Source organism: Homo sapiens, chromosome 2 (genome assembly GCF_000001405.40).
Source record: "Homo sapiens chromosome 2, GRCh38.p14 Primary Assembly".
Classification (NCBI taxonomy): Eukaryota; Metazoa; Chordata; class Mammalia; order Primates; family Hominidae; genus Homo; species Homo sapiens.
The window spans coordinates 127020899-127300672 of NC_000002.12; the positions used below are offsets into that span (position 1 = coordinate 127020899).

The 279774-nt window shown below is 48.8% G+C and overlaps 4 protein-coding genes, 3 long non-coding RNA genes and 2 pseudogenes across 38 annotated transcripts in view, besides 36 other annotated features; 5 read left to right on the forward strand and 4 right to left on the reverse strand.

The window, feature by feature from the left end:
• Positions 3681-4280: an enhancer, noted in NCBI's record as "H3K27ac-H3K4me1 hESC enhancer chr2:127782155-127782754 (GRCh37/hg19 assembly coordinates)". NCBI's record gives its function as "activates a minimal SCP1, AML or CMV promoter by ChIP-STARR-seq in primed H9 embryonic stem cells {active_cell/tissue: H9 hESC(primed)}" and the evidence as "EXISTENCE:reporter gene assay evidence [ECO:0000049][PMID:30033119]".
• On the forward strand, positions 4330-14462 carry LOC105373604 (uncharacterized). 4 transcript variants are annotated; one of them, XR_001739696.3, is made up of 4 exons: positions 4330-5112; positions 9913-10140; positions 10937-11608; positions 12777-14462. It is a non-coding gene; the product is annotated as an uncharacterized LOC105373604 (long non-coding RNA). The 4 variants fall into 4 exon arrangements; XR_001739695.3 differs by having other exon boundaries at positions 10937-14462; XR_001739697.3 differs by having other exon boundaries at positions 10950-14462.
• Positions 27125-86256, reverse strand: BIN1 (bridging integrator 1). Of its 16 annotated transcripts, none has more exons than NM_001320642.1 (19): positions 62691-63652; positions 55728-55808; positions 49864-49918; positions 49655-49749; positions 49097-49192; positions 48026-48133; positions 47265-47357; positions 43035-43120; positions 42673-42748; positions 41217-41299; positions 38113-38257; positions 36575-36703; positions 33007-33114; positions 32524-32547; positions 31357-31464; positions 30256-30345; positions 29904-30014; positions 29523-29624; positions 27125-27735 (listed from the first exon to the last, which is right to left on the reverse strand). In NM_001320642.1, the coding sequence occupies exons 1-19, from the start codon at positions 62691-62693 to the stop codon at positions 27628-27630; spliced, it is 1701 nt and encodes a 566-aa protein (NP_001307571.1). In that variant the 5' UTR covers positions 62694-63652; the 3' UTR covers positions 27125-27627. The 16 variants fall into 16 exon arrangements, with proteins under 16 accessions (NP_001307571.1, NP_001307563.1, NP_647593.1 ...); NM_139343.3 differs by lacking the exon at positions 62691-63652 and adding an exon at positions 85962-86256 and having other exon boundaries at positions 27134-27735; NM_001320641.2 differs by lacking the exons at positions 47265-47357; positions 62691-63652 and adding an exon at positions 85962-86256 and having other exon boundaries at positions 27134-27735.
• Positions 32258-33016: an enhancer, noted in NCBI's record as "H3K4me1 hESC enhancer chr2:127810732-127811490 (GRCh37/hg19 assembly coordinates)". NCBI's record gives its function as "activates a minimal SCP1, AML or CMV promoter by ChIP-STARR-seq in primed H9 embryonic stem cells {active_cell/tissue: H9 hESC(primed)}" and the evidence as "EXISTENCE:reporter gene assay evidence [ECO:0000049][PMID:30033119]".
• Positions 33017-33775: an enhancer, noted in NCBI's record as "H3K4me1 hESC enhancer chr2:127811491-127812249 (GRCh37/hg19 assembly coordinates)". NCBI's record gives its function as "activates a minimal SCP1, AML or CMV promoter by ChIP-STARR-seq in primed H9 embryonic stem cells {active_cell/tissue: H9 hESC(primed)}" and the evidence as "EXISTENCE:reporter gene assay evidence [ECO:0000049][PMID:30033119]".
• Positions 41133-41749: an enhancer, noted in NCBI's record as "H3K27ac-H3K4me1 hESC enhancer chr2:127819607-127820223 (GRCh37/hg19 assembly coordinates)". NCBI's record gives its function as "activates a minimal SCP1, AML or CMV promoter by ChIP-STARR-seq in naive H9 embryonic stem cells {active_cell/tissue: H9 hESC(naive)}" and the evidence as "EXISTENCE:reporter gene assay evidence [ECO:0000049][PMID:30033119]".
• Positions 43200-44025: an enhancer, noted in NCBI's record as "H3K27ac-H3K4me1 hESC enhancer chr2:127821674-127822499 (GRCh37/hg19 assembly coordinates)". NCBI's record gives its function as "activates a minimal SCP1, AML or CMV promoter by ChIP-STARR-seq in primed H9 embryonic stem cells {active_cell/tissue: H9 hESC(primed)}" and the evidence as "EXISTENCE:reporter gene assay evidence [ECO:0000049][PMID:30033119]".
• Positions 43200-44753: a biological region, named in NCBI's record as "P300/CBP strongly-dependent group 1 enhancer GRCh37_chr2:127822028-127823227".
• Positions 43554-44753: an enhancer, noted in NCBI's record as "P300/CBP strongly-dependent group 1 enhancer chr2:127822028-127823227 (GRCh37/hg19 assembly coordinates)". NCBI's record gives its function as "activates an origin of replication core promoter dependent on BRD2, BRD4, P300/CBP, MED14 and CDK7 cofactors, with strong dependence on P300/CBP, by STARR-seq in HCT116 cells {active_cell/tissue: HCT116}" and the evidence as "EXISTENCE:reporter gene assay evidence [ECO:0000049][PMID:35650434]".
• Positions 43875-44169: an enhancer, noted in NCBI's record as "tiled region #572; HepG2 Activating DNase unmatched - State 4:PromP, and K562 Activating DNase unmatched - State 5:Enh". NCBI's record gives its function as "activates a minimal TATA promoter and a strong SV40 promoter by Sharpr-MPRA in HepG2 and K562 cells {active_cell/tissue: HepG2 | K562}" and the evidence as "EXISTENCE:reporter gene assay evidence [ECO:0000049][PMID:27701403]".
• Positions 43888-44356: a silencer, noted in NCBI's record as "fragment chr2:127822362-127822830 (GRCh37/hg19 assembly coordinates)". NCBI's record gives its function as "represses an EF-1alpha promoter that drives an FKBP-Casp9 reporter gene in an ReSE screen in K562 erythroleukemia cells {active_cell/tissue: K562}" and the evidence as "EXISTENCE:reporter gene assay evidence [ECO:0000049][PMID:32094911]".
• Positions 46502-47133: an enhancer, noted in NCBI's record as "H3K4me1 hESC enhancer chr2:127824976-127825607 (GRCh37/hg19 assembly coordinates)". NCBI's record gives its function as "activates a minimal SCP1, AML or CMV promoter by ChIP-STARR-seq in naive H9 embryonic stem cells {active_cell/tissue: H9 hESC(naive)}" and the evidence as "EXISTENCE:reporter gene assay evidence [ECO:0000049][PMID:30033119]".
• Positions 47134-47764: an enhancer, noted in NCBI's record as "H3K27ac-H3K4me1 hESC enhancer chr2:127825608-127826238 (GRCh37/hg19 assembly coordinates)". NCBI's record gives its function as "activates a minimal SCP1, AML or CMV promoter by ChIP-STARR-seq in naive H9 embryonic stem cells {active_cell/tissue: H9 hESC(naive)}" and the evidence as "EXISTENCE:reporter gene assay evidence [ECO:0000049][PMID:30033119]".
• Positions 60107-60336: an enhancer, noted in NCBI's record as "active region_16481". NCBI's record gives its function as "activates an Ori minimal core promoter by ATAC-STARR-seq in GM12878 lymphoblastoid cells {active_cell/tissue: GM12878}" and the evidence as "EXISTENCE:reporter gene assay evidence [ECO:0000049][PMID:35858748]".
• Positions 60657-60786: an enhancer, noted in NCBI's record as "active region_16482". NCBI's record gives its function as "activates an Ori minimal core promoter by ATAC-STARR-seq in GM12878 lymphoblastoid cells {active_cell/tissue: GM12878}" and the evidence as "EXISTENCE:reporter gene assay evidence [ECO:0000049][PMID:35858748]".
• Positions 61357-61416: an enhancer, noted in NCBI's record as "active region_16483". NCBI's record gives its function as "activates an Ori minimal core promoter by ATAC-STARR-seq in GM12878 lymphoblastoid cells {active_cell/tissue: GM12878}" and the evidence as "EXISTENCE:reporter gene assay evidence [ECO:0000049][PMID:35858748]".
• Positions 61457-61656: an enhancer, noted in NCBI's record as "active region_16484". NCBI's record gives its function as "activates an Ori minimal core promoter by ATAC-STARR-seq in GM12878 lymphoblastoid cells {active_cell/tissue: GM12878}" and the evidence as "EXISTENCE:reporter gene assay evidence [ECO:0000049][PMID:35858748]".
• Positions 64129-64268: an enhancer, noted in NCBI's record as "active region_16485". NCBI's record gives its function as "activates an Ori minimal core promoter by ATAC-STARR-seq in GM12878 lymphoblastoid cells {active_cell/tissue: GM12878}" and the evidence as "EXISTENCE:reporter gene assay evidence [ECO:0000049][PMID:35858748]".
• Positions 65676-66653: an enhancer, noted in NCBI's record as "H3K27ac-H3K4me1 hESC enhancer chr2:127844150-127845127 (GRCh37/hg19 assembly coordinates)". NCBI's record gives its function as "activates a minimal SCP1, AML or CMV promoter by ChIP-STARR-seq in naive and primed H9 embryonic stem cells {active_cell/tissue: H9 hESC(naive and primed)}" and the evidence as "EXISTENCE:reporter gene assay evidence [ECO:0000049][PMID:30033119]".
• Positions 71248-71415: a silencer, noted in NCBI's record as "fragment chr2:127849722-127849889 (GRCh37/hg19 assembly coordinates)". NCBI's record gives its function as "represses an EF-1alpha promoter that drives an FKBP-Casp9 reporter gene in an ReSE screen in phorbol 12-myristate 13-acetate-treated (for megakaryocytic differentiation) K562 erythroleukemia cells {active_cell/tissue: K562(+PMA)}" and the evidence as "EXISTENCE:reporter gene assay evidence [ECO:0000049][PMID:32094911]".
• Positions 74499-75170: an enhancer, noted in NCBI's record as "H3K27ac-H3K4me1 hESC enhancer chr2:127852973-127853644 (GRCh37/hg19 assembly coordinates)". NCBI's record gives its function as "activates a minimal SCP1, AML or CMV promoter by ChIP-STARR-seq in primed H9 embryonic stem cells {active_cell/tissue: H9 hESC(primed)}" and the evidence as "EXISTENCE:reporter gene assay evidence [ECO:0000049][PMID:30033119]".
• Positions 75264-76034: an enhancer, noted in NCBI's record as "H3K4me1 hESC enhancer chr2:127853738-127854508 (GRCh37/hg19 assembly coordinates)". NCBI's record gives its function as "activates a minimal SCP1, AML or CMV promoter by ChIP-STARR-seq in primed H9 embryonic stem cells {active_cell/tissue: H9 hESC(primed)}" and the evidence as "EXISTENCE:reporter gene assay evidence [ECO:0000049][PMID:30033119]".
• Positions 82832-83384: an enhancer, noted in NCBI's record as "H3K4me1 hESC enhancer chr2:127861306-127861858 (GRCh37/hg19 assembly coordinates)". NCBI's record gives its function as "activates a minimal SCP1, AML or CMV promoter by ChIP-STARR-seq in naive H9 embryonic stem cells {active_cell/tissue: H9 hESC(naive)}" and the evidence as "EXISTENCE:reporter gene assay evidence [ECO:0000049][PMID:30033119]".
• Positions 86104-86313: a silencer, noted in NCBI's record as "silent region_11929". NCBI's record gives its function as "represses an Ori minimal core promoter by ATAC-STARR-seq in GM12878 lymphoblastoid cells {active_cell/tissue: GM12878}" and the evidence as "EXISTENCE:reporter gene assay evidence [ECO:0000049][PMID:35858748]".
• Positions 86104-86489: a biological region, named in NCBI's record as "Sharpr-MPRA regulatory region 2128".
• Positions 86195-86489: a silencer, noted in NCBI's record as "tiled region #2128; HepG2 Repressive DNase matched - State 4:PromP". NCBI's record gives its function as "represses a minimal TATA promoter and a strong SV40 promoter by Sharpr-MPRA in HepG2 cells {active_cell/tissue: HepG2}" and the evidence as "EXISTENCE:reporter gene assay evidence [ECO:0000049][PMID:27701403]".
• On the forward strand, positions 86247-114928 carry LOC105373605 (uncharacterized). 2 transcript variants are annotated; one of them, XR_923311.4, is made up of 4 exons: positions 86247-86917; positions 95365-95538; positions 112340-112404; positions 114362-114928. It is a non-coding gene; the product is annotated as an uncharacterized LOC105373605 (long non-coding RNA). The 2 variants fall into 2 exon arrangements; XR_923310.3 differs by lacking the exon at positions 86247-86917 and adding an exon at positions 94845-95118.
• Positions 86324-86383: a silencer, noted in NCBI's record as "silent region_11930". NCBI's record gives its function as "represses an Ori minimal core promoter by ATAC-STARR-seq in GM12878 lymphoblastoid cells {active_cell/tissue: GM12878}" and the evidence as "EXISTENCE:reporter gene assay evidence [ECO:0000049][PMID:35858748]".
• Positions 115079-115580: an enhancer, noted in NCBI's record as "H3K4me1 hESC enhancer chr2:127893553-127894054 (GRCh37/hg19 assembly coordinates)". NCBI's record gives its function as "activates a minimal SCP1, AML or CMV promoter by ChIP-STARR-seq in naive H9 embryonic stem cells {active_cell/tissue: H9 hESC(naive)}" and the evidence as "EXISTENCE:reporter gene assay evidence [ECO:0000049][PMID:30033119]".
• Positions 115581-116080: an enhancer, noted in NCBI's record as "H3K4me1 hESC enhancer chr2:127894055-127894554 (GRCh37/hg19 assembly coordinates)". NCBI's record gives its function as "activates a minimal SCP1, AML or CMV promoter by ChIP-STARR-seq in naive H9 embryonic stem cells {active_cell/tissue: H9 hESC(naive)}" and the evidence as "EXISTENCE:reporter gene assay evidence [ECO:0000049][PMID:30033119]".
• Positions 136390-136890: an enhancer, noted in NCBI's record as "H3K4me1 hESC enhancer chr2:127914864-127915364 (GRCh37/hg19 assembly coordinates)". NCBI's record gives its function as "activates a minimal SCP1, AML or CMV promoter by ChIP-STARR-seq in naive H9 embryonic stem cells {active_cell/tissue: H9 hESC(naive)}" and the evidence as "EXISTENCE:reporter gene assay evidence [ECO:0000049][PMID:30033119]".
• Positions 136891-137391: an enhancer, noted in NCBI's record as "H3K4me1 hESC enhancer chr2:127915365-127915865 (GRCh37/hg19 assembly coordinates)". NCBI's record gives its function as "activates a minimal SCP1, AML or CMV promoter by ChIP-STARR-seq in naive H9 embryonic stem cells {active_cell/tissue: H9 hESC(naive)}" and the evidence as "EXISTENCE:reporter gene assay evidence [ECO:0000049][PMID:30033119]".
• Positions 144245-144838: an enhancer, noted in NCBI's record as "H3K4me1 hESC enhancer chr2:127922719-127923312 (GRCh37/hg19 assembly coordinates)". NCBI's record gives its function as "activates a minimal SCP1, AML or CMV promoter by ChIP-STARR-seq in naive and primed H9 embryonic stem cells {active_cell/tissue: H9 hESC(naive and primed)}" and the evidence as "EXISTENCE:reporter gene assay evidence [ECO:0000049][PMID:30033119]".
• Positions 144839-145432: an enhancer, noted in NCBI's record as "H3K4me1 hESC enhancer chr2:127923313-127923906 (GRCh37/hg19 assembly coordinates)". NCBI's record gives its function as "activates a minimal SCP1, AML or CMV promoter by ChIP-STARR-seq in primed H9 embryonic stem cells {active_cell/tissue: H9 hESC(primed)}" and the evidence as "EXISTENCE:reporter gene assay evidence [ECO:0000049][PMID:30033119]".
• Positions 149113-149333, forward strand: NIFKP9 (NIFK pseudogene 9; annotated as a pseudogene).
• Positions 150048-150599: an enhancer, noted in NCBI's record as "H3K4me1 hESC enhancer chr2:127928522-127929073 (GRCh37/hg19 assembly coordinates)". NCBI's record gives its function as "activates a minimal SCP1, AML or CMV promoter by ChIP-STARR-seq in primed H9 embryonic stem cells {active_cell/tissue: H9 hESC(primed)}" and the evidence as "EXISTENCE:reporter gene assay evidence [ECO:0000049][PMID:30033119]".
• Positions 162067-162623: an enhancer, noted in NCBI's record as "H3K4me1 hESC enhancer chr2:127940541-127941097 (GRCh37/hg19 assembly coordinates)". NCBI's record gives its function as "activates a minimal SCP1, AML or CMV promoter by ChIP-STARR-seq in naive H9 embryonic stem cells {active_cell/tissue: H9 hESC(naive)}" and the evidence as "EXISTENCE:reporter gene assay evidence [ECO:0000049][PMID:30033119]".
• Positions 162934-199401, reverse strand: CYP27C1 (cytochrome P450 family 27 subfamily C member 1). 4 transcript variants are annotated; one of them, XM_024452838.2, is made up of 9 exons: positions 199091-199401; positions 185002-185119; positions 182474-182673; positions 180224-180433; positions 178478-178641; positions 174437-174603; positions 172891-172969; positions 172196-172399; positions 162934-166489 (listed from the first exon to the last, which is right to left on the reverse strand). In XM_024452838.2, exons 2-9 carry the CDS (start codon positions 185109-185111, stop codon positions 166373-166375), a joined length of 1251 nt encoding a protein of 416 aa, XP_024308606.1. In that variant the 5' UTR covers positions 185112-185119; positions 199091-199401; the 3' UTR covers positions 162934-166372. The 4 variants fall into 4 exon arrangements, with proteins under 4 accessions (XP_024308606.1, NP_001354431.1, NP_001354430.1 ...); NM_001367502.1 differs by having other exon boundaries at positions 185002-185192; NM_001367501.1 differs by lacking the exon at positions 185002-185119.
• Positions 176055-176349: a silencer, noted in NCBI's record as "tiled region #1591; HepG2 Repressive DNase unmatched - State 4:PromP". NCBI's record gives its function as "represses a minimal TATA promoter and a strong SV40 promoter by Sharpr-MPRA in HepG2 cells {active_cell/tissue: HepG2}" and the evidence as "EXISTENCE:reporter gene assay evidence [ECO:0000049][PMID:27701403]".
• Positions 187699-188248: an enhancer, noted in NCBI's record as "NANOG-H3K4me1 hESC enhancer chr2:127966173-127966722 (GRCh37/hg19 assembly coordinates)". NCBI's record gives its function as "activates a minimal SCP1, AML or CMV promoter by ChIP-STARR-seq in primed H9 embryonic stem cells {active_cell/tissue: H9 hESC(primed)}" and the evidence as "EXISTENCE:reporter gene assay evidence [ECO:0000049][PMID:30033119]".
• Positions 205921-208402, forward strand: LOC124907883 (uncharacterized). Its single transcript, XR_007087225.1, has 2 exons — positions 205921-206348; positions 206814-208402. It is a non-coding gene; the product is annotated as an uncharacterized LOC124907883 (long non-coding RNA).
• Positions 226805-229386, forward strand: WBP11P2 (WBP11 pseudogene 2; annotated as a pseudogene).
• Positions 234301-234501: a silencer, noted in NCBI's record as "peak3852 fragment used in MPRA reporter construct". NCBI's record gives its function as "represses an SCP1 promoter by STARR-seq MPRAs in K562 erythroleukemia cells {active_cell/tissue: K562}" and the evidence as "EXISTENCE:reporter gene assay evidence [ECO:0000049][PMID:32103011]".
• On the reverse strand, positions 236392-273246 carry ERCC3 (ERCC excision repair 3, TFIIH core complex helicase subunit). 5 transcript variants are annotated; one of them, NM_000122.2, is made up of 15 exons: positions 273156-273246; positions 272615-272820; positions 271712-271948; positions 269326-269375; positions 268791-268926; positions 268439-268603; positions 267762-267966; positions 265805-266119; positions 259549-259733; positions 258275-258477; positions 251967-252063; positions 250438-250555; positions 240330-240448; positions 238398-238550; positions 236392-236829 (listed from the first exon to the last, which is right to left on the reverse strand). In NM_000122.2, exons 1-15 carry the CDS (start codon positions 273181-273183, stop codon positions 236698-236700), a joined length of 2349 nt encoding a protein of 782 aa, NP_000113.1. In that variant the 5' UTR covers positions 273184-273246; the 3' UTR covers positions 236392-236697. The 5 variants fall into 5 exon arrangements, with proteins under 5 accessions (NP_000113.1, XP_011509096.1, NP_001290345.1 ...); XM_011510794.3 differs by having other exon boundaries at positions 268439-268621; NM_001303416.2 differs by having other exon boundaries at positions 272959-273246.
• The window catches only part of MAP3K2 (mitogen-activated protein kinase kinase kinase 2), an 89798-nt gene continuing 87793 nt past the window's right edge, over positions 277770-279774 (reverse strand). For all 6 annotated transcript variants that reach the window (NM_001371911.1, NM_001371910.2, XM_047442990.1 and 3 more), the window contains one exon: positions 277770-279774. This exon is cut by the window's right edge and continues 7132 nt beyond it. The gene's annotated coding sequence lies outside the window, so the exon portion shown is untranslated.

Sequence of the window (279774 nt, forward strand, 5' to 3'; positions counted from 1 at the left end):
GCGTCTATGAAGGGAGATGGCATGAGTGAGTCGCCAGGGAAATGGGCCAGCACAGCCAGTCTGCAGGGAAATATGAAACGCCCAAATATATATCTTCGGCCTTGGTTCTGCTTTCAAAAGGAATGTTTTTGCTCTCATTTTCAAAGGGAATTTTTTAGAATTCTTTGCTGTAAAGCTTGTAAGCACTTTACCCAGGAATGCAGGGTCCTTGTTACCCAAATACGTTGGCACCAAAAAAATAGTCCACTAAAGGTAAATCTACTTAAAGCAGGAACTGTAATCCATAGGCAACAGTGGGGAGAAAAGCTTATATTTAGACTTTATTTTGAAAAATAAAATAAAAAACTATGAAAGCATTTCATCTTATGTTCAATAAAAGCTGGTTTATAATTATAATGATCCTTTACTCTGTTTGGGGGTTTTCCTTTTTATTATGAAAACTTCAAGCAGAACAGAAAAGAGAATGAACCTAGATTTCACAGTTATTAACATTTTTCTCCATTTACTTTTTTTGGCTAAAGTATTTTAAGGTAAATTACAAGTGTTATGACTCTTCAATATGAATCATTTCAAAAAAATGACATTTACCTACATAAACACATAGCCATTATCACAGATAAGATAATCAACAAAAAAGTTCCCCAATATCATCTAATACCCAAACCACATTTAAATTTCCCCCAGTTAGTCCCCAAAAGGTCATATAGTTGGTTTGTTCAAACATAGAACCAATCAAGAACCACTCATTGCATGGAGCTGCTATGACTTCTAGGCAATTTTTTTTTTTAAGGTGGAGTCACGCTCTTGTCACCCAGGCTGGAGTGCAGTGGCATGATCTCAGCTTACTGCAACCTCCGCCTCCCGGGTTCAAGCGATTCTCCTGCCTCAGCCCCCCAGTAGTTGGGATTACAGGCACCCGCCACCATGCCCAGCTAATTTTTGTAGTTTCACCATGTTAGCCAGGATGGTCTTGAACTCCTGACTTCAGGTGATCCACCCACTTCAGTCTCTCAAAGTGCTGAAATTACAGGCATGAGACACCATGCCCAGCCGAGGCCTTTTTATTGTAGATAATCCACTGCCCAATATGGTAGATGCTTCCCACATGCCACTGTCTAAAGTCATTGATTATCAATAAATAATAAATAAATAGCATTTAAAATGCAGCTCCTCAGACTCACAGCCACACTTCCAGTGCTCACTGGTAGCACTTAGATGATAGAGTATTTCTGTCACCACAGAAAATTCTACTGGACAGTGCTGATCTGGAACATTCCCCTGGCCCTAGGGGGTACTACATGGGGTACTACATAACATTGACCTGGTGAAGACATCAGGCCAGTTGTTATGAAGAATGTCCCCTTCTGGATTTGTCTGATTCTTTCTTCACAGTGTCATTTAATTTGTTCCTCTACCTGTATTTCCTTTCAACTCCAAGTTAGAGCTCATGAGTTGATTACATTTAACTCTTAGAATGAACAGGGAGTCAAGATATGATTTTTTCTACAAAGTATGTGCAGACAGTATTGAGTGTGACCAAGTGTTCCTGGCTTCATGTTCAATTTGTCCTGTACAATCATACCCTATCCCAGGCCTCATGGTTTTGATATTCAAATTGTTCTTTTTTTTTTTTTTTTTAATTGAGATGGAGTCTCACTCTGTCACTCAGGCTGGAATGCAGTGGCATGATCTCGGCTCACTGCAACCTCCACCTCCTGGCTTCAAGCAATTCTCCTGCCTCACCCACCTGAGTAGCTGGGACTACAGACACATACCACCATACCAGGTTAATTTTTGTATTTTTAGTAGAGACAGGGTTTTGGCATGTTGGCCAGGCTGGTCTCAAGCTCCTGACCTCAAGTGATCCTCTCACCCCGGCCTCCCAAAGTGCTGGGATTACAGGCATAAGCCACAGTACCTGGCCCAAATTGTTCCATTCTGATGTGCCTATTCCACAGAGGATTTCACCAAAGTCACATTTAACCGCTTCAGAAAACTTTGCACCTTCTACAAGACCCTAATTTAGCTCAACAGTATATTTGTACCATGTGAGATTATCAGCGCACGGCAGGGCAGATAACTGGTGGCCGGGGAACACTCCGCACAGCAGTGAGTGGCTTGAGGGGGCCTGGGGTCATACATGAAGAGCCAGCAGGGGGCATTCTCATCTGATGGCAACCGCGGTTGCCTCATGCACGCTCATAACTGCGGGCTCTCGGAATTTTTTTAAATGCCTCATTTAAGGACTTCTGATAAACAAAAGTTAAATTTTAAAAAATAAACTGTGGGAGGATTTTTTATTATTTACTTGAGTTTTTCATTTTCAAATATTATTTAAATGACTGAAATGGTAAGAAAAACAGTCTCAATGAAGGTTTAAAACAGTACACAGGACTGACTGATTAAATAAACTATCCTTCATCCACACAATGGAATATGGAGCAGCTGTAATTAGGAATGAGAAGTGTCTCTATATACTGATATGGGGAAAAATAAATAAGCAAAGGAAAGAAGCAAACAGTAATATTTATCATTGGTAATTTTTAGGTAAGTGATGGGGAAGTAGATGACAGAGAGGTAGCTAGATAGTAGAGCATTAGTCAGCTGGGACTACCACAACAAAACACCATACACTGGGTAACCTAAACAACAAGAATTTATTTCTCACACTCCAGGAAGCTGAAAGTCCAAGATCAAGCTGCCAGTGGATTCTGTTCCTGGATGAGGGCTCTCTCCCTGGCTTGCAGACAGCTCACTGTGCCCTCGCATGGTGAAGAGAGAGAACAAGCAGGCTCTCTGGTGTCCCTTCTTATAAGGACACTAATCCCAACATGAGGGCCCCACCCTTATGACCTCATCTAACCCCAATCACCTCCTGAAGGCCCCACCTCCTAATACCATCACACTGGGGCTTAGCACCTCAACATATCAATTTTGGGGAAATACAATTCAGTTCACAGTGCATAGATAGATATTAATTGATATTATCAAAAGAAACCATGGGCAGATAAACCCAAAACCAAACTGTTTTAATGGTTATCTATTGGGAAGAAAAAGAAACAGGGTGAACGGGAAGTTACAGAAGCAAGATTTCTGTGACTGTAACTGGATAAATAGAGAGTTTGGGAGGACGATAAGTGTTTTATGTGATTTTTAAAAATTAAAGTAAACTGAAATGAATGAGTCTTCCTGCATATAAAGTGTGTGGCATAACCACATAAAGCAAACAATTACTTAAAGTGGCTTTAAAACGCAGCATTTTGACTATACATCCCAAGTGAGAGATATGCTATGGACAATAAAAAAAAGGAAAAGAAAAAAGGAAAGAAATCATAAATGGCATTCAGTAGCCATATATTAGTATTGACATTTTTATTAAATTACTATGTTTCCATCATTAGGAACCATAATTTTCAGTATAAAAATGACATAGCATAAAATCAAGGAAGTTTAAGTAAAAATCTTGTAATCTTAAAAGTGAATTGGAAATTGCAGTATGAACTCACATTGTGTTTTACTCTTTAAAAAATACATATTTTCTAGTTCTGTCCACTGAAAAGACCCAGAAGCAATGAAAACCCAGTAACAATGAGCACACTTCCACGGCTGAACTCTCTAGATAACATTTACCAATGAAATTGGCTGATTCTAAGTCTAGGGCAAAAAATGTACAAAAGGAGACTGGATACAAGTCTCTTATTGTACCAGAAAGTGAAGGAGAAATCAAAGACTAATGAGGTCACGTTAAAGTGATACAGGACGACACAGGGCCTGCCTGCAGCAGCTGGTCAATAATGAAGGGATTAATCCATGACTGCAAGACTCGTGGGAAGGAGGGAGTGGGGACTGCAGGGAGGGTCCTAGTAAAAGCAGGGTGGGCCTCGATGAGCACAGCATGGACAGTGCGATTTAAATCCCATCGCTTGTGGGCAGGAGGAGTGAGGATGCCAGAACCTAGTTATCCCCCACCATCCCACGCTCTCCCAGGAGGCGGCGGCAGGAAGTGCAGTCTACAGTAAGGGAAAGCCGCCGGAGCTGGAGACAGGCTGGAAAGAGCAGGTAACAGCCCACAAGGAGCGGGGGCCCTGGCTGTCAGACTCAACTTGCAGGACCATCAAGTGCAGGTGTGGTTCAAGAACCGGGGCCGCTTGCTCTGCGGTAGCAACGGCACATAACCGCAGCGATGACCAGGGCAGCCAAGCCAGCAGCCGGGACCCCGGGATGCTCTTGGCACATGATCCGACTCCCCTGCCTTTGCGGGTCCTGTACTCCCGCGAGGTCCAGGATTGTGCAGCCCCTCCCCAACCGGCCGTTGGGAATCTTCGCAGCAGCAGAACCCGCTGCCTCCAGGTCCGACCAGACCTGCATAGGTAGAGAGTCCCCGCACAGGGCGGCCAGCAGAGCTACCCAGCTGCCCCAGGGCCTCGGGACCCCTGGGCCTGGGACCCAGGCCAGACCCTGACTCATTCGGTGATCTCACAGGACTCCTCCCACCCCAAGACCCTTTCAGGGACCCTGCCTCGAACTCCACGACATGGGAGGCAGGGGCGGGCCTTTTGCAGGGGAAGGACTCCCCCAGCAGGACGTTTACTGAATCTGGAGGGAGTCGCCCTGCAGATATCCCGCGGAAGCCGGAGGAGACCCAGGTGCGCCCCACCGGCTAGCTGCGCCTGCGGGTGCCCAAATTGGTGTCCGGGCCATCCTCACCGCAGTGACTCCTCCGCAGCGCCAACGCACTCCATTTTCCTTCCACCCTGCCGGTGGGGGGCGTTTGCTTGTTCTCACTCTGCAGCCGCAGCCAGTGGCGCCGCTACCAAGGTCCCCGCCTCGCCATCCGGGTCCTGCCTGAGCATCCTTATTGGTGCTCAGGGCTAGGCGTGCATTGCTGCTAGGGGCGCGGAAAGGTTTATCGTGGGTGGATGCTGCCCGGGGCTTGAGTGGTTTTTAGAGGTCTTGAGTGGCTCACTCTCCAATCAGCGCTTTCTAGAGACAGCGTGGTCAGCGTACTTGCTTACTTTCAGGATTGCGAGACGTCTTTAACCCTTGCTGATCGGCTGACGCTGCAGCTTCCTGTGGCTTCCTGCTCATTTCCCGCAAGATAGCACTGATAGGGTATTGGAAATCCTTATGTAAAGTATCTGTTCACTGTTTTTGCCCATTTTCTTGATTTATTTGAACTGATTCTTCTATTCTTTTGAAGTTAATGTGTTGCAATTTTCACATCTATGTTGTTTTTTCATTAGTGGCATTTCTCAACTCCTTGATTTCTTGAATTTCATGTTGTCTATTTCAGTATGTATTAAATTATCTGTGACGGTGGACCAGTTTTGGTTTGTCTGTTTGTTTTATTTCAATCAATGGCACACTGAAATGCTCAAACATTAAACTGTTGAAAAAATTTAATGGCATTCGCAACCTAAGCCCACTCTCTCCCGCTTTTTTTTTTTTTTTTTTTTCAGAGTCACTCTGTCGTCCAGGCTGGAGAGCAGTGGCACAATCTCAGCTCACTGCAACCTCTGCCTCCCGGGTTCAAATGATTCTCCTGCCTCAGCCTCCAGAGCAGCTGGGACTACAGGCACGGCACCACCATGCCCGGTTAATTTTTGTATTTTTAGTAGAGACGGGGTTTCCCCATGTTGGCCAGGCTGGTCTCGAACTCCTGGCCTCAAGTGATCAGCCTGCCTCAGCCTCCCAAAGTGCTGGGATTACAGCCATGCGCCACTGCCCCCAGGCTAAGCCCCACTTTTTTAATCAGTAGAGTAAGCAGACATCAAATACATTGAGGCAGGGAGGCAGGCAGGCAGGCAGGCAGGAAGGGAAGGAAAATACACTGTCAAATTGACATAAAAGTTTCTGAAAGTTGAGTTTTCAATGCATTTACTTGCCCAGTCACGAACTGAAAACAGAGTGTGCAGATGGCACTGGTCTCAGGTCTCTCAATACAACTTTAAAAATACCTCAGTTTATCTTATTTTCCCGTTCTAGAGTTAATAATACTTTTTATCTTTCTTGTTTAAGAAATTTTTCACTATTAAAAGATAGTAAAAAAAAACAAAATATCAAAGATACTAAAAGATATCAAAGATATTCAGCTTTTTTCCCTAAAATCTTTAGCTTTACCTTCCATATTAAAGCCTTTAATACATCTAGAATAGATTATGGCGTGAGTTGGGATTCCAGTTTTTTTCCCATGGATTTCTATTGTCAATTTATTGAGAAGCTTGTAATTTACAAGATCATAAACCAAAGGTCTATTAATGTATGGGTCTGTATCAGAAGCCTATATTTTGAGTCAATCATCTGTATGTCTATGATCAAAAACATGCTGCTTAATTACCATAGCTTTGAAATAGGTCTTGATGTGTGGTGATTCAATTCTCCCACCTTATTCTTTTAAAATGTGGCTTGGCTTGGCCTTTTGCATTTCCGTATACATTTTTGAATGCATATATGTATACACACACACACACACACAGACAGACATATACATACTACACACACACACACGATTCAATTTGAAAGGGCTCCCACTGCCCTAAGATGGGATCATTGAGCACCAAAAAGTCAAGTGATTGAAATGGAATGAAGCATAACAAATATATAAAACTCCGTGAGTTATAATAACATTTCTAAAACTCTTTGGTCATCACTGGAATTTGTTAGGACATTAACACATTACTCTAAAATTGGTGAAGGGACAAAAATCAAGCATTCATTCTGTCCTCCTCTTCAAAATTATATTTTAGAGGGGCCAAAGAGTTGATAAGGTAAAAATTTTTTTAAGAGACAGGGTCCCACTGTGTTGCCCAGGCTGGCCCAGGACTCCTGGGCTCAAGGGATCCTCCTATCTCAACCTCCCAAGTAGCTGGGACTACAGGCGTGCACCACCACACCAGCCAATTAGGTAAACTTGATGAAGAAGCTTGCAGTGGGGGGACAGGTGGACCCCCACTTGAACCTACTAATCAATCTTATCATCACTAAAAGTAGAACAAATATGATGAGTCTCACTGATGGGACCCATTAGAAAGTGACAGCGCCACCTAGGAAGTGTTCTTGCCTTAAAAAGTGAACCTAAATCTAATCAAGTCTCTGGATCTAACCACCAATTTATAGGAAATATGAGGCACAGCAGAATAAGTATTAAAAGCCCTCTAGGCTGCAATCAGCAAAATCCAGGATAAGGGCCATTCTACAGATCCAATGAACCAGTTTCTCCAGGGAACCAGTGGCATCTACAAATAATAAAGAATAAAGCAAAAAGAACAAAGGATATTTAAGATATACCAAACAATGTATGGGTCTTGTTTGGATCTTGATTGAGACAAAATAACTCTGAAAGACCTTTTTGAGAATTTGAACGTTAATTGTGTACTAGATGATATTAAGAAACGAATTTAATGTTGATAGGTGTGATAATGTGTGGTGGTCTTGTTTTTTAAATGCTCTAGTTAATTAAAGATACATACTGTGGTATTTACAAGCAAAGTGGCATACTGTCTGGGATTTACTTGAAAAGACTCCAGTTTAAAAAAAATAATGTGAGAGAAGAGGTAGGTCAAGTAAAGATGACAAAATGTTCATAATTATTGAAATTGGGGAATATGTACATGAGGTTCTTCATTACATTATCCTCTTTTGTATATGTTTTAAATGTCCCATATTAAAAGTCTTTTATTGTTTTTAAATTTTAAAATCTATAATTTCTTTTTTTTATTTTACTTTAACTTCTGGATACATGTGCAGAATGTGCAGGTTTGTTACATAGGTATACATCTGCCATAGTGGTTTGCGGCACCTATCAACCCGTCATCTAGGTTTTAAGCCCCACATGCATTAGGTATTTGTCCAAATGCTATCCCTCCCCTTGCCTCCCACCCCCTGACAGGCCCCAGTATGTGATGTTCCCCTCCCTGTGTCTGTGTGTTCTCATTGTTCAACTCCCATTTATGAGTGAGAACATGCTGTGTTTGGTTTTCTGTTCCTGTGTTAGTTTCCTGAGAATGATGGCTTCCAGCTTTATCCATGTCCCAGCAAAGGACAGGAACTCATCCTTTTTTATGGCTGCATAGTATTCCATGGTGTATATGTGCCATATTTTCTTTATCTAGTCTATCACTGATGAGCATTTGGATTGGTTCCAAGGCTTTGCTACTGTGAATAGTTGTGCAATAAATATACGTGTGCATGTGTCTTTATAGTAGAATGAAAGTCTGTAATTTCAAAAGGCAAATAAGATACTAGGACAAATATTTGTATTTTATGTGATAATCACAGGTTAATGTACATTCTAGATATAGAGTTCTTATGAAAATGTTAAGATACAAGTGAACACTCTGAGAGAAAGATGGGTTAAGAACCTGAAAAGACAATTTACCAAATCACAAATCACTAATAAACTTTAAAAAATTAAAGAGAGTCACTAATTATTAAAGGAATCAAATCAAAGGAGTGACAAAATATTATTTTTAGATCATTGCAGTGTAATGAGAAATAAGCACTCACACATTGCTGGCTGGCTTGTTCACTTTCTGTAAGCTTTTTGGTGGATAATTTGGCAATGTGTATCAAAAACCTTTAAAAAGATGTACTCTGGGCTCCTTGGAGAAATGGCTGGATCTAGAACTGAGGCAAGAAATATGTTTCCTGGAGCATCTTATAGTGCCAGAAAGTAAGAAAATATATATATATCCCACAATGATGGGGGCCTGGCAAGGGACGAAAGAGTCAATTGAAAGAGCTCCCATTGTGAAAGCTGGAACAATTTAAGCCAAAAAAAAAAAAAAAAAAAAAGCATTCAGTTATAACCCAGAGTATAAGATCAATAACCCTGGGTCCATTCTGATATAAATGAACAATTGAATACATAAATAAATGAGAGATAACAGAGAAACATCACGCAGACACATTCCAAAAAGTTTGCGTAATACCTCTGCCTCAAGAAGACGGAACATTAAGTTCCCACCCCATAAGTGTGAGTGTGCGTAGTGACTTCCTTCTAGAGAGCACAAGGTGGAAAGGGGTAGAGAGGGAAAAACTAAACACTATCTCAACCAGGTGACCAAGGTCAACACCAACAGTAAAAAGCCATGTTGACACTATGCACCCTTGATAGAAGGGAAGAAAATGTCACTTTGCCTCAGTGGTCTTCAATCCCAAAACACCAAACCCTAACCTAACCATGAGAAAAAACACCAAACAAATCCCACTTGAGGAACATTCTGTAAAATGACCTGACCCTTCAACACTATCAAAGTCGTCAAAAGCAAGAGAAGTCTGAGAAACTATCACAGCCCAGAGAAGCTAAGGAAAAGTGATGACCACACATAGTATGGGATCCTGGATGGGGTCCTGGGACAGAAAAGGGGCATTAAGGAAAAACTAAGGAAATCTGAATAAAGTATGGATTTCAGTTAATGATAATGTATCAGGGCCCAGCACAGTGGCTCACGCCTGTAATCCCAGCACTTTGAGAGGCCAAGGCAGGCAGATTGCTTGGGTCCAGGAGTTCGAGACCAGCCTGGACAATATGGTGAAACCCCATGTCTATAAAAAATATAAAAATTAGCCAGTCATGGTGACACAGGTATGTAGCCCCAGCTACTCAGGAGGCTGAAGTGGGAGAACCACTTGAGCCGAGGAGGCAGAGATTGCAGTGAGCCAAGATCGCACCACTGCCCTCCAGCCTGGGCAACAGAGCAAGACCTGGTGTCAAATAAATAAATAACGTATCAGTATAGGCTCATTAATTGTAACAAATGAATCCTACTAATATAAGATGTACATAAGAGAAGAAACTGGATGCAGGTTATATGGGACTGCTCCCATACCATCTTCATAATTTTCCTACAGATCTCAAAGTGTTCTAAAATAAAATGGTTACATTTTTTAAATGTATGCCCTTTGTTCCAGCAATTCCATTTTGGAAAATTTATCCTGAGGAAATAAATAAAGATGTAAACAGAGAATAACTTACAGATGTGACGTTTGTGATCGTTAAAACTGGAAACAGCGCAAGAGTGGACGATAGGGGATGAGAGAGCCACACAGCGCATAGAAGATGATCAGTCTGAAGAGAGGGTTTTCAGACATGCAATTAACTGCTATTCACTGTACTTCATTTTAACTGCAAACTAGCAGGTAAGTGTTAATCCATATTTTAAAATATACAGTAAAATATAGATAAATGGACCTCAAAGAACATAGAGGAGATATTTACCGAGGCTGTCCTCACTTGGGGCATTTTCTGGTTTTCCTGGAAGGAGCAAGCTGAAATGTACAGGAAGGAAATAGACTAGTCAACTTGAGTGAGTGTGCTCACAGCTCACATCGATTCTCATTGGTCAGTGCTGGAGCTTGATTGTCGCTGCCTGTGCTGTTTTGGTTGTTGAGAACTTTTAAAATCACTTCTGCAAGAAGGAAAAAAGCATATTCATTTTTAAAAAATCATTATAGTATTTAATTCTGTGCCAACTCCTCCAACACATTCAAGATAATTTTTTTTTTTTTTTTTTGGAATGCAGTGGCACGATCTCGGCTCACTGCAAGCTCTGCTTCCTGGGTTCAAGCCATTCTCCTGCCTCAGCCTCCCAAGTAGCTGGAACTACAGGCGCCCACCACCACGCTCAGCTAGTTTTTTTTTTTGTATTTTTAGTAGAGACGGGGTTTCACCGTGTTAGCCAGGATGGTCTCGATCTCCCGACCTAGTGATCTGCCTGCCTCAGCCTCCCAAAGTGCTGGGATTACAGGCGTGAGCCACTGCGCCCAGCCCAAGATAAAATTTTATTTGTGAATGTTCCGGGCAACTTCACAGAAAAACTAGGGAAATAGAAAAACCAAGTGTACATTCCTACAGGAAGCCGCAAGCCTGTGTCCTCAGGCAATGTCCCCCTCCACTACCACCCCTCTCTGACCCCACTCTCACCAACACTTTTAGTCTCTTTCCCCAGGAAAAAAGAGGTCAACTCGGAGGAGCCAGGGATTCAGCCCACTCTGGACAACACTCAGAGCCATGGCACCTACCTGTATGAAAAAAAATTGTTAAGCAGCTGCCACTCCTAGTTACTGGCCTCTGCTCGGTGACTGATGCACTTCTAACATCCTTGTCCCAGGATAAAGACCTTGTAATGGAGAAAAAAGATGGCAGGGATCCTTTCCATGGAATTTCGGCTGTTGTCTAGTGGACCTTCCAGGAATTGTCTGATTCTATGGGAGTGCGCAACTTTGACTGTTCAGTTGGGCCAATTGGCAACACTGTAGAGACGGAAACTAACTTGTGGAGGGCTGAGGGTGATACAGACATTTTCTGTCCGTGGTAATGCAAAAGGTGTTCATAGCAATGCAAATGGATTTTATCCAATGGGGGAGATAAATATTTGAACGGGCTCTCTTGTTAATTACTAGTTAATCAAAATATTTGACATGTATTCATTCTATATTTATAGGGGAGTCATGATTCTACCTTTTTGGAAATGACCCTCTAGCAGTTTTATTGGTCCTATGAGATACACAGTAGATTCACCAGCCAGAGCCAGATGAGCTGCACAGTTGCCAAAGGGAACTTCAGATGCCACCAGAGCCTCAGCTCTGTCCTCCCTCACCTCCCAAGGTGACTTCCAAGCAGCCACAGAACTTTAATTTTACTTACTCTCTGTTTCTCTAGTTTTATTTTTCTAATCTTTACTGAATTTGTGTCTGTGGTTTTATTTCTGGTTTATTCCTGACTATAAGTTATTCCCTATTCTTGACAACAGTGATTGAGAATTTGGTTTTTGGCCTGACCATTTAGTCATCTCTGTAGATGGATGACACAGATCTAATTCCTTTCAAGTGAGAGACAACAGGAAATCCGGTTTGTTGGTCCTTTCTTGTTTGTTTATTTTGAGCTCCAGTCAGTTAGAAATTTAGTGCCCGCTGCAAAGCACAGCTCTTTGAGACTTGGGATTGGTAAGAGGGTGTGTTGCTTACTTCTGGCCTGTGGCTGAATTTGCAGGGCCAAAGCCAAAATCTCTCCATATGTCTGTCATCTGTGATCCATGTGTCTGCAAGTCTATAACTGAGAAAAGCCTTGATTCCGTGATATGTGAGTGTGAAATAAATTAATAAATTAGTTATGTCTCTTAAATCAAAGGAGCTCTGTTCTTACTAGTTTATAGGAAAAAAGGCACTTATATATCTTATATATCTCATATTTCTAGCTTCTAGTGCTTTCAATGTGTTAGGCTTTTTAAAATATCCTTCATACAGAAACTGCTACCTTAAATACATTTTATAAAACCAAGTTCCTGTAACTAAGGTAAATCTGTGGCAAGTCAAACTAGCTTAATAATTTTGGTTTTTAAAAAACAGATTGGTCTTGTCTTTGATTTACAGTGTTAAGTATAATTCAATTGTGTATTTGATCAAATCTCTCATGAAGAGAATAATCTGGTCTTCTTAAATAGTTTATCAAAAAGATAACATTAGTCTAATACAATGTCACTATTATGAAAACTGAATATTGGTATTACTCTAAATTGAATCACTATTTAGACACATCCGTTACCTCAACCTATGTTTTGTAGTATAATTTATCCAATTAAATAAATGTCCAAGATCTTTAGATAACTTAGAACCTGGAATCTTCAGATAAATCAGAACCTGACCCTGAATGGAGTTAATTAATAGATAATCATCAGATACCTAGATAAACGAAGTAGGATATAACACTAAAACATGGATTGCTAAGCCTACTTTTAGGCTTATCCACTTTTGCTCCTTATTTTTATATTCTGCAGAAAGCCTGGATCTTTGAGTTGTGTTGATGGGCATATTCGTGTTTGCCACTTGAAGGAGTAAGAGGCCCGCGTGGATCTGGAGGCAAGTGGCTGTGCCCTCCTGCAATCTGCTCACCTGCAGAAATGCTCGCGTAGGGCAGCTCTCAATTTTCTGCCACCTCCTCAGCTTTTTCTGTGAAACAGAAGTTGGTTACTTTGGATGAAAATTATCTTTCATATAGGTGGTTGGTACACGAAGCAATAGTGACAAATAAAACTCTGTGTGCGTGCTTCTGTTTTGTCATGCAATGAAAAGTAGTTTTGTTCCAGAATATGAATGAACACAGTGAATGAAGGTCTAAAGAAGTGAATGTTATTTGCCTTGGTTTATAATACCTGAGTCTGAAAAGAGACATGAAGTAACTTAGATCTTAGCAAAGTTTCCTCACTTTTGATGGGCTTGCCGCCTTGGCTTACTGGTCACCGCCTTCATCTACAGCAGGGGTCCCCAATCCCCGGGCTATGGTCCAGCAACAGTCCATGGCCTGTTAGGAACCGGGCCACATAGCAGGAGATAAGCGGTGGTTACAGCTGCTCCCCATCACTCACAGTACTGCCTGAGCTCTGCCTTCTGTCACGGTGGCATGAGATTCTCACAGGAGTATGAACCCCTATTGTAAACTGTGCATGCAAGGCATCTAGGTTGTATGCTCCTTATGAGAATCTAATGCCTGACAATCTGTCACTCTCTCCCATCACCCCCAGATGGGACCATCTAGTTGCAGGAAAATAAGCTCAGGCCTCCACTGATTCTATATTATTGTGAGTTGTATAATTATTTCATTATATATTACAATGTAATAATAATAGAAATAAAGTGTACAATAAATGTAATGTGCTTGAATCATCCAGAAACCATCCCCCCATCCCAGTCCGTGGAAAAAATGTCTTCCATGAAACCGGTTCCGGGCGCCAGAAAGGCTGGGGACCACTGACCTGCAGCACAAAGGCTATTCTTTACCTTCCTTGTGGTCTGCCTGACAGCAAAAGTGTGTGTCTTGCCAGAAAAATTTCTGTGCCTTATGCTGACTTCATTCAGTCCTTGAGTATTTAAACAAAACAATACAAAAACTCACTTGTGAAAGAGATGATTCTTTAAACTCATGTCACCTTCTGTTTACTTTTACATTTGTTTGCATTATTAAAAGAGTAAGCAAGAATTATTTCTTCAGCACCCATGATATGCTCTGAGTCAAGTGCCTAAATCTTCTCTGACAACTCTTTTGATTTTTCCTTCTAGAGATCAGATCCTAAATATAGAAAGAGTAAAAGAAAACTTTTTATCTTGAACTAAAACATTCTTTGAAACTTCCCAGAGGGCCCCTGGAAATTCACGAGATTTGTACTTTCACCCTATGAAGCAAGAGCAAGAGAGGCCAGAAGTAATTATGTTTATTATTCTTTAATCAGCATCTGAAGAGATGCTCAGCCTCCCTAGGTTAAGTTTGTATCAGTAAACTCATTATAAATAGTTCAGACACTGCACACTTTGTAGGAAGGCCCTGAAGCTTTGCCAGTGCCCTCGTCGCCGTCCATTGTATGCTTTACCTTTAGTGAGACACTGATCAAAATGCTTATGAAATAGTTATTTCCCAGTAGAGAATCTTACTTTCCTGCGGTTGCTGTAATAAATTAACCAACAGTCAACTACCAGTAGTTTTGTATTTACTCTGATGTGCACCTGGGACTCTGCTGTAAGCCACTGGTGAGCGGCTGTGCCTTCCACAAGGGGCAGCCTCAGAGGCTCAAGAGGACATGCAGGGGCTCTAAGCTGAGGATGCTACAGTGAATCACCTCGCGGGGACACGCTCCTGAGCGGACCTCACTTAGGCCACCTTCAGATCATCCATCAGACGGAGTCATGACTTCTAGGCCTCTAAGCTCAGAGCAGAGGCTCCCTAAAAGTTCTCTCTTGACTGGATCCAGAGAACAGGAATTATTACTTAGGATTGAATGAGGCAATTTTGTCTTGGTTATTTTTTGGAATATTGCTGATGTTGCTTTGATGTTCTTTCATTTCTAGATCTGTGAGGAAGCTCCTTCTCTTCCTTTTTAACCTACAATTTAATAGACTTTGCTTTTGTCAATTGAAAAGAAACATTTGTAAAATAGTTTCTTATTTTCACTAACCCTCCAGAACTCAGAAAATGACTTAGTCTTAAGTTTTCATGGAAATATAGTTATTTTCATAAATTCAATGGAGAACTTTTCTTCTTTTGCTGGGATAAAACAGCATTAAGCAATAAGGGTTATTGTGGGGTTGTCATAATTGGAGGTGAGTCTCATTTAATCAGGTGGGATAAGCCACTTTTATACAGAATTGATGCCACAAAGCTACTGCAGGAGAACATGCTGGGCCCTTGAGTCCTAGCCTCACAGGTGGTAGGAAAGGTGGTTTCCTGCAGGCCAGGAGCAAGCATCAACTGATGTAGGGAACTTTGAGAAGCGAGGAAGCCATCCAAAGTTACAGATACATAGGTGAGAGCTGGTGGTGACAGTTCCTTGAACTCGGTTTCCCAGCAGATAAAAGAGGCTTTTATAAATCCCAGCTAAGATTTTCTATTCAGACAGGAGCGAATTCCAGGGCCATGGCAGTTGCTTAATGCTGCACAGCACTCTAGATTTGAAAGCTACAGGCCAGGTGCGGTGGCTCATGCCTGCAATCCCAACACTTTGGGAGGCCAAGGTGGGCAGATCACTTGAAGTCAGGAGTTCAAGACCAGCCTGGCCAAAATGGTGAAACCCCATGTCTATTAAAAATACAAAAATTGGCTGGGCATGGTGGCGCACGCCTGTAATTCTACCTACTCAGGTGGCTGAAGCAGGAGAATCACTTGAACCCGGGAGGCAGAGGTTGCAGTGAGCTGAGATCATGCCACTACACTCCAGCCTGGGCAACAGAGTGAGACTCTACCTAAAAAAATAAGAAAGCTAACCCAAGGAGGTCTGGAAAGTCTAGAACATTCTCACTGCACCTGTGTAAATAGGCCAAACTGAGACCCATTGTCTTGTGATCGAGAATCATTTTTGGAGACTGTTGTGATCCTGGGGCAGGGAGACAAAGATTGTTCAGTTGTTATAGGCTTTACATGGGCAAAAAACTCAGTGTCCCTTTGATGGATTCTGGGCAGTGGCTAGGGACCCTCAGGGATTGTCGGATTCCGTGGGGACACATGCCTTCAATTCTCTGGGCAGGGTTGTTCTGCAGTTCTGCAGAGACAGCATCAGCTCGTGTGGGGCTGCTGAAGATGCAGAAGTTTCCTGTTCCTAGCTATGCACATAATTCTGGGCCAAAGCAACGCACATGCATCTTGTCCAGTAGAAAATATAAACCTCTGTACATCCAGTTCTCATTTAAACTGCCTGTAACATCTTACCGCTTCCTTGTTAATTAGTTAAATAAAATGTGTAGCTTTTCTCTTTGTATGAGATGTGTGCGTATATATACGTATATGTATATGTATAATTTTTTTTTGAGACACAGTCTCACTCTGTCACCCAGGCTGGAGTACAGTGGCACAATCTTGGCTCACTGCAACCTCTGCCTCCTGGGTTCCAGTGATTCTTGTGCCTCAGCCTCCCGAGTAGCTAGGACTACAGATGCACACCACTACACCCAGCTAATTTTTGTATTTTTAGTAAAGATGGGGTTTTGTCATGTAGGCCAGGCTGGTCTCAAACTCCTGGCCTCAAGTGATCCAGCCACCTCAGCCTCCCAGAGTGCTGGGATTATAGGTGTGAGACACTGCGCCCTGCCGAATGACTTTATTTTTTTAAAAAATTGTCCTGTAATACTTCTTACTTCACACAACAACCCTGTCAGTTAAGTATTATGGCCACCATCTTATAGGAAGAAAAACTGCAGCCCAAGGCAATGTCTCACCATAAAGGCTAGATGCTTCCAGCTGGAGAGCCCAGCTCTTGACAACTCAACATCTGCCTCCAAGTTCCTGGATGCAACCCAAATATCTGCCTTTTCATTGGCCCTGTGCCCTTGTATCTTCTGGGATCATCCTCTTCTTTGCTCTCAAATAAAACTGCTCAAGGTACCTTCCTATATATTGTGAGGACTTCAATTCCTGCCCCTCTCCCTCCTAGGACCTTTTCCAGGCAGGGCTGGGGAAGGTTGCATTTCTCCCTTTGCTGGGTCAAACCCCTCTCCTCTCCTGTAGCAACTCTCCTCTTGGCTCTGGGTCAGACCTAGTGTGGAACTCAGCCAACTCCTGGAGTCCTTCGAAGGAACACAGACACGCACAGGGTGTAGGGTTAAAGGTGGGATGTTCAGCCCAGCACAGAACTAGAAGTAACTTACAACTGAGTAGGAGCTGTGGGTGTCCTACAGACTCACCTGCTGTTTGCTGCCCAGGAGATTTCTCGAGGCTTGGCCCATCTTCAGGCCTGGTGAAAGGCCATCTCCTCAGGCCCCTCTCTCCCTCCACACTCTCCTCCTCATGCTCTTCCTACCCCACCCCTTTTTGGGGGTCCTCCACCCACCTCCCTCATCTGTCCCCCACAGGCAGGGCAAAATTGTCATTCATTTTTCAGATAGAACAAGTCGCCTCTTTGGTTTCTCCCACCCAGCCCATGGGGAGGGCGGATTAGCTTTCAGAACCAATCATGCTCTCTAAGGTCATTTTTTTTCCAACAAATGACCTTGTGACTCCATCAGAGGAATGTTTTGCTTCTTTCTATTCTAATCCATTCCAACTTCAACCTGTAGGCCACTTTTCAAACAGAAATTTTCTTATTATTACACAAACACCAAATTCCCTGACAGAAGATCTTACCCCATTAGCATGGAATGTATCTGAACAACACTGCCGCTAGCCTGAAGGTGTATCCCAGCGAGGAAATTCTGGAATTTTCTGCACAGCCACAGCCTTTGTTAGAATAAGGACACACACATGGCACTCCACCTCGAAAGATGCTCACATTTGTGTGGATGCTTTCTGCTGGCTCAAAAAATTATGGACACACATCTTAAAATGTGAGATCCCTGCTGTGGGACCTCATGGTCTCTCATAAAATTCTTGTGAACAAAACAGAGAAAGATTAGCAGATTGCAGGACATCAAGGAGACATTAGACTAGCTGGGTGTGGCGGTGGGCACCTGTAGTCCAGCTACTTAGGAGGCTGTGTAGGGAAGATCACATGAGCCCTGGAGGTTGAGGCTGCAGTGAGCTACGATCACACCACTGCACTCCAGCCTAAGCGACAGAGCAAGACCCTATCTGAAATTTAAAAAAAAAAAAAGGGATAAAAGTTGGAAAAATCAACATTCTGAAAGAGAATATCTAAGACAGTGAAGGGCGAGAGTCTATCGTGGTGTGCCCCAGGCTCTGTGGGTGGAGTTTAATGATTTTATTACAGTGCATCGTGTCATCCAACCTCCTCACTTAAAGATGGGGAAGCTGGGCTAGGCGTGGTGGCTCACGCCTATAATCCCAGCACTTTGGGAGGCCGAGGCAGGCAGATTACTTGAGGTCAGGAGTTCAAGACCAGCCTGGCCAACATGGTGAGATCCCATCTCTACTAAAAATACAAAAATTAGCTGGGCATAGTAGCATGTGCCTGTAATCCTAGCTACTCGGGAGGCTAAGGCAGGAGAATCGCTGGAACCCAGGAGGCAGAGGTTGCAGTGAGCTGAGATTGTGCCACTGCACTCCAGCCTGGGCGACAGAGCGAGACTCCATCTCAAAAAAAAAAAAGATGCGGAAGCTGGGTTTGTGGTCTGTAAGTAGGCTACTGGAGGTTACATAGTGGGTTTGCCTGTTCCTCCATCTGTCCACCCACCTGGGCTCAGTCTGGATGACAGGCTTGGACCACATTAGGACACAGGCTGCTATGGCCGACTCAGAGCATGCAGAGAGCCAACAACACCCAACTGCCGGGTCAACTCTAACCAGGTGAAATGTGGCCAGGAGAAACGCCAGAGCCTGCCCTTGAGTTTTTAAAAGCTTCAATTCACACAGGCAAAAATGAAAAAGATTGCTGGGTTGGGGCGAGGGAATTATGACTCATTTTCTCTAGTTATTAGTGGACAGTGCCCTGTGGCTTCTGCAGTGAGCAGCAAGTGGCCACATGGCAGGGGCCCCAGCAGAGTGAAGCAGAGCATGTCATCCACACTCTGAGCCTGGACCCTGGCCTGGGCCACAGAGCTGCACAGGAGGCAGTGTCCGGGTGGGGTCAGAAAAATGGGCAGCTCAACTGCAGGTACACGTAGTGCGACCAGTGCCGCGACTGACAGGTGGACAAACCAGCGCACCCGGAGGAGGCAGGCCCCCCTTGGGCTGGGCCTGTGCACCCTGGAAGGGAGGGGGAATCAGCTGGGAGGGGGAGGGCACCTCAGAGATGCAGGACCACAGCCTGGCAGAGGAAAGGCAGACACTGGGAAGCAGACCCGCAGCTCATCTGGGTTACCAGGACAGGCCATTCCAGACGGGGGTTGGTGGAAGATGGGGCTGAAAAGCTGTTCAGGGGCCAGAGCTTGAAGGAGCTGGTTAAGGGATCTGGGCTTGCATGAGAAATGGAGGTTATTGGAGGGTTGGAACACAGGGCAATGAGGCCAGAAAGGAGGTTCAGGAAAACCACCCTGGCAGCCACGGTGCCCTCCAGGGACTGGCCTAGAGGAAGATACCTCAGAGGCTGCAGGCCTAACCAGGCCTGAACTAGGAGGGGCCAGTGCAGAGGGAGAAACCTATGCAGAACTCTCTAAGAGGCCAAATCTGAGGACTCGGGCAGGACATGGCAGCAATCAGGGAGGCTTCAAGCCACAAAACCCCCACAGATGTGATGCCTTTATTTGTTTCATACAAAAACAAGCCAGGAAAGAAATGGGGTTGGACTGCATACTCTCTGCAAAGCCATATCCCACCTTCTCGCTCTGCCATCCTCAGTGAGTGGCTCTTCATCCTCCTGAGTGTGGCCTCAGGGTCATAAGATGGCTGCTGCACCTCCCGCCCTCATTCCAGGCAGAAGGAGGCAAAGGCCTTTTTCTTTTTTTTTTTTTTTTTTTTGTTGTTGTTGTTGTTGAGACGGAGTCTTGCTCTGTCTCCTAGGCTGGAGTGCAGTGGTGCGATCTCAGCTCACTGCAACCTCTGCCTCCTGGGTTCAAGCAATTCTCCTGCCTCCGCCTCCCAAGTAGCTGAGACTGCAGGTGCACACCACCACGCCCGGCTAATTTTTGTATTTTTGGTGGAGATGGGGTTTCACCATGTTGGCCAGGCTGGTTTTGAACTCCTGGCCTCAAGTGATCTGCCTGCCTCGGCCTCCCAAAGTGCTGGGATTACAGGCGTGACCCACTGCACCCGGCCCAAAGGCCTTTTTCTTAACAAGGCTTTGATGTTTTCTTTGCGAAGGGATGCCCTCTCCCATCTTATTGGCCAGGACTATGTCATAAGGCCACCCACAGCTGCGAGGAAGGCTGGGAAAATGACTGACTTTAGCGGACTGCATTGGTACCCTGAACAAAACCAGAATTCAGTTGGGCAGGCGGAGGGGATGAGTATTGGGTGTGCACCTAGCAACATCTGCTCCAGGAGGAGGGTGTGGAATGAGTCCAAGGACGGCCCACACTGGACAAGTCAGCTTAGAAGCACTTCAAGTTCAAGGTGCCCACGTGCATGGGGGAAGATGGGCAGCTGGATACCTGGAGGTGAGAACACTGCCCTGAGCCACAGATTCGGGCCCTCAATTCCTAATGAAGGATGGCTTCCCAGGAGCTTCCAGGCCATCTGTGACTCTGATCCATGGAAAGTGCATGTCCTCTAGACCCGGCAGCTTGCAAGTAGGTGGAGATGCACCAGCTTCCGGGAGACAAAAATCTGTCGCCTTAGCTCTGAATGGCATCTGTGTGCCAACCTCGGCCCACCTCCAGCCTATCCTTTCCTTCAAGAAAGAGTTGTGCCCCCTCTCCAGCCACCCCCTGCAGGTCACACGGGGCAGGGACATGAGATAAGCACCCCAGGCTGATTGACAGGGGCCTTTAAGTCTCTGCCCAGCCTGGGATTCAAAGCCTCTTCGTGACAAGCCTGGAGGATGCTCTCTGCCCCTGTGCACTGGCCGTGGCTGTCTAGGAAAAGAGGAGCATGCCTTTGCCCTTCTCCCTCCAGCAGCCGATGCTCACTGTCATCGGAGGCTGTCAGGAAGGCAGCTTTCTCACCCGTTGTTAATTATCCTTTTTAATTGCGCTAAGAAGGGCCTTTCCTCAGTGATTTGCTCTTCTGCATAATCAGGGTGAGGAGTACCGGTGGCAGCAGCCCACCTGTGTTCCCGGCCTGTGTTCCACAGCGGCCCCTCTGTGGATCCCCAGGGCCTGAGAGCAGGTGGGCAAGGCCACTGTCCTCAGTCTTCCAGCCTTCTCAGCCCCATCCACCACAGCTGCTTCTTGAGGAGGGAGCTCTTCCTAAGGATGGCACTGAATAGCTCCTTGGCAGGCAGTGCCTGTGAAACCTCCTGCTTCCCTCGTTTTGTTTTTTTTTTTTTTTTTTTTTTTTTTGAGACAGAGTCTCGCTCTGTCGCCCAGGCTGGAGTGCAGTGGCGCGATCTCAGCTCACTGAAACCTCTGCCTCCCTGGTTCAAGAGATTCTCGGCTCCTGAGTAGCTGGGATTACAGGCGCCTGCCACCAGGCCCAGCTAATTTTTGTATTTTTAGTAGAGACAGGGTTTCACCTTGTTGGTCAGTCTGGTCCAAACACCTGACCTCAGGTGATCCCCCGACCTCGGCCTCCCGAAGTGCTAGGATTACAGGCTTGCCTCCGCCTTTCTTTTTTTTTTTTTTTTTTTTTTTGAGATGGAGTCTCACTCTGTTACCCAGGCTGGAGTGCAGTGGCTCGATCTCGGCTCACTGAAACCTCTGCCTCCTGGGTTCAAGCAATACTCCTGCCTCAGCCTCCTGAATAGCTGGGATTGCAGGCGTGCATCACCATGCCAGACTAATTTTTGAGGTTTTTTTGGTTGTTTTTTTCTAAGTAGAGACAGGATTTCACCATATTGGCCAGGTTGGTCTGGAACTCCTGACCTCAGGTGATCCACCCGCCTCAGCCTCGGAAAGTGCTGGGATTACAGGCATGAGCCACCGCGCCTGGCCAGCTTCCTTCCTCTTAAATGTGGTGGTCACCAGCTGCTCCGGTCCTCCTTCCGCCTCCTCTACAAGCTCTCCCAGCACCTTCGCCTCTTCCCGGCCCGTCTCTCTCCTGAGCTCCAGGCCTCCCCAGCTCAACAAACCTGAGGTCCGCTTGCCTGTTCCACTGGCTGCCCCTGCCCGAGGTGGCCTCCCAGGTGCCAGCCCCTCAACCGGGGCACCTACCCTGTGCGAAGCCAGGTGGCGGCTCCACTTCTGTCCCCGGAACCTCAAACGCACCACCCAGACACACCGCTGTGGCCGTGGCTGCTCTGCCTCCCCCAGGCTGTGCACGCATCATGGGTAGGAACCACATTTTATGATGTTATTTTCTCTTTTTCAAATTTTCTTTTAGAATTGGGGACACGTGCAGGTTTGTTACCCGGGTGTATTACGTAATGCAGAGGTTTGGGGTATGGTTGATCCCATCGCCCAAGTCGTGAGCGTTGAACCCAATGGGGAGCTTTTCAGCTCTGCCGCCTCCATCCTCTCTAGTCTAGCAGTCCCGAGTCCACTGAGGAATGCATTTTAATCTTCTCTGTAGTTCAGTGCGGGCCTGGGGAACAGCCAATGAATGAATGGATACGGAAGTGACGGAATCACCATTTGGGACACTGGATCTACAGATGCAGCACATCCCCAGCGCACAAGCCTCCAAACAGCGCAGCCGAGGAGGGGCTCAGCCGTCTACCCTGTCTCCAGCGGAGGAGCTTCTGAGACCAGGAGCGGGGGCCGTCGGGTGAGCATTCCCCTGGAACACGAAGGAGCAAACCTGCCCGGCTGCATTCCGCCCTCCCGCTGCCCTAGGCCCGCTATAGGCTGGATAAAGTGAACCAAGCAAGGGTCCCAGAAACGTCACACGTGAACTCGCCCATTCACACTCACCCATTCCCATGCACACTGGCCATTCACTCAGCCATTCACACGTGCACACATTCGCACGCACACTCGTGCACACATTCACACACACAACCATTCATACATTTACACACAGACGCACACTCGCACTCACTGACCCATTCACACTAACATTTACACTCACCCTTTCACACATATTCACACTCACACATTCACACCTATTCACATGCACACACGCATTCACATTCTCCTCACCATTCACACTCACACATTCACACACATTCACACATCCACACCTTCACACTCACATTCACACATTCACACTCACACATTCACACACATTCACACTCACACCTTCACACTCACACATTCACACACGTTCACACTCACACCCACACTTTCACACTCACACATTCACACTCACATCCACACCTTCACACTCACACATTCACACACATTCACACACATTCATTCACACCCACATCTTCACATTCACATTCACACACCTTCACACTCACACATTCACATTCACACTCACACATTCCACACACATTCACACTCACACCCACACCTTCACACTCACATTCACACACATTCACCCTCACCAACACCTTCACCCTCACACCCACACCTTCACACACATTCACACACATTCACACTCACACCCACACCTTCACAGTCACACACATCGACACTCACACATTCACACCTATTCTCATGCACACACTCGCACACACATTCACACTCACCATACACATTCACACTCACATTCTCTGACCATTCACATTCACACTCACACCTTCACACTCACATACACATACATTTACTCACATGCACACACATTCGCACACACATTCACGTTTGCCCATTCACACACATTCACACTCCCACATTTACACACATGTTCACACATTATACTCATACATATTCACATTCACCCATTCACTCACACATTTACACTCACACATTCACACACACTCATTCACACACAGTCACACATGTACACTTACAGTCACTAACAATCACACGCATCCACACACATTTACATTCATATTCACTCACACACACATTCACACATCTCCTCGCAGTTCCCATCTAGGCAAGCTACCTAGTCTCAGGGCCCTTTCTGGAAGCCACCGTGGAGTGCACATTCCCAGATCTGAGCTCCTAGAACCTATCTCCCCTTCTCCTCAGAAGCCTCACCCCGATTTTCATTCAGGTGTTCATGCCTCCCTCACCCAGTTCAGCCCACCTCCAGCTCCAGATCCTATTTGTCTTAAGCAAATCTGCAAGTGCCACCCCAGGCCACAGCAACTGGCTCAGGGTTCAATGACACACACACACACACACACACACACAAATACTTTCCGGGGTGCTTCTCGGAAGGAAGTGTGCTGGCATCAAACTCGGAACTACTCAGCCCCAAGATGAAGCTGCTGCCCAGGCGCCAAGGAGGCCGAGAGCATCTCGGAGGACCTGAGCCACAGCCACCCAGCACCCAGCACGCCAGCCACAGCTGCTGAGCAGAGGGACCCAGTGTTTGGCCACCCCTCATGACGTCCCCACATGCGGCCTGGTGTTGGGGTGACTGAGGCCAGGAGTATGGGCATTTAAAACCCCAGAGGCATGGCCAAGGGTCTTCAGGCCAGCAAAACTGAGAGAAGCGACACCAACATGATTATCATATCCAATCAAGGACAAGGGCTGAGAGGCCGGGCCAGCAGCAGGGCCAGTGTTGGGGCCGCGGTGGAAGACCGGGGAGCTGGCAGGAGGGCGGGGAGCAGGGGGTCGCTCCCTGCACCGGAAGGACACTTCTGAGAGCCTCTGACGGCGGAGCTGGTGCAGAGCCTGAGGCCTCGGGGCCATTTGCACTGACAGGGGGTGTGTGTGATAATTTTAGCTGCCAAGTCCCATGACTCAAAATCCTGCTCCTGCCAGCAAATGAGTTTGTAACACAGAGTAATAAATAAGTAAACCGATTTTCTAAAGATTTTCATGGGGTTTCAAAAGGGGCCCACACCTTCCAGGAAGCCATGAGAATGCCTCTATGCAGGGCCTGGCCCTCCCTCAGGCACCTGGGCTGCTGCAGCCCACCCCACAGCCCCCACACAAGAGGCGGCCTTCCTAGACCTCTCTCCAGTCCTGGCTCCAAACCGCCACTGTCACTCCCGCCACACGCTGGCTCCGGGAGGCTGGAGGGGAGCCACACAGAGGGCTGCCCAGGGTGGGCCTCTTCCCAAGCTCGTGCTTGGCCCTCCCAGGGTGTGGGGTCTGCAAGAGCCTCCAGCCTCAGTTGGGTCCCAGAACCCACAGCCCGGCCTGCCTGCTCTGAGAGTCAGGAGCCCTGCCCAGGGTCTGGGCCTCCGTGGCCACGTCAGCCCAAATCAAGCCAGATTGCCAAGCCCTCCGGGACATTGCACGTCCAGCTGCCAGGCATGGAGAGCAGCCCGCACCTCTCCCGGCCCCCACCATGGGCCACCTTCACCCCACCTGTTGCTATTTCCTCCACCCTGTCCTGGCCTGGGCCCTCTGCTCTGCCCGGCCCTTCAGCTCACTGGCCTGTTTATTCACGCTGCCTGGCTCTGAATGCCCCCTGCACTGCCATGAACCTAGTTGACTCCCCGGCTCCCAGACACACATCTCAGTTCAGACTTTGGGCCGCTGCCCCTCCCCAGCAGGATGGGAACCTCACACCTGGCCTCCCTCCCTCTGGATCCGCAGGCTCCCCAGCCCCGATCCTGGCCCTGCTCCCTCTGGCAAGAAGCTCCCTGCAGGCCCTGACCTTGTGGTACAGAGCAGGGCCGCTCCTTACCCCAGCGGCGAGGGCTGGGGGTAAAGCTGAAAGCTGCCATGGAACATATCTTGGAATCTTATATTGTCAAAAACCTAATCTAAATGCTTTCTCCTGGATAATGTATTTTAGATGAGGTGGGTTTTTTTGTTTTTTTGTTTTGTTTTGAATTTTCAGGTTGAAATAAAAGCAAAGACTTCCCATGATGGCACTGTGGCTTCACACCTCACAGAGCCCAGGGCACGTGCACCCAGGCTCAGAAGTGGGCTGGGCTCCAAGCCGGCTCCACCCACAATGCACTATGGACCTTGGGCAGGGGAAATGAGGCTGTCAAGGAGGAAGGGATGAAGGAGGGAGTGAAGGAAGGTAGGAAAGGTGGGAGATCTCCAAGCAGGGGCAACCAGAAAGAGGCTCTGTCCCAACTGCTATGACTTCCACTGCTCCTGGAAGCCACGGATGGCAGAGCCAACACTATCTGCCCCCCACAGGACCAGGCAGGGCCACAGCAATGACAATCCTGCCACCTAAAGCAAAGCCCAGGGGCTTTACCCCAAAATAAAGCTCAGACTCTGACAGTCACCTCACTCACCAGCTTTAACTATTACTAAAGAGAGCCGTGAGCTCCTTCCACCTGGAAGTGCAGGCTGCTCCCTGGGCCCATGGGCACAGTCCCCGCAGCTCCTGGAAAGCTGCTGCTCAGACCTGTCCAAGTCTGCCGATGGAACTGAAGCGCCCAGAGCGGGGTCAGCAGGGGTCAAGAGATGAGGGACAAGCCAGGCCAGCATGCCTGCCCCCCACCCAGGCCCTTCAGACCCCACCAGACACAAGCATTGCCCTTGGTCTGGGGTCAAGTGCTCAGACCCACAGTCCAGTGCCATCACTCACCTGCCGGTAACTGGACCTCCGTGGGCCTCAGCTTCCTCATCTGTGAAAGGGAGTCCTGGTACCTGAACCACAGGTTCTCTTGCGTATTAAATAAGGTCACTGAGTGTGGTGGCTCATGCCTGTAATCCCAACACTTTGGGAGTCCAAGGCAGGTGGATCACCTGAGGTCAGGAGTTTGCGACCAGCCTGGCCAACATGGTGAAACCCCATCTCTACTAAAAATATAAAATTAGCCGGGTGTGGTGGCTCACGCCTGTAATCCCAGCTACTCAGGAGGCTGAGGCAGGATAATCGATGGAACCCAGGAGCGGGAGGTTGCAGTGAGCCAAGGTCTCGCCATTGCACTCTAGCCTGGGCGACAAGAGCAAAACTCTGTCTCAAAACAATGAAACAAAATAAAATAAAAAGGTCACTTAGGATAGCACTCAGCAGATTTCTCGGACAGAGATGGCTCGCCAAGCCCCTTCACCCAAGCCCCCAGTCCCTGACCTCCAGCTGACCACCCCTAAGAACCCCAGGGGACAGGGGCTGAAGCCCTGTGGTGCACCAGCCCAGGGCAGCGGGCCTTCGGGGGCAGACCATCTCAGTAAGAAAGCCACAGATAACACGGTTCCATCCGCACTCACGGACAAGAAGAGGGAGAACAAATACACACACGTTTTCTGAGAGTTTTTATCATTTTTTTTTTGTTTCATTTTGTTTTGAACACTAAGATTTATTTTCAAACAGCACACAGACCGTCTGCGGGGCAGAGCCAGGCTAGGCTGGTGTCTGGGCCCCACCCACAGCAGCTGCCAGGAAAAGAGGACCCTTGCCCGGGTGGCGCGGCCGAAGCTTCAGGCAAGCATGGTGGCTCGGCAGCCCCCAGCCCCGCCCTGCGGCCAGGCACACATGCGGGCACAGGCAGGGGCGCCAGAAACTCAACTAGAGGACACAGCAGCTTCAGGAACACTGGTGAATTCCGCCGGACTTGCCGGGACGCGGCTCTTTGGAAAACGACCTAATCTTTGGGAGAACGCCCCTCTGCCTGGGGGTCTCCTCTTGATTTCCCTTTGCTCTTCAAAAGATGAAAAACGAAAACAAAACAAAAAAAAGAACCACACATTTTTCGGGAGGAGGTGTTCTTCACACGCCCGGAGGCTGCCTGGGCCCCGCCGTCATGGGACCCTCTCAGTGAAGTTCTCGGGGAAGACGCCACGGCACTTCTCCAGCTCCTTGTGCTGGTTCCAGTCGCTCTCCTTCACGCCCATGAGCCAGCCTTCATCCTGAGGGGCAGAGCACCAGGTCGCACAGGGATGAGCAAGGGGCTCCACCCCACAGGGCACGCATCCCACTCCAACCTGCTGGGAAGACGGCCCCTCCTCCTGCTGTTGGTGCCTCAGCCTGCCAAGCCCACCTTGAGAACACCTCCTCCAGGCAGCACTCCCTGATGCTGCTGGCTGAGGCTCCTGCCCAGAGGCACCACAGGAGCCAGCCTGTCGTCCGCAGGTGGATCTAACCATTCGTGGCTGGTTTTGATGAGTCCCACTGCATGCATGATGTGCACATCAGCCCTTCCAGGATTCCAGGCTTCTCAAACAACCCCAGAAAGTTTTGGGAGTGACAACAAGTTACAAGTTCTAGAGGGACTTGGGGCCATCCCACCAGTCCCTCCAACTTCGACTTGCCCTTTGCTTCAATCCTGACACCCGCAGGGCCTTCTCTGGGAGTGCTGACAGGCCCCTGGCCCCAGGTGGGTCACGGGGAGCCGTATGGCCATCCACTCCTGCCAGTGGCTGGGCCGAGGCTGCCCCTGCAGCTGGGCTGTGCCTGGGGCCTACCTGGGTCTTTGTTATTTCCCTCTGTGTCATTGTCAGCCTGGTCACAGACCCTACTCATGCCCTATCTGAGCCCCCTCCAGCAGCCCCAGGCCAATTCTCACTGTGGGCTCTGGGTAGCAGTCTGCTTGAAATCCTACCCAGCCAGGGCTGGCCCACTAGGAGGTCCATGAAGACCTGGGGGCTTAGGAGAAAGGGCCAAATCAGTGCCAGGCCCACAAGGTCCTCATCACTCAGGCCTCCTGCCCCGGACCTCAATAAGTACCTGGTACCCCTACATCCCAGCCCAGGACCCCCAGTAGGGTCGGCCTCATCCAAGACCCAGGCAGACCCACTGTCACCCTCAGCCGCTCTGATAACCTATTCACACAGAAGCGTTGATGGCTAAACATGTTCTCTGGAAGCAGGAAGAAGCCGGCCAGGCCCTCTGTGCACAGCCCGAGGTGCTCAGGGGCTGAGCCGTGGAGGAAGCCAGATGCCCACATGGCACCACCGACCCCCCACAAGCAAAGCTGGCTCTACACAGCGGGGAGGCTCCTGCCAAGAGTCCAAGGCCCCCTGGGAGGGGCAACTGACCCAGATCCAGGAGGGTCCCAGACCTAGGAGGGACACACTTAGCACCCACCCAGGCTCAACAGGAGCCCTCACTTCCAGGAGATTAACATGAAGCCACAGCAGGAGGAGAAGGGTCTGGAAGGCATCGTGGGTGAGCCTCAGCCGGGGACACAGCTGGGAAGCCCATGGCCCTGCGTGCACAGGGCAGGGCCCGCCTCGAGGGACGGCACACGGGGCTTCATGAGCCCAACCAGTGCTCCGGCTGGCTGCAGGGTGGGCACCTTGTGGGCGGGGCAGGAGGGGTCAAGCATCCTGTCCCAGGAGGGAGGCAGGCCTCAGGCACAGCTGCCAGGAGAGGAGAAGGGGAGAGACAGAGGCAGAGCTGAGAGCGCCTGAGCAAAGGGGGGACGTGGGGAGAAGAAAGCAGAGGCTACAGGAAGAAGCGGGTATGGGGACAGGGAGAGAGAGAGGCCTAACAGGAGAGGGGCCAAGGGAAGGGAGAGGAGAGGGAGAGAGGAAAAAGCCCGACGTGGAGGGCGGGGAGGAGCAGTTGGCGCGGGAGCCCTGGTGCTCGCGGGCCTCTGCTGCCCCCTGCTGGCCTGTCTCCGCCACGGCGGTGCCAGCCGCAGCCAGGATGCCTGTGGTCCCCCTGCGCTCTGGCGGCCCCACCCAGCCCTCACCTGCTCTTCAGGGTTCTGGAAGGGGATCACCAGCACCACATCACCAGCCTTGAGCTGCAGCTCGTCTGTGTCAGTGGCCGTGTAGTCGTGCTGGGCCTGTACCTGCAGAGGATGCGGATCGCAAGTCAGACCTTCCGTCCCACCTCCAGCCCTGCACAGAGCACGGGCCTTGCGTGTGGGAGGTGCAGGTGGCAGTATGGAGACCAGGAGTGCTCAAAAGCAGCAGGACAGTATGGGGCTCAGATGCCACCTTGCTGGCTGGGAGTGACCTAGTAGCGCCTGCACAACTTTGGGCAAACCACAGAGTCTCCTGAGGCTCAGGGTTCTCATCTGCCCACCAGGGCACCGAGGGACTGCAGCAGTCAGAGGCTGTGGGCTCACCTTGAACATGAAACCTGGGGGCAGGTCCAAGCGCCCGGCCCCACTGCCGCCCTCCACGGTGCCATTCACAGTTGCTGGGAAGGTCTCCACCACGACAGCAGGAAGAGAGCTCTGGTGGCAGAGGTACGGGTCAGCTGAGCAGGGAGGTGGTCCAGGGACAGCCAGGGCCACCGAGGAGAAGAGGGGCGGGGAGGGGAGAAAGGTGTCTGCGCCTGGTGCCAGACCGGCCCGCCTCCAGCTTCCTCAACAGGAGCCAGGCCTGGACCAGCACCAGCAGGGGCCACAGGGGAGCCCCGGACAGGCAGGCGGGCGGCAGGGAGGAAAAGGCAGGGCTTTGTCCCTGCTGTCTTACGGAGGCTGCTTCACTTGCCGCCGTCTCCCCTGGCTCCTGGGCTCCAGCCGCAGGTTGGGTCCCACCCGCCACCTCCGAGGCCTCTGCTGGCTGCAACATAAATGCCGGCTTGGGGTCAGACACAGGACAGGACACAGCCAGGACACAGGAAACAGGCCACAGGAGGGCAGCACCCAAGCGACAGGGCCGGGGGCATCGCCTGGCTGGCAGCAGGGTCTAGAGCTGCCCAGTGCCTCGAAGAATCCAGGGAGCCTCTGCTGGACAAGCTGGGCCCTGGGCCGGGGAAGCAGCTGAAGAGTAGGCGCTGGCAGGCCCAGGGATGTGAGTGACAATGCTGTGAAGAAGCCCAGTGCAAGCCCCAGAGTGCCACCCCCAACCCCGCCTCACAGGCCCTGCTCTCTCGGCACCAAGACCTCGCCCAGCCACAGCCACCACCCGCCCACCCTGCTTGACCCGGCAGGTGGCAGGATCTTGCTGCACCTATAGATAGTCCATGGCAGGGGACAGCAACACACATCTGTCCCAGCCTGAGCACAACCCAGCGCAGGTGGTGCGGTGCAGCCTGTGCGCAGCCCAAATCCAAGAAGGGTGTGGCACAGAATGGGCACCGCAGCACGGGCACCGCAGCACGGGCACCACGGCAGGCCCTGCAGGAACCCCAGAGCTGGGCTGACCTGGGCCGACACTCAGACTTGGCCACTTCTGAGTGCTGGAACCAAGTTACTCAACCCTCCTAGCCCCCATCTCCTCATCTGTAAAAGGAGGAAGTGTCTGGCTGTAAAGGTGATGACGAAGATTAAATGAGAAGATTCTGGAAAGTGCCTGGCATAAACCAGTAGGTGCTCTAAATGCTCCTCCTGCGCTGGGAGGCTGGGCTGGGGTGGGCAAGCAGGAGGGGCTGATGCGCCCAGCTGCGCTCACTCATCCCTGGCAGCCTTGGTGACAAGCCCGTGCTGGGGCAGCCTAGCTCAGGACCCTGTCCTCACCCTCACATCCATGGTGGCCTGGTCCCTCCTGCAACCCCTCCTCGGGGCTCTCCTTCCATGCTGCACCCCTAGAGACTGGGGACAAGCCAGACAGGGGCTGGAGGTGGGCACTTACTTGGGCAGGCCCCGGCTCGGCCGTCTGGCTGGGCCAGGACACAGCAAAGGTGCCCTCGGCAGCGCTGGGCTCCCCGGAAGGCAGGCTGCCGGCTGGACTCTCTGTGGGCTGGTAACAGGCCACGAGGAGAGAACAGGGAGGGGGCGGGGAGGCCGGGGTGGAAAGGCAATGGGCAGGATCACAAGACAAGAGAAAATGTCACCAGCGGCTGGGGTTGGTGGGGGCAGGGTGGGTACCAGCGGAGCCCGGCCAGCCACCCGCCTCCCACATCCTCTCTCCTACCACTGTCAAAGGGACAGGCAGGTGTGACTGTGCTGCCCAAGCTCAGCACCTACCGAAATCCACTTGTCAAAATGGCCCTACCAGCTCGCACCAGGCTGGCTCTTTCTGGCTTCCTCCAGAGGGAAATCCTGCGGTGGAGCCTCCAGAGCTCCCAGGAGCCTGGGCTGCCAGCGCATGCCCCAAGGGCGCCTGCACACCCGCCTGCCCCTCCCAGCATCTCTGCCTGTATCAGGGGGTCTCAGGGACAGAGCCCAGGAGACCCTGTTGGAATTCTGGCTCTACCATGACCAGTTCTTGGGCAAGTACTGAGCCTTCCCTGAGCCTCTGTGTCCTGAGCTATCAGGTGACAGTGACATGGTGCTGTGTGAGATGGCCTTGCACCTGCCTGCAGGCCCTGCTCTCAGAAGGCACTCAGCCACACCCTGTCTTCCCTGACTCTCTCAAACCATCCATTCCTCCCCTCTCCCCTTCCTCGCAAACAGCTCCCCACTGCCAAAAAGCTCAGAGAAGGCAAGAACCTTCTACCCTGAGGCCCTCCTGCCCCACACCCTGAGGACACTCGTCCATCCTGGGTGACCGGCCCACTTCTGTCTGGAGGCAAACACTCACAGGCTGTGAAAACAGGACCAGATCTCAGGGGACCCCTGTCTCAAGCTAAACCGAAGATCCCCTTTTCCAAGGGCCTGCCAGAGGGAGAAGCAGCAGAATGGCTGGAGGCGGGTGGCTTCACCAGCTCCCTGTGCGTGAGCACGTGCCTGTGTGTCCTGCGTGTGGGGGGTGTGTGGGGTGCATGCACCTGTGAACAGGCTAGGAGCATGTGGGCCTGGACACATACGGAAGAGTGGCTCCCCCAGGGGCTGGACAAAGAGCAGACGTGCAGCTTACCTCCCAGAGGTCCCATGGAATTGACTGAGCGCAGCAGTGAGGGCGAGAAGGACAGTTAGCACAGAGGTTAGAGACAGGGCGGCAAGCAGTCCCCAGGGACCCTACCCCCGCTCGCCCCAGGCCATCCAGCCCAGCAGGCACAGGAGTGGCTCGGAGCCAGGTAGACTCCAAGATTTGCAGGTGGCCGAGCTCCCGACACCTCTCAGGGAGCTTCAAGACCCCAAGCCAGGATGCTTCTGCCCCAAGCGATGAGCACAAAGTTGCCAGGAAGTGTTCAGTAACCCCCTACTGAGAGTTCTCCCAGCTGATCAGGGGCTGCTTCCTGCCCTACAACCAGGAGGTGATGAGGGCTGAAGGCTGAGGTGCCAGGGGAAGGGCAGTGACCCAGGCCTAGCTGGGGTCACGTGGCCAATAGGCAACATGAGCCCAGGGTTGGGCACCTGGAAGCTGGTGGGCCCATGGGCAGTGGTGGGCACAACCAACCTGACCAGAGGGCGTGGGTGCCTTCACAGGGCTCGTCACGGGCGGGAGGGGGTCAAAGTCCAGGTCCAGCAGACTGGCCTGCTCCGAGAAAGGCCCCGGGGCCTCAAACTTGGCAGCAGCAGCAGCAGCAGAGGAGGAAGCAGTTAGTGTTAAGCTGGGAGCCCTCACCCCAGGCAGACACTGCAGGCACAGGCACACGCGTGGACACACACACATACACACACCACGCATGCAGAGCAAGCGCACATACACGCACACACGCTGGCACACAGCCCAGGCACCAACTCATCCACCTCACACACGGGAGCACTGCCCAAAGCCACGCGCCCCGGCACAGGCTCCCGCCCACACCAGGAGGACGACCCCAGTGCCCGCCTCAAACTCCCAGTCATAGGTCCGCCCGTGGCCGCCACCCCGCAGGGCCAGCACCAGGCCCCAGCTCTCTTCCGCCACCATCCACAGACTGGTGGGCCCCTCCCCACCAATGCCCGAACCTCCTCTCCGCTCCCTGCGCCAAGAGTTCTGCTGATCTTGCTACCCCCCAGTGGCGAGAGTAACACCATGCCACAGCCACCCTCAGTGCTCCCGACTGGGAAAGTTCCAAAGGCAGAGACTTCACACTGGCTTTTCCTCCACCCCAGACAGGGAGGTCACTCTCTGGCGACACCACCAGCCGTCAGCTCCAGGGACGGAGAAAGAGTGGAGCCAGCCACAAAGCCCAACAGGCCAAGCTTCAAAGTGGGGTCTTCAACATTCGGGGGCTTCAGAACCACCCGGGGCACTTGGGTTAAAACTGCAGGCCCCTGACCCCTCCCAGCAGCCCCTCGCCAAGATCTCCTTCCAGTGAGCCCAGGAATAGGCATGTGACAGGCATGGCCCCAGGGATGGGACACGGTGGCCCTGGCCACACAGGGACAAGCCTCCCCATAAGCTGGGCCAGACTAGCATGGGAGGAAGGGGCTTCCTTAGAGCCCCCGGCACAGGCGGAGACAATGACTCCGGTGAGCCCTGGGGCAGCATCCATGCCCAGGGCACAAGCTGCCTTCTGAGGAGCAGGGACTGGCTCGGCTGCGGTCTCCATCTTGTACCTGGGGCTTCCCTTTGGGGGCCAGAGAGAACTTTGCCCAGGTTTAAAAGGAGAGGGACGTGGCCGGGGTGCTCCCCTCCGGGGCCCTCAGGCAGTGCTGGAAGAACTCCAGCCCCGCAGCCCAGGCCAGCGGCTTCCCGGCTCTACACACTCTTGACAGGCACCGGACACTGACAGGGGCGCCCTCCCACCCGGCCTCCACCATGAAGGATGTGAGACCTGGGGCTGTGGGCCGGGCTCCCCAGAGGCACCTCCATAGCTGAGCCGAGGGCCCATTGGGAGAGACCCAAGGTCCTCAGTCCTAAGAGGACCCAGCTGTCCTGCAGCTCAGGGGACAAGGCGTGGAGCAGTCCACATGGCCAAGCCAAGGTGTCAGACAGCTCAGGCCAAGTGGACTCACTTCCTAGAACCAGGGGCCCTAGGCCCCAAGCCCTGCCCTGGGCCAATCCCAGCAGCTGACTTTCCTTTAGGTCCAGCCCTGTCTGGGGAACCCAGGGCAGGGAGGTCACTGCTCTGCCCCATAACCGGCCGTCTCTGAAGGAGCCCTGAGGACGCCGGTGCACAGCCTCGAGGTGCCTCCCACCAGCGGGCGGCCAGCATCTCTCCCCAGTGGCCCCCACCCTGCCCCAGCAACACCCCTCCCTCCTGTCTCAGAAAAGTCAGCCAACCCAGGCAGCAATATCCGTCATGTGCTGAGGGGAGGGTCATCCGCCAGAGAGCTGACCATCCCTTCGCTGTGCTGCCCCGGCAGGTGGCACCTCGCCATGCAGGCCCGGGACTGTCCCTCCATGCAGGGACACAGGCTACTCACCACCCCACAGCCGGGAAGCCCGTGGGCACCCGTGTCATGGACAAAGGCAAGCCCACCCCTGCCCCATGCCCCACCCAAAGGTCATGGCTCCCCGACCCCAGACCAGACCGGGAAGACCAGTTGCCTGGAGATGGCACACGCGGTGGCCAGGGAGGCAGGTATGGTATGGAGGGATAGGCGCGCTCAGAGCCTGGGTGCGGGTGGTCTCTGCACCACCTCCTGGCCTGGCACACCTTGCTCTGGCGTGGGCCCGCGGCACAGGCCCTGGGTTCCTTTCCTCACCTGTTAAATGGGGGCATGATGTCCTCCCAGAGGGTGATTGAAAACCAAACAATGGGGTATAGGAAGTGGCTGGCACCGTTCTCTGCTCAGTATTTGCCAGTGTCCATGCCATCCCGTCTCCCTCGCCTGCACACACACTGGGCATCACCAGGGCGGAGGCATGCTCGAGCCGGGGAGGCCAGCAGCAAGCAGCCCTGGAGGTCCTCAGCCCTGCCCCCACACTGCTCTTCCTACATCGCCCTCTGCCACTATCCCACAGAGAGGGGCTCCCGCGCCTGCCAGGCCCCTGAACTAGGGCGTCACCCACCCAGACACCTGCAGCCTCAGTTCCTTAGTTCTAGTCCTAGTCTTTGCATAGGGGCTTGAGGCCCACCATCCCCAACCCTTCCTAGCAGCGACCACTGTTCGCAGTTCCCAGCGGCCACTCCCCACACTCACACCCTCCAACCTATCCCCACTAGGCGTCTGAGCTGTGTGAAGGTGTTTGCTGGAGGCCACCACAGCCTGGACTGGACAGCCTTCCCTACAGGCGAGGCTCTGTGTGGGAAGGGTCCTGGCCTACCCACAGGAGGAAGGCTGAGGCCTTGAGGGCTGGACTTGAGGAGGCAGTCAGCTCTCGGGGAGTGCGGGGAAGGCCGGCCACCTCTGGGCAAATCTGACAACACGTCAGCCCACTCCAGCACTGGCAAGATGCGCTTCCAGCACAGGTACTCCAGCCCGACCTCCACCATGAAGGACGTAAGACCTGGGGCTGTGGGCCAGGCTCCCCAGAGGCACCTCCACGGCTGAGCCAAGAGCCCACTGGGAGAGACCCAAGACCCTCTGCGTGGCTCCTTGCTGAGCCAAGGGCCCGTCGGGAGAGACCCAAGCCCCCCTGGGTGGCTCCCTGCTGTATCTGGGCATTCCACGCCTCTTAGGGAGTGTGCACACGGCAGTTCTGCCCTGCAGCCTGGCCGCTGCCCCCGCCCTCGAGGGGCTGACAGCAGCTGTGGGAGCTGAAGTCCAGGTGCTTCAGCCATTCCAGGACCTTCCAACTCTCCCTGGCCCTGGAAGCCTTCCCTGACAGCCACACGTCCTCCACACTCCCCGATCCCCTCTGCCATAGCACCCACTGCGTCGCGAGGGCGCTGCTGATGTAACTGCTGCGCCGGGAGAGGCGGCACCTTCCCCTCTGTGGCCCTGCATCTGGCCTTAGTACATGCTCAGAGATGGGTGATGGAGGATGATGGAGGATGATGGATGGAGGGAACAAAGGGTGAGAGAGGGAAACTGACACTCTCTCTGGCCAGATTCCTGGCTCTTGAGACAGAAGCATAGAGGATGAAGGCCATGCACGCCCTGAGAGGGCAGGAAGAGAGGAGAGCTGGGCCGCGGCGGCCGCGGCTGACCTGGGAGGGGGTGGTCACGCTGATCTCAGGGACAAACGTGTCCTCAAACAGGCTGAGGATCTGCTCCTGCTTGACTTCCTTGGACGGGGTGTGTTTGGGAGGCGGAGGGACTGGTGGGCCTTTCCGGAGCTGTGGGTCGGCGGCGGGTGAGGGGCCGCGCGGGAAGGCACAGCAGAGCACGGGGTTTGGGGGAGACAGACAGAGACAAAGCCACGGTTAGTCACACCTCAGGCCACAGTCCCACCCAGGCCACTGAGCAGGACGCAGCAAATGAAGAGTCACTGCCCTCCCAGCCCCCCAACATAGACACCAAGACCCCAGGCCACCCCCGAGAGGGACACTGAGGCAGGCGGTCCAGAAACGCTGTGTGGAGAGAGAAGAGATAGAGAAGTGAGGGGAGAGGAGGAAGGAGAGCGAAGAAGAGAAGAGGCCCCAGGCTGCCCACTGGCCAACTGTGGGAGGGGCTGGCTCCCACTGGCCTGGTGAGAAGACTGGGGAAGCAAACAGTCGTTGAGAGACAGCCGGGCCCCAGCCTCCCCCTGCCCACCTCTCCCTTCCCGCAGGCCCCTCTCTCCACCTCCCAGGGCACAGGGCTGCCCACAGGGAGCCCAGCTCAGACGAGTGTATCCCAGAGGAAGCCAGCGTGGCACCAGGATGGGGCAGAGGCCACACCCCTGCCCACCAGGTGGGGGACCTCAGGCAGGTCACACACCCATGACGCTGGGCTTCCTCATGCATCAGGTGATGACAGCGCCTGCTTCACAGGGGTGTTGTGGGGACTCAGTGAACGAATACACAGAAGGCACTGGCACCATGTCCAGGCCGGGGGAAGTGCTGTTTGGGACAGGCTCCCACCATGTCCTTAGCCCTGCTATCCTAGTCAGCAGCAGAGCAGGGCGGCAGCAGAAAACGGGGAGCTGCAGGATCCCCGGCTATGAGAACACCCCCACCTGGCCAGCCAGCACCTAGGGCCCTGCAGACACCTGGAGGGCCCGCTGGGGGCAGGCGGGGTGGAGACAAGGACAGTCCAGAAGCCCAGGACCTGCCCCCTTAGCCACCCCACACCCTCCTCTGAGCCCTTCCTCTCTCTGTCCCTTTAAAGGTCCTGCATGGCCACCTGGCTTGGGCTCCTCCCTCAGGCCCCTTTAAGAGAGAGAGGCCAGGAAGAGGGACAGGCAGCCCACTCTGGAGATCTGGATGCTCTGTGGGCTGAGGGCCCAGAGCCTCTGCTAGGGAGGAAAAGAAGATGGAGAAAGAGTCAAGCAGACAAAAGACCAGGGAGAGGGAAGGGGAGGGCGCTGCAGTGGGGGTGGGGGCTGGGGAGGAGCGAGCAAGTCACAGATGCCTCCCGGAAGCATGCCAGGCTGGATGGGGGAAAGGAGACCCAGGTCCAGGCCCAACCCCCACTGGGCAAAGCATCGGGTCCATAGCTGCCCAGGCCAGAAAGGGGACAGAGGAGTGGGAGGATGGAGGACAACAGCAAAGCCGGAGGAGAAGGAGGGAGGGCAGGGGACCTGCTACCAAGACATCACTCCTACCTGAGATGGGGACTTGGGGAGGGTGGCCCCGGGCGTGGCCCCGCCGGCCGGCTCTGGCTCGTGGTTGACTCTGATCTCGGGGGTGGCGGCAGGGGAGCCATCTGGAGGCGAAGGGCTCTTGTTCCCTTTTGCAGGCGCGTTGTCACTGTGGGGGAGGACAAGAAAGGGAGCCCAGTGTTGGGGGGCCAAGGCACAGGAGACGGAGGGGCAAATGTATTGACGTCTGTGTGAAGAGGTGTGTGCATATGGAGGTGTGAAACTGTGTGTGTGTGTGTGTGTGTGTATGTGAGAGAGAGCAGGAGGGTGGGGGGAGCCAAGGGACCTGGGCTTGGGGGGCTGGAAGTGGGAAGCCTGCCTCAGAAACAGGAACAGCACAAGGTGGGACTCCAGGCTGGAGGTCTATGGTCCCCAGGAGTGCAGGCAGGTCCCTTGGAACCATCTGTCGCAGAGACCAGACCAACCACCCCACAGGCTCCATGGGGTCCACCAGGGCCCATGCTGACAGCCCAAGATCCACAGCAGGAGAAAGCCAGACATCCTAGAGGCACAGTGAGTCTCCCACACCACACGCAGCAGCCCCTCTGTTCTGGGGTCTGCTCCCCAGCCTGCTGCCCTCCCTGCCTGTCCATCACAGCACCCTGGTACATGTCTCTAGACCTTGGCTCTCCTGTCCTCTCGGCTGCTGGAGGCCACAAGCAGGGCCTGGACAAACTAAGAGAGGCGTCCTCATCACAGAGGAGTGGGCAGCTGGCGATGGAGGGGACAGGTCCTGAGCCATGGCGTTCAGTGCCAGAACCCAAGGCGGAGGTGGTGTGATGCTGTGCACCCCAGGCACAGGGGCGAAGGTGCAGGGAGAAAATTCTCTACCAGAACCTGCACAGAGACGCCTAGAAAAGTGCTGCCCAGTACGGTTGCCACTAGCCACAGGCGGCAATGCAAACTCAAAGCAATGAAATTTACGTGTAATTCAAATGAAAAGTTCCGCTGCCCGGTCACACTGGCCAGTTTCAAGTGCTCAATAGCCCCATGGGGTAACTGGCTCCTGTGCTGGACAGTGCAGATCTAGAAGCATCCAGCAGGAACCAGTGACCGAGTCACCTGAGGGCAAACAGTGGAACAGCGTAAGAGATGTCGCTGACACCATCTTTCCTTCTGGAATTTGTGTTTTATGGGAATGTATTCTCCTTAAAGAATATATGTATAAGTATATGGTATACACATAGAATTGTTTAAAAAACAAAAAACCCCACAGTGCTGCAGTGTCACCTCCCTGGCCCTCCCCAGGCCTCCTTCCCAGCCACGTCCTCCATTGCTAAGTGCGCTGGTGGCCCGGGCACCACCAGGGCTAGACAAGTGTGGGGCGCCCAGAGGAACGTGCTAAATGCAGCCAGATGCTCAGAGGCCAGCCCGCCCCGCGCCGCCTCCGCCTTCCCACCCAACACGCACACGACAGCCCTGCCGGGCAGCACTGCACACAGAGCCAGATTACGGGTTAGTGGCACCTGGGAGCAGGGCGCAAGGCGCATGCACAGGGCCAGCCAGGGCGCGGGCCTCTGCGCCCCTCCGCAGCACTCACTGCCGGTACCTGTTCTTCTTTCTGCGCAGCCGCGAAAACAGTTTACTTTTCTTTCTGTGGGGACGGACGGGAGGTGGAGGCCTTCATTCTGGAGAAAGGCCAGGTGCAGAACTGGCCTGTCCCCTTCCCTCTTTGCCAACCCTTCTGCTCAGAGGACAAAGGGGCAAAAGCCTCTCCTAAGTGCCAGAGGCCTTGCACAGGGCCTGGGCGTGCTATCCCGGGGTGCCCTGACTGGCCCCTGCTGTGGCCAGGTGCCCGAGGTGATGCTAACAGGGCCTGGTGAGGGGCAGGAGGCTCGGGGCAGTGGAGAGTCACCCTGCCTGTGGTCCCAGTCCCCAGGAGCTCCAGGTGTGCCCAGAGTGCCAGAAAAGGCCCCCAGGCGAGCACAGAGTGCACAAGAGGCCTCTCTGCTGGAAGGGAGACTCCTGGGCCTCTACTGCCCCTCTCTCTTCCCTCCACCTCCTTCCTGAGGGGAGCCATGGTTCTGGCCAGGACGGCCCCACTTACCCCCTGCTGATCCATCCCAGTGTTCCCACCTGTGCCTACAGGCCAGGCAGCTGTCCCTCCCTGCCCGACCTTGAATTCACCTTTTGGCCTTTATTCCACAACCCCCACCCCGCTACCCACCCCCCCAACCACCACCACAACGCCACCGTCCTAACCTCCCCACTCCCAGCCTCAGGTCACCATGGCCCCTCTCTCAGCCACAACTATTTTATGTTCAGGGAAGGAGGGGGCAATCACCACCACCCGATACCCTCATCATCCCAGGCAATACCCCAAGAAGCAGACAGTCGCCCTGTTTTACAGAGTCCATCGGTGTTCTCTGCGTTCTGCTGTGATATGTGTGTGGGTATGCACACACTTACACCTGTCACACACAGTCCCCCTCACACACACACATGCACACATGGCCAGAAGGGAGGGGAAGTCCCAGGCTCGCTGCTTCCTCTGATCCACAGCCAGGAAAGCAAGGCATTTCCCTCCTCCCTCATGGTTTCCCCTCAGGAAACAGAGGCCTCCTTGCAGCTGGGATTCCCGGAGGGGCTGAGGCTGAGGACAGGAAGAGGATGCTCGTGTGGTTGAGCAGAATGCTGCCATCCAGGGACATGAGCTTTTCCAGGAGCAGGAGAGGGAAGGGCGGTGCTATCTCCCTGCTCTGAGAGGACTGCACACCCCGGAGTCTTTCAGTCCTGTTCACACCCCCCAGTCCCCAAAGCTGAGCAGGCTGCCCACCCCAACCCTGGATGCTCGTGCTCCACAATGAGGGGGTCAGCCGGCTCAGGGACCCGCGGACTCCCCAGAGTGCTCCTTCCTCGACGAACACAGCCAGAGGGGCAGGGACATTCGAGACAGAGACCTGCCCTCACCTGCCTCCCTGAGCACAGAGAGGCCAAGACAGGAAGGTCCCTAGACCCCCAAGGCCAAACCCATGGGGGACCAGGGAGGGCACCAACAGGGTCACAGGAAGGAGCCCTGCCCCTGCCGTGCACACAGTCAGGGGCGCCAGGGCTCTCCCCGCACGCACCTGGGCTGGGCCTTGACCGTGAAGGTGTTGCTCCCGTGTTGCTTCTCCAGGCCGACCAGCACATCATTGAGGTTCTGGTTGAGCTGCAGGAGAGACAGTGAGGAGGTGGGGGGCCTCCAAGGCCACCAAACGGCCCCACCTTCCCCAAACACCTCTGCTTCTCCCCACCACCCCCAGCCCCTGCCAGGAACAAGCTCCTCTTTCCCCATCTGTGAGAGCAAGGAACTAGCACACCAAACCCCGAAAAACCAAGGGGGCAACAAAACGGGGCAAGTGGGCTATATCACTAATGCCTGCTGTCTCTGGAAGCCATCTTTTCCCCTCCTACTTATAGGGATATCCTAAAATGCCACATAGAGCTTGCACTGTTTTTACATTTTTCTCTTAAAACTTGTTTTGGCAGACCATTAATCTTAATTGTTAAGGTCATTTTGCCAAGATGCTTTCAGACCACACTACAACTGCCAGATATTTCACTGAAAGCACAGGCACGAGCGGAGGTTTATTCCTCACACACGGTGATTCTCATTACTGAGAATATTCCTCTCTTTGATTTGGCCACTAGGGAGCTCAGAGCCGAATCTTCATCCTATTTATAAACAACTATGTTCTGTGGCATATATTTTTACAGACTAATTTTATATAAATGTTCCTTCTCTGAAACACCTTTCTCTATTTTTTAAACTTTTCGTAAGTTGTCTCCAATCTTCGAAGGGAAAAAGGAAAAGTTAAGAAGGAAAGAGAAAGTCTAAAAGGCAGGAAACCGTACTTAGAAGTGTGAGTCAGGGGAGGCCCCAAGCTGCTTTTCCTCCTCCGACCCTGGGCCTGGAATCCACCATCATCACTTCATCCATCTGGGCCCAAGAGACAAAGTCAGACCCACCACTGGGGGCGGGGGTGCCAGCCCTGGGTCTCTCCAACTGCAAAGTTCAACAGCTTTGCGTTTTAGTTGCCAGATAGGTTAAAATGAAAATAACACAAGAGAGAAAGGTACGCTAATCAGACCAGACCCTGTCGCACAGTGGATTCACGCAGACGAAACAGGCCTATTTAAATGTCTCAAAAGCATGGGAGAAAAATTAAAATTGAGAAAATGCTAGTAATTTTTTCCTACAAATTGAGAAACTGCCACCATTGTCTAACACTGCACTCCCTGGGCCAAGGTTGCTAGAGAACACATTCACAGTTTGAGAGGGCCTGGTCTACATTCTCAGGTGGTCTACCCAGGCAAGGACCCAGGACACTCTCAAAGCCTCCCCAGCATGCCCTGCTGCCCTCCTGGGCCCAGGCACTCCTGAAGGGGGCTGTTCCACAGGGCCGGGAGGGAGCCCTGTGGTCACCGGTGTGTGCTGAACCTGGCAGGGAAGGAGGAGTTCAGGCTGCCCCTCCCACGACTCTGACTCTGACCCTCGGCCAGGGTGGGGTGTGGCCCCTCAGAGGGGTCCCCATGGCCTACCTTGCTCATCTCCTTGTGGAAGTTTTCCTCCAGGCCCGCGATGCTCTGGAACGTGTTGACGTAGAAACCTACGCGGCTACAGAAGGGCGGAAGGATGGGGGCCAGGTGAACAGGCAGGTCAGGACAGCAACTCAGAAATACCCACCCACGAGCGACCACACACGCTCATCAGAGGCACAAACCAGAGAGGGCCCAGGCACCGCAGCACTCAGGCTGGACACTGCAGCACACAGGCTGGGCACCGCAGCACGCAGACTGGACACCGCAGCACGCAGGCTGGGCACCACAGCACGCAGACTGGGCACCGCAGCACGCAGACTGGACACTGCCCCACGCAGGCTGGGCACCGTGCTGGGCCTCACCTGTTCCACAGGGACGGCAGCTCCTCCTGCAGATCCACATTCATCTCCTCAAACACCTTCTGGGCTTTGATGAGCTCCTCCTCGGCCTGGGGGGCAGCACGGGTCATTCCCCTCTGTTGGGCGTCCCAGCCAGCCCAGCCCCATGGCCAGTCCTCCCACCTCCTGCCCACCCCTCTTGGCCAGTGCGCTGGGACCAGGGCTCCGGGCAAGACAGAGGCTGAACTGGATGTGGACACCCATGCTGGCGACCTCCCCCTGCAGCCCTCCAGGACCCTGAGGACATCTGGGAAAGGGAGGGCTGAGCAGCCGTTGCCAAAGAGAGGCCCACGTGGCCGGGAGGGCAGTGAGCGTGGAGTAGGGCACAACAAGAGGGGCAAGCCTGGGGCTTGGCGAGCTGGACACGGGACATGCACAGAGGCAGACCCCAGACCCAGCCAAGTGGGGACCCTGCCCACTTCCACAATGAACCTCCTCAGGCTAGGTGCCAGCCCTGCCACTGCCTTCTGGCTCTCAGGGCAGCATCTGTCGCTGCCCCCAATTGCCCCCGCCCCTGAGTGCTCCCTCCCCATTTCTGAGGGCCAGCTCCTGGCAGCCTCAGCCACCAGCCTTCACTTCACCTCCCAGGGATGGTCCTTCCCACAAAGCCCTCTCCTGGGACCTGTCCCCACCAGAGGGAGACCAGAGGCAGCCACTCAGGCACCTCTAGGAATGTCAGGGGGACCCTAGAGGAGGGTGCAGGGCCAGGGAGGAGGCAGCCAGGCAGCTGGGCTGTGCCTGGTCCCACTCCTAGCCCACACCTTCCCCAGGGCAGGCCCTGCATCCTCCAGGCACTCACACCCACCAGGCAGTGGTGCTCAGGCCCCATCACACGGCCACAGAGTGCTGGGGAAGGGACTGCGGGCAGCAGGTGAGTCACAGACCCTGCCCGGTGCCCAGCCCGCCCAGGGAAGGGGCTGTGCTGGCTCACTGCGGGAGGACACTGCCGGCGAGAGTGACTCAGGGATTCGGGGTCTGAGTCACAGCCCAGGAAAGTGTCAGGCCCCGCCTAGGGAAACTTCCCGCCAGCAGCCTCACGTTCTCAGGCCGGGGCTGGGGCCCAGGCTGGGCCGCCTTCTGGCAAAGGCAGCCAGATGGCCGGAAGGCCACTTAACCACAAAGCACACGATTGCCCCAAGCCCAGCCAGCTGTCCCATCCAGCCTCAGACACCAGGACTAGCCCAGGTCAGCCCCTAGGCCCAGTGACTTGGGTTGGGACTGGAGGAGGGGCCACCATGGCTTCTGAAAGGTTACCTCCAGCTACTCGCTAGAGTGGGCGTGGGCTCCTTGCCTGGCTTTTCAGAATCTAATAAAAATTTAAAGGCAGAATGGGGAGCGGGGGGTGGGGAAGAATGTCTATTCCAACATGCACACCTCTCTTGGATCCAGGGACCCTGGGCACCCCACACCAGGAGGGGAATACTGCCCCTCCTCCGTCTCCAGGCTATGGCTGGGCCATCCCTGCCCTACTCCCCTGGGTGTCCCATTACCTGGCAGGGGGGCTGCCAACCATGGTTCTATGGAACTCATAAAATGAGTGAGTCCTAGGGGTACTGTTGTGAGCTGAGCACCATCACACATACCCCCTGCCCTCAACTGCCAACAGTGGGTCTAAAGTCCCACATTCCGTAAGAACCTGCCTGGACCACCCGGCTCCTGTACCCACTAGGACCCCCTCTCCATGAGGATGCAGCCACCACCCCCACAACTCCCCAGATGGCAACGGTGGGGACAGCAGTGAAGACAGCACCGCAGCTTGTCTGTGGGAACATCTGCACCCAGCCGTGCTCTCACCGCTCAGCAACGCTGCCGAGAGCAAGAGCGGGGACAGTTCCGCTTGAGTTCCTGGAAGTCAGGACCCGTGTCTTGTATTCCCTTTGGGTGACATTCCTCATATTCTGGCTCTTTAGGAAGCATGTGGAAGGGGCAGGGAGTAAGGTGAGGGCTGTCTGCCATGAGGAGAGAGTGCCCCCACCCCAGCTCCACTGAAGCTAACAGTGGGGAAGAGCAGAGTCACATGGGCCCGGGGTCCCGAGGACAGCATTCAGGACGCTGAGGCAGGTGTGGAGAGCAGCTCAGAACTAGCCCAGGGTCTGCATGGAGCCGGCCAGCCCCCTGGTGCAGCCTAGAGAGGATGCACTATCTCCCCAAAGTCAAGTTCCCAAGCAGGGCAGCCCCGGAGTCCCAGCTGTGCCATCTCACAGCCAGCCAGCTGCCCACAGGCCACTCCAAAGGCTCTCCAGCCTCCAGCCAGGTATGAGTGGGCTGGGGACAAGGAGGATGTGCTCAAATAAAGATGGGACCCAAATGGGACAGCTAGTTTGGCCAAAATGTGAAACACCCACAGCCCAGCACCCAAAGGTGTGATCACCTGCCTCACCCTCTCGCTGCTCCCCCAGGGTGGGCGTGGAGGCAGGCCCTCCCAGCATAATCCCAACCACACCTGTCCCAGGAGCCCAAAAGCAGTGGGCAGGCCCCATAGCCTCCTAAGAGGTTCTCCCATCCACAAAAAAATGTTTCACCTGTTTCAGGGAAAATTATTCAGAAACCCGGGCCCTCCGTCAGTAGTCCCATTCCCTTCTAGCCCAAGTGCTGAACTGACTGGCAGGGCATACCCACTCCAGCCCCTGGTTCCTCCTCTACCTCCAGAGGCAGATGAAGTCTCAGGCCTACTGAAGTCCCCCTAGGCATCACCCCCAGCCCCTGGTTCCCCATGGGCACCCTGACCTCAGGATGAGGCTGTCAACACTCAGTGTCTCCAAAGTCAGCCTTGGCCTAAAATAAATCAGGCAGCAGATCAGGTGAGAAACTGGACAGCCAGGCCAGGAGCAGTGGCTCAGGCCTGTAATCCCAGCACTTTGGGAGGCCGAGGCAGGTGGATCGCTCAGCCCCAGGAGTTCAAGACCAGCCTGGGCAACATAATGAGGCACAGTCTCTACAAAAAACGTAAAGATTAGCCAGGCACGGCAATGCGTGCCTGTGGTCCCAGCTACTCGGGAGGCTGAGGCAGAAGGATTGCTTGAGTTGGGGAAGTCAAGGCTGCAGTGAGTCATGATCACACCACTGCACTCCAGCCAGGGGAACGGAGAGAAACCCGTTCAAAAAAAAAAAAAAAATAGAAAAAGAAATTGGACAGCAAGCCATGCCAAGCCCACCCAGAGCTCTCCACGTCACAGGCACTCAATGAAGATGATGAAATCAAGAGGAGGCTCCGAAAAAATGGGGCAGCTGCCCAGAGAGAAACCCAACCTCCGGGGCCGGGCCCCTATCGCCAGCCTCTCGGGAATATGGAGAAGTGTGAGGGCCACATCCAGGCTGTGACTACACTGACCTGAAATGTGCCTCAGTTTCATTGGCGAGAAAACCACATGACCCACCTCTCACAGGGCACTGCATCCAGTGGTCCCTGGCCACACTGTAACCCATTTGGAGGGCAGGGGGCTGAGAAGACCATAGCCTCTATGGCCAGGATGGTGAGATGGCCCAGGAGTTTTGTAAAAAAGCCTCCTCCGGGAAGCCCCCCAGGAACACTGTGGTGCTGGTCACTTGCCCTCCATGAATCCCCAAAGGCCAAGGACCCATGCTTCCCCTCCACGTCTCAGCATCCCATCCAGACTGGAGGGTCCTCCCAGTAACTCCTCCAGAGTCACCACGGGGACCACAAGTCCGAGGAAAATGACGCAGGGGCTTCAGTCAGGAGAGCCCCAACCCTGCCCCTAACCGGCTCTGGGGCCCTGGGAGGAGGCTGTGATGTGCCTCTCTGGGCAGCTTTCTCTGCTCAGTAAATTCAAGATGATCTCAGAGTTGTCATGTGGCTTGAAGGACAGGCATGGCAGTACAGGGGCCTGATGATGTCGCCTCCCTCCCCAGAGGAGCCCTCACAGAGGACAATGGCTCAAAGGCATTCCTGGACCACTAGGATTTCAGAGGAGTCTCCAGGAATGACCACAGATGCAGCCACGGAGCGGGCATAGCTATGCCCCCACCCAGGTCACACAGAGCCCCTCAGCCGGTTCTTTGACCCCTACATTTGACTTCAGGTCTCCTCTGAAGCAGAGCTCTCCCAGCAGAGGCCTTTGAAAAACCCTGCCCCAGCTGGGCTCAGATGCCAGCCCTGCATTCCACCGCAGGGCGAGAGGACAGGACGACAGACCGGAAGGCGCCAGCACGTGCAAGGTTAGAAGCCAGTGTCACCTGATTTCGGAGCAGGTTAGTTTGAGCTACGAGATGAGCCTGCAGTTTGCCTTGGCACCACTGGGGGGCGGCTTTCTCAAGCAGCGAGACAGGCTGGGGTGGGGAGGTCAAGGCAAAGGAAGGTGGAGAGACCAGGGAGGTGGGGAGAGAGAAACAGAGACACACAGATTAAATGCAGGTCCACACGCCCCACGCGCGGGGGCCACCCCAAGCAGATATGGGCCCTTGAGGCCGAGAGAATTAGGGGGAGCCCGGGGGGTAAGGAAAGGGGGTGAACTCCAACTGCAGAGGCAAAAGGTGAGCGTGGTTAGCAGCACAGGGGGCCCAGCAAGCACGGCCCTGCCCGGAGGACGGGGCCACCCCAGCCCCTCACCAAAGGATGAGTGGGGCCAGCTCTGCACCTACTGGCTCGCTCCAGCCAGGGACAGGTCGCCTGGGATCGCGTGACGAATTCCACCCGGCTCGCCAGGCAGGGCGGCGCCGTTCCAGGGAAACCCAGGAGGCCCATTCTCAGGCTGGCAGGTGGCCTGGATCAGGGCTGAGGGGCCAGGGTGGCACGGGGGGCAGGAATGGGCCTAGGGTGGACCTCACCCAGGCACCCACAAGGGCCTCTCACTCACCGGCCTGGGCCCTGTATCGTCCCCACCCCCAGTTCAGCCACCTGGGGCCAGGCAGGAGGAAGCCTCCACCCTCGGGGTCCTAGACACCCGCCCTCTCTCAGCCCCCTGCAGACGCTGCCCCGACCCGCCTCCAGCCCTTACCTTGGCAATTTTGGCTTCATCCTTCTTTTTGGCAGTTTGAAGGGACTCGTAGTGGTGCCGGGCACTGTCGTAGTCCACCAGCTTGCGCCCCCGCTTGGCAATGCGTGACTGGGGCAGACAGAGGAGGGCACTAAGCGGGGCCTGGCACCCCTGCTGAGACTCCAGGTCCAGTGGATCCTGGAGGGACCCGCAGGGCGGGCAGGAGACCCCAGCTCCACAGGAACCCTTGAGCCCTTGTTGCTGGAACCCTCCTCGTGGCAGAGAGCTCACCCCCTCCTGGCCGTCCAGCCCCACTGTGTGAAACCACTTCCTTGCACATGAGCCCATGTGTCCGTGTCCACCAGCTGGTGACGTGTCAGCCAAGTCTTTTCCTTGGCCTGGCCCCTGGCTTCTCATCTCCACAGCCACCAACATCAGACTCAGGGAGCTTGAGGCATCTGCACTGGGGACCCCTGAGGCTAGCATGAGCATGACACCCCCATCCTGCCCACCAAGGGGATCTCGTCCAACCCAATGGTCAACCCAGGCTTCCATGTGCACGTTACCGGGGACCACTCGCCTCGGTGGATACCAGAGACACTGCCAGCTCCGAGCACCAACCCAGGCCTGGCAGAGACAGCAGGCTTTGCGAATGCACACAACCACACGCACACACCCACACATGTAGACCCAGACAACAGGTGACATGCACACATACCCTTCCAAGCACCCATGGTGTAAACACAGGGGACCTGCAGGCACACACATGTGTAGGCCCTACTCACCCTTCTACACCTTCCACAATCATATAGCCAGCCACTCCGCAGCAACACACACACACACACACACACACACACACACACGTGCCGTGAGGCTTCCTCCCATAGCCCTGAGACCCAAAGGGACAGGAAAGGAATGGGGGGCCGTGGGCTGGTGGCAGAGGGAGCAACCCCGGAGGGGTGAAACACCGGGCCAGGCGCTTCCTGCCTCCAGGACAGCCTCCTCCTGGCCTGAGCCGCACGTCCTAGGCCCTGTCCTCTCTCCAGTTCCCTCCAGGCCAGAGCAGGGCAGATCTGCAAGTGGGTCTCTCACCTTGATGTCGGGGAACTGGCCCAGGTACGTGTCCATGGTCAGCAGCGCCTGGTCCACCAGCTTCTGGTGGTAATCCATCCACAGCAGGTCGTTGTTCTGAGACAGGCAAGAGCACGACAGTGCCACCAGGAGGGCTGGGCCACACCCGCCCCAGCGCTCACCTCGCAGGGACCAGCCCCAGCCCCATCTCTTCACAGCTCAGTGGCTTCTCAGAGCCTCAGTTTCCCCATCTGTAAGATGGGGGCAAATGTTCCTGCCCTATTGGGGTGACTGTGAGGATCAGATACGCTGAGGACTGGGGTCAGCCAGGGAGGCTTTGTGAGTTGTGAGCCATAACACACAAATAAGGACGACCACGACCCACCATCTGACCCACCTTGGTGTGAGGGCGTGTCAGGAGAAAGGCCCTCAGAGAGGGAGGGCAGCTTGCCCCAGGGCACACAGCACGCGAATGCCCGAGAACCAGAGAGGCTTGTCCCAGAGGGCACGGCAGAGTGGGACAGGAGCTGAGACCAGAGGGCCCTCTGAGAAGGGCAGGCCCACCTGTCCCATGCTCACCTCTGCGATCTTGTTTGCCTCATCCCTGCCGGGCCAATCGGGCTCATACACCTCCTGCAGACACTCATTCAGCTTCTTGGAAGCCTCGTGCATGGCTGTGGGGCAGAAAGGAAGTATGTGGGCCTCCCACTGATAGCGCTTGTCCCACCCTCCCCAGCTCTGCACCCACCAGCTCTACACGGGCCAGGTGCGCTCTGCCTGCCTCCTACCTTTGACGGAGGCCAGGTAGGTCCGGAGATCCTTCTGCAGCCGGGTGCCCTCCGTCTGCAAAGAGAAGGACAAGGACCAGGTCAGGGACTGGTGGCACACCCAGTCCCTGACCCTCTCCTTCCTGCCACCCTCACGTGAATGAACCAGGCTGCTCTCCTGACAGCAGCCACTGATCAGCTGACCTCCCAACAGGACAGCAGCTACGGTCACCACCCCTGCCTCAGAAGCCCTGCGTCCATAGGCACCCTTGCCCATGCTTGTGGGCACCTGCCATCTTCCAGATGCCATTCTCAGCCCAGGAAGGAAGGCAGGAAGACAAAGACCCCCCTCCGAGATGACGTGCTGGAGGTACGGCTGAATGACACACAAACAGCACAGCACCAGTGTGCAGCAGCCCCGGCACTCACAGACCTGCCCTCAGACACCTGCAGACAAGTGACCAATGAGCACAGGAGTATGGGCAAGGCAGGTGTGGTGACCACCAGGCCCCCTGCTCCACAAGCTCAGGTGGTGCCCAAGGACAGAGAGCTCCCACTGCCTCGTACTAGGAAAAGAGGGCCCGGTGCGAGCCTGTATAGGGACAGAAGACCTGCGGAAGAGACGGCACTACAGCAGGGGTGCAGAATGCGGTGGTCATGGCCAGGATCACTGGCCCAGCTGACAGCAGGGACATAGGATGTAGAGGGAAAAGGCTGAGGGGACAGTGGGCTGGGTGGTGAAGCTCCCTGAGCAGGGAGAGTGTCCTCCAGGGGCTTCCTGAGACAGCAGGACCAGCAGAGACAGTAGAAGCATGGGCCAGGCCTCAAGTCCCTCTGGGACATCAAAACCAGAGCCAGGAAAGCTGAGTGGAGAACTCCAGGTTCCAGGAGGGGTGAACAATAGGTGAGGCCAGCACTGAGGTCTGAGACCATGCTCAGTGAGCTGCAGAAGTTTCCAGAAGCCACGTGCAAAGAGTGGGCTGCACACGGGCTTTGAGGCCATGCAGACCCAGCTGTGTCCCTTACTAGCCACACAGCCCTAAGTAAGCTAGTGAGCCTCTCTGAACCTCAGTCTCCTCGTCTTTCAGTGGAAGGCGAATAATCCCTGCCTGGCACTCCTCAGATCCAGTGAGCTAGGCCAGGCCCTGGAGCTTGAAGGCAGGCCTCAGGAGATGGCCTTCATGCTAAGGACAGGAACACAAGGCAGAGAGGGGACTCGGGAGAGCGGCAGTGGCTGAGGCTGACCTTCGTAGTAGAAGGGCACCCTCCTGGCCTCCCCTGCCTGCTGCCAGCCCAAGCCTCAGGGACACCCATGTTCCAGTCGCCTCCTGCCCTGAAGGAGGGGCAGCTGGCCATGGTCCCAGGAGACCCAGCATGCCTGCAGCGCTCCAGTCTGGCCAGCTTCATGCTTGCGCAAGAGCCGGAAGGTGGGCCCCATCCATTCAGGTCCACCTCCAGGTGAAGGCCAGCAGGGACCCGGCCACATCCACAGGCTCACCCCCAGCACCCTGAAACCCTCTTCTGTCTCCCCACTACAGGCCTCTCCCTGTCCTTAGCCGGGGCTGCTCTTCCTGCCCTGGTGCCCTAGGGGCCAGCACCTTCCAGGCAGTCTTCTCAACACCACTGTCCCACCTGACAGCAAAGAAGCGGACAGAGGGTCAGCGACCGGCCCAGTCACACAGAGACTCGGAGAGCCCATGAGACCCTCCAAGCCTGGGCACGCAGCCCGCAGGGTGTTTTGTGGGTAATGGGTAGTGATGCGGCCCTGAGAACCCACAGATCTGCCTATTATGATGAATGCTTCCGTGTGACAGTAGAGACATCCACAGGGGGAGCTTCAGAGCAGCACATAAGATGTATAATTTAAAGAGAGCATGTGTGAAAAAAAAAAAAATCTCTAAAATTCCTTTAATCCCCCATAGAGTAGGGTGTATAACACTGGCTAATCATCATCTTTACAAACATCCAAGTCCAAGGCCCACCGATGTGAGACTGAGTGAAGAAACAGAAGACTGCTCCACGGACACTGAGACCTCCCTGGAATTCCATCAGGGGGTCGGATGGAGACCCCGCGGGGCCGGGGAATGAGGAAGGGTCCACCTCACTCCTGACACAGCCACCCTAAGTCTTCACAATTAAAGGCTTTGTTGGTCGAGACGAGGATTAAAGTGTGTTCATGATGGGATGCTATCGTGTCCTCTGATGTCACAGAATCTTCCAGATCCAGCTTCTCTCCCTGCCAGGCCTCCACCATCCCAGCCACACCTCTCACGCCGTCCCCACCTCCCCCCCACAGCAGGGGTCCCCATGGGGTGGGTCGTTGTGCTCCCCCGGGCTTCAGGCCGTACCAGGGCTCCTTGTGTTTCCCAAACAACGCTGGGCTGTGCGCCGGCACGTGGCACGCAGATGTGCAAGGGGCCGGCCAGAGCACTGCCTCCCTGTGCCCACTGCAGCTGGCTTCCTAAGCTCCTCATCAGTCCCCAGGGTAGACACAGCCCTCCCCCGACGGAGGCCCCAGCCAGCTACCCTCCGCAGGGCAGCGTCCAGGCCAGTACAGAGCAGTGTGTGTTTGCTTCCAAGTGGCTCCCTCAGCCCCTAAACAGGGATCTGAGAAAGAATTCTCTGGAGGTCCCAGAGTTCACAGAGCCCAGCTGGGGGAAGATAAGATTCGGGAGCCACTGCCCACCTCAGCCTGTGTCCCAGCTACAGGACTTGGGGGAGTCAGGAAGGTCCTGGAGCAGCTCCAGCGCGGCTGGGCTCAGCCAGCATCCCCAAGCCCTCGCTGCACCTCCCTGGACATCAGTCCCCACAGGTGGCCTGAGCACCCAAGTCCCTGTGCTCCCAGTGGGTCTAGGGGGCAGGGACGGCCCTCCTACGTGGACCCCCTCTGGCACCCCTCAGCCATCAATTCGGGGGGCGACCTTCACTCAATAGTCAGGGATGCCCATTTTGAGCAAAACCTTGGGTGGGCCATGGGGACAAGAAGGAATCAGACTTGCCCCACCTCAGTGACAGACAAACAGCAATGACAGCCCTGCAGCCTGGAAAGCTACAGACGGACCCTAGGAAGAAGAGCTGGGATGCCCTGGAGACCCAGGATGGCTTCCAGAAGGGCCTGTGCCAGGTGTGCAGTACTCTGGGGGAGGGGCAAGCAGGCCCCCATGGGCTCTCAGAGCAGGGGCAGAAGGCAGCGATGCTACTGTGACCAGCGCCAGGTGGGCCCAGGAGGGGCTGTGCACCTGGGTCCTTGGAGAGCAGGTGACAGCAGGCTGATCTACACCCTCTCCTAGGGCCCCCCACCCCATAAGAAGGGGTGGGAGGTTCACTTCTTTAAAGACTAAATCACCTGCCATCCTTGTCCCTTGTAGTGCTGGGCCCACTAGGCTTGGGGCTCACAGAATCAGAGGCAAGAAAAAGCTCCACCTCCAGGCTTCCCACGCCCCATTCTCTCTCTCCTTTCCCAGGGCCCCCAAGCCCACTGCAGCCTCCTGAATTCACTCCCCCAACAACAGTGACCTTCACCCCATTCCTTCCTGGTCCCCACACCCTGCCATCCCCACACACCAATCAAATCCAGAACTGGCTGCCTTAGCCCCAGCCTTGAACAAGACCTTAAAACCACCACCCCAACTACCAGCCCTGGCCCCTGAAAAGCCAGCCACCCCACCAAACCTGAGCCCGGGGGCAGACAGAGGCCCAGCTCAGGACTGCTCCACACCCACAGCCCAGCAGCCACCTGGCAGCCCGCAGCACTGGCTATCTTTAGCCCTGGACTCTCTGCCCAACCCCTCTGTCCAAGGAGCAGTGAGTGACTGTTTGCCCAGAGTCAGAGACCCAGAGAGGATGACTCTGAGGGACAGTGGAGACAGCAACACTGTGGTTTCAGCCCTGGGGCCAGGCCACACAGAGTCTCAGCTCCCAACTGTGCTTCCCTCACTCTGCCAAAGCTCAGCCTGTTTTTTGTTTGTTTGTTTGTTTTGAGACCGGAGTCTTGCTCTGTAGCCCAGGCTGGAGTCCAGTGGCATGATCTCGGCCCACCGCAACCTCTGCCTCCCAGGTTCAAGAGATTCTTCTGCCCCAGCCTCCCGAGTAGCTAGGACTACAGGCACACACCACCACGCCTGGCTAATTTTTGTATTTTTAGTAGAGGCGGGGTTTCACCATATTGGCCAGGCTGGTCTCAAACTCCTGACCTCATGATCTGCCTGCCTTGGCCCCCCAAAGTGCTGGGATTACAGGCGTGAGCTACAGTGCCCGGCCAGCTCAGCCTGTTCTAAGGGGCCCCCACCACCTCCACCCCTAACCTGTCTCCCCAGCCTAGCCAGCTGCCCTCAGGACAAGGGATCAGCTCCAGAGAGGAAACTCGATAGTGAACCAAAGGCCACAGAGCCTGGATTTCAATCCCCAACACCCACACCAGCTACATAGCCTTGGAAGATGTGCTTAACTTCTCTGAGCCTCAAGTGCCTCATCTGCAAAATGAGAATATCAGCCCCATCTCAAGGATTGCATAGATCTCTGTCAAACACAGCAGCTCTGGCCCATGGCCACAGCAACTCCCTAAAGGTCCTTCAGAGCAACCCACAGCCTGATGAAGCCAGCTGAGTAGGGACATGCCCTGGGGCTTCCCAGAGATGGAATCAGAACCTAAGACCAGGTTTCTTGTTCAAGCCTCTATTCTGCAGGTGAGGAAACTGAGGCCCAAGAAGCTCTGGGAAGGAATTGCCCAGAGCCACAGAGGCAGTAGATATCCCTGCCACAGGGTCTACCTGGGCCTTGAAACTCCTCCCATAACTGGCCTAAAGGACAATCAGCTAAGGGGGCTCCCCAATCCCTGTCCAGGGAAGCCTGTCAGGCTGAGCCCCTCTGGCAAGCCAAGGCCAACTTGGCCCTGGGGCCTCTCCCCTCTGCTCCCAGCCCTCTCCCAGAATGCTCCCAGCCCTCCCAGCTGCTCCCAGCCCTCTCCCAGAATGCTCCCCGGCCCTCTCCCAGAATGCTCCCAGCCCTCCCAGCTGCCCCCCACCACCCTCTCCCAGAATGCTCCCGGCCCTCCCAGCTGCCCCCCCCACCGCCCTCTCCCAGAATGCTCCCCGGCCCTCTCCCAGAATGCTCCCAGTTGTTCCCTGGCCCTCTCCCAGAATGCTCCCAGCCCTCCCAGCTGCCCCCAACCGCCCTCTCCCAGAATGCTCCCAGCCCTCCCAGTTGCTCCTGGTCCTGTCCCAGAATGCTCCCAGCTCTCCCAGCTGCTCCCCAGCCCTCTCCCAAATGCTCCCGGCCCTCTCCCAGCTACTCCCGGCCCTCGCAGCTGCTCCCAGTCCTCTCCCAGCTACTCCCAGGCCCTCCCAGCTGCTCCCCAGCCCTCCCAGCTGCCCTCAGCCCTCTCTCAAATGCTCCCAGGCCAATTGGAGATGGCTGCGGATGCCTCCCCACAGCCCAGCCTTGAGCCTGCCACACAGCCAGGCACACACCATGCTCAGCAGATGCCCAAATCAAACCCAGCCTGCTCCGCCCCCATGCTAACCGCTGCAGATGCCACTCTCCTGGCAAGAAGCTTCTATAGCTCCCACTTGCCCCTGACATGCAAAGTTTCCCCAAGTCTGGCCACAATCTATTGCCTGCTCCTATCCCACCCTCCCCCTCCCCCTCCCCCAACTACCGTTTCTATGTCTCCTACCAAGAACCTAAAGCATACATACCCCATCCCTCTTCCTTCCCAGCATGCATTGCCAGTGCTCCCTCCTCTAGGAAGTCTTACATGATCTTGTCAGCCCACACTGATTACCCTCCTCCAAGCTCTCGTACTCCACAAATTCAGCTCGTGCCATTTTTCACCTGGCAGCCGAATTTTCACAAACTCCCTAAGGCCAAGGGCCACCCACACTCACCAGCTGCTTGTTGAAATTCTGGACGCACTGCTCAAACTGCTCATCCTTGGTCTCATCTGCCTTCCCCAGCTTCTGGAGAACCTGCCGAAGCCAAGAGAGAAGGGGAGAGTGTTACCTTGGAAAGGAGAGTGGTCAAACCAAGAGTGCTCAGTCACCAACAGCACAGACCAGGGGCTGGGAAGTCTCTAGCCAACATCACCCAGCCCAGGGTGCCCACCCAGGGCTGCAATCCCAGGGCATGGCTGGGTCCATCAGGTTTTCAGGCCTCCCCACCCTCTACCCAGGGCTCGACAATAGGCCAAAAATGGAGCTTAGGACAGGCTTGACGTAGTGACCACAGCCAGGAGGAGGGAGGCTTCAAAGATGGCAAGAAGGATCGGGCACCCTCCTAGCTGATCTCACACTGCACCCCTGGGTGCTCCGCCCCCACCCTGGAAGCTGAAAAGTGAGCCACGCAGGGGAGGGGCCAAGCAGGAGCAGCCTCACTTCTCCGCATGACTCTATTCCCTGGGCCCAGGCCCATGAATGCCACAGGCAACAGCAGAGCAGGCCCTGAACCGGCAGGAGCCATCCCGGAACAAGGAGGGCAGCGAGCGGTGGCCAGGAGCTGCCGGGGGCCACGCAGAGTCTGCTTCTGATCTGACTGGGTTTTTAGATGTGACCTGCCCCAGGCACTCTGCTCTGCACAGCCCACACACACACACACACACACAAAACACACAAGGGCACACACATGAGCTCACAGCTCTGCTCCCAACCATGAGTCTCAGAGGTGGACTCCCCCTCAACCCCCCACGATGAGTGGCAGGGGGAGATGAAGGATGGGTGGGCAAGGGCAGAGAAGAGGAGCCACACCAGGAGAGGGGAAAGCTCTAGGAAAGGAGGGCGCTGGCCAGGACCCTGAGAACATATGCTGACCATCACGCTCTCCCAGACTTCCCTCTCTGGGCCCTGCTCCTCCAATCCCAGAGCTCCACATGACGGAGAGAGAGGTGGGAGCAGGGAGACAAAATACAGAGGCAAGGAGCGGTGGTGGGGCACGGTAGGAAAGAGCAGGAGAAGAAAAAGACAAAGAGCTGGGGCACAGAAAAGGGATGAGGAGTGCCAGATGGGTTTGCAGGAGAGCAGAGGGGAAGACCAGGGTGGCGGCGGGACACACCCGTCTGCAGCCAAAGAGGCACCTCCATCAGGGCGGCAGAAAGGCCAACACTGATGTCTCAGCAGAGGCCTCTCCCAGGCAGTGGGCAAGACCTCACAAGAATGAGAAGGAAACGGGGGTAGGGGATGGGAGTGGAAAGCAAAGGGAGAAAAAGGTGGGCCCAGGAGCGGTGGGGAGCCCCAGGAGCAAAGGGCCAGCCCAGCATCTGCTGAGGCCAGTAGGTCTGCAGACATCCCTCCCTTCCAAGACCCGGAGCCAGCCCATGCTGCCAGGAACATCAGCTTTGGGGCCCAGGGCCCAGGCCACGGTCCTGGACCAACGGATGCCTGGTACCAGGACACAGCCAGGACCCTTCCCACCCTGCCGGCCCTTGCAGGTCCTGTGCTGCCCTGCTGCACTTCCCCCCCCAGCCAGGCCCAGAAGCCTTGGCAAGGCCAGCTGCTCTTGGCCATCTCTCACCAAGCACTTGCTCTGTGCCTGGCCTTGGGCACCTTGGCCGGTACAGCAGAGAGGAATCAGATGTGGGTCTCTGTCCTGACATGGGGGAACACTTAAGGCTGTGGGACCCTGGGGGTAGAGATCTCTTCTAGCCTGGGCAGTCAGTGAGACTTCCTGGAGTGGGTGGCAGCTCAGACAGAGGGGAGAGGTTGCAACAAAGGTAAGGAGACCAGAAAGATGGAGCATCTTACTGGGGAGTTTTGAATTGCTCAAGGTGACTAGAGGTCACAGAGGATGGAGTGGGAAAGTGAGAGTGGCAGCAGGGGGCAGGTGGGCACCGGGAGGCAGCCACCGATGATGTTGTGCTACAGCGGTCGGGACACAGCCCCTTGGGCAACTGCAGCTGGATGCCAAGGGCTGACACAGGGATGAGAGAAAAACCAAAACAAAACCCCCACATGAGCAAGAAAATGTACACTGCACAACTTGCAGGCTCCCCACTGCTGCCCCTCCCTGGCAGCCACATCCAGAAGGGACCCCCCAGAAAGTGGGCTGAGCTGGGGAGGTTCCTCACCCGGCTCTGCAAAGAGCTTGGGTAGGTGACTCAGCCCCTCTGCTCAGGCACCCACCCCACAGCCCCACCCCCTCCAAAGAGAGGAATAGACCACCACATAGAAAAGAACTCCCAGAAGTCTACCAGAGCCACCAGAGAGAGCCAGAAGCTCTCAGAAACAGGGCAGGGACTGCCCAGCTCCCAAGGCAAGAGCACCAGGAAGGATGCCCCTTCCACGCCCTGCCCTCCCTCTCCCCAGGAAGACAGACACACTCAGCCAGCAAAAGGTCCCCAGTCTTCCCCACCCACACTGGCCACCAGGGCTCCTGAGGTGTACAGAGACAGACACACACTCGACCCAGTTCCCAAACACTGCTGTGTGCTCTGCACAGACAGCTGGAGAACTGGGGAGATCTTCCAGCCTTGAGAACGAGACACCAGCCCAGGTGAGACTCCACGCAGCAGTGAGAAGACCCTTGGGAAAAGGGACAGCTACTCTCTGAGCCTCAATCTACAAAATGAAGTGAACACTGGCACCCTCCTCAAGGATTACAAAGATCATGTCTATAAAGTGCAGAGCAGTACCTGGCCCATGATATTCAAGAAATGGCAAATCCCTAAAAGGCCTTCAGAGCAGCCTTCACACAGGTGGGGGATGGGCCTGACTGACACCGCCAGCCCTCACACCGGGTCCAGGCTGACGGCATCCCAAGATGTGAGACAGAAGTCACAGACGCGCACACTCTACCTGCACATGGCAAACTCCTATGCATCCTTCAAAACCTCACTCAGGTGACATCACTGTGAACTGTCCCTGATCTCTCCTTTCCTCAAAACACTCTGTACCACTTAGAGCTTTCCTCACTGCTATGTGATGTGCCTGTGTGCCTCACACCCTCACCCTGAAGGAACAGCTTGAGGTCAGGGACACTGTTCCAGTCATCTCTGTGTCCCCAACACCCACACAGGGCTAAGCACAGGACAGACACACAAGATATTCTCAGCGGCTGCTGCTCATCTGAGCTGTGGGCTTTGAGGGCAGAGACATGACCCTAAACAAAACAACCCACCTCTCAGCCTCAGGCTCCTCCCAGACAAAATGGAAGGGTAATGTACAGAAAGCCCTCAGCCCTGAGGGGTGACAGCAAGCCTGAGGCTGAGCCAGTCTCCCCACTCTGCGAGACCTCAGGCTGCTGAAGCTCTCAGTGCTCCAGTGCCCCCGCCTTGGAAATGGGAGGAATAACAAGGCCACAGCATGGCCGAGGCCCAGGGAAGACCCATGGGCGAGGCTGGCCTTGGCCACATGCCATCCTCACTGCACCTACCCCCATTTCATCCATGAGGGAACGCAGGCAAGTGGCCTGGGGTCCCCATCCTCAAGGAGCTCCTGGTGTGGCTACCACAGGGAAAAACAATCTGGGCACCCCCTGCCCCAGAACAGGAGCTGGGACAAGGCCGTGAGCCCTGGGACACAGATCTCCCACCCCATCCGTTCCACACTTGGTTAGTGGGGCCTCCCCTGTGCCGAGCTCACAGGCAGACCACTGAGGGACACAGGGGACTCCAGGTGTCCAGGAGGGGCTGGCCCAGCAGCGACTAAGGAAAGCTGGGCAGGACAGTTGTGCTGGGTTTTGAAGGATGAGCAGGAGTTGGGTGAGGAGGAGGGTCTGGCGGCACAGGCCAGGATTTGCACTCTGTCCAGGGTTACTGGGTGAGGGCCCCTTAGACAATCAGTTCCACCTACACTCATCACACACTTATCACGCACACTCACTCTGTGATAAACAAAGGGGAGCCTTTGAAAACTTGGCGGCGGACGAGACACACAGAGGCCCAGGCGGCAGAGGCAGCCACAGAGCCAACAGTCCCAGGAGCTTTATCAGTGCCACACCCAATCACCTCCTATCAGAGCTTCCTCTCACCATGTCCTCAACCCAAGGCCAGATGTGAGTGGAGCTGAAGTGCCTTGGAGGGGACACCCCAGGGCAGGGCAGGGAGGGGGGGCAGGTGGCAGGAATGACAAAGTGTGAACCCGTGGCCAGCTCCAGAACCTCCTCCTGCAATCATCCACAGGGTTCAGCCTCGCTGGGCCTCGGCTGTGGAAGGAAACCCTCCCAAGGCTCCTCCCTAGAAAGGCTGGGTGGTTCACTGAGTTGACGCCATGCCTCCGGCACCCGGGTCCACAGGGGCTCAGTGGGAGCATCCCGTGGGTGGGTGCCCCTCCCCAGCCCTCCGCCAAGGCCTTTGTCATGGCCCAGTGAGAGGGCAGAAGGCCCTGGCGTCAGCCGCTCCCTGTGGGTACAGGGAGTCCTGCCACCCTCCAACAGCCCCCGCATGGCAGGCAAGGCCCTGACCCACAGCGTGAGTCATGGGGCACAGGCAGTGCACGGCCACCGAACCCAGAAGGAGGAAGGGTGCCCAGGCCTGTCTTGTTTGAGCCAGGAGCAGCTCACCACGTACAGCACCCACCCACCATGCACGCACTTCAAGTCACCAGGGCCGCCTCCTCAGAAGGGAAGTGTCCTTATGTGACAGATGGCAGGTGAGCACAAACAAATCAGGACACAGCCTGACACCGTCCAGTCAGGAGGGGCCAGGAGCTCTAGCCGCCACAGTGAGGAGGGCCGGGTCTTCGGGCTCACCCGGCTGGGCCCCAGCAGCCCCTCCTGGGGTCTCTGATCCCTCCCTCGGCCCCAGAGACCAGTGGGCCTGCTGCACTTGCGGGACACACACCCACAGTCTGAATGGCATGGCCCAGGGCAGGGATAAGCACTTCCCAAGGCCATCAGAAGGACCAGCCCAGGGGCCCAGGAGGGAAGCCTAAGGAAGGAGGGGTGAGGGCCGCGTTCCCAGTCACTCTGGTCCTGGCCAGGGCCAGGCAGAAAGCTAGGGGCTCCTCCACCAGCCAGCGGCACCCCTCGTCCCTGCAGTGGCAGCAGAGTTCCCAACACCCCACCCCCACACACACATGGAAGGGGGACCTCATCCAGCAAATCTCCCTCCCAGGCACCCACCACCCAGCTGCTGAGACCCCAGAAAACGCATAAGGCCCTCACCTTCCGCATCATCTCCTCCCCACCTGCCTGCACAGGAAGGGCGGGCTGAGAAGTGAGCCCTGTCTCGCCCCTTCCTCCCAGCAGAGCCTGCGGTCGGGGGCCACGGAGGCAGGATGCACACCCTCGTGCCCCGGCGTTCTCACACCGAGGCTCCCCAGGCAGGCAGACACAGACAGAGGACAGGCAGGCGGGCAGGGGGAAGGCCACTGTCAGACACCCGGCCAGGCTTTCTCTGGGCCCAGTCCCGAGGGAGACACCCCAAGAGGCGAAAGGGAGGAGGGCCCCTAGAACAGGACAAAGGCGAGCCTTCTCCCCACCCCCGCCCCCCACCTCTGGGTCCAGGCTCGCTCACTGACTCCCGGGGGCTGTCCCTCTGTCAATCTTTCCTTGCCCCTCCTCCTCCGTCGTCTCCCACACACAGCTCGGGTCAGCCAAGCTGGGGAGCTGTGGATGATGACACAGGGCTGGCCTCGGGGATCTTTCCGCCCTCATGCTCCAGGGGCCCCTGCAGGGGAGACAGAGGGCAGGATGGCCAGCTGAAGGCCTCCGTGGTCACAAGCTCTGAGGCCTTGCAGGCACTCAGCTGGGGATACCAGGGACATCGCAGGACAAGTCTGCACCGAGACCAGGGTTGGCGTGGGCAGGCCATGGTGGGCGCCCAGGCAGGGGAAGGGGTACAAGGCCCTCTGCCTCCCCTCTCCTGCCCCAAGATGCTGCCTGCTGTCTGACACATCAGGCTGGGGTGGCAGTGGTGAAAGGGGTACAATGGGAGTCTTAAACCCCCAGGGGCAGAGGGAGCCAGTCTGAGGACAGTCCCGCAGATCCCATAGTCACCTAGTTCCCCAGCACACAACCCCTCCTCCAAGCCCATCTCTCAAATGCGAGCTGTCCCTGCAACCAGACACACAGGACCCCTCTCCCGGCTGCTGCTCACACCTCCCCATCCCCACTCCGACAGTGGAGCCACCTAAGCCTGCTCCCCACCTCTGGGTGGAGAGTCTCGGTGGCCTCCAACAATCTAGGTGCCATGCAGGAGGCCACAGCAGCCCTGACGAGAGAGCAGAGGGAGGAAAAGAGGTTCTAAGCCCACCACTCACCTCCACATTTCATGTGGCCCTCTCACCTCCTTATTTTCAAAGTATAAACCTCAAAGAAAGTGGAAAGGATACTACAGGGACTATCATCTACCCTTCACCCAGATTCACCAATCAACTGTTACCACTTGGCCACACTCATTTGCTTTTTTCTTTTTTTTTTTTTCTTTTTTTTTGCTTTTCTCTTTTCTTGCTATGTCGTCCAAGCTAGAGTACATGGCGCAATCATGGCTCACAGTAGCCTAGACTTTCTGAGCTTAAACGATCCGCCCACCTCAGCGTCCCGAGTAGCTGGGACTACAGGCCACTGCACCTAGCTAGTATTTTTACTTTTTGTAGAGACAGGGCCTCGCTATGTTGCCCAGTTTTGTCTGGAACTCCTAGCCTCAAGTGATCCTCCCACCTCAGCACCCTCAAGGTGCTGGGATTGCAGGTACAAGCCACCGTGCCCAGTCACTTTTCTCTATATATAAACCGTTCCTGCATTTGTATGTTTGCCCAGCCAACAGAAGGTAAGCAGCAGAAGGGTCACTGGGATGACCTTCGCTCCACAATACTTCACCCCTAAATACTCCAACAGATTTCCTAAGAACAAGAACATGCTCCAAAATGCCCATGATACCATAAGCACCCCCAATACATCCAAAATGTATTTTAAAATACCATCTACCACACGGTCCGCATTCAAATATCCTTGGGTGCCCCCCAAATGCCCTTTATGTCTGGGTCTAGGATCCAACTGTGGTTCACATATTGCTTCTGATTGTCGGGTCTCTTGTTCCTTTAGTCCAGAATATTCCCCGTATGCCTATTTATCAATGTTATCCATTTTTTTTCTTTCGTGATACTGGTATCTTTTTAAGAGTGCAAACCAATCACTTGGAGAATGCCCCACACTCTGGATCCATCTGATTGTTTCCTTGTGAGGAAGTTCAGGTTAAAGGCTGCTTTGGCAAGAGTCCTGCAGAGGGAGGCTGAGCCTTCCCACCGCACCACAGCTGTGTTAGGCTTGACCGCCGGGTCTGAGTCGTGTTTGCCAGATCTCTTGGAAAGGAAGGTCACTTTTCTCTTAGTCATCTGCAGGACAATCACGGTCACTGTGGCAAGGCAAAAAGTTGTTGAAATTTTTGCACAGTGCCTTTACTATCCATCATTCTTTGCTATTCAGTGTGAGGTCTGTGGGCAGCTGCATGACAGTCTTCCAAGAGCCTGGAGGAGAAAAAAAACTGCAGACCTGCTGAACCAGAGTGTTCCCTTTAACAAGTCCCCCTGGCGCACCGTATGCGCAGTGAAGTCTGAGAAGCACTGCAATAGCATCTTGGCTGGAACCCGCTGTTACCCAATCTCCTCCACGTGACCCGGCATTCCACAAACACGAGCCTCCCCTGGTCTTGCCTTTGCGAGGAGGGTGGTGAGGATATCGTGAGTCCTTCGTTTTGCGTTCGTGATTCATTTTGATGCTCAAACATCCCAAGTGCGACCAGTGGGAGGTTTCGGACACGTCCTCATTCATCTCCAGGCGCTTCCTTACTTTCTGGCACTAGCAGATTCTCCAGGCTCAGCCTGCACTGTCCCTGCCCCAGCCCTGGCATCAGCCATTTCTCCAAGGAACCCTGATTTCCTTCGGTGGAGAGGCATGCTCATTGCTCTTAGGCATTTCAGCGTTCCCTCATGCTCAGAGCCGCAGATTATTACCCCTGCTTTAGAGATAAGAAAGGAAAGGCTGCGGCACTGAAGGATTTGGCTCTGCAGCGAAGAAGCGACCGAGCTCAGATTCTGTGGCTTTGTGGTGGTGGTGAACAAGCATCATCACTCAGGTCTGTCTGCTTCAAGAAGTGAGAAAGGAGACAGACCCATGGCCTAGCAGCTGCCCTCTGAGCCCATTGCAGTGTTCCTTAGGAGGCCACACTGACTGTGGGCTGTGGCACCTGCCCCAGGCTGGTGACTGCACAAGGGGCAGCTTCCTGGTCTCATCCAGCCCAGGGAAACTCTCTTCCTCCTCAGAACCCAGTGAAGTCACACGTACAGAGGCGTCTTCAGAGCAGCAGTGCTTAACCCAGAAGCTAGCAGTCTCCTGGTGACGATTGAGGCCTTGTTCTCCCTCCATCCCCCGCCCCGCCCCACCCCAGAGCTGCTGCTTCACCCTCAGGTTGGGAGGGGAGGGCACCCAGACCTGCAGCCAAGGACAGAGGGGCTAGAATGAGGGTCCCAGACTCCTTGGGAAAGCTACGGGCAGCTGGGCCCCTTGCAGCAGCCCCAGCTGTGGCTGCAAAGGGGAGAAGTGGCCCAGGTTCCTGCTGGAGAGCAGAGCCCAGGGGCACCGGGAAGTGAGTCCCAGGAAGCAAGCCCAGAACACACAGCACACTTCTTAGCGGCTAGCCACCCTTCAGGCTATGCCTTCCAACTTCTCAAAGGCACAATGACTTTAAAGATAAGTGCATTCCATCTGGAGGCAAGAACGCTCCCCAGCCCTCAGGGCCCCACACAGCAGCACAAGCTCGGCCATGTACATGCAGCAAGCACCTCCAGTGTGAGATGACGCCCACACACGCTCACACACACCCTCCCTGGCAGAGCCACCTGTTCATGGCCCTCCTGGGCACAGTAGGAAAGTGGAGGAACCACGAAGAAGCCACAGAGACAAGCAAGAGGCAGAGGGAGGCCCGGGGAGAGCCCATAATGAGGAAGGAGCCCGAAAGAAAACCAGAGATGGGGAAACCAAGAGCGAGCCCAGGGTGGCCAGACGCACCCCCAGCAGGAAGGGCCCAGCACCTCTGGGGGAATGGGGTCCTCCCCCTCAGCTCACACCCTCAGGGCTGCTCCGAAAGGGGGAGCTGAGCCAGGCCTCAGCCCCCTTCCCTAGCTCCTCTGTGCCCCCATACCTGGGGCCCCCATGTCCCCTGGGCTGGATATGAGGTGGTGGCAGGAGGGGCTGGCTCTAGGGACAGGCATCTGTCAACCTGCCCTCCCTCGAGGGAGATGCTGCCAGCTCAGCTCTCACTTCAGAGGGGACTCCCTCCCCATCAAATTCCTTCCCTATGGAGCCCAGTTGAGGCCCCCACATGTGCCCCTCTAGGTAAGCTCCACAAAGCTCACAGTGCAAAGCATGACCACCAGGGAATCTCTCCTCCAAGGACTCACCTTGGGGGACACATCACCCTTGAACCCCCTCCCGTTGGGTTCATATCCCTAGGCCACCCTGAGGTGATGACCGTTGGTCCTATTTTACAGATGAAGAAATCGAGGGTCAGGGCGGTCACTCAGCTAATGAGCTCTAGAGCCAGGATGCCACACCTGATCAGTTCCAAAGCCCAGACTCAACTTTTGACTCCCAAACTGGGGCACACAGACACTGGGGGGAGCGGGCGTGTGTCTGGAGCTTGCTGAAGAAGATTCACACTCCATCTTGCTTTGATCCAAAGATCGAACTGGTAAAGAAAACACTTTTGTGACATAACCAACATAGACAGCTTGTGGATTAGAACGCAAAGCTGACAAAGATTTTCACGATGAAATACAAAACCGGGAAGACATTCCTCCCAGGAAGGCCTGGCCTCGCCCCCACATGGTAATCCATCTTTTTTTCTTTTTTTTTTTTTTAAGACAGAATCTCGCTCTGTTGCCCAGGCTGGAGTGCAGTGGTGCAATCTCGGCTCACCGCAACCTCTGCCTCCCCGGTTCAAGCAATTCCCCTGCCTCAGCCTCCAGAGTCGCTGGGACTACAGGCGCACGTCACCACGCCTGGCTAATTTTTGAATTTTTAGTAGAGATGGGGTTTCACCATGCTGGCCAGGCTGGTTTCGAACCCCTGACCTCGTGATCCACCCGCCTCGACCTCCCAAAGTGCTAGGATTATAGGCATGAGCCACCGCGTCCAGACAGTGATCCGTCTTTTTAACAAGTCCATGACCCCCAGGAAGCGCCTGGCCTCACCCCCACATGGCGATCCACCTTTTTGACAAGCCCCCATGCTCCGTCCCCTGACACCAGTCCACAAAGACTCATCACACTTTTCCGTGGTCCCCTGCTCAGAAAGGCTGACTGAGGAAGCTGCCTGGCCTCTCTTGGGAGGCCGTCACTCTAAAATGATGATCTCCTTCCTCTTTTTGGTGATTTTCCCTTTCCTTTGTGAAATACTGGTGAGAGCAAAAAGTGGTGTTGGGTTTTCTCTTTTACATCCTTAACTGACAATAAAAACTTGACCAACTACGTCAGCCCCACCACAATGCTTTGATGGTCAAAAACGAAAACACAGAGAGCCCTCCCAGCCCGGCCGGCCCCTGGAGGTCCTGTCTGCATCAGAGCTGGCAGCCCAGCCCCGCCCCTGAGAAAGAAGGGGGAGGGGAAGGAAGTTGCAGGGTCTCCTCCTCCACACTCATCTCTGCAGCTGGAAGGGAAGGCTCCCGCCCCAGAGAACGAGTGTCCAGTTGACTCCAGGCCAGGAAGGCCCCCTCCCCGTCCTCTCTCTCATCCCTCCCAGGGTGCCTGAAATTCCAGCCGGTTCTGTAGATAAGCCTATGGCCTGCAGCCAGGGTGGTGCCACGTGGACCCCAGAGGAAGCCAGGGTGGGCTGCGGTGGCCTGGGGAGCCCCGAGCAGAGCACACAGCGTGAGTGGAGGCAGCAGGGGCCAGAGTCAGGCTGGGAGGGGGCTGGGGTGAGCACTCTCACAGTGGCCGGCGGGGCTGGACCAGCCAAGGGCAGTGCAGGACGGACGGCAGAGCAGGAACCGCTCATCCAAAGACCACATGTGCTCCAAATCCTGGCAGGGGAGGGAGGCGTTTCACAGTGAGGAAACCGAGAGTCCCATGTCAGTAAGCAATGAGCTAGAATCCGCACACGGCCCACCGCTACCAAGCCCTTGGATTTTATCAGCCACCCCACCACCTTCCAACCAGGAGGGCTGGAGGACCCCCTGGATCATGACTGGCTCCCCTCCCCTCGGGACCATCCCCCAAGCTGAGTCTATTCTTAGCCATCAGCAGAACCAGGTGTCCACCAGCAAACAGAGGAGTTTCTAGAAGGGCTACGCCCACCCAGACCATCATCAAGCGCCCAGCCAGCTGCCCAGGCCTCACCCTCCAGCTTCTTCCCCACCCAGCCAGCACTTAGTGGAAGAAAGGAACCTTCCACCAGACCCACCACTGTGAAGAGTCCCCACCCCGGCTCTGGGACGTGGCCTCTCGGCTGTAGGGCCTGGTGGCTGTGGTGGTCACACTGTGGGTGAGCTGGCCAGACGCAGGAGGGATCTTCTCATAACTCAGTTCCTTGAGAGGGGTGCCAAGAGCAGGACAGGCACAGAATCAGAGCCTCCCCTGCCAACGCCCACCCAAAAACGAAGGTGGCTTCCTCTTCTGCACTATCACCTCACAACAGGCATTTGAAGACTCAGCAACGTGCCCTGGTGGCAGTGTGCCTGGCCATGCTCTATGGGAAGCCAAGCAAGGTCTCTGCCCTGGAGGAGCCAGCACTCTAGGAGGGAGGCAATGTTGAAAGGTGCTGTGAGCCTCCGAACAAAAATGCAGCAGGGGGACGGGTGCGGTGGCTCACACCTGTAATCCCAGCACTTTGGGAGGCTGAGGGGGGCAAATCACCTAAGGTCAGGAGTTCCAGACCAGCCTGGGCAACATAGTGAGATCCTACCCCTACCAAAAATAGTTTTTAATTAGCTGAGTGTGATGGTGTGCACCTATAGTCCTAGCTACTGGGGAGGCTAGGGCAGGAGGATGCCTTGAGTTCAGGAGTTCAAAAAATGCAGTGATCCAGGACCGCACCACTGCACTCCAGCCAGGGCGACAGAGCAAGACCGTATCTCTTAAAAAAAAAAAAAAAGAGAGACACTGAAGGGCTGGGGGTGAGGGGAGAGGGCGGCTGCTCTTAGGAAGGAACTCAGGGAAGTGACAGCTGAGCAGAGACCTGATGAAGGAGCAAGACACCAGGCCAGGAAGGAAGAAGAAGGTAGAACTCACTGGACAGAGAACTCAGTGAGTGCAAAGGCCCTGAGGTGGACGGGAGGGATGCCACAGGACAGCAAGACCGGCGTGGCTGAGAGTGGCAGGGGGCAGGGAGGACCAGGAGGCCCTGAAACACCAGGTGCCAGGCTTCATGCTGAGCCCTTGGGCATGATTCCATAGCCTCATGGTGGACCCCTCCATAACCTCATGAAGGAAATACTATTATATTCTCACTTTGCAGGTGAGGAAACTGAGGCACTGCCTTAACAACTCCCCAGGGTCACGCAGCCAGGCCCAGGATCCCAACCCCAGGCCTGGGTCCATCGGTGAGGAGCTTTAACCACTGCACATGCGGCCTCGGCCCCCAGGACCACAGAGGCCCCTGGAAGACTCTGGCCCTTAAAACCCAGCATGGAACGTGGAACCCTGGAAAGCTCTGAGCCAAGACTTGATTTTGCAGCCTGCAAAGCTCCCAGGCTGGCGCGTGTACACACTTCAGGAGCGCAGTGGGGCAGGGTGCCTGTTCAGAAGCTGACTGCACTGACCCAGGTGGGAGGCAAGGGGACTCTGTGATCTGAGCTACTAGAGGGAAGGGGTGGTCATCACCTGAGATGGGGACACGTGTTGGGGTAACAGCTGGGGGTCACAGTGAGTTTGCAGTGCCCAGAGATGTCCAGGAGGAAGGTGCAGACACAATGGCCAGGAACCCTGGGGTGGACTGGACACACCCCACCGTCAGGTTTCTATCACACCCCGGCCCCACCCACCTGCCCCTCAGTCCCTCCCACTGCCCACTCTGGATGACCAGCTCAGGGCATCTAGTCTGGGCAGCTGGCCAGGAACCCCTTCTGGTAGGAGACACTGCTGGGGCAGAAGGTGCTGGGAGCAGGCCCAGGCTGTGCAGCCCTGGGCAAGTAAGCTCACCTCCCTGACCTGCTGGGTCTCATCACTTAGAGCCAAGAACTCCCTCAAGGGTGTTTAAAGGTGAAGTATGATCATGTAGGTAAGAGGGCCCAGCAGAGCCGCTAGCACTGGATTCCCCCCTGCTCCCCCCACCCAGGGCTGAAAGTTCCTGCAGTCTTCCCACCCTAGTCCCCAACGCCCTACTCCCCCAACCCCCAGCTCACATAAGCCTTCCCCGCACCTGCCGCCCAGTGCACCTGCTCCTGCGGCTCACAGTCCACTGCAGCATGGCCAGTTCCTTGGAACAGCATATACCAACCACCCCCCTTCCTCTCTCCAATCAAGCTCCCCTCTGCAGCCTCCTTGCCTGCAGCTCTGCAAGGACCCTGCAAGCCACCCCATTACGCTGGGCCCCTTTGGGAAAAGGGTAAACCGACAAGAGGCCCCATGGAAATCAACCAAACAGCTGAAGACAGTGGCCATCGCAGCAAGGCCAGCCTGGTGCAACCCGCTGTGGCCACATGAGGAGCCCTGATGGGCCTTGCTACTACTCCACATCCCAGTGCCACCCCCGCAGGCAGGCAGCAAGGGCATGGCCGCGGGGCATCAGTGACACAGGGCGACCCTCCACCACTTCAGTTGTGCTGGGTGGGGCTCGCTGAGGACAGCCTGTCTCCACAGGCACGCACCCCACCCTTGGCCCCAGCCCTCCGCCCATCTGTCCCTCCACACAAGTGCGGGTGCTATTCTCAGCCCAGCTCCAGGACACTGGCCATAAACACACGGTGGAATCTGCTTCTCCAGCCCACCCGCCTCCCACCCTCATCACCTGCTTCCTGAGCTCAGTGGGGGAACAGCCTGTGCTGGGAGGAGCAGAGCACCAGCCCAGCCCCAGCCAGGGCACAGCTGTGGGTGGGGGGCGGTGGCAGCTCCCCAGCAGCCAGGGCAGGGGAGGGGGAAGGTCTGGCCAGCACCCACCTGCCTTGGGGCCAAGTGAAGGTCTGAGCTGGGTGGGAAGGCAACAGCCACGGGTCGCCACACACTCCCACAGTCTTCATTAGGAAACTTTGCCTCCCTAGCAATGCCAGGCTATGCTGGCCCTTCACATCACCTCCTCCAGGCAGCCTTCCCCGACTCCACTCCAGGCACAGGAGCTGACTTGTTCTTCTGGATGCCTTCAGGTTCTTACACGTCTGTTCCTGTCTGAGAAGCTCAACCTATACATGCAACCAGGCTATTCATTCCTTAATCAAAGTCCTCGGTTTCTATATCCATGACACTGGAACTAGTAAATGGTGCCTACGGGAGGTATGTGTTTATCTCAAACACATCATTGGTATTACTTCAAACAGTATTGTTGTCATTTCTGCTATTCAAAGGAGTGAATGCCCAGAGTCAGCTTTAGATAGCGCCCACCCAGAAGTGCCCACTGAGGCACCAACAGGCACCCCACGCAGCACAGTACTGAGGAGGCTGCCCTCACCCCAGCCCCGGGGCATTCTCAGGCCTTCCTCTACCCAGTGCTGTTCTAGGGGCTTCCCTGCCTCACCCTGGCCTGTCCAGCATGCCCTGCCCCTCCACACAAGTGTGAGTGCTGTTCTCAGCCACAGGGGCTCCCCATCTTTGCCGATGCAGAAACAAAAGCCAAGGCTGGCAGGTTCTGAGTCCCAGAGAAGAGGAGAATGGACCTACTTCGAGTCCAAGGCTGATTCCACTGTATTTGGCCCCAGAAGTAGGAAATCAAGGCTGGAGGAAAGTTGGGAAGGAACCAGAAGGGGACGAGGTGTTTGATCAACAGGTATTCAGATCAAGAATAAGGGTTGGCTGACCGGGCGTGGTGGTTCATGCCTATAATCCCAGCACTTTGGGAGGCCAAGGTGGGAGGATTGCTTGAGGCCAGGAGTTCAAGACCAGCCTGGGCAATGTAAGGAGACCCCATTTCTACAAAAAAAAAATTTTTTTTTTAATTAGCCAGGTGTGGTGGCATACACCTGTGGTCCCAGATACCCGGGAGGCTGAAGCAGGAGAATCGCTTGAGCCCAGGAGTTGGAGGCTGCAGCAAGCTATGATTGTGCCATTACACTCAGCCTGGGTAACAGAGCAAGACCCTGTCTCAGAAAAACAACAAAAGAATAGGGGCTGGTGGGTGGGGGGAATGGAACGGAGAGCCAGAGGGGACAAGAACATGCGGAGGGAGTCACGTGGCTACCCCTGCCCTACCCCATGGCCCCTACCTTTGGCCCTGCCCCTAGCCTTGCCCCTTCCCCAGGCTCTTGGCCCAGCTCTCCGCCTGGCCCCTACCCCACATACCACCCTCCACCACACCCCTACACCCACCTCTACCCCCTGTCCCTGCCCCTGCCCCAGGCCCTGGCAGGTGGAATGAATGTTCAGGGGAGCAGAGGGGCTCCGGGCTTCCTCCCCCTAACCCTGCCCGTCCTGTGCTGTGTGGTAAGGAGGAGTGGAATGACATAAATGTGAAGGGCTAGAGGGACATGGATGTGGGGGACAAATGCACTGCCCCTCCCCACCCGATTAAGGATGTCAGCACACAGTGGGACAGAAGTGGACATAGCCCAGCCCCACCCTAATGGGCTGTGTGACTTCAGCAGGTGCCATCCCTCCCTGGGCATAATCCAGGTCCCACTAACCTTAGAGGGAGGTAACAGGAGCAACAGGGCCCACAGAGGCTGACCGCTGCTCAGCTGGCTGCCCCGTGTGGGAGGCAGTGCTGCTGACTAAAGGCCCCAAACACCTGCCCGCAGTCCCTAGCACCACCAGGCTCAGCCCTGAGGCCAGCCACCAGCTCAGGGGCATGCTGCAGGGGGCAGCAAGGGCCTCCCACTGACCCGCAGCCCCGGGCAAGTCACCAGCCTTCCAGAGGATCCACCCTGCAGTCCCAGTCATCATCTAGAAAGGTCCCCAGAGTGTGCCCAGGTTCCTTCACTAACACATCCAGTCCTCCTCCAAAGCTCCCGGGGAAGGGCCAACACAGTGCAGTGCACTTGGGAAGGGGAGGCAGGGACCCCATGAAGGAGAGAGGACAGAGGTCCCAGAAGCCACAGCCCACGCCTGCACCCCCTGTGCCCGAAAGGAAGAGGAGCTCCTCCTGCACTGTCCCCTCCTCCCCAAGGGCTCTCTCCATCAAGAGCAGCACAGTTCAACAGTAAGGGGCTGAGCAGACAGACAGAGGGGCCAATCCCTCTAAAAAAAAAAAAAAATCCCAGGAGGGAGCCAAAGGAGTGGGGCACAGCCTGGGGGCCCCCCCACAGATGCCAGGTCAGCCCCCAGCCACCCCCACGCTAGGGCTGTCCACAGAGAGAGGGGTCAGGGAGGGAGGGCGGAAGGGGAAGTGGGGGCTTACAGTATCACCTGGAGCCTGGCCCCCACAAGGCCCTGTCGGGGCTCAGAACACAGCACCCCAAAGTGTGGTGCTGTGGCTCACTGCAGACTCTGAACAAAGGGCATGTGAAAGGCCTCAGAGGTAAGCTCTCTGTGACCTTCTCCTGCCCTTCTGTCTCTCTCCCCTCTTTTTCCCTGCCCAGGTGAGTCATCAAAACTGGAATTTTTCTTTCCCAAGGTGAAGCATAAAGACCAAAACCCCTTTTCCCCAAAGCCAGCCATGAAACCCAGATAGTTCACTCTCTCCCACTCCCTTCACCCCTGAAGACCCTCATTCCACAGGGGTCCTGCGCTGTATGTGGGAGGAAGCCACACAACACAGAGAGGCCGGAAAGAAGCCGAGCCGACAAGCCTTGCTGGGTTCCCCCTCGGACTATCACCATTAGGTCACACCCGTTGTCCCATCATATGTCTACACGGCTGTCCATTCCTCACCAACTTATGTCTGAAAACAGACAGTTCTCTCTGGTCCTTGCATCTTCATCGTTGAAGGCTCCCGTGTCATGTAAAACATTGATTAAAGAAATGTGATGCTTTGCTCTTGGAAACCTGTCTTTCGTTAGAGCGGTGTCAGCTGTGGCCCTTATGATGGGTGAGAACGATACCACACGTTTCCGCCCCTGCCGCTCTCTCTGGACAATCCCCTCCCCTTCCTTCCTTCCCAAGGCCTCAAGCCCTACCATCTGGATCCTGAGCTAGGCCTGGACTCCCTGGACTCCTCCAGTGCTGGGGGCCCCAGGCCTAAACTCAGACAGGACGGCCCTAGAGGATACACACGGAGGGCATGGGTGCAGCTAGACACCCCCCACTGGCCTAAGGCCCTGCTCCCTGCCCTGGAGCAGGGCTGGTCCACGAGCCGGCACCCCGACCTTCAGGGTCCTCGTGTGTGAAATGGAGACACCTGTTCTCCCGTTTAATCCTCATGACAACCCTCCCACACAGGATACTATCCCACCTCACAAAAGGGGACACTGAAACTTGGAGGGGGAGTAACTTGTCCAAGGTCAAAGCACTGAGGAAGAGCAGAGCTAGGATTTGAACCTGGGGCTCTGAGACTTGAAAATCATATTCTTTCCACCTTGCTGCATTGTGTAAGGTGCTTTGCAAAGCCTTATACAAAGGCTTTTATCCTCCGAAGCCTCACATGCCAATTCACTTGGCACTGTGTGCCTACTATGTGCCAGAAGCCAGGAACACAGGCACGATGGGTCTAGCCTCCCCCTTCAGGATTGAGACCAGCAAACAGGGTTTGCTGTTAGCCCGTTTTATGGAAGTCAAAAGGAGATGAGGAGGGAGAGCAGGAGCAGGAACCTGGGGGGGTCCCGCTGCCTGCTAGCCAGGAGGCCAGTGCAACCTGGGAGCTCCGGTCCCTCTGTCTCTCCCCGCATGGCTCAGGCACACAGTCTAAGCACTGGAGTGGCGCGGAGCCGACTGCAGACTATGGGGAAGGCCTCCCTAGTCTCTCGCAGTGCAGCAGGCAGGGTGACCCGCAAGTGCAGTGGCACAAAGCCGGACGCTGGCATCAGGTTCTGTCCTTGCTGTGATCAGGGCTCCCACAGTGCTGACTCAGCTCCCCCCGCCCAGCCCTGCAGCCCACACCCATTCCTCAGGGAGGCTTCTGAAGTTGGCCCCAGGCCAGAACAGCCCAGGATCAACAGACCCTGCCCACCAGCCCCCGGGTGGTGCTGCCCCGAATGCCCTCAGGAAAGGACCCCCTCAATTGGGGAGGTTGACCCCCTCAACCATGGGGCCTCCTCCAGGCCCATGGTTCACCAGACCAGGAGAACAGGGTGGGCGGGTCAACTCGGGGAAGGCGGTGACATTCCAGCTCAGCCAGGCTGCCTTCCAGGACAGGCTGCTTCACTGAGTCCTTGCAGGGAGAGGGGACACAAATAAATAAACTCCTGGCTTGGTTTATATTTCAGAAAAAGAACAAGATTTGGGTCCTGTCCCAGGTTCAGCAAATGCATCCAATTAATTGTGGATTCTGTTTCTCAGTTTAGAACAAGAGTCAGCTCATTCCTCGTCCTGGAGTCCCCTCCCAAGCCACTAACATCCCCCAGGATCCCTGCAACTCTTTCTTTGTGGGAGGTGGGAGGTATGCTTCTCAGGAGCACAGTCAGGCCAGCTTCATTCAAATCTGATCCTCCTAGGTCCCTGGATTCCTGTCGGTACCCAGGTCCCCTGCACCATGCCTCCCTGGCGGGGTCACTGGTGGATCCCGGAGTATGGAAATCCCAAGGTGAAGGGCCTGGCTCTGTGGGTTCACCTTCCCTTTGGTGTGCCAGCCTCCTGGAGCCACCCAGGGGCCCCACTCCCACCCCCAAACATATGCCAGGTGTTCCCCAACAAAGGCAGCCCCCACACTGATTTTCATTTGAAGACAATGAAGACATCTGCACCTTAACAGTCCCTTCCAAGCTCTTCTTACCACCTCCTTCCCACTCCCTGGACTCAGGGATGGGGGTGGCAGCACCTGGGAAAGGCCAACTTGGGGCCAAGTCTGAGGCCCAAGAGGAAGGGAATCCCAGAGTTTCTCCAGCCTCTGTTCTCATCTGCCAGATGGGGCCATGGTTTGGTCCCACCTACCTCACAGGGCACAGAGAGAAACAAATGGAAAGCGGCGGGTGTGATGGTTCTTAGTAAATTACATAATGCAACAGAGGTGCAATGGCTCTGCCCCCCTGAACCTTCCAGACCCAGCCGGACCCAGCAGGAACTCAGCTGCTGCCATTCTCACTTACAGGAGTCGGGAGTTCACCTTGTTTTGCTGAGAGAGGAGTCTCCCACTTCCCGGTCCCCAGGTGGGTACACTGAGGCTTGGTGGCCCACCTGGAGCCTGTGGTCTTCCGCTACATAGCAGGTTCCTCCAGTGAGCAAGTGAGTGAATGAATAAATGATGCCAGACCCTCACCTCCACCCCCAGCCCTGTGCCCCTCATCTGGCCCCCTCCAGCCTCGGCCCCACCTGCAATCTTTCGCCCTCTCCTCCCCATTCTATCAGGGTCTAAGTCAAAGGAGAGCTGACTTCTGTCCTGGGAAGGTGAGACCATCAGCTCCCAATTTAGCTTTTTCAGCCTCTACAGGTGGTGGGGAGAGAATGGCAGGGAAGCTCACTGAAGTTCACTTTCAAGAAACCTGTCATAAGCACAGACAACAAACTCAAAACACGAAAGCCAGAATGACGCCCGTGGGCTGTCATGAGATGCTCCCTGGGAAAGAGCGTTTGCATCACCCACCAGGGAGGGCAGAGCTGCGTGCTTCCCTCACACATCCTCCCAGACCCTCCAACAAGCCATAGGCAAGTGACTTGCCCAGCGCCACACAGCGGGGGAGCAGCCCCAAGGGGATGAATTCCTTCCTCCCTATGTCCTAACTTTCCTCTTCCCCTTTCTCTCATTCGGTGTCTCCCCTCCCTTTGCCCATCTGCCTGTGGTCCCAGGGTCCAGCTCCGAGCTCCATCCACCCCATCACCTGCATCTGGCCCCTGACACATAATTAGACAGCTCATACCACTTCAGGCCAGAGAAAAAAGGGGAGCTGCCATGGGCCAAATGGATAGGAGGCCAAAGACCCTCAAGGGGTCTTTCCCACCCAGGCCTCTCTGTGCCAGAAGGGCCCCTGCTTGCCCTGGACTCAGGCATCTTGGCCTCAGCCCCAGAGAGATGGTGAGCTGAGCAAAGGTCCAAAGAAAGTAGCAGCAGCTGTTGGAAAAAAGGGCTGGGCTGGCAAAGGCTCTCCTGGCACCCACTCCTGCCAGCCCTGTGGTTCCAACAAAGCTTCTCCAGCCACAGGCCTGGTGGAAACCCCTCGCTGCCAGACACTGCCCCCATCTCCATCCACACAACAGAGACTGAGGCATTATTCACGTTACCGTGCCCACTCCCCACTCGGGGGTCTGTCCTGGAGCCAGGGGTCCCCACAGCTGGCAGGACCACTCCTCTGAGGCCCCTCCCTAGCTCTGACCCAGCTCTGCAACAAAAGGACCCCTATGGCCATCCCAGTCAACGGCCTGGCCACACAGGGCCGTGCATACAGGGGCGCCCTAAAAAGGGTGAGCGGATCCACTGATAGACCTCCCAGCCGCCAGCTCTCCAGGCCCAGCAGCGTCAGCCCTCCAGGCCCAGCAGTGTCATCCCTCCAGGCCCAGGAGCGTCACCCCTCCAGGCCCAGCAGCGTCACTCCTCCAGGCCCAGCAGCGTCAGCCCTCCAGGCCCAGCAGCGTCACCCCTCCAGGCCCAGCAGCGTCAGCCCTCCTGGTGTCACCCTGGGCTGTGCAGCAGGTGGAGAAGCAGGCATGCATGGGACAGGGCAGGTACAGGATGTTTTCCACCTGCCCTTCCAGCGACAGGTGTCACCTGGCCCCTGTGTCCCCAGCCCTAACAGGGGTGGACTCCAGGCCCAAGCCCTGCCCCAGACCCTGGGCATGGCTGGATTCTAATCTGGCCCAGGCCACTCCTTCTGGAGACTCCAGGCTCATCCCCTCACCCGCAACCCAGGACAATTAAGATACAGTCCTTGGCTGAGGCCAGACCAGGAGACAGAAGAAAGGTTCAGGCAACACGTGGGGAGGGAAGCTGAAGAGCCCAGGGCAGGGCCCGCCTCACCCAAGGGCCCTGGGCTACAGCCCAGGCCCAGCCTCTGCCCATCTCCTCAAACTCAGGCCCTGAATGGGCCCTGACAAGCACTGTTCCCGCTGCCATCCAAGCATCTCTCCCCACACTACCACCTGCCTCCTTTGCCCTCTGAACTTGGCTCAGGTTCTGAGGAGGCTTCCCTGACTGCTGGGGCCTGAGGGAAAGCCCCTCAGGCTCCAGTGCCCTCCCCAACCCACAGTCCTGGGATGAGTGCTGTGTGCAAGGCTGGGAGCTCCTGAGAGCAGGCACCCACAGTGGGCAGGTCACAGATGACAGAATGACTTAGGGTGTAAATGCGAAGCCATCGCTGCCTCTACCCAGGTGATCTGCAGGCTCCTCGGGGGACTTCATTCAGAGTAAGAAGTTGACCCACAAAACAAGGACCATATTTCAGGAGCCAGCGGGGATGCCCCAGGGGCTCTGAGGATGGGGAGGCCTGCAGGGAACGGAAGGCCTGAGCTCCACAGACCCTGGTAGTGATAAATCCTTCCCCCGCCCCCAACCCAGTCCTGTGGCGGCTGCTGCAGCCACCCACTCACTCCCCGTAACAATCCGGGCTCAGCCACCAGACACTGCGGCCTTCACACAGCAGAGGGGAGATGTCTGCAGACTGGAGGCAGCAGTGGGGGCTGGGCATAGTATGGAGTCATGAATGCCCACTCCCAGGGGCACCACAGGACAGTCCTCAGTGCCCCAAGGCCACTGTGGCCCCAGGCTCCAAGGCCCAACCACCCCACCCCCACGCCCCATGCTGTTGCTGTGACCCCAATCCCACCCCACCTGCTGTCGCACTTGGGATCTAGGTCACAACGGGGGCCGAAGGTGCAGGCCCGGGAAGCAGAGGGAAGAGGCTTTGCAAAAAGCCAGCAAAATGTGTCCAAGGGCAGCAGCTCTCACAGTGATGTCTGGGTCCAGCAAATCACACTGAACCCCCAGCCAGCACTGCCCAGTACTGCTGTCACCTGAAAGCTTTCTCTTATAGGACAGGCCCCTGCAGAGGACCGAGGCCAAGCCCTATTTGGCATCTGGCCTAAAATCAGGCAGGACTCCTCGGCTGGGCCTGGGCCAATCACAAGAACCCCATTTGTGGGCACCAAGCATTACAGCCACCAGCTCAGGTTAGGCCCCACCACAGCCCTGAGCAGCTGACCACGGCTGCTTTATCACGGGGGAGTGTGATGAGGAGCGATCCTGGGTCCCTCCAGGGTGGCCGGGGCAGGGTGGGATCTGCACCCACTAGCCTAGCCCCAACCTAAATCCTGCAGACACAGCATCCCTCCCGCTCCCACCCTGCACCCTCAAACCCAGGGAGCCTCCAGGGCCTCTGCCAGCCATCAGTGCTGTCTCCCCACTGCCTAAAGAATCCATGCAGCCACATGTGCAACAAGTATGCACCTACTGTGAGCCAAGCTGAGGGGATGAGATGCCTTGGTGACCACAGGGACCAGAGACACATGGGCCTGCCTGGGTCAGGAAGCAAAGCAAAGTGCCCAGAGTATGGGATTCCCCCCAGGAAGTCTTCCCAGGGTGCATGTGTGTGTGTGTGTGTGTGTGGTAGCGGGGGCAGTGTCGGCAGCATGGTTCTTTCCCCCCCAGGAACATTAAAAAACAACTAGTATGACCATCATCTCATTAAAGAAATACTGTAGCAGTAACAGAAACAAAATTAGAGGGACGTAAACTTTATTTTTATTTACTTATTTATTTATTTGTTGAGACAGAGTCTCACTCTGTCACCAGGCTGGAGTGCAGTGACACGATCTGGGCTCACTGCAACCGCCGCCTCCCGGGTTCAAGCGATTCTCCTGCCTCAGCCTCCCAAGTAGCTGGGATTACAGGCGCATGCCACTACACCCAGCTAATTTTTGTATTTTTAGTAGAGACGGGGGTTCACCATGTTGGCCAGGATGGTCTCGATCTCTTGACCTCGTGATCCGCCCGCCTCGGCCTCCCAAAGTGCTGGGGTTACAGGCGTGAGCCACTGCGCCTGGCCTTTTTTTTTTGAGACGGAGTCTCGCTCTGTCGCCCAGGCCGGAGTGCAGTGGTGTGATCTCAGCTCACTGCAACCTCCGCCTTGCAGGTTCAAGCGATTCTACTGCCTCAGCCTCCCGAGTAGCTGGGATTACAAGCGCCGCCACCACGCCAGGCTAATTTTTGTATTTTTAGTAGAGACGGGGTTTCACCATGTTGGCCAGCTGTGGTCTAGAACTGCTGACTTCAGGGGATCCACCCGTCTCGGCCTCCCAAAGTGCTGGGGATTACAGGCATGAGCCACCGCACCCGGCCAAGAGTGTTCTTTTAGACTGGAATAAACTGGAGACAACTTTTACTATTTGGGAAAAAACACACAGCACAGGGTCCTGTCTGTCCTCATTTGCGTGCATGAACCCCCATCTCTGGACTTGCACCTAGAAACCCCAGGTGTTCCCATCACCCCAGAGTCTACCACACACTCCAAAGTGCAAGCCTAGACCCCAGGTGGAGCTGGGGGTCCGACAGGGGCCCCAAGTCTTGGGAGGGTCTTGGGGACCAAAGTCTGTCACAATGACACTCCTTCACCATCAGGGCTTTATGCAGGGAGTCCGCTGGACGCCTCCATCTCATTTGCTTGTCTCCAAGGCCTTGCCCCAGGCCAGACCCCACTACTGATCCTACTGACCACAAGGGAGGTAGAAGCCCAGACGGCCCACTGGGGAGTCACACAACCACTCCAGCTTCAGTTTCTTCCTTTGTGGATGGGACGTATAATACTCTCACCTGTCCACAGTGATGATGGCATGCAGCCAGTATGCAGGAAACAATGCCATTATGTTTAAGTTAATATTTGACAAGGGCTTCCCTGTAGCAGGAAGAGCCTGCCTTTCTCTCCTCGGCTCCCCAGCCCTGACCCCTGTCAGCCCTTGGCAGGTCCACAACCCTGCGGCCTCTTTAGGAGGTGGCAGCCTCTCAGAAGCCCGGGTGCTGGGCCTCTTCCACAGCACAAGAACAGCAGTAGGCTGAGTCCCTCCAGTGGTCTCCGCAGGAGCAGAACCTGGAGCCCCACCTGAGTGGGCAGCCTCTCCAGCACATTTCGATTTCGTCTTCACCACAGCCCCAGCGGCAGAGATCATGACCCCTGTTTCAGATGAGGAAACCGGGATTCCAAGAATTCAGTGAGACTTGCCCAAGGGTAGGAATGTGCGGGGGGTGGGGATAGACTCAAACTCAGCTGTCTAGAGCTTTCTACCGCACCCAGAGTTGCTGCCTGGCATGAGAATCTTACAAGTGGCCCTGGGCAGCAGAGGCCATCTTTGACACCCTCCTCCTCTCCTTTAGCAGCCCCTCCTGCCTCCCCCATCCTCCATCCTGGACAGGTACCCCTGCCCACCTGCCCTGCACAAACACCCAGCGAGGCTGCACATCTGCACTCTTAATCCTAAAAGGAGGCTTGCCAAACAGGCAGCTTTAGGAAAACACAACAAACCAGGGTGGCATCCAAAAGGAAGCCATCCTCCCGTGGGTGCCCCTCACCTGGGACGGGAGCTGCCCACCTGACTCTCTCCACCCAATCCACTTGCTGTGTGAGCTCCCACAGTCACGTCCACATCTCAATCCTCAACCTAGCACACTCCTCCCGCACGGGACACATGCAGAAAGTCCTGAGGGCAGGTGAGTCCCTGCCTCACCACCCCTCTAAGCACCTGCCACTATACTTGGTGGTTTCTTCACCATCTCCCCTGGTGAGAATGTCAGCTCCAGGAGAGCAGGGGCTTGGTTCTGCTGACTCCTGGGTCCCCACTCCCTAGAACAGTGCCCAGTATATGGTGGTGCTCAATATTTGTTGCATGAATAAAGGAATGAACACACAAACTTCATCATATGCCAGTGGTGAAAAGTTAAGCCCAGAGACAGAAAAAAACTTATAGTTTATGGTGGGAGTAGTCAAGATTCACTCTAAAGCTCTCTGATTCCCAAGCCCAAACCCTCCACCCCTGTACACTGCACCCACACACATGCATGCACATACACTCACTGCCCCGGGTCTGTGAACGTCATAAGCCTGATCAACCCCAGGCTCAGGAGGGATTAGCTGTCTATAGAGGCCTGTAATGGACACTCTGGGGACAGGGGCTAGGAAGCGGGGCCATGCAGGAAGAAGGTGCCACATGTGGGCTCAAGGTGCCGCTCTGCCACAGAGCTGGCATTCAATGAGCACTTGCTATGCCCCAAGCACCTGCCTGGGGCTTTACTTCCCACAACACATGTGTGAAGAGGAACTGTTCTTATTCCCTATTTGATACATGAAGAAACAGGGCTCAGGAAGGGTCCGCAGCATGTCAGGGAAACCCAGAGCCTGTGCACGCCTGTGCATGCTGTTCCTTACAGAGATATGAGGACAGAGGGCCTACCTCCAAGGGTAGGACTCAGGGATTCTAGAACCTCAGGGACAGTCACACAGCTTGTAAGGGACCAGCTGGGCTGGACGCTGAGTCCAGGGACAAGGACCTGGTCAGATGCCAGTGAGAAGGGAGCCCCGATGTGGTGATCTTGAAGAGGGCGCAGAGAGTTCAAGCCTCAGCTTCTCCAAGAATCCTTGCGATCCATAGATCTTCCTGGCCTTCACAACTTCATGAAATATGGAGGGAATCTACCACCCAGGCACCCCTTCTCTTCAGAGAGCTGGCATCCTCAATGTCCTCACACCTCTCTCCACACCTTGGACCATGCCTGCACCTCCTGGAATGCCTTCTCCTTCCCCATGCCCCATGCAGCCTCCCAAGTAGGCTGTGCCTGGACAAGTAGCCTGTGCCTGGCTTGGTCCCTGCATGAGCCAGAAGGCTGTACTCAGGCCATCCAGGGCCCCTGGGGGATTGGGGAAGTCTGGAAGCCATGCTTCCAACCTCCCATGCCCACACGCCTTTACCGAACACCCAAGAACCCACACACACCTGGGCCCACCCACAGAAGATGCCCAGCTCAGAAGCCTTCCCTGCAGGGTGAGATGAACCATCTACATAAGTAACTCGGGTCCAGGGGAAGCTGAGACTGGAGAGATACAGGAAGAGCCTGAACAGGTTCAGAGGGAAGAGGCCCAGAGCAGGGAGGTACAGACAGAGACAGAGAAAAAGACAAGACAGTAGCCGGCAGGGAAGAACCTCAGACATTCAAGGACAGAAGGACAGAGATGGGCCCCAAGATGGACAGAGATGGGAATGTGGGTAGAGGGGGGCATCTTTGTGCTAGGGCCTGGGAAGGGGGCGGGACCCCTGCAAAGTCAGTGGCCAAGGTGAGGAGACCAGGGCCTCTGGGTGGGCTCCCAGTGCCATCACTGAGGGCCTGGGTGACTTGGGCAGGTGGCTGGGCCTGCCTATGCCCCCATTGTCCTTTCTATTACAGGGACCATGCACCCACTCTCAGGTGTAGCATTGCTGCTTCTGAGGTTGCTGCAAATATAACGCTTGGTGTACAGGCCTGGCTCCTCCGGAGGAGGCTAAGGTGGCTACTGCGTGAGGAGACCTTGACCACGCAGCTGAGCATAGTGCAATTCATGGCCATGCATCAAGGCTCTAGGAATCGCCACCACTGCACCTTCCTTTAGCGAGCCTCTTCTCGGCATGTCAGCGCTGTGCTGGGCACTGACAACCCTGGGCCCTCCCTCTGCCCAGCTGGCCCTCCCCACTATCCAGCCTGCACCCCTCCAGCATGCTCAGGACCTGCCGGGAGGGAGGGACAGCATGCACACTCCCACCCTGCCAGAGCCTTCCTCCTGTGCTCACTGTCAGCCCAGCGTGGTCAGAGAAAGGCCCAGCTCCGTCAGGCCGGCTCCATGAGGACTCCCAAGCCGTGGGCCTTCAGGGGCCAGCAGGCCAGATCCCCACCCCCTCAGCTGTCCTTCTCCCCAGGCGCCCCATCCCGCGAGGGGCCCAGCCTGCCAACCTCTAATCCTCCCCGTCATCTGACCCAGGCTCCACCCTACACTGGCTTTGCCTAGCCACTCTTCTGAGGCCCAAAAATGGACACAATCATTTATAGAGGGTTCGACAAGCCAAACGCAATGGGAAGATGACCTCACGGCGCCCACAGGCTCAAGCTCCCAGCACACACAGTGCACCCCACGCATTCCGGGGGCAGTGGCCAGGGGGCCAGGAGCAATGGTGCCATGCTGGAGGCCCTGGCAACCCTTCCAATTTATTCTCATACCCTCCTCACACCAAGGCCACAGGCCATGGGACCTTCAAGAAAAAGCTCCAGACAGGCCAGACACATGCACCCTGCCTGAGACAGCATCGGGGACTCAGCCCAGGAGGCACTGGGCCTGTGTCCAGGCAGGATTTGATGAATGAGTGATGGCAGAGAACAAACAACACAAATCAATCCACCATCAGCCTGCGTCAGGCCCAAATCCCTTGTTCAAAAACATTCACTAAGCACCGACTGGGGCCAGGTAACATCCTCAATGCACACACCTGGATGTGCCCTGCCGTGCCCTCAGGGATCAGCCAGACCAGTGGTGGAGGCAGAAGGGTCAACAGGTAACAACAGTCAAAAAAGAGCTGGCTTGGGGACCCTACAAGAGTGCAGGCTGCCCTTGACCACACTGTCACCCTCACAGTCTGGATGTTTGTTTGGGCTGGAAGTGGATGTGGGAAGGCCGGGGGTGAAGGGTGGATGCAAGATACGGGCCCTTCTTCCTACGCCAGGACGCCAGGACTCTCCCAGCCTCCCAGCACAGCTCCTGCCATCCTTGCTCAGGAAACGCCTTCCTGTAGCCACAGGGAAACTGGAATTGCCCTATTACCCACTGATTTCACCAAGGCAAGGTAGGTATAGTGGTGGGGCTGCCTGTAAGAGACTAGGATTCCAGTTTCATTGACAGTGGGAGTTAGAGGCGGCACTGATCACCAACAGAAGACACTGAGGATGACCCTCCAATGATGGCACAGACTCTACAGGAAGGCACACAGCAGAGGCTGCTGTGGGTTGAGGCATGGGGCTTCCTGCGAGCAGGGCCTGCAACCCAAAGGGAGGGGAAGGCTACTTTCAGAGACCTGGCCTGGATGCCTGTCATGATGGTCATGCTGCCTTGGTTTCTGATGGGGGGAGGGTCCCTAACTAGTCTCCGGCAGGCAGAGAGCAGCTGGAACACTAAACAACTCCAGTCCCAGGAAGCCCGGCATGGGCAAGGTCAGCTGTTGGCCAAGACCAGCATGCCTAGCTGACCAACTGTCAGCCAACTGCCCGTGGCCACAGAACAGGGGCTCAAGAGAGAGGGATGGTGTCTCAGGAGCTCAGTGATACATCACCACCTCCTTGGAGGGGACACAGCCCTTGCCTACTGCCCCGAGAATGACATCAAAGATGCTGCTGCAGAGAAAAGACAACCAGGGCAAAGGAGACACACCAAGAGCCTTGGGGAGCCAGGAAGGGGTGGGACACCAGTGGGAAGGGGGCAGGGAACACAGCTCAGCTAACCTCCCTTCCCATTCATCTCCCTGGCCCTTTAGGGAAGGAAGCAGGCTCTGGCCCAGGGCTGCCTGCTCCAGGCACACAGATGGATTACCCAGTCATGGCAGCCCGGAGCAGGGGTGGCTGCATCTGTGCTGCCACCCCCCCACCCCACAACCTGAAGTCTTCCCAGCCCCCAGCCAGCTATTCCTGGGGCTTTAATCCCTCCTCCTCCTCCTCCTCCTCCTCCTCCTCCTCCTTCCCTGGGGTGGGGGGTTGGGGAGCTGGGTCTGGGCAAACCTGGACTTGGCTGAGGGCCCTTCCTTCAATGCACACCCACCCACCTCCTTAGCCAGGAAACACAGGGATGAGCAGTAGGACTCTGAGGGAGGTATGGGGAAGCTCTAGGCGCCCCCCTCTCCCCCATCCCCCAGCAATCACGTGGTTGCATCCTTAGGGAGCCCGCGGGTCTCAGAAGCAAAAGTCATTGTTTATAAACAGCCACCAGGCCTGGCAGGGGAAGGCCGGCCTGTCCCTGCGCCTCCACCCGGCGGCCGCGCAGCGGGTGGGAGAGGGGGCAGGCCTGGCCGCGGGGCACTGGGGGGCCACCCTGGCAGAAACACAGATTCTGCAATCTCAGATTTCAGAGTTGGAGTCGTCAGGGGAAGTGGCGTCAGCAGCTGGCGTGATCCAATTCAATAAACCAGAGGTGGCTTGGGATAGACAACTGACCGGGTGCAGACCCCCGCCCCTCAATCTCTGCATTTCCTGCACGCTCTGGGCACCCTGGGAGGCCCCGGCTCCATCCCCCATTCCAGCTCTCCGCGAGGAGGGGTCGGGTTTCCTGTGGCGCCTTCCACGCGCCTCCTCCAGGCCAGCTCCCCACCCGGCCGTGGGCTCCCAAAGCCAGTGCCGCCACCCGCTCCCCGGCCGCCGGAAACGCTAAGCCCCTGCTGGGGCGAGGGCACCTCCTTGCGGGGTGCGTAGCCCTGGGCTCCCGGTGGGGCCGGGCTGGGCGGGAGCTTCCAGGCCGCAGGCACCTCTCGGGAAAGGAAACCCAATCCCTCCTTCGGCCCACGGAGAACGAAAGTGGAGAAGCAGTGGGAAGGAAGGAACTGTGGGTGCCGGTTCGAGAAGCAGCCTTGGGAGTCCGGGGGAATAGTGTCCCCAGGGGCAGAGGGACATACTCCCTCTCGCCCCGAGCGCCGGCCCAGCCTAGGTTGCCTGCATGGGCCTGGAGAGCTGAGGGTCACCACCTGGCCTCCCAGCCTCCCGGCCCTTGGCCTCCAAAGCGGGGTAGCCTGGAGCGCGCGCCTGAGAAGAGCCTGGAGCAGGGCCGGCCACTGCTGTGCAGCCGAGCCACGAAGGTGCAAAGCGGGGCCCTGTCCTGCCCCGGCCGGGTGTGGGGAGACAGAGGACGCAAACCTAAGAGGGCACCCAGAGCGCCGGGGAACGCAGCCTGGGGACCTCGAAGCCCCTCGAAAGCGCTCCTCTAGAGGTGACAGCACCAGATCCTGGCGAAGGACCAGGCCCCGGGGTCGGAGGATAGGGGGACAGGTGGCCGGGGCTCCGCGGCGGCTGGGACTCCGCGGCTGCTGGGGCTCCGGCTCGCTCACCTTCTCCTGCGCGCGGGTGAGCTTCTTCTGCACGTTGCTGGCGATCTTTCCCGCCGTCACCCCTTTACTGCCCATCTCTGCCATCGCGGCGCAGGCCTCGCCCGGTGGCAGGGGCCGCTCTCGCGCGGGGAGATCTTGCGCGCCGCGCTCCCAGCCCCCAGCCCCGGCCGCGCGTCCAGACCGGCTGCCGCTCCACGCCGCGCACCCGACAGCGGAGCCAACTGACGGAGGCGGAGCGTGCGCCGGACGGGCGAGCGAGCCAGCGAGCTAGCCAGCGAGCGACGCGGGGACAGAGGGAGGGAGAGGGGAGGGGCCGGGCCTCAGGCCGCGGTCGGCGCCCCCCGCCCGCCCCCTCCGGACAATAAGCTGCCTTTTAAAGGGCCACTCCGGGCGCCGGCACCGCCAGGTCCGCGAGGAGGGAGGGGCGCGCGCGGCGCTGGGGCTGCGGCGAGCGGGACTCCCCTGACGCTCCAGCTGCACCGCCCCGGGGCGGGGACTAATCCGCCGGCCTGGCGTCTTGGTCTTCCCCGCAAGCAGTAATCTCCTGCAACCCAGGAAAGGAGACTAGGTGGAGGAGAGGAGTGCTTTCGAAATCAAAGAGAAAGTGCGGCGAAGGGGGCGCGGCCCTGAACAGAGGAGCCGCGGCTGCTGGGAGAACGCGCCCGGAGCCCCCTCCTTTTCCAGGGGCTCACCTCCCGCCCGGTGCCCGGTGCCCGGTGCCCGACGCTCCGCCTCCTCCCAGCCTTCGGCCCTCGGGTTTTCGCCCGGATACCCTAGGCGCCTCCGGGACATCTCCACATCTTTGCCTACGGCGCCTAGCCCAGTACCAACCGGTGCTTGGTCTTCCCGTTCGCTAAAAATTTATTATAATAACAACAACCTAGCATTACTGAGTGCTTACTGTGTACTAAGTGACTTGACAGGCATTATTTCATTCGGTCTCCGTGGCCCTAGAGGTAGGTGCTATTACTGTTCCTACTTTACAACCAACGCGCCGGGATCGAGGAACGAGATCTCTGCCTCTGTCTCCCAGGTGCTCCACCACCATACGCCGGGTTGTCTCCTACCCCCAGCAGGAAGGAATGATTAGTGATCATTATTCCTGGAGAAGATAAGGTTATTGCTAACCAGCTTTGCCAATAGACCAATGACACTTCTTTTAAGTTAATAAATACGTATTGAGTCTGCTGATACCCACCCCCATTCAGCCCTAAAACATGTCAGGGGCTACAGCACTTTGCTGCCCCTGGAAATTTCTAAAGAACTGTTGATTGAGTTGAGCAGAGAGATAGGTCCCGCTGAAGAGGCCTAGACGTGTCTGGTGCACACACAGGAGCCAGGGCTATGGCCTGCAGGACCCGCAGCGGTCAGAGGAGCAGAGCTGGCCAGGGACAGAGGTCCCTGAGAGGCTTCCTGGAGGAACAGGAAGGGCTCTTGCAGACCACAAACCAAGCAGTTTGTACAAATGGAGAAATCGAGTCCCAGGAATGAGAGGTTCAGCCTGGGTTCACACAGGCCATTCCCTCTTCCCTGGAAGGCCCTCCTGCTCTTTCTCCGGCTACTCGGGGTTCTTCCACCACCGCTCAGTGCTGCCCCATGGCCCAGTGTGTTCGTCTGTCCTCTTCCGGGCCTATTATCATGATGTCCCTCGGTATCCCCCAGGGGACTGGTTCCAGCACATCCGTGGATACCAAAATCCAGGGATGCTCAAGTCCCTCATATGAATTGACACAGTATCTGCATATAGCGTACACAAATCCTCCAAAATACTTTAAATTATCTCTAGATTCTTGTAATAGCTAATACAATTTAAATACTATGTAAATAGTTGTTAACGCTGTATTTTTTATTTATTTATTTATTTATTTTTAGACAGAGTCTCACTCTGTCGCCAGTCTGGGGTGCAGTGGCGCAATCTGGGCTCACTGCAACCTCTGCCTCCCGGGTTCAAGTGATTCTCCTGCCTCAGCCCCCCGAGCAGCTGGGACTACAGGCACGTGCCACCATGCCCAGCTAATTTTTGTATTTTTAGTAGAGACGGAGTTTCACCATGTTGGCCAAGATGGTCTCCATCTCCTGACCTCGTGATCCTCCCGCCTTGGCCTCCCAAAGTGCTGGGATTATAGGTGTGAGCCACCGTGCCCGGCCTTGTTTTTTATTTATATTATTTTATTGTTGTAGTCTTACTTTTTATTGTATTTTTCCAAATATTTTCAGTCCACAGTTGGTTGGATCCATGGATGCCCAACCCACAGATGCAGAGGGCTGACTGTATTCTTATTCTGCAGGAAGACAGACTGAGGCGCCGCTGATGTAGGTCACACAGACAGCAAATGATAAGCAGAGATTCTGCATCAAGCCTTCCTGCACCAATGCCCTCAAAAGCACCAAGCGCTGCATGAGTGAAAAGCATCTGTCAAAATTATTATAAACTCATGCCCGATTTGTGAGTCACAAAAGCAAAACCTACACAGTCTGGGCTTCTAAAGCAGCTTCCTCCTAAAAGCTCAACATGCTTTCAGCTCATGATCTCCTTCCTCCTCATTTTCTGTTGGTCGTTTTTCTAACCATTCTCTAAAAGTGATTTCTTCCAACACTCCTCTGAGGAAAGGAGGAAATGAGCAAAGTCAAATTGCATTACAGTCAGCCCCCAGGGAACAGTGGGAGATTCTGCTTCACTGGACTCTGGTGTTTCTAAATATCGCTTGACAGAAAAATTGGAAGCAACGGAAGTGTTCATTAGAGGGATGGGGTCAGCTGTGACAGCACAGCCACAGGAGGGGCCATTGGGAATCATTTAAAACAACCATTACCGAGACTACGTAGCAACAAGAAAATAATGCTTAGGGCATAATTATGAAGGAAAGGAAAAGATAGGAAATTGTACTTGCAACCATATAAAAATAAATTAAAATAAATTAAAAGCTCATGATCAATGTCTTGAAAGAACAATGCATAAAGGAAGCAGATGTGTTAGGGTCCAGGCATTAAGGCTGACTTCTTTCCCCCTTAATTTCCTTAATATTCTATAATATGACATAATGCCTTGCCTATAATCCCAGCACTTTGGGAGGCCAAGGCAGGCGGATCACTTGAGGTTGGGAGTTCGAGACCAGCCTAACCAACATGGAGAAACCCTGTCTCTACTAAAAATACAAAATTAGCCGGGCGTTGTGGTGCATGCCTGTAAGCCCAGCTACTCGGAAGACTGAGGCAGGAGAATCACTTGAACCTAGGAGGCAGAGGTTGCGGTGAGCCGAGATCGCACCATTGCACTCCAGCCTAGGCAACGAGAGCAAAACTCCATCTCAAAAAAAAAAAGAATCACAGCTCTGTTTTTTTAGAGGTGATTTTTTATCAGATCGCTAGATTAAAAAGATATTTCTAAACACAAAAGCACTGGAGAATATATTGAAATTTTAAAATGCTTGCTTTGAGGTACATAAAAATTAGAATTCTTAAACTTCAGAAAATACCATAAAAACATAGGATAAAAGTTTGGGAGGAAATGATCTAAAAATGTTAGTACAAGTTCAAGGGGTAGAATGTAGATTTTTACTTTTTTCTGTATAATTTTCTATAGTATGTTATTTTTTTTTACCATGACAGCCCGTTATTTTAATTACCAGGAAAAGAGTTATTCCCATTTTGAAAATAAGTTTGACATAAAAATTAAACTGTAAGAAACTAGGGAAAATTTTTTTGGCAATAAAATAGAACTCTTACAAATTCATAAGAAAAACATTAAAACCCCAATATATAGTAGACAATTTATAAAATTGGATATTCAAATAATTAATAAATAGGTTTTCGAAAGTCAGACTTACCAGACAAAAAGAAAGGTTCATTAAATCAATGAAATACCATTTCTGTTTTCATTTTCATCAAATCAACAAATTATTTTTTAAATTATGTTACTTAATAAAACCATAGAGACAGAAACTCACATTCTACTTCTGAGAGTGTAAACAGATAACAGAATTTCTAGAAAGCAATCTTGTAATAGAATAAGAATAACCAAAATATCCATATTCTTCCACCCTATAATTCCAAGTCTATGATTTAATTCAAAAATTTGGCAAAGCTTTCACCACACAGATGTTCATCACATTATTTATAATAATGCAAAACTGAACACATCTAAATATCACCACCTGAATGCCGAATGATTAACTAAACTATAGTATGGCCATGTATGAAATGTTTACCAAAAGAATATGTTCTTGAAGTTTCTCATGATAGGGAAATGTGATGTTAACAGGATAATACAGTTTAATGTAAACAGTATCGTGCCAGCCGCGATCCAAAACGTGATTGATATCTCCAGGTGGAGCAATTCGGGGTGGGGTTTTTTTCTCCTACTTCTTTTTCTTTTTATTTTCCAAACTTTGTACATGTACTCTTTTTGTCATCAGAAAGAAGTGCTATTAAAAATACAAATTGAAATGAGGACAATGTCCCCTGGGGCAATAGTTGGGAAACCTCAGTGTGGCAGAATAGAAAGATAAAGCACACAGGCAGAGGGAGTGTGCCGTGCATCCAAACGGTGAGGGCTGGAGAAGCCATGTTTCTGTGTTTGTTTGCTTGTTTGTTTTAAATAGACTTTATTTTTATTTTTTTTTTTTTGAGACGAAGTCTCGCTCTTGTACCCCAGGCTGGAGTGCAATGGCTCGATCTCAGCTCACTGCAACCTCTGCCTCTCGGGTTCAAGTGATTCTCCTGCCTCAGCCTCCCGAGTAGCTGGGATTACAGGCGCCCAACACCACACCCAGCTAATTTTTGTATTTTTAGTAGAGATGGGGTTTCACCGTGTTGGCCAGGCTTTTAGAACACTTTTAGGTTCAGAGCAAAAGTAAGCAGAAGGTACAGAGATTTCCCATAACCTTTGCCCCACACATGCACAACCCCCCTCACTATCAACATCCCCAGCACAGTGGGACATTTGTTACAACTGAGGCACCTCCGTTGTTGCATCATTATCCCCCATAGTTCATAGTTTATGTGAGAACTCACTCTTGGCTTGTACGTTCTATGGGTCTGGGCAAGTGTACAATGGTACGTGTCTACTGTTAGAGTATCATATAGAACAGTTTCGCTGCCCTAAGAATCCTCTGTGCTCTGCCTGTTCATCCCTCCCTCCACCCCCCAGCCCCTGGCAACCACTGATCTTTTTGCTGTCTCCATAGTTTAGCCTTTTCTAGAATAAATGCCGTATTATTGGAACCATACAGTTTGTAGCCTTTTCAGACTGGCTTCTTTCACTTAGCAATATGCATCTAAGTTTCCTCCATGTCTCTTCATGGCTTGATCATTTCCTCTGGCACTGAGTAATGTTCCCTTTTCTGGATGCACCACACTTTATTTACCCACTCACCTATTGCAGAACATCTTGGTTGCTTCTGAGTTCAGGCCATTATGAATAAAGCTGCTATAAACATCCATGTGCAGGTTTTTGTGTGGACATAAGCGTTTGACTCCTTTGGGTAAATATCAAGAAGCATGATGGCTGAATCGTATGGTAACAGTGTGTTTAGTTCTGTAAGGAACTGTCAAATTCTCTTTCAAAGTGGCTGGACCATTTTGCATTCTCACCAGCAATGAATGAGAGTACCTGTTGCTCCATCCAAATCCTTGCTAGCATTTGGTGTTCCGGACTTTGGCCATTCTAATAGGTATGTAATGATATCTCATTATCATTTGGGAAATGATTTTTTTAAAACCATGAAGAACAGAGGCAAGCAAAGGACAGTCCTCCTATCCCTTGGAGAGAAAAGATCACCTGCCCCATTTTCTTCTCCAACTCAAGAATTGATTAAGAGGCTCCGAGCTAGCAATATTACTATCCTCATCATCATTCTATCTTACAAAGCAATTTTTGTTTATACTATTTTGGCTATCATAATAATCCTGCATTTGATAGAACTTTTGCTCACCTTTTATAGATGGAAACTTGGAAAAAGTAGGCTTACCTGAAGGCACTTAGCTGGTGGGTCCTGTACTGAGATCAGTTAGTACTTGGTCATCTGTGGTGTCTGGAACAGACCAGCTTTGTACCTCCCTCCTGAGACAGCCAACTTCACCTCTTACAGAGACAGGGAGGGGGCTGTCTTGCTCAGGATGCAGAAGATTCTAAGGCAGCACCAGTTATTTCAGGGCAGCGTTAAGTGTGATGTGGTATTCAGGAAGGGCTCCCTGACTCAAATTGTCCTCCATCTTTCTCACATGTAAAATGCCACCACTCTCAAGTTCCATGATATTTTGGAAAGGGCAGATAGACCTGGGTTCAGAAATCAGCTCCTCGGCTCGGTGCAGTGGCTCATGCCTGTAATCCCAGCATTTTGGGAGGCTGAGGCAGGCAGATTGCTTGAGCTCATGAGTTCAAGACCAGTCTGGGCAACATGGTGAAATCCTGTCTCTACCAAAAAATTTAAAAAATTAGCTGAGCGTGGTGGTGTGCTCCTGTAGTCCCAGCTATTTGGGAGGCTGAGATGTGAGGATTACTTGAGCCCAAGAAGCTGCAGTGAGCCAAGATTGCACCACTGCACTCCAGCATGGGTGTCAGAGCCAGACCCTGTCTCGCAAAAAAAAGAAAAAAAGAAAAGAAAAGTAATCAGCTACTCCATTTACCACTTTTCCATCCTTGGATATGTTATTCAAGCTGTTCAAGCCTCATCTATAATGTGGGGGTAAATTAACCTCTAGGTTATTGTGGAAATAGTGAACACTATATTTACAGCCCCTGGAATATCAGAAGTGACTCTGTAGATGGTGGCTATCTATAGTGGGTAGCAGATGCTATAACTGTGGTGTGCCCTGCCCATTGTCCTGCTTTCCTTTGGAGCTCCTTCTTCGGTGGGTGTGCTTTGATGAGCCCTGTCTCTTACACTGTGATGTGCACATAGCCCAGGCTTGAGGATGAGCACATGAAGTTTGGGCTCTCTTGGGAAAAGCCCAAGAAGAGCTTTCCTAGGATGCTCTATACTTGTAGGACCCATAAGTTCCCTTTTCTTCTAGACTAGCAGAGTTGGGAGGATGTGAGTCTAGAGCTACCAGATGCCAGCTTGCCCACTACATGAAAGACCTGCCTAGAAGTTGAGGTCAAGACGAGTGAAGAGACGGAGAAACAGGGACAGAGAGAAATGGAATTAATGACATTTCTTAAGAACCTGGTCCCAGTGATGCCCAAATCCTGGCCACTCCCACCACGTACTATCAGCCATAGGAACCAATACATTTTTTTCTTGCTAAAGCCAATTTGAGGCCACTTGCAAGAAGTGTTATGACTAATATACCATTATCTTTTTGTTGTTGTTGTTTGGTTTGGTTTGGTTTTTTTGAGATGGAGTCTTACTCTGTCACCCAGGCTGCAGTGCAGTGGTGCTAACCCAGCTCACTGCAACCTCTGCCTCCCAAGTTCAACTGATTCTCCCACCTCAGCCTCCCAAGCAGCTGGGATTACAGGCTCCCACCGCCATGCCTGGCTAATTTTTGTATTTTAAGTAAAGATGGGGTTTCACCATGTTGACCAGGTTGTTCTCAAACTCCCGACCACAGATGATCTGCTCGCCTTGGCCTCCCAGAGTACTGGGATTATAGGCGTGAGCCGCCGCACCCAGCCAATATACCATTATCTTAATAAAGACCTTCAGAGAGCCAACTCTAATGCATTTGTTATGCTATAGGTATCATCAAGCTAGTCTCTCCTGAGTGCCTGCACCTGACCCATCAGTATTAATATGGAGTGTCCAAACTAGGACAATTTTGAGTGAAAGGGGAAAAAAATAATTACACCTAGGTAGCAGGTGTAAGCCAGAACTGTCCTGGGCAAATGGACGTATGAGTAGGTGGTTGAAGGGGTAGGAGTTCAGAATGAAGGTTGGCAAAGAGGCTAAGGACATTGTACACTGTGCTGGGGTTGGCACCAAACACTGAGGCTTGTGCAGACTCCCCAGCCTGTCCAGCTTTCCTTGAGGCGATCCTTGCAGAGACAAAAAGACAACTCCCCACAGAACCATCTGGAAGGCCCTGTCCCTGGGCTTCTAAGGGGCCCAGATGTTTAGATCCAATTTCAGCAGACCGTGTAGGAGAGACCTGTGGAGTGAGCCAGTGAGTGGATCCCCCAACTAATTCCAGGATATTAGCAAGGCCTCCAGGAATGAGTTACTTCCTTTTGCCACCAGCAAGTGAAGTCTCCAAAAGCAAAACCTTTTTCAAGATGATCAGCTTAGCCAGGCACGGTGGCTTACACCTGTAATCCCCAGCATTCTGGGAGGCTGAGGAGGGTGGATCACCTGACATCAGGAGTTCAAGACCAGCCTGGCCAACATGGTGAAACCTGGTCTCTACTAAAAATACAAAAATTAGCTGGGTGTGGTGGTGTGCACCTGTAATCCTAGCTACTTGGGTGGCTGAGGCAGGAGAATCGCTTAAACCCCGAAGGCAGAGGTTGTAGTGAGCTGAGATCGCACCACTACATTCCAGCCTGGGAGACAGAGCAAGACTCCATCTCAGAAAAAAAAAAAAGAAAAAAGGAAAAAATCAGCTTGCTTGTGTTTGTCCTGCATGTCTTTAAACCTTGACCCCTGCGTGGTCTATGCTGTGGCTAAAAAGTAGTAGACTGAGATGCTGACGACGACACACAGGCTTTAGGCCAAAGGCCCTGGCTCCATCGGTATGAGTACTGTGGCCCTGGGCCAGTCACTGCCTGCTTCCTTTAAGTGGGGCCTTCATACTCACCAGGAAAGGCTGCCGATGAGGATTAGGGGTACCAGGCAGTCCCTGGTAGGGCTGATTGAGCTTGGTAAAGCATAGTTGCTATTATGACATAGCGGCTGTTAGTCCCTTAGTTAATCTAGTATGTGCCCGCATTGCTGGTGAGACACAGGGGGCAGACCTCTGTTGGCTCTCCAGGTGGTCAAATAAAGGTGCAGAAAAGCAAACAGCCCTTTGCCCAGCACTCCTTCTTTAATAAATCACTGCTTAGTTCCTGTAGAAGATTCCAGACTTTGGAAATACTCACTGGAAATTTACCCTAATTATCTATTTAAAAATGGCTTTCTAAACAGAGTGCTGAGATAAGATGGCCCATCTCCGTGTTTAAGCATTTCTAAAGTCTCGTTTGTTTATCAACACGCCCACAAGCTATGAAGCTACTAAGGTGACTGACCGGTTCCTTGAAACTGGGCTTCATTTACAAGTTACTAGGTGCACTTTAGGAGGGCAATTTCAGGTGTTTAACCAAAACCTGACAAACATATGCATCTGAGATTCTGTCCTTAGAATATAGTCACTAGCGCAGTCATGTCCTCACAATGAGTGAAATAGTGAAAAGTTGGACACAATCTAAATGTCCAGGCGTGGATTGTTAAATTTGCTTATTTTAAAATTTGGTTTATCCATACAGTTGATCTTTGAACAACATGAGTTTGACCTGCATGGATCCACATATACGTGAATTTCCTTCCGCCTCTACCACTCCTGAGACAGCGAGACAAACCTCTCCTCTTCCTCTTCCTCTTCCTCCTCAGCCTACTCAGTGTGAAGACCTTTATGATGATCCATGTCCACTGAATGAATAGTAAGTATATGTTCTGTTCCTTACAATTTTCTTATAACATTCTCTTTCCTCTAGCTGACTCTAGTGTAAGAATACAGTATATAATACATATACAGAATGTGTATTAATCAACTGTTTATGTTATCAGCAAGGCTTCTGATGAACAGTAGGCTATTAATAGTTAAGTTTTGTGGGGGCCAAAAGTCATGCACAGATTTTCGGCTGTGTGAGGGGTCAGTGCCCCCAATCGCCGCACTGACCAAAGGTCAATTGTATTTTGAATATTAAGCTACCGTTAAAAATTGATAAATGAGACTTCAAATTTTTTTTTCTTTTTCTTTTTTTTTTTTTTGAGACGGAGTCTCGCTCTGTCACCCAGGCTGGAGTGCAGTGGCGCGATCTTGGCTCACTGCAAGCTCCGCCTCCCAGGTTCACGCCATTTTCCTGCCTCAGCCTCCCGAGTAGCTGGGACTACAGGCGCCCGCCACCACGCCCAGCTAATTTTTTGTATTTTTAGTAGAGATGGGGTTTTTTAGTAGAGACGGGGTTTCACTGTGTTAGCCAGGATGGTCTCGATCTCCTGACCTCGTGATCCGCCCGCCTCGCCCTCTCAAAGTGCTGGGATTACATGCGTGAGCCACCGCGCCCGGCCGAGACTTCAAAATTTTTAAAGCCTGCTCTTCCAAAGACACCACTAAGAAAATGAAGAGGTAATCCACTCAGATAAAACTTTTCATGGTACAGATATCTAATGAAGGACTTGTATCCAAGAACAAATTAAGAATTGTCATAACTCAATAAGGAAAGCAATCTTTTTTTTTTAAGGCAAATGATTTGAAAAGACCCTTCACTACAGCAGATATACAAATGGCAGTAAGCATGGGAGAAAATGAGTCTTCATGAGTCTTTAGGGAAATACAAATTGAAACCACAATGAGTTAACGCCATACACTCACAAAAATGGTTATATTTAAAAGGCGACAACACCCAACGCTGGTGGGAGTGGGAGCAAATGGAGCTCTCCCCAAAGCCACTGTCCCTTATAGCAGGGTCCTCCTTCAGTCATGATGAATTTCTGCTTTTCTTTTTTCCTCCTGCACCATCTCCTACCCCAGTTCATTGTACATATCTGAAATCTGATCATGGGCCCAGCTGCTGTTGTATCCCATGAGAGTCCCTGTGACCACAAATAAATACCTGGATGGAGAGGGGCTCCCCAACTCCAGAGCCAACATGGCCACCTCAGCCTTGCCCAGACAGCCCCCCAACACCCTACGGGGCTTTGCATGTATCCTTCCTAAAGACATGGGCATACATATCTGACTTCCCCAACTCTCCTCCCCGATTTCCTCACCAGGCAACTTGGCAACCTGCCTCACCTTTACAGACACGCGCAGTTGTCACCTCCTCCAGGGAGATCTCTTTGACTCATCTCAGGTGGGGCTAAATGGCCCTCGTCTATCCTCCCCCGGGGTCCTGCGCTTGCCTTTCTCACAGACCCAGCACCCCTCCAAAACAGTCGTTCTGCAATAGTGGGGGAAAGGTGCCCTGGGACCCAATTCTTAACTCTGGCCATGAACGAGGGTACATCTACTGGGATTCCCTTTGCCTGGTGAGGATTGGAGTTGGGGGAGGAGGTTATGAAATATCCTCCTGCTCAGAGGCCACATTGAGAAGTGACAACTCCTTGTACAGAATGTGGGCTGTCTTTCAGTAGAAGTGATGCTCAGAACCGCGGCCTCCAACTGTGGCTCCTGGGGGCAGGGCTGGGCCTGCTTAGCTCTGACCCCCAGTGCCCTCCCTGAAGCTGGCCGCAGATCAGGCACCCAACAAATGTATAGACGTGGTCCACCCAACCTCAGGGAAGGGTCTCAGCACCAGCAGGGTGGGGCCCACCTGGAGCTGGGGACTCATCCTCCAAAGTCACCCACTTATCTGTCTTTTTGCTTATGTCCTGCCCTGTCACCTCGTCTCTCTCTGTTACTGACATTTGGCATGGGTGTGATCTTAGGGTTTTATAAGTCACTGGACATGTTTGACTCACTTTTTCCCTGCTGACCTGTACTGCTTCCAAAGCTGGCTTCTATCTACCCACCACCTCATTATTGTGTTCTGGGCACGGGAGGAAGTGCAGGGCCCAGTGAGCCTGATTGGCAGGACCTCGGGTGGCAGCATGGCAGGACAGACAGAGATGAACATTCACCAGAGCGCAGGTGGTCCACGTCACTCTTGCAGTGAAATCATGTTTCTCGCATTTTAGATTTTACAGAAGAGGACACAGAACATAATCATTGTTTTTGTTCATTCTAAGTAAACATCTGACAATGCTCAATTCAATGGGTTCTGTCCCACAACACAACAATGCTGCCTTAAATAAAAAATGCCTGAAAATATATGCATCTCCACTCACAATCCTGTCTGTGCAAGAAACACTTGACTTCCTCGACTCTTGTCTTTCAAGTCCTTCTTTTTTTTTTTTTTTTTTTTTTTTAATTTATTTTTTTATTGATAATTCTTGGGTGTTTCTCACAGAGGGGGATTTGGCAGGGTCATGGGACAATAGTGGAGGGAAGGTCAGCAGATAAACAAGTGAACAAAGGTCTCTGGTTTTCCTAGGCAGAGGACCCTGCGGCCTTCCGCAGTGTTTGTGTCCCTGATTACTTGAGATTAGGGATTGGTGATGACTCTTAACGAGCATGCTGCCTTCAAGCATCTGTTTAACAAAGCACATCTTGCACCACCCTTAATCCATTTAACCCTGAGTGGACACAGCACATGTTTCAGAGAGCACAGGGTTGGGGGTAAGGTCACAGATCAACAGGATCCCAAGGCAGAGGAATTTTTCTTAGTGCAGAACAAAATGAAAAGTCTCCCATGTCTTCTACTTTCTACACAGACACAGCAACCATCCGATTTCTCAATCTTTTCCCCACCTTTCCCGCCTTTCTATTCCACAAAGCCGCCATTGTCATCCTGGCCCGTTCTCAATGAGCTGTTGGGCACACCTCCCAGACGGGGTGGTGGCCGGGCAGAGGGGCTCCTCACTTCCCAGTAGGGGCGGCCGGGCAGAGGCGCCCCTCACCTCCCGGACGGGGCGGCTGGCCGGGCGGGGGGGCTGACCCCCCCCCACCTCCCTCCCGGACGGGGCGGCTGGCCGGGCAGAGGGGCTCCTCACTTCCCAGTAGGGGCGCCCGGGCAGAGGCGCCCCTCACCTCCCAGACGGGGCGGCTGGCCGTACGGAGGGCTGACCCCCCCACCTCCCTCCCGGACAGGGCGGCTGGCCGGGCGGGGGGCTGACCCCCAACCTCCCTCCCGGATGGGGCGGCTGGCCGGGCAGAGGGGCTCCTCACTTCCCAGTAGGGGCGGCTGGGCAGAGGCGCCCCTCACCTCCCAGACGGGGCGGCTGGCCGGGCGGAGGGCTGACCCCCCCACCTCCCTCCCGGATGGGGCGGCTGGCCAGGCGGGGGGCTGACCCCCCCACCTCCCTCCCGGACGGCACGGCTGGCCAGGCGGGGGGCTGACCCCCCCCCCCACCTCCCTCCCGGACGGGGTGGCTGCCGGGCGGAGACGCTCCTCACTTCCCAGATGGGGTGGCTGCCGGGCGGAGAGGCTCCTCACTTCTCAGACGGGGCAGCTGCCGGGCGGAGGGGCTCCTCACTTCTCAGACGGGGTGGTTGCCAGGCAGAGGGTCTCCTCACTTCTCAGACGGGGCGGCCAGGCAGAGACGCTCCTCACCTCCCAGACGGGGTCTCGGCCGGGCAGAGGCGCTCCTCACATCCCAGATGGGGCGGCGGGGCAGAGGCGCTCCCCACATCTCAGACGATGGGCGGCCGGGCAGAGACGCTCCTCACTTCCTAGATGTGATGGCGGCTGGGAAGAGGCGCTCCTCACTTCCTAGATGGGATGGCGGCCGGGCGGAGACGCTCCTCACTTTCCAGACTGGGCAGCCAGGCAGAGGGGCTCCTCACATCCCAGACGATGGGCGGCCAGGCAGAGACACTCCTCACTTCCCAGACGGGGTGGTGGCCGGGCAGAGGCTGCAATCTCGGCACTTTGGGAGGCCAAAGCAGGCGGCTGCTCCTTGCCCTCGGGCCCCGCGGGGCCCGTCCGCTCCTCCAGCCGCTGCCTCCCGGGCGGCGCTCGCCGGCGCCTCAAGTCCTTCTTTCACCCTAGGTCACTTCTGCCCCCTGCCCCCATTCTTAGAAAGCGCTGGTCCTCCTGTCTGTCCCCCAGCCGATACTCCATGCATGGCGTGTTGGGGTGCTCCTTCCCTCCTCGGCCCTCCCTCAAGCTCAAGTGTCACCTATACAGCTGCACCCCAGGTCTGTTTCAGGGTATGGGGAAACAGTCTACATCCTGCAGGCCTTAGGATGCTCAACTCTGGTGGGTGTCTCAGGTAGGTGGCAGACAGACATAAAGAGTCATTTTGCTTCTCCTTCCCGTTTGCGGTTGGGGACAACACTTTGAGGCTTCCTGAAGCCTACTGCCCAGACTGGGGCAGATGTTTCTCCTGCCTTCTGTTCTGTAGGACTGCTGGGGGCAGCTCCAGGCAAGGTCTTCTCTGCTCTCAGATTCTCCTAATCCTAGCTGGGATTTCTGTCGCCCTCTCCCCACCCCTGGGGATTGGTCCTGGGTCTAGGGTCTCTCCTGGGAACCTAGAAACATCCAAGTTTCCTTCACTTCCTCTCTGATTCTTAAAGATCCTGCCCTCAGGATGCTGTTCTGGTCAGGCAGGAGGAAACCTTCCTCTGGGATAACTCATCCGGCATTGTCCCCAGTCTGCTGGTTTATAAACCGGGCCGGGCTTTTAGAAGTCAAAAGCCAAGATTTTGACCCATTCGTGGAGGTCATGAAGGCAGAGAGCTCATTGGCTTGAACAAGGAGGGGAGAGGTAACAGGAAACGTGGAGGGGAGACCACTTGTTGGCTAGCATTCCAAATACTATTCTGTGTATAGCTATATTTACATATGATCATTTATGCAAACCCCACTGTAAACTCAAAGATGAAGGTGTTTTTTGCAGTCTAGTTAGGACCTAGTGCAGGCTGCCTCTAAGTGCAAAAACAGCTGTTTGATGTGAATTCTGCCTCCTAGGCAGTAAAATCTCCCCAGTCAGCATTCACTGAGCCCTGAGCAAGCCTGGACACTGGGGACATGCACAGAAGAGAATCCATTAAGTCCCTGCCCACATACAGCCCACAGTCTGGAAGGAGACCGAAGATCATCATTAACAGAATAAAGTGCTGCCTGTTGCCAAAATTCCTACAAGTAGGAGAGCACCCTGAGCAAGGGTAGACATCTAAAATTGGCCCACAAACTTAGCATCTTTAGAGGAAAGCAACTGCCTCGAGTGAGACCTCTCCGGGGCCTCACTCACTGCAGCTGAATCTGCCTCGGGGTGGGGCGGTCCCTGCAGCCAACACTGTGACTTACCATTCTAAAAGGCTGGCCCTCATGCAGGCCATCTGCAGGAACTAAGGCATTCCCAAGCAGTGAGCCTGCTCTTGGCGGCGCATCTTGGAGAGTTATGAGGCAGCTCAGGCCTAGGCCCACCCTGCCCCAGGGTCCAGGTGGGGTCATTTTGGCAGCCTGGAGGGAGCTGGGTTCCAGGATTCTTGGAGGAGGCCTGGCTGGGGCACTTAGCTCCCATGGTGCTCTGTAATGCACTCCCCATTAGAGCTGCATGTGTCGACACCTCCCTCCAAGGCTATCTTCCTGAGCTGTGCTTATGCCCGTAGCCTGCCCTCCTTTAGGCCTCCCCACCTCTTGCCTGCGTTGCTCTCTTGCTTGGACCCTGGCCTTCCCCCTCCAACCTGCCCTCTCCTCTGCTCAGAGGAGATTTTTCTAAAATGTCCATCTGACCATCCAACTCTCCTGCCCCTCACTGCCTCCCCAAGGAGATTTTAAGATAAATTCCTAATATCTTAGATTAGTACAGAGCCCTTCCTCCCACACGCCCACCCCCAGCCCCATCCTCGGCCCAGCTCCCTCCTATTTCTGCTCCTCCCTCTCCCTGCACATCAGCTTCAAGCCAGCCCCAGCCCTGCCTGCCAACCCTCACCTGCAGGCCTCGGCACAAGCTGCACTTTGCCTCACTGGTTCCCACTCATCTTTCTAGACCCAGTTCAAGATCCTTACCATCCTGGAAGCCTTTCAGGTTCACCAGCTGGGCCAGCACGATTGTCATGAGGTCTCACAGCACTTGTTCCACCCTATTAGCCCCTGTCTCTCCCAACAAGGAGGTGCCGCCTTATTTATCACTGATCTCCATCTGGCGCGTGTGCACTCAAATGTGCATCCTGGGAGAAGCAGAGGAGGAGAGCTGGAGGGAGGGGGGAAGGAAGGTTGTTCTCCTTGCTCCTTCTCTGACTGGATGAAGCCCTTCTCTGGGGAGGGTGCTGCTCATTTCCCCAGTGCACCCTCAACAGCAACCAGACAGCGGGCCTTGGAGGCGGACAGAGATGCACAGAAAGGCCCATATGCTCTATTATCTTTTTTTTTCTGAAGAAGTCTTTATTTCATTTATTTATTTTTTGAGATGGAGTCTTGCTCTGTTGCCCAGGCTGGAGTGCAGTGGCACAATCTAGGCTCACTGCAACCTCCGCCTCCCAGGTTCAAGTGATTCTTCTGCCTCAGCCTCCCGAGTAGCTGGGACTACAGGTGCTGCACCACCACGCCCAGCTAATTTTTGTATTTTTACAAAATACAAAAGGTTTCACCTTTTGTGAAACAGGGTGAGACCGGGTTTCACCATGTTGGCCAGGCTGGTCTGGAACTCCTGATGTCAGGTGATCCACCCGCCTCAGCTTCCCAAAGTGCTGGGATTACAGGTGTAAGCCACCGTGCCCAGCCAAGAAGTCTTTATTTTGCATTATATTTTTTTACTTTTTATTTTGAAATAATGACAAATTCACAGAAAGTTGCAAGATAATATAGAGAGATCCCGTGTACCATTCACCCAGGGTCCCCCAATGGTGATGCCTTGCATAACTACAGTATCATATAAAACCTAGGGATTTGACATTGGTACAATATGTGTGTATAGGTCTTTGTCATTTTATCAAATGTGTAGATCATTTCCCAGACCAAAATGAGGGTTGGGCTGCTATGTCTTGTGGCCCAATAATGAGATGCAGATGAACTGGGGAGGAAGAAAGTTGGTTTTTTTTGTTTTGTTTTGTTTTTTGAGATGGAGTCTCGCTCTGTCTCCCAGGCTGGAGTGCAGTGGGTCAATCTCCGCTCACTGCAAGCGCTGCCCCCCGGGTTCATGCCATTCTCCTGCCCCAGCCTCCTGAGTAGCTGGGACTACAGGCACCCGTCACCATGCCTGGCTAATTTTTTTGTATTTTTAGTAGAGATGGGGTTTCACCATGTTCACCAGGATGGTCTCAATCTCATGACCTCGTGATCCACCTGCCTCAGCCTCCCAAAGTGGGAAGAAAGTTTTTATTTCTGCAACCGGTTACAGGGAGAAGGTCTGGAAATTATCACCAGACCAACTCAAAATTACTAAGTTTTCCAGAACTTATATACCTTCTTTTTTTTTTTTTTTTTGAGATAGAGTCTCTCTCTTTTCATCTGGGCTAGAGTGCAGTGGCACGATCTCAGCTCACTACAACCTCTGCCTCCCAGGTTCAAGCGATTCTCCTGCCTTAGCCTCCTGAGCAGCTGGGATTACAGGCATCCATCACCACACCTGGCTAATTTTGTACTTTTAGTACAGACAGGGTTTCACCATGTTGGCCAGGTTGGTCTTGAACTCCTGACCTCAGATGATCGACCCACCTCGGCCTCCCAAAGTGCTGGCATTACAGGCGTGAGCCACTGTGCCCAGCCTACCTTCTAAGCTATATGTCTATGTGTAAGTGTGCATTCACCTAAAGACATAAGTGATTAACTTCTTTTAATCTATAACTAAGGTCTGAGTCCTGAAGACCTTCCTCTGGAGCCTCAGTAAATTTACTTAATCTAAATGGGTCCAGGTGCTGGGGTGATTACCCTTATCTTGTCTCCTGCTGAATCATGGAGGTTTGGGGAGTTCCTTCAGACTCTCAATAAGCTTGTTTGTGGGGCCTGGGGAGTTTCTTCAGACCCACGATAAAACGTATTTAATCCTAAATGGGTCCTGTTAAGAATTCCTTCATTACGTTGTCATGCGTTAAGGCCCAGGAAAGACCTAGGCAAAACTCTTGGTGGGCTCTTTGTTACATTCCAGCCTTTTCATAAGGGCACTGGCTTTTAATATTTAACTTAACCACTCAGTACTGAAACAGTTGTTACGGAGGCCTGCATTAGTGAGACCTGGCCTGCCACAATAGTAACCACTGCCACGATGGAAATACCACCCCGCTAGGTGACTGGTGCTACCCCTCAGTCACATCCGCCCCTACCACCCTTCACCTGGCAACCACTCACCTGTTTTCCATTTCTAAGATTTTGTCATTTCAAGAATGTTACATGGGCTGGGCATGGTGGCTCACGCCTGCAATCCCAGCACTTTGGGAGGCTAAGGTGGGCAGATCGCCTGAGGTCAGGAGTTCTAGACCAGCCTTGCCAACATGGTGAAACCCCATCTGTACTAAAAATACAAAAATTAGCCGGGCATGGTGGGGCATGCCTGTAATCCCAGCTACTCGGGAGGCTGAAGCAGGAGGATTGCTTGAACCTGGGAGGCAGAGGTTTCAGTGAGCCAAGATGGCACCACTGCATTCCAGCCTGGGCAACACAGCAAGATTCTGTCTCAAAAAAAAAAATGTTGTATGGCCAAGAGCAGTGGCTTGTACCTGTAATCCCAATACTTTGGGAAGCCAAGGCAGGAGAATCACTTGAGCCCAGGAGTTCGAGACCAGCCTGAGCAACATAGTGAGACCCTCACCTCTACAAAAAAAATTAAAAATTAGCCAAGTATGGTGGCATGCACCTATAGTCTCAGATACTCAGGAAGCTGAGGTTGGAGGATCCCTTGAGCCCAGGAGTTCAAAGTTACAGTAAGCCATGATCATGCCACTGCACTTCAGCCTGGGCAACAGGGCAAGACCTTGTCTTAAAAAAAAAAAAAAAAGGTTGTATGATGGAATCATAAAGTATGTGGTTTCACTGAAAACCACACCTTTAGAGCCATCCAAGCTCCAAGCTGTTGCATCTATTAGTAGTTCATTCTTCAGCATTGCTGAGTAGTATTCCATGGTGTAGGTGAATGGATCACAGTTTAACCATTCGCCTATTGGGAAACATGTACATTGATTACAATTTTTGACTATTGCAAGTAAAACTACTTTGAACAATGGTGTACACACCTTTGTGTAAACATAGTTTTCATTTCTCTAGATAAACACCCAAGAGTACAATTGCCAGATCGTATCACAAGTATATGTTTAGTTTTCTAAGAAATTGTCAAACTCTTTTCCAGACTGGCTGTACCATTCTCCATTCCCACCAGCAAAGTATGGGAGATCTAGTTTCTCTGTATCCTCACCAGCATTTGGTGTTGTCACTGTTTTCCATTTTAGCTGTTCTAATAAGCATATAGTGATATCTCATCATGGTCTTAATTTGCATTTTCCTAATGGCTAGTGATGCTGAACATCTTTTTATGTGCTTGTTTGCCATCTGTATCTCCTCTTCAGTGAAATGTCTCTTTATGGCTTCTGCCTAACTTCTAATTGGATTGCTTCTTTTTTTCACTGTTGAGTTTTGAGAGCTCTTTATGTATTCCAGATAATAGTCCTTTGTAGGAAATGTGGTTTGCAAATATTTTCTCACAGTCCGTAGCTTGTCTTTTTATCCATCTAAGAGGGTCTTTTGCAGAGCAAAATTTTTTAATTTTGATGAAATTCAATTGATCCATTTTTTTTCTTTCAAGGATTGTACTTTTGATGTCATATTTAAGAACTCTTCACCAAGCCTTGGGTCCAAAAGATTTTTCCATATATTGCCTTCTAAAAGATTTCTAGTTTTATAACTTACGTTTAATCTATGATCCATTTTGAGTCAGCTTTTGCAACAGATGTGAAGTTTAGGGCAAGGTCTATTTTTTTGCCTCTCAGTACCTAATTGCTCCAGCACCAGTCATTGAAATGACTATCATCCTTCCATTGATAACCTTTGCACCTTTGTCAAAAATCAATTGGCAACACTTCTGAGGGGCTATTTCTGGATTCTCTTTTTTGGGAGTGGTTCTCTATTTTGTTGCTTTATCTGTGTGTCTGTTCCTTTGCTGATCCCATGTAGAGTTAATTACTGTACCTATATGAAAGCAGGTAGAGAGGTTTTCCCCAATTTATTCTTCCTTTTTGAAGTTGCTCTAGCTATTGTATAATAAAGAATTTGATTGGCTTTTGTCCCTGGTTCCTGGGAAGGAGACTAACTACTCAGAATTTTCCAAGGAACGGGAATGTCTGTTATTTACAAGCGCCTTGGATCCCACCTGGGTTTATGACGAGAGATGAAATGACTCAGGATGGGGCTGGTCACCAGAAAGGCCAACCATGTGGTTAGAGGGTCCAGACTTTGAGCCAGCCCAAACTCCACAGAAAGGAGGGGGCTGGAGAGTGCATTCAATCAGATGATCCATATTCAATCAGTCATGCCTGTGTGATGAAACTTCCAAAAAAAGTCTGGACACTGAAGCTCAGTGGAGCCTTCAGATTAGTTAACACACTGGCGTACCAGGATGGTGATGCATCTTGATTCCACAGGGAGAGAGCACAGAAGATCCACATCCAGGACCTCCCAGGCTTCTCCGCATGTGTCTCTTCATGTGGCTTTTCCTGATTTGTATCCCTTATTTAAAAAACAGTAATCATAAATATAGTGGTTTCCTGAGTTCTGAGTGTCATTTTAGTGAATTCTTGAACCTGAGGAGGTCATGGGAACCCCCCAGGTTTGTAGCCAGTTGGTCAGAAGTGCAGGTGTCCTGGGAACCCCACTGTGGCTGGTGTCTGGAAGAAAGCAGTCCTTGTTGAGGTCCATGCCCTTTAATTTGTGAGATCTGTGCTAACTCTGGATAGCTTCTGCCAGAATTGTCCTGCAGTACACCTCACTGGTGTCAGAATAGTTTGGGTTGGTTGAATGGAATAACTTTTCCAGGCCCTATGCCTTTCCATATAAATTTTAGGATAATCCTAAATTTTATATTTACAAATATAAAATTTGTATATATTTACAAAATTTTTGGCTATATTTACAAAATTTCTGGCTGGGATTTTTACAGGAATTGCATTGTATATCAGTCTGGGGAGAACTGACATCTTTTCAGTGTTGAATCTTCCAACCTATGAATACTATATATCTTCCATTTATTTAGATCTTTTTTGACTACTTTCATTAGAATTTGTTATTAGATGATCAAGTCATTTACAGATAGGGATAGTTTTATTTTTACCTTTCTTATCTGTATGCCTTTAATTTCCTTTTCTTGACTTACTGCCCTGGCTAGAGCTTCCAGTACTATGTTGAATAGCACTGGTAAGAGTGGGCATCCTTGCCTGGTTCCCAATGTTAAGGAGAAAGCACCAGTCTTACACCAAGTATATTAGCTGTAGGTTCCTTGTAGATGTTCTTTATCAAGTTGAGGAAGTTCTCCTAAATTCCTAGTTTTCTGAGAGTTTTCATCATAAACTAGTGTTGAATTTTGCCGAATGCTTTTTCTAGATCAGTCGATAGGATCATATGATTGAATATTAAACCAGCCTCGCTGGAATAAATCCCTCTTGGTCATCATGTATAACCTTTGTATATATTGCTGAATTCTATTTGCTAATATTTTTGTTAAGAATTTTCGCATCCATATTCATGCCATATATAATCATCTAAACATTTAACATCAGTATTTTCTGAATGAATCATTTGAGAAGATCTTTTTTGTAGGTTAAGTCAATGAACACTGGATTAAACACTCAAGAGTTTATTTTTCCCATATAATAATAAGTCTGCAGAAAGGTAGCCTTGGGCAGATGCAATTGTGCAGGGGTGTCATCAAGGACAGAGGTTCCTTCCGTTTTCCAACTCAGTCTCTCTGAGAATAGTTTGTGAGAGATTTGTCCTCACAGCTGCAGGACAGCTGCTGTGCCTCCTGCATTAATTAGGGAGGAGGGGAGGGGCAAAAAGTAAAGAGCTGAAGCGACAGCCCCCCAAGGGTGTCCCTTGTACAGACATCCAGAAGCCCCGCCCAATGAGTGACTTTTGCCTTCATCCTGTTGGCCAGAACTGGGTCACGCACCATGCTTAGCAACAAGGAGATCTGGGGAAGTGAGTATTAAAGCAGACACAGCACTCTGACCACCCTGCTGCCAGTGTGGAGGCAAAGCAGGCAACCGGTGCAGGCGCCCTGGATTACCTGCCTGACCACGTGACAGTGAGGTCCTGTTGGCCACATCTGTGTGGAATTTCAGTTTCTGTTTAAGATCATACTGGCACCGAGTAGAATTCTGTGTCTCCAGGTAAATGTAAGAGAACAGGGCAGATTTCATAATGTCAAAGTTGGCGTCAAGTCAAGAGAAGGCCAAACAACTTCATAATGCCCCATAAAAAAAAAGCTTCACAATAGTTTGGGTAAAGTAGTTGGAGAATTGAGTCTTCTCCTGACACCAAGTTCTATGGGCATGCCAGCTAAACCTGTAAATTAAAACAGAGCAACAGCCTGTACCCCTGCAAAGAGGATAATAAAGCAATATCCTTCATCACATTCAATTTATGTTGTTAATTTTATTTTATGGGTTTTACCGATTGTTTTCCAACTTTTCCTAATGGAAAATTTCAAACATAAATAAATGGAAAAAATAACACAACAAACCCTCATATACCCATGATCTCCATGCAACAGTTGTGACCACTTTGTCACACATATCTGTGGTGAAAAATTATATATTTATTATAAATATATATACGAACCATTTGAAAGTTCATTGCAGGTGACACTTTACTCCTAAAGATTTCAGTGTGGGCTGGGTGTAGTTGCTCATGCCTGTGATCCCAGCACTTTGGGAGGCCAAGGCCGATGGATCACCTGAGGTCAGGAGATCAAATCCAGCCTGGCCAACATGGCAAAACCCCGTCTCTGCTAAAAAATACAAAAATTAGCTGGATATGGTGGTGTGCGCCTGTAATCTCAGCTACAGAGGAGGCTGAGGCAGGAGAATCACTTGAAGCTGGGTGGTGGAGGTTGTAGTGAGCCAAGATTGCACCACTGCACTCCAGCCAGGGCAACAAAGGGAGACTCCGTCTCAAAATAAATAAATAAATACATAAATAAATATTTCAGTGTGCAACTCCTAAGAATAAGAATTTCTACATAAACACACTGCCATTATCACGCCTTAGAAATTTAACAATAATATATCTATTATCTAATATCTAATCCACATTAAATTTAATTTAACTTTACCAGTTGTCACACTGGTGTTTTTAACGGTGTTAAAAACAGGATTCAGTTAAGGTTCACACATTGGATTTGTTGCTAGGATATTTTAGGCTGTTTTGAACAGCCCCCACCAGCTTTTGAGACGATATGATATTACCTGTTTGAGGAAACCAGGTCAGTTTTCTTAAAGAACGTTCCATATTCTGAATGTTGTTTCCTTGGCCTTTGGTTTAACTTGTTCGCCTGGACTTATCATAAACTGGAAGTCAGCTCTGGATCCTTTTCAGCAGACACTCTTCACACTGCTTTACAACAGGAGGTGCCTAACGTCAGCTGGTCCCGTTGTTCATGAGATTCGGGTTGATCACTTGGCAGAGTTGGTGACAACCTGCTCCTTCCGTCGTCAAGGTTTATTTTCATCTCGCAATTAGCAGATGAGCTGCGGGATGGTCATTTGGCACCACGCAAGTATCCTGACCCCCAGCAAGCTCCAACTAGTGGCTTAACCATCCCTGGATGATCGATTTCCAAATCAGTTATTTCACTGGGGTTTGCCAAGTGGTTATTTTCTAATTCTGTCAATCTTTCTAAAAAGCATTCTTGCTAAAAAATAGTATAAATGCTTAATTCCTTCTCTTTATTTCCAGAATACGGAATTGATAGAATAGTCATCGATGTGGGCAAACAAGACGGATTTCCCCTCTTTCTTTCTCTCTCTTTCTTTTTAAACTTGCTATGGACTCATGGATTTCTATTTATTCGATGTTTCCAATCAATTCAGTCCTTATTCTTTTTGATGCTCATATTATATTATCTCAAATCTGGCCAGCAGGAGTCCCTTCTAGCTGGCTCCTTGTCCTTTTGGTATGCCCCTATTAGTCTTTGAAAGTGATTTAGTGAGGGTTCCCTAGAGAAACACAACCCAAAGGAGGGGCATGTGAGTGTGTGTGTTTGTGTGTGAGATATATATATATATATATATACATACACACATATATATACACATTCTTTTTAAGGACTTGCTTCACACATTTGTGGAGGCAGGCGAGTCTGAAATCTGTAGGGCAGGCCAGCATGCTGGACATGCAAGCAAGGTTTCTATGCTACAATCAGGCAGAATGGCTTCTGCTCCAGGAAACTCCAGTTTTGGCTCTTGAGGCCTTCAACTGATAGGATGAGGTCCCCTCACACTATCAAGGGTAAACTCCTTTACTTGAAGTCAACAGATTGTAGCTGTTAATCCATCTACAAAACACCTTCATGGCAACATCTAGACTCCTGTTTGACAAAACTACTGGGCACCATAGTTTAAGGTGACACACGAAATTTTCCAACACAGAATGGTCCCTTTTTTCCTGACATACTTCAGGTTCATTCATATAGGTTAAATATTTGTGTCCCCTGAAAAAATTCACATGTTAGAATCCTATCACCCCATGGAGAGGATTTGTAGATGAAGTCTTTAGGAGGTGATTAGGTCATGGGATTAGTGCCTATACAAAAGAGACCCCAGAGAGCTCCCTTCTGCCTTCTGCCATCTGTGAAGGCACAGAGAGAAAACGGCCATCTAGGAACAAGAAAGTGGGTCCCCACGAGACACCAAACCTGCTGGTGCCTCGATTTTGGACTTCCCAGCCTCCAGAACTGTAAGAAATAAATATATGTTGTTTATGAACCACCCAGTCCAGGTAGTTTGCAGAAAATTGACATTTGAAAAACCATGTTAATATTTCCAATTCAGCTTTAATATTATAGGGTTTCTTCCCCTTTAACGTTTTTTTAATTTTATCTTCATATATCTTTTCCTTTAAGCTGAAAAAATCTTAGTTTCAGTTAGTATTTTTACTTATTTACCTTCACCTACAACATGCATCAAATAGTTCCAAAATTACAATACTGATATTACTCGGAGGACTAAAACTATCAAGCGAAGTTTAAGACTTGTTTTTCATTTTTTTGACCTTAGAATATGTCAGAATACTAAACCTGCTGAACAAAGACGAAAAAAAAACAATAAAATAAAAGAAAGCCTTATGCCTGCTAGTGATACTATAAATTGTTCATTTTCATTAAAACATTATCAGCCCTCATGTTAAATTAATGTTGCTATTTTGTATTTTATTGGTTTTGTATAATTGTTGATATATGATTTCTAAATGTGCTTTGGTTTTATAGTATTATAAGAGCTATCAGCATAAGAAGTGTATGCTTAATTTTATATTTGTATACATTCAAAAGACATAATAATCAAAACCATTTAGGCCATAGTTTCAAGTAAACATGTCGCAGTGAAGTTTGTTGTAGAGTCTTCTTTCCTGAATAGCAAGAAAATGTACAAAGTTAGTTTTTAAAAATTTACAAATTTAGTTTCTTAATATTTCTATAAATGAGTTCTTTATAAGAAGCTTGTATCATTCTCACAAATTAAAAATAATAATATTTTAGCAAGCTATTTTTAAAATATAATTTAAGCCCACACTTCCACATTTGGGGTAAGTGATAATTTTTTCCTCTGAAAGACAACAAATACTAACACAGGCCCAGACTTGGCTTTTGTGAGTCAATTAGTGATCCGAAGGTGAGTGGTATTTAAACGTATGATGAGGGTAAGATTTGATTTATTTTACATATATATCTTCTGGTATCTGTGTGTGTGTGTGCTTTTTTTTTTTTTTTTTTTTTTTTTTTTTTTTTTTTTGCAATTTTGGATAATACATGTCCAATTTTAGAAAGAGCAGAAAACACAGACAAGCTCAGTAAAGAACAGATGTTCTGATTCAGGGCTAATAATAAATCAGCACCTCCCTAGAAAGAAAAGGCAGAGGCTGGGCGTGGTGGCTCACGCCTGTAATCCCAGCACTTTGGGAGGCCGAGGCGGGCAGATCACGAGGTCAGGAGATCGAGACCACGGTGAAACCCCGTCTCTACTAAAAATACAAAAACTTAGCTGGGCACTGTGGCGGGCGCCTGTAGTCCCGGCTACTCGGGAGGCTGAGGCAGGAAAATGGCGTGAACCCGCGAGGCGGAGCTTGCAAGTGAGCTGAGATGGCGCCACTGCACTCCAGCCTGGGCGACAGAGCGAGACTCCATCTCAAAAAAAAAAAAAAATAGAAAAGGCAGAGAGGAAGGAGCCCCGATGCCCTGACGCGTTCCCATGACAGAGTGAAGGGCTTGCCCATGCTGCCCTGTGCCCCCCAACACCCTGGCCCAGCCATGGCCGCTACAGCCATCCTGAGCCTGACAGCCACACCAAGCGTGCTGAGCGCTGCTGCTCCGGCCACACACGTAACCACAGCCTGCTCACTTCCATCTGGTTGACCCAGCACGGGGGATGCTTCAATCTAACATTTTTCAGTTCCAGCTGCCTACAAATATATCTCTATCAACGCATATATCCTCAGATACATGCGTATTTTTTCTTTTTGGCCTTCGCTGTGTTCTTTCCCTCTGGCCTCCACACAGGACCTCACGAAGCCAGACCGTAAGATCTACAGGGGCTCTCAGACACCACCCCATCCAACAGCTCGGTAAGGAGACAAAAGCCAAGGTCCGGGGAGGGAACTAGCTGAGGGTCACACCTCTAATAACACAAAGAGCCTGCCCCAGGCCCAGATTCTGCACTTGGCTTTCCTCTTTCGTGTACTGTATTCCAGGCACATTCCTGATAAGCCCCCAAAATGCCTCTACCCCACAGTCCCATCAGAAAGAGGAGGGCAGGAGAACCTAAGGCAGACTGCAGAGAGAAAAGTGAGGATTTCATCCCCTGTCCCTTGCCACCTCCCCTAAAGAGCCTGGGAAAGGTAGAGACTTGCTTTACTAGCTTCTCCTGCAACAGAGTGGACATTTGACACAGTTCTGGGAAATGAGACTTGAGTGAAAATCTTCCAGAATTGGGAAAGGTTTGTTTTTTCTTTCCTTTTTTTTTTTTTTTTTTTAAGAGGCAGGGTCTTACCCTGTGACCCAGGCTGGAATCCGGTGGCACAATCCTGGCTCACTGCAGCCTCGACCTCCCAGGCTCAAGCAATCCTCCTACCTCAGCCTCCTGAGTAGCTGAGAACACAGGTGCATGCCACCAAACCCAGCTAATTTTTTTTATTATTTTTTGTAGAGATGGGGGTCTCACTAAGCTGTCCAGGCTGGTCTTGAACTCCTGGCCTCAGGTGATTCTGCCACCTTGGCCTCCCAAAGTGCTAGGATTGCAAGTACGAACCACCACACCTGGCATGCTTTTCTTGATTAAAGGGAAATATGCAGCTGGCACCTTCTCTTCCCCCTCCCTGCTGCCTTGAACACAAATGCAATGTCTGGAGCTACAGCAAGTCTTTTGAAATCATGAGGCAACAAGCAAGAGCAAAACCCAAGAGGCCTGCAGACAGGACTCCACGGACATCAGGGCTTGCTGAACCAACATAGCCAGTTCGCTGGTTTGGCCTCTAGCAAAAGAATTTTCTGTTTCTTGTAGCAAAAACCTTCCTAATTGATGCTTACACCCACCACTCACAAACAAATCCACTTAACAGATAATCACTGAACTCTGATGTGAACCTGACTCTAAGGATACAGACATGAATGCATTGGGGCTAGGAGTAAATGAGTGTTCTTCAGACAATTCTGTAAAATAAATATTCTTGTCTGGGGCAATCGATGCATGAGCAGGCCAGCACCAGACATGATTTATGATAGCGCTGAGCCCAGATGATAAGACGTGTCTACAGACCTCTTCCCCTCAGGCTCCTTTCTTCTTTAAATGAGAAGCTCAAAGAAAATCAGTTGGTTGGCAAGGGACACTGAAGTGGAAGGTGGGAAGCGGAGGCACCCCTGGAGGGAGAGAACAGAGTGCTGGGGGACAGAGATGGACAGAGAGAGAGAGTGGGAGACAGAGAGACAGACAGAGAGAGAGAGAAGGAGAGAGTGCGGGAGTGAGCAGCACACACAGGCAGGAGCACAGCAGGTCCAAGGGCCCCCACTCCTGCCTGATAGCCCCCATGAAACCATAACAGGCAAGAAGAGACCCAGAGGTGCTCAGACCCAGAGTGGAGCCACTGGGGACCCACAGTGACCTCCTCCTCAGTCTGTGAGGATGTGGGCCACTCACTGTTCCCTGAAACAAAACAAGTCCCTCTGGTTGCAAACAACAGAAACTGAGGCCAACTCCAGCAGCAAGGGAACAGCCTGCCACGGGTGCAGATGGAATCGAGGGGTCTCCTGGCCCTGCACTCACCTAATTGCCCCCCAACTGCAGCGCCTCATCCCCTAGAGCACCCTCCGAGCAGACACACTTGGAGGGGCAGAGGCTTCTGAGTGCAGGGACCCCCCACCCCCCGCCCCTGAGCCCCACTAAGATGACTTCTTTTATTCCCTATGCATAGCCAGTGACTTACGCTGACTTTTCTGGAAACTGGGACTTTAAATAGGAGTTTTTAAAAAGGAAAGAAATCTCTGTTCTGCTTCTTAAAAACACCCTTTTCCCCTTTTTACTTTCAGAAGAAGGAACCAGAGAAGACTAGAAACAGGATGGAACGGGAAGGTGGAGGGAGAGGCGAAGGGGAAGTCTCGATGCTGACTACAAGGCCCCCTCATCCTCCGGCCTCCGGCTTGCAGGGACTGCCCCTGCCTTGGGAGAGTCCTCACAGGCCACACCTGCCACTGGGCCAGGCCCAGAGCAGACACTCACGACAGATGATAAGAATGACAGCTGCCTGCGTTTGAGCAGGCACTCTAGGTGACTGTTGTACACAGTGCTTTTCAAGCATAATCTACCCTAACCTTCACACCAGCCCTGTGGGGTAGGTGAATCTCACCCCATCTTACAGAGGAGGAAACAGGGGTTTGGAGTGGTTGAGTGACTTGCTGTCAGACAAGTCTAAATCTGACAGCAACGCCTGTGTTTGGATCCCATGCCAGAGACTGCGAGCTAGCCCCAGGCTGGTTCCAGGCTGTACACAGGTTTCACTTGATTCACACACATGGGGCCTCCTCAGAGTTTTAAATTTTATTTGTTGTCAACATTTAGCAATCAGAAGAGTTAACATTAAATCTCACATTTCTGAATTCTCTAGAAAAATTAGGACATCAGGCTCCACTGGGCTTATGTTTCCTCCTGGGAATAATTGGCTGAGCTGGGTAGCAGCTGACCCCTTTACATCAGACTCTTCTGCCTTGTTTGCCCCAGCCCTCACCACTCCCTATTGTACCTCCAACACCAAAGACAAGAATCAAAGGCCACTTTTCACCCCCTTCCTGGTCCACTCCATTCACTCATGGTATCCACGTAGCCCTGTGAGCAGGGGTTTGTGACTCTGCCACTAAGCTATATGGCTTCATGGATGGATGGATGAGGGGAGGGAAAGACAGAAGGATGGGAAGGGCTGGGGAGATTTCAGCTGCCTGCTCAGGAAGTACCTATGGACAATGCCCAGCATCCTACAGCCAGCTCACCAACCCCTAACTGTGCTGCAGGACTGCAGGATGCCTGTCCTGACAAGTTGGCCTGCTCATCCTCTTCCCCCGAAACCCAGGCCCTGAGAGTCCCCAGCAGCATGAAGGCCTCACCCTTCGTGCAGCGATCCATCGGTCACCACCTAGGGCAGAGCAGGCCCACCTTTGATGCAGAAGAAATGAGATGAGGCGGGCAAGTGCCTGCCAGTGCCCAGTACAAGGTGGGAAGTCAGGGAATCGTGAGCATCAGAGAGGCCACGTGAGCAGTTGCCATGCTGGCCCCTGATGCTGGGGTGGGAGGGGCCCAGGCATCCAGGAGCAGAGAAGGGTGTGGGGTGGGAGACGGGGGAAGACGGAGAGAGGAGGCATCCTGGGGTGGGATGCGCGTACAGGAGGACGGGGTGGGGAGGAATGAGGAAGGAAGAGCCAAGGCCTGAAAGGGGCCATGCGGGAAGCTGGAGTCTGCTGACCCCATCTCCATGCCCAAGATGGAACAGACAGGGCTGGGGTGACCAAGGGACTTACAGGAAGGTCTAGTGTCCATTTCCACCCATAGGGGAAGGAAGATTTGGAAGTCTGCCCAAAGATTAATGCTGGAACCACATCTTAGCCACAGAACAGGAGCTCCAGGGGTGCAGGAGGGGTGTTAGCCCCCATGGGGACGGAAGAGAAGCAGGGCAGGAAGGACATTGCTAGGTCAGTGTGGGTGGGGTGTGGGAGCTGAGGGATCTCACCTTTGACCTGACTAACTCCCAGGATGACCCTGGGAGACACTGGAGAAGTCCTGGTCTGAAAGCCAGGGCAGCATCATGGGCAGCCTCTGAGAGCCTCAGACCTGCCTGTCCCTGGTGCCTAGGTCACCAGCGAGGCCTAATTTGCAGTGGAGGCTGGTCATGGGGCTTGTGGCAACTTTCCCTTCAGCCTTTGAAGTCCCTGACATACTAATAATCTCCTGCAGAACTGGGCTGCAGCTGCTTTTCTTGCAGAAAGACAGGAGGCAGTTTGAGGAGGAACCTGCCCCTCCAGTCAAGGGCCAAAGCACCCTCCCGCTTCAGAGCCCCTGCAGCACCGTGGCCCGAGCCCACAGAGGGGTGCTGGGAGAGCAGAAGAAGATGGACTGGCCTGGGAGTGGGCAGCATGCCATGTGGAGGGCTCACCCTGGCAAGCTCAAAGGGCCCCTGATGTCAACCAGTCCCAGGGGACAGGCCCGGGGGCTCATCACAACGCAAGCACCAGCCAGACACCAGCGCATGAACTGACAAAGAGAATGTTGCTGCCGGGGGCCTGTCCCTCTCTCTGCAGCTGCCGCGTCCTCTCGCGGCAGGGGCATTGCCACAGGAAGCCAGAGGACCACTCGGAAGTTCTGGGTGACACCAACTCAGTGCAAAGGGCAATGGTTGGCCAAACTCCACGGCCCTTGTCCTGGAGCTATGTCCAGATGCTGACGCTCCCTCTCAGGGTTTCTTCACACGCTTCCTTCAGCTCCATTCCTCACATCCACCTAGATGGCAGGGTGTGACAAGGACAGTGTCTGCGGACTAGGCCTGTCACTCATGGTGTGTCTGTCACATCAGCTTTCTTGGGGGCGACCCATTCCTTGAGGCCGCCTCCCATAGAGCCACTCCGCACGCGTGGGGGTGTGGGCACGGCCTACCCTGCTGGCCACAGGACAGAGTGCTGGGCACATCTCCTCAGCCGCGCTCGCAGACAGCTGTCTTCCAAGTTCAGGGTGGGACGCAGGTCACTGGTCACCACCACTCGCCCAGCAGACAGGCTGAGCCTAGTTATGCAGCAGCACCAGCCAGTGAGGAGGAACACCTTTGAGAACATCCTGTCATGAACCCTCGCCCAAACGGACTTCCAGCCCCAGGGCATTTGGCCTCACTGCAACAGGATGCCAGGGGTGGATGCGGGGGCAGGGGCAGCAGGGTGGGGGGCACAACCCTGGGGGTTTGCACATCTTTTTGCTCTGCCTTTCTCACTGTCAGCTTCTGGGGCTGCCCGCTGGCCTTTCAGGCAGACATCCCACCCCCACCTCCACCCCCCACCCCACAGTGGCCCTGGGGGCACCAGAGATTGAGAGCCACTGGTTTAGGCATTAACCCTTCTGCTGGGATGTACCCTCCCTTCCTCGGACTCTGCCCTGTGCTCAGCCATGCGCTTCGGGCAGGTGGAGGCCTGGAGGGTCGACTGGCCACAGCCACCTTTCCCACTGCCCAACAGCAGGGTCCCACGACTGCGGCTGCATGCCCTCTTCACTTTCCTCCGGGGGCCTCCCAGACCCCCACTCTGTGTGCCAGCACTTAGTCCTGCCTAAAACAGCAACTCTTCCGGGGCGAGGGAGACTCAAGGCAGAAACAAGGTCTTCACAGCCCCTGGCTGTATCCGCTCTGGACCCCATCCCTCCTCCCTGGTTCCACCCAGGGCTAGGCTCTCCCATCTGCCCCGGCCACCCCAGAGACAGACGTTCAAGCTGAGGCATCAGGAGATTCAAGATGGCTTTTCTGGAGAGTTTCAGTTTGAAAGAGCAGCCTGCTCAAGAAAGTAAATCCCTAATAGTGGACTGTGGTGGTGGTGGTGGCATTTTCAATTTGATTATTGCTGGAACATAGGAAAGGCCTACATTAGCTTGTTGCTATTGTAACCTAGCCAGCATGCTAAATTCCTTCATTAATTTTAATCATTTGCCAAATAATGTTCTTGGGTATCCAAGTAGAAGGTTGTACCATCTGCTAATAAAACAATTTTCTTCCTTTCCAGTACCTATGCATTTTATCTCCATTTTGGGTCAAAGAAATATCTATTTTAAGAGGTACCAATGGGCATAGAGTAGAAGAACAGTCTCTTCTTCTCATCCCCCAATCACCCAGATTCTTTCCCTGGGAGTAGACACTGTGACCAGTTTCCTGTGAGCCCATCTGAAACCAAAAAAGAGCCCACATAGCTAAGACAATCCTAAGGAAAAAGAACAAAGCTGGAGGCATTACGCTACCTGACTTCAAACTATACTACAAGGCTATAGTAAACAAAACAGCATGGTGTGCTTTTCTCCCAATACTTTGATGTTAGGTTGTTAGATGAATAAAAGTTCATAATTGTTACATCATTATGAAATATTTTCTTTTTTCCTTTTGTTTTGCCTTGAATTCCATTTTTATGACATTATTAAACTTGTTACCTTTTTTGTTAGCATATATTTGATGTACCTTTTTTCCATCCTTTCGTTTTCAATTTTTCTGTCATTATTTCTTTGTATCTCAGAAATAGCATGTAGCTGCATTTTAGGGATTTCTTTTCCTCCTGATTTGTTGTTTTTCATGAGACAATTCAAACCATTCCCATTTATTGTGATTACTGACATGTCAAAGCTTGTTTCTGCCATATTGTTTTATATTTATTAATATATGTACCATGCTTTCTACTTTTCCCCACGGTTTTCCTTTTTTATCAATTGACCAGCTCTTCTTCATTTAATTTCTGATTAAGTGCTTACCTTTAAATTTTAACTCCAACATCTGTCCATTATTTTATTTTCCCTTATAGCCTGTGTAAGTGTAGTGCCCCTTGTCATTATGCTCGGCAAAGCACAAACCTTAGCCCACTTGGACTTCCTTCCTCTCCTTCTCCTCCCCACCTGCAATGTTAATACCACTTGAGCTTTTAGTTCCAGTTCCATTTAGACTTAGCAGCAAATTCTAATTCCTTTACTCACCACTGCTTCTTGAATCTGTAGCTTTCTCTTGGATTTATTTTCATTGTGTTGAAGTACCTCCTCCTACAGGTAGGATGGAAGGTGACTCATTTTCTCATCTGTGGATGTCTGAAATTGTCTTTACATATTTTACCTTCACACTTGAATGATGGCTTTAGCCGATTCAAACATGTGTCCCTTAGATCTCTAAAAATATTTCCCCTGGGTCTCTGAAGATCTTCCAACATGCAGTGTTGTAGCTAAATCTAATATTAGTCTGCTTTCTCTTAGGAGTAATCTGTTTTCCTTTTCTCCATCCTTCATGTTCTAAGTTTCAGCCCAGCCAGTCTATCATTTTCTGTTCTGCTTGTCATGAAGTGGGCCCCTTCAGGATGAGGACTTTTGTCTTTTGTAGACTTGAGAAATTTCCTTCTCTATTAATCTTAGCGTTCCCCACATCCAACCTCTCTAGTCCCTCTTTCTGGAGCTCCTATTTAAAAGGTATTAACATTTCTGAATCTAGTCTTCATATATCCTCACTTTTATTTTATGCTTTCTATCTCTTCTTTTTGCGGGGCATTCTAGATGAAGTCCTCAATTTGATTTTCCAGTTCACTAATATGCTATTATTGACCTACATCCAGTCTGATCATACTCCAAAAGCCCCTTTTTGAATATACCTTTGAGCGTCTTCTTTTTTATTTCTAAGGCCTCACACCGTTTCCTCTCACAGCTTTCTGAGATTAACTGTGCTTCGTCCGTGTGCTCTGCTTGCTGTTTATCTGGGTATCAGTCTGTTTCCTGTGCTCTGCGTCCCAGTCATGGCAGTGCTTTCCTCAGTGTTCAGCGGCTCTGGTGTGTGCTCGTCTTGTGTTTGAGGTTCTTTGTTACCCAGTCTATGGGTGATGCCTCCAGCCACGGTGTGGGAGAGATGACCGTGGGTGGAAAACAAGCTGGTGGACGTGGTGTGCCTGCATCCGAGGTCCGTTTGTCCAGAGTGTCACCTTGCCTCCCTAGGCTGGGCGTTCACACTGGCAGGAGGGAGACAGAGATCCCTGCTGCCTGCTATTTGGCTAAGTGGGAAAGGTGTGGTGGGAGGAGTAGATAGCTGGCTGGCTTTGTGGTTCCTACTGCAACATCCTAACCCACGACCTACCAGTCACCACCACCCCATTCACCATCTTCAAGCTTAAATTCCCTTCAAAACTGCCTATGACAGCAGGTCTCCCTATACGTATTTTGGGCAGTGGTTTCTTCCTTTCAACCCCACCAATTTCCTTCTTTCAATAATTCCTCGCAACTTTAAATCCACCGAGGCCCCTTCTCGTCTCCTAGAACATTTTTGGATGACATGTATTTATTTTTTCTGGTATTTCTAAGGGTTTGGGACAGGAAAAAGTGGTTGGGGTTCAGTCTGCCATTTTTAGCTAATTTCTAAATAGATTTTTCAAGTGCTCAGAGCAACCCTATGAGCTAGGTATTAGTAATAACTCTCAATTTACAAATGAGGAGACAAGCTTAGAGAAAAAAATACAAAATTTTCTCAAGATTTCACTGCCGGCAAAGAGCAGCACTACGTCCCTAACTCAACTCTGTTCAACACTAAGCCCACTGCCGTCCCATGCGGGTAAGTCGAATGCAAAGCTCTGCCCCGTGATTTTTCCAAAGCATCCAGAAAAAGCCTTACAACCTCCCGGGCTTCTGCTTCTGGAACACACTGGAGGACCACTGCAGCAGGCCATGTCTCCAAAACTCTCCCAATGATCACAGCCGCTAATTCCATTCACTCATGCACACACTCGTTAATGTAGTATACACAGAGCATAGCCTGTGCTACAGACACTGCCAGAACAAAACAGACATGGTCCCAGCTCTCGCGGAACTTCCTGTCTGCTAACAACCCCTCGTGTTACAGATGAAGACTCGAAAACCAGAAAGGAAAGGACTTGCCCAGGATCACACAGTCAGTTAGAGGCAGAGTTGCTGTCAGAATGCAGTCTCCTTACTCCCAGCCCAGTACCCCCCTTATCTTTTTATTTCTTATTAATATTTTATTTATAACTAATACATAATAGCCATACATGTTTATGGGGTACAGTGTGATGTTTCAATGCATATATACATTGTATCATGATCAAGTCAGGGTAATTACCATATCCATCACTTTAAACATTCATCTCCTGTCTTTTCTAAATAAGTAACACATGAACGTTATTGAAAAATTAGAAAATACAGGTGAACAATAAAGGAAGGGGTAAAAAATCACCCATAGCCCCATCTTGCAGAGGTCCAGGATGAACATTTTAGCATTTATCCTTCTAGACATTTTTCTATGCATACGTGTATTTTTTTCTCCTAACAATATTTTTAAGGTCTTACAACATTTGTTTTATCTTACAAAAATACAATAATATTATACACATACGATTTCTCCTTAAGATATACTGGGCAACTTTTACATATTTTAATGAAACATTTCATTTCATTCTCATTTATATAAAATCTATCCCCGTAACACATTTTTCTTGATTAAATGATTCACACAGAAAGTTTATGAATTTCAACTACATTAATAAAGATGAATGACACCATTTTCATAAAGAAAAAATAAATGGCATATGAAATAAGGTAATATACTGAGTATTACAAGTAGACCCACAGCTAGATGTTTTCTATAGCAAAAACTACATGGTTTAGGAAATTGGTCGCCAGAGTTTAGAATATATCCCCACTTTGACTTGAGTCCCTGTACCTATATTATTAATAAGCACTTATCTATCTTTTTTTAAAGCATATTGTGAAAAATGTTCCCAGGTCAACAAATACTGCTGTATCATTCTTAGTCGCTATACAATACCCTACTGTGTGGTTGTATTACACATCAATACCCTATTGTTGGAAATCAAGGCTGATTTCCAATTTTTCACATTTACAAATCAACCCTTCAGTTACTATTCTCATATCTCATAATACTAATCTTCAGCTAGCTTTGTCACCTGCATGATCTTTACCTCTTTATGTCTCAGAGTCCCCATCTGCAGAACAGGATTAAGTGGCCCAGACTGCACACCATGTTTGTCATTATTAAAGGAGAAAGGCCTGGTGAGGCTGCTGGTTCCAGCTGCTGTGTGATGGTGATAATGATGAGTTACCACTTGATGTCCTAGGAGTCCTAACCTGTATAAAAGAGAAAAAAATGAGGGCCCCTGGTCCACCTCAAACATTCCCCAAAGGATTAGCTTGAGTCTAGCACTAAGGGGATGTCACACACACAGCCATCTCCGTTGTAAGTGGACTTGAGGGTCACCAGCTTTCCACAGCCACCATCCTTCTGCTCCTCCAAAGGTCCTCTCACCTCTGCAGAGCACATGTAGACTGGTGAATTTCCAGGAGTGAGCAGTCAAGGGTAGTGGAGACAGAGGGTCAGTTGGATCCCTCAGCTCTGGAATGAACAGGAGTGACCAGAGCCAGGATCTTACAAGAGCTAGTTCTCCTGCTTCTAAGCCTTGCTATCCAGGAATTCTACATGTCAGACACAGCACAGCCTGCTGGCTGCTCTCAAAGAACCCAAATCAAGATCAATTCACAGGCTGGAAACGGTGGCCCATGCCTGTAATCCCAGCACCGGGAGGCTGAGGTGGGAGGATTGCTTGAGCCCAGGAGTTTGAGATCAGCCTGGGGAACATAGTGAGACCCTGTCTCTACAAAAATAAAATTAGCTAGGTGTAGTGGCACCGCCTGTAGCCCTACGCAGGAGGCTGGGGTGGGATTACTTGAGCCCAGGAGGTTGAGGCTACAGTGAGCCATGATCATTCCAGCCTGGGTCACAGAGTAAGACTCCATCTCAAAAAGAAAAAAAAATTCACAGAGGAGGTGAACATCAGAGCACATCCCTAATTTAAAGAAAAAGGCCCTTTTCCCACTTTTATTGCTTTCACTTCCTGTTCCTCTTTAGTGTGGAAACCAGGAGGGTCAGGAGAGAAAGTTCAGAGAGAGACAGGGACCCGCAGGGAAAGCACAGACAGGCCCATCACAGCCTTCTCACATCTCACAGTGGGCGGAGGAGAGACGAGGCCGACCCACAAGTGTTGCCTCTAATTCTTACTGAGAGCTCAATGTTGTCATTTCCATTTTAGAGAGCAGAAAGTTGTTCTAAGAGATCAACCACTAATATTAAAGCTAGTATTTAAGGAACGCTGTGTACCAGGAAGCTGTTAGACACACACAGGTCATTCTCGCTATGAGAACAGAGACTAGTGTTATTCCTGTTTTGCAGATGATTTAACTGAGACACAGGGAGACTCTGGAGTCAGGTCTGTGGCCTCTTAACCACTGAATCATACTCTCTTCCAAACCAGGCTTTGAAAGCAAAGGGCTACTGATTTCCTGGGCCTGCCCACCCGGTGCTCTCTCCTGGGCCGTCTGCCCCAGGGCCTTCCTGGCTCCTGATGCAGAGGAAACTTTCAAGGCTGGGGCTTCAGGGACCAACGCCTTCTTCTTCAAGGACTTTGAAGAAAAACTGGAAAGTGTGACAACCCTAAAAATTCATTCATTCATCCATTTGTTTATTTATTCACTTATTCAGCACAGATGCATTGAGCATTTACTCTGGCTGAGCCAAGCCCTGGAGCAGTGCTGGCAGCATGCAGATGAGGCAGGCACTGCCCTCTGATGAACAGTCCTTCAAGCCGCAAATCTCTGTCCCTCGGAATACTGAAGACATTGTTCCATTGCCTCCTATTGGCCATTGTTGCCATCTGATGTTACTTAAGTATGAAATAAAAAAAAAATTCTTTCAAATTCTGTGTATTACTTTTTTAAAACAACTACTAAATTGTTGTTTGGACCTAACTACTTAAATGGAACTATTAGGTGCTTCTTTTGGCCTAGGAAAAGCCATGAAAACATTTCTGAAACACTAAAGGCACCAAGAACCAAGAAAGCTTGGGAAACTCTGCTCTAAGATAAATTCCTACCATTGTATTTGCTGCAGCCGCGGCAGGTTTGTCTTTTTGTATATATACATGAATCCAACTGTCTTCTAGAAGAATTAAATTTAAATTTATAATCTAACAATCAGACAGAGAGAAAGGTTAAAAGTGACATTGATGTAGAGCCTCCAAATAGCTGATTTCTTTCCTCCAACAGACTTTCTTGTCACAAAGAAGCCAAAGACTTTCTTGGAATTATCATTTATTTCCATATATGCAAATTATGCATTTTTATTTTTCAAGTCTATGGACTTTTAGGGGGTTTTTTGAAAAGCACTGGGAGGGTTTTTTATAAGTATGCATCAACATGCCAACAATTGTTTCTCTCTGGATAAGGGATTTCCAGCAATTATTCCTTTTTTCTGTAGAACTTCCTGTATTACCTGAATTTACAATGTTCATAGTCAACCTTTTTATTCAGAAGAAATAAAAACCCATCTTGAGAGGAAGAAAAACTGAATATATTGGATTAAATTTGTACCCAACTTCCATTAATGAGAGCTTAGGACACTGTACTAAAATATCCACCTCCTGTCATCCTCCTTTTGAGAAATGAAACCCCTGGTCATAAAAATAGCCTTTGCTTGCAGTTAGAAGGGAGAGGATTAGAAGGAAAAAAAAAAGGAAAAGCAGAAGGAAAACTGCCTGTTAGCAAATCTAAATTCAGATGAATGTCTGAGGGGCTGAGAGATGGTGCTGGGCCAGAACCAGCTCCCTCAAGTTCCCAAGACCTCTGTGGGGCCAAGAGGGGCTGGGGACTTCATGCAAGGTGCTGATTTCAGAGGCAGCTGTGATTAATTTTAGAAGGCCCTGACATTCTAACTGAGTCATCCTGAGGTGGCCCGATTGGAACTAATTGGGTGAGCCCATTTCAAGCTGGCTGTCTTCTCAAGTGTCCCAACCCTCTGGGGTTCTTCCAGCTCCTGGAATTGGAAGGTCTTGATCCTGTCAGCAAGTGCCATCTCACCAACAAGGAGGGCCAGGGTCTGCCCACCCAGAGTGACAGGACCACCTCAAAACATGCAAAGAGGGTCCTGGCAGCTCTGTGTCCATGGGCAACTCAAAGACAGCCAGGATGATCACTCCTGGGAAGCTGACTCCAGTCTTTCCCATTACACCAGCAACTATAAAGCACTTACTGTATACAAACACCATGCAGCAACCATTCCCAAAACTAATTATTCATATTCCCTACAGAGCTTATTAAAAATATAAATGCCTGGGACCAGCCCTGGGCAGGGGCCCCTGGGGGTTTGTCAGGTAGGCCAGGTCTGGGAGCCACCATTGTGCCGCACCCAGAGCTGAGTGGCATGCAGACCCTGCCCTCAAGGTGCTGGCAGTCTGCTGAGAGCCGGGGCTGTGGTCACAGGAAAGGGACTGTGCTGGCTGATGGTCCCGGCCACGTGTTCCACTCCTAGGCCCCATGAACACATGGCTGCCAACAGGGTGGTCTCCAGAGGAAACTGGGGTCGTTGTTATGGCAAAGAGGATGCTGCGCAGGCACAAGTAGTGACTGTCGTCCTCAGCCTGATCTCCCAGGAGTTTAACATCCCGAACAGCTCCCACGGCACAGAATCAGGGAAGTACCAGGCACCAATACCGTCGCCGGTGCACCCAGCCCCACTCGCACTCCTCTACCAGGCATCCCTCTTGCGAGGGTTTGCGCCTCCCCTCCACCAGGTAGTCTGACCCGCCTCCTGAGCTCAGCAATTGGTTCAGAGGAGAGCACCTGACTCAGGTAGGGCCAATTAGAGCCCTTCCCAGGGATTTTTCAACTCGGGAGCCAGGAGGAAGCCCATTAGGCGTCCAATACAAGAGGAGGCAAACCAGCTTCTACAGCCATCTCCTTGGCTGTATGGAAAAGCCCAGTGTGCCATGGAAGAGAAGGCAACATCCAGGCCACAGGGGAGATGGTGTGCTGGTAGCAGTGAGTTCCTGGTTCCATCACCCTGGCTACTACCCAGGTTTGGCTTGGGTTTCTGTCACTTGCAACCAAAGATTTGTAACTAATACTTACGTGTACATCAGGTTGTCCAAAAAGAGGATGGGTAGACTGGAGAGGAAATGCTGGGGCCAGAGCCCTTCCTCACAGCCCAACAAACCTGCTTCTCAAAGGGTGCTGACCAGTTCATCAGCCTAATTCAGGTTTAGTCATTCAAAAAATTCAACCAGGGAGGTTTGGTTAAGTCAAGGTATGCTTCCTGGAGGAGGGGAATTTAAGGCTGGATTTTGAAGGGAGAGACCACAAGGCACTCCCAAGCAGTACTGCAGATGGAGGAGCTCTATTCCAGGAAAGGCTGTAAATACTTCCTGACTCGCAGAAAGATCTTCAGAGACACACATACTGTCCTCTCGCTATTCTTAGCAGCATGTCATGCAGGGAGGGCCCAGGATCCCTGTGGCTGCACGTCCTGGGGGAAAGATGAGCTGGCCCCTCAGCCTGCTTAGTTCCTGAGCTTAGCAAGTGAGCCCGGCTCACACTGCAGCCGGGGATTAAAGCCGAGGGGCTCCAGGAAGCCTCTTCTGAGAGTGCCGGAGTTGGAAGTGCGTCCAGCCAACAGGCCTCTTTAATTCCAAGGGTCTGGGCTGAGGCATCCTGACAGCTCGGGGGACCCCGGCCCCCAAGGGCTGCATAGCAGTAGAAAGTTTACCCTCATCTTGATAACTTTGCCTAGACTTCTGGACTCACCTCTGTCCCAGCATGGGACATGCAGATTGACAGGGCCATCCACAGGGTCAGAGTTTCCTGGAGTTTCAAGTTTTCTCCTAAAGATATTCACATGTATTGTTTAACAGCTTAAGACATCATTCTCATACCATACAATTCATCCATTTAAAGTGTACAATTCAATGGCTTTTAGTGTATTCACACAATTGTGCAACCACCACCACAATCAATTTTATAACATTTTCATTACTCCAAAAAGAAACCACCTCCAATTGCTCCATCCCCAATACCCCTCCCAATCGCTCCATCCCCTGTAGCTCCAGATCTGTTTTGTATCTCTATAGATGGCACTATTCTGGATATTTCATATAAATTGAACCACATAGGATAGGTAGATTTTTTTTTTCTTTCTTTTTTTTTTTTAGATGGAATTTTGCTCTTGTTGCCCAGGCTGGAGTGCAATGGCGTGATCTCAGCTCACTGCAACCTCCGCCTCCCGGATTTAAGCAATTTTCCTGCCTCAGCCTCCCGAGTAGCTGGGATTACAGGCATGCACCACCACGCCCGGCTAATTTTGTATTTTTAGTAGAGACAGGGTTTCTCCATGTTGTTCAGGCTGGTCTCAAACTCCCAACCTCTGGTGATCCGCCTGCCTCAGCTTCTCAAAGTGCTGGGATTACAGGCGTGAGCCACCACACCCGTCCTGATAGCTAGACTTTAAAAAGCAGATAATAACAAGTGTTGATGAGGATTTGGAGAAATTGAAGCCCTCTTACACTGTCGGTGGAAACATAAAATGGTGCAGCCGCTTTAGAAGAGTCTGGCAGTTTCTCGAGAAATTAGTTATTTTACCCAGCAATTTCACGCTTAGGCATGCCCCCAAGAGAAATGAAAGCATGCCCAGACAAAAACCTTTACATGAATGTTCATAGTACCATTATTTATATTAGTCAAGAGTTGATAACAACCCAATATCCATCAACTGATGAATGGATAAACAAAATGTGGTATATTCATACAAGGAATATTATTTAGCCATAAAAATGCACTGATTCATACAACAACATGGATGAACCTTGAAAACATTATGTATTTATGATTTTTGTTATAATTTCTTTCTTCCTTCTCCTTGCTTTTTGTTTGGTTTGCTCTTCTTTTTCCAGTGTCTTATGATGGAAGATTAGGTTGTTGATTTGAGATCTTTCATGTTTTTTAACATAGGTGCTTACAGCTATAAATTTCTTCCTAAGCACTGCTTTATCTGTTTCCCATAAGTTTTGGTATACTGTATCTTTATTTCATTTATCTCAAGGTATTTCTAATTTATCTTGTAATTACTTCTTTGAGCCATTGATTAAATAATCAATGTCTCTATAGATTGCACTTATTTCTTATTGCTTATTTGAGCATATATGGTTAATTTCTACATATTTCTGCATTTCTCAAATTCATTTGTTATTGATTTTAATTTTATTTTGTTTGGGGGAGAAAATATACTTTGTATTATTTAAAAGTATTTCTACATAGATTTCTAATTATTGCTTTATGCAATTGTCTTTCAGATGAGATGGGGAAAAAAGAATTACTAGCAATATACACTTATACTGTCTTTTATATTTACCTATGTAGTTACTTTTACCAATGCTCCTTATTTCTTCATATAGATTCAAGTTACTGTCTAGTGTTTCTTTTATTTTAGCCTGAGAGACTCCCATTAATATCTTTTGCAGGGCAGCTCTCCCAGTGATGAATTCCCTGTGTTTATCTGGGAATGTCTTCATCTCCTCTCATTTTTAAGGAATAGTTTTGCTGAATATATAGTTCTTGTTTAACAGGTTTTTTTTTTCGTTTTACCATTTTGCATATATCATCCCATTGCTTCCTGGTTTCCATGGTTTCTTATGAGAAATCAGCTTTTAATGTTATGAGAATCCCTTGCACATGATGAGTCATTTCTCTCTCACCATTTTCAAGATTTTTCCCTTTGTTTTTTAACAACTTGATCATGATTTGTTTAGCTGTGGTTCACTCTGAATTTTTTCTAAAGTTGGTTGCGCATTTGGGATGTATAGACAATTATTCATCAAATGTTGGAATTTTTCACCCAATATTTCTTCATATATTTTTCCTGCCCTTTTCCCTCTATCCCACTGCGCATACATTGGTGTGTTTATTGGTGCCCATAGGTCTCGGTCTCTGGGGCTCTGTTTCTTTTTCTTTTTCTTTTCTTTTTTTTTTTTTTTTTTTTTTTTGAGATGGAGTTTCGCTCTTGTTGCCCAGGCTGGAGTGCAATGGCCTGATTTTGGCTCACCACAACCTCTGCCTCCTGGGTTCAAGCAATTCTCCTGCCTCAGTCTCCCAAATAGCTGGGATTACAGGCGTGCGCCACCACACCTGGCTAATTTTTGTATTTTTAGTAGAGACAGGGTTTCTCCATGTTGGTCAGGCCGGTCTCGAACTCCCGACCTCAGGTGATACGCCCACCTCAACCTCCCAAAGTGCTGGGATTATAGGAGTGAGCCACCGCACCTGGCAGGGGCTCTGTTTATTTTTCTTCATTCTTTTTTCTTTCTATGTTTCAGACTAGATAATCTCAACTGACATATATTCAAGTGCATTGATTTTTTTTCTGTCTGCTCAAATCTGCTGTTGAGGCCTTCTGATGGAATTTTCTTCTTAGTTATTGTACTTTTTGACTCCATAACTTCTATTTGGTTTTATATCTATAGAACCAAGTATATATAATATATATGTAAATAATATATATATGTATAAAAAATATAATTATATATAATATATAACCAAATATGTATAAAATGCATATTTTTGTATATATAATCCTTTGAACATATTTAAAGTAGCTGATTTAAAGTCTTTGTCTAGTAAGTCCAACATCTGGGCTTTCTCAGGAACAGTTTCTATTGATTGTTTTTTTCCCATGAATGGCCCATACTTTCTTATTTCTTTCCATGCTCTTATTTTTTGTTGAAAACTAGACATTTTAAATAATATATTATGGCAGCTCTGAAAATCAAATTATCTCTCCAAGGTTTATGGTTTTTGTTGTTTTTTGTAGTTGTTTTCATTTTGTTTGTTTAGTGTTTTGGGGGTTTTTGTTCGTTTGTTTCTTTTTTGAAATGATGTCTCACTCCTGCCCAGGCTGGAGTGCAGTGGCATGACCTCAGCTCACTGAAAACTCCAGGTTCAAGCAATTCTTGTGCCTCAGCCTCCCGAGTAGCCAGGATTACAGGTATGTGCCACCACACCTGGCTAATTTTTGTATTTTTAGTAGAGACAGGGTTTCACCATGTTAGCAAGGCTGATCTTGTACTCCTAACAACAGGTGATCTGCCCACCTCAACCTCCCAAAGTGCTGGGATTATAGATATGAGCCACTGCACCCAGCCTATTTAGTGTATTTTTTTTAACTAATTCTGCATAGTCTGTATTCTTTGTTGTATGTAGCAATGAAGTCTCTGCTCATTTAGCCTAGTGATCAGTTAATGATTGAACAGAGACTTCCTAAAAACATCTGAAACAAATAAGTCTCCCAGTCTTTGCTGGGGGGCTCTTTGTGTACATTAGGCGTGCCTGCAACCCTCAGCCAGGCAGTTTACAACTCTGCCTTAGCCTTCACTTCCTGATTGCACAGAGTCTCAGGGGAGCCAGAGATGAGAGCTTAGGACCTTCTCAGGTTTTTTTCAGGTCAATCCTGGGCATGCTCACAGCCTTACACAAGAACATGACCTTCTTGATTCCCAGGAATATTTCAGAGCTTTTCAATGCCCCCTGTAGATATCCTATTCCCCAACTTTTCATTTTAAGCTTTTTGGTTGGTCTGTTATTTGCCCCAGCTGTTTTCTACTCCCTCAGGCATCCATGAAGTTAATCAATTTGGCTGTAATTGTTTCTGATAAATGGCCCTGGAAAAGAGCTTTTCACACTGTGTAAGTTCAGAGTCAGGTCAAATACAGACAACCTTACAAAGGGGGATCTTCCAGAGAATCACCAGACAGGTCAAATAATGACAGCTCTCTGGTAATGGGCCTTTAACGAGCTCCAGGCCAATTCTGTTCCCTTAGGTGGCTGCCACCATGCTAATTTTCACTGTTAGTGTACGCTTTAATTTTTCAAGGTTACCATGGGGATGGGACTAGGATAAATTAAAATGTCACAAAGCTTTTTTTCTTACCAGGATTCTGCCACTTTTCTTAAATATTAACACTACTTGGATTGTTGCAATTTAATTTCCAAAGTTCAAAAAAAAATTGGCTCTGATAATTTTTGTCAATTTTCTCATTGCTTTTATGGAGAGACTTTTCAGAGGTCCTAACTCTGCCACTTCCTTTTTTTTTTAAATAGACAGAGTCTCAGTCTTGTCAGGCTGGGGTGTAGTGGTGCAATTATGGCTCACTGAAGCCTTGACCTCCCAAATGCAAGCAATCCTCCCGCCTCAGCCCCCTGAGTACCTGAAACTACAGGTACATACCACTATCCCTGGCAACTTTTTTTTTTTTTTTTTTTTTTACCAGAGATGGGGTAACCCCTACCAGAGACAGGGTCTCACTATGTTGCCCAGGCTGGTCTCTAACTCTTGTGGGATGAAGTGATTCTTCTGGCTCGGCCTCTCAAAATGCTGAGATTACAGGCATGAACCACTGTGCCCAGCCCTAACTCTGCCACTTTCACCAACATCCACTTTGTATTTTGCATTCTACTCCACAGTATATCCGAGCACATTCACATAACCTAATTCGGTTTACATTATTTAGCATGCAATGAAATCAACTCTCTAGAAAGATACGCTAAGTCTATTCTGGGGCTTCACACTCCCAGCATACTCCCAAGTAGTTCAGCTCATTATAACTTTCTAATTATGTGTTGTCTTCTCCACATCCTGTACCTCCCGGGTGCAGGAATAAGTAAGTATCCTTCATTTCTGTCAACTGTGGCTGGCACAGAACTGAGGAAATCAGGTGGGTGTAAATGTGGAACCAAAATGAGTGGCCCAACTTCTTATTTATCTAAATGTCCCAACATGGAGCAGGACATGCCAATAACACCTGGGGAAAATGCCCAGATAACTTCACTAGACTGAGTTCAATACTCATTTCTCAGCTCTGATGTAAACCTCAGTCATTCCCAAACCGCGTATTTTCTGCCATAGGCTGTAAGAGATTTCCTGATGGGAATCGCCATCTTGAAAATATGGGTTAGAAGCCTCAGATGCTAAGAGAGACATTGCTTTCCAAATGAATAGAAAGTAGACTAGAGAGTGGCTGTTTCCATGGACGTTTCCTTCACAGATTTTTACAGTTTTTTTCTCTGAACTCAAATAGCAGTTGCTAAAAAGAGTAATCTGAACAGTGACTGTCAATGGCATGCCACAGTCCCACCAGGGCACATATAAATACATATAAATGTCTGTATAAGATTAAAGTCGACTGGGCACGGTGGCTCACACCTGTAATCCCAGCACTTTGGGAGGCCGAGGCAGGTGGATCACCTGAGGTCAGCAGTTTCCTGACCAACATGGTGAAACCCCATCTTGTCTCTATTGAAAATACAAAATTAGCTTGGCATGGTGACACATGCTTGTAATCCCAGCTAAGTGGGAGGCTGAAGCAGGAGGATCACTTGAACCTAGGAGGCGAAGGTTGCAGTGAGCTGAGATCATGCCATTGCACTCCAGCCTGGGCAACGAGCAAAACCACATCTCAAAAAAAAACACATCCCAACATTTTGGGAGGCTGAGGCGGGTGGATCACCTGAGGTCAGGAGTTTGAGACTAGCTTGGCCAACATGGTGAAACCCTGTCTCTACTAAAAATACAAAAGTTAGTCAGACGTGGTGGCAGGCGCCTGTAATCCCAGCTACATGGGAGGCTGAGGCTGCAGAATCTCTTGAACCCAGGAGGCGGAGATTGCAGTGAGCCGAGATCACACCATTGCACTCCAGCCTGGGCGACAAGGGCAAAACGCCATCTCAAAAAAAAAAAAAGATTATAAAGTCAGCAAGAGGTGATCTTTTATGTTCAGCCTTGATGCTGTTGTTGAACACACACACACACAGAGAGAGAGAGAGAGAGAGAGAGTTCTTTTGCCAGTTAGTTCAAATGCATGGGTGATGATTATTTGTGATTAAGATACCGCAGTTTCTTGGCCACTGTAATGGACATTTGATATTTAGAGACCACCCAGTCAAGGGAGCGCCCTTCCTGTCTATCTGGTGGGAGTCTTGCTTTACTTGGTGAGAGCCAGGCTTTGCCTACTACTATGTGGCTGGAGGAAACCAGGCACTCTTCCTCCTCATGCCCTGGTAGCCAGAGGAGGTCGCATGACTCAAGCTTGGCTGGCCTGGTGTTTCTGCCACAATCACAGAGCTGGTGAGATCATCTATCCCAGCAGAGGCTCTGAGGATCCAGGGGGGTGCAGGGGGTGTTAATTGGAAATGGAGCCAGCCGACCAGCCCCCTCCAGATGGCCTCTAGGACAGGGCCTGTGTAGTCCTCAGGCCCATGGGCCACCCTGGGTTCCTGCACACTTTACTGACTGGCTCCCCCGCCCATCCCTGCACCCTACTCCCCGCCCCAGTACTCTCCAAACCAACCCAGCTCTCTTCAGGCAGCCAGGGTCAGGTATGGCTGCATTCCTTCCTCAGGCCCCTGGCCATTTCCTATTTTTCTTATGAACAGTCTAAGGACCAAGAGCCCGCTGGCATAGGATGTGTGATCCTGAGTTTAAGCAAGAGTGGAGTTTCAAGTTTTTGGAGATGGTGGGCTCACCGTAAGTTTCTGTAACACCCACCAAGTGCACACGTGGGGCCTCTGGATTCCAGAAGCTTTTTCATAGTTCCCCAGTGCTGTGTGGCCAGCCCCTGTTTGTACTGATTCCTTACATCCTCCTCCACAGCTCAGATCTCAGAGCCTTGCCTTGAAGCATCCTGGAAACCCTAACCCACTTGATGATCACTGTCCTGCTAAGTGAGTGACCCTGGGGTCTCAGTGGGAACCCCGGCATAGGGCAGGCCTGGGTGCAGCTCTGCAGGCTGATCGTGAGGTTCTCCAGAGGCCAAAGAAGCTGATGGCAGGTGGGCAGTGAGGCCAAGGAGCTGAGTCCTGGGGGCTTCACTAGGAACCTGGAGGAGCTTCCAGTGGTTTCTCCTGTGGGTGGAGGTGGGACGAGAGACGTTCCTAAAGAGAGAGGTCTAGAGAACACAGCTGTCAGCAAGGTCCCAGGTAAAGGGCACATGCCTCTGCATGTTTAATTTTCATATTCCCAAATAACAGCTTTTCTCTCTTTTTTTTTTTTTTTTTTTTGAGATGAAGTCTCATTCTGTTGCCAGGCTGGAGTGCAGTGGCGTAATCTCAGCTCACTGAAACCTCCACCTCCAGGGTTCGAGCAACTCCCCTGCCTCAGCCTCCTGAGTAGCTGGGACTACAAGCACACGCCACCATGACTAGCTGATTTTTTTGTATTTTAGTAGAGACGGGATTTCCAGATGTCGGCCAGGGTGGTCTCAATCTCCTGACCTTGTGATCTGCCCAACCCGGCCTCCCAAAATGCTGGGATTACAGGCATGAGCCATCGCACCCAGCCTCACTCCAGTTCTTTTAATAGGAAGTAAAGCAACAGTTCTCCCACCCCATGCCAAGAAATTCTGTAACCCCTTGTCCAGTCACTACTGTGATTGATTCCAAATGAGAAACACTGCCAGGAAGACCAAGCACTGCACCGAATACCTCCAACACTCACGGGTTAGGGTTTAGAGGCCTTGAGAAGACAGGGATTGAACATTCTGCATGAAAAACTGTAGAAATCTTATCTGAAACCCCAACATAGAAAAAAAAATGGAAAGAGCAACAAGACACTCAAATATATTTGATGAGTTCCATATGAAGTTATTCTACCAGTTCAATTTGTAATGTGCTGCTAAGGGGGTGGGACCCTGGAGGCCCTCAGTGGGAGATCAACCATGTGAACGTCTGACCATAGAAACTGTGCAATAAAAAAGCTGTCTTGGTTTAAGCTGCAGAGTCTTGGGTTAATTTGTTATGCCACAATAGATAACTAACAGGATATCCTCAGCTGTGATCTTCATGCAAAAGTTATTTTCTTTCTAATTTCTTCCATTGCCAAATTAATATATGTGCTTTAAAAACATTTTAAAAGGAAAGAAAAACTAAAATCACCAATTTTGTCACCATTCAAATGTCATTGTGTTAATAATTTGATCTGTTTCTTGTTTACTTTTTCCTCTATTGAGGGTTTGTTGTTGTTGTTGTTGTTGTTGTTGTTGTTTGTTTTTGCCATAGTTGTAGTCAGTCATTCTGTATACATAACATTTTTCTGTTTTGTTTTTACTTAACGTTTTTGGGTTTTAATATTTCTTAATTTTATTCTGAATGTGCACATGAAGTCCTCTGGATCTGAGACAGACTCCTCCCCATTGACCTTACAGTAAATCATAAGCCTAGGGCCCCTCCTTGCTCCAGTCCATGCTTGTGGGAGAGGCAGTGAGAGCCAAATGGAAACTCTCCACGAGCAACTGGACACTCCTTAGGGGAGGACTGAGAGCAACGGGCTGTGGCCAGTTACACCCAGGAGAGACACTGGGGGCCCTCTCTCCTGAAAGAAGGGAAGACATGCTTGCTTTTTGGAGAGTGCATGGCTAGAATCCTGAATTCTCACTCTGCTCTTTGGAATGTAAAGACATTTCTCTAGGGACCAAATAACCTAGAGCTAGTTTTCCCCTTGATATGCAAACACATAACTCCAGAGTGAGGTAAACCTCTCTAGAGTTCTTCACTATCTTTATAATTGTAAATTAACTTTTAAGGCTTGATCATAACCCAGTGTTCTGGACTGTACATCTGTGTCCTCCCCAGATCCATATGTTGAAGCCCTAAACCCCAGTGTGATGGTACTAGGAGACAAGGACTGTGGGAAGTGATTGGGATTAGATAAGGTCGTGAGGGTGGGATTAATCCTCATGATGGGATTAATGGCCTTATAAGAAGAGACACCAAAGAACCTGCTTGCTCCTTCTCTTCACCATGCAAAAACACAGTGAGAAGGCAGCTGTCTGCAAGCCAGCAGGAGAGCCCTCACCTGAAGCTGCCAGCATCTTGATTTTGGACTTCCCAGCCTCCAGAACTGCGAGAAATGGAATCCTGTTGTTTAATCCACCCAGTCTATGGTACTGTGTTATGGCAGCCTGAATGAAAATGCCCAGGATTCCAAGTTTAAGCGGATTTTGTTCAGAGATTTGGCAGAAACACAAAAATATTGTGTATACCCCACAGCATTATAAAATAATGCTTTTTTTCTTACAGACCCCTAGTGCTGTTAGGAACTTGGTCTTCAAGATTTTAAATGCCTTTTTGGAATTGATCACAGAAAAATGAACATAATCAATGAAAGTACTTTTCAGATTTCAAATACATTTCTGGCTTGATAATCTTTATATGCAGGCTACAATGAAATACTGCTTTAAAACAAAAAATTTCCAACCAGCATATGGCTCTGCCTTCCACCTGGCTCTCAAAACATCATCTCTGGTTTTCCCACTGAATAGTCAATATTAAAGAATAAATAAACTGGCCAGGCACAGTGGCCCATGCCTATAATCCCAGGACGTTGGGAGGCTGAGGCAGGAGGATCACTTGAGCCCAGGAGTTCGAAACCAGCCTGTAGAGATGGTAAAACCCCATCTCTACAAAAAATACAAAAATTAGCAGGGCATGGCGGCATGTGCCTGTGGTCCCAGCTGTTCAGGAGGCTGAGGTGGGAGGGTCACGTGAGCCCAGGGAGGTCGAGACTGCAGTAAGCCCTGATCACACAACTGCACTCCAGCCTGAATGACAGAGTGAGACCCTATCTCAAATAAATAGATAAATAAATATCGACCAAAAAAACCCAGGATCTCTGCTTAGCCATGCATTAGAAGCACCTGGGGAGATGGTTTAGTCAAGCAGCCCACGGGTGCTCCCTGGAGGGCAGAGGATACTTGCAAATTCCAAAATCAAAAGTACCACCAGAAGCCAGGACAGCTTTGTCCTCCTCAGCCCTTCCACCTATTCACAGCCATAGAAACACGCCAGGAGAGAGGCTCACAGATGGATGGCCACGGCCTGCGGGCCCCAGCCTCTAGCACTGTCCCTAGAGAGAGAGTGCCCGGGGCTGGAGGGCAGTGAGATTAGCCAGGGGCACAACAGCTGGAATCCGTTTGCCCCATTCTGAGTCACAGCAGTGACCTGCAACGCCAAAGACGGCCTTTCTCAGAGTGAGAGGAGCAAGGAGACCCCCAGTGGAGGGCCAGGGGGCTGCATTAACAGGGACCTGGGCCTCTTAACCTTGCCCAGCGTGACTCCAAAACTCTGCAGCAGAGCAAGGGCACGTGCCCCAGTGGCCCAGTTCCTTCCCAGTTCAGAAGCTTGTTCCCCTCCCCCACTTCCAACAGCATCCAGAGGTGCCAGCCCCTAGTCCCTTCCAGGGGGGACTAGCCCTTCCCACTCCATTCTGTGGGAAGGCAGTATAGCCCGGGTCTGCGGTGCAAGGTCAAGATTGCCCATCTCGATTGTTTTAAGCAGAAACCACGGAAGGGGAAAGAGATGTCTGTGGACTTCTGCCCTGTACTCAGGACTCCTTTCTACTCTTGGCCTGACAGCTAAGTTCATGCTAGACAGTTCCCTCGCAGCAAGATTTTAAAATATTTTAAACATTTTTAAAATACCAATGCCTGGCCACTGCCCCAATGCAATCAACCTCCAGCACGCAGCCCCAAGCTCTTTTTTTCTTTTTTTTTTTTTTGAGACAGAGTCTTGCTCTGTCACCCAGGCTGGAGTGCAATGGCACAGTCTTCTCTCACTGCAACCTCCACCTCCCCAGTTCAGTCAATTCTCATGCCTCAGCCTCCCGAGTAGCCAGGATTACAGGCGCACACAACCATGCCCAGCTAATTTTTTGTATTTTTGGTAGAGATGGGGTTTCACCGTGTTGGCCAGGCTGGTCTCCAACTCCTGAGATCAAGTGATCCTCCTGCCTCGGCCTCCCAAAGTGCTGGGATTATAGGCATGAGCCACCGCACCTGGCCCCAAGAGCTCTTAACATTAACTTCCCAAATACAAGCACCTCCATCCGGACCCTATTGCCTAAATTTGCATCACAGAGATGCCAACCCTTCAGCCAGCAGGTAGGTAGTGAACTTCCGCTGGGTGCTCAATCCATGGGGACTTAGGGGCCATGGGAGGAAGAGGCTGAAAGAATGCACCTGTCACTGGCTTTGAGATGCCTTCACACCACCCAAGGCAGCGGCACCCGGCTGTGGTGTGATTCTTCACCATGCACACTCACATTTTTCTTTAAGTGTCAATTACTCATACGATTGTCCTTGAGGAAGCAGTATAAAGTATTAATTGTTATAGGTCTCATCCCTTCGATTATGGCCTTCTTTATATCCTGAGTGAGAAAATGGGAAGTTGGCGTTCAGAGCTTCCATTGCACACTGAGTATGACAGTTGTTTGGGGGAAAGCCCCTGTAGAACTGCTGAAGCGTCGAGTGATGTGGACACTTCTTCTTTCATGAAACACTCTTTTTACTTGAAAGACTAAAATGCCATTCTACCTGAAAGAATGACTGACAAACAAGCGATGGTTATTCAGACTGGGGTATCTGACATATTTCTTTGAAAATGAACAAAGTAAGCCTCTCATTTCAAAGGAAACAGTGACAGTCTTTGCTGCCAATGATAAAATGTGGGCATTCAAGCAAAAATTAGAACTTTGCAAAACTTGTATCCACCATCCCGAGCTTGACAGCTCCTGAATCATTGAAGACTTTTCCAGCAAGACGGGCAGCAACGTTATGCAGTTGGATTTTGTGATGTTGTAGGATAGAGGGCGTCGACCGTGGGAAAAACTCCACAATTCAGTGAACCAGTGTCTTCCCAGTGATAGGTGTATGACATTACAAAATCAAGTATAGGTAAAAGATCTGCACAAAGTGCAGATTAGACCAGTGGTTTAAGAACAGAAGATAAACTGTTTCAGATTCCACACTGAAATTAGTCTTTAAGAAACTACTGCTTGTCATGTTTTGGTGCCAGAACAAAGACACACGTCTACAACTACATGAAAAGCCTGGGAAAGAAAATGCACATCTCTGTCCCAGCTACAACTCTCTTCATATGCTCAGTCAAAACAATATATCACAACATGTTGAGTGTGGGGGCAGAGATGAGACTCCAGCTGTCCTCCATGAAGCCAGATTTTTTTTTTTTTTTTGAAACAGAGTCTCAGGCTGTTGCCCAGGCTGGAGTGTAATAGCACAATCTCAGCTCACTGCAACCTCCACCTCCTGGGTTCAAGCGAATCTCCTGCCTCAGCCTCCCGAGTAGCTGGGATTACAGGCACCCACCACCATGCCCAGTTAATTTTTGTATTTTTAGTAGAGATGGGGTTTCACCTTGTTGGCCAGGCTGGTCTCAAACTCCTGACATCAGGTGATCCACTCGCCTCAGCCTCCCAAAGTGCTGGGACTACAGGCGTGGGCCACCATGCCCGCTTGAAGCCAGATATTAAAGAGACTTAAAGAAATGTAAAACAATGTCAGTTGGCTCACTAAATTTATTTTTGAAACCTATAGTTATTATTTATAAAAATGTTAATTATGTTTACATCCCATGACTTTATTATTTACATGAATTAGTAAATATATATGTAAAACTATCTCAGTTTCAAACAGGAAAGGTACTGATATATGTAACCCACTAAAAGAAAACTTCCTTGGAGTCTTCAGTCATTCTGAAGGCTGGAATGGGTTCCTAAGACCAAACGTTTGGGACCAGCAGCTTTCATGCAAAACTGAATCTGTTGTGCTAGGAGTTAGACCCCAAACCGTGCCCTTGCAAATGTCTTGAAGCACTGTGGGCACATTCATTCATTCATTCCATAGCTGCGTGTTGGGTGCCAACCTTGTGCCAACCATGATGCCAAGTGTTACACATCCAAACATCACTAGACATGGTGGGGGCTCAAGGCCCAGGATAGCGCAGTGATGGTGAATTTTAGGTGTCAACTTGACTGGGCCACAGGATACTCAGATTAACCATTGTTTCCAGGTGTGTCTGCCAGGGTGTTTCTGGATGAGATTAGCATTGAAATTGGTGAACTTGGTAAAGTAGAAAGCCCTCCCCAATGGGGCTGGGCTTCATCCAAGTCCTTGAGGGCCTGAACAGAACAAAAGGCAGAGGAAGGAGAAAATCACCCCTTTTTTTCTGCCTCACTGCTTGAGCTGGGACGTCTCCTCCTCTCCTGTCCTCAGACTGGGTTTATGCCCTCAGTTCCCTGGTTCTCAGGCCTTTGAACTTGGACAGAACTACACCACCAGCTTTCCTGGGTCTCCAAATTTCAGATGGTAGATCATGGGACTTCTCATCCGCCACGATTTCATGAGCCAATTTTCATAATCAATCTCTCTATAGATGATAGATAGATAGACAGAGATACTTATATAAATAGGTAGGTATGAGCTTATCTATCTGTCTATCCTATTGGTCTATTTCTTTGCAGTACCTGACTTACACAGGGACACAGACCCACAGAGAGCAAATGGTAATGTTACATTTGGGACTCTGAAGACAGACAGTCCTCAAGTCTGCCCTTATTTGGGGCTCCTCACTGGGGAAGATCCCACTGAGTCTGAGGACTTGGGGGAATTGTTTTAAGGTGGAAGAGTAGCAACAACTCTGAAGAGCAGAGAGAGGCTGGGAAATTGGAGTCTAAGGACTCCACGTTTACCCCCGCAGAAGTGGGTGGAATGTTCATGTTACTGTCATGTTGCTAGAAAAACCAAAGAGGGAGAGAATTCTTTGTATTATCTACCTCTGCTTTCAAACAGGTTTTTTCCTGGAAGCTGTGGGGCAAGCAGTCATTTTTACCCTAGTGAGACATGCTTAAGTAAACTCTTTATAGCTTTTTCTCGCTGAGACAAGCTCCACTGGAGGAGAAAGTCTTTCACTGCATGGACACGTGCACAGAAGGGGCAGAGTGCAAGGCTTAACGCCAGAGACTTCTTAGAGGAGAGAAGCTGTGATGGGCACAGCACAGGACAAGCTTGGACGCAGCTCAGGGTACCAAAGGCCAGAGAGTAAAAGCACTCAATGAAACAAATTAATGTTTTTAAATGCTCTATTTTAATTTTTAACATGCTGACTATCTAGACATATAACCCCTGTAAGCTAAAGCTCTTTAGGGTTTTTTATACTTTTTAGCAGTGTAATGAGCTCCCAGCACCCTTAGGTCTCTTTCTGGCACTGGGATTACTCAGCAGCTTCACCTGGTGCACGTACAGGGAGCTCAGCTGTTCCCAGGCATGAGCGGTGAGTCGACCATCTGCCCCTGAGATTCCCTCATGGCTGGGCCCAGCAAGACATGGATGCAGGAAAGCTTGTTACGGAATTCCCTGCTGATCTTGCTGGTCGTAAGGGAAGGGCAAAAGTGAATGCCAGCGTGTTGCCAAAGAAGTTAGGGCTTGGCTGCAAAGGAAGGAAACACACCTAGCTGCTCTGCAGCCCCAGGCTGGTTCTTAGAAAAAGGACCCGAGAAAAAAACCCTACCTCCAGAGCACAGGTGACTTTGCTGAAAAAGAGCACACCAAGAAACGCAGGCCTGTGCCCTAACAGAGAGGCTCCAGTCCCACCTCACCCTCAGCACCCACAGCATCTGCCCTTCTCCCATGAGATTTCAAAGGCAGCCCCTTTCCCTCACCCTGGAGAGGAGACCAGCAAAGGACGGTGAGGGCATCTGGATGGCTGTGGGATAAAGCAGGTGGGGCCAGTTGCCCCCGGAGCACTGAGAGCCCAGGGATCCATGGAGCTGGGCAGCCAGTGCCCCTCCGGCCATGGATAGGAGGTTGGACAAGATGCCATCAAGGCCCCCTCCCACCTCTGGGATGTAGCATCTTTGCCAAAGATCAGTGTCCAGTGACTTTGAACACATCCCTGGCCATTTTGTGGTACCTGGTTGCTTGACCGCATGTGCCTAGGTATTCTTTATTTCTATAACAGTTTGAGGGTATGTGTCCCCTCCCCAGGGTGGAGGGCCAGGCTCAGCCCAAGCTGCCTTCAAATTTCAAGAGGTCTGAAGCCAGGCTCGGCCTCATGGAGGGCCATGGCCTGCAATCGAGAGGACTGACCTGGACAGGTTCAAGGAAGCTGCCAGAAACTCAGCTTCAGAAGTCATTGAACCTGCAGGCAGCAACCTAGAGAGGGACCCTGACCTCCCAAGGGCCCACCTGTCCTCCAACAAGACCCCTACTGTTGTAGCAGACAGCCCTCTTGGCCAGGGCAAGGCTCCAGAAGCTTCCACTGAAGCTGGGGTCCACAAGGGCTGCATGGAGGCATGCTTCCCTAGCCCTTGTGCAAGCCCAGCTTGAGCCCAGGGTCTGGAACAGAGATCCTCAGCCCAGACTCACGCCTGCCTCTCTCCCTCATCTTCTCCACAAGGACTATAAACCAAAAATAAAGTTATAAGCCCCTCAACCAACAGAATGGATCCCCGTTTTGGCCAAGAGCATTCTAAAGTAAACCTGAGGCTGGATGCAGTGGCTCACATCTGTAACCCCAGCACTTTGGGAGGCTGAGGCGGGTGAATCACCTGAGGTTAGGAGTTCAAGACCAGCCTGGCCAACATGGCGAAACCCCGTCTCTACTAAAAATAAAAATAAAAAAAAATTAGCCAGGCGTGGTGGTGCATGCCTGTAATCCCAGCTACTCCAGAGGCTGAGACACAAGAATCACTTGAACCCAGGAAGGAGAGGTTGCAGTGAGCCGAGATCGCACCACTGCACTCTAGCTTGGGCGACAGAGCAAGGCTCTGGCTCAAAAACTAAACAAATAAATAAAGTAGACCTGAAACACTAGTTCAGGGTGTGATGGGCATGGGTGGTCAGGCACACCTCACTATACCCTCTACCCTTTGGAGTTCAGGCACAGCTGGCCAGCATTAAACAGAGGCTTTAACACTGACAAAACAGACTCTCTGTAGCAATAAGACACCAACATGAGAGATAGCAGGTCCTGAAAGCAATCAAATATTTTACCCCAGAATAAGTTGCTTTGACATATTTTGAAATGGCCCTGCAAAGCTGTCTCTTTAAGTCTGATAAGAAATGTTTACAATCTATTCTCTCTGGAGCCTGCTACCTGGAGAACCTTGGTCTCCACAACCCCATATCTTAACCCAGATACTCCCTTCTGTTGATCTCAGGGCTTTAGATAAACTCTTTCAACCCATCCGAAAATCTTTGAATCTACCTATGACCTGAAAGTCCTCCTTCAAGTTGTCCCACCTTTCTAGACTGAAGGGATGTGCATCTCACAAGTGTGGATCAATGTCTCATGTCTCCCTAAAATGTATAAAACCAAGCTGTAGTCCAACCCTCTCAGGCACATATTCTCAGGACCTCCCAGGACTGTGTCACAGGCCATGGTCACTCACATTTGGCTCAAAATAAATCTCCAAATGTTTTACAGAGTTTGACGCTGTGTCAACACAACAATCTTGCTCCAAACTTCCTCTCCAGAGCCCCACTCCAGCTCCTCTCAAGCAGGAGCAGTGCTCAGCCTCGCTGTGTTGACCGCTAACCTCTTACTCTGGTTCTTTGAGATTATATATTATGGAATTGCTGTTATTTTTCTAGGTGTGATAGCAGTGTTGTGAATAGGTTGGAAAACATCTTTATTTTTAGGAGCTGCATCCTGAAGTATTTAAGGGCAAAGCACTATGGTGACACACTCAAATGGCTCAGAAAACAGTGTCTGTGTCTGTGTGTGTAGATATGGGAGGAGGTGAAGCTCATGTATCTGGATGTTAACAGTGGGTGACGCCAGGTGACAGGTGCGTGGACATTCATCACACTGTCACTTCACCTTCTCTGTAGACTTGAACATTTTCAAAACCCAAAGTTGGGAAAAACAATGATGACTAGATAGCAGTATAAAAATTTTTTGCAAGATAATATTGCACAGAAGGTAGAGGAGGTAGAAGAATTTTTAGGATGTGAAAAAGCAATTTGTAGTGACTGCTAAACATAAGATACTCAGCCTCACTAAGAATAAGGCAGGTTCAAAAACACTGACCATTCTATACACAAAGTGACTGGGTAAGTGAATGCTGCACAACCTGGCAATCTCATTTCTGACTCTATACTGTAAGGCAGTGGTTTTGAAATTCAGGATTTGACCTGAGGGAGGAGAGGAGTGGGGCAGGGATGGGACAGGGCCTCCTGGCCCCAATTACTAGTTCCTTCTTGCAAATCTCACATGGCAGCCCATGGGGGTCTGGGTCTGGGAAGTACCGCCGCTAACACCACCCTCACGCCACCCCAGCCACCACTGGCCCTGAGAGTCCCCCTCCTTAAGCCCTTTTCTGGACATCCTGGGCAGCAGAGTGTCTCCTGCACTGGGAGCCTGTGTGGGTTTTGCCCCAGCCTTCAGACGGCTCCTGAGTGCTGGGCTCGGGGTCACTGGCCTGGTGCTGAGCCGAGGCAGGGCTCCTGCCTGTGCCCACTGTCCTGCACACGGCTCCCGCCCAGGAGGCCAGGGCAGCCCACACTCAGCTCCACAGCCCAGAAAATGCCCCAGGGGCTGTATCTTTTGTAATTTCACACCAGATACCATTTGAAGGGTAGGTCAGACACAGGCCTGTCCTCAGAAGCCTAGTCCACAGTCAAGACCCTGGTCAAAGCCATCACCATTTCTCCTTGAAACCATTATAACTCACTAACAGAGCCCGCCTGGCCCACCCCTACCCCTCCAGCTGAGTCTCTTTGCAGCAGTCTGGGGGAGCTTTTGAAAATGCAGCTTGGTAAATTGTTCTCAGGTGGCTCCTTTGTGCCTCTTCTGTGGCCACAGGAAGCCGTGACTGGGCTTTCCTGCTATTCCAGGAAGAGGAGAAGACAGGTGCAGCGAACTGAGCACCAGCTGCACCCAGCCTAGACCAGCCAAACTCCAACTGACCCTGAGCTGCACCAGCAAGCCCAGTGAAGACCAGCAGAGCCACCCAGCACAACCCAGCCACCTCGGGATCGGCTGACCCTCACCTGACCCCAAGATGCATGAGCAAGCCAGGCAGAGACCAGCAGAGCTGCCCTATAAGAGCTGCCACAAAGCCCAGCTGACATTCAGCTGACACCACAGGGAATCCAGCTAAAATCAACAGAGCCACCAGCTGAAGCCAACCAGGCAAAATCAGCCAAGCCCCAGGCAACCTACAGACTTGCTGCCAACAAGACTGAGCTGCTCAGTGAGTGGATGAGGCCTGGGACCCCACGGCACAATGACCAGCCCCCACATTGCAGAGGAGCTCTGGTGGCCCTCGTAGCACGCCCCATACAGCATCTTATAGCCCTAAGAGCATCTCTCTGGACAGCATTATCCTGAAGGACTTCCGTGTCATCACACACTTCACTCCATGCAGGAGGAATTTGAAAATCCTGATTTCCATGCTCATTGTGGGATGGCACGATCTTCAAATGTGAAAGCTGGAAATCCCATTTACTTCTTCCCTAGTTTTTGGAGGTGAAATTCAAGAAGTTGAAACCCCTAGTGGAGCCCTCCAGGATGGTCTCACACCCTTCCCATGCACACCATGGAGGGGCTGAATCAGGAGTGTCCTGCGGCCTTTGTGGGCAGGAGGAGGCCTCCAGGGCCACAGAAGGAGAGCTGAGGCCAGAGAAGAAAGACCATCACCAGTGTTGACAGCCTACCAATTCTCCTCAGAGGAGCTTCCTAACCTTTGACCCTTCAATGGACTGGGGCTGTGAAAATGCATTGATTCCCTTATTTCTCATGGCAACTGGCCAGGGCCCCGGTGGCCAGAGCGCTAGGCCATCATCTCAGCCTGCAGCAGCCTGCCTGTGTCCCTGGGGGTGCAGGAGGAGGGATTTATTTATTATCAGAGTCTGTGGTGTCGGATTGAGAGTAAGGTTGGGAAGCACCTTTCACGCGCTCGTTCCCCTCCCACCTCGATGAGGTCTGGCTTGGTTCCAAGCGGAATGTTCCCATGTTCTCTGCAGTCTGTGGACAGAAGGGTCCTGGCTGCCTGAGGGTTATAGCCATGGACTCTGGGCCATGGAGGGGCCACTGACAGCAAGAGGCTCTCAAGGTACTGGTCCTGGAGAGGCTGTATCAGGCAGAAGCAGCTTTTCTGGGGACCCTGGGCAAGACCCAGACCCCCGTGGACTGCCTCGAGAGACAGTGAAAGAAGGAATGAGAAATCGGGACCATGAGGCCCTGCCCCATCCTTGCCCCACCCCTCTCCTCCCTCAGGACAAATCCTGAATTTCAAAACCACTGCTTTACAATATACAGTCAGAAATGGGATTGGCGGGTTGTGCAGTATTCACTTAGCCAGTCACTCTGTGTGTAGAATGGTCGGGGTTTTCGTATCTGCCTTATTCTTAGTGAGGCTGACTACTTTACGTTTAGCAGCCACTACAAATTGCCTGTTCATCCTAAAAATTATTCTATCTCCTCTACCTTCTGCGCAACATTATTTTGCAAAAAAAATTCATGCTGCTATCTAGTCATCATTGTTTTTCCCAACTTTGGGTTTTGAAAATGTTCAAGTCTACAGAGAAGGTGAAGTGACAGCGTGATGAACGTCCACGCACCTGTCACCTGGCATCACCCACTGTTAACATCCAGACACATGAGCTTCACCTCGGCCCATGGACAGACACATTGTTTTCTGAACCATTTGAGTGTGTCACCATAGTGCTTTGCCCTTAAATATTTCAGGGTGCATCTCCTAAAAATAAGGGTGTTTTCCAACCTAATCATAATACTGCTATCACACCTAGAAAAATAACAGTAATTCCACAGTATATGGTATACCACCCATCTTTAAAATGTTCTAGTTTCCCCCCCCAAAAAAAATGTCTTACAGGTGTTTTCTCCTACAGATAAGGTGGAGGAAAAAGGAAGGACTCAGTTATGTGGCTGATGTCTAATGGGCCATTATATAACATAGTTTTGAGCAAGAGTGACATGTCACACTAACTGAGGTTCAAGGGAGCTACTCTAGGAGACGTAAGTGGACAGGAAGGTTAATTAGGAGACTATGTCAATACATAGAGCTTAATCTGATATCCTCAAAATGCTTTCACCCTTTGGTTTTACAGGCAGGGTGGGAGGTAGAAAGCTACTTATTTAATCTACAACAGTGTTTGCTTTTTGTTTTTCATGACATTGATTTTTTTTTTTTTTTTGACAGAGTCTCGCTTTGTCACCAGGCTGGAATGCAATGGCACAATCTTGGTTCACTGCAACCTCCGCTTCCCGGGTTCAAGCGATTCTCCTACCTCAGTCTACCGAGTAGCTCGGACTACAGGTGTGTGCCACCAAGCCCGGCTAATTTTTGTATTTTTAGTAGAGACGGGGTTTCACCATATTGGCCAGGCTGGTCTTGAACTCCTGACCTCATGATCCACCCACCTCGGCCTCCCAAAGTGCTGGGATTACAGGCATGAGCCACTGCACCTGGCCTAATATGTCTTTAAAAGACAGGGTCTCCCTCTGTTGCCCAGGCTGCAGTGCAATGGTGCGATCCTAGCTCACTGCAGTCTCAAACTCCTGGATTCAGCAATCCTCCCACCTCAGCCTCCTCAGTAGCTAGGACCCCAGTCACTCACCACCACACCCAGCTACAGGCAGTTTAATTTTTACCAGAATGAGTGGCTAGGCATGGTGGGTCACGCCTGTAATCCCAACACTGTGGGAGGCTGAGGCAGGTGGATCACAAAGTCAGGAGTTCAAGACCAGCCTGGCCAACATGGTGAAACCCCATTTCTACTAGCAATACAAAAAATTAGCCAGGCATGGTGGCGGGTGTCTGTAATCACAGCTACTCGGGAGGCTGAGGCAGGAGAATTGCTTGAACCCGGGAGGTGGAGGCTGCAGTGAGCCGAGACCGGGCCACTGCACTCCAGCCTGGGCAACAGAGCAAGATGCCGTCTCAAAACAAATAAATAAATAAATAATTAAAAAATAATTTTTACTAGAATGCTTCTGTTGTGGACAACCAACCTGAGACCCAGTGGTGGGCGTGGCCAACCTGCTGATGAGTGACACAGCTGGCGCTAGCAGTGAGCCTCCTGACTCCCACCCTGTTAAGCCACGCGGCTTTCAGGTGGTTCCTTATCTCCAGTCACATCACCAATTTTGATCCATAGCCAAAGCTATGTTGTCTAATGCAAGGTTAGAAAACCTTTCTGGGCCAGGCACGGTGGCTCATGCCTGTAATCCCAGCACTTTGGGAGGCCGAGGCGGGCAGATCACGAGGTCAGGAGATGGAGACCATCCTGGCTAACACAGTGAAACCCCATCTCTACTAAAAATATGAAAAATTAGCCAAGTGTGGTGGCGGGCGCCTGTAGTCCCAGCTACTGGGGAGGTTGAGGCAGGAGAATGGCGTGAACCTGGGAGGCAGAGCTTGCAGTGAGCCAAGATCGCGCCACTGCGCTCCAGCCTGGGCGACAGAGAGAGAATCAGTCTCAAAAAAAAAGAAAAAAAAAAAAGAAAACCTTTCTGGTTATTACCACCAATCACTGGTAACATTTATGGAGTCCATGACACACATTGTGTTGAGCTCTTGTGCACAATCTCATATCTTCACAGCAACCCTGAGAGTGGTTAGCATCCCCATTTTACAGAATGGAAAACTGAGGCTCATGATGCTTAAGTGTTACTTACCCTTACTTATCAGAGTCGAGAATCCAAACCTGAGCCTTTGAACTCCAAAACCCACATACTTGTTACAAAGATAGGTGACAGAACCCACTTCGTGCTAGGGTGCCGAGTGGCGAATTCGAGATGTGCATTTCAAAGAGTGCTGGCCCAGTCCCCGTGCCTCCCGCTGGGAAGGTGTCCGGTCATGCTGGAGCATGAGAATGAGCAGTGTTTCATGGATTTGCCGGGAGATACTGAGGATTTGTTTTTGTTTCATCTCAACTCTCACATATAAACAATATGAGAATATTATCTTCGTCCTTCACAGAGCATTATACTATCTCCGGAGTATTATGAATAATACAGCTGTCAGTGAAATCAAATAAGTGGATAAGGGGTAAAGAACCGGGCACTATCATATTTCCTCTCCACAATGGGGTGTTGCTGTTGAATCAATCCCAGCCATAGTCATCACGTATTGATTACATTTAACCAAAATTCCAGGAATATGTGAACTTCAGCTGCATGTTCAAATTAAGATATTTTCTTTTCCCATAGCAGGCTCTGAGCTATATGATTTTGGAACTGGAATTACAAGATGACATAGTGTCATTTGATAATTAGGCTAATGATACTACCTGCTTAAAAATGTACACAATTTAAATGAACGGCATTTAGGAGTCTGATGATTGGTCTATTTCTTGTGGATTTTCTGTTGCGGACTGCAACTCACATAGGCTATGCATTTGTGGAGTTTGAGTCTGAGGGTGTTTGCAGCATAGTTGCTGAAACAATGAACAACCGCCTTTGTGGTGAGAGACTCTTGGAGTGTAAGTGCTCCTGTCTTACTGCGGGGTTGCCTGGGTGCCTGCTGCTGGTGGGTGACTGTGGTGGGAAGGGCGGCTTGCCTAGCTGCTTGGACATGCCACTTCATCTCTGGGATGACTCTTACAGAATGGTGCAAGGATTTCAGTGTATGCTGCAGGCAGATTCTAATTGGAATTTTAAAATCTCCCAGCCTGAGAGCTGTTTTTACCCTAAATGGAGCTGGACAAGTTACCTTGGGGTCCCATGGGAGGAGCAGCTAACCCATCCTTATGGGCTGTGAAAGGCTTCTCTGAGGAAGTAGCATTGACATTAAAACCTGGAGACTAAACAGGAGTGAGCCAGGTGAAGGGGACAGGAGTGAAGACAGACCATTCCTGGCTGAGGGACAGTGAATGCCTAACCAGAGGTGCCTAACCATTTGGCTGTGAGGTAATGTGAGGAAAAGTACCAAGAGATGAGGGAGCAGGAAGAGGCTTCAGGTCAGGTTACTGAAGGCCTTCTAAGTCAGCGAGTTCAGAATTTATCCTGAGGGCACTGGGGATAGAATCAAAGGTCAGGAATCGCATTGCAAAATCCATCTAAATGGCAATGGCTGCAGCTCTTCCACGTGAGATAAGCCAGGGGGAGTGGAGGAGTGACAGCACCAGATGAGTAGTTCATCCTGCAGAAAGGAGCCAGTGCAGCCCCCTACCCTGCAGTCCATAAGGTGCAGACAGCATCCCTGTCCAGATCCTGCTGCCCTTGGGAGGCAAAGCGAAGTTTCTGGCCTCCCTGTGCCCATGGCGGCCTGTGGCCATCTTAGGTACCCAAGTTCACAGGCATCTGCCCAAACAGCTGGCGAGGCTGCCCAGGTGGCATCTCTCTGTCCACTTCCCATAGCTGTGAGAGAAGCTGACTGCCTAGCTGAGGTCATGGGTTCATTCTCACATTAAAAGCATGGCTCTTGCCAAGAGGAAATGAGCTGGGTAGGTGCCCTGAAAATTGTCGACCGCACGTACCAGGTCGGTGCTGTGCTGTGTTGGACTTGAGAAAAATAGCTGAAAGGGCTCTGAATGTAGAGTTGGGGATTGTTGCTCCTGTCTAACAGCACTGACGAACTCCACTAGGGCAGAACTGGCTCATCGAATAAGGGAGGAGACCACCCCTCATATTGTCTTATGCCCAATTTCTGCCTCCAAAGAAAGAAGAAGTAAAAACTAAAAGGCAGAAATGAAATCCACAGGCAGACAGCCCTGCGCCACACCCTGGGCCTGGTAGTTAAAGATCGACCCCTGACCTAATCAGTTATGTTATCTATAGATTACAGACGTTGTATGGAAAGGCACTGTGAAAATCCCTGTCCTGTTCTGTTCCATTCTTACCTGTGTATGCAGCCCTCAGTCACGTACCCCCTGCTTGTTCAATCAATCACGACCCTCTCACGTGGACCCCCTTAGAGTTGTAAGCCCTTAAGAGGGACAGGAATTGCTCACTTGGGGAGCTCAGTTTTTGAGACGTGAGTCTTGCCTATGCTCCCGGCCGAATAAAGCCCTTCCTTCTTTAATTCGGTGTCTGAGGGGTTTTGTCTGCAGCTCGTCCTGCTACACTATCACTCTGACATGAGATCAACTGTGGCATCTTGATTATGCTGTGGGAAATGGCACCAGGAGATTCTAAAGTGAACGTTAAAATCCCTCCCCTACCATTTGGTTGAAACCTTTTTTTTTTTTTTTTTTTTTTTTTTTGGAAATGGAGTTTCGCTCTTGTTGCCCAGGCTAGAGTGCAATGGCACTACCTCAGCTCACTGCAACCTCCGCCTCTTGGGTTCAAGCAATTCTCCTGCCTCAGCCTCCCGAGTAGCTGGGATTACATGCATGAGCCACCATGCCTGGCTAATTTTTGTATTTTTAGTAGAGATGGGGTTTCTCCATATTGGTGAGGCTGGCCTTGAACTCCTGACCTCAGGTGATCCACCCGCCTCGGCCTCCCAAAGTGCTGGGATTACAGGCGTGAGCCACTGTGCCCAGCCTCAAAACTTTTTATCTTTTCAAAATACAGGTCGGTTTCTGCCATATGAAAAAGCATATGATGAAGTTTTTAAAAGCTGGAATGTTCCATTTTCAGAGACACCTGCGTATCCAGCAGTAGAAAGACATAACAAAAAAAATATGTATACAAAAGTAAAAGTGAAGAACCAATTGCTTAAAAAAAAAAATTACAGCCCAGCATAGTGGTTCATGTCTGTAATCCCAGCACTTTGGGAGGCCAAAGGGGGAAGATAGCTTGAGTCTAGGAGTTCAAGGCTAGCCTGGGCAATACAGTGAGACTCATCTCTACAAACAATAGAAAAAGTGAGCCAGGCATGGTGGCGCACACCTGGAGTCCGAACTACTCGGGAGTCTGAGGTGAGAGGATGGCTTGAGCCCGGGAAGTTGAGGCTGCAGTGAACCATGATCACGCCACTGCACTCCAGCCTGGACGACAGAGCCAGACTCTGTCTCAAAGAAAAAAAAATTATTCAGAAGGAAAATAGCTTTAAAAAAGGAACATATTGCAGTTTTCCATCTTTAGTATACACTGCTTCATCAACTCTTTGTTGTTTGGAGGGATGATGGGAGAGTTGTAGCTCACTGGTTGCAATGTAGTGTTGGGGGTCCCAGGCCACACTTTGGAATTGTTCTTGAAAACTAGTATGACCTAAACGTGCACTCCTGCACACGAAGGGTGCCCACGCAGCTTGCCATTCCTTTCAAAGGACCAGGCCTCACCATCCGCCAAACATGCATTTACTAACTTGTGGACACTTACTAATGTGGTCCTAAGCTATCTCTTCACCCGTATGAATTTGCATTTTTTTGATGACCAGCAAGATGTAACTACACAGTATGCAGTGACTGCCAGTCTGAGAAGAATGAGACTTCCTCAACGTCTATACTGGTTCGAAAATTGACAGTGAAGTAAAAAGAGGAAAAAAAAGCAAAAGACAAATGACTGAGTTTCTCACAGTTCCACTGGGAAGAATTAGAGTTCCTGAGAGACGGTCCTCCACATTCAGATGAAATCATGCCTGCCCATATGAATCACCTGCAAAGCACAGCAAAGTAAAGCTCAAGTCATGACGTGAATACAAGCTAGGCCTCGGATTTCCCTCAAAGCAAGGGAAGGAGACTCTCCCAGCTGGCTTCCTCATGTTCTCACTCTTGGCAACCAGGCCTCACTGGGGATTTGTCACGTTCCTAAGCCAAGTATATTTTCCCTTCCATTCTTTTCTTAAAAGAATAATAGCACCAAGAACAGCACCGAGGTTATATCAGAGAATGTGCCTGTGTTTAGGAGATGCTGCTGGAGTGTTCGGGGGAAGTGACATGCTGTCTGCCACTGATTTTCCAACGACTCACACATGCACACACGCACACAGTGTGAGAAAGAGACCAAGAAGAATTGACCAAATATTTTTTTTTTTGAGACGGAGTTTCACTCTCTTTGCCCAGGCTGGAGTGCAATGGCATCATCTCAGCTCACCGCAACCTCCGCTTCCCGGGTTCAAGTGATTCTCCTGCCTCAGCCTCCCCGTAACTGAGATTACAGGCATGCACCACCACGCCCGGCTAATTTTGTATTTTTAGTAGAGACAGGGTTTCTCCACGTTGGTCAGGCTGGTCTTGAACTCCCGACCTCAGGTGATCCACCCTCCTCAGCCTCCCATAGTGCTGAGATTACAGGCGTGAGCCACTGCGCCCGGCCGAATTGACCAAATATTAACAAGTAGTGGCTCCAGGTGAGAGATAAACAGGTGTTCATTGTACTATGCTTTCAACTTTTCTGTAGGCTAGCAATTTTTCAAAATTAAGTTTGCAGGGAGAAAACTAGTATGTACAGCTATTATGAATCCACAAAATTTAAAAATTTTAAACTTAAAAAAATGTTAACTAAATATGAACCCCACAGTTCCAGGCATGTCTCTGTTCATAGAAACTGCCTCTGGGGTCCATCCTCCTGTGTCTTCGTGGGCCATCAACCTTCCAGAACCTTCCATAGCTGCAACTTCTGAGAAATGAAAATGTAGGTCATGAGTCAGGGGGCCTCCAAGTCCCCTCGGGCTCCAGTCCCCTCCACATCCCAGCATGATGTGGGAACCCCTCTGGGTAGCTTCCTGGTCATTCTTGAGTGCTCTCCGGGCAGGCTGGACATCCCTGGGCTTAGAGAAGGGCCCTAAAGCCCACAAGGTGTGGACGGACAGTTTGACCCAGCACTGCCTGAGATGTCCAACCAAGCAGCCCCATCTAGTGGGGGACAGGAGGAGTGAGCGCCCCCCCACCCTGTGCCCCTACTAGAGCCCTGGCACCCACCCACCCCCTCCCATTCCCACCTGGCACTCCCACCAGTCCTGGGTCCTCAGCAGCATGAGAGGCGGCAGGTGGTGTAGAAGGCACGAGGGCTCCAGAGGCAGACAGCATACAATAGGTGTTCACTAAACACCTGTTGAATGTGTGGACCGCTTGGATGCAAACCTAGACCTGTGATGTATGCTCATGACGGTTTTGAGTGAGCTTTTACTATCTCCAAGCCTCTGTTTTCTTATCTAAAAACAGGGGGTAAAAACAGTATTTCAGGGAGCTGTGGTGAAGACTGAGAGACAGAAAGGAGGAAAATGTCCCTGGGACACAGCAAGCCCCAGCAAAAGGCGGCACTCCTCAGCTGTGGTTGTCCGAAACTAAAGGCGGTGGGCAAGTGCAGCCAGAGAAGTCCCCAGAGAAGGCTCTTGAGGAAAAGTGTGTGCAAGTCCCTAGGGCAGAGGTGGAGAGGAGGAAAGGTGTCTACGCCTTCCTTTCAAGGACAGGGGGTGAGGAGACAAGATAGACTCAGGGTGGGAAAGAGGAGCCTCCTTTTTGCTTCTGCACCAAACCCAGGAGAGCTCCACCGAGCTCCGTCTAAGGCAGAGACGACAGGTCTCACTGTGCAAGGCAGGGATGCCCTGGGCTGTGGGAGCTGCCAGTGGGTGGGGCCTGCACACGTGGTCTGGGAGCAGTAACCCTGGAGACATCCTCTAGGCACGTGTGAGGCCTGGGAGACTCGGCAAGGAGGAGGGCTGAGAGCAGTGAAGTGTAGGGACAATGTATTAACAACAGGCTCAAACCCCTGTCCAGAGGCTGGGAGGGCTGTAGCAACTGATTACGGAGGGTCTTGCAAATGACTTACATAAACATGGGAACTGCAGTTGCCAAAACTGTGAACAGCACGATGCAGTCATTCCATGTCTGAGTTAACAAATCCAGGATATAAAAATGATCCAACAGGAGGAAGAACAGGCTAAAACCAGCAAAGATAACATTTGGCAAGGACAAATAGAAAGCCAGAGATTCAGGTCACTAAATGCGGGGTAGGGGAGCAGAAGAGAAGGGCAGGTCCCATGGGAGGAGAGGCAAAGGGTGAATTTTTCTCCAGCAGCTTGGGCGGGGTGGCACCTGGCCAGAGGCTTGTTAGAGTTCGTGATGCTGCATGCTAGGAAAAGATGAGTCTGGCCTGTCCGGGGCCTGCTCTCGGAGACAGGAATGGAAACACAGGGGAGGGGCAGTGGACGCTGATTCGTAGCTGTGTAATTGACAGTTTGGCTGGTCCTTGTCCCTAGGTCCTGGGAGGTTGCCTCTAAACCCTTATTATTCATGGTGGATCCTTGAGCTACAGCCCATGGTTTATGCTAGCAAGGTAACTCAGGATGGGGGGCCACCAGGCCAGAAAGACCAACCGTGTAAGGAGAGGGTTGGGGCTTTGAGATGTCAGCCTGACCCGGGCTAAGGGAGAGGGGCTCGAAATGAAGTCCCGTGAGCTGTGATCCGATCAACCACGCCTACATAATGAAACCCAGTAAGAACTCCAGACGTCACAGCTCCGGTGAGTTTCCCTGGGCGACAGCACTCTGTGCACCGTCACACACAATGTGCGGGAAGACAGTCGTGTCTGGGAATGACGGAAGCTTCGTGTTTGGGACACTCCCAGGCCTCACTCATGCATCTTTCCCTTCGGCTGGTTCTGACTTGTATCTTTGTGTTTATAATAAAACTGTAATCCTAAGCATCGTGCTTTCTTGAGTTCCCTGAGTCATTCCAGTAAATTATCCAGTAAATTACCAAACCCCGATTCCTGAATTTGTAGCCACCCAAGGGTGACCTGCCACCAAACTTGTGGCTGGAGTCTGTAGGAAGACAGTCTTACGGGGACTGTGTCCTTAACCTGTGAAGTGTGGCCCAGACGTCACCGAAACAGTGCTTACTGATTTCCATCGTGTAAACAGTCCTGCCACGACTGTTTCAATGCTCGCTTAAAACAGAACCATCAGCTCCCTCAAGCCAGCGTGGCATGAACCAGTGCCAGCACACGGCCGGGTAGGGGCAGAGCTGAGCGGCTCCAACACAGCTGAGAGGAGGCGGAGACAGAAGCCCCGGGGAGCAGTCAGGAGCATAAGGGAAGAAGCACGGAAAGAAAGGAGCTGTGTCGGAGGAGGCTCAGTCGGCAGAGGCTCTGAGATAGAGAAAAGATGTGTAGATGGGGAGGAGGGAGGGAAGCCAGCTCAGAGAGAGTGGTGGTGCAAACAGGCCCAACGTTCTTCCCATGGGCCAGGCACCACCCCAGGACAACTCCAAGAGGTCGGTGTAAGGTCGGTGTAGTCATCAGCTGGAGAGCCTGGGGCACCGAGGTCCAGCCGCTTGAGAAAGTCCTGCCGCTTGTCAGCGAGGAAGCCAGGATTTACACCCAAGCCTGCACACCATGCCACATGTGTCCCCACTGTGACCTGGACTTCATTTCCGCTTCTGTTGCATTTTCCCCAATCTGCACTCCCTTCTGTAATGGTGCAATCCTTCATGGGCACATGATTCCAGTCCTCGCTTCCCTGATGACTTCCTGGAACCCCACTAAACTGGGGCTCAGAACTGAAACCATTTCCCCACCCTCGGATTAAATGCACTGCAATAGGGCTGGGCGGTCACTTTGCGGCAGGCTGCTTCATCAACAGTGTGAGGCAGATACGCAGAGAGGCACCCTTTACGGAGGCCCAGCTATGTGCCAGAGGCCGTGTGTCCATGAGCACATCCAATCCTTATCAAGCAGAATGGCTGTGGCTATCCCTGGTCTTTAAGGAAAGACCTCAGGGCCCTGGAGTGCTTGCCAAAGCCAAGCGCTAGACAGCATGGAGGACTGGACGGACGCCGGCCCTGTCTGTCTGCATCAGAAGCCCAGAGGACTCCACGTGTCCTGCTACTCATTTTGGGAGCTTCAGGCAGGGTGAGGGAATGAAGCATCTGGGGATGCACAGTCCAGCAGCGACGTTCGGGACAATAACAAGGGCAGATCCGGGTCTCTGGTTCCAGCAGCCTCCTGTGCCCACAGTGCAGATGCTGGGATGGTGCTCCCCGTGCTCTCCACACGGCCTCCAGAGGCAGAGCTGCTGGGTGTTGTCTCCTCAGGGAACCCCCCCACCCCCCGCCGTGCGCCTCTGGAATCATCTATTGATGGAAATGGCTTCCACATCCTGACAGGGTGTTACTTCTCCTTCTCTCTATGTCTACTAAAAGCCCACACACTTTGTTGCTGTTGCTTTCTTTTTAAAAGCTTGGCTATAAGCGAAATACATTCTGGCCACATTTCCCCCCCACACAGAAGGCAATTTCAGAAGTCTTTGGGGGTCCCTGGAGGGTGCCCACTTGCCGTGGCTGCTCCAATCCCACGTACGACATTCATGACTCAGACTTGAGGGGACCAGGAGACACTCTGGAAGTGACATGGTGATCCTAGGTTTTCACTAAGTCTGTAATTTAGAAATCCACATGTGGTGCTATCAACACAATTGCCTACCACATAGCTGACATTTAAAACCCACGCCACGTCCCTGGCGTATCGCGGTGGTGGTGCCACACCGTCCTGAGGCTGACAGGGCTCTCTTGATGGTGCAGCCCTCTCTGCGGAGCCTCCTGATCCACTGTCCACATCCACGCATTGGCCACAGCAGATCTGGGCCCTCGGCAGAGAGACCGAGATGAAACAAGCCAGTGCGGTTCTAAGTATAGTTCTATTGGAAAGTGTTTATTATATAAGAGCTAAATTATAAATCAGAGCCTGTATATAAAACAAAGCATTTGGCAGTGACTAAAATATCTCCTCCTCTGCTGTGTTTCATCCCAAGAGACACACAGTGTGGTGCTTTGGGGCAGGGTCCTTGTGGGCTGCACAGATCCCGGGACCCATCAAGATCATTCCTTTATTAATTTTTTTATTTTTTTATTTTTTTTGAGACAGATTCTCACTCTGTCACTCAGGCTGGAGTGCAATGGCGCGATCTCTGCTCACTGCAACCTCCACCTCTTGGGTTCAAGTGATTCTCCTGCTTCAGCCTCCTGAGTAGCTGGGACTACAGGTACATGCCACCACACCGGGCTAATTTTTATATTTTCAGTAGAGATGGGGTTTTGCCATGTTGGGCAAGATGGTCTTGAACTCCTGACCTCAGATGATCCACCTGCCTCGGCCTCCCAAAGTGCTGGGATTACAGGCGTGAGCCACCACACCTGGCCCATCAAGATCATTCCTATCCAAGCTTCATTGCCTAAATCTACGTTTGTCCCAAAAGGTGTCTCGTGTGAGACATTGGGGTCCTTCTTCCCCTCATTCTTTATACTTCATGATGAAAACTATTAGTGGATTGAGAAAGAGGAACACAACAGAAGGACCCAAACAAACAAAAAGCCTGAGAATGAAAGATATTAGGCATCTTTCTAAAATTAAGGCACAGCTTCTGTTTGCAGCAATACGGTAGACTGAGGTATTAAAATCTCCCACTACAAAACACCTAGACATGCTGGATAAAGTATGTGTCCCTCTAAATGCATGCACGAGTCCACAGAAAAGTAAAAAGACTGAAGGCCAAATATGTTAGAGAGTGTGTTATTTTTCTATCCTGCCATTTAAAAATCACCATAATCTTAGTGGCTTGAGATAACGCAAATTTACTATCTTACAGCTCTGGAGGTCAGACATCTGACGCAGGTCTCACTGGGCTGCATTCCCTAAGGGAAAATCCATTTCCATAGCTTTTTCCACTTCTAGGGGCCACTGACATTCCTTGGCTTGTGGCCCCTTCCTCCATCTCCAGAGTCTGCAGCGGTGCATCTCTGGCCATTCTTCTGTCATCAGATCTCCTCTGACTCTCTTGTGCCTCTCTCTTTCACTTGTACGAAACTTTGTGATGACACTGGGCCCACTCTGATAATCCAGGGCAATCATTCCATCTTAAATCAAATGATTAGCAATGGTAATTTTATCTGCAATTTGCATGCCATCTAGCGTATTCTCAGGTTCTGGAGACTAGGATGTGGGCATCTTTGGGGCAGGGGGCATTACTCTACCTACCACCGAGAAAAAACTGAAAATCAAAAACGTATAAGTGTGGCTGACACTTTGGCTGCCTTGGATGGGGAGGCTAGCAGTTTCCAAAGGGCTTGTTTTCACTAACCATGAAGGCAAGCAATGTGGCCCAGGCCCAGAGGAGGGGAGTTAGAAACAAGGCCACCCCACAAAGAGGATCATCAAAGGGCTATACTTTCGGAGAATAAATAAAAATCTGTTCATTGACCAAAAGTGGCCACAAAAGACTATGTCTGTCTCAGATTGTCTCAAAATGTTTCCATGAGAATGCACAGCCTCAGGCCTGCCTGAAAGCATTGTCAAGGAATCCCACTGTTGAGAAATAATAAGAAAATAGCAATTTCAAGCTGTTAACACCCCTGGGGTGTCTGGCAAGAGCAAATCCAAAGCTCCTTTGAGGAACATACCCTCAGTCTGGGCTGCACATGTTCTACAAGTAAAGCTCCACCAACAGAGACGCATGCCCCAAAACCACAAAGCAAATGAGGAAACAAGCCATGGTGAGCAACAGTCCAAGCAACAGTGCACCAAAGAACTCAACTCCTGGGAACTCCAAACAACAAAACACACAGAGGTGGATTATAAAATAAGTATGCTTACAGTCGTTCGATAAAAGGAGTCAAGGGATGATACAGGAGCAAGACATTGTTAAGATAAAGACCAGGCTTGTTTGAAAATGAACCAAATAGTGTTTATAGAATTGAAAACAACAATTATTGAAATGATGGACATGTTTAGTAGCAGATTAAATATAGCTGAAAAGAGCAATAGTGAACTGGAAACTAGATTGAAGAAATTTCCCAGAATGCCACTCAAGAGACATAAATAGGTGAAAAGTTTGAAAGAAAAGATAAAAATCAGAGAATGAAGACAGAAGATCCAGTTCCAGTTTACTAGAAACTCCTAAATGAGTAAATGAAGACAACAGAGAAAAGCAATACTCAAGAAAAAAATGGCTGAGAATTTTCCAGAATTGATGAAGGATATGCATCTTCTAATTCAGGGAGGTTTTTCTATGAGCTGTAAGTAAAATAATTAAAATTTATGAAATAGGAGAACTTCAAGACCAAGAGCAAGGACAGCCAGACAGAAATGATAAATTGCCTACAGAGTGAGAATAGAATGACCTCAGACTTCTCAATAGCAATAACCAAAGTCTAAAGACAACAGAATAATATCTTCAAAGTGCCGGGAGAAAATAACCACTAATATGGAGTTCTATACTCAACTAAATTATTTTAGAATGAGGGTAACCTCTAGATCTAACTACAAATATGCAGGAAAAACAGGGGATAGAAGAACATGCTAAATGATACCACAGGAACGAGATCAGCAACATTCAGATTGTGGGAAATTCTGCAGGAAAAACAATTCAGTTTCTTCAAGAAATAAACTGCAAGAAAAAAATTTAAGAAAGACACAGGAAGAGAGGGAGAGAGGGAGAACCTTAAAAGATACTTAAGAGACAAATCAGTCCATCTCAAGGAATAAACATTATTTGAATAGATTCACACTACTTCAAAATTTATATTTATGAGACAATTGAAAATTTGAATGCTGATTGGATATTTGAAAATTATAATGCATCATTGATAAATTTTTAGCTATTTTTATGGTATTACGTGTTTTTTTTTAAAAAAAGAATCCATATGTTTTAGAGATATATACTGATGTGATGAAATGAAACTGGACTGGAAATGAGGTGTTAAAAATTTTGAGGTTGGATACATTGTGGTTCATTATTCTATTTTTGTGGTTGTTTGAAGTTTTCCTCTATACAAGTATAATAAAAATAATAGTAGTTATAATAAAAGGAAGTGTTAGTTAAAAAGGCTTCTTCCAAGAATATGGGTAAGTAAATAGTGCTATATTAATATCAAGAAATATTGTGAAGAGTTAAAATTAAAGAAGCAGATTCACTTGTAGCAACATGAATAAATCACTTAAAATGATTGAGGGAGCAAGTTGTGGAATGATACAGTATGACACTATTTATATTGCAAAAGAAAATAAAATTTTAGGACCCTCTAAATGTATTATGCCAAGGGAGAAGTTGAGCCCCGAGACTGAGTCACACTGCCTGTTTGCAATTCTGATGCTTAGATTATAGTACCACTCTCTCTTCATTGTTCTTGTTCTGTAAATGACTAGGAAAGACTGGTGACCAGACCTCCCATTTCCAATCACCAATCTTTGGTGGGGAGAGTGTGGGACACAAGGGAGTCAGCGGGAGGGTTTTAGGTTCTGCCCTGGAGGAGCACTTGGAGGGGCCTAGCTCCCAAGCAGAAGTGGACCCTGGATGCCCAAGGCTGACCGGCAGTCATAAGAAGCTGCCTGGTGGAGAGGCACTGCCCGTTTCTTGGTAAGTTTGGTTGGAGACTCCCTGTTTGGGAAAAGCCCTGAGAAAGAACCCCCAGGAGGGAGGGTCCATTTTGCATCTGTGTCTGCCCAGGCTGAAGAGGCTCAGGCCAAGTCTCCGAGGCATCAGTCAAGTGGCTCCTGTCCCACCCCAACTCCTCTTCCTCCCCCAGCTCCAAACCAGAGGAGCCTGAGAGCCTAGGGTGGGAGTGGGGTAGGGCAAGGCAGGAAACAGAGAGGTCAACGGCACCCAGCCCTGCTGGCATCCAGCCTCCACCGCCCTGAGCTGAGGGAGGAGAGATGCTCAGCTTTAAGCAAAGTTTTCTTTACACAGGACTGCATGTTTTCATTATTAAATGAGAGTGTGGCAGTGGCTAAAAGTCACTGGAGAACTTTTTCTTTCCAGGAAGTGACCTAAGATGTATTGAGCCTGGGTGCAGTGGCTCGCACATGTAATCCCAGCACTTTGGGAGGCAGAGGTGGGCGGACCACATGAAATCAGGAGTTTGAGACCAGCCTGGCCAATGTGGTAAAACCCTGTCTCTACTAAAAATACAAAAATTAGCTGGGCTTGGTGGCACACACCTTTAATTCCAGCTATGCGGGGAGGCTAAGGCAGGAGAATCACTGGAACCTGGGAGGCAGAGGCTGCAGTGAGCCAAGATGGTGCCACTGTGCTCCATCCCGGGCCACAGAACGAGACTCTGTCTCAAAAAAAAAAAAAAAAAAAAAAAGTATTCTGAATAGCCCAAGTCTTCATCGGAGGTGGAGGAGGGAGGGGCTAGAAATGACACACAGGTGTGCAGGGACCCCAAGGGAAAGAGGACACACGGGAGAGAGGACGTGCGGCCCAGCAACTGGCGATGCTGGCCAGTGGACTCCTGTGGCTGCCAGCTCAGCAGCCCTCCTGCTTTTGTCAGAGCACCTGTCCATCACAGGCCAAGCCCCTCAGGAGAGCCACAGAAACATGAGCCAGGAGCTGGGGAGGCCCCAGATCCTGAGCTAAGATTCCTGGATGGCCCTGGCTGATGCTTGGCTGGTCTGCTGGTCCTTCCATTTGACAAATGCCCAGTGTCCCTCTGATAAGTTCCTTTTTACTTTCACCTAAATGGCTCTGCTGTCTCTGTGCTGGTCCCCCACCTTCCTGATGGGTGTGCTTGCCTCTGCCGGGAAGGGGCTGTGGAGCCGCCTCACGCTGGCATTTGCTTGTGCTGGGCCCTTGGCTCGCTCATGAACCCCGGCCAGCTTCCCAGACCTGACCAGCAGGTGAGCCCTTTCATTTGCCCAGCACATTCTTAAAATTGGAGGTTGAAAACCTTCAGGCAGGGAGTGCCCCCATGGGCCCCACCACCCCCTGCTGTCATACCCTGTGGTCTGACCCATTTAAGCCCCTGCTGGGACCACTTCTCCTTTTCTTCCTGCTATCTGACTTGTCTGTCTTTCCTTCTCAGCTGCAAAGGCTACCTGGGCCCCAACAGGTCCCCTAAACCCTAGCACAACCATTGTACTATTGCAGTGTGTTAAGTCAATCATTTCTAACCAACCCCCCTTTTTTTTAAGAGATGGGGGTCTCACTTTGTCACCCAGGCTGGAGTACTATGGTGTGATCACGGCTCTCTGCAGCCTCAACCTCCTGGGCTCAAGAGACCCTCCCACTTCAGCCTTCTCAGTAGCTAGCACTACAGGCATGCATCACACCTGGCTAATTTTTAAAATTTTTTTGTAGAAAGAGACTCACCTTGTTTGCCCAGGCTGCTCTCAAACTCCTAACCTCCAATGATCCTCCCACTTCCACCTCCCCAAGTGCTGGGATTACAGGTATGAGCCACCACGCCCGGCCTCTAACACTATTGAAAGGGAAGGTAGAGCTCTCCGCAGAGCCTAATTTACAATCAGTTGTGCTGGTAAAAGCAAATAGTAATGGAAAATGAATGAATGATGAGATTATTGATCAGTCTTTTGTTTCTGAAGGCATCTTTTATTACGGAAATGTTCACACGTACACAAAGTAGAGAGCATAATGTCATGAGCCCCCACTCACCACCCTGCTTCCACAGTTAACAACATCTGCCTAATCTTGGGTCATCTCTTCCTCCCGCAGCCTCCCCACCTTCCCACACACACAATACCCACCTCCTGCAGCAAGCTGGGTTATTTTAAAGCAAATCCAAGATGCCATAACATTTCAGCCATAAACATTTATATCTTTAAGAGCTATCTCCAAGAGATAAAGTCTCTTTTTTTAAAACATAACTACCATTATCACAACAAAAAAATTAACAGTAATTCCCAAATATCATCAAATACACACAGTCAGCATTCAAATTTCCCCGAGTTGCTCTCTTTTTTTCATGCATTGGAAGAATTAATATTTTTGGCTTTTATTTTATTTTTAAAAATTATCTCTTAAATGTCTTTTTACAAGTGGTTTATTTGAATCTGATTCAAACGAAGTCCAGCATTGTACTTGGTTAATATGTCTCCTATATTGCTTCATCTGTAACAGTTCTCCTCTCCCCTTGGTTTTTTTTTTGCTTTTTGGTTTTTGTTTTTTTTAGATACGGAGTTTCGTTCTTGTTGCCCAGGTGGAGTGCAGTGGCGTGATCTCAGCTCACTGCAAACTGCCTCCCAGGTTCAAGCAATTCTCCTGCCTCAGCCTCCCAAGTAGCTGGAATTACAGAAGCCCGCCACCATGCCTGGATAATTTCTGTATTTTTAGTAGAGATGGGGTTTCACCATGTTGGCCAGGCTGGTCTGGAACCCCTGACCTCAGGTTATCCGCCCGCCTTGGCCTCCCAAAGTGCTGGGATTACAGGCATGAGCCACCTCGCCTGGCCCCTCCTCTTGTTTTTTGCCTGTCACGTATTTGTTTTGTTGGAAACCCGAGACATTGGTCCTATAGACCTCACTCTATTCTGGATTTTGCTGACTGCATCCCCATGGAGTTTGTTTGTGTGTTTGTTTGTTATGAAGTCTTGCTCTGTCACCCAGGCTGGAGTGTAATGGCGGATCACAGCTCACTGCAGCCTCAACCTCCCAGACTTAAGCAATCCTCCAGCCTCAGCCTCCCAAATAGCTAGGACTACAGGCATGCACCACCACACTCAGCTAAGTTTTTTGATTTTTAGTAGACAGGATCTCACTGTGTTGCCCAAGCTTGTCTCAAACTCCTGGCCTCAAGCAATCCTCCTGCCTCAACCTCCCCAGAGTGCTGAAATTACAGGTGTGAGCCACCACGCCCAGCCCCCATGGAGTTTTGACATCTCCCTGTATACCACATATTTCCTATAAACCAGTAGCGAACCTAGAAACTTGTCCAGCTGAATCTCCATTTCTTTGGCGTGGATGCTTCCTGGGTGGCGCCCTGCACTTCCTGCTACATCACACCAGGAGGCCCCCGTGTCTGGCTGCTTCCCTTCCTGTTCAGTGAGACTCAGCAGCGGGCACAGGTGCTACCCCCAGCCCGCACTTTGCTATTCACCCTGTGCTGATCCCCAGGCAGAGCCACACTTCACGAGAGGGTCACACTGTATGTATACCCAGGGAATAAGAGGTCACTTCAAGTCGCTTAGTTATTCTCAATATTTTTAAATTTCAGTCTCAAACAGAATGCAATTTCATCTAGTTTATAAAACTTAATATACGTATACTGCTACCTCAAAGTAATCAATCCAACACTTGGCCAGTTAATATGACCTAATTTCACATTTACCTGTACATTTACAGCATTCATACTAGAGTTATTCTGCTACCACACAGAGATTTCAACTTTATTATATACTTTAACAAAAATGGTATGTGAAATGGATATTATGTCTATTTACTTAAGGGTTATTTTGCAGAGTGACTTACTAAATGGAAAAAAAACTGTATGGTCTATATTAGTAAGAAAGTAATTTTTGGAGAAGGATTATGTAAAAGGAATTACAGAATTGGGAATAAGCTGTTTCAGGCATGATGACAAGGCAAGAGCATCAGGAAATCACGGTGTTTCCTCTTAGCAACCGGTGAGCAGCAGGAAAGGCAACAGAACTCCTCAGGACCCAGCACTCCCGGAGCCACGGCTTCCCAGAGAGCCTGGCACAGGCACACAACTGGGTGAGGGTTCTTGTGTGGATATTTAAAACAACACCATCAAGATAAAAATATTGTTGTATCTGTAGCATCTCTATTTATGTATTTATTTTCCCTTGAAATAAAAATGTTCTAAAGTTACATTGTTTTCCATGCTGCCTGTTTTATTACTTCTCACAACTTAGGCAACAAAATTTTACGTCATCATATTTCCAGTTCTTATACGTCTGCTCTACTCTGTATTTAGATTTGGTTAGAAAATCTGATTATTCTTGATTTCACCAGGAGCTTTCTTTTTTATTTATTTATTATTTATTTATTATTTATTTCTTCCAAATAAAAACTAATAGTCAACTTCATTAGGCATTATGACTAGAAAATTAAGCACTCGTTGTGGAGAGAAAAGTATTCTTATACAGCCATTTTATTTTATTTTATTTTATTTTATTTTATTTTATTTTATTTTTGAGAAAGGGTCTCACTCTGTCACCCAGGCTGAAGTGCAGTGGTGCCATCATAGATAGCTCACTGCAGACCCAACCTCCTGAGCTCAAACGATCCTCCTGCCTCAGTCTTCCGAGTAACTAGGACCATAGGTGTGCACCACCACGCCCGGCTAATTTTTGTATTTTTGGTAGAGACAGGGTTTCACCATGTTGCTCAGGCTGGTCTCGAACTTCTGGCTCAAGCAATCCTCCCACCTTGACCTCCCAAAGTGCTGGGATTACAGGCGTGAGCCACCGCACCCGGCCAGCCCTTTTAAGTTTGAGCCCTTTAACAGGATCTAAATCTGGTGCTCAGGATAAAATGTTGCCTCTGGTGCTTTCTTCCCATAATTACAGTATTACAGAGGCATTCTTAATGTTCCCTCTTCAAATTAGAAACAGTAAGTTGAAATTGCCTTCAACTTACTGTTGATGGCAATTTGAGCCCAGATGCCAGTATTAGAGAACATATATTGAAGAACTGAATTTGTAAGTAAACCACCATTTCCCTGTACAAGTAAATGCACAGGATACTGCCAGTCATTAAATATTGAGTCTAGCACAATGTATGAAGCATAAAAATTCACTGCCACTGGTTTTTAAACAGCTGTTTCCCCCAAAGAAAGGGCAACTTCTGGTATGCACCAGTAAAATAGCAACCTTTTTACATTACTTTGCATAAAGATTTACAAGTGTCCCAGGACCTGGGAGGCCAGTCTATAACAAGACAGCCTTTAGCGACATCGCTTTCCTTCTCCACGGTGATCAGCGAACACAAATACCCACTGTGTGTCGGCGAGCTGGTCTGCTACATCAGCCCAGGTTTAAAATCTAGGCTTACTTTCTGTTAACAAATCGCACGTGGATGGGCCCCCCTGGCGTCAGGAGCCCGTGGGTTTTTGCATGAACAGCATTGGTCTGAGAAGATGTTTTGATCTCAAAATGTTGAAGCAACTAAGAAGAGAAAGAGAGAGAAGGGGTCAGAATTGGAACAGCAGAAAATTCTCAGTGCTCCCTGAATGCTTTTACTCTTCCTGTGGCGGCACTGGGCTGCAGAGAGCGCAGGCAATGAGCACCCACATCCAGCTTTTGGAGGCTACAGAACCTCCAGGTCAGTGGGAAGCCCGCTGTTTGGAAACAGAACTTTAGATCCCGTACCAGAGCCTAGGCATGTCCACTAAGCAGCTGGGCAGCCGGTGGGACAGAGATGCAGGCAGATGCTCAGATGACTTAAGTTTCACTTGCCATTTCAAATTCTAACTCTTTTGCTTCCATTGCAGGTCTAGATGAAGAAGGCATCAAAGGAGCAGGGGGAAATGCGGAACAAAGTGAAATTCCGGGTTTCCTGCTGGTTCTGAAACTGCAGACACTTCAGACCCGGCCAGAAACAGAGGCGGAGAGAGCTGAATCCTCCGAAAGACTTCATCGTGCTACTATCCTGAATTTAAATATTCTTGGTTCGTAACTTTGATTCCATTTCTCATTTCTACAGTTCAAAAGCAGAACCAGCCCTGCCTCCCAGGGTAAAACTGGAATGTACCTACACGGTGAGTTTGAAAGAACACCTAAAGCAATTATCTCCCCCGGCGGCCGGCTAGGGTTTGGAGTTCAAAGTCAGCCCTGGGCTTAGGAATACAGGTAACCTGCTCTAAAGACTTCTGTCCACGGACAGGCTCCTGGGGGGAGGAGGGACCTTGCTTTCAGCCCATTTGGAAAGGGCAGGGGGCAGATGAGCTGGCAATACCATAGTCTCCTACTTAGCGCCCAGGCTGTCCCCGCCCTGCCCTTCCTCTCTGTCCAGCTTTGTCTCCCAGGCAAAGAAGCTGCACCCAGAATGGGCTGGGGCTCCAGGCTGGGACCCCATGGCGTGATCACAGCTCTCTGCAGCCTCAACCTCCTGGGCTCAAGTGATCCTCCAACCTCAGCCTCCTCAGTAGCTGGGACTACAGGCATGCATCACATCTGGCTAACTTTTTAATTTTTTCATAGAAACAAAGACTCGTTTTGTTGCCCAGGCTGCTCCTGAACTCCTAACCTCCAACGATCCTCCCACCTCCGCCTCCCCAAGTGCTGGGATTATAGGTATGAGCCACCACTCTCGGCCTCTAACACTATTGAAAGGAGAGGTAGAGCTCTCCTCAGAGCCTAATTTACAATCACTTGTGCTGGTAATAGTGAATAGTAATGAAAAAGGAATGAATGATGAGATTGTTGATCTTGGTTCGTACCTTTGATTCCATCTCTCATTTCTATAGTTCAAAAGCAGAACCAGCCCTGCCTCCCAGGGTAAAACTGGAATGTACCTACACAGTGAGTTTGAAAGAACACCAAAGTATCCATCACCCTAAAGCGATTATCTCTTTAAGGTATCTCTTTTAAATAATTAAGAGTCAGACAGGGCACCAAGGCTCAAGGGTCAAGTCTTGCAATGGGGACGCAGGCGGAACTCATGCCTTTGTCACTATTAAAGAAATGAGCTGAACAGCATGTTTTCAGGCAGCTACATCATGTGCTGGCATCTGGGTGGCTCAGCCTAAACACCTAACCTCTGACCCCTCGTGCTGACCTCTCAGAAACGCCTGCTCATTCCCATGCGGTAGAGGGAAGACTCACATGTGGACATGTGGGTCTCCTAACTTCAAGGCCATCGTGCCACACGGTATTTTTTCTTTTCTGAGTGGTTTGTTTGTTGAAAAAATTAAAACTATGCAGGAGACAAAAGACAAAAAACACTGCCCCCCCCCTCCGCCCCCCTACATCCAGTTTCCAGCTCCCAGGGAGCTGGGGTGGATCTTCCAAACATTCCTGTTCAATCAAATATCTTTTTCCTGATTTTAAGGGAACACATTAATATCACACCATGAAAGCTGTCCCTTTCCTTCCCAGTAGCCTTCAGGCATGTTCCTGTACTGTTGGGGCAGACGCCATTTATTTGGTTAAGAAAGGCCCCACTGTTGGGAGTTGAACAATGAGAACACATGGACACAGGGAGGGGAACATCACACACAGGGGCCTGTCAGGGGGATAGGGGGAAGAGGAGGGAAAGCATTAGGACAAATACCTAATGCATGTGGGGCTTAAAACCTAGTGGACGGGTTGATGGGTGCAGCAAACCACCATGGCACATGTATACCTATGTAACAAACCTACGTGTTCTGCACATGTATCCCAGAACTTAAAGTAAAATTAAAAAAAAAAAAAAAAAGAAAGGCTCCACTGTTGCTTCTGTGCCAAGAGACTTTCTTCATTAATTGGGGTTGAATTTTATCAATTATCTTTTGGGATGCTCATGTAATTTTCCTCCTTTTTATCTTGGTGAATTCTACTGACAGATTTTCTCTAGGCAGACCATCCTTGCATTCCTGAATACACCTGATGATATGTGAAGATGCCTTTCCGTTTTATACATTCAGCCTGCCAACTGTTGATTTTGCACATTTTCTATCTTCAATTATTAATCAGTCAGGCCAGCCTGTAGTTTTTATTTTCCATATCATCCTTTCCAGGTTTGAATATCAAGGTTATGCAAGTCTCACAAAATGAGACTTCCTTTTTCTATTCTCTATTTATATAAGATGATGATTACCTGTTCCCTGAAGGTTTGATAAAACTTGCCAATAACCCTGTCTAGGTTCAGGATAATTTAGGGGTAAATCTTTTTACCACTGACTCATTTCTTTGATCTGCTCTCACTGATTCGATATCTTAGGTCTGTTCTCTTTCATTTGAGTCAATTTGGATCACTTATATTTTTTCTAGTAAACAGTATGCTTTATCTAAGTCTTCAAATTCATTGGCAAAAAAACTGTTTTAGGTATTTTCTTGATTAAAAAAAAATAAACTCCTGTCTATACAGTTGTGCCTTCCTGCTCATTCCTGGTACTATTTGTGGCTTCTCTTTTTTTTTTCTTTTTTTTTTTTTTTTTTGAGACAGAGTCTTACTCTGTCACCCAGGCTGGAGTGCAGTGGCACGATCTCAGCTCACTGCAACCTCTGCCTCCTGGGTTCAAGCAATTCTCCTGCCTCAGCCTCCCAAGTAGCTGTGATTATAGGCACCCGCCACCAGGCCTGGCTAATTTTTGTATTTTTGGTAGAGATGGGATTTCACATGTTGGTCAGGCTGGTCTCGAACTCCTGACCTCATGATCTGCCTGCCTTGGCCTCCCAAAGTGCTGGGATTACAGGTGTGAGCCACAGTGCCTGGCTTTTTTCTTAACAATTAAAAATCATGGGCCAAGCGTGCTGGCTCACACCTGTAATCCCAGCACTTTGGGAGGCCGAGGCGATGGATCACTTGAGGTCAGAAGTTCGAGACCACCCTGGCCAGCATGGTGAAACCCCGTCTCTACTAAAGATACAAAAAATTAGCTGGGCATGGTGGCAGGTGCCTGTAATCCCAGCTACTCCAGAGGCTGAGGCAGGAGAATCGCTTGAACCCGGGAGACAGAGTTGCAGCGACCCGAGATTGCGCCACTGCACTCCAGCCTGGGTGACAGGGTGAGACTCTGAAAAAAAAAAAAAAAAATCATGGGCCAGGCACAGTGGCTCACACCTGTAATCCCAGCACTTTGGGAGGCCAAGGCAGGTGGATCACTTGAGGTCAATAGTTCGGGACCAGCCTGGCCAACATGATGAATCCCCATCTCTACTTAAAAATACAAAAATTAGCTGGGCGTGGTGATGGGCACCTGTAATCTCAGCTACTCCAGAGGCTGAGGCAGGAGAATTGCATGACCCCAGGAGGCGGAGGTTGCAGTGAGCCGATTGCACCACTGCACTCTAGCCTGGCGACAGAGCAAGACTCAAAAAAAATAATAAAATAAAATAAAAACCGTGATGCTCCCTTTCTACACTTGCCCAGGTAGAAATGAGGACTTTTTAAGCAAAAACTTTAGCAGTTATATTCATATGTTGACAGCAGCAAACAAGACCCCATCACGAGCTCCAAATACCATTTCACCGCTGGCCTCTTGCTCAGGTGTCTACCCCGGTTCTTCAGGCAGCCAGAGCCTGGGGGCAACAAGCATCCCTCCCAACTCACCGATGCCCTTCGGGAGGGTGCAGTGGCTGCGGGAGGCACAGCAGCATTTTAGGGAGCTGAGACCTTCCTGAAAACACTCCCCACAGCAGACTTAGTGCAGGGCTCAGAAGATGAGAACAGCTTCCACTTCTTGGGCACAGACTCTGTACGTGGACTGTTTTTACTCCTCACACACCTATCAGGCAGGGATTTGGCCCCTTTTGTAAATGACGTGACAGGCTCAGCTCAGGTGGCTGAGAAACCTGCCAAGGTCCCGGAGCCAGCAAGTGGCAGAACTGAGGGTGAAGCCAGCTTGCCCTGAGCTCCCCCTACACATCGAGCTGCCACTCACATACTCCCAGGGACAGGGGCAGCGGCCACATCCACACAAAGGTGGGATGGCCACTTGGTCCCACCAGCCCCACCCCAGCAGAGTCTCATGGGCCACCTGTGCCTCCAGAGCCAGCCCTGAGCCAGTGGGGGTTCTCCCCACACCTCGTTCTGTGCCTCCTCCCTGGGCAGTAGACCCTTACCTTCTCCAGCTCTGGTGCCCACCCTGAGCCTGACCATCCAGAATCCCTCTACCCCTCCTCCCAGCCAACCAGGCTTCCCTGGTCCCTTACTCTCCCTTCTGCCCAGCTCCGGTCTCCCAGTGAGCCTGGAGGGGGCACCTGCATGACTTGTAGGGGAAAAGTCAAGACACCTGGATCCTGCCCTGCACCTGCCACTGTGGGACTTGGTAAGTGGCTGTTGCTTTCTGAGCCTCGGTTTCCTCATCAGTAAAATGGGGAGATGAGGTCACCAGGCACTCCCCACATTCTCCAAATGTTCAGGCAACGATGGAGCTCCCAAACTTCGGGCCAAGGTTTCCCGTCGCTGAAACAGTCTTCTCCAACTTGCAGGAGAGGCTAATGGGTGGAATTTTCTCCGCCATTGACTTTACTTTTATAAAATTTCCTTCAGGTGTTATTTAGTTCCTGCTATAGCCTGAATCCAGATACGGTGCAAACCCAGAATTATGTATCTTCACATGTAAGGTGTTCTGTAACAACACCCAGGGCTTCCTGATGTTTCACAACCTAAGAAGCTTGAGAACCACTGCTCTGTGTAAATGGTTGGGTCAGTTAAACAAAGGAGACCAGCAAGAGCACCACTGTGCCTTTCCCGGGGGGGGGGGCTGCTGCTGACGGTGCCTGAGAGGCCAGCTCCTAACTGCAGACACGGCCACTAGAGGTGGAGGCGGGGTCCCCAATCCCCACAGGGCCTCGCTTAGACCTCCAGGGTTTCTCAGAGTGTAGCCACGCGGTTGGAGGACAGGGTGGGCACGGGAGATGGGGAGGCATTTTCAAAGGATATCATGCAGAGCTCTTATTTTTGGATAGGGTCTCACTCTGTCGCCCAGGCTGGAGTGCCGTGGTGTGATCACGGCTCACTGCAGCCTTGAACTCCTGGGTTCAAGTGAGCCTCCCGCCTCAGCCTCCTGAGTAGCTGGGACCACAGGTGTGAGCCACAGTGCCTGACGGCTCTTGATCTTAAGTTTCCAAAACCGTCTTTGCTTTTCAACCTGGAAGTCTTTATCCTGTTGTGCCCAGTAGAAAGAGGCCGAACCCAAAGGCCAACGTTTGGCCTCCACGCCCTACCTGGATCACGACGAGGTGAATCTCCAGTTCTGCAATTCTCCGCCCTATGCAGCTGCGAACCCCATGACCAAAGGGGATGGATCCAAAATTGTCAACTCTATCTAAGTCTCCTTTCCGCAGCCAGCGCTCAGGCCGGAACTCCTTGGCCCGAGGGAAGTTCTCATCCTGGTACGATGTGGCATAGTGGCAAAGGGCCAGCTGGGTCTGAGGAAATCAGGGATGACAGAAAAGGGAAAAGGGGCAGAATCACTCAAGAGCAGGGCAGGGCCCAGAGCCCTAGCCGGACAGTCTCCCGGGGTGCTCCCGCCTGGGGGCCGCCCGGGTCCACTCACACCCAGGATGGCAGCCGCTCCCCCCTTCCCACTCCACACTGCACCCCAAATGTCACTGCAGCCACTGAGAAGACCGTCGAGCCCTTCAGAGACTCCCAGCGGTGACTGGCCACTTCCACACGGCCTGGGGAGCAGGCCAAGGAGCATGGGCTGCCTTGCTGGTGAGCAGTAAGTTTCCAGAGCAGTGAGATCACACCATTCCCTTCCTTTCTCCCAACACCCCATCTTCATCTTAAAATACATGCAAAAGAAAAGGAAACCTATTGATCTCTGCTTAGGGACAAAGACTTCCTGAAGGTAGAAGCAGATTCCAATTCAACCCCGACCCGCAAGGCCTGGCCACCCCCATGGCCCCAAACTCACGCCTTTCGGAATCAGATACCCGCCAATAACCAGGTCTTCCTGGGTGACCCGGCCGTTCCCTGGCAGCACTGGAAACAGCCTGGAAAAGAGCCAGCGGGGACGGGAATGGCGTGGTGACTTTCACAGTATTTTATTGAACGTTCAGAACCCTGGATATATTCCCATTTCCATTAAAAATTCTTAAAAAGTAACACATGGTACATTTTCAACTGAAACATTTTGCAAGGACCTTTGCTGCTTCTTTGTTGGCTTGCTTTACCAGCGAGTATTCTGAGGAATGTGGAAAAGACTCCCAAAGCAAAACATTTGCAAAACACAAAGCCAAGCCTTTCACATGCCATTGTGTTCCCAGGAGGGAAATTCCAAGTTTCTAATATTTTATGTGACCACGGGACCACTTTATCAAGGAATAGTTCATAGGACTTAAGGCCCCATGAAATGCATTTGGAGAAAAGATACTTCGGCGATCGGATTATCTCAGAAAACCCTGAATAAAACTTTAATTGACAAATACCAATAAACCCCACAGCCAGCTGCTTCTTTTTTTTTAATTTTGAGGTTCAACAGCATGCTATATAGGTTGACGGTCATTATCAAGTCAGCTTTGAAAGAATTCTTTAGTATATACTGCAGAAAACAAGCTTTGCTTTTTGTCGCAGCATTTCCTCACAGAGGATGCCGTGTTTGGGGGAAGGGATGTAATCCGTCCCTAATCCCACCTCCTACCCAAACCATCCCCTCAACCCAGGACAACCCACATCCCTCCGGCTTTTCTGTTTGTCAGGAAAGCCCTGTCTGGGAGTAATTGAGCCTCACTGGGTGGCGTCTAAACCCAGATGAGAACATTCACTCAAGAACCATGAGGTTTGTATCCAGGTCTGCAAATCAGCTGAACAGGTCAAACTATTTTCCTAACAAATCGATCTTGTTTCGTGTTATCTTCAGAGGAACAAAGTCAAAGGCCATTGACCCAGGAACATTTTGGGAAACCCCCAGTAAGCCAATTGGCTAAAGCAGGGACAATATTCAATGACTGCTCCAAAGATCTTTTTTCTTTTTTTTTTTTTTTTGAGACAGAGCCTCGCTCTGTTGCCCAGGCTGGAGTGCACTGGTGCAATCTTGGCTCCATCACCTAACTTCAAGCGATTCTCTTGCCCCAGCCTCCCAAGTAGCTGGGACTACAGGTGCCTACCACCACGCCCTGCTAATTTTTGTATTTTTAGTAGAGACGCAGTTTCACCATGTTGGCCAGGCTGCTCTTGAACTCCTGACCTCAGGTAATCTGCCTTGGCCTCCCAAAGTGCTGGGATTACAGGCGTGAGCCACTGTGCCTGGCCCAAAGATCTTTACAGAGAACAAGGATTATGTCGACCCATAAAACAGAATGGTCTTTCTGCTATTCTGACAAGAGCAGAGAAAAAATAACAGTCACGAACATCCTCATCCTGAACAGGTCAGCCGGGGGGGCATTTGGAGGACTTGTTGTGATAGAGAACCAGGGACCTAAGGGACACAGTTTGTTGACGGATTCTGGCGAGCCTTTTACCTCAGGGTTTCCTTAAGGAGAGCTCTGACCAGCGGGACCTTGGGGACATCAGCTGCAGTTGGAACATGCCTTTCCCCTAAATTCTTCACAATCTCCCGGTACACCGTCTGCTGCACTTCTGGGTGCCTTGCCAGGAGGTACACAGTCCAAGACAAGGTGAAGGACGTCTAAGGAGAGAAAGTGGCAGACACAGGCAGGCAGTGAGTAACACCAGGGACTGAAACAGAGGCGGTGGCAGGTAGGAAGTCCCCTGGGAATACACACAGCACAAAGTCAAACTCATCCAATTCCATATAGCACCTAATGTCTTACTAAAAACGAAAGACTGTTTCCTTAATTCATGGCAAATAAATAAATAAATAAATAACTGAACGTATTTGGCAAGTGACATTGACTCTATGATTCATGTGCTCCTGTCATGAAGAGCCACAGGAAAAATGATCCTGGAGCTTTTTTTAATCACTGAAGAGCAATATGTCAGGGATGCCGTGGAGCCTGGAGGATCTGCTGGGACTTTGTGTGACCTTCTTTGCAGGGCTTGCTCGGTGTGTGCCAGAAAGGGCCTCAGGCTGCCCCCCGGCATCCCCAGGATGCTGGGCCCGGCCCACTCTGGCTGCCCTAATCTAGAGATTGGAGTGCACAGGAGATCACTAGTTAGCCATCGTGTCCTGCCTTCATCAAGTAAGGTCCACACAGAGCAAGTCAATAACTCGTCTATGCAAAGCAGTGTCTTTTTTTTTTTTTTTGAGACGGAGTCTCGCTCTGTCGCCCAGGCTGGAATGCAGTGACGCGATCTCGGCTCACTGCAAGCTCTGCCTCCCGGGTTCATGCCATTCTCCTGCCTCAGCCTCCCGAGTAGCTGGGACTACAGGCGCTCACCACCACGCCCGGCTAATTTTTTGTATTTTTAGGAGAGACAGGATTTCACTGTTAGCCAGGATGGTCTGGAACTCCTGACCTTGTGATCTGCCCACCTCGGGTCTCCCAAAGTGCTGGGATTACAGGCGTGAGCCACCACGCCCGGTCAGCCATGTCATTTTTTATACCTCTTCTCAAACCTTTCTACTTATTGAAAATAATTGTTTTATTCTCGTAGGTCCCAAGATTTTCGCTAAAATCAATAGTATCATCTATGGGACTACATTTCACTCTCTAGTAAACAAGGAAATGCCACAGTATAAAGGCCTTTCTCTTTCACCAAAAAAAAAAAACTAATTTAAGCAGGCAATATTGATATCATTTTCTTGTAGAAGATATCACGTGTTTTAGAGGGCAGCCCTCTTGTATATATAATATAATGTGCAAGGTCTTATAAATTATAAAAGATTACTTAGATGCTTCCTATCAAGAGAATAGAAAATTTCTATTTAGATCACATTTTTATGGAAAAAATGTGGTATATCCATACAATGGAATACTACTTAGTAATAAAAAAGAATCAATTACTGTTCTATGCCACCACATGAATGAACCTGAGTCATTCTTCTGAGTGCAGGAAGCCAGATGGAAAAGACAGCATGCTATATGATTCCATTCTCATCAATGTTTAGAAAAATGTGGCAGTGGTTTCATAAATGATTCCATCTGTCAAAAATCTGTATCGCATTATGCAGTTTAAATGGAGTTGACTATGCATAAGTTATACCGCAATAAAATCATACTAATTTTTAAAAATCAGTATGAAGTTGTAAGAATTTGTTCCCTGGCTTCTATTGTAGGATGCTAAAAGGAACAGCTTCCTTCTGAATGCCACCTCATTGTGATGTTCTTAGTTACCACCAGGGGACAGGAGGCACAAGCTCAGCGACGAAGCCATTCATTGATTTCTTCACCTTTCAAGTGGTGTCTTAATTTGAGCGAATCCACACCATCACATTCAGGTAGTTAATTAGAATTCTCATTGATTGCATCATTTAGTTTGCATTTAGTTCATATACTTTTTGTTTTATTGTTGCACAAAATCCAAAAGAATAAGGAGTTTATGCTGTGTGGGTTTGTTTTTGTTTTGTTTTGTTTTGTTTTTCGCTTTTACATGCTTAAGTGATATTACAATAAAAATAAAGCCTTGAGGCTTTTTTGCCCCTTTAAGATGTAGGTCTGTGCGGGGCGTGCCTTATTCAAGGCCGGGAAGCACCCGTGCAAAGGAAAAGCTTTGAGATGATGGGCTTGGTTGTTTAGTTTCCCCACCTGTTAATGAAGTCAATGACTCCTACCTTAGAGGAAGCTGTGAGACAGGCAGGGTGTGCGTGCAATGCTTTGGAAACAGCGAAGCGTCACGCAATCTTAATTCTCTCTTTCCACCCGACCACCAGCAGCACCCCAGCCCGCAGCTTCCCCAGTTTCCAGCCAGAAATTTCATTATCTTCCACCCACTGAAAGCATCAGCCTAGCTCCTCCCTGTTTTGCCATTTCCTTTTAGCAAATTTTACAACTGCTTTCACCTGTACCTACACGGCGATCATTTTCACACGTATCCTATTAATTGTATCATATTACACATGTGCTTTTGAAAGGAACTTGGCTCCTTATTCCCCCCGGACCATGCCACCCCCAGCCAGCCAAAAACCCATGTTAACTATCTAGTGTGTTCCCTCCACGCGCTGCTCTGTGTTCGCACAGTCACGGACAGATGTGCAGATGCACACAGCCGGGAGGGGGCGGTGCCGCTGCATCTTACTCACAGGACACAGTATACATGCTGGTCTGCCTCTTCCTTTCCCATCGGATAGCCTGTGGGTTCCCCCCAGGTTAATGGGCAGTGCTCTGTCTCATTCTGATATGAACCCTCCCTGGTCCCAGTGTATCATTGATCTGCCATGCTACTGGGCTCCATTCACAGGGAATTTGTTGATACACACACACACACACACACACACACACGCACTCATCAACCAAACTGCTTTAGTTTACTTTCTTTACACTCTCTTTAGCAGGTTTTGGTTTTGAAGTTATGTTGGCTTTATAGAACAAATTGGGGAGTGAATGAAATGAATTCTTGGCTTTATAAATAAATTCCATGGCCTGGAATATTTTAAATGATAACTAATAAGGTTTTTAATGTCTGTACCCTCTTCATGTATGAAATTATGAAACAATGACAAAATGTTTACAAATCAGGAATGATTTGTAAACTTTAAACATTTATTATCATTTTGTGTGTGTGCTAATGGAATTTTGGTTATGCTTTTCACAGAAATCATTATGCACCTTACATTTAATATACAATCATGCATCGTATAGTGATGTTTTGGTCAATGATGGACCCAATATACAATGGTGATCCCATAAGATTATAAAGCCACATTTGTACTGTAGCTTGCCAATGTTTAAGTATGTTAGATACACACATACTTACCACTGTGTTCCAGCTGCCCACAGTATTCAGTACAGTAACATTCCGTACAGTTGTGTAGCCTAGGAGTAATAGGCTCTACCGTGCAGCCTAGGTATGTGGTAGGCTACCATCTAGGTTTGTGTAAATACACTCTAAGATGTTCACGCAATGACAGGACCACCCAACAACGCATTTCTCAGAACAAATCTGCATCATTAAGTGAGGCGTGACTGCATACACAGAGTTTTCTCCTCCTGGAGCCCCCCAGCAGTGCAGCAGGCCTAGTACAAACATGAACAGTGTGCTAAACAAATCTGCCTTAAAAGTAGACAACGGCCAGTCGCAGTGGCTCATGCCTGTAATCCCAGCACTTTGGGAGGCCAAGGCGGGTGGATCACCTGAGGCCGGGAGTTCGAGACCAGCCTGGCCAACATGGTGAAACCCCCGTTGCTACTAAAAGTACAAAACATTAGCTGGAAGTGGTGGCGGGCGCCTGTAATCCCAGCTACTCTGGAGGCTGAGGCAAGAGAATCACTTGAACCTGAGAGGCAGAGGTTGCAGTGAGCCGAGACCATGCCATTGCACTCCAGCCTGGGCAATAGAGTAAAACTCCATCCTCCCGCTCCAAAAAAGTAGACAACGTCCATGAGGTGATGAGGAAGGGGTTATCGTGTGTTGCTTGCTGAGAACAGGACCCCCAGACTCACCGTGTCGACGCCGGCCAGCAGCATCTCAGTCACGTTGGCGTAGATCTCCTGCAGCGTCAGAGCCTGGCTAAGGAAGAGGTATGTGAGAAGTCCCCCGCTCACCCTCCGGCCTCGGTCCATTTGGTACTGTATGTCCCTCAACTTGTTGTCAACATGAATTTGGCCTGTTTGAAAACAGTATTTCTTTTGAAAGGAGTTTGGGTTGAGAATCATCTTTTCAGTCTCAAAGCCCTCTGTCCTCCCAGTAGCTTAACTAAACCAGTGGCAGGTGACAGAGGGTAAGGAAACCCAATTTATCTAACGTCAACCTGGGAGTTTCACTCATACACTTGCTTATGTAAATGAATGAAAAGTTAAAAGACAAGCTAAACGTATCTTCCTTTTTAAAAATAAGCTGTAGGATATTTGCAGATGTTTGCTTTACTAATCCAATAGCCAAATAAATTATTTATATAATATGAGTAACAAAATGCAAACTCTTTTATTTTTTTCTACCACACTTTCAGAAGAGAAAATGAGTGGAGGGGAAAAGGCCACACATTATTATCTGGGATGTTACCATACAGCACAGACTTCAGGACTTCTATATTCAAATAAATGTTGTGGTTGTTGTTGTTTCCTTAAGACAGAGGCTCGCTCTGTGGCCCAGGCTGGAGTGCAGTGGCAGGATCTCGGCTCACTGCAACCTCCGCCTCCCGGGTTCAAGCCATTCTCCTGCCTCAGCCTCCCAAGTAGCTGGAATTACAGGCACGCGCCACCACGCCCAGCTAATTTTTGTATTTTTAGTAGAGACGCAGTTTCGCCATGTTGGCCAGGCTGGTCTTTAACTACTGACCTCAGGTGATCCTCCCACCTCGGCCTCCCAAAGTGCTGGGATTACAGGCGTGAGCCACTGCACCCAGCCTAAATATTGATCTTGAAAAGACACCATGAAACACTTTATTCAGTGTTAGCATTGCTCTAGAACATTGTTCTAAGCATTTTGAAAATAATTTCTTTATTTTTGGCAATGCTTTTATAGTAAAAATTTTAGTCACATAAGAAAACAAATCTCTTTGTAATCTCACCTTGGATTTGAACAAAAATTGTCACATTCAAATGAATGTGCGTGGACCTGAAACTCTACATTTTAAGCACTGACCAATTTATTTGGAGTAAAGACATCATCTTGCATGGACATTTACTTGTACCTGTCCCTGCTAGCATGCTAGTGAAAATAAAAATTATTTTAAAATGAAAAAACTGATCATGTTACCTGTAGTCACAACCCACATGCTTTTTGCTTCTTTGAAAAACAAATCCATGGCCAGGCGTGGTGGCTCACACTTGTAATCCCAGCACTTTAGGAGGTCAAGGTGGGTGATCACCTGAGGTCAGGAATTCAAGACCAGCCTGGCCAACATGGTGAAACCCCATCTCTACTAAAAATACAAAATAATTAGCCAGGCATGGTGGCAGGTGCCTGTAATCGCAGCTACTCAGGAGGCTGAGGCATGATAATCACTTGAACCTAGGAGGCAGAGGTTGCAGTGAGCTGAGATCACACCACTGCACTCCAGCATGGGCGACAGAGCCAGACTCCGTCTCAAAAAAAAAAAAAATCCAAAAGTTATGGGTCCAAAAACTAACACGTGACTACATCTAGGCATCCTCTGCTATGGTCACCCATTGTCTGGATGAGAGTTAGACACACAACACGGCAGGTCAACCTGCTTCTGCAAAAGGTGCTCTCAATTCTTCTCTTACTGAATTTGAAGAGTCCATCCCAGGACCTGCAGAATTCCCGCCAGGGCTTTGGGATGAAGGGGCGAAGCCATCTGGGGATGGCGCCTGCATACATGGAGGTCTTGAACATGCTAAACATGAGCTCCAGGGCCTCGATGTATTCCACAGTCAGCTGTGGGATGCTGTTTTCCAGGCAGCCCAAACGACTCTCATAAAGGATGGTGGCCACTCCTAGACAGGAAAGAGAATTTGAAAACCCTCTTCTAGATTATTTACCATACCAACAGGCAATGTTGGGCCATAAATGCAACTTTCAAACGTGGTCCAGGTGCCTTTCATGAATGAGGCATCGTCCCTCTGAGGATTTCTCTGCATCCTGAACTGCAGGGTGCTGGCATTTAGGGCTGACAGGTGGTGCTGTTGCTGCTTCACCTAAGGAGCCCCACAGCCCTGGGAGGCACAGATGAAGAAGCCCACTCTCTGGAGGAAATTCGAAGACTCTGAGAGTTTAAGTAGCTTGGCTAAGGCTGCAGAGGAGGACCCTGGGACAGATCTGGAGCACAGGTCTGAAATGATGAGCCCTGGGGAGGGGACAATCACCGAGCGTGTCACTGCTCTCCCCCAACACCCTCCTCTCAGGAAGGAGTCGGCAAACCTCACATGGCCTCTCCCTGCCCCACCTGGCCACTGGGGATCGCCTTCCAGCCACTTGCCCAACTTGAGGAATTGAAAAGTGACTCCTCCTGGCCAAAACGCAGAGCCCAGGCCTGGAGAGCTAAAGGCGCAGCAGAAGTGGCCTGGATGAATCCGTGTCGGGCAGAGCTGTGAACTGTATTTACCAATCACTTCTGGGATGATTTTGTTACTAATTTTAGAGAAAATTAACATCAGAACTCTGCAAAGCTAACTTGAGTGAAAGTTGAAGGTAAGCTTTTTTTAAAAAAGATGAGAAAGCTGATAGAAAGTCCTCCAAGATGCATTCTATTTTTTTTTTTTTACACAAACATCACCATGTTAGACCAACATGCTTTTTTTTTTTTTGAGATGGAGTTTCACTCTTGTCACCCATGCTGGAGTACAATTGTGTGGTCTTGGCTCACTGCAACCTCCGCCTCTCTAGTTCAAGCGATTCTCCTGCCTCAGCCTCCCAAGTCTCTGGGATTACAGGTGCCCGCCACCATGGCCCAGTTAATTGTTGTATTTTTAGTAGAGACAGGGTTTCACCATGTTGGCCAGACTGGTCTCAAACTCCTGACCTCAGGTGATCCACCCGCCTCGGCCTCCCAAAGTGCTGGGATTACAGGCGTGAGCCACCGCACCCAGCCCCAAGATGCATTCTTAAGTAAAGAGAAAGCACGGTGCAGAACAGTATGTTTGGTGTACTACCCTTTATTGTTTAAAAATAAAAAGAATATTCACATGCGTTTTTCTGTATGTGCATAAAACATCTCTTGACATATACATGAGAGACTAGTGACCTTTGCTGCATTCAGGAAAGAGGGAGACCTTCACTGAAGCCTTTTTGGTATTGCTATTTGAACAGGAATGTACCACTCATTCAATATGACTAAAAGCTAGAATGAGTTTGAAGTAGATGCCCTCTCAACTTCACTCCTTTTTAAAAATTATGCTCAAACAAAATGTTTTTTTTTTTTGAACATGTAAATTAGTAATTAGGAACATGGCTTCTTGAGTTTAAAAGACCTGAATTTGAAACTAACTTTCTGCCTCTAAAAAGAGGGATGGGGGTGTGGCATTGGGCAAGTTCTTTTTTAAGTCCAGTTTCAGCCAGGTGCAGTGGCTCATGCCTGTAATCCCAGCACTTTGGGAGGCCAAGGCGGGCGAATCACGAGGTCAGGAGTTCGAGACCAGCCTTGCCAACATGGTGAAACACTGTCTCTACTAAAAATACAAAAAATTAGCCGGGAGTGGTGGCAGGTGCCTGTAATCCCAGCTACTCGGGAGGCTGAGGCAGGAGAATCGCTTGAACCTGGGAGGCAGAGGTTGCAGCGAGCCAAGACCACATCATAGCACTCCAGCCTGGGTGACAGAGCAAGACTTCATCTCAGAAAAAAAAAAAAAAAGTCTCAGTTTCCTCATTGGTCAACGGTGGTTCACACCAGGTTCACGTTAGCACCGTGGAGGTGACATGCATGTATGTCCCAGACTTAGCACACTGCCTGGGACCCAGGGAATGATCCAAGATGACATCTGCAGGTTTGGGGCAAGTATCCATTCTTCCCTCCTTCCCACCTGCTGATTCCACCTCACCTTCCATTGAATATTTGAAGAAAAGATCATTGACATTGGTCACGGTTTCTCCATCTTCTGCCTGGCTCCTGAGGAGGTAGATTCTTTTAATTAAGTCAGCAATAACTTGGTTGACTTCTCCAGAATAAATGGCCACATCTTTCGGTTTCAGAATTCTTTGTCTCAATACGCTTCTCATCTTGAGCCACTGTTCACCCTCCCTAGAAGAATCAAGTGAGTTTCAAATCATCTTACTTACACTGACATTCTGGGAAAGAATTCAAGGAACCTCTAGAAAAAATTTCAGCCATAAAGAATCAACAAGAGCTGCCCAACAAAGTAGAATTAAGACAGGAAAGACTTTTTGCTGGGGAGAGAGAAGTTAATAACTGCAGCCCTGGAGCCTGTTAGAGCTTCTTACACTCTTGCCTTTGAAGCAAACTTTAAGGAAAAAACTACCAGTGGTAAGTAATAATCTTTAGTAAAAGTAATACGACTTCCTTTAAAAAATCTTGAAATAATATTGTAATAAAGAAATGAGATTGCTAATTAGCAAAAGAAAAATATATATATATATGCATACATATGTATATATAAATGAAGTAAGTACTGATATTAAAAAAGAAAAAGAGGGCCAGGCATGGTGGCTCATGCCTGTAATCCCAGCACTTTAGGAGGCCAAGATGGGTGGATCACCTGAAGTCAGGAATTCAAGACCAGCCTGGCCAACATGGTGAAACCCCATCTCTACCAAAAATAGAAAAATTTAGCCGGGTGTGGTGGTGGGCACCTGTAATTCCAGCTACTCGGGAGGCTGAGGCAGGAGAATCACTTGAACCCGGGAGGCAGAGGTCATGGTGAGCCAAGATCACGCCATTGCACTCCAGCCTAGGCGACAGAGCGAAACTCCATCTCAAAAAAAAAAGAAAGAAAGAGAGAGAGAGAGAGAGAAAAGGAAGGAAGGAAGGAAGGAGGGAGGGAGGGAGGGAGGGAGGAGGGAGGGGGGAGGGAGGAAGGAAAGAGAGAGAGAAAGAAAGAAAAGAAAGAGAGAGAGAAAGAAAGAAAAGAAAGAGAGAAAGGAAAGAAAGAAAAAGAAAGAAAGAAAGAAAGAAAGAAAGAAAGAAAGAAAGAAAGAAAGGAAGGAAGGAAGGAAGGAAAGAAAGAAGGAAAGAAAGAAAGAAAGAAAGAGAGAGAGAGAGAGAGAGAGAAAGAAAGAAAGAAAGAAAGAAAGAAAGAAAGAAAGAAAGAAAGAAAGAAAGAAAGAAAGAAAGAAAGAAGACTGCAGCTTGTTACCAGGGTGTGGGAAAGAAAGAGGGACTGCAGCTTGTTACCAGGGTGTGGGGCCTTGGGGCTCCTGGCTGCACTCGGAGAGCACCCAGGTAGCAGGCCCAGCACACCGCTCCCAGTGAAGGCAGGACGCTGAGGGAACCCCTTGGAGGTCTGAGGAGTGTTCTGCAGTTTCTCAGAGGGTCGTGGCAGGACTGAGCCTCAAGTGCCCACGAGCGTCACCCACACCTCCACACCTCCGCATGGCTTGCCTCCCAACCCTGCTCCACTTTCGCGTTCTCAAGGAGACCACCTGCACTCAAAGCCTTGCCTCCAGATGGACTTTGGAGGACCCAAGCTAAGCCAGCCCGGCGCCTGGGCCTAGGCACTGCCCTTCCCTTTGCTGTCCACTGTGCTGAAGTCACCAGCACCGCCTCTCTCCATCTCAGCCGAAGAGGGGTCCAGGCACCCACACAGGCTCCTGAGCCTGCAGCTAACGGGGCAGACAGCAGAGAGATTCTGCCTCAGCATTCGGGCCCCTCTAGGCCTGAACATCCAGGAGGAGCTGTTTAATTATTTCCCCCAGGACGGAAATTGAGGGACCCTGGTGACATCTGGTCACGATTCTTATTTATCTTACTTGAGAAATTGGTGGCTGTATTTCTCCCCAATTTATGTATAAGGACATAGATATCAAAAGAGCTGCAAACAGAAGTCCCACCCCATGGGGATTTGGACCGGGGCATCTGCAGGCGCCCTGGGCCTCCCTGCCTGGCCGCGGGCCACGATCTCTTGGAAGGCACAGAGGTGTTGGTGACGCTGGTTCAAAATGAATAATCACAGTCTGCTATGAGACAGGAAAATCACCACGTGGCGACCAAGGCTGGAGGTTCTTAGCCCCTCGTCAAAGGGATTTTCCTGAAATAGTGACCACCTCCTTTCCCTGTGCACAGACAAGGGCGCTGTGAGTTTTGTCTGCCTCGGTTATCACTGAATGGACTCCCAAAGCCACAAAGCCCTGCTTCCGAAGCGCTCTGCCCACCACGGAGCCAGCGTCGCCCCTCCTGGCTCCTGACGGGACAACTCTGCACGGAGGAGGAGCCAGAAAGCCCAGCAGGGCTCTCATGTCTGGGAGATCGCACAAGGAGACTGTCTGATATCATTCCATGGGGGGGTTCTGTGCTTTTTTAAGAGCTGGCTTTTAGGAACTCAGCTTTGGAGGAGGGGGCCTCCCCCTGAGCTCCCCCTCCAGCCCGTGGCTCAGCCCGGGCCCACATACTCACGCCGAGATGAGCCCGGTGGCTCTCCCCCGCAAGTCTCGGTACTCCCGCCAGGACTCCATGTTGGCTCTCTGGGGCGCAGCGCCCTCCGCCCGGAGCACCTGAGCCACCATATCGCGGTCTGCAATAGATACTACAAACTGAGGACCAAAGTGAGACTTGAAGATTTTTCCATATTCCCGTGTGTGCTTCTGCTGCAATACCATGGAGAAATCAAAAAAGGAAAAAATACATAGATATGATATACCTTTAACATAAACATCCTGTGTGCTAGAGGAGCAGAAAATTGGGGCAGAGGGAAGTGCTATCTAACACAGCACTGAATCAGAGCAGTAATTTACATATTGCTGAGATAAACATGTTTTCACATAACCATCTCTTTTTTGTTGTTTCCGTTTGTTTGTTTGTTTGTTTGTTTGTTTGTTTTTTAGAGACAGGGTCTTGCTCTGTTGCCCAGGCTGGAGTGCAGTGGCATAAACATAGCTCACCGCAGCCTCCAACTCCTGGGCCCAGGCAATCCTCCCACCTCAGCCTCCCAAGTAGCTAGGACTGCAGGTGCACACCTCCACTCCCAGCTAATTTTTTATTTTTTGTAGAAACAGGGGTCTCTCAATGTTGCCAGGCTGGTCTCGAACTCTTGGCCTCAAGTGATCCTCCTGCCTCAGCCTCCCAAAGTGCTGGGATTACAGGCATGATCATGGAAGTTTTCTTATTCTTTAGGGATATGTTTTTAAAACTACCTTAGCTGTGTGAAGCAACAAGAGAGAAATGTCATTATAAGAGACAAATGTCCAGAGCAAACAGAGCCCTGTCTGCCAGCCCCTTTCCATGGGCCCAACAGCTCTACCCAAGCAGTACCAAGCCAACTCTGCAGAGCAAGCCCTCTGTGGACAGTCTGTAACGAGCCTCTAAAACTGACTCCCAGCAAGAAAATGAAGGAAAAGACATCTGGATTGGAAATGAAGAAGTCAGGCTATCTCTATTGGCAGATGACGTGATCTCACATACAGAAAATCCTACGGAACCTACTAAAAAACTATTAGAACTAATAAACAAGTTCAATAGGACACAAAATCAGTATACAAAAATCAATTGTATTTCTATACACTAGCAGTGAACAATCCAAAATGAAATTTAAAAAACAATTCAATTTACAATACATCAAAAAGAATACAATACTTGACCAGCTGCAGTGGCTCATGCCTGTCTGTAATCCCAGCACTTTTGGGAGGCTTAGGTGGGTGGATCGCTAGAGCACAGGAGTTCAAGATAAGGTTGGGCAACATGGCAAAATTCTGTCTCTAAAAAAAATACATGGCTGGGTGCAAAGGCTCATGCCTGTACTCTCTGCACTTTGGGAGGCCAAGGCGAGGGGATCACCTGGGTTCAAGAGTTTGAGACCAGCCTAGCCAACATGGTGAAACCCCATTTCTACTAAAAACACAAAAATTATCCAGGCATGGTGGTGTGCACCTGTAATCCCAGCTACTCGGAGGCTGAGGCAGTAGAATCGCTTGAACCCAGGAGGCAGAGGTTGCAGTGAGCCGCAAGACTGCGCCATTGCACTCCACCCTGGGCAACAAGAGTGAAATTCTATCTCAAAAAATACATATATATACAAAAATTAGCGAGGCATGGCAGTGTGAGCCTGTAGTCCCAGCTACTCAGGAGGCTGAGGTGGGAGGATCACGTGAGCTCAGGAGGTGGAGGTTGCAGTGAGTGAAGATTGTACCACCACACTCAGGCCTGGGTGACAGAGCAAGACTCTGTCACAAAAAAAAAAATAATAATATTCTTAGAAATAAATTTAACAGGAGAAGTGTAAAACCTATACTCTGAAAACTATAAAACATTGTCTAAAGAAATCTACAAAACATTGTTTAAAGAAATCTACAAAACATTGTTTAAAGAAGCCTGAAATAAATGGCAAGACATGAAATAAATGGCAAGATATCCCATGTTCATGGACTGGAAGACTTAATATTGTTGAGAAAGAAATACACCTCAAAGTGTATAAATAGATTCAGCACAATCCCTATCATAATTCCAGTGGGCTTCTTTGTAGAAACTGATAAGCTGATCCTAAAATTCATATGAAAATGCAAGAGACCCAGAATAGCCTAAACAATCTCGAAAAAAGAACAAAGCTGGTGGACCCCCATTTTCCTGTTTCAAGACTTAGTATGGGAGAGGGGCCAAGATGGCCAACTAGAAGCAGTGGTGCTCAGAGGCTCCCATCAAAAAAAACATAATAAGCATGTGAAACCTTCCCTGGCAGCCAGGGTATCCAGGTTCTCTCATCAAAATTGACTAGAAGGCTGGCATAACCCACGGAGAGAAGGAAGAACAGTGTAGTGCAGTGGCCCACCTGGAAGCCACACGGGGAAGGGAACCCACTCCCCCCAGCCAAGGGAGGTGGTGAGTGAGCGGGCTACCCAGCTGGGGAAACTGTGCTTTTTCCACAGAACTGTGCAACCTACAGGTCAGAAGATCCCACTCTCGAACCCATGCCACCAGAGCCAAGCATCCCAACCCTGGTATGCACAGATTCCTACAGCCTCTCAGCTGGAATCTGTTTAAGCCTACTGAACTCCTGAGGGGATGGGCGACCAGCACCAGCTGCGGCTGCCTGCTGTCTAAGTAATTTGAGCTCCTTGGGGGAGGGGCAGCAGCCAGCACTGGGACTCACAACTGCCAACAGGCTAAGCTCCCTGGGTTGGGGAAGGGTGGCACCCATTTCTATAGCTCCAGGCTGCACTTTTCCCCTGCTGGAGCCAGGGAGGCTGGATGGCTTGGTCCCAAGAGTTATCCCCACAGCTCAACACACCAGCTGTGGCAGTTGGCAGCCAGAGTGCCTCTTCAGGTCTAACCCTGATCCATCCTTCCTCAGTGGCTGGGGATTCCCAGCAGGATCTCCAACAATTCCAGTCAGAGGCTCGGGGACAGAACTCTGATCTCCCTGGGCCTGAGCCCTTGGGGAAGGGGTGGCCACAGTCTCTGCGGACCAGCAGATTTAGCCTCTTCTCCTGGTAGTTCTGAGGAATCCAGGCAATCCAGACTAGTGGGTTTCCCCCAAGCAAAACACACCCTCCCCACCAAGGGACAAAGTGCTTTATTAAAAGGTTCTTGCTCCCCATGCCACCCAACTGGGTGAGACCCTCCAATAGGGGTTGTCAGATACCCTATACAGAAGCAATCCTACTGGCATCAGGTTGATGCCCCTTGAGGTCAGAGGTCCCAGAAGAAGGAGCAGGCACCCATCATTGCTGCACTTCAGCCTCCTTGAGTGACATCTCCAGGCACAGGAGCAAATCAGAAGAATAGGGCCTGAAGTGAACCCCCAGCAAACTGCAGCAGCCCTACAGAAGAGGGATTGACTATTGAAAGAAAAACAAACAGAAAGCGACAACAACAGCATTGATAACAACAACAAAAAAAGGCCCCCACAAAAACCCCATCCAAGGGTCAGCAGCCTCAAGACTGAAACTAGACAAACTCACAGAGATGAGAAATAATCAACAAAAAAATGCTGAAAACCAAAAGGCCTGAGTGCCTCTTCTCCTCCAAATAATCACAATGTCTCTCCATCAAGAGCACAGAACTGGATGGAGGATCAGATGGACGAATTGACAGAAGTACACTTCAGAAGATGGGTAATAAAAAACTGCGATGACCTAAAGGAGCATGTTCTAACACAATGCAAAGAAGCTAAGAACCTTGATAAAAGGTTAGAGGAACTGCTAACTAGAATAACCAGTTTAGAGAGGAACATAAATGACCAGATGGAGCTGAAAAACACAGTGTGAGAACTTCGTGAAGCATACACAGGTATCAACAGCCAAATCGACCAAGTGGAAGAAAGGATATCAGAATTTGAAGACCACCTTACTGAAATAAGACATGCAGACAAGAATAGAGAAAAAAGAATGAAAAGGAATAAACAAAGCCTCAAAGAAATATGGGACTTCATAAAAACAGCAAACCTACAATCGACTGGAGCACCAGAAGGAGACGGGGAGAATGGAAACAAGCTGGAAAACACACTTCATGATATTATCAAGGAGAACTTCCTCAACCTAGCAAGACAGGCCAACATGCAAATTCAGAAAATACAGAGAACACCATTAAAATACTCCACATTAAGATCAACCCCAAGACACATAGTCATCAGATTCTTCAAGGTTGAAATGAAGGAAAAACTGTTAAGAGCAGCCACAGAGGAAGGCCAGGTCACCTACAAAGGGAAGCCCATCAGACTAACAGTGGATCTCTCAGCAGAAACTCTATACGCCAGAAGAGATTGGGGGCCAATATTCAACATAGTTAAAGAATTTTCAACCCAGACTTTCATATCCAGCCAAACTAAGCTTCATAAGCAAAGGAGAAATAAAATCCTTTCCAGAAAAGCAAATGCTGAGGGATTTTGTTACCACTGGGTCTGCCATGCAAGAGCTCCTAAAAGAAGCACCAAATAAGTAAAGGAAAAACCAGTACCAGCCACTGCAAAAACACACCAAAATATAAAGACCAATGACACTACGAAGAAACTGCATCAACTAGTGTGCAAAATAAGCAAATAGCATCATGATGACAGGATCAAATTCGCACATAACAATACTAACCCTAAATGTAAATGGGCAAATCCCCCAGTTAAAAGACACAGACTGGCAAATTGGATAAGGAGTCAAGACCCATCAGCGTGCTGTATTCAGGAGGCCTATCTTAAAGGCAAAGACACACAGAGGCTCAAAATAAAGGGATGGAGGAAAATTTACAAAGCAAGTGAAAAGTGAAAAAAAAAAAAGCAGGGGTTGCAATCCTAGTCTCAGACAAAACAGACTTTAAACCAACAAAGATCAAAAAAGACAAAGAAGGGCATTACATAATAGTAAAAGGAACAATTCAACAAGAAGAGCTAACTATTCTGAATATATATGCACCCAATACAGAAGCACCCAGATTCATAAAACAAGTTCTTAGAGACCTACAAAGAGACTTAGACTCCCACACAATAATAATGGGAGACTTTAACACCCCACTGTCAATATTAGACAGATCAGCGAGACAGAAAATTAACAAGGATACTCAGTACTTGAACTCAGCTCTGGATCAAGTGGACCTAGTAGATGTCTACAGAACTCTCTACCCCAAATCAACAGAATATACATTCTTCTCAGTGTACATGGCACTTATTTGTCAATTAAAATTGACCACATATACTCCTCAGCAAGTGCAAAAGAACTGAAATCATAACAAACAGTCTCTCTGACCACAGTGCAATGAAATTAGATCTTAGGATTAAGAAACTCACTCAAAAGCACACAATATCATGGAAATTGAACAACCTGCTCCTGAACGACTCCTGGGTAAATAATGAAATTAAAGCAGAAATCAAGAAGTTCTTTGAAACCAATGAGAACAAAGAGACAACGTACCAGAATCTCTGGGATACAGCTAAAGCAGTGTTTTTTTGTTTTTTTTTTTTTTTTTTTTTTTTTTTTTTTGAGATGGAGTCTCGCTCTTTCACCCAGGCTGGACTGCAGTGGCGCTATCTTGGCTCACTGCAAGCTCCGCCTCCCGGGTTCATGCCATTCTCCTGCCTCAACCTCCCGAGTAGCTGGGACTACAGGCGCCCGCTACCACGCCCAGCTAATTTTTTTTTGTATTTTTAGTAGAGACGGGGTTTCACCGTATTAGCCAGGATGGTCTCGACCTCCTGACCTCGTGATCCACCCACCTCGGCCTCCCAAAGTGCTGGGATTACAGGCGTGAGCCACTGCGCCCGGCCTAAAGCAGTGTTAAGAGGGAAATTTATAGCACTAAATGCCCAAATCAAAAAGCTAGAAAGACCTCAAATTGACAGCCTAACATCACAATTAAAAGAGCTAAAGAGGCGAGAGCAAACTAATCCAAAAGCTAGCAGAAGACAAGAAATAACTAAGATCAGAGAAAAATTGAAGGAGATAGAGACATGAAAAACCCTCCAAAAAAATCAATGAATCCAGGAACTGGTTTTTGGAAAAAATTAACTAATAAAGAAGGAGAGAGAGAAGAATCAAATAGACACAATAAAAAATGATAAAGGGGATATCACCACTGACCCCACAGAAACACAAACTACCATCAGAGAATACTATAAACACCTCTATGCAAATAAACTAGAAAATCTAGAAGAAATGGATAAATTCCTGGACGCATACACCCTACCAAGACTAAACCAGGAAGAAATTTAACCCCTGAATAGACCAATAACAAGCTCTGAAATTGAGGCAGTAATTAATAGTCTACCAACCAAAAAAAGCCCAGGACTAGATGGATTCACAGCTGAATTCTACCAGAAATACAAAGAGGAGCTGGTACCATTCCTTCTGAAACTATTCCAAACAATTGAGAAGAAGGGACTCCCCCCTAACTCATTTTATGAAGCCAGAATCATCCTGATACCAAAACCAGGAAGAGACAGAATAAAAAAGAAAACTTCAGGCCAATATCCCTGATGAACATTGATGCAAAAGTCCTTAATAAAATACTGGCAAACCGAATCCAGCAACCCATCAAAAAACTTATCCACCACGATCAATCAGCTTCATCCCTGGGATGCAAGGCTGTTTTAACATACACAAATCAATAAACGTAATCCATCACATAAACAGAACCAAGGACAAAAACTACATAATTATCTCAATAGATGCAGAAAACGCCTTTGATAAAATTCAACATCCCTTCACATTAAAAACTCTCAATAAACTAGGTACTGATGGAACATATCTCAAAATAATAAGAGCTATTTATGATAAACCCACAGCCAATATCATATTGAATGGACAAAAACTGGAAGCATTCCCTTTGAAAACTGGTACAAGACAAGGATGTCCTTTCTTACCACTCCTATTCAACATAGTATTGGAAGTTTTGGCCAGGGCAATCAAACAAGAGAAAGAAATAAAGCATATTCAAATAGGAAGAGAGGAAGTCAAGTTATCTCTGTTTGCAGTTGAGATGATTTTATATTTAGAAAACCCCATCATCTCAGCCCAAAAACTTCTTGAACTGATAAGCAACTTCAGCAAAGTCTCAGGATATAAAATCAATGTGCAAAAATCGCAAGCATTCCTTTACACCAACAATAGGCAAGCAGAGAGCCAAATCATGAATGAACTCCCATTCATAATCACTACAAAGAGAATAAAATATCTAGGAATACAGCTACCAAGGAATGTGAAGGACCTCTTCAGGGAGAACTACAAACCACTGCTCAAGAAAATAAGAGAGGACACAAACAAATGGAAAAACATTCCATCCTTATGGATAGGAAGAATCAATATCGTGAAAATGGCCATACTGCCCAAAGTAATTTATAGATTCAATGCTATTCCCATCAAACCACCATTGACATTCTTCACAGAATTAGAAAAAAAAAAACTTAAATTTCATATGGAATTGAAGACCCCATATAGCCAAAACAATCCTAAGCAAAAAGAACAAAGCTGGAAGCATCACGATACCTGACTTCAAACTATACTACAAGGCTACGGTAACCAAAACAGCATGGTACTGGTACCAAAACAGACATATAGACCAATGGAGCAAAACAAAGACCTCAGAAATAGCACCACACATCTACAACCATCTGCTCTTTGACAAACCTGACAAAAACAAGCAATGGGGAAAGGAACTCCTATTCAGTATATGGTGCTGGGAAAACTGGCTAGCCATATGCATAAAACTGAAACTGGACCCCTTCCTTACACCTTATACAAAAATTAACGCAAGATGAATTAAAGACTTAAATGTAAAACCCAGAGCCATAAAAACCCTAGAAGAAAACCTAGGCAATACCATTCAGAACACAGGCATCTGCAAAGATTTCCTGATGAAGACACCAAAAGCAATTGCAACAAAAGCCAAAATTGACAACTAGAATCAAATTAAAGAGTTCCTGCACAGCAAAAGAAACTATCATTGGAGTGAACAGGCAACCTACAGAATGGGAGAAAGTTTTTGCAATCTACCCATCTGACAAAGGTCTAATAGCTGGAATTTACAAGGAAATTGAACAAATTTACAAGAAAAAAACAAATGGCCCCATCAAAAATTGGGCAAAGAATATAAACAGACACCTCTCAAAAGAAGACATTTATGTAGACAACAAACATGAAAAAAAGCTCAATGTATAATGTATACATCACTGATCATCAGAGAAATGCAAATCAAAACCACAATGAGATACCATCTCACACCAGTCAGAATGGTGATTACTAAAAAGTCAGGAATAGATGCTGGCAAGGCTGTGGAGAAACTGAAACACTTTTACACTGTTGGTGGGAATGTAAATTAGTTAAACCATTGTGGAAGACAGTATGGTGATTCCTCAAGGATCTAGAACCAGAAATACCATTTGACCCAGCAATCCCATTCCTGGGTATATACCCAAAGGAATATAAGTCATTCTACTATAAAAACACATGCACACATATTTTTACAGCAGCGCTATTTACAGTAGCAAGGACATGGAACCAACCCAAATGCCCATTAACGATAGACTGGTTAAAGAAAATGTGGCACATATACACCATGGAATGCTATGCAGTCATAAAAAGGAATGAGATCATGTCCTTTGCAGGGACATGGATGAAGCTGGAAGCAATCATCCTCAGCAAACTAACACAGGAACAGAAAACCAAATACTGCATGTTCTTATTCATAAGTGGGAGTTGAATATTGAGAACACATGAACACAGATAGGGGAATAACATACACCAGGGCCTGCTGGGGTGGGGGTTGAGGGGAGGAAACTTAGATGGGTCAATAGGTGCAGCAAACCACCATGGTGCACGTACACCTATGTAACAAACCTGCATGTTCTGCACATGTATCCGTTTTTTGTTTTTTTTTTTTTTTTTGGTTTTTTTTTTTTTAGAGGAAATTAAAAAAAAAAAGACTTAGTACAGGCCGGGCGCAGTGGCTCACGCCTGTAATCCCAGCACTCTGGGAGGCCGAGGTGGGCAGATCACGAGGTCAGGAGATCTAGACCATCCTGGCTAACACGAGGAAACCCCGTCTCTACTAAAAATACAAAAAAATTAGCCAGGCATGGTGGCGGGCGCCTGTAGTCCCAGCTACTCGGGAGGCTGAGGCAGGAGAACGGCGTGAACCCGGGAGGCGGAGCTTGCAGTGAGCTGAGATCGCACCACCGCACTCATGCCTGGGCGACAGAGTGAGACTCCATCTCAAAAAAAAAAAAAAAAAGACTTAGTACAAAGCTACAGTAACCAAGACAGTGCAGTAATGGCATAATCATTGGCTTAGATTTAAGACTCAAACATCTATGGTCAACTGATTTTCATCAAGAGTTCCAAGATCTTTCAATAGGAAAAGGATTTAATAGTCTCTTAAACAAATGGCACAGGGACAACTGGATAGCCACAAGCAAAGAATCAATTTTTACCTTTTTCTCACACTATATAAAAAAATTATCTCAAAATGGATCAAAGCTCTAAATGTAAATGCTAAAACTATAAACTCTTAGAAGAAAACATAAGGGTAAATCTTCATGACCCTGGGTTTGGCATAATGTCTTAAGATATGATCCCTAAAGTGCAAGTAACAAAAGAAAAAAATCGATAATAGGACTTCATCAAAATTTAAAACTTTTATGCTTTAAAGAACACTATTAAGAAAGTGAAAACAAGGCCGGCCATAATGGCTCAGGCATGTAATCCTAGCACTCTGGGAGGCCAAGGCAGGTGGATTGCTTGAGCCCAGCCTAGGCAACATAGCAAGACCCTGTCTCATTAAAAAATAAAAATAAAATGTAAAAATAAAAAGCAAAAACAACCTTCGGATGGAGAAAATATTTGCAAAGCACATATCTGATAAGGGACTTGTACCCAGAATATATAGAAACTTACAAATCAGTAGAGGAAGGGAGGGAGGGAGAGAGAGAGGGAGGGAGGGAGGAAGGAAGAAGAGAGAAAAGAACCCAATTAAAAACTGGACAAAGGATTTCAATGGATATTTCTCCAAAGAAGATATACAAATGGTAAATAAGCACATGAAAATATGCTCAACATCATCAGTCATCAGGGAGAGATAGCACTTCGCACCCACTAGAATGGCCATAATCAAAAGGACAAGTAATAACAAATGTTGACAGGGATGTAGAAAAATCAGAACCCTCTTATGATAATGGTGGGGATGTAAAATGGTGCAGATACTCTGGAAAACAGTCTGGCAGTTCTTCAAAAGGTTAAATATAGAATTACTATTTGACCCAACAGTTCCACTCCTAGATACATATCCAAGAGAAATGAAAACACATGTCTACACAAAACCTTACACACAAAAATTCACAGCAGCATTATTCATTACGGCTAAAAGGTGGAAACAATCCAAATGTCTATGAACTGATGAATGGATAAGCAAAATGTGGTATAGTCATACGCTGCAATATTATTTGTCCATAAAAAGAATGAGGTACTGATACATGCTACAACATGAGTGAACCTTAAAAACATTATACTGAAATGTTTAAAGTGAAAGAAACCACCCATAAAAGACCACATATTACATGATTCCACTTATGACATGTCCAGAATAGGCCAATCTATAGATACAGAAAGTAGCTTGGTGGTTGCTTAAAGCAGGGGGAATAGGAGAGTTGGGGGTGATAGCTGATGGATATGGGATTTCTTTTTGAGGTCATGAAAATGTTCTACAAGTTGACTGCGGTGATGGTTGTATACTTCAAATGGATGAATTATATGATATGTTAATTATATCTTAAGAAAGCTGTTACTCCCTGCATAAAAAGAAATCACAATAAATGTAAATAGACTAAATTATTCAGTTAAAACACAAAAGTGATGAGCCTCTAACATGGCTCAGCATGACACAGACAGGGCTGGGCTGGGGAAAGTTACTAAGACTCTCTTTGGTATCTGCCCAGCTTTCTCACCACTCCAGCTCTCAATCTCAGAAACAGTGGGCCAGGAGCACTGTCATTTCTCTACTCTTATACTCACTCCTTCTGGAGACCTGAAAATGAAGACATTCAGACTAAACTGGAATGAGTCCATCTCCAAGGGGTCACTTCTGCCTAACAAATAAGTGGCCCCCAAAGAGTTCAGGTCTCTAAAGGGGCCCACTGAAGGAATGACTGGTAACAAGAACTACTGGGAAATGGGCCACTCCTCAAGCAAATCCAGCTACTGAATTGGGTACAATCAGCACAAGGGAACTGGAGGTAGAAATGATACAGATAGTTTTCATCACTTTCTGGTGGTGGGCCATGGAACTATACAGTCAGGCACAGTACTTAGAGTTTGCTTGGATGTTAAGAGCACAGACTCTGGAGTTTGAATCTGGGCTCACAGTTTACTAGCTGAATAACCTTTGGAAGTTAGGTCCCACTATGCCTCAGTTTCCTCACCCAAAAAATGGAGAAATAAGTTTCACGTAAGACTTGAAACTGTGCCTGGCACATGAAAAGAGTTCTAGAAATACTGATCGTTATTATTTGTTATTATTACAGTTTCATAACACTAAGCTCATTTGACCTTATCATAACCCATGAGAGGAATGGCGATTGCTAATCTCCTTTACGGATGAGAAAACTGAGGTGCAGAGAGAATGAGTGACTAGCCCAAGGCTCCACAGGTGGCTGCAGAGGGCCAGCATTGGAGGACATGACTCCTGTTTCGGCCATCCTGCTGCTCTACCACACCCTAAATAGCATCTAGTGACCCAAATTATGATTTCTACTCTGCCAATCACCAGCTGCCTGACCTTAGGCAAGTCGCTTAGGTAACCACCCAACTCTTTCCATCTGTAAAATGAGAGGTGAGCTATGTAGGTGAACACTAAGAGCCCTTGTTTAGCTAACATTCTGTGATTGCAAGGGGAGCGCAAGTGAACTGGATGTGATGGGCCACAGAACAATGAGCAACCTGGAGAGCGGGAAGAGAGGGTTTTTCTAGAACCATGTGTTCGAAATTGGGAGTCCTCAGAGGGGCTGCAGGAAGGTGAGAGTCCCCACAAGTACCATATTTGAGGGTTGGGGTAGTGCCACCTGGAGAGTAAAGGGAAAGAACTTTTTCCTTTATTTCTTTTACTCTCCAGGTCCTGTGTGCGCTTGGTGAGAAGGCAGCAAGTGAGTCAGTTGTGACTCTCTGCTCCGTGCCCCAGGGCCCTGGGTGTGGTGAAGGAAGCTGTCTGAGCAGTGGGCAGGAGGGGCTGAGCTCAGGGTGAGGGCTGGCGGCAGGGGCGGGTGAATGGAAAATACCCATCTGAACTGCCACACATCCTGACTGGATACAGGCTTTAACACGGTCCGTCTCAAAGAAACCTGTGCCCATGGAACAAACTCTGGGTGAGGTATGAGGATAAAAGCAGATGGCAGTAGGGGCGGATAAAAGAAAAATTAAATTACACTTCAGAAAGCAGGCTGTATTGAACCCATCAACAGCAAATAACAAAACACTTTTTACTGTATTTGAAAGTTGCCATCCTGATATCTTATCAGATCCTACAAAGAAAATCATTTTTGAGCCCTCTAAGCATTGGGGTGGGGGTGGCGGTTTGGAACTGTATAGGGTTGGCGTGGCGGACTTGAGGAGGGACGGTTGGGACTTCCTGGCATTAAAATTAAATTAAATTTTAATTCCCGGCCGAATTAAAATTGCTCCTCGCACGCCCGTTTTTCCATTAATGAGGGTTGGGGCTTCTCCCTCACGTTCATTGACTGAATGGCTGATGGAACGAATGAATGACTGAAGCCCAGGTGGGTAGTTAGAAGAGGCTTCGATGGAGAAGGGTCTCGAAAGACCGGAACTCTGGGCAGAAGGACAGGCCTGGGTGGGAGGAGAAGGGGGCGTTCTCGGAAGACACCAAAAGCCCCCATACCAGAAATAACAGTGCGTGCTGGGCCGGGCACCCGGGGAGGCGGACGATGGGCGAAGGCATCGGAGGGCGCCGCCGCGGCTCGGGTGCAGTGCCCCTGCCACGAAGGGCGCAACGGAGGTGGGCGTGGGAAGGACAGCACTCAGGCTCCAAGTGGGAAGCGTGCGGAATTCGCCGGCCCCAACGCCCTAGCGGGTGGCTGGGACCCCTGGGTTCCTCCCACGTCCCTGCCTCCAGTCCCGGCGCGAACTCCAGGTGTCGCCCCCAACTCCGGCTTAGAGCCTACGGCACCCCGAGCCTCCGAGCCTCCGTCCCCTCTTCCCCCGCCATTACAAAATACAAAAAGGACTAGAAATGAATACACACGGTCTCGGCCACCTAAGGACACCGAGCTCCGCAGAGCCTAGAGGAGCTAGGGAACCTAGCGCTCCCCTCGGGCCGGCCCCAGGCAGCAGCCCCCCTCAGCCCCAACTCCGCGGGTCCCGCCAGCTCTCCACTCCCAGGCCCCGGCGGCGTCCACCAGGCGCCCGCTGCCCCTCCCCAAGTCTCCTCCTCCGGGACCTCAGCCCTGGTGCCCTCCCCGCAGTCCCATTCCTGGTTTCCCTTCGCGGCGCCCCCTCCCCAGGTTCCCCAACCAGGCAATCCCTGCCTGGGTCCCTCCCCGGGACCAGTCCCTGGAGACCCTGCCCGCCGCCTCTCTCGGGCTACCACTCTCCGAAACTCCATCCCTGACTCCCCTCCCCGCTACCTCCTCCCCAGGGGTCCCGGCTGGGGCCCCTCCAGGGGACCCCTCCCTGCCGCCACCTCCCGAGACACCCATTTCCCCCGCCTCTTCCCAGCCGTTCCTTTCTGGCCCCGTTCCTCAGCTCCCTCTGCCTGCTGCCCCTCTCCGGGGTCCGCTTCCCGAAGACCCCTCCCCAACGCCCCCGCCCCGCTCCCGGTTCCTGCCTCCTCCACCCCGGATCGCCTTTCCGGCGTCCTCTCCCCAGCGCCCCTTCCTGCGAACCTTAACCGGACAACCCCAGTCCAGCTCCCCCAACCCACCGCGGCGCCCAGTGCCCGGGGATCCCTGCCCGCCGCCCCTCCCTGGGACTCCCCAACCCCGCGCCCCTCCCTGGCGCCCTCCCGCCCGCGCCGTCAGCCTTCTGGGCAGCAGCCCGGGCTGGCTCCCTCCCGGGGCGGCGCGCGCTACCTGGATCTCGTGGATGCGGCTGAAGCCGTCCCTGCAGAAGAACTCCGCCAGGTTGGCGAGGGTCCTCGGCCCCGGCATGGCGGCGAGGCTCCGGGGACCCTCGGCTCGGCCCCCTCCCGGCGGCGACCCCGGCCGCCCGGCGCCTTTGTCCTCGGCCCGCGCCCCCGCCGGGAGCCGTGCGCCCGCGGGTTGAGGCCGCCGCGGGGCCCCGCCGCCCAGGAGCCCACCCCGCTCGGGCGCCGGCCGCAGCCCGGCTCTCAGGATCCGCGCCAGCAGGGCCATGGCGCTCGTCTGCATCGGCTTGTTTGTCTGAGCAACTTTGTTTCGGGGGCTGCTCTTTGGGTTGCTGTTTCCTGCGTCTTAACTTGTCAGAGCAGTGCTTCTCCGTACTCCTGCCGCCGGGGCGTCAGTTTACACAGACCCTTATTAAAGGCTCCCTCCCCTGGGGCTGGGGAAAAGGCTGTGATTAGACTGCAAGAGAATGAGGCTATTATTATTTCTTCACATCATATTAATTCACACTTAAGCGTTCCTTGAAACCACCAAGTTTTAAGGTCAACCCCACTTCCAACCATGGCCAAAAAAAGAAAAGTCTACGGGGATCTTGTAAATTATTACCGTCCTTCGAAATGACTACTGAAGGTATACTGAAGAAATCTTTGGTCTTTTTTGCATTTTAGAAGCAGTTCTTTATGGTTTCAACTTAAATTATTGTAACTCAACTTTCAAAGGGGGGGAAAAAAGTGAGACGATTTTGCATGTAGTTCCTACTGTTGTAAAATGACCACATTATTATCTTGCCACAAGCTTTCTTAAAGACAATCACAGTCGTTTACGATGGCTTTCCTCGGGCTCATCGCTTTTATTCCGCACACCATTGGAAGCAGTGAGGACTAGGTGAGGGTGAGCGACTTTGAGCATGGGGCGTTTATCTGGTCCCTCACAAGGACGGGTCCTGTTGCACAAGGCTTGGGGAAGAGAAGCCACCTCCATGCCGAGGCGAGGAGAGGAGTCCGCCAACCTAGACTCAGAGCCCAGTGCCTGGCTGCACAAAGAAGTGGCCGCACAGGGAGGGATGGAGCACGGGAAAGGCCAGAGGTGTGCCATGTGGTTTCAAGGAAGGGAACTTTTTCCTAGTCAGTAGTTAAACTGCTCGCTGAGTTACATTATTTGAAGATTTCATACCGTTGGTACTCATGCATCTAAACGTAAAAAATAAGATTTTTTTCCGTTTACAACGTATTGTTACTAAGCATTTTTTTTTTTTTTTTTTTTTTTTTTGAGACAGTCTCGCTCTGTCACCAAAGCTGGAGTGTAATGGCGCGATTTCGGCTCAGCAACCTCCGCCCCCAGGGTCCTAGCGATCCTCTTACCTCAGCCTCCCGAGTAGCTGGGATTACTGACGCTGTAATCTTGAAAAAAAAAAAATGCTGCCGCGCCCGGCCAACATTTATTTTTTAAGAGCAGAGAGGGAGGTTCAGGCCTGTAGTCCCAGAACTTTGAGAGGCCGAGGTGGACGGATTACTTGAGTTCAGGAGTTCGAGACCAGCCTGGCCAACATGGTGAAACCCCATCTCTACTAAAAATATAAAAAATTAGCCAGGCGTGGTGGCACGCGCCTGTAATCCCAGCTACTCGGGAGGCTAAGGCAGGAGAATCGTTTGAACCCAGGAAGTGGAGGTTGCAGTGAGCTGATCTCGCCATTGCACTCCAGCCTGGGTGACAGCAAGACTCCATCTCAACAACAACAACAAAAAAGAGCAGGCCGGGCGCGGTGGCTCACGCCTGTAATCCCAGCACTTTGGGAGGCCGAGGCAGGCGGATCACGAGGTCAGGAGATCGAGACCATCCTGGCTAACACGGTGAAACCCCGTCTCTACTAAAAGTACAAAAAAATTAGCCTGGCGTGGTGGTGGGCGCCTGTAGTCCCAGCTACTCGGGAGGCTGAGGCAGGAGAATGGCGTGAACCCGGGAGGTGGAGCTTGCAGTGAGCCGAGATCTTGCCACTGCACTGCAGCCTGGGCGACAGAGCGAGACTCCGTCAAAAAAAAAAAAAAAAAGAGCAGAGAGGGGTCTGGCAGTGTTGCCCAGGCTGGAGTGCAGTGGCTATACACAGGCACTATCACTGGGCACTACACCTTCCAACTTCTGGGCACTACACCTTCCAACTTCTGGGCTCAAGCCATCTCCAACCTCAGCCTCCCAAGGAGCTGGGAGTACGGGCACATGCCACCATGCCCAGATAAAAATATTTTATTTTATTTTTTAGACACTGGGTCTCACTATGTTGCCCAGGCTGCCCTTGAACTCCTGGGCTCAAGCGATCCTCCCCCTGAGTAACTGGCATTACAGGTGCAGGCCACCGGCTCAGCTAAATATTTTATTTTTAATGAGTAGTTTATACCTTTACAACTCTGTAAAATCTACACTGCATTTGAATAATTGAAGTATCACGTAAGTGACGCAAAGAAGGCTATAGTTACTCAACTTACAGAATTTGATTAATAACACCAGGTGCGGTGGCTCACGCCTGTAATCCCAACAATTTTGGAGGCCACAGCAGGAGGATTGCTTCAGCCCAGGAGTTCAAGACCAGCCTGGGCAACATAGCAAGACCTGGATACTACAAAAAATAAAAATAAAAAAATTAGCTGGGTGTGGTGGTGTGTGCCTATAGTCCCAGCTACTCAGGAGGCTGAGGCAGGAGGATTGCTTGAGCCCAGAAAGTCAAGACTTCAGTGAGCCATTATCATGCCACTGTGCTCCAGCCTGGGCAACAGAGCAAGACCCTGTCTGTAAAAAAAGAAAAGAATTTGATTAATAAGTACTCAGCAACTCTTATTTATTTATTTATTGAGACGGAGTCTGGCTCTGTCGCCCAGGCAGGAGTGCAGTGGAGCAATCTTGGCTCACTGCAAGCTCCGCCTCCCAGGTTCACGCCATTCTCCTGCCTCAGCCTCTGGAGTAGCTGTGACTACAGGCACCCGCCACCACGCCCGGCTAATCTTTTGTATTTTTAGTAGAGACAGGGTTTCACTGTGTTAGCCAGGATGGTCTCGATCTCCTGACCTCGTGATCCGCCTGCCTCAGCCTCCCAAAGTGCTGGGATTACAGGCTTGAGCCACTGCACTCGGCCCTTGCAACTCTTAATTATAAGGCATGATAGCTGCAAAGTACTCAGTAAGACTTTGATCCTGCCTTTAGGAGGCCATAACCTATTTGAAGAATAAAACAGGTACACAAATACAAGCCAGATTACTATAAGTGTCACAAAACTGGACTGAATATGATTGGAATTTGTGGCAAGAAGCGATCACATCTAGTTATAGGGTAGGATGGAGCAGTGCAAAAGAAAGTCCTCCTGAAGGAAGTAGCACTCAGGCAGGGATTGAGGAAAGGAGCCGTTTAGCAGGCAGAAGTGGGTGGCAACACGGCTAGCCAGCAGAGGATGAAGAATGGCACAATCGCCTTGCTCTAGGAGAGGCTTTTAAAGTTTTGCAGAGGGCTACTGGTCCTTAAGAAATCATTAAAGGACCGCATATGTAGAAGTCAATTCATTCCATTCTGGACGTGAAACTATTCAATATAGATAAACAATGATTGATGGTTGTTAAATAATCATATATTAAACTGTTCAATATAGGTAAACAATGATTTTAAAGGCAGCTGGTTCTCTATGAAGGCTAATTAAGGAAAAGACTGCAGTAAAGAAAGGAAGGAAGAGGAGAAGGAAGAATACAGAGAAAGACAGGGGGAAGAAAGATTTAAACACACATGGAGACAGGCTTCTCTGGAGCTCCCTGCAGCTCCCCCGCTCTCCTGTGTCTTAGGATATCATCTCTGCTGATGTCTGAAGCTAGTTTCCATAATTAAATAAATAAACAAAGATAGTAGTTCTTGAAATTTGCCTCAAGCTCTAATGATATTAAGCCTAAGGCTTTTTTTTTTTTTAATTATACTTTAAGTTGTGGGATATATGTGCAGATCGTGCAGGTTTGTTACATAGGTATACTTGTGCCATGGTGGTTTGCTGCACCCATCAACCCATCATCTAGGTTTTATGCCCCACATGCATTAGGTATTTGTCGTAATGCTCTCCATCTGCTTGCCCCACAACCCCCAACAGGCCCCAGTGTGTGATGTTCCCCTCCCCGTGTCCAAGTGTTCTCATTGTTCGACTCCCACTTATGAGTGAGAATATGTAGTGTTTGGTTTTCTGTTCCTATGTTAGTTTGCTGAGAATGATGGTTTCCAGCGTCATCCATGTCCCTGCAAAGGACATGAACTCATTCTTTTTTATGGCTGCATAGTATTGCATCATGTGTAAGTGTCACATTTTCTTTATCCAACACGTCTATTATTGATGGGCATTTGGATTGGTTCCAAGTCTTTGCTATTGTAGATAGTACTGCAATAAATATATGTGTGCATGTGTCTTTATAGCAGAAGGATTTATAATCCTTTAAGCCAAAGGCTATTTTAGAGTGTTAGTACATTGGTATAAGTGATCGGTCTGAAACTCTGCAATAGAGCAGTATGCTGCTTTCTTACTACTGTTTTGTAGGTAATTATTATTAGTGGAAAACATATATGAACCCAGAAATAGAAAAAGTCATCCTGATTGGAAGAATTTCTTTTACTCTAATATACATATGTAATGTTACTTTGGTTTCTGAGTTTTCTATAAAAATATTGCCTTTATAATAAAATAATAAAAAAATAAAAATAATAAAAAATACAAGTAAATGATTGTCATAGTTGTGAGGGATTCAATGTGGAGGGAATAAAGGATCAAATGTTATAAGAAATCTTAAATATAAGTAAAAAATAACTGAAAAACTACTTTTCCAAAATAGGAAAACACTGTCCATTTATTTGTTCCTTTCCCTTCCAGCGTGCAAGAAAAACGGAAGTGAGATTCCAACAGGAGGGCACCACTGTCCCTGTCTGACCTTAAACCAGGAGATTTTGTACAGATGTATTCCTTCAAGAAAACCAGCTTGTTGGCAGTAATAGAGAAGAAATGAGCTTCTCCCAACAACAGCCAACAACAGCCAATGACAACAGCAAAATAGGAAAAAGGGTTGCCCTCTGAAAGGTAAATAAACTCTATACACAATAAATGACCATCTGTGGAAGTAAAACCGAGAGACAGGCTTTACCACCTCCCAGAACTCCAATCCAGATGACCACGGATAAATCTCTAGCACGCGGAATAGAGATGTCACGGCTGTTAGGTAAGCAGAGAGTAATGCAGGGTATATATTCCTGGAAGAGAACAGGGTTAGTCAAACTGGATCTCAGAAAAGGGAGCTGCTGTACAAGACATTCTAGGAAGCAAGCCTCTGAATTCTGAAACCCAGACCTGCTGGTCACGGTGGGGCAGGGATGATCTTCCAAGCTTCCCTGCGGTCTGCATGAAATTCTCTCACCCACACCAGCTTCCTGTGCTCCAATTCCATGCCTCTGACTGGTTTCCACTTAAGAATTAATGGGTAAAAAGGAAAAAGAATTAGTAGTATGATCTTGTTGCTTCCCCAGAGTCATCAATAAAAAGGCAGAACAGAGAGAAAACAAAACAAAACAAAGTTATACCAGGAGACAGAACTGGGAGATCTCAGATCGTCTTCTCTGTGAATCGGGTGTTGCTACTGAAGCCGTGATAATCCTGGTCACCTGAGGCAGAAAATAAACATTTCTTCCTACAAAGAATGTGGGCATTTTCCAGTGGGATTTGTGAGCCAGCAAAGACTTAGCAGCAGTTTCTTCACTGCCAAAAATCTCTAACTTTCCATGATGAAAAACTATTGTTGTCATTGACCGGCTTTACGAAATATTGGCTTACGTTTTAATCATCTGTTGAGCATCAGGCACTATCCTGGGCACCTGTGAATCCATTTGGTCCTCGCAGCTATTCTATGACATGGGCACATTATCCTCCTTCACAGATGAAGAAACAAGTTAAAGAGATGTTCCCAAAAGAGTTAAGTTAGGAGCAAAGTTAATACTTGAACCCAAATCTGTTTCCAGGGTTTTTATGCCTTTCACTACACCTGCTTTGCAGGAAAGTGATGAGAATTTCTAGTAGACGCTGAGTAGGGGCGGTGCTGCACGGCACTCACTGTTTCTGAGATACTGGTGATGGGACAGATAACCGAGAAGGAGACACTGGTGAATTCTGAAAGGAAGGTGTGCCTCAGCAAAGGCCGCAGGGGAAGACAGGAGGTTCGCTCGCTCACCTTTATTTGGAAAGCCTTCCTCCCACATTCCCTAGCAATGCTAGTCAGTCCCAGGGGTTTGGATGGGGCTGGCTGCCCGTGGCCCCTGATCCAGGGGTTGGGGGCATTGTTGGGAGCAGAGTCCTCCATGGGACTTCTGCTAGAGCAATCAGTGCAGACGTGCTCTTGTTTGGGGATTGCGATCTGAAGGCCCCCAGAAGCTTGCGACTGCAGGCAGCCATCTGTCCAGAGACCACCTAATCAAGAAACCCCTGACACCCTCATAGGAGACGCCTGCCATCCAGCTGTACCTAGAGGAGATCTACCACCCCCTCTGTAACTTTCAGTTTTGTGAATCAGCACATTCATTCTCTCTCTCTCTCGATCTCTCTCTCTCTCTCCAAAGTGGCATTTGTCTAGATGGCTCAGAGTGTGGTCCTCAATCTTGCAGATTCGGATTCAGTTCTGGGACAGCCTCACTAAATTGCCCTTTTCCAGCCTGTTTCCTCCCTGTAGACATTGGCAGGGTGCCTGGCAAGCCCAGCCCAGGCTCTTGTCTGTGACAGATCTGTCACCTTTTAACTCTTTCCCAGGCTTCCTTGTTTACATTAACATGTTTCCAGCCAGAGCGGAGAGCCGTAAACATCTTGAGGGCTGGGGCGGTGTCTGACTCATGGCTGGATTCCCCCAAGCCAATGCAGAGCGGGAACCTAGCGACACTCAAACACGTTTAAGAGTAAATTTCTGTTTGAGTCACCAAAGTAAAGAAATCCAGTCCCCAGTACCAATTGAAATAAACCACAAAACACTTTGCCGAATGGAAACTTGTTCTGCAATGGTAAAGCATGACTTTAACTTTAGCCAAATTACTTCCCAGGAGTTAAACTAACTCATGATCTCACTGTCCACTGAAAAAAACTGTTCTTAGTCTGTTTGAGCCATTGTAATATAGACTGGGTAACTTGTACACAGCAGACATCTATTTCTCCCAGGTCTGGAGGCTGGGCATCTGAGATCGGGACCAGCATGGTTAGGTTCTGGTGAGTGCTCCCTTCCAGGCTGCAGACAGCTGTCTTCTCGCTGTGTCCTCATGTGGTGGGAGGGCAAGCGAGCTTTCTGGGGCCTTTTTAATAAAGGCACTAATCCCACTCATAAGGGCACCATCCTCATGACCTAATCACCTCCTAAAGGACCCACCTCCTCATACCATCATCTTGGGAGTTAGGATTTTAACCAATTAAATTTGGGGCTGTCTTCTCGCTGTGTCCTCACGTGGTGGGAGGGCAAGCGAGCTTTCTGGGGCCTTTTTAATAAGGGCACTAATCCCACTCATAAGGGCACCACCCTCATGACCTAATCACCTCCTAAAGGACCCACCTCCTCATACCATCATCTTGGGAGTTAGGATTTTAACCAATTAAATTTGGGGGACACAAACATTCAGACCACAGCAGCTGTGGTGCAGACTTTGCCAAGGTCTAGTGCCTCCTTCTGTCATCTTGCAGGTGCAGCCCAGAGCAGCAGGAGCTGTGCCCTGGCCCCTGTCCTGAGGAGCTCCCACTGGTCAGCCCCGCCTACTCCAGCTGGACCTTGATGCTTCACACAAGGTGTGCGCAGAGGACACAGGCACTTCATGGAGCAACATACTTTTGTAAAAAAAATGAATTCCCTTGTAACAAATAGAGCACGGAGGCTTTTATAGATTAAGTAATTTGTAGTCTTCTTATAATTATGGCTTCTAAATTACCTAAAATAATTCATTCAAGGCTTGATTTTAGTTTTGTCTTGAGAGTGTCAACTCTTTAACTTGAGATGCTGTAGGATGGGGTTTCATCTTGGGATTCTTTTCTTGGATATGTCATTTAAATTCTGATACTTATATTCCCTATTTGAAAACACATGATCAATGACAATACCAATACCTGATTTGTGTGCAATACTTATAATTTACAACGTACATTATTTTAACATACATTCTTTTCATGCGACCCTCTCAACAACCCTTTGACAAGGCAAGTCAGAGACTAATTACTAGAGATTATTCAAGCGACTTGCTCCAAGTCATACAGTAGGCAGGCAGCCAAGATGACTCTAGTTTTTCCAACTCCTAGTCCCACACTCTTTCCTCTCCCCTTACATGTTCTGATATAAATCAAACTTAGGTTTGAAAATATCTTATTGATGTATTTCAACACCCCAGAATTTGATGAGACTGGAATCGATTTGTTGTGATCTGTGATTGCTGAATTCCTCGTATGTGGTGGATACCAAGGTAAGTTGACTAGAATGTGAGCTTGCCTACCCAGACACCAGTTCCCATGTCCTTTGTCCGGTGGTATAATTTGAAGTTCACTCTTTTTGGTGTACAGTTTTATGAGTTGAGTTGTGAAAAACATATACAGTTGTGTATCCACCACTACAGTCAAGATATAGAACAGTTCCATTACCTCAAAAATTTTTTTCAGGCCGGGCGCAGTGGCTCACGCCTGTAATCCCAGCACTTTAGGAGGCCAAAGCGGGCGGATCACGAGGTCAGGAGATCGAGACCATCCTGGCTAACGCTGTGAAACCATGTCTCTACTAAAAATACAAAAAAATTAGCCAGGCGTGGTGGCAGGTGCCTGTGGTCCCAGCTACTTGGGAGGCTGAGGCAAGAGAACCGCTTGACCCTGGGAGGCAGAGGTTGCGGTGAGCCAAGATCGCGCCACTGCACTCCAACCTGGGCGACAGAGCGAGAGTCCATCTCAAAAAGAAAACATCATACTCTTTTGTAGTCAACCCTAGCTAGGCCCCTATAGTTTTGCCTTTCCCAAAGTATCTTATGCATGGAATCATCCAGGAGATAACCTCCTGAATCAGGCTTCTGTCTCTTAGCATAATGCATTTGGGATTTACCATGTTATTTCATTTATCAGGTTTTTGTCCCTTTTCATTGCTGAGTAGTATTTCATTATAGGAATGTACTCTCGTTTGTGGATCATTCTGATCAACTCAGCACATGTGGATTATTTCCAGTCTTGGCAATGATGAATAAAGTCACTCTAAGCATTCACGTACAGGTTTTTGCATGAATAAAATACCTAGGAGTGAGAAAGCTGGACTCACAGTACATTTTTATTCCCTCAATGCTTTCCTGCCCCGTTTAGGGCTGATTTCATCATGCTTTGATCTCATCTTAGTCAACTGATGGGTCAGCATTGAGCCCACAAGAGGCTTCATGGCTTCCTGGTAAAGCGAGAGACCCCTGGAAGACTGATTCTAGAACAGGGTATGTGCATTCCTGCTGCCAAGCCCTGCTGCACCGTTCCTCATTACTCAATTAATGTCTGGTGTCTTCTCTGCCTGTTTAATTACTCCCATTACCGGGACAGGTCAAGTTCCACTCCTTCAGGGAAGCTCCTTCTGGCCACCTCACAGCACAGAACATGCCGTCTCTTTCCAAATCACTTTGCATCTGTCTTCTGCCACGCCATCCTGCTTTGTGACATCTTTGAGATTGGTGTCTGTGTTTTTCTGCATTAAACCTTGAGGGCTTTGTAGGTACAGGACTGGGATCCCCATTGCACAGATGTGGAAATTGAGGCCAGAGAGGCTAAGTGACTAAGAGAAGGTAGCATTTGCTGATCACCCACTATCATATGCCATCAGGCCTCCCATTAACAGTACACAGTCCGCTCTTCTTTAGATGAGAACACTGATACTCAGAGAGGTGCAGTTATTTGCCCAAGTCACACAGCTGGGCACTGAAAGCTGGTTTCATTTGGCTTCAAACTTAGATCTGTCTGTGGCATATCTGGGCTTTGAGCACCCTGTAGCATGAGGCTGTAGTGCACTCGGCTTTAGAATGGACAGGGGCCTGTCTTCCCACACGCTCCAGGCTGCACCACCTTTTGGTTTTTAGGCTAACTCCTGACCTGAGCCCTCCCCACCTTCCTGGGCAGAGAGTGAACCAGGCTGACTGATGTTCTAGGCAAGAATGTGGGGTACCCAGGGATGACCATTGTGCTGGGTATGGGAGCCAGAGTTCAGCCCTGACTGCTATGGTCTGAATATTTCCCTCCAAATTCATGCATTGGAAACTTAATCCCCAGTGCAGCAGTATTGGGAGGTGGGGCTTAATGGGAGGTGTTTAGATAATGAGGCTTCAGCCTCATGAATGAATGAATGCTGCTATAAAAATGGGTTTGTAGGCCAGGTGAAGTGGCTCACGCCAGTAATTCCAACATTTTGGCAGGCCAGAGCAGAAGGGTATTCTAGGGTATTCACTGTGTTGCCCAGGAACTCTAGACCATCCTGGGCAACACAGTGAGACCTCATAAAAAAAACATTAGCCCAGCATGGTGGCACGTGCCTGTAGTCCCAGCTACTCGGGAGGCTGTGGCAGGAGGATTGCTTCAGCCCAGGAGTTTGAGGCTACAGTGAACCATGATTGTGCCATTGCACTTCAGCCTGGGCAACAGAGCAAGACCCCATCTCTAAAAATAAAAATAAAGTTTGAAAAAGAATTTGTGGAAGTGGATTCACCCTTTCTGCCTTCCGCCCTGTGAGGACACAGAAAGAAGGCCCTCATCTGATGCTGGTGCCTTAATCTTGGACTTCCCAACCTCCAGAACTGTGAGAATACAAATTTCTGTTCCTTAAAAAATGACTCAGTCTGTGGTGTCCTGTTATAGCAGCACAAACAGACTAAGATAGTACCCTTTCCCTTCCCATGTGCCCAGGGACAGGCTTCCAGAGGAGCCCAGCAGCTAACTGGGAGCCCCTGGGTTTGCAGTGTGGGGAGCTCCCAGAACAGCTGTGCCTGCAGGAAATTGGAGGAGGAGAAAATATTCTGGTTTACTCTCTATTCAGTCACCTTCTGCAGCTCAGGCTTTTGATGTCTACCATTGCATTGTTTTTCTTTTACCTATAATCTTTGTAAAGATCCACAGTCCCCCACCTAGACGTGAGAATCAATATCTCTCCATAAAATCACCCTAACTCTATGGCAGCCCGACATCTTTGTTAGACCAGTGGGAAAAGCTACATAGGTTTCCACCATCCATGAGAGTCTTCTCAGCCTTAGGCTAGGCCCTGAAGTCAGGGAGTTAGGTGCTGAAATGTGCACAGCTGAAGGTAAGCCACCAACAGGGTGAGCCAGATCCACTAACAACTCAACTGGCCTCCTTTGAACTGTGAAAGGAAAAGTGTTATAATAATAACTATCATTTATTGTGCATCTACGATATACCAGGCATTATACAAAACACTACAGTTTGTCAATTAATTCTCATAAAAGTCCTATGAGGCAAATGTTCCTATTTTTATTTTATATTTTATAGCTGGAGAAAATGACACACAGGCTCTCTAGCCTGACCATGGCCCTCAGTCAATAAGCAGTACAGTTAAAGTTCAAACCCACGTCTCGGGCTCCAAGCCCAGACATTTAGCAAACACTGTGTGCTCACAGCTAAGCTTTCATAACAGAGCACTGGGGACAATGTATGGGGAATAAATGCTCTCTTCGAAGATGCCCTAGCATTCTGTGATGCAATATTGTGTGACTGAAAGAAACAGTAGTGTAGGAATTGGAAGACTGGATCTTAGTTTGTGGCAGGATTGTACCTTACTATATGACCTTGGGGAATTCACCCAAACTGCTTTTGCCTCCATTTCCTATTTGATTTCTCCATTATTCAGAGCATGAGGAAGATCTGAAGAATATATCTAAATTCCAAAATTAAATCCAAACATCTCTCCTGAGAAAACCTTCTCTTTTTTTTTTTTTGAGAAGGAGTCTTTCTCTGCCACCCAGGCTGGAGTGCAGTGGCACAAGCTCAGCTCATTGCAACCTCCGCCTCCCAGGTTCAAGCAATTCTCCTGCCTCAGCCTCCCGAGTAGCTGGGACTACAGGTGTGTGCCACCACACCTGGCTAATTTTTGTATTTTTAGTAGAGACGGGGTTTCACCATGTTGGCCAGGCTGGTCTCAAACTCTTGACCTCGTGATCCGCCTGCCTCGGCCTCCCAAAGTGGTGGGATTACAGGCATGAGCCACCGTGCCTGGCCAAAAACCTTCTTTAAGATGAGAAACTTGTGAGGCAGTAGAACGTCTCATCATTAATAAAGATTGACTGTGGAGATCTTTAAAAAAAAAAATCCAGATAAGAAACTGGAAGGAGTAAAAGATCATTTGTTTACATCCAACACATAACTTTCCTAGCAAGTACTCCTACCTGGGACAACCCCACACTCCATGGAAGAGGCAGAAACACAGACAAGAATGTGCCTCAAATGGCTCCAAATGCTGCCAGCATCCAGCAAATGCTGCTGACAAAAGAGCAGAGAGTTGGGCTACAGGTAGGCCAACCACTGTCTTGGAGCAGGAGTCCTGGTGGGAGGTGGGCATGTTATTGTGATGGATGACTTCCAACGTCACCTGTAGTATGGAGAAGCTCTGCTATTTCAGCACTGAGCCCTCACTGTTCCCCATTTCTTCCTGGGCTCTCTTCTTGTTGGCCACTTCCAGGCAGAGGGGGAAAGCACCAAGAGCCTTTGAAAATCACAGAATAGATTCAAACCCTGAGTTTCTCAATTACCAGCTATTTGGCTGGACATCTTAGTCAGCCTCTCTGAGCCACCGTCTCCTTGCGTGGACCATGGAGATGGTAACAATTGAATGCTGGTAGAGGGCACTCATAAACCCATAAAGTCATAGTTCATGATGAAGGACTGAAGTCTTCCCCCAAGGCCAGGTGCAAGACAGGCACCTCTGCTGTTGCCATTTCTATGCAACATTGTACTGGGATCCTAGTCAGGGCAATTACATGAGCAAAAGAAATAAAAGAAATTAGTGTTGAAAAGGAAGAAGTAAAACTTCAGTTTTGCAAACAACATAATCTTGTATGTATAAAATTGTAAGAACCACCCACAAACACACATAAAATGCTATTAGAGCTAATAAACAAGTTCAGCAAAGCTGCAGGACACATGGTCAATAAACAATGCTGGTTGTATCTCTACCTACTAGCAACGAACAATCTGGAAATGAAATGAAGAAAATAACTTCACTTACAATAGCATCAAAAAAATAACACACTTACTTAAGAATAAATTTAACAAAAGAAGTACAAGACTTAGACTTTGAAAGCCATGAAACATTGCTGAAAGAAATATTTAAGACCTACATTAATGGAAAGACATCTCATTTAGTACATGAATTGGGAGACCTAATCTTACTAATCTTACTAATGCTCCTCAAATTGATATACTCTTACAATGTAATCCCTATCAAAATTCCAGCTGCCCTTTTTGCAGTAATTGGCAATTTGATTATAAAATATGTATGGCAATGCGAGGGACCCAGAATAGCCAAAAACATTCTTGAAAAGGAAGAACAAGGCCGGGCGTGGTGGCTCACGCCTGTAATCCCAACACTTTGGGAGGCCGAGGCAGGCGGATCACGAGGTCAGGAGATTGAGACCATCCTGGCTAACACAGTGAGACTCCGTCTCTACTAAAAAAGAAAATACAAAAAATTAGCCGGGTGTGTTGGTGGGCGCCTGTAGTCCCAGCTACTTGGGAGGCTGGGGCAGGAAAATGGCGTGAACCCAGGAGGCAGAATTGCAGTGAGCCCTTGAGCCGAGATCGCGCCACTGCACTCTAGCCTGGGCAACAGTGTGAGACTCCGTCACAAAACAAAAAAAAAGGAAGAACAAAGTTGAAGGACTCATACATCCTCATTTCAAAACTTACTAAAACTTGCGTCATAGCTACAATACTCCAGATGACATGGTACTGGCATGCAGATAGACATCTACATCAGAGGAATAGAATTGAGAGTCCAGAAATAACCCCATAGATCTATGATCAATTTCTTTTATGGTCAATTTCTTTTATTTATTTATTTACTTATTTACTTACTTACTTTTTAGAGATGAGGTCTTGCTATGTTGACCAGGCTGGTCTCAAACTCCTAGCCTCAAGCGATCCTCCCGTCTTGGCCTCCCAAAGTGCTAAGATTACAGGTGTAAGCCACCACACCTGGCCCAATTTCATTTTTGACAAAGATGCCAACACAGTTAAATGGAGAAAGAATAGTCTTTTCAACAAATGGTACTGGGACGACTGGATATCCACATGCAAAAGAATGAAGCTGGGCTTCTACCTCATACCATATATAAAAATTAACTCAAAATAGACCAAAGGCCTAAATATAAGAGACAAAACTATAAAATCCTTAGAAGAAAATGTAAGAGTAAATGTTTGTGACCTTGGATTACACAATGGTTTCTTAGGTAAGACACTTAATGCAAGTACAAGAAAAGAAAGGCTAGGTAGGCGCAGTGGCTCACGCCTGTCATCCCAACAATTTGGGAGGCCAAGGCGAGTGGATCACTTGAGGTCAGGAGTTCAAGACCAGTCTGGCCAACATGGCGAAACACCATCTCTACTAAAAATACAAAAATTAGCCGGGCGTGGTGGCGGGTGCCTGCAATCCCAGCTACTTGAGAGGCTGAGGCACAAGAATTGCTTGAACCCAGGAGGCAGATGTTGCAGTGAGCTGAGATCGCACCACTGCACTCCAGCCTGGACGACAGAGCAAGACTCTGTCTCAAAAAAAAAAAAAAAAAGGAAAGAAAGAAAAGAAAAAGTAGGTAAGTTGGAGCTCACTACAATTTAAAACTTTTGTGCTTCTGGGCCAGGTACAGTGCTTCATGCCTGCAATCCCAGCACTTTGGGAGGCCGAGGCTGGCGGATCACGAGGTCAGGAGTTCGAGACCAAACTAGCCAACATAGTGAAACCTTGTCTCCACTAAAAAAAAAAAAAAAGAAAAGAAAATTAGCAGGGCATGGTGGTGCGTGCCTGTAATCCCAACTACTCAGGAGGCTGAGGCAGGAGAATCACTTGAACCCGGGAGGCAGAGGTTGCAGTGAGCTGAGATTGTGCCATGACACTCCAGCTGGGGCGACAATGCAAGACTCCGAGAGAGAGAGAGAAAAAAGAAAGAAAGAAAAAGAAAGAAAGAAAGAAAAAAAGAAAGAAAGAAAGAAAGAAGGAAGGAAGGAAGGAAGGAAGGAAGGAAGGAAGGAACAAAGAAAGAAAGGAGGGCGGGAGGAAGGAAGGAAGAAAGGAAGGAGAAAGAGAGGAAGGAAGGAAGGAAGGAAGAAAGGAAGGAAGGAAGGAAGGAGAAGAAAGAAAGAAAGAAAGACAACCAGACTTCCAGTTTTCAGTCTGGCGTGTAAAAAGTTTGGGAGTCGTCATTCCCACCCTAACAACAAGAAAGAAGTTTGACAAGCTGAAAATCAACTGCTCTTCTTAGATCCTGCAGATAATTGAGGTCATAGGGTAAATTACTGTCTTACAAATTGGAGAGACAGATGGCAGATACAAAGAATCATGACTTGATTCACTACTTGAGTGGAAGCTCAAGAGCAGAAACCTTTATGGGAACCAGTACCAGGGTAGGAAAACTTAAACTGCAATTGCTGAATTGCTAGAGGCTCTGTTTGGACTGCTTGAGAGTTAAAAACTCCAGGGAGCCCAGTCTTAGGGGGGCCCCAACACTTGTCTGAGTTTTACTTCCAGAAGGCTTACCAGGTCATCAAGGTGAAGAGAAAAATCCCTTGGTATTTCTGTCAGTGGGGAGGGTGAAATAAGCCAGGGCATTCTATTGTTAATAAAGCCTGCCCTCAAGAGAAATGAGTTTACCAGAGCTTAACTGAGGTTTTACTAACGCTAATTGTCCTGGGGAAAGGGAAATATCCTAGTCTAGTCCCTTCTAGCTATCCTGTCCCAACAAAGGGGGAGACACTGAGAAGTACTTGTGAAGGTCACAGCACAGGAACACAGGCTCATTAAAAGACTGAGATTTAATCAAAGAACTAGAGAAGGTTTGTTCTGCCCCCACATCTTACCAGCACATCAACAGGGCTTCTGTGCAACAGAGGAGACAAAACTAACATTAGAGGAACTTTTAATATCTCTGAAACATACAGGTACATCAAATAATCAAAACAGCTTAACTCTTTGTCAAATACACATAAAGCATCATACCAAAGGCCTATTTGCCTAGGTTCTTTTTCTCAGTACCTAATGTCTGGCTTCCAACAAAAAATTACAAGGCATCCTATAAGACAAAAAATGTTTTAAAGAAACAAGGTAACCATCAAAACAAGATTCAGATGTGGCAAAGATGTTGGGATTATCAGACTGTGAATTTAAAAACACTATAATTAATATGCTAAGAGCTCTAATAGAAAAAATGAACCATATGCAATGAGAGATGGATACTGCAAGCATAGTGATGGAAACAATAAGGAAGAATCAAAAGGAAAGAAACGCTAGAAATAAAGAACACTGTCATGGAAATAATGCATTTGATGGGCTTTTAAATAGACTGGACACATGGCCGGGCGCAGTGGCTCATGTCTGTAATCCCAGCACCTTGGGAGGCTGTGGTGGCCAGATCACCTGAGGTCAGGAGTTTGAGACCAGCCTGGCCAACATAGTGAAACCCTGCCTCTACTAAAAATACAAACGTAAGCTGGACATGGTGGCACATGCCTGTAATCCCAGCTACTCAGGAGGCTGAGGCAGGAGAATCACTTGAACCTGGGAGGCAGATGTTGCAGTGAGCTGTGATCATGCTATTGCACTCTAGCCTGGGTGACAGAGCAGGATTCCATCTCAAAAAAAGTTAAAAAAAAAAAAAATAGACTGGACACAGCCAAAGAAAGAATCACTGAGCTTGAAGACATGTCAATAGAAACTTCAAAAACTAAATGGTAAGAGAAAAAATAATTTTAAAAAGCAGAACAGAACATCCAATAACTGTGGGACAATTTTAAATGGTGTGACATATGCATAATGAATATCAAAACAAGAAAAAAAAGAAACAGAAAAAATATTTGAAGTAATAATGACTGAGAATTTTCCAAAATGAATGACAGACACCAAACCCCAGATTCAGAAGCTCAGGAAATCAAAGAGGATAAATACCAAAAAAATTTACACCTAGATATAGCATATTCAAACCACAGATAATCAAAGACAAAGAGACAATTTTGAATTAAGTCAAAGGGAAGAAAACACTGTACCTATGAGGAGCAAGTATAATAATTAATCAGAGTTCTCTTCATAGGCCACGCAAGTAAGAAGAGCTTGGAGCAAAATATTTTAAGTGTTGACAGAAACAACAACAAACACCACCACCAGAATCCTATACCCAGAAATATTATCCTTGAAAAGTAAAGGAGAAATAAAGACTTTCACAGACAAACAAAATTGAGAAAACTTGTCACAATTGACATACCTTGCAAGAAATGTTGAAATTCCTCAGAAAGAAAGAAAATAGTATACATCAGTGATATGGTTAGACTTTGTATCCCCGCCCAAATCTCATCTCGAATTGTAAGCCCCATTATCTCCTCATGTCAAGGGAGAGACCAGATGGAAATAAATGAATCATGGGGGCAGTTTCCCCCATGCTATTCTCATGATAGTGAATTCTCATGAGCTGATAATTTTATAAGGGGCTCTTCCCCCTTTGCTCAGCACTTCTCCTTTCTGCCTCCTTGTGAAGAAGGCACCTTGCTTCCCCTTTGCCTTCTGCCATGATTGTAAGTTTCCTGAAGCCTCCCCAATCGTGCTGAACTGTGAGTCAATTAAACCTCTTTCCTTTATAAATTACCCAGTCTTAGGCAGTTCTTTATAGCAGTATAAAAACGGACTAATACAGTAAATTGTTACCAGAAGTGGGGTGCTGCTATAAAGATACTGAAAATGTGGAAGCAACTTTGGAACTGGGTAACAGGCAGAGGTTGGAACAGTTAAGAGGGCTCAGAAGATGACAGAAGGATGTGGGAAACTTTAAAACTTCCTAGAGATTTATTAAATAGCTTTGACCAAAATGCTGATAGTGATATGGACAATGAAGTCCAGCCTGAGGTGGTCTCAGATGGAGATGAGGAACTTGTTGGGAACTAGAATAAAGGTGACTCTTGCTATGCTTTAGCAAAGAGACTGGTGGCATTTTGCCCCTGGCCTGGAGATCTGTGGAATTTTGAACTTGAGAGAGATGATTTAAGGTATCCAATGGAAGAAATTTCTAAGCAGCAAAGTATTCAAGAGGTGACCTGGGTGCTGTTAAAAGTGTTTGATTTTATGCATTCCCAAAGAGATGGTTTGGAATTGGAACTTCATGTTTGAAAGAGAAGCAGAGCATACACGTTTGGATAATTTGCAGCCTGATGATGCAATAGAAAAGAAAAACCCATTTTCTGAGGAGAAATTCAAACCGGCTTCAGAAGTATGCATAAGTGACAAGGAGCCAAATGTTAATAACCAAGACAATGGGGAAAATGTCTCCAGGACATGTCAGAGGTGTTCACAGCAGCTCCTCCCATCACAGGCCTAGAGGCCTAGAAGGAAAAAATGGCTTCATGGGCTGGGCCCAGGGTCTTGTTGCTTTATGCAGTCCTGGGAGTTGGTGCCCTGCATCCCAGCTGTGGCTAAAAAGGGCCAAGGCACAGCTCGGGCCATGGCTTCACAGGATGCAAGCCCCAGGCCTTGATGGCTTACATGTGTTGTCGGGCCTGCAGGTGCACAGAAGTCAAGAATTGAGGTTTGGGGCCAGGCACAGTGGCTCATGCCTGTAATCCCAGCACTTTGGGAGGCCAAGGGGGATGGATCACATAAGGTCAAAAGTTCGAGACCAGCCTGGCAAACATAGTGAAACTCCGTCTCTACTAAAAATACAAAAATTAGCTGGGTATGATGGTGTGTGCCTGTAGTCCCAGCTACTTGGGAGGCTGAGATGGGAGAATCACTTGAACCTGGGAAGTGGAGGTTGCAGTGAGCCAAGATTGCACCACTGCACTCCAGCCTGGGCAACAGAGTGAGACTCTGTCTCAAAAACAAAAACAAAATTGAGGTTTGGGAGCCTCCACCTAGATTTTAGAGGATGTATGGAAATGCCTGGATGACCAGGCAGAAGTTTGCTGCAGGGGCAAGGCCTTCATAGAGAACCTCTGCTAGGGCAGTGCAAAAGGGAAATATAGGGTCAGAGCCCTGACAGAGTCCCCACTGGGGCACTGCCTAGTGGAGCTGTGAGAACAGGGCCACTGCCCTCCAGACCCCAGGATGGTAGGTCCACTGACTGCTTGCACCATGTACCCAGAAAAGCCACAGACACTCCATGCCAGCCCATGAAAGCAGCTGAGAGGAGGCCTGTTTCATCAGCATGATCTGGATGTGAAACATGGAGTCAAAGGAGGTCATTTCAGAGCTTTAAGGTTTGACTGTCCTGCTGGATTTCAGGCCTGCATGGGGCCTGTCATCCTTTTGTTTTGGCCAATGTCTCCTATTTGAAATGGGTGTATTTACCCAATGCCTGTACCCCCATTGTGTCTAGGAAGTACCTAATTTGCTTTTGACTTTACAGGCTCATAAGCGGAAGGGACTTCCCTTGTCTTAGATGAGACTTTGAACTTGGACTTTTGGGTTAATCCTAGAATGAACAAAGACTTTGGAGGACTGTTTGGAAGGCATGATTGGTTTTGAAATATGAAAGGGACATGAGATTTGGGAGGGGCCAGGGGCAAAATGATATGATTAGGCTTTGTGTCCCCCTACTCAAATCTCATCGTGAATTGTAATCCCCATAATCCCTACATGTCAAGGGAAAGACCGGATGGAGATAATTGAATCATAGGGGCTGTTTCCCCCATGTTGTTCTCATGACAGTGAGTGAGTTCTCACGAGATCTGATGGTTTTATAGAGTTCTTCCCCCTTTGCTTGGCACTTCTACTTCCGGACGCCTTGTGAAGAAGGTGCCTTGCTTCCCCCTTTGCCTTCTGCCATGATTATCAGTTTCCTGATGCCTCCCCAGCCATGCTGAATTGTGAGTCAATTAAACCTCTTTCCTTTATAAATTACCCAGTGTTGGGCACTTCTTTATAGCAGTATGAAAATGGACTAATACAATCAGAAACTCAGATCTACATAAATAATGAGTATTACAGAAGGAACTCATGAAGATAAAGTAAAATCTCTTATTTTTCTTATTCTCAATTGATATAACATAACAGTTTGTTCAAAACAAAAAGCTACAAAGTATCCAATGATTGTAGCTTATGGATAAGTGAAAATGACAGCAATGTTATTAAGATATGAAAGAGAAGAATTATGAATACTCAGTGGTTAGGTACTTGCACTACCTGTGAAGGGGTAGAGTATTATTTGAAAGAAGACTTGGATTCGTTGTAAATGTTTATTGCAATCTCAAGGGCAGCCACTAAAAAGGCAAACAAAAAAACATAATTTGGCCAGGGGTGGTGGCTTAAGCTTGCAATCCCAGCACTTTGGGAGGCCAAGGTAGGCAGATCACTTGAGGTCAGGAGTTCGAGACCAGCCTGACCAACATGGTGAAACCTGTCTCTACTAAAAATGCAAAAATTAGCCAGGCGTGGTGCAGCGCCTGTAATCGCAGCTACTCAGGAGGCTGAGGCAGGAGAATTGCTTGAGCCCAGGAAGGAGAGGTTGTAGTGAACCAAGATTGTGCCACTCCAGCCTAGATGATAGAGTGAGACTCTGTCTCAAAAAGGAAAGGATAATTTATATGCTAAGAGAGGAGAGAAAATGGAATTATATAAGTGCTCAATTAAAACCAGAGAAGGAGCTGGAGGTGGTAGCACACACCTGTAATCCCAGCACTTTGGGAGAACAAGGCAGGAGGATCACTTGAGGTCAAGAGCTTGATACCAGCCTGGGCTCACTCAACAAAGTGAGACCCCATCTCTACAAAAAATTTAAAAGCCACACATGCACACACACACAAACAACACAGAGAGAGAGAAAAGTCAGAAAAAGAGTGGAACAACAACAACAAAAAGAAACAAAGAATAAGACCAACAAATAGAAAATAGTAACAAATTATATTAGTCTGTTCTCCTGCTGCTATAGGACATACCCAGAACTGGTTTATTTATGAAGGAAAGAGGCTTAATTGACTCATAGTTCTGCAGGGCTGGGGAGGCCTCGGGAAACTTACAATCATGGCAGAAGGGAAAGCAAACACATCCTTCTTCACGTGGCAGCAGGAAGGAGAAGTGCAGAGCAAAGTGGGGGAAGTCCCTTATAAAATCATCAGCTCTCATGAGAACTCACTCACTATCACAGGAATAGCATGGAGGTAACTTCCCCATGATTCAGTTACCTCCCACTGGGTCCCTCCCATGACACATGGGGTTATGGGAACTAGAGTTCAAGATGAGATTTGGGTGGGGACACAGCCAAACCATATCAGTCTGTCCCTGGCTCTTGCCAAATCTCATGTCCTCACATTTCAAAACACAATCATGCTTGTCCAACTGTCCCCTAAAGTCTTAGCTCATTCCAGCATTAACCCAAAAGTCCAAGTCCAAAGTCTCATCTGAGACAAGACAAGTCCCTTCCGCTTCTGAGCCTAAATGGAAAGCAAGTTAGTTGCTTCCTAGATACAATGGGGATACAGGAAATGGGTAAATACAACTCTTCTGAATGGGAGAAATTGGCCAATACATAGGAGCCACTGGCCCCATGCAAGTCTGAAATCCAACAGGGCTGTCATTAAACCTTAAAGTTGCAAAATGATCTTCTTTGACTCCAAGTTTCACATCCAGGTCATGCTGATGCAAGTGGGGGGCTCCCATCTTCTTGGGCAACTCTGTCCCCATGATTTTGCAGGGTACAGCCTCCCTCCCAGCTGCCTTCAAGGGCTGGTGTTGAGTGTCTGCAGCTTTTCGAAACACAGAGTGCAAGCTGTCAGTGGATCTACCATTCTGGGGTCTGGACTATGGTGGCCCTCTTCTCACAGTTCCACTAGGCAGTGCCCCAATGGGGACTCTGTGGGGCTCTGACCCCACGTTTCCCTTCCACACTGCCCTAGCAGGGGTTCTCCATGAGGGCTCCACCCCTGCAGCAAACTTCTGACTGGACAGTTATTTCTTACAGTTATGGAAGCTGAGAAGGCCAAGATCAAGGGAATGCATCTGGTGAGAGTCTTCTCACTAGTGGGGACTCTGCAGAGTCCCAAGACAGTGCAGGGTATCATATAGCAAGGGGGCTAAGCATGCTAACATACTAAATCAGGTCTCTCCCATCTGATAAAGCCACCAGCTCCACTCCAATGATAACCCATTAATCCATTAACCCATGATTAATCCATGTGTGAGGGCAGAGCCCTCATGATCCAATGACCTCTTAAAGGCCCCACCTTTCAATAGTGCTACACTAGGGATGAAGTCTCCAACACATAAAATTTGGGGGACACATTCAAACTATGAGCAGTATGCTATCTGATGACAACAGAATGAAACTAGGAATCAATAACAGAAAAATAGCTAGAAAACTCCTAAATATTTGAAGATTACCACAACATACTTCTAAATAACTCATGGATCAAAGAATTCTCAAGATAAATTTTAAAATATTTCAAATTAAACAAAAATGAAAATAAAGGTTATCAAAATTTGTGGGATGCAGCAAAAGCAGTGCTTAAGAGGAAATTTATAGCATTGAGTGTACATATCAGAACAGAATGAAGACCTAAAATCAATAATCTAAGTTTCCACCTTAGGAAACTAAAAAAGAAGAGCAAATTAAATCTAAAGTAGTAAGGAAAATAGTTATAAAAGCTAGAGATAGAAAATAATAAAAAATGAAAGCAGAAATTAATGAGATAAAGAATTTTAAAACAATAGATCCAATTACAATAGATGCAATTAAAATCTGTAATTTTGGGGGAAAATAAAATAGACAAATTACGACCTATATTTACTCAAGAAAAAGAGAAAAAGTACAAATGCACAAAATAAGAAATATCAAATGGGGAAATAACCATTGAAACAGAAGGTATTTTTAAAAACATAACGGGGCTACTTTTCAGACCTCTGTGAAAATACTGACAATCTATATGAAGTGGATAACTTTAAGAGAGATAGAATGTATTGAAATTGACCCCATTTAGAGACAAACAGTTTAAACAGACTAATTTACTTCGAAGAAACAGAGATAATTATCAAGGAACTTTCACATTAAAAAACAAAAACAAAAACAAACAAACAAAAAAACCTCATGGTCTCACAAGGTTTTCTACCAAATCTTCAAAGACCAGGCAGTCACAGTACTTCACAAGTTTTTCCAGATCATTGGGAATGAAGGAACATTCCTGAACTGTTTTTAGAAAATAAGTATAGCATTAACAACTAAACTTGATAAAAACAGCAAAAAAAGAAAATTACAAATATCACTTACGAATATTCATGAAAAAGTTCTAAATAAAACCCTATTTAACAGAATACAACACCACACTATGAAAATGATACAACATAACCAAGTGGGATTTGTTCCTGGAATGCACACTGGCTAAATATTAATAAGTGAACTAACACACTGTATTTACAGATCTAAGGAGAAAAATCATATGTTTATTTCCATAGATGCTTTTAAAAAGCCTTTTCAAATTCCTTACCTACTCCTGTTTAAAGAAACTCAAGAGTGTGTAATTTTTGTTTTTTTAGTAGAGAGAGGATTTCACCGTGCTGCCCAGGCTGATCTGGACCTCCTGTACTCAAGTGATCTGCCTGCCTCAGCCTCCCAAAATGCTGGTGTTACAGGTGTGAGCCACACCCCCTCTCTACTAAAAAAAAAAAAAAAAAAAATTAGCCAGGACTACAGAAGGTGTGAACCTATAGTCCCAGCTACTCAGGAGGTGGAGGCTGCAGTGAGCCATGACTGTGCCACTCACTCTAGCATGGGTGACAGAGTGAGAACTTGTCTCAAGAAAATAAAAAAGAAAATTTTAAAACTCAAGAAATGGCCAGAAGTGGTGGCTCGTGCCTGTAATCCCAGCACTTTGGGAGGCCAAGGCGGTGGATGGCTTGAGGTCAGGAGTTCAAAACCAGCCTGGCCAACATGGCGAAACCCCATCTCTACTAAAAATATAAAAATCAGTCAGGTGTGGTGGAGTGCACCTGTGGTCCCAGCTACTCTGGAGGCTGAGGCAGGAGAATAGCTTGAACCTGGGAGGCAGAGGTTGCAGTGAGCCAAGATGGTACCACTGCACTCCAGCCTGGGTGACAGAGTGATACTGTCTCAAGAAAAAAAAAACCCTCAAGAAAATAAGTTATATTATTCAGAGTATTTTTAGAGATAGGGTCTCACTCTGTTGCCCAGGCTGGAGTGCAGTGGTGTCAGCATAGCTCATTGAAATCTCCAAATCCTGGGTTTTAAGCAATCCTCCCACTTAGACCTCTCGAGTAGATGGGACTACAGGCACAGGCCACCACAGTCAGCTAATTTTTTAATGTTTTTGTAGAGACAGGGTCTCGCTATGTTGCCCAGGCTACTCTTAAACTTCTGGCGTCAAGTGATCTTCCCACCATGACCTCCCAAAGTGCTGGTATTACAGGCATGAGCCACCACCCTTGACCTATCCTTTATTAACATGTAAATACACATATGTGCACTTTCATACACACACACTCCCACCCCAACACATACACTTTTAGTGAAAAAGCCACCAACTCTTTAATGGGGAAGCCCCAGAAACTTTCCACTAAGATCGAGAACAAGATGAATTTGCCCACCATCTCCACTACTAATCAACATTATACTAGAGATATAAGCCCAATGCAATTAGACAAGAAGAATCAATAAGATGCATGAGATTTGAAAAAGTAAAACTATATCTAGCAGATGATACGAGTGTACATACAAAACCCTAGAAAATCAATAAAACTAACAATTCGATAAGGTAGCAAGCTGTAGAATTATCTTATAGAACTTGATAGCCTTCATATACACAATGATAACCAGTTAGAGTATATAATGGCATGGAAAATGCCATTTATATGGCAAAAAAGAAGATAAAGTATTTAGGAATAAGTACTAATAGGAAATGTACAAAATCCACGAGGAAAATTTTAAAAACATAAAAGTGTACTTGAACAAATTGAAAGACATTTATTGTTCTTTGAATGACTACACATAATAAAAATGTCAGGTCTCCCTAAGTTAACTTATAAATTTAATGTAATCCCAATAAAAAATGCCAGCAAGCTTTTTGAAAAAATGGAACTAGATAAGTTGATGTTAAACTTCATATGGAAAAATAAACATGTAATTTAGGAATAGCCAGGAAATCACTAAAAAGGAAAAGCTATGAAGGTGACTAGCCCAATCAGACATTGAAACATACTATAAAACCTCTATAATTACAACAATGTAGTACTAGCACTTGAATAGGTAAGCAAGTCTATTATAGTTTGTCAAGTCTGTCACAGAAAAAACAGAAATAATTTTAAATACATATGGAACTTTAGTGTATGATAAGAGTAGCAACTGAAATCACTAGGGCAAAAATGCACTTTTAAATAAATGATGCTGGGACAATTGGTTTGCCATTTGGGGGAAAAGATGAAACTGAGCTACACCTCATCACACCTACTGAAAAATAAACTCCAAATGATCAGGAATCTAAATGGAAAATACATCCCTACAAGTATTAGGAGAAAACGAGGTGAATTTCTCTTTAACTTGCATGTAGGGAAAGACATTCTAATTATGACTCAAAATCCAGATTCACTAAATGCACTAAAAACATTGATAAAACTGATTAAATTAAAACAAAAAATGAGGGTTTTTGGCATGGCAAATATCACCATAAGCAAAGTAAAAAGACAGCCAACACACTGGGAGAAAATATTTACAACATATATTACCCCAAAAGCCAGTGGAGAGGCTGGGTGCTGTGGCTCACACCTGTAGTACTCAGCACTCTGGGAGGCTGAGGCAGGTGGATCTCTTGAGCCCAGGAGTTTGAGATCAGCCTGGGAAACAAGATGAGAACTTGTCTCTACAAAACAATAAAAATAATTAGCCAGGCATGGTGGCGCACATCTGCGGTTCAAGCTACATGGAAGGCTGAGGTGGGAGGATCGTCTGAGCCCAGGAGGTGGAGGCCGCAGTGAGTTGTGATAGTGACACTGCACTCCAGCCTTGGTGACAGAGTGAGACCCCGTCTCAAAATAAATAAATAAATGAATAAAGGTTTATTTTTAAAAATGTTTATTTACTTATATTTTGTTTTTCATTTTTAGAGATGAGGGTCTCGCTATGTTGCCCAGGCTGGAGTGCAATGGCTATGCATAGGTGCCATCTCACCATCTTTGAGCATTGCAGCCTCAAATTCCTGGCCCAAGCAATCCTCCCATCTCCCAAGTAGCTGAGACTATAGGCATCTGCCACTGCACTCAGCTTAGATTTTTTTTAACCCGATAGAAAAAAATGGCAAAAGATAAGAATGGGGAATTTATACACAGAAACACACACACACACATACATACACACATACACACACACACATACACACACATATATGAAAGATTTTTCAACCTAATTCATAAGAGAAATGTCAATTAAAACTACACTAAAATACCATTTCTCACCTATAATATTTTCTTTTATTTTGTTTTTTAAGACAGAGGCTCACTTTGTCACCCAGGCCAGAGTGCAGCAGTGCGGTCATGGTTCGTGCCACAACGCCCTGCTAACTTTTTGTGTTTTTGTAGAGATGAGGTTTAACTATGTTGCCCAGGCTGGTCTGGAATTCCTGGGCTCAAGTGACCCACTCGCCTTAGCTGTACAGTGCTAGGACTGTAGGTGTGAGCCACTGCACCAAGCCTATATCTTCAACATTTAAAAAATATAACAATACGCTCTGATGGTAACGCAGTGGATAGACAAGCCTCTCATGCATGGCTAGGGGACATGTGAATAAGTACAACCCTGTAAAGGGTAATGTGGCAGCATTTCACAAAACTACATATGCGGGAGGGGCGCAAGGTTTCACGATGGCGGTGGCTGAGGGGTTGACCCAGAGGCCCTTACAAAGTGAAAGAGGCCGGGAATCGCCGCCTCCCCACTTCTCACAGTCCTGGGGAGCACAGCAGAAGTGTTTTTCTTTCCCCCTTTTCTTTTTTCTTTCTTTTTTTTTTTAAATGAACAAGTAAACCACACAAATTTTCAACATGGGACGGAGATCTACATCATCCACCAACAGTGGAAAATTTATGAACCCCACAGACCAAGTCCGAAAGGAATCCCAGAAGAGAGAATTAAAGAACAAAAAACAGCGCATGACGGTTCGAGCTGCAGTGTTTGTTGTTGTTGTTGTTTTGGTTTGGTTTTGGTATTTTTGAGGTGGAGTTTCGCTCTTGTCGCCCAGGCTGGAGCGCAGTGGCGCGATCTCGGCTCACTGCAACCCCCATCTCCAGCAATTCTCCTGCCTCAGCCTCCCAAGTAGCTGGGATTACAGGCGCGTGCCACCACACCTGGCTAATTTTTGTATTTTTAGTAGAGATGAGGTTTCACCATGTTGGCCAGACTGGTCTCGAACTCCTGACCTCAGGTGATCTACCTGCCTCGGCCTCCCAAAGTGCTGGGATTACAGGCGTGAGCCACTGCGCCCGGCCAGAGCTGCGTTTTTAAAAATGAAGGATCCCAAACAGATTACCCGGGACATGGAGAAACTGGATGAAATGGAGTTTAACCCACTGCAACAGCCACAATTAAATGAGAAAGTACTGAAAAACAGGCGTAAAAAACTGCGTGAAACCTTTGAACATATTCTATGACTATGAAAAAGAAAATCCAGATATTTACAAGGACTTGAAAAACTAGAAGTAGAGTATGAACAGAAGAGGGCTCAACTTAGGCAATATTTTGATGCTGTCGAGAATGCTCAGCAAGCGGAAGTGGAGAGCATTCTTTTGCCAGATGTGCCGCGTGCTCCTTCCAACATTTTGATCCAGGACATTCCACTTCCTGGTCCCAGCCACTCTCCATCCTTAGGAAAACCTCAGCCTATGGACCTCCAACTCGGGCAGTTTCTATCCTTCCTCTTCTTGGGCATAATGTTCCACGTTTGCCCCCTGGCAGAAAATCTCCTGGCTCTTCCCCGGCCCACCTCCTCCTCAAGTCTTGCACATGTATGGCCGTAAAGTGGGTTTTGCCCTAGATCTTCCCCTTCGTGGGCGAGATGAAGAAGACATGTTATATAATCCTGAACTTGCCCGGCAAGGTCACGGTGATGATGTTTCTAGCGCCAGTGAAGATGATGGCCCTTCTGAGGACAAGGACCAACATAAGCATGGTAACAATACTGATGATGGTGACACCAACAGATCAGATGGAGAAAGTGGGAGGATGAATTGTGTACCGTGATGATGGTGAGAGAGACAGCAATGAAGAAAACAACTCAGGTCTGAGTGTACGGTTTGCAGAGATGCCTGGAAAATCAAGGAAGAAAAAGAACATGAAGGAGTTAAGTCCTCTTCAAGCCATGATGCTTCCATGGCAGGTCAAGAAGTCCCTGAGGAGGGAACAGAAGTAGAGGAATTTTCAGAGGACGATGATGAAGATGATTCTGATGACTCTGAAGCAGAAAAACAATCACAAAAACAGCATAAAGAAGAGTCTCATTCTGATGACACATCCACTGCTTCTTCACAGACAGGCGTCTGCCACCCAGCTAATTTTTGTATTTTTAGTAGAGACAGGGTTTCACCATGTTGGCCAGGCTGGTTTCGAACTCTTGACCTCAAGTGATCCTCCTGCCTCGGCCTCCCAAAGTGCTGGGATTATAGGCATGAGCCACTGCGCCTGTTCCTGCATTTACCTTTGAATCAGCAATCCCTCTTCTAGGAATTCACCCTGAAGATACACTTCCAACAGTAAGAAAATCCATTTGCACAAGGTTTATTATTGAAGCATTGTTTGCAATTGCAGAATAATTTATACATCTTAAATGCCACACACGTGTTCCTCTTTCTCAGATACAAGCACGTCCCATCCCAGGACCACCATCTCTTGGACCACCACCTGCTCCACCATTATGGCCTCTTGGGCCAGCTATGGGCCTTCCTCTTGGCCCACCTCCAGGAGCTCCTCCATTCCTGAGATCACCTGGAATGCCAGGATTCTGAGGGCCTTTACCCCGACTTTTTACCTCCAGGACCAACACCAGCCTGACCTGGCCCTCCCCCAGGTCCACCTCCAGGTCTGCCTCCTGGTCCCCCTCCTAGGGGACCCCCACCAAAAGTACCTCCCCCTGCACCTCTGGGTGTTCCTCCACCTCATCCTGGCATGATGCGCCCACCATTGGTACCTCCACTTGGACCTGCCCCCGCTGGGCTTTTCCTACCAGCTCCCTGGCCGAACCCTGGGGTTTTCAATGCACCGCCCAACTTGATTCAGTGGCCCAAGGCAGATGATATGATTGCAGCCACCATTGAGAAGAAAGCCACAGCAACCATCAGTGCCAAGCCACAGATCACTAATCCCAAGGCAGAGATTACTTGATTTTTGCCCACTGCACTCACAGTACATCAGGAGAATAAAGGGGCTACTGCTGCTCTCCAAAGAAAGTCAGAGGGGCTGGGCACTGTGGCTCACACCTGTAATCCCAGCACTTTAGGAGGCCAAGGTGGGGAGATCACCTGAGGTCAGGACTTTGAGACCAGCCTAGCCAACATGGCGAAACCCCCCATCTCTACTAAAAATACAAAAATTAGCCAGGCATGTACACCTATAGTCCCAGCTACTCAGTAGGCTGAGGGAGGAGAATGGCTTGAACCCAGAAGGTGGAGGTTGCAGTGAGCTGAGATCGCACCACTGCACTCCAGCCTGGGTGACAGAGCGAGACTTTGTCTCAAAAAAAAGAAAAGAAAGTCAGAGGATGATTCTGCTGTGCCTCTTGCCAAAGCAGCACCCAAATCTGGTCCTTCTGTTCCTGTCTCAGTACAAAGTAAGGATGATGTCTATGAGGCTTTCATGAAAGAGATGGAAGGGCTGCTGTGACAGCTTTTGATGCCCGAACAGGATTTTGTTCACAACAGTGGCCCATGGAGAAAGAGGCTCTTATTAAACTTAGAAGAAAGAACCGCTTCCGTTGTCAGGGTGTTTTCTAATTTCAGTTCAAGGAATATCCTAAAATATAGCCTTGTTCAGAATTTACTGCACAGAAAAGAGGGTATTTCATTCAGAATAGATCAGTTATTGAAGCAGTGCTGCCAACGTCCATTCCCTTTCACACCACCATTTTCACCCTGTTTCTTTCCCTTCTCCAGTTCTTTGGAAATTTGTGATCAGGGAATCTTAGTTACTTATTTGTTTTGACTCTCTTCTTGTGTGCTATGGGCACTGGAGTAGAGATTTCTGAAAAACCAGTTTATCTCATCTTGCCTTTTGTGTTTCAGTTATTTTTAATACTTTCCTGTAAATATTTTGCAATATTTTACTTATAGTGAAATGGATCACAATATAGTTTCCTAATACAAAGCAGGATATGTGGGAAGAAAATGTACAATTCTTTGATTAAAATTATTTCCCACTGAACTAAACTTTGATTCATGGGAAAAATAAATAAATGTTCTACACCAAGAAAAAAAAACTACATACGCATTTACCATTTTTGTTTTGTTTTGTTTTTGGTTTTGAGACGGAGTTTTGTTCTTGTTGCCCAGGCTGGAGTGCAGTGGCATGATCTTGGCTCACTGCAACCTCTGCCTCCCAGGTTCAAGTGATTTGCCTGCCTCAGCCTCCCAAGTAGCTGGGATTACAGGCGCCCACCACCACGCCTGGCTAATTTTTTGTATTTTTAGTAGAGACAGGGTTTCACCACGTCAGCCAGGCTGGTCTCAAACTCCTGACCTCAGATAATCCACCCGCCTGGGCCTCCCAAGTGCTGGGATTACAAGCATGAGCCACCGCATCTGGCCTGCTGTTTTTGTTTGTTTGTTTTGTTTTGTTTTAAGATGGAGTCTCACTCTGTTGTCCAGGATGGAGTGCAGGGGCAAGATCTTGGCTCGCTGCAACCTCTGCCTCCTGGGCTCAAGGGATTCTCCTGCCTCAGCCTCCCAAGTAGCTGGGACTACAGGCATGTGCCTGGCTAAGTTTTGTATTATTAGTAGAGACGGGGTTTCACCATGTTGGCCAGACTCGTTTCGAACTCCTGACCTCAAGTGATCCTCCTGCCTCAGCCTCCCAAAAATGCTGGGATTATAGGCATGAGCTACTGTGCTTGTCCCTGCATTTACCTTTGAATCAGCAATCCCACTTCCAGGAATTCACCCTAAAGATATACTTCCAACTATAAGAAAACCCATTTGCACAGGTTTATTATTGAAGCATTGTTTGCAATTGGAAAATAATTTAAACAACTTAAATGCCACACATCTAACAGTGCTTAAATGAACTATGGTACATTTGCAGAATGGGCTACCATGAGGTTGTAAAGAATGAGGAAGACCTCAATGAATTGATAAAATTTCCAGAATTTATTAAAGAAAGACAAAGTGCAAAGGATTATCTACAGTATAATATCTACTGTGTAAGAAAGAAGAAAAAATAAGAAGGAAAAATAAGAAAATACATATGTGTCTGTTCATTTCAGCAAAAAAGAAACACAGGCAAGATAAACCAGAAACTGAAATTAGATACCTACAAGGAATGTCAAGAAAGGGATGAAAAACACAAAGGAAACAGGGATAAGAGAAAGGCACTTTCCTAAATATAACTTTTTGTGCAGTCTAGACTTTGGAATCATGTTAGTGTTTTACATGCTTAAAAGAGAAAAATAAATAAAATCGGCCAGGTATGGTGGCTCGCACCTGTAATCCCAGCACTTTGGGAGGCCGAGGCGGGAGGATCACTTGAGGTCAGGAGTTAGAGGCAAGCCTGGCCAACATGGTGAAACCCCATCTCTACTAAAAATACAAAAATTAGCTGGGTGTGGTGGCACACACCTGTAGTCCCAGATACTCGGGAGGCTGAGGCAGGAGAATCACTTGAACCCAGGAGGCAGAGGTTGCAGTGAGCTGAGCTTGTGCCACTGCACTCCAGCCTGGGTGGCAGAGCGAGACTCCGTCTCCAAAAAAAAAAAAAAAAAAAAAGGTTTTCTCAGAGAGATGTTCGGATTTCATTTTGGAATTTAAATATGTTCTTCAGATCTTCCTTGTGCTCTGACCTAATATATGGAGAAATCAAACAGGAAATGGAGGCAAAAGCAGTTTGGGTGAATTCCCCAAGGTCATATAGTAAGGTACAGCCCGCCACAAACTAAGATCCAGTCTTCCAATTTCTATACTGTTTCTTTCAGTCACACAATATTGCATCACAGAATGCTAGGGCATTTTTGAATGGTGGCGCGTGCCTGTAATCCCAGCTACTCGGGAGGCTGAGGCAGGAGAATCGCTTGAACCTGGGAGTCAGAGGTTGCAGTGAGCCAAGATCACGCCGCTGCATTCCAGCCTGGCGAGAGATAGAGACTCCGTCTCAAATAAATAAATAAATAAGAAATCAACAACGATAAGGACAATCTTATACAAACTAAAGTTTGATACAAAAAGCCCCAAATGAATGAAACTGCTCATCAAATGAACAACATAACCACATTGAAGGATGGTTGGGGAAAAAACACAAGCAACACAAGATTAAGTCTCTATGCCGTCAGGTTCCAAACCCAAACATCCCTAACACAAAGTTAACTCTAATTAAAATTAGAGTTAAATGAAAATTAGAGTCATCTAATTAGAACTCGAATTAAAATTAAAATCTAATTTTCACAGAGGCATAAACTAACAGGTCTGAAATGACTTTCGTACATCCTATAAGGGAGCAAATAAGAAAATATTAATATATTGTGTAAAATGGGAGCCAGTTTTCTCATTGTCAAAGAATGAAGTTGTGAACATAAAATAGATGATAAAATAAACCTTGTGGGCTGCATGCAGTGGCTCACGCCTGTAATCCCAGCACTTTAGGAGGACAAGGCGGGCGGATCACTTAAAGTCGGGAGTTCGAGACCAGCCTGGCCAACATGGTGAAACCCCATCTCTACTAAAAATACAAAAAATTAGCTGGTCATGGTGGTGGGTACCTGTAATCCCAGCTACTCAGGAGGCTGAGGCAGGAGAATCACTTGAACCTGGGAGGCGGAAGTTACAGTGAGCCGAGATTGTGCCATTGCACTCCAGCCTGGGCAACAAGAGCGAAACTCCATCTGAAAATAAATAAACAAATAAACCCTGTGTAGAGATTTCAGTGTGAACTCATGGGGATAGATAGATAGAAAGATACTGTTGGAATGGATATAGATGTAGGAGGATATGTAGGTGTGTGTATACACACTTATATAATGCTACTTCTATCACAGATCAAGTTCTCAGTAATATTTTTCTAGGCTCTGTATTCCATTCCACTGGTATATTTTTCTGTTCCTGTGCCTACTGCACTGTTCTTATAAATTCTCTTTGATATTTTTGTTTCTTTATTCTTTGACATTTATTTTACCATTAGTTTGTACGTTTCCATGAAAAATCTGGTTAAGAATTTGATTTAAAATAGGTTAAACCGGCCAGGTGCCGTGGCTCACGTTTGTAATCCCAGCACTTTGGGAAACCAAGGCAGGAGGATCACTTGAGCCCAGGAGTTCAAGACCAGGCTGCGCAACATAGTGAGACCCTGTCTCTACAAAAAATTTAAAAAAAAAATATTAGCCGGGCATGATGGCAGGTGCCTGTAGTCCCAGCTACTGGGTCGGACTGGGGTGCTGAGGCAGGAGGATCGCTTGGGCCCAGGAGGCCAAGGCTGAAGTGAGCTTTGATTGTGCCACTGAACTCACCTGGGTGACAGAGTGAGATCCTGTTTAAAAAAAAAAAAAAAAGATTAAATTAATAGGCTAATACAGGCAGAATTTACATATTTCATAAGATAATCCCTAAGCATTGCATATTTTTATGCTATTGTAAATAGTATTCTTGTTTCAACTTCCAAATGTTTGTCTCTAAGTATATAAAAAGATCATTGATTTTTTTTTTTTTTTTTGAGACAGAATTTTGCTCTTGTAGCCCAGGCTGGAGTGTAGTGGTGTGATCTCAACTCACTGCAACCTCCGCCTCCTGGGTTCAAGAGATTCTTCCACATTAGCCTCCTGAGTAGCTGGGATTACAGGCGCCTACCATCACACCTGGCTAATTTTTTTTGTATTTTTAGTAGAGATGAGGTTTCACCATGTTGGCCGGGCTAGTCTCAAACTCCTGACCTTAGGTGATCCACCTGCCTCGGCCTCCCAAAGTGCTGGGATTACAGGTGTGAGCCACTGCGCCCGGCCAATTGATTTTTTTTTTAATGTATCAATATTGTATTCTGCAATTTGTATTCACCCTTCCTCCATCCTTTTGTTCTGTCTGGTCCCTTGATGGGTATATGAGGCCCACCCACGTTGGTGGGGGTGGATCTGAGTCTACAGCTTCAAATGCTCCTCGTTCCTGGAAACATGCCCACAGACACACCCAAAAATGCTTAACCAGTGACCTGTCATCCCTTAACTCAGCTGACACCTAAAATTAACCACCACGTTTTCCAAATATTTGAGGGTTTTCCAGACTCTTTTTCTATTGATTTTTAACTTAATCACACTGTGGGCACAGATTACAGCTTGTATGGCTTAAATACTTACCAATGTACTTTCCAATGGACTTGTAGGGCCTGAAATTGATTCCGTCTTGGCAAGTGATCTGTGTATTTGAAAATAATGCTTATACTGCTGTTACTCAGTAGAGAATTCTGTAAACGTCAATTAGGTCAAGTTGGTTAATAGCATTGTTCAAGTCTTCTATATCTTCATTGATTTTAGTCTACTTATTCTAGAAATCTACAGAAAAATTTCCTAGAACTGAGTTTAGCATGACTGAGGAATGATATATAAAAACTGATATATAAAAATGAATTATATTTTTATATACTACCAACAGACATTTGGAAATTTAGATAAAAACTTGTTACATGATGTCAAATAAAAAATCTGGAACTCAAGTTCACAGAATAGACAATGTTAAGAAAAATAAGAAGAAAAAATCTGGACTTAGTAAAGGGAGACTTTATTTGAAAGGATTGTTGCAAAGTGGTGGGGAGGGGTGTACTATTGCAGCAGGGAGAATGCACTGAACATAAGATCTGTTTGTCTCAGGGTTAGACAAAAGGGGTTTTCTTTTATAGGGAGGGGAAGCAAGTAAAAGACAGGAAGTGGGATGAAGGGGAGTAGCATGGTGGGACAGTAGATCCAATCAGTGACTTACCCTGAGTCCAGTCTATTCTCTCGAGGGGTGGAGGGGAGGGTGAGCCAAAGTTTGTAAAGCAAAGTCTGGTTCACAAGCATTTTGTTCCCATTGATCACTGGGGACAAGCAGTTTAGCTAATTTATGAGGCAAAGAATGGGAATTTGGAAGGCCTGTGTCTGGCCTCGACTGGGGTCTTCAAGGGGAGCATTCATGAGTCATACCAGGAAGGATGGTTCTCTGCAGTAAGCCATTTTCCAGAACACCAAGGACAAGGGATTCCTTTAAATGTATCTATTTCCTAGGATCACAGTGCTCAGGTAAAATTCAACATTGTCAGTAGACAAGAAAACAGGGGCCAGAAATGTGAAAATACAGGAAATGCTCAGTATTGTTTGAGGATCTCAAGTGTAAAGGCAAGACAGGAGGTAGACTGAAAAGAGTTACAGTCAAGTTTGAACATTTGAGTGCCGACCCATCAGGGTTACATGACAGGCGAGTCTGTGGGCTCAAGCCCGCACCTCAGACAGGGCTGCTCGGGCCCCCTACTCCTAGCGAGGGCCCTGTTGCTGGTTCCTGGGGCTTGCACTGATAGTGGCTAGATGCCTGGCAGCACCAGCTACTGACCAGACTATGAGAGTGTGTTTGTCACCAAAAGGTCAGCTCAGAGAGGCGGTATGTGGGGCAGGTGGCTCTTGCTTCAAAGCCCCCTGATAAGAGAGGTATTAGGTTGGTGCAAAGGTAATTGTGGTTTTTGCCAGTAAAAGTAATGGTGGCCAGGTGTGGTGGCTCAAGCCTGTAATCCCAGCATTTTGGGAGGCCGAGGCGGGCGGATCACAAGGTCAGGAGTTTGAGACCAGCCTGGCCAATATGGTGAAACCCCATCTCTACTAAAAATACAAAAAGTTAGCTGGGCGTGGTGGCGGGCGCCTGCGGTCCCAGCTGCTTGGGAAGCTGAAGCAGGAGAATCGCTTGAACCCGGGAGGTGGAGGTTGCAGTGAGCCAAGTTCGCACCACTGCACTCCAGCCTGGACAAAGAGTGAAACTGTCTCAAAAAAAAAAAAAAAGTAATGGCAAAAGCTGCAGTTACTTTTGCACCAACCTAATACTTTCTTCTCCTCAGTCTGTGGCTGCATCACAGAGAGTAGCCCACCTGTGCTAGAGCTGAGGACAGGAAGCTGCTGCCGAGCTGTGGGGATGGGGAGGGACTCCACTTGGAAGCCTTATGTAGCCAGGGTTTCAACACTCCCCAAGTGTGAGCGCTGTTTCCTGTTACAGGCAGAGTGGGCTTCCTCCTCAGAATCACAAGTCTTTCTGCAAGGCGAATATGCCTTATGTGTGCCTACCTTTCAAGAAGCAATCCTACCTGGCCTGTCTATTCCTCAACACCTTTGCTTTCATACCAGGAACATAAAAGAAAAGCCCAAAGCCATTAAAAATAAAGGAAGTAGCAATTAAAACACCCAAGGGCACTAAACTGCTATTAGAAGAGGAATCTAGCCTCTCAGCAATTTCTAAAAACGTACTTTGAGGGAGAAACAAGAGGTCACTCTCTCAGAGAAGATGAGGCACCAGGAGCCAACCTGGAAGGCCTTCATGACGTGGGTGTCTACCTCGGACGAGGCTGTAGGAACAGCTGTGACCACCAGAACAGCAGGAAGCTGTGCGGTTGAAGCCCCAGTCTGAATCCACCAGGCTAAGCTGTGAGCAGGGACCACAGTCAACTACCCAGGCTCTTCCCTCTGGCTGGATCACCCTCCCCGTTCCCCAGGCCTTTCCTGCCAACGTTTCTTCTATCTCAGGGTACATCTCTCTGGTAGCTCCCTGGGGATGGGCTCCATCTTACTCATCTGTGCTTGCTACAAAGTAGGGCCTTGATGGAGGTTGGTCATCCAGACATAACCCATGCCCAGGACGAAGCATAAAAACACTTGTACAATGAAGACTGGTTCAATGGTCCATTCTGTTTATTCAGAACGGTAACATAAATACACCTTAAATATTAACATTTTTTATATACAGAAATGACCCCACTCCCCAAAAAGTTTGAAAAAATATTGTCTCCTCCTCCTTTATAAAACCCTAGATGACCTATGAAGGCACAGCCAAGCCCTTGATGCATCTTCCTCAGCACAATTTGGCCAACGCTGGAGGGAAGGTCAAAGAGGTGGAAGGAAAATGTTATGCTGAAAATCCCTTTCCAACAAGGGTGCCAAGCGCCGGTCTTGAACGAAGTACCCTGCCTAAGCATCATTTCCTAAAGCGCTTGAAGAGCGGGTGTACATGTTTGCTGGGCGCCTTGCTCCGCGATGAGTGGTACTCCATGTACACAGTGTCGTCGGCCCCAGACATAGAACTCATGGTGCCAAAGCGCCGAGATGCCTGCCGGGAAGGGGGAACCAGCCCATGTTAGTCTCCAGAAGAAAAGATACTCCTTTTATAATACTTATAATCACAGCAAATTTTATAAGACTTACATAAATTTAATACATCATTTTTAATAATGTTTACAGATCGCTTACTGTCTCAGGCATTGTTCTAAGCATTTTACATGCATTATCTCCTCTAATCCTCAAAACTACTATAATCCACACCTGAAAGAAGAGGAAACTGAGACACAGAGAGATTAACTAACCTATCCAAGATCACATAGCTCTTAAGGAGATGGGATTTGAACACCCAGGTAGCCTGGCTTCAGACTGTTCTTAACCATAATGCCACACTACCTCACTTAATAACAACTTCTGAACAAACTTTTTTTTTTTAAGAGAGAAACAGGGTCTCGATATGTTGACCATGCTGGTCTCAAACTCCTGGACTCAACTGATCCTCCCGCCTAGGCCTCCCAAAGTGCTGGGATTACAGACATGAGCCACCATGCCTGGCCTGAACAGAATTTTTTAACAGTTAGGGCAAAAGTTCCTTAAAATCTCCTGAGACACCACCATAAGGCTTTGAATCAAGTGGAAGGACAGAAAGCCCTGGGCTTGACTCTTGGCTCCTCCTGTCCCTGAGTAACCCTGAGGCAAGTAATTAATGTCTGCACCTCAATGACCTCATCTGTAAAATGGGGATAACCACATCAGTGCTGACATTGCTATCCTGTGAGGAGAATGAACCAGGCACCTCCTTAAAACCAGTGAGAGCAATGAGAGCACTCTCCTGGGTTCCCATGGAGAGTGCCCCCTGGGTCGGGGGAGGAAAGCCTTAGGCTGGAGGGAGGGCAGCCCCTTCCCAGGGACAGCTGTTTCCTTCTTGCCTTGGTCCAGCAGTTGCTCACCTTCCGGCTCTAATGGCAACTGAATTTCAAACGCACCTGACTGAAGTGCACTTCTCCCCTTGGACAGGCCTGCTAATTCTCCATAATGATGCTCTCACTAATTAGACCATATATTTACTTGGCCTAGAGCAGGCATATTTGTAGAATAAATGAAAGGTTGAGTATTTTCACAGAACTCTACATTTTTCAAAGTTAAGTATCGAAGCTACCACAAGAGTTGATCCTCAGAGCAGTCTTAGGGGCTAGAGGGCTCAGCTTTATCACTGAGGAGGAACCAGAGGAGAACTGTGTGGCCACAGCCAGGGATGGCAGCCCTGTGTGTGGGAACTACGTACCCCCAGCCCATCATGCTCCCTCCAGTCACCACCAAGGTGAGCTGGGGTCACCTGCTTGCCATCCTGGGCTTCAACATCAAGATTTAACAAATACTCGTGTGAGCAAAGCAGGAGACCAGTCACAGCCACTGTGAGCTCAGCTGTGTGCAACAGTACAAGGGGCACACACCAAAAGGGCAACAAGGATTGTTTCTGTTCATCTCTTCCGTGTTTTCCAACATTTCCAAAAAAATCCCATGGGCCCATCCAGGCAGGACTACATGTCTGTGTCTGTGTCTACAAACGCTGCCCTGTGAGAGCACTGACACCTGGAACCTCCTCACCCATTTACTCACCTGGCTGGATCTGGAGCCAAATTCCCCAGCCACCACCTCCTCCTCGGCATCCAGGTCAGTGGCTGCCAGGACTTTCTGTAAGAGCTGCTGTTGCTCTTCTTTTGTCGAAAACGCCAAGTCTTCCTCCTCCATGCCAGCGAGTTTCGTGATCACCTGCAAAGCCCAAGCCAGCAGACATGCCCCTTTCTGCTCTCTCTCCCCAGCCCTCCTCTGCCTTCTCCTGGGTCCACCTGCTTTGGTCACTTCCCTCCCCAGGCCCAGCCACCCTGGTGGCCAACAATGGAGAGCTCCTCCCTAGCATTCCAGAGACCAGCATCAGGAGCCGCCTTTAACAGGGAGCTTGACTAATGATCTCAAGACCAGAGGGATGCAGGAATTTCAGAGAAATCTGCCCCCAGCACACAGCATCTAAATGATCATGTATGGAAGATCAACAGGAAGAATCTTAGTGATTTTAAAAGGCTCCTTCGGGTAGCCTTCACATCTTGGAGCAGACAAAGGAAGGGACAAGTGACTGGAAGGCACAGGCTGTGGCCCTTTGTGAAGGTCCCTGGCATCTGCTGTGCTCCGCAACTGGGGCTTCCAGCAGGAATGAGCACGTGAAAATGAAAATGATAGGATATCAGGAAGATTATTTATAGAGCTTCTCTGAGAGAGTAAGAACAGCATGGTGGAGACTGGGTTTTCATTTCTATGGGGATAACTTACTACAAGGGCTCCCTATCCCTGCAGAAAACTTGGGTTGATTCTGTAAAGGGAATTCTCCTTCCCTCCAATTCTCATAATGTTCATTAAATGAAAATTCCTAGAAGTAAGGATCTGAGTCCTTCTGGGCCAGGGATCCAGAGTACAGACGATGTGCACATCTGCCCAGGCCCAGCCACTCCACGTCATGACTCTGGGAACTCCAACCACTGCTCCTCAACAGGCAGCACCGAAGACACAGCTCCAACCAACACAAACTACTACGGCATGGCATTGTGCCTTTTTGTCGAGGTCACCTTTCAAAGAATTGCTCTTTCTGACCTGGTGCTCCTCTTACCCTCACAGCTCGGCAGGAATCAGGAGGTAGGAATGCTATTACCAACAGGGATTTTCATGGATGGATAAAAAGGTCATGATGCAAATCCTCCAAAAAACTGGGCTCAAAACCCAAGCATCTTGTCCTCTAGGCCAGCATGAGAGGTCTGAAGTGTCACTGCCTCTAGCTAAAAGAGGGAAGGTCAGACAACCCTGTCCTCCTAAGGCCAATAATGGGAACTCTCACCAATGCATAAAGAGACACATTAAAAACGTATCTCAAAAGGCAGCCTGGATTGCAGTCTTTTGCAATCAAGAACCTGGGAGTCTAATGTTCTAGGGATGTCCTTTTAGTGGACCATAGGGGGAATTTAATTCCCCTACTTCTAGAACCCTCCATCTATCCCCAAAATATAAAGCCCTCTGGACACCAAATACTGACATAAACGTAATATTTGTGTAACAGGAAAGAAAGCAAATGCCTCAGCCAGTGAAAGTTAGCCAAAGCTTTAGAATTTCCCAATTATTAAAATACCTGATTTGTAGTACAGGATAGCTCTGATGTCTGGGAGGCAAACTGAGGCAAACTAAGGCCTGGAGCTTACCAGCTGATGAAAGGAAGAGCTCTCCTAGCTACCTAGAGAGGCATCCCTGAGAAAGCAGCCCTGCGGGGCTCAGATTCACACAGTGCTGGTCATAGTGCCATGGCACCTCAGTCCTGCCAGGACGGCACACTTTCCACCAACAGCTGCCCTCAGAGATTCATGCAGAGATAAAGGGAGTTTGAGGCAAGGCCTCTAATCTCCTAATGCTTGGTGCCTGCCTGCTGACAGTGGCCCTCGCTTCTCCTGGAGGCCAGGGTATCAAGAAGGCCTTGGTCCTAGTCTAACCAGAAGCCAAATGGATATGTACCTTGAAGCTATAACCTTGATCTACCAAGAATCTCTGCCGCTTGGTTGAGTAAGCCATTTCCTGTGTGTCCTGGGATACCAGTGAGTAGAAAAAGGCATTGTACTCTTCTGCAACCATCCCTGCAGGAAAAAATGAGAAACGGCAATAAAGAAGACAACATTAGCCATTAGAATGCCAAGAGCTAAGGGTCCCAGGCTCAAAAGCAAGCACTGGAGTGGAAAAGCCCTGCACTCGGGGTTACCACCTGAACTTGGCATGGGATTGCATCAAAATTTGGAAGTCTTTTGTGCTTCCAAGGACACCATCAAGTGAAAAAACAATCCTCAGAATAAAAAAATGTGGAAAGCATATATCTGATAAGGGATTTGTATCTAGGTTATACAAAGAACTGTTGAAACTCAACAACAAGACAAATTAATTATAAATGAGAGAAGAATATGAACAGATTACTTCTCCAAAAACAATATAAAAATAGCCAGTAAGCACATGAAATGATGCTCCACACCATTAATCACCAGGGAAATGCAACTCAAAAGCACAATGAGATTATCACCTCACGCCCCTCTCCGAGGATGGCTACAATCAAAAAAGCAGATAACTGCCACTGTTGTCAAGGATGTGGAAAAACTAGAACCCGCATGCATTGCTGTTGAGAATGTAAATGATGCGGCTGCTTTGGAAAACAGTCTGGCAGTTCATCAAAATGTTAAACACACTGTTATAACCACATGACCTGGCAATTCCACTTCCAGGCATAAATCCAAGAGAAATGAAACTATATCCACACAAAAATTTGTACATGAATTTCATAGCAGAATTCTTCTAAGAGCCAAAAAGTGGAAACAGCCCAAATGTCCATCAACAGATGTGTGGATAAATAAAATGTGGTATGTCCATGGAATCGAATATTATTTAGCAATAAAAAAGAATGAAGTACTGACAGATGCTACAATATAGATAATCTTTTTGAAAACATTATGCTGCCGGGTGTGGTGACCCAGTCCTGTAATCCCAGCCCTTTGGGAGGCTGAGGTGGGCGTGGATCACTCAAGGTCAGGAGTTTGAGACCAGCCTGGCCAACATGGTGAAACTCCATCTCTACTAAAAATAGAAAAATTAGCCAGGCGTGGTGGCTCATGCCTGTAATTCCAGCTACGCGGGAGGCTGAGGCAGGAGAATCCCTTGAACCTGCGAGGCAGTGGTTGCAGTGAGCCAAGATCGCCCCACTGTACTCCAGCCTGGGCGATAGAGCGAGATTCCATCTCCAAAAAACAAACAAACAAAACATTATGCTAAGTGAAAAGAAACCAGTCACAGAAGGCCCCAAGTGGTCTGACTGCATTTACATGAAATGTCCAGAAAAGGCCTACAGACATCAAAGTAGATTAGGGGCTGCCTAGAGCTGGGGGTTGGGAACAAGAGGAAATTAGGAGTGGCTGTGCATGGATGAGGGTTTCTTTTGGGAGCTGATGAGAATATTCTAAACATGAATTGTGTTGATAGTTGCACAACTTTGTGAATATTGTATTTCCTAGGTTTTCTTCGAGGATCCTTATAGTTTGAGGTCTTACATTTACATCTTTAATCCATTATGAGTTGATTTTTGTATGTGGTGATAGGCAGGGGTCTGGTTTCATCCTTCTGCATACAGTTAGCCAGTTTCCCCAGCACCATTTATTGAATAGGGAGTACTTTCCCCACTGCATATTTTTGCCAATTTTGTTGAACATCAGTTGGCTGCAGGTACATGGCATTATTTCTGAGCTCTCTATTCTGCTCCATTGGTCTATGTGCCTGTTCTGTACCAGTACCATGCTGTTTTGGTTACTGTAAGCCCTGTAGCATAGTTTGAAGTTGGATACTGTGAGGCCTTTGGCTTTGTTCCTTTTGCTTAGGATTGCTTTGGCTATTCAGGTGCTTTTGTGGTTCCAGATGAATTTTATAAGTTTTTTTTCTAATTCTGTGAAAAATGATGTTGGCAATTTGATAGAATAGTGTTGAATCTGTAGATTGTTTTGGGCAGTTTGGCAATTTTAATGATATTGCTTCTTCCAATCCTCAAGCACAGAATGTTTTTCCATTTGTTTCTGTCACCTATGATTTATTTCAGGAGTGTTCTGTAGTTATTCCTAGGTTTTGTCTTTTGTTTTTACAGCTATTATAAATTGGATTGTGTTCTTGATTTGGCTCTCAGCTTGAATGTTACTGGTGTATAGAAATGCTACTGATTTTTGTACATTGATTTTGAATTCCGAAACTTTACTCAAGTTGCCTATCAGGTCTAGGAGCCTTTTGGTGGAGTCTTTAGGGTTTTCTAGGTATAGAATCACATCATTAGGGAAGACAGATAATTTAACTTCCTTTTTTCCTATCTGGATGCCTTTTATTTCTTTATCTTGCTAGACTGGTCTGAGTAGAACTTTCAGTACTATGTGGAATAGGTGTGGTGAGGGTGGGCTCTTTGTCTTGTTCCAGTTCTTTTTTTTTTTTTTTTCTGGGGGACGGAGTCTCGCTCTGTCGCCCAGGCTGGAGTGCAGTGGCGTGATCTCGGCTCACTGCAAGCTCCGCCTCCCAGGTTCATGCCATTCTCCTGCTTCAGCCTCCCAAGTAGCTGGGACTACAGGTGCCTGCCACCACGCCCGGCTAATTTTTTGTACTTTTAGTAGGGATGGGGTTTCACCATGTTAGCCAGAATGACCTAGATCTCCTGACCTTGTTGTGATCCGCCCACCTCGGCCTCCCAAAGTGCTCGGATTACAGGCAAGAGCCACCGTGCCCGGCTGTCTTGTTCCAGTTCTTAAAGGGAATGCTTCCAGCTTTTGCTTACTTAGTATGATGTTGGCTGTGAGTTTGTCATAGATGGCTTTTATTATTGTGAGATATGTTCCTTCGATGCCATTTGTTGAGGGTTTTTATCATGAAGGAATGTTGAATTTTATCAAAAGCTCTTTCTGGGCTGGGCGCAGTGGCTCACACCTATAATCCCAGCACTTTGGGAGGCCAAGGTGGGTGGATCACCTGAGGTCAGGCCTTCAAGACCAGCACTGCCAACATGGCGAAACCCTGTCTCTACTAAAAATACAAAAAAATTAGCTGGGCATGGTGGTGCGTGCCTGTAGTCCCAGCTACTTGGGAGGCTGAGGCAGGAGAATAGTTTGAATCTGGGAAGCAGAGGTTGCAGTGAGCCAAGATTGCACCATTGCACTCCAGCCTGGGCAACAAGAGCAAGACTCTGCCTCAAAAAAACAAAAAACCTTTTTCTGTGTCTATTAGGATAATTATATGCTTTTCATTTTTAATTATGTGGTGAATCATATTTATTGATTTCCACATGTTGAACCAACTTTGCATCCCAGAAGTAAAGCCTATTTGATTGTGGTGAATTAACTTTTTGATATGCTGCTGGATTTGCTTTGTCCTCATTTTGTTACAGATTTTTGCGTCTGTGTTCATCAGGAATACTAGCCTGTAGTTTTTTCATCGTGTCTTTGCCAGATTTTGGTATCAGGATGATAGTGGTTTCGTAGTATGAGTTAGGAAGAAGTCTCTCCTCCTCAATTTTTTTGAATAGTTTCAGTAGAACTGAATACATCTGGTCCAGGACTTTTTTAGTTGGTAGATTTTTTTTTTTTTTTTTGGAGGCGGAGTCTCACTCTGTCACCCAGGCTGGAGTGCAGTGGCACGATCTCAGCTCACTGCAACCTCCACCTCCAGGGTTTAAGCAATTCTCCTGCCTCAGCCTTCCACGTGGATGGAATTACAGGCACACGCCACCAAGCCCACCTAGTTTTGTATTTTTAGTAGAGACGAGGTTTCACCATGTTGGTCAGGCTGGTCTGGAACTCCTGACCTCAGGTGATCCACCTGCCTCAGCCTTCCAAAGTGCTGGGATTAGAGGTGTGAGCCACCATGCCTGGGGCCATATTTTTTTTTTAAATTACTGATTCAATTTCTCCTTATTGATCTGTTCAGGGTTTCAATTAATTTCTGATTCAATCTTGGGAAGTTGTATGTTTCCAGGAATTTATCTATTTCCTCTAGATTTACTAGTTTGTGTGCACAGAGGTATTTTTAAGTCTCTGAGAATCTTTTGTATTTCTGGGGATCAGCTGTGATGTCACCTTTGTCATTTCTGATTCTGCTTATTTGGATCTTCTCTTTTCTGTTAATCTAACTAGCAGTCCATCAATCTTATTTATCTTTTTTTTTGAGACGGAGTCTCGCTCTGTCACCCAGGCTGGAGTGCAGAGGTGCGATCTCGGCTCACTGCAGCCTCTGCCTCCTGGGTTCACGCAATTCTCCTGCCTCAGCCTCCTGAGTAGCTGGGATTACAAGCATGCGCCACCACATTCGACTAATTTTTGTATTTTTAGTAGAGACGGGGTTTCTCCATGTTGGTCAGGCTGGTCTTGAACTCTTGACCTTGTAATCCGCCCACCTCGGCCTCCCAAAGTTCCAGGATTACAGGCATGAGCCACTGCGACTGGCCTTATCTATCTTTTCAAAGAACCAGCTTTTTATTTCATTGATCCTTTGTATTGTTTTTGAGTCTGAATTTCATTTAGTTCTGCTCTGATTTTAGTTATTTCTTTTCTTCAGCTAGTTTTGGGATTAGCTTGTTCTTATTTTTCTAGTTCCTTCAGGTGAAATCTCAAATTGTTAATTTGAAATCTGTCTTCTCGATGTAGGTGTTCAGTGCTATAAACTTTCCTAACAATACCTTTGCTGTACCCCAGAGATTTAGTATGTTGTATCTGTTTTCATTTGTTTCAAATAATTTTTGATTCCTGCCTTAATTTGTTTATCCAAAAGTCATTCAGGAGCAAGTTGTTTAGTTTCTATGTAATTGTGTGGGTTTTTTTTTTTCTTTTTTCTTTTATTTAGCGATGAGGTCTCGCTATGTTGCCCAGAATGGTCTTGAACTCCTGAGTTCAAATGATCCTCCCACTTTGGCCTCCCAAAGTGCTGCGGTTACAGGCATGAGCCACTGTGCCTGGCCAATTGTGTGGTTTTGAGAGTTCTTCCTGGTACTGATTTCTACTTTTATTCCACTGTGACCCAAGAAAATGCTTGGTATGATTTCGACTTTTTTGAATTTATTGAGTCTTTTTTTTTTTTTTTTTTTTTTGAGAGAGTCTCGCTCTGTTGCCCAGGCTGGAGTGCAGTGGCGCGATCTCGGCTCACTGCAAGCTCCGCCTCCCAGGTTCACGCCATTCTCCTGCCTCAGCCTCCCGAGTAGCTGAGACTACAGGCAACTGCCACCACACACCCGGCTAATTTTTTGTATTTTTAGTAGAGACGGGGTTTCACTGTGTTAGCCAGGATGGTCTCGATCTCCTGACCTCGTGATCCACCCGCCTTGGCTTCCCAAAGTGCTGGGATTATCGGCGTAAGCCACCACACCCTGCCGAATTTATTGAGACTTTAATAAAGTCGAGCATAAAGTCTCACATTGCTTTATGGCCAAACACATGATCAATTATTTTTTTTTTTTTTTTTTTTTTTTGTGACAGAGTCCTGCTCTGTTCCCCAGGCTGGAGTGCAGTGGCATGATCTTGGCTCACTGCAACCTCTGCCTCCCGGCTTCAAGTCAGTTCTCCTGCCTCAGGCTCCCGAGTAGCTGGGACTACAGGCGCATGCCGCCACACTCAGCTAATTTTTGTATTTTAGTAGAGACGGGGTTTCACCGTGTTGCCCAGGCTGGTTGCAAACTCCCGAGCTCAGGCAATCTGCCGGCCTCAGCCTCCCAAAGTGCTGGGATTACAGGTGTGAGCCACGGCACCAGGCCCATGTGATCAATCTTAAGAGTATATTCTGGGGGCAGATGAGAATATATATTCTGTGGTTGTTGCGTAGAGAATTATGTAGATGCCTATTAGGTCCAATTGGTCAAGTGTTGAATTTTAAGTACAGAATTTCTTTGTTAGTTTTCTGCCTCTATAATCTGTCTCATGCTGTCAGTGGGGTGTCAAAATCTCCTACCATTGTTGTGTGGCTGTCTAAGCCTTTTCCTAGCTCTAAAAGTACTTGGTTTATGAATCTAGGTGCTCCAATGTTGGGCGCATATATATTTAGGATAGTTAAGTCTTCTTGTTGAATTGAACCATTTATCATCGTGTAATGACCTTTTTGTCCTTTTTTACTGTGGCTGGTTTAAAGTCTCTTTTATCTGATGCAAGAATAGTGACCCCCTGCCCCACTCTTTTTTTTTTTTTATTTGTGTGATAGATTTTTTTCCCTATCCCTTTACTTTGAACCTATGAGTCCTGTTACATGTGAGAGAGGTCTCTTGAAGACAGCAGAAGGCTGGGTCTTGTTTTTAATCCAATTTGCCACTCCAAGTCTTTTAGGTGGGGTGTTTAGGTTGTTTACATTCAAGGTTAATATTGAGACATGAGGCTTTATTCCTAACATGGTGTCATTAGCTGGTTGCTCTGTAGTTTGGATTGTGTAGTTGCTTTACAGGGTCTGTGGGCTATGTGCTTATGTGTATTTTTGTGGTAGCAGGTGTCACCATTCTTTCATTTCCATGTTTAGAACTCTCAAGACTCTCTTGTAGGGCCAGTCTGGTGATAACAAATTCTTTTAGCAGTTGCTTGTCTGGGAAAGATTTTATTTCTTCTTTGCTCATGTAGCTTAGTTTGGCAGGATATGGAATTCTTGGTTAGGATTTTTCTTTTTTATTTTTTTTCTTAAAGAGACTGGGTCTCACTATGGTTTTTTGGTTTTTGTTTTTTTGTTTTGAGACAGAGTCTTGCTGTTGTTGCCCAGGCTGGAGTGCAATGGTGCAATCTCGGCTCACTGAAACCTCTGCCTCCTGGGTTCCAGCAATACTCCTGCCTCAGCCTCCTGAGTAGCTGAGATTATAGGCACCTGCCACCACGCCCGGCTAATTTTTGTATTTTTAGTGGAGATGGGGTTTCACCATGTTGGCCAGGCTGGTCTGGAACTCCTGACCTCAGGTGATCCACTCACCTCAGCCTCCCAAAGTGCTAGGATTACAGGTGTGAGCCACCGCGCCTGGCCTGTTTTTTTGTTTGTTTTTGTTTTAAACAGGATCTTGTTCTGTTGCCCAAGGTGGAATACCGTGGTGAGATGTCAGATCACTGCAACCTCTGCCTCCCAGACTAAAGCGATTCTCTTGCCTCAGCCTCCGGAGTGGCTGGGACTACAGGCGCACACCACCACACCCAGCTAGCTAATTGTTGTATTTTTTGTAGGAACAGGGTTTCATCATGTTGCCCAGACTGGTCTCAAACTCCTGAGTTCAAGCAATCTGCCTACCTTGGCCTCCCAAAGTGCTGGGATTACAGGTGTGAGCCGCCGTGCCCAGCCAGGATTTCTTTTCTTTTCTTTAAGAATGCTAAAAACAGTCCCCCAATCTCTTCTGACTTGTAAAGTTTCTGCTGAGAAGTCTGCTGTTAGCATGATGAGTTATATGACCCTTTCTCTAGCTGTCTTTAAGATTCTTTCTTTTGTATTGACCTTGGAAAGTCTGACGGCTATGTGCTCTGGGGATGATCATCTTGTACAGCAGGAAGAGTCATTCTCACCCTCGATCTTAGCAACCTTAGCATATGATTTTTATTCCCTTGCTTAAATTAATAACTTTTACCTTTTCGCTTTAAGAAAGCACTTTACAGCTTCTCTGGCATATCTGAATTGCTAGCATCATTACACTTGTGCTTTGGGGCCATTAGTAAGATAAAGGTTACTTGAAAACAAGCACTGAGATACAGTGACAGTCCGTGACAACTGAGATGGCTACTAAGTGACTAATGGGTGGGGAGAATTTAAGCATGAATATGCCGCACAAAGCAAGAATTCACATCATGGATGCTACTCAGAATAGTGTGTAATTTAAAACTTATGAATTGTTTATTTCTGGAATTTTCCATTTAATATTTTTAGACTACAGCTGACCATGCGTAATTGAATGTGGAAAGGAAAATTGCAGATATGGGGGGACTACTGTATTAAAAAACTAGGACAGAAAATTCTGTGGCCTGAAAGACTTGATCCTTCAGGAAAATCTGAACATCTTTGCTTTGTAGTTCAAATGTCAGTAGGTTAAGCATACTGCCCTTGAATGTAATTGTTTCTCAAATCTTACAAGAGCTCAGAGATGCAAAGAAAGGAGCCAAGTGTCATGTTAAACAGTGTTTTGAGTAAGAAAACAATTCTATTCACTTTTTTTTTTTTTTTTTTTTTTGAGATGGAGTCTTGCTCTGTTGCCCAGGCTGGAATGCAGTGGCGCAATCTCGGCTCACTGTAAGCTCTGCCTCCCGGGTTCACGCCATTCTCCTGCCTCAGCCTCCCGAGTAGCTGGGACTACAGGCACCCGCCACCACGCCCAGCTAATTTTTTGTATTTTTAGTAGAGACGGGGTTTCACCATGTTAGCCAGGATGGTCTCAATCTCCTGACCTCATGATCTGCCTGCCTGGGCCTCCCAAAGTGCTGGGATTACAGGCGTGAGCCACCGCGCCTGGCCTTCTATTCACATTTAAGGGAGTTTTTAAGGCTAGGCACAGTGGCTCACACCTGTAATCCCAGCACTTTGGGAGGCCAAGGTGGGTGGATCACTAGAGACGAGCCTGGCCAAAATGGTGAAACCCCGTCTTTACTAAAAATACAAAAAAAATTAGCTGGACGTGGTGGTGCACGCCTGTAGTCCGGGTACTCGGGAGGCTGAGGCAGGTGAATCACACTTGACCCCAGTAGATGGAGGTTGCAGTGAGCCGAGATTGTGCCACTGCACTCCAGCCTGGGTGACAGAATAAGACTCTATCTCAATCAATCAATCAATCAATCAATCAATAAAGGAGTTTTCAAATTAGAGTAAGGAATAAGTAATGAATTATATTCACATTTGCTAGCAGATCATAGTCCTGTCAGTTTATAAAAGCTACTGTCTCAGCCTCCCAAGTAGCTGGAACCACAGGTACACACCACCACGCCCAGCTAGTTTTATTTTTTGTAGAGATGGGGTCTCACTACATTGCCCAAGATGGTCTCAAACTCCTGGGCTCAAGCTATCCTCCTGCCTTGGCCTCCCAAAGTGCTGGGATTATAGGTGTAAGCCACTGTGCCCAGCCAGCCGACTACATTTTATGACTTATAAGCTGAATCCTCACAGCAGTCTTGGCAAGACAGGATTGTCACCCCCACTTTGGATGGGAAAACCAAGTCTCAGAGGAGAAAATAATTTGCCAAAGGTGACACAGCTGGCTTGGTGCCTGAGTCCATGCTATTTCTAGTCCATGCTATCTGCCTCATCTCCATTTTAAATACAAGCTACTAGACGCTTCTTAAACACATCTGAACGCAGTACAGTTCCAACAGATGCCCACTAATCTTGTCATTTTCAAACATTCTAGCAGTCCAGATGCCTCCTTGAATAAGCAGACTCCTTGAGGATAGGGCTTGTGTCCTTGTCTCAGGATGTGCCCTGGTCCCAGTAAGACAGACACGGCCATCTCTTAGCAAGAGTGTCAGTCCCTGCCATGTCCACAATGGCAGTCTGGGCCCTTTTACCGCAGTAAGCAAGCACAGGGGTGCCACGCCTCCTCAGAAAAAGCCTTTGCAATGAGGATTCTCACCTCCTCACTCACTGAGCTTGCCCTGCCCCTGCTGCAAGCTGCCACCAGGGCGGCACTCTGCACAGGTTATGAATGACGTGCCCATTGTGTGTCTGCCCAAGCTGCTCCTACCAAACCTTTCCCTGCCTCCTGATCAAGTTCCAGAAGCAGCTTCCAGCTCCTCCACTTACACTGGTGGCCCAGCTCTGTTTTCTCCCTTCCATGTCTACCCCATAAGCACTGCCTTGCCCTGGCTCCCTCTCACCATCTACCAACACAGCTGCACAGTGTACAGAGCACATCTGTGTGGATTCCGTGACACTGTCATGGAAAACACCTGCATATTCACCCCCAAGGTATGAGAAATAATGATGGGCCATAAGGATCTAGGTCTTTGCTTTGGGATTCTCTCCCTCCAGAGTCTATTTAGCCCCAGGGCACATGGCAGCTCTCACCCCTATCGTCTTCCTAACTAAAGTGGTTTAAGAGGAGTGACCTCCTGCAACAGAAGATGAAAGGCCACTTTACCTTTTTTAGCTCGAAGCACCCGCCCTAGCCTTTGGGCTTCCTGACGCCTGGAGCCACCATGGGATGAGATCTGAATGAGGACATTTGCTTCCGGCAGATCAAACGAAGTGTCACCTACCTACAGAAACAAGTTGGAAGGTTTTTATATATGAGGAAAAAAAAAAAGTCAACTGATCCAGAATTTAAATAAGTTCTGTAGATAATTTTGAAACATAATCACTCTTTTCTCCTCTTTATACCAGGGTCTATCTGATGCAGGCAGAGAGAGGTGAAGCAATAAACCTCAGAAAGGCATCTCTGGGTCTCCAGGACCTTGTGTGAGTTCTGCTAAGAGTCATCCTGAAGAATTAATACCAGGCATCAGTGACATTCAGTGCTGGGTGCCAGGAGCCCAGAGATGAGAGGGCCCTTGAACAGAGACTGACTTTGAGTCATTCATTTTTTTGGCTACAGAAATATGTCTCCACAAAACCATCCATACTCTTACCTGTTGGCCACTGACACCAGCAGCACACGTGGGATGTGACCTGGGAGGAACAACTGCCCCATATGGAATTCTGACTGTAGGTGGATTCCTCAGCTCTGGGGCTCCAAACATCGAGGTTCCCAGCCACAGACATGAAGGTTTGGTGCTTATAAGCGCCCAGCCACAATCACATAAAATCTCATTTCTTTTTTTTTTTTTTTTTTTTTTTTTTTTGAGACGGAGTCTCGCTCTTGTTGCCTAGGCTGGAGTGCAACGGCACAATCTCAGCTCCACTGCAACCTCCACCTCCCGGGTTCAAGTGACTGAACCCTGCTGCCTCAGCCTCCTGAGTAGTTGGGATTACAGGCGTCTGCCACCACACCCAGCTAATTTTTGTATTTTTAGTAGAGACAGGGTTTCTCCATGTTGGCCAGGCTGGTCTCGAACTCCTGACCTCCGGTGATCCACCCGCCTCAGCCTCCCAAAGTGCTGGGATTACAGATGTGAGCCACCGCGCCCGGTTGTAAAATCTCATTTCTTTTGGGCTTTGGGTCTGTCTTAATCTGAATGACTATTCTAAACTGTGGGGCTACAGCTTCTGATTGCAGAGTAAACCATCCCTGAGCTGGGCCTGCGGAAGTCTGTGCTGACATCCACCACCCATCATCAAGGGACACCAGGAACCAGGACAAAGGCTGCCGCGACACACAGGATCTCCAACTTGTAAAGAGAACTTCATCTAAATGCCTACTTTTGCCAGAGTAGGAAATGAACTTTTTTTCCTTTTATAAATAAGGAAATACAACTTAAAACTTCTACATCCCCAAAAGAACTGGAAAAACCTCAAATAGCCTTTATAGATTATCCATGATGCATGCAAATCCTCAGTCTGCTCCTTCCACTAACCCCAGGCAGTGCCCCCTATCCCTGGACATGTCGGAAATGAAAACATGCAGGAGAAGTTCCTTCAGCAGACATGAATTCACTGTCCAGGAATCATAGTGTACCCCCCAGGTCCCCAGAGTGCTAGGGGCCTCACCTCCACCCCATATGCCACACAAACCTTGGATATGAAGATGGTGTTAATTTTGGGGTTGTGCTTGAAATTCTGGAGAATTTGCATCCTTTCCCCCTGAGACGTAGGTCCGTAGATATAGGGTCTAGAGAAGAATGAAGCTGTGTTAGACCACAGAATAATGCCTCAGTTATCTTGAAAACACATCAGAGGGAAAAAGGAGCTCAGGCTAGCTCTTCTCAAGTAGAAAGCCCTCGTCATGTAGGAATATCGTTACACCCAAAAAAATGACTGGCTACAGATGCACCTCCCAGCCTTCCCCACTGATTCTAGGTTTAGGCCCACCATTCTCTTCGGGATTCCCTCCTTTCCATTTTTCGTTTTCTTTTTGGACTATGCTTTTTCCTGCTTCAACATCTCTTACTCTCAGCACAGAGTCTATACAAGGAGCATCTCCACATTTCATGAAGCCCAAAGAGAGGTGCAAAGAAACCACTGCTATTTCCAAAAAAAGGCTGGAAGCAACTGTTTGCCAAGACACAGGCATGCTCCAAGAGATGAGCAGAAAGGAGAAAAGTGCCCTTCAGCCATTATTGTGCTGATTTCCCATAACACTAAGTTTTAAAAACTTCTCTTTAATTTCTAGCTCCCTGCCAGGCGCGGTGGTTCACGCCTGTAATCCCAGCACTTTGGGATGCCGAGGCGGGTGGATCACCTGAGGTTGGGAATTCACGACCAGCCTGACCAACATGAAGAAACCCCGTCTCTACCAAAAATACAAAATTAGCCGAGTGTGGTGGCGCATGTGTGTAATCCCAGCTACTCGGGAGGCTGAGGCAGGAGAATCACTTGAACCGGGGAGGCAGAGGTTGTGGTGAGCCGAGATCGCGCCATTGCACTCCACCCTGGGAAACAAGAGTGAAACTCTGTCTCAAAAAAAAAAAAAAAAAAAAAAAAAAATTTTCCAGCTCCCTGCCAAAGGGTACAACCCTATCAATGAACTCAATGGTTATCATCCCATAGCATTGGGAATGTCACACTCCTTCCCTCTGTCTTGGAATGTGACGGTGGACAGTTTTTGTAGCTTCCCAAGAATCATAACAACAGTGATGATGATGATGACAACAGCAAAGACAATGAAGACAAACTACAGGTACGCAGGACCTACCAACACCAGGCATTGAGCTGAGTATTACATTAAAAAAAAAAAAATCCAGCCAGGCGCGGTGGCTCACACCTGTAATCCCAGCACTTTGGGAGGCGGAGGTGGGTGGATCACCTGAGGCCAGGAGTTCGAGACCAGCCTGGCCAACATGGTGAGACCCCATCTCTACTAAAAATAAAAAAAATTAGCTGGGTATGGTGGTGGGCACCTATAATCCCAGCTACTCAGGAGGCTGAAGCAGGAGAATCACTTGAACCTGGGAGGCAGAGGTTGCAGTGAGCCAAGATCACACCACTTCACTCCAGCCTGGGCAACAGAGTGAGACTCCGTCTCAGAAAAAAAAAAAAAAGAAAAAGAAAAGAAAAAAATCCAGCCAGCCCTGCCAAGATTCCTCAGCATTGTAAAAGACAGGTTTCATGTTCCCCAATTTACATGTGGGAAACCAAGGGTCAGAAGCCTGAGCAGGTGGAACCTGGGAGTGGCTGCTCCACTGCCGAGGCCCGTTAGCACCCAGAGCAGTGCCCATTAATGGATGTACCTCAAAGAGCAAACCCCTTGCCTGTGGGGAAGCTGGATAGGGCCTGGGCAGCTGCACACCCAGGCTGATGGCCTCTGATTAGCCCAGTCACAAGCTGCCTTGCCGTGATCCAGAATGTCCCGGCCACCACATAATTTTATCATTTTCTATGCATGTCATGCAGTGAAAAAGGTTAGAAGCCCCACTCGTCAGAACAGCCTGACTCTTGAGACCCAGGTTTTTAGGTGGTTTTCTCCTCCCCCATCACCAGGAAAAACTACTTGCACAGTGGGGAGCCCTCAGTTTCTAAAGGTTCCCCCACACAGATGAAATAGAAGGAAAAGCACCCTCCAAGTGGAGAATGTCACATTTACTAAATACTTACAAGCTGCCAGGCACAAGAATCCACCCCCCACCATCAAGGGACACCAGGACCCAGTACACATTGGGTGGCAGTAGCTCCATGTGACCGAAGTACAAAAGGAGTTCAGAGGTAAACAACTTTCCCACATCCAGTCTGTCTGATCCCAAAAACGATGCTCTGCCCACAGCCCCACACTGCCATATAACCCTAAGCCTCTCTTGCAAAGTGCTTTGGTGATACCAATGCCTTTCTTATGAAGGCTGGGAGGAGCCAAAAGCTTGGAGAATCCCCACCACACACGAGCAAAGAATGGAGCAATGCCCGAGAGCCACAGGATCACTTTTTTTTTAAAGGATGGGGTCTCACTATATTGCCCAAGCTGGACTTGAACTCCTGGGCTCAAGTGATCTTTCTGCCTTGGCCCCCCAAAGTGCTGGGATTATAGGCATGAGCCACTGCGCCTGGCCCGCAGGATCATTTTAGAAGCGAGAAAACCAAGAAGAAAAAACACTACTTCATACATTTAAAGGCCAGAGACACAAAAAAAAGGTAAAAAGTACACATTGTAATGATCATTCTAGTACACAGGAGACAGCCACAATCTGCTGCCCTTCACTGTGACAGACTGGCTTGGAATTGACAGTGCCAGGCAAATTAACGTCCCTGCCCAAGCAGATGCTCGGGAGGCTGCGGCTAAGGCACAAGCCTCAGGAGTGCTGCAAATGTAGGTGGGGGAGGCCCCTGGAGTGAGGCTCCAGAAGACTGGAGGAGCATTGCTGTGGGAGGAAGGATGGGGAGAGAATAGTTCTTAAATAAGGCAAAGTAAATATAGGAACTGTCTCATTGCCCTGCTCAAATTGGCACTAATGTGACAGAACACAAACCCACCAAGAAAACAGGAGAAGAAATAACAGCAGATGAGAGAAGTGGGTAACATTTCAGAAGCTGAAAAGCAGACAGATGCAGGCACAGTACCTGAGCTAACAGACTAGAGAAAGCAGAAGCTGGAGCCGGCAGGAGGGAAGACCGATACAAAACCCGCCGCCTCTGTGTCCTCTGCAGCACGCAGGAGGGCTCAGGAACTAGTCACCAGTTGCCTGAGAAGGTGGGGAGGTGCACAGGAGGACTGGCAGTGTGTGAGTGTGAGGAGCAGTTGGGTCCGGCCGGCAGCAGGCAGGCCACCTCCACTGGTGGGGCACTGGAGGCTTATTCTCCAGGGATGCCCGGCAGAGATGAGGGAAAAGGCAAGACTGAATGCAAAGATTCCACAAGCCCTCCTCTTCCCCTAACACACGGTGGTGCCCAGGGGACTGAAAAATTCCTCACTGAAGAAACCGTCCAGCCCAAGAGAAAAGTCCTAGAGATACTGGCATTTGGCAACCTCCTGAAGAAATAGCCAGGCCCTGCCCAGCCACTCTGGTGAGGTCCACAAGCTGGCAAACCCACTAAGCCACACAGAAAGGCCTGCCAGGTTTTCAGTGACTTTAAACCAATAAAATACAGTCAAGGATTACCAAAACTCAGAAAGACTCAAAAGACAGGTAAAAACAATTAAGACAAAAAAATGAAGAAAAGAGACATGGCAGGAAACAGACGGAAGCTTCAAAAGTTTTCAAAGCCTCCGAGAAGACACTCTATTCACAAACAAAACAAGAACAGTTACCAGGAAAGAACTCTCAGAAATTAACAAGTCTCAATACAAGGGTTAGAAGACAAAGAGATAAAAAAGTAGAAAAAAGATAAGCAAACTGGAGAAGCTGTTCAGAGGATCTAACATCTGATGAATCAAAATTCCAAGAAGGGACTACATAGAGAAAGTGATTAACAACAAAAAAACAGAAATTCTCAGAACTGAAGGACACGAGTTTCCAGATGGAAAGGATATACTGAGTGCCCATCACGATGAAAGAAAAACATTAAGAATATCACTTTCAAATTTCCAAAAAGAGAGAAGATCCTACCAGTTTTCAAGGGAAGGAAAACGCACAGCCACCACAGCAGACAACACACTGAGAGGAAGCAAAGGGCATCAGACTGCCAAACTGCTGCACTGGAAGCTCCAATGTTAGTTCTAGGACCTGGCCAAACTACTGATCAAGTATAAAGTCGAGTAAAGACATCTGTAAACATGTGAAGTCTCCAAAGCTTCTCCTCCTACATCCCTTCTCTCAGGAACCTACTGGAACATGTGCTCCATCAAAATGAGTAACCAAGAGGGTGGAGATTTCAGGGTGGGAAACACAACAAAGAGGCCCAGGGAAGTCATGGGGTAGTGTCCAAGGGAAACCCCATGGTAACAGCTGGTGGTGTCTCTAGTCCTAGACAGCAAGCAGGCCAGAACAGAGTAAGCGAATGGAGTGCTGGTGGGGATCCCACTGGGGAAACAGAAAAACAGAACTGAGAAATTACCTGACCCTACTGAGTTTATGGTTATGTGAAGACTTTGGAGGGGAATAATTATTCAATGCACAGAAAACCAAGCAAAAACAATGACAAGGCAATTATTAACTCCAAGGCAAAAAAACATTTACAAAAAAGAAAATGTAAGGCCGGGCATGGTGGCTCACACCTGTAATCCCAGCACTTTGGAAGGCCGAGGCAGGCAGATCACGAGGTCAAGAGATCGAGACCATCCTGGCCAATATGGTGAAACCCTATCTCTACCAAAAATACAAAAATTATCCAGGCTGTGGTGGCGGGTGCCTGTAGTCCCAGCTACTCAGGAGGCTGAGGCAGGAGAATCACTTGAACCCACAAGGCAGAGGTTGCAGTGAGCTGAGATAGCGCCACTGCACTCCAGCCTGGCAACAGAGCAAGACTCCGTCTCAAAAAAAAAAGGAAAATGTAATAGTACTCTACAGCTCTGCCTGAACATACTTACACAGTCAAAATAATGTAACTGAATATTAAAGTAACCCCCAACTTGTGCTATTCCCATATTGGGAGAATGGTAGGAGAGAAAACAGGAGTGGGGAGAGTGGTGTATGTAAGAAAGCTAAACCCTCAACTCCTACAGTAGGAAGTTAATAGGCAATTTCTATAACTGATCATCAAGAAATTACTACATAAGCTATTGCTTAGAAAGATGAAGGCTGGCCAGGTGTGGTGGCTCATGACTCTAATCCCAGCACTTTGGGAGGCCAAGGCAGGAGGAACTGCTTGAGCTCAGGAGTTTGAGACCAGCCTGGGCAACATAGCAAAACCCCATCTCTACAAAAAACAAAAATTAGCTGGGTGTGGTGGTGCGTGCCTGTAGACCCAGCTACTCGGGAGGCTGAGGTGGAAGGATTGATTGAGCCCAGGGGGTCAAGGCTGCCGTGAGCCGTGATTACACCACTGCACTACAGACTGGGTGACACAGTGACACCCTAACTCCAAAAAAAAAAAAAGAAAAAAGGAAGAAAGAAAGAAATATGAAGGTAAACAACAAAAAAGAGTCAAAAGCGGCTGTCTTCAAGGAATAGAATTGTGGGTGGGAAAATAGAAGCAGGGAATTGCTGTTTTTCACAATAATCTAAATGTTGACTTGGATTAAAAAGTCTTTCTAAATTAAATAAAGGTATAATTTTAGAAACTTAAGAAATTTAATCTTTCTATGAGTTTGTCTTCCCTTCTATAAAATGGGAACAACATTTTATATGGCTGAAGTGAGGATTAAGTAAAACCTATGTATAGTACCCATAGCACATAGCTTGACCTGTCTCCATAGAGGGCCTGGCCTTCTGCAACACTTACAGCACCTGAAGTCCTGTGTCACTGTAGGAGCAAGCGCAGACCTCTTCCTCCTTACTTGGCAGAGCTTTACAAAAGCCAGGTTTTAAGCACAAATATTTGGGTGGAGCCATGGGTTGATGAGGATACTGCGTGGGCATTTCTAAGCTCCTTCCAGATGCCAGTCCGTACTTGGGATGCCAGCCCAGCCCATCTTGCCTTCCCAGCCCCTAGGCCATCCAGTCTGGCCTCCTCTCCACCCACAGAGCTCACACAGCCCAAAGCTCCAAATGCCAACTCCCACCCACCTTTGGAGCCCAGATCTTCCATGGGGCCCCACCCAGCTCAGTCCAAGTCTCTGCTCCCTGTTCTTTGGGCTCAAGGTGACTAGCCCCCCTTTTCTCTATGCTCTAACCTCTGACTCCAACCACCTACTTCAGGTCTTCCCTGGTTTCTGAGACCAGGGCCACAGAACAAGATCTTTGGAGCCCAAGAAGTTCCTGAGAGAAAAACAAAAAAACAAAACAACAGCCACCTTCTGCACTCTCAATGGGGAAGAGAAACTGGCCTGGAGGAAGCTCCAAGTTTTCAATTCTTACTTGTTCAGTCGAATGGCATATTCCTTTAGGGCAAACACATTGTCAGCAAAGACAATAATCTTGTCATTCCTCCTTTCATGAAACTTGATCAGAAACTGGCAAGCTCTAAATTTGTTGGGGTTCATGGTGTACAGCAAGATTCGTTTCTTGGTTTTGATTGCCACATATTCCCGGTAAAATTCAGGAGACATAGGGCACCAGACCTGTAATACAGTAAGAACCAGGGGTCATTTTACAAGTTTAAACACCACACAATTTAAAACTTTTGAAGACCTTTCTCTAGCAGAATTAGCTTTAAAACAAAACCAGTCAGGTGCAGTGGCTCATGCCTGTAATGCCAGCAGTTTGGGAGGCTGAGGCAGGCAGATCACTTGAGGCCAGGAGTTCAAGACCAGCCTGGCCAACACAGTGAAACCCAGTCTCTACTAAAAATACAAAAATTAGCTGGGTGTGGTAGTGCATGTCTGTAATTCCAGCTACGCAGGAGGCTAAGGCAGGAGAATCACTTGCCCAGGAGGCGGAGGTTGCAGTGAGCCAAGATCACGCCACTGCACTCCAGCCTGGGTGACAGAGTGAGACCCTGTTTTAAAAAAAAAAAAATGCTATGTGAATTAGAAATCAGTACAACTGAAAATAAATGCATGCACAAAACTAAACCCAACCTAATACCTCCTATTGAACTGGACGTTTTCACATGTTAACCACTTAAAAGATTTTTAAATGCAATCACATCCAGGGAGTTATTTTCACACCAGCTGCAAGTGTGCGAAACCAGATTCTCAATTGGTAGTGTCAGCAATTCTTCCATTTAAGCCACACTTCCACACACGAGTCAGCACTGCTACTGAGTACCGCCACCTCTTCACACACTTCCCAGCAGGGCTGGGAGCATATCAGTTAGGCGCTTGGGGCTATCAGAGCAAAGCCCTTTGCTGCCAGGCTCCCAGGCAGCACTGTGGTATCAGGGGCCTTCATTCATCCCTGTGCCCTGAATGCTAATCCTCACCCACAGAAATCCATGACTGGTAAACCCCATGGCTAGGAAAAAGAATCATCACAAATTCAGGGGTATGTGAGATATGTGACAAGACAGAAGATATGCAGCAAGTGGGTCTAGTACCACCCAACCACAGGGTGACTGAGGATCCTGTATGAAGTGGTAGCAGGTGAGCCTAAGTCCTGACCTGTGTCTGCCCATGAGGAATCGATCTGATCACTCCCCTGCCCATAGGAGGAGGCCCTTTCCCAGACGCCCCCAGCCCAGGCCCAGCTACCTCAGCACACTGGACTTTGGCGATGTAGCCATTATTCTGCAGCTCCATCCAGTTGGCTTCGTAGAGCTTAGGCCCAATCAGAAAATTTAAATCCACAATTTTGTCATCTTCGCGGACGAGGGTCGCAGTCAAACCCAGCTTACAGTGGGCCTGCACGATGGTGAGCACCCTTCGGAACATCTTGGCTGAGGAAACAATGGGAGCATTCACACTGTCACTTTTCTTTCTTATTTTTTATTTATTTATTTTAAAATATTTTTTGTAGAGATGGGGTCTCATTATATTGCCCAGGCTGGTCTTGAACTCCTGGCCTCAAGCAATCCCCCTGCCTTCGCCTCCCAAAGTGCTGGGATTACAGACGTGACCCACTGCACCCAGCCTACACTGTCACTTTTTCAAATGCTCATAGCTGTGCAACTTAACACTGGCTTATGACACCACCTGAACTAACCCTTGGGTTTCAGGACCACAGAAGCTGGCTCTAGACAAGAATGACTAGGCAAATGCTTCACCATCACTTTTAGACCTGTCCAAAAGAAAATGAAAAGGAGAACAAGAGGGTGAAATGAGCTTAAGGAATCTCCAAGTTAATGAATCCCAGCATTCCCCTCACAACAGTTATCAGTAGAAGTACAGATGGCAATTTGAAATACAACCTGCAATACTTACTATTAATACCATTAAGCTCTAAATTACGCAAAGAATTTTCCCCTAACACTTGTACCCAGGTTACTGAAAAGAAAGTTGACAATCTAGGGAGAGGAAGAAATGAAAGAAGCCAGCTCTTCTCAGCTTCCCATCATTTTCCCAGAAACCGAGAAGAAAGCCAAGCCCACGGGAGTGATGAAACTCCAGGAACTGTTCGCCCAAGCCCTCCGGCCCGCCTTAGGAAACTCCCCTCTCCAAACTTTACCAATTCAATCACTTTGGTCAACCAGCAACCTCTTTTTCTTCCTTTCTTTTGAACATTATAATTCTCTCTGGTTTATCAAATAAAATAAACACATAAAGGGTATGAGTTATTCATTTTTAAAAAACCTAATTTATGGATTTCCACGGGCTCACCTTTTAAAAATTCTAATACTCTGAAGCAAGGTTAAAATGTTTGAGTCATGCTTATCTTACAATATAATTGAAAGTAGGGCTAATGATATTTCAGAAATAAATAGACACAAAAATCTAAGGAAAAAGAGGCCTGAATGCACCAAAACACAAAGACGTTCACAGTGAAATAACATAGGGTTGCCTAACTCTAAGTAAATGTTTAGTTTTTACATCTACATGGTTTGCACACAACACCACATGCAAACACACACACACAAACACACACACACACACACAACACAGAAAACAAAATCAGCTCAGGGTTATGTCTAAGGAAAGACTGTGCTGGCTCCAAAATACAGTAGCCAAGAACCTCAGACCAAGCTCCCCATGTTAGAGGGAAATGGTAGTCAAGGCAATGGCTACACCAACCCAGTGTGGGCCCCAGAGAGGCAACACTGGGGGACATACTGACCCAAGACAAGGATAAGGCAGGTAGGACTCTGCCTGGACACCCGTGACCCCATCACACCCCTCTATTACACTCTCCTACAGCCCTGACAGCTGTCACAGGTGAATAACTCACAGCATACTACTCAATATATTTTTACAGACATGCAGCTGTGGAACCACCTAGATCAGGATATAGAGAACCAGGCACCCAGAGGTCTCTCCCCTGACCCCTTCTGTCAATAACTAGCACTCTTCCTTGAGGGAAACACTCCTCTGACTTCTGAGAGGGGTCTGCCTCCTTTCTGAACTTTGCATGAATGAAATCATAGTATGCACTTTTGTGTGTGGCTTGTATCACTCAACATTATGTCATGGTTGTCATTTGGCATTTATTTGTGTGGTTACTTGGCTGTCCCTTCCACTTTGTCTCCAGTGCCAAGTACAGTGCCTAAACTTAGTAGGTTCTCAATAAATACCTGTAGAAATAATGAAACTGGCACAGTACCTAGCACACAGGAAGCACTTAATATACACAAGTACCATAATATGAATCATTAATAAAAAGGCATAACAGAGCTCCTTTTGAAAAATCTGTAAAACAGCACAGCAATCTTTATCCTTTGAGATAAATCTCAAAGATTGATCACTCCACCTAACCCAACACAGCAGACGTTAAGACAGTCAGGAGACTTACTGTGACTTCCTAGCATTCCCTTATTTAACATTTGCTCTCTGGGACAATGAGCATGGCCAGGCCACTGGGCTTATGGGGCCTGTACTCAAAAATCCCTTAGAGTTTGTTGGTTTCACTCCGCAACTCAACCAAAGACTAACTCATCCAGTGAACTAGACGAGAGACAGACAAACTCACAGACATATGTGAGTGTGAGATGCACCTTTTTGTACTTGTTCATCAGATAACCAATCCCAAATCTGTGCTGTTGTCCCCTGGAACCTGGGACCTGGGGCTTGGGTTAAAGAAAAACATGAACGTGTACCAAACATATAGTCAGACAGAATGCCTCAAGCCCTGAACACAGCTTCCAACCAAACTGCTACAGAACAATTCCAGACTCCTTTGTGGGTAGTGATTCTCTGTACCATCAATTTTCAATCCTAGCAGACCCAATACCCACCCTTCCACCTTTTTTCTTTTGAGTTTTTAAATTCTCACAGTAAAACTGACTTGGGGCGGGGGGTGGGGGGGGCACTTCTATGCATTTTAACATATTTACATTTTTGTAACCAGCACCACAATCAGGGTACAGATAAAGACAGCATCCCCCAAAATTCCCCTGTGCTCTCCTTTAGAGTCATCCATCTCTGACCCCCCACTTCTGGCAACCACTGATCTGCTGGCCAGCACTATACTGTCGTTGTATAAATGAAATCACATACTATGGAAGCTTTTGAGGCTGACTTCTTTCACTCAGCACCATGCTTTTGAGATTCATCCAGGTTGCAACATGCAGCAAGTTTGTTCTTTTTCACTACTGAGTAGTGTTCCAGTGTATGGATGTACCACAGCTTGTTTATCCAGACACCCACTGATGAGCACCTGGGTTTTGGATATTATGAACAGAGCTGCCATAAACATTCGTGTACAGGATTTTGTGTAAACCTCTTTTCATGTATCCAGGATACACAGGAATGGGACTGATGGGTCATGTGGTAATTTCATAATAAATGGACAAACTGTTTTCCACAGTGACCATACACTTTGCAATCCATCCCTCCAGGAATGTGTGACAGTTCAGTTGCTGTGACCTCATCAGCACCCGCACATCAGTATTTTTTATTTTGGCCCTTCTAACTGGCATATGGGAGCATCCTGTGGTGGGTTTAAATCTGCAGTTCCCTGATGACTAATGAGGTTGAACCCTTTTTCAAGTGCTTTTTTGACATATGTATATCCTTTTTTGGTGAAATGTCTATCAATTTCTTTGGCCTATTTCTTAACCTTTTTGCCATGGCCTGAATGCCTAACAGGAAACTCAAATTCACACATCTAAAGCCCAACTCCTGATAGTCACCTTCCAGACCAGCTCCTTTGAGAGTGTTCCCCATCTCAATTAATGCCCACTGTATCCTCCCTTTGTTCAAGCCAAAAACCTTAGTGTCATTCTTGATTTCTCTCTGATTCCACACCTGACCTGTCAATTAAAGCTTCACAACATATCCAGAGTCGGATCACGCCTTCATCCTTACTGGGATTCCACAAACTCACCTCACCGCTTCTGTCTTGCTTCCTTCAGTCTATTTCCAGCACAGCAGCCAGGGCAGTATTTTTACAGTGTAAAGTCAACTCATGTCATGCTCTGCTCAAATCCCTCAGATGGCTTCACACTAAGAGTACAAGCCAAAGTTCTTGTCGTGGCCTACAAGGTCCTACAAGACCTGCCCCAATACCGCTAATCTTCCTCAGCCTTGACTACTGTTCCTATGCTCTCCTCTGGCCGCATGGCCACCTTGTGCTGTCTCACTATGCCAAGTACTTTCCCACAGCAGGGCCCACACCCTGGGCTTCCATCAGAAAGACCTCCAATCCCTCCCTGGCCAGCTGTGAACATCTCTAGGTATCTCCAGAAACCCATCAGGGCTGAAGAGCTCTCATGCACAGAAAGAACCAGATGCTGGGGCCATTTTGACATTTTGAACACTACCTGTGAAAATGCCTCAGATTTCATTTTGTTCATAGTAACCTCTATTAGACTCCTTAATTTACCCTAATCTGTTCATCTTTATTTTTTTTTTTTGAGACAGAGTCTCACACTCTGTCACCCATGCTGGAGTACAGTTGCACAATCATGGTTCACTGCAGCCTCAACCTCCCAGGTTCAAGTGATCCTCCCACCTCAGCCTCCTCAGCAGCTGAGACCACAGGTGCACACCACCACACTTGGCTAATTAAAAAAATTTTTTTTTGTAGAGACATGTCTCACTATGTTACCCAGGCTAATCTTAAGCTCCTGGGCTCAAGCAATCCTCCTGCCCTGGCCTCCCAAAGTGCTAGGAGACTACAGGTGTCAGCCACCATGCCCACTCCTAATTTGTTAATCTTAATCCCTTAATCTGTTTTTATCAAAAAAGATTCGCCCAAAAAACTATACAGCAATAAAAGGAACAAACTACTGATAAATGCTAAGGCACAGATGAATCATTATGGGAAGTGAAAGAAGCCAGACATAATATATATTGTATGATTGTGTTTATATAAATTTTCCATAAAAAGCAAATCTATAGTGACAGCAGTTCAGTAGTCATCTGAAGCTAGATAGAGAAACAAAGATTGACTGCAAATGAGTACAAAGGAAATCTAAAACTGGATCATGGTGGCCGAATGCAGTGGCTCACGTCTATAATCCCAGTACTTTGGGAGGCCCAAGCAGGCAGATCACTTAAAGTCTGGACTTCAAGACCAGCCTGGCTAACATGGCGAAACCCTTTCTCTACTAAAAATACAAAAATTTGGCCAGGTGTGGTACTTTACGCCTGTAATCCCAGGGTGAGGCTGAGGTGGGCGGATCACCTGAAGTCAGGAGTTTGAGACCAGCCTGACCAACACGGAGAAACCCTGTCTCTACTAAAAATATAAAATTAGCTGGGCATGGTGGCGCACACCTGTAATCCTAGCTACTCGGGAGGCTGAGGCAGGAGAATCACTTGAACCCGGGAGGCAGAGCTTCCAGTGAGCTGAGATTGCACCACTGCACTCCAGCCTGGGCAACAAGAGCGAAACTGTCTCAAATAAAAAAAAATTAGCCGGGTGTGGTAGTACACACCTGTAGTCCCAGCTACTTGGGAGGCTGAGGCAGGGGAATCAGTTGAACCCTAGAGGCGGAGGTTGCAGTGGGCCAAGATCACACGACTGCACTCCAGCCTGGGCAACAAAGCAAGATGCCATCTCAAAAAAAAAAAGAAAAGAAAACTTGGATCATGGTCATGGTTGCACTGGTCCACAAATTTACTAAAACTCATTGGATTATATATTTACAAGGGGTGATTTTATGGTATATAAATTAAATCAATAGAGCAGCTTAAAAAAAAAAGGTTTGCCCATGATACTTGGAGAAGTAGGGCTTCTATTACATATTGACTAAGGATCAATATTCCGGGCTTCAAATAAAACACATCACCACCATTTTGGGAAGGGCTTTTCAGTGCTCCTAACCCAGTTTTTAGAGGGCCATTAAAAAACGGATGAAGCTGAGCAGCAAAAGGAAGATGGAGGAAAGAAAATATCATTTTCTAAATCACTACTGAGCCAGTGATTAAGCAAACTGTGAATGTGAACACTCCTGCCTGCATCCCACTTAAGAATTACTGGCCGGGCACGGTGGCTCACGCCTGTAATCCCAGCACTTTGGGAGGATGAGGTGGGTGGATCACGAGGTCAGGAGTTCAAGACCAGCCTGGCCAAGATGGGGAAACCCTGTCTCTACAAAAATACAAAAATTAGCCTAGCATGGTGGCAGGTGCCTGTAATCCCAGCTACTCAGAGGCTGAGGCAGAGAACTGCTTGAACCTGGGAGGTGGAAGTTGTGGTGAGCTGAGATCGTGCCACTGCACTCCAGCTTGGGTGACAGAGTGAGACTCCCTCTCAAAAAAAAAAAAAAGAACTATTAAAAGCTTTACCCAGCAAGCCAGCAAGTCTTTCTAGCCAGTTGGGTGGGCTACACAGCAGTCCCTTTCCCAACCTAACAACTGGAAATTGGTTTGTCTGTTCAGCAAGTGGACAGCTCAGCTCCAGCCTGCTTACCTGGTATGGTGTGCACTTCATCCAGGATCATGAGGCCCCACTCCTGGGTCTTGAGCCACTCCATGACTCGCTCGGCCTCCCAGGACCTTTTGGTGGTGTGGCCCAGCATGGAGTAGGTGCTAATGGCAACGGAGCAGCCGATGGGCTTGTCCTTGGCATCGGAGGTGAACCGGCAGATCTGGCTGTCGTCAATGGTGGACCACATCTTGAACTGGGCTTTCCACTGCTCCACAGAAACAGCTGAGTTGCCCAGCACCAGACAGCGTTTTCTGACAGTGCATGCAGCAGTCACACCAACCAGGGACTTTCCAGCACCTACAAGAAACAAGAGTGCAATCCCACCCAAGGACAGGTTGAAATGAAGGACAGGGACAGGCAGAATGACTCACAAGTACAGCAATCTAGGAAAATGTCTTGTAACAGTCCACATAGCTGACATCTGAGCGACACACACTGCTCCAGCCTGTTTTCTTCTTTATAATGAGGAGACATGCCCACTTCACATACATATGTGAGAAATGGCAGGCGCTGGGGCCTACTGTAGCACTTTACACACATCTCATTTAAATGTCAAAATCTCAAAACAAACCAGTGAGAAGAGAAATGCCTGTTATTGTTATTTTAAAGATAGAAAAACCTGGCTGAGCCACCATGCCACGGTGGCTCATACCTGTAATCCCAGCACTTTGGGAGGCCGAGGTGGGTAGATCACATGAGGTCAGGAGTTCAAGACCAGCCTGGCCAACATGGTGAAACCCTATCTTTACTAAAAATACAAAAAATTAGCCGGGCATGGTGGCGGGCGCCTATAATCCCGGTCACTTGGGAGGCTGAGGCAGGAGAATATCTTGAACCCAGTAGGCGGAGGTTGTGGTGAGCCAAGATGGCGCCACTACACTCCAGCATGGGCAACGGAGCAAGACTCTGTCTCAAAAAGAAAAAAGAAAGATTGAAAAACTAAAGCTGAGGAGTACTTTACCTTGCCCACAGCCACGGGACAGTGAAGCTACTGGGTCCCAGCATGCCTGGCCCACAGAAGGAGGCACTCGGCAAAAGACCACTATTATTATTACACAGCAAACGGGGCTGAGAATTCAGGGATGCGCTATGTGTGTACAGAGAAAATGAAATTCCAGGAGCTTCTGAGTTTACTACCATCCACCATTTGAAGATCAAGAGAAAAATCAAGCTTTTCCATTAAACAGAGATCCTTCCTTTATTATAAAAATACACTGTGAGTTACCAGGAATAAACGTAAATAAAAAAAATTTGTAAAGTGAAATAAAAAAGGAAAACAACATCAAAATAACCCTTGGAGTTTTGGAAAAAAAGAACCTCCCCTTCCCTGAAGACCTTGCCTCTGTAAGTCCTCAGTGGGGTCCCAAGGTGAGTCTGCTGTGGTCTCTGGCCAAGAAGCTAGGCTAGGACCTGACACTACTGGGATAAGTGGTCAAACAGGTGCCCAGGGGGCCACTCCTGCCTTTCCCTGGACCTGCACACCATCCTAGTCATCCAGGAACACCAAAGTTTCTGCGCTAGGGAGTCTCCAAATACACAACCCCTAAGGCTGATTCAAGAACAAGAACCTAACCCCACTAAGTGCAACAGCCCCTTGCCATCATTACAATCTCACCCCTCATGTGCTCTAATTTTTCTTCGCTGACTCTAGCACCACCCAAGGTTGTACACATCTGCTTACCATCTGTCTCTTCCCCAGAAGAGTGAGCTCCATGAGGTCAGAAGTGTTGTTCTAGCCACCATAATACCCCCAGTGTCCAGGCCAGGGCCCATACACAGCAAGCACTCAAATATTTGTCAAGTCATGAATCAGGGAGTCACCTGATCTTGGCTTTTCAGCAAGGTGTGATTTAGGGAAATGTGCAGAGAGAAAGCGGGAGGCAGCTGGCAGATCCAGACACAACAGCCTGACCACCTTCTTAACTCTGGTACCACTTACCGCAGGGAAGAACAATGACCCCCGAACGTGCACGCCCGTTTCCAAACATCTTTCGCAAGCTCTTCTCCTGATAGGGTCTGAGGACAGCTGTGGGCTTTAGGTCAATGTTGATATCAGGGTTGACAGAATCATTCCGGAAGTCATATTCTGCCAACAGAGGGTACTCCAGGTGGATGCAACGTTTCTGGAGTTCCTCAATCATTTCCTGGAAAGAGGGCACAAAAGGGGTTTTAAAATCTTGTTACTGTGCTCAAAAACATTACATCTTCTAAGAGGTCCAATGGTCAAAAAAGTGGCATTCTATCTAAACTTCTACAAGATTTTAGATCTTGCTCAGTCAACAACCGGGATAAAGCACAGAAAAGCAACCCAGACTAACAACACTTTGAAAATGAAATCTAATCAGCAGGCAAAATTGACCTTCAGGCACCATTTCTCACATCTCCTCAGGAACCTGTGAAGACCAGCCTACCAGCCTGAAAAAGAGGACACTGGGACTTTAACTCCATCAGGAGAAATGATGCCATGGCTCACAGATAATAAAAAGGAGAAAGCAATTCAGGGACCAACAGGGACTCCTTCCTTTCACACAGACTACAGGCAGAGTCGACACATGGCTGGACTAGCTTCTAACAGCAGCTCAGTGAAGGAACCAGGAGGAAGGTACATTCACTAACCTGCTTGACTTCAAAAGACACTGTCTGTGTCTCTTCTTCTTCTTCTTCATCCTTGTCCATTTGCTCATAGAAGTCAAACAGGTCCATGGGGATGTCAGATTTACCCTGTGGATCTGTCACTCGGGAAGTGGAGGGCCCACCACTGCTTTCAGCAGTCTTAGAAATCTGTGAGAGAGGTAGGTGCTGAACGTGCACACAACATTTAATTCTGCTGTTATCAAGCAATGGGTGAAGTTGTAAAGGGTAGAACCAGCAGGGCTGCTAGGTTGTAAGTGCTGGGTTAAAGACACCTGAGAGAACTGAAATCCTAAATGCCTGCCCCCACCCAAGGGTGGCCCAGGAGTCCACATACGGCAGATTTGCTTGTGAAAGTCTCTGTGATGAGCTCAGTGGCCTCCCCTTCAGAGTTTCTTAAGCGGCATTCTCGGATCACGGGGTCCTGGAGAAGATGCTGGATTACATCAGGGTGGCAACTTTCAACGAAGTATCTGCAAGCAGGGGAGGAAGAAGGGGTCTACTGACCAGCAGGTACCTCCTGGAGATTCCACTGCTCATTCAATTAGATGGTCTGGAAATACAAGCCTCATGACTCTCCCCACAACCCTTCGCCAAATCTGTACCATGAGCTGCCGGCCATGATTTAACATATGAGGGTTGTGACTTTGAGGTCAAGTAGGCAGGGGCCTGAGCCCAGCTCCACTGCTAGAGGAAATACAGTGGCCAGTGGATGAGTTTCCAGTCTGGGCCACATCTCTTGTTTCTCTTCTCTTATCTGTGCTTCACAGAAAAGACAGCATAAACATCAGGTCCTTCCCATATCCCTTTATTCCTGCTGGTGCGCAGAAAGTGACAGTGCCTTGGGACAGGCCTGTCATGGAATCTCTTACCTGTTGTGCTTCAAGACCAGCTTGACTTTTCCATAGCTGACAGTACACAACTGCAAATACAGATAACATCCAACAGGTAAATGTGCAGCTAACTCAGAACACATTCATTACTGGTCACATCTTACACCTACCAACCAAGTGAAAAGTTCATTTTACTTTAGGGAAACCCAACTTGCAATCCTAAAGTGGTCAGATGTGCCTAAACTGAGCTTTTTCCATTGGCCTCTGCTTTCTGAGAACAAAATCTTCCTCTTGCCTGGGTAATTCTGATGCATATCCATTAAGTTATAAAACGCTGCTTAAAATCTTGCATTCTGCCTTTCCTCTCTATTCCCACAGCCCCCACCCTAGTCTAGAGAAGACCACACCAGTATTACTACAACTCCACAGAGTATGTGCACAGTAATTGCGGCTTAAATAAAATGCAAAGCCTCTTCACCAATGCTCCTATTTCCCCAAATAGAATGTAAGCATCTTGATGGCAGAGAATACAGCTTAAATCCTCCCAGGTTCCCAACCACCTTTAGGAAGGAATACAGTAGAGGCTGTGTGGCAACAATAAAAATTTGCCACTCAGGCCAGGCACGGTGGCTCACACCTGTAATCCTAGCACTTTGGGAGGCCGAGCCAGGTGGATCACCTGAGGTCAGGAGTTCGAGACCAGCCTGGCCAACATGGTGAAACCCCATCTCTACTAAAAATATAAAAATTAGCCGGGCATGGTGACGGGCGCCTATAATCCCAGCTACTTGGGAGGCTGAGGCAGGAGAACTGCTTGAGCCTGGGAGGTAGAGGTTGCAGTGAGCCAAGATCATGCCACTGCTATCCAGCCTGGGCGACAGAGCAAGACTCCGTCTCAAAAAAAAAGAAAAAAAAAATTTGCCAGTCAGACTTTGAGGGGCTGCCTATCCCCGCTGTTGTCCCTGATCCACCACTACAGTGCACCAACACCTACATCCCTGCAGGCAATTCGCAGCCAAGACCAGGCAGAGCCACAGTGTTGGTACAAGGTCCTCTCCTTGGGCACGCTTTCTTTTTTGTTGTTGTTCTGAGGCGGAGTCTCACTCTGTTGCCCAGGCTGGAGTGCAATGAATGGTGAGATCTCAGCTCACTTCAACCTCTGCCGCCCGGGTTCAAGTGATTGTCCTGCCTCAGCCTCCTGAGTAGCTGGGATTACAGGCACCCACCACCATGCCTGGCGAATTTTTGTATTTTTAGTAGAGACAGGAATTTCGCCATGTTGGCCAGGCTGGTCTTGAACTCCTGACCCCAGGTGGTCCACCCACCTCAGCCACCCAAAGTGCTGGGATTACAGGAGTGAGCCACTGCACCTGGCCGGGCACGCTTTCACATCACAGGAAAAGAGAGTTCTCTCCAGGACTCCTGCAGCTTCTCTGGGACTGGCTGCAGTACCATACTGAATTCCTGTGGCACTCTTCTGCCACTCCAGATCCCAAGGTCTGAATCTGACTCCTTTTGGATCAGCCAAAGGCAATGAAAGCCACTGTCCATCTCTTTTAAATGGCATTCACCCATCTCGCAGAAGAAACCTAGCATGTTCAACTATTAATCACATGGAACCCTCTTTGTTTTGTCAAAAACATCTGAAGTTGTTTTTGACTTTCCCTCATGGAACTTGTTGACTATTGGTCTCCTGCAGATACTTAGCTTTAGACAGAGTTTACCACCTGTGTTAGTCAGCTTGGGCTGCCATAATAAAATTCCAGACTGGGTGGCTTCAACATTAGAACTGTATTTTCTCAGAGCTGTGGAGGCTGAAAGTCTATGATCAAGGTATCAGCCGATTCAGTTTCTGGTGAAGGCTCTTGTCTATGGACCACCTTCCCATTGTGTACTCACATGACAAGAAGGGCAGGTGAGAGAAAGCATGCTCCGGTGTCTCTTCTTAGGAGGACACTAATCATAGCGGATCACGACCTCATTTAGTCTTAACTACTTTCTTACTCCAAATACATTACCATTGGATATTAGGTTTTGAAGACAAAATTTGAGGGGAACACACACAATTCAGTCCCCAGCACACTCACTTTGGGCTGCATTTCCAAATTCTCCCTGGCTACAATGGGCCTGAATTAGTAGCCCCTCTGTGTTAATACCCACAGCTGGGAGCGGCTCATGAGAAGCGTGGCCTCACCCAGAACACAATGCTGGATCCAGAGTGTAGCGGCTCATGAGAAGCATGGCCTCACCCAGAACACAATGCTGGATCCAGAGTGTAGCGGCTGGGGTAATCAGTCGTTATGCTCCCCACAGGAAATCTGAATGGCACATTCTCATGGCTGCCACAGGCTGACAACATGGAGCACCTATGCCTATTGTTACATTAGCAGGGCAGGTGGAATTGCTGGTCTCAGCTGTCACTTGCCTTAATAAACTGCATAATTCCATCAGGGACTCCAGTCTTGCTGAGCTTCCTGAGGTACTCGGTGATGTCACTGGTTTGCAGCCCAACGCTGACAGCTGCATACAAGGAGTAGGCAGTTAGTTTGTACTCATGCACATGGGTTGGTCGGCACACTGGCTCTGCAATAGCCACCAAGAAGTCTTGGGCATATTTGTAAACTGGAGAGAAGGCTTCCAAGAAGATATGGCCATCGGGAGCCTGAGAGATACCAAATGGACAAAACAGACAAGGAAACATGAGTTGCAGAGACTACTGGGCTCTTGCCCATATCATTATCAAGAAAGAATAAGCTGCCCAACACCACAGATATTCTTGCAAGCACTCCTTCAGACAACTGTGGGGCCTGTTACATTAATCAGATACAGAAGAGTAAAGAAAAATAGAAGAAAGTGTTTCCAAAGTCAACAGCTGTTTCCTACTATTCTGCACAGAGAAAGCCCATCTTACTGGCTATCCTCAAGTTACCTTTTGGCTAGATTTCAACTAAATGTATAACATTAATTATTTAAAGTAGAGCAAAAGCTTGCTACCGAACATGTCTTCCATTATTTGAGGAAACAAACTGTTACATGATAAATGCTATTTATTCGGCAGATAAAAGGATTCACTACATGGGGTAGGGCTGGGGAAGGAGTGAGAGTAAACCGAGGGGTTAGAGCTGTTGGAAGCCCAGGTCCGGCCGCCACACGTGTGCGCAACTGCTCGCTGTTGCCTTGGGCTGTTCCAACGTGTGTGGATGAAAATTCTCTCCCGGCCAGTTCTAGGGGCAGTATCCTGAATGTCAGTTTTGACTCTGAGGATGCCCAAGATTTAGCTGCCGCTCCGCACACTCCTGGGCCCTGCCCAAGCTAAGGGCATGCTTACCACCCAGAGGGGCCTGGAGGTGTGGTCGTCCTTCAGCGGCATTTGCAGCCTGTAGTCCTTGGCTCCATATTCATCCACTTTGGTGCCTGACTCATCCACCTGCTTCCCCGCCGCCGAGGGAACCGCTTCCTGAGGGTCGTTCCCCGGGGCGTCCTCTTCATCATCCTCTTCATCCTCATAGTGCCGCTTCCTGGATTTCTTCTTGTCTGCAAGATACCAACACAGAAGTAAGCCCAGCAGGAGCCTTCAGGGTTCCCTCCGCACCGCTTGGCAGCATTTCACCTGCGCCGCCGCAAACTCCTAGCTAAGAGCCACCTGCATCCCGCAGGCGTTGCGCCCCTCACCCGTCTCCCCTAGGCCGAGTTCGCTGGGCTGCGCCCAGGTCCAGCATCTCTCCCGCCCAAAGGCCTGTCCCAACGGGGTGCGCGCGGGAGGGCCAGCAGGGTCGGCCGGCGCAGAGGCCCGGAGCAGCTCCGAGGCAGAGCGGGGGGCAGGGCCGGCAAGGGCAGTCGTGGCTGAGCGTGCCCGCGCAACGTCTCACCGCGGTCCGCTCGGTCTCTTTTGCCCATGGCAGCTACAGCAGCAGAGAGAAGATGACCCCGCTCCCACAGGCCCGCCGCGGCATCCGCTCTGGGGGGACTTCCGGCTCAATCCGGAAGCTCCCTGTTGTCCACACAGGATGTCCCGCCTCTAGGCGCCGTGATGTGGGTGGCTGGAAGAGCGGAGAGCCAGCGACCGCCGATCTGTTAGCTCGTGCGACCCAGCGGCGGGGGTCCTCCACTGTTCATTTCTCTACAACTGAAGGAAAATACTGTGTGTTGAGCACCTGTGTAGTGCGCGAATTAAAGGCCTCATCCTTCTGGAACTTAAATTTTAATGAAGCCATGTGGGCAATAAATGTGTGTGTGAGAGAGAGAGAGAGAGAATGTGACCTGAGTCCATGGGTAAGGAAGAATTCTTTTTTTTAATTAAAAAAAATTTGGCTGAGCACGGTGGCTCACGCCTGTAATTCCAGCACTTTGGGAGGCTGAGGTGGGTGGATCACTTGAGGTCAGGAGTTCGAGGCCAGCCTGGCCAACATGGTGAAACCCCATCTCTGCGAAAAATACAAAAAAAAGTAGCCAGGCATGGTGGCACACGCCTGTAGTCTAAGCTACTTGGGAGGCTGAGATGGGAGAATCTCTTGAACCCAGAAGGTAAAGGCTGCACTGAGCTGAGATTGCACCACTGCACTACAGCCTGGGCGACAGGCCGAGAGTTCGTCTCAAAAAAAATTTTTTTCTTTTTTTTTTTTTTTTTTTTGAGACGGAGTCTCGCCCTGTCGCCCAGGCTGGAATGCAGTGGCGCGATTTCAGCTCACTGCAAGCTCCGCCTCCCGGGTTCATGCCATTCTCATGTCTCAGCCTAAATAAAGCAGATTACCCTCAATAATGCGGGTGGGCCTCATCCAAATCAGTTGAAGGCCTTAAGAGCAAAGACAGGTTTCTCAAGGAAAAAGGAATTCTGCCTCCAGACTGCAACACAGAAAGTTCTGACTGAGTTTCCAGCCTTTGGACTCAAAACTACAACATCAACTCGTACCTGAATTCCCAACTTGCCAACCCCCACAATTGCATGAGCCAATTCTTTAAAATCAATCAATCAATCTCGCTTGCTCAGTGGGCCTCTTGGTTCTGTTTCTCTGGAGAACGTAACACAGATTTTTGGTACGGGGAATAGGGTACTGCTGTAACAAATACCTAACAATGGGGAAGTGGTTTTCAAATTGGGTAATCGGTAGAGGCTGAAAGAATTTTGAGGCGCATGATAGAAAAGCCTCTATTGTCTTGAAGAGCCTTGGTAGAAGTATGGGCATTAAAGGTGATTCTGGTGACGGCTCAGATGGAAAGGAGAAATATGTTATTGAAACTGGAGGCAAGTGGTAGAGAGCTTGCCTGAATTGTATTCTGTTGGGTGGAAAGTAGAACTTATAAGTGATAAGCTTGGACATTTTGCTGAGGAAATTTCTACATGATGGTTCAAAGTGAGGCCTGGGCCAGGCGCGGTGGCTCACGCCTGTAATCCCAGCACTTTGGGAGGCCGAGGCAGGGGATCATAAGGTCAGGAGTTCAATACCAGCCTGGCCAATATGGTGAATCCCCGTCTCTACTAAAAATACAAAAATTAGCTGGGCGTGGTGTCGCGCGCCTGTAGTCTCAGCTGCTCAGGAGGCTGAGGCAGGAGGATCTCTTGAACTCAGGAGGCAGAAGTTGCAGTGAGCAGAGATCACGCCACTGCACTCCAGCCTGGGCAACAGAGCAAGACTCCGTCTCAAAAAAAAAAAAAAAAAAAACTGAGGCCTGCTTTCTCCTTATTGCTTATAGTGAAATGTGAGAAGAGATACACTGAAGGTGGAATTATTCAACAAAAAGGAACCAGAACTTGAAGATTTGGATCATTCTTATACTCACATTGTAAAAAAAAAAAAAAAAAAAAAAAAAAAAAAAAAAAAGAGAGAGAGAAAGTATGCTCTGGAGAAACACTAAGGATGTGGACAACCATTTATTTGCAAGAGATTAGGTGTGTGGCTTATAGACCCAATCACCCATCTCCACAGAAACCTGGACAGTTTTGACTAGGGTACATAGATGGGATGAAATGAAGGAAGGCTGTTGGACTCCCAGGATTCCACAGGTAGGAAAGGGATTGGCAGGGGCAGTTCAGAGGCCAGTGAGGCTGCTTCCGCCACCACAGGACTGAAAGGGACAGGCTTGGGTTTGAACCCACGGCCACCACCTCCTCAGTTCTGAGGGTGCGGGGCTGCAACCCCAGTGGGCCCTGAGGACAGAGGATCAAGCCAGTGAGGATTATTCTCAAGCCTTAAAATCCTGTCATTGGCCCTGTTAGGTGTCAGACTTTCTTGGCACCTCCAAGTCTTTTTCCTTCCCATTTCTCCCTTTTGGAATGGAATGTGTCTATCCTCTGCCTATACCATTGTAATTGGAAGCAGATAACTTGTCTGTTCTCATGGGTTCATAGATAGAAAGAAAATTTGCTCCAACAGGAAACCTAACCCAGAGTCAATTGATGTGGATGATTTGGGTGATGAGATTTGAACTGATATTTAGATGATACTGGACTTTGAGTTGATGCTAGAATGACTGACTTTTGTTGATGTTGAGATGGGGTGAATGTACTTTGCATGTGGGAAGGATATGAACTTGTAGGGGCCAGAGGACAGACTATGGGTTGAATTGTGTCCCCCACCCCTCAAAAAGTTATTTTTTTTGAGACGGGGTCTTGCTGTTGCCGAGACTGGAGTGCAGTGGTGCGATCTGGGCTCACTGCAGCCTCAACCTCCTGGGCTCAAGTGATCCTCCCTCCTCAGCCTCCCAAGTAGCTGAGATTACAGGCATGCCACCATGCCTGGCTTTTTGTATTTTTTTGTACAGACGGGGTTTCACCATGTTGCCCAGGCTGGTCTTGAACTGCTGGACTTAAGTTGTCCATCGCCTTGGCCCCCCAAGTGCTGGGATTACAGGCATGAGCCACTGTGCCTGACCCAAAAAGATATTTTGAAGTCCTAACCCCTACTACCTCAGAGTATGGCCTTATTTGGAAACAGGGTCTTTATAGAGGTAATCAAGTTAAAATTAGGTCATTAGGGTGGGCCTAATCCAGTAACTGGTCTCCTTATAAAAAGGGGAGCACACACACTTGTGTCAATAGACACACAAAAAGCACCACGTGCTGATGGAAGCAGAGATCGGATTTATGCTGCCACAAACCAAGGGATGCTATCAGAAGTTGGAAGAGGCAGCTGGACACAACGCCATGGAGCACATGTAGTCCCAGCTACTTGGGAGGCTGAGGTGGGAGCCCAGAAGTATGAGGCCAACCTGGGCAACATAGTGAGACCCAATTTCTAATATATAAAAATAAGTTGGAAGAGGCAAGGAAAGATTCCCTTATGGGTGTCAGAAGGAGCATGGTCCTGCCCACACCTTGATTTCTGACTTCTAGCCTCCGTAACTGTGAGACAATAAATTTTTTATTATAAGCCACCTAATGTGTGGTACTTTGTTACAATAGCCCCTATTGTTGGACATTTAGAGTTTTAAGTTTGGGCTTTTATAGATACAACTTAAAACATTCACAATCTATTTCCACAGGTTAATTCCTAGGTATAAATTGGTGGGTCAGAGGATATACAAGGTTCTGAAATTTAAGACAGGGTCTCGTTCTGTCATGAAGACTGCAGTGCAGTGGTGCAATCTCAGCTCACTGCAACCTCTGTCTCCCAGGCTGAAGCGACCCACCCACCTCAGCCTCCTGGGTAGCTGGGACCACAGGCATGCACCACCACACGTGGCTGATTTTTGTATTATTTGTAGAAACAGGGTTTTACCATGTTGCCCAGGCTGGTCTCAAACTCCTGAGTTCAAGTGGTCCACCCACCTCGGCCTCCCAAAGTGCTGGGATCACCATGCCCGGCCAATTCTGAGGTTTCTGATTCTGATTCTGAGGTTTCAATTCTGAGGTTGTGTTAAGTTGCCCTCTATACCAAAGTATTAAATTATCTCCGCCAGGCGCAGTGGCTCACGCCTGTAATCCCAGCACTTTGGGAGGCCGAGGCGGATGGATCACGAGGTCAGGAGATCAAGACCATCCTGGCTAATATGGTGAAACCCTGTCTCCACTAAAAATACAAATAAAATTAGCTGGGCATGGTGGCAGGTGCCTGTAGTCCCAGCTACTCAGGATACCGAGGCAGGAGAATGGCCTGAACGCGGGAGGCAGAGCTTGCAGTGAGCCGAGATCATGCCACTGCACTCCAGCCTGGGCGACAGAGCAAGACTCTGTCTCAAAATAAATAAATAAATAAATAAATAATCTCCAGCACCATGTGAGAGACCATTCCTTATACTCAGTAGGTTTGATAGTAGGGTTTGTGTTTGTTTTTAATCATTAGTTCTGATTTAGGTAATCAAGATGTCCAGCCAAAGATATACTACAAGTTGGGTGGAACATTATAGACTTAGATACTGGAAAGATTTGGTTTAGTTTCATTGTTTTTAGATTTGTCTGCGCTTGGTTTCCTAGAGAGTGCTCAACTCAAGCAAGGAGGGAATAACTGTAAATAAAATGTGTCCAAGAATAGATTTGGAAAAACCAATCACAGTGGAAATAAATATTAGCTTTATTAACACTCAAAGTGCCATTCATTTATATTCATTCCATAGTCCAGAAGGTTACTTATTAGAGTAAGCCTTTGCACCACAATCTTTCAAAAAAATGAACATGTAAGAAAAAGCAGTTTTCATTGTGCTAATTATTGCAGGCCTTCATGCACGTAAACCTCAACAAAATGTGTGCCAACAATATACAAATTTCCATATAAACAAAGTCATTGATCACTAACAAAATATAAACATGGTTTCTTTTATATTAGATTTTTTTTTAAAAAAAAGCTATTTACCAGCAAGAAAAAACAAGTACCTAGAAATTATAAAACTCAGAAATTGTATACATTTTTACAAGCACAATTTTGAATGACAAACAAAATCAAAATGTGCATGAAATGTTGCACGTACCACACTGTATCTGGCTTCTGGTAGGTTTTCCTAATCACACTGGTTCCTTTTAACATAATAAGCTTAGTGACATTCAACTTCAACAGTGGACTTTATTCCTAACACGAGTAATTTTACATGGTACCGCATATTTAAAACAAAGTTTTCTTTAATACTACATTGTCTGATTGGAAATTTCATTTCCAATTCTTTTTCTGCCAGTTACTTAAAACACACAGTACAATATAAAGACACACAACGTATGTTTGGACATTTCAAAACCAATTTATAGTCAATTACAAAGAATCACAATATGCCAATATATTGTTTTATAAACCCAGTCTGACCTTGCCCAGTGATAGAAAAACTAAAAGTTGAAATCTTTTGGGGTGGAATACAGGAAATATTCAAAGACAACAGTAGGACAGGCCAATAGCAACTGGAGATAGAAAAATCTTGACATCTCGAGACAATTTAGTTTCTCACATTTTTCCATAGCTCTGAGAATTCAAAGGCCATTTTTAGCGGTGTGTTTTTGCTACTGCTTAAAACCTATTTTTCCCTTAATTTGCATTTCACGGAATTCTCAAAGAGAATTTAATGCTTTTTCTTGCAAGAGTATTTTAATTGAGCTCTAAGTATGACTTGCATTCAATTCTGAAAATACAAATACATTTTGAATGGCTAAAAACAAAATTTTAAAAATACTTTTGATCAGCCAGCTGAAAATATATTCATATAGTAAATAATCTCTCAGAAAGCTTTTATATATATTTAATTATCACAACTAAACAGTACCCTTATAAAACAAGTTCATAAAAATGTAGAAATGAAATGAAAATAAGAACTTACTGGGATATATACATGTGCCTACAGACAGAAAAAAACATCTCCACACAAACATACATCCCCTGATACACAGTTAAAAGCATACTTTCAACTTAGTAATGGATTTTATAATACATTATAAAATTTTCTAATTTCTATTAATGTCGAACTCCTGAGTTCTTCAACAAAGAACCATAGATAAGTATAGTTTGTAAAAGCAAAAAGGTCCATTTAAGTCAGTAATAGCAGTGCAGTAACTGATGGCTACATCTTGAAAGAAGTTAAAACATAAAGACACAGACAGTAGTTCAATGCACGCATTCATGATGCTCATACACTCATCAACAATTATTGGTCAGAGTAGTAAATCAGTGTACAAATTAAACATTTCCAAAAATGTGCAAAAATGTCAATCTTAATAGGAAAAAAACCCTTTGTACATAATTATAAACTGCCCAGCATTCAACTGAGATTAAAAACATTTAGAGAGAAACCAATAGGTTAAATATAGAGAATTTAATGGCTACATTTAAAAATGTACATTATTATGTCAAAGGGTAAATTTACAAATTGATAATCATAGTTTGCAACAATTCAAAGTTTATTCTCAAATTTATCCAAGTTTACTTTTATTTACAATGAATAAAAAGAACCATGTGAAATGTAAGAGATGTCAGACATTAAAAGTATTTTTGGTATTAACTCTTATAATATTTCAGAATTCAGGGTAGCAAATTTTAAAACCAATAACAATAGAAAAAATGTAAACCATTTACTAAT

Excerpts from the sequence above, each read along its gene's own strand:
- ERCC3 (XM_011510794.3), bottom strand. The coding sequence starts at position 273,183 with ATGGGCAAAAGAGACCGAGCGGACCGCG. Across the intron at positions 258,478-259,548 it reads CCAAAGTCCAGTGTGCTGAG|GTCTGGTGCCCTATGTCTCC; the intron begins GTAGCTGGGCCT and ends ACTGTATTACAG. Across the intron at positions 236,830-238,397 it reads TTGGCTCCAGATCCAGCCAG|GCATCTCGGCGCTTTGGCAC; the intron begins GTGAGTAAATGG and ends CCTTCCCGGCAG.
- CYP27C1 (NM_001367502.1), bottom strand. The coding sequence starts at position 199,372 with ATGGCCCTGCTGGCGCGGATCCTGAGAGCCGGGCTGCGGCCGGCGCCC. Across the intron at positions 174,604-178,477 it reads TGCTGGCCGGCGTCGACACG|ACGTCCTTCACCTTGTCTTG; the intron begins GTGAGTCTGGGG and ends TTCTCTCCTTAG. Across the intron at positions 166,490-172,195 it reads TTCACCTCGTCGTGATCCAG|TTGCTTCAACATTTTGAGAT; the intron begins GTAGGGCGTGGA and ends TTCTCTTCTTAG.
- BIN1 (NM_139343.3), bottom strand. The coding sequence starts at position 86,045 with ATGGCAGAGATGGGCAGTAAAGGGGTGACGGCGGGAAAGATCGCCAGC. Across the intron at positions 43,121-47,264 it reads CTAACCTGCTCCGAAATCAG|GCCGAGGAGGAGCTCATCAA; the intron begins GTGACACTGGCT and ends GCTGCCCCCCAG. Across the intron at positions 30,015-30,255 it reads CGGCAAGTGAAGCAGCCTCC|AGCTCTCTTCCTGCTGTCGT; the intron begins GTAAGACAGCAG and ends CTCTGCCACCAG.